We start from the raw sequence: 263532 nt of genomic DNA, 5'->3' as shown, positions 1-263532 counted from the left end.
TTTTTTTGGCATTTAGTTTTGTATGGCTCCTATAAAAAAAGATTATCTAAGGATGGGGAACAACATGCACATTTAACCCGTGTTTAAGGCTGTCTGCCTCTCCTTCCACAGCCTTTTAAAACAGAGTGGGGTGATCAAAAATAAATGTAGGAGTTCAAAGTCTTGAGTGACACAACCAGCCAATCGTTTGATTCATGTACAGACCTTCCACACTGAATTCTGTCTGCCGGAATAGATGTGGCTGTTCAATATGAAGATTTTATGATTTTTCTCCTTTGCTCATGTTAAGAAACATCCAGAGTGACGCCCCAAGTTCAAGAGCAAAACGTGGTTGAGATTGTAATTTGAAAATATTGTAATTTGCATACAAAAGTAGATCTGTGCAATCGGCTAAGCTCAATCTGAGGACAAAAATATTAACCTTAACCTGCAGACTTGGCAATCCTGGGTGGACCTAAAGTGTCTCAGATAAACTCATAAGAAATTTCAGATAATTTATAATAAAATGTTCCATTGAGGCAGATCATTGTCTGACAAACTCCACACAGTAATTCCTATACTCTCATTCAAGCCTAAACCTTGTTTCTGTAATGCGACAGTTCATAAACCATGAAAACAAACACACAAATCAGCACTGCATGTGAAATCATCTGTAGTCCTTACATTAAATATTTGCTTTTTAAAAAGTATTTGAATCATGTATCCACAGTGAATGATGGTTGAATACATGTCTATGCTTTTGAAAACTCAAAAGCTATTGATTTCATTGGCGCAGTGGTTGGCGCTCTCGCCTCACAGTGAGAATAATAGAGGTTCAAACACTGGATGGATAGATGTTGTATCTAAAACCAAAGTTTGGCAGGTCAAAAGCAACTATTGCCCTGGAATACGACAGTGTAACCAACGAGGTCATCCTCCTTATGGTCAGATAAAATGCAGTGTCTCCAACAAGGGCAGCTTGTCCTTTGAACCCTTATCTCGTGACTATGAATAATCTGGTTGATGACTTACATCACTGGGTCAAGGACAAACATTTTTCCCAGCTCGGAACAAAACGGGCCCGCGTGTGTGAGATCATAAAATAATCACCTAATGTTTTATTGATCTCAACAGAAACACCAGCCATTAGGTGTTCATGAGCTCAGTGCAGCTGCACTGTCAATATCTGACATCAGGATGTGGGCGCATTGATAATTCTTGACGGCCGCAATGTTTACAAACAAGGAAACAAAACAAAAACATCAGAAATTATGTGATTTTTGTGTTTGAGGGGGATTTCTGCTCCAGTTTGTGGATTTCAAAAGAGATGCGTGCGTTTTAATTCACGGAAACTACCGAGTGGGTGCGAAGTGGGTGACCGGAGCAGATTTCTGGGAATGTGTCGGGAGGAAGGGAGAACACCAAACTGTCAAGTGACAGAGAGACACCAGGAAGAGGAACCATTGCACCTTCAAAATGAAAGCGCTGCCTCTGTTTCTGTCTGGACAGAAACATAAGCCCGTATGAGAGCTCTCCGAATAGAAAGACAAATTAGGTTCAATCTTCAACGAGAGCCAGGCATTTTAATATCATTTGATAGCAATATTTTAATTTCAGAAATTATTAACGTTCTACAGGGATTTAAGTTTCATGTATTCATTTGAGTGACATGTTGTTTGATGAGGTAAAAAAAAATAATAATAAAGCTGACCCTGTCACATCTTGGTCCCGTGTCTCTTTTTTATTAATTTATTTTATTTTATTTTATTTTTTTAAGGAAGTGTTATATCCAGTCTTCTTTTATTGTTTTTGGCTCATTGCCATAATGTTAACTGAACTTTTAACAATGCAATATAATTACTAGTGTCTCCTTTTTGCTGCTTTGTCGGATGTTGACCTTAACAAAAAAATATTATCGGATTTTATCCACTTTTTCCCCCCTTTGCACTTCTGCGCTTATAAAGTAGACTTAATGTTGTAATCCACTTCATTGATTATATTGTGGACACGTCGATGGAATTTAAAGATTTGATATATTTAACTGACATATTTTCAAGGTATTATGATTTGTATTTTTTTTTATAGGTCTACTTTAGTCTTGCCATGTTGTTTGTTTGGAGTTTTGCACTCGTCCACGCCGCAGCTCTCTGCTCTGTATTTAAGGCGGATGTTGACTTGCGCTTTACGCGCAGTCTGTGTCCGTCGGAGCGGGACTCCGGATAAACGCAGCTGACAGCTGCCCGTTTTGCTGATCACTTTCGGTTTCAAGTTGATGTGCTCGCCGGCCTACAGTCGCTGTGTAAACTGAGGCTGGTGGCCGTTCACTTTTCGGAACCCCCCCCTCACCAGCGCTCCGCAACCGAACGCTCTGCGCCGGGATCATGGTGAAATTACGCAGCGCGACACTTTGCCTTTGTTTGTGGGTTGTGTTGGGAACAACTGTCCACTGGGGAACGTGTTCACCGGCTAACGCAGAAGGCTTGGGTGAGTAAAAACCGCACCGCACTTTGATTCTTTTTTTAAATGAATTTATTTCTGCGTCACTTTTCCGACTGCGTGCGTCGCTGCTTTCTTTCTGTTGGGTCCAAACTTTGCCTACGGAGGAGCGCGGCGGCGCCGTGAGGCAGCAAAAATGCTTACAAACCTGCTCGACCACAACAAGTGGAGGCAGATAATATTTTGTTTATTTCACCGAGTTTTAAAATCACTCCCATTCTCCAGTGCGTCCATTGCGCAGCGTGGGCAGGTCAGACAAGTTGCACACTCATGCTTCGGTCTGCGCGCAGCAAACATCTCGGCTCCTGCGGAAACGATATCTTGTTTTCTAAATCGAGAACGCATGTGGCGCCAACTATGATCTGAAATGTAGTTTATCCAGATTCTGACTTTTTTTGTCCCCCCTCAACCCTCTATCCATTTGGAAATATTTATTTATTTCACCTGCCTGAATATTTGATTAGTCCGTTGCTTGGCATTGGCAATGCGCTCCCTGTACTAGATTAGACTGGTCATTTATTCATGTTCTGTATGATTTGGTCGAGCTTCGGGTCCAATAGAGTATATAAAGTCAGACACACCATTTACAGTCACCAGCCGACTTCATACTATGTGCACAGGGAGAAGATGTAAACTATTGATGGAGAGGCTTCCGAGGCCCAACCAGAACTTCACCACACCACTACTTTGTATGACTGCTAAAATACTCCACAGGATTAAACATGAACCATCAAACACAAGTGTAAACGCATATTATAAATGCACTAAGTTGGAGATGGATATGTTTTGTTCTTCCTGAAGATGTGCACTGCGATACAGAGATCAGGGCAGGACGATGTAGCCAATAGGAAAACCTATGCAAAGAGGCCAGGCCGGTAATAACCTGACAGCCCGGCTGCGGTAGCACATCAAGGGATGTTTTGTTTCAAAATAGTGAAAAGGGAACTGCAATAATCCAGCCGTGATGAATCGGAGGCGTAAATATTGATTTCCAGTTCAGCATGTGACACAACTGATCTTGGTTTCCCAATGTTTCTGACGTAGAAAACAAGCCTGTGTGTGTGTGTGTGTATATAAAATTCATGGCAAGACTTCAACATCTCTCAAGTTTGTTTGATTGTGCATATTTGAATCATATTTGATTGTGCACCCAATCCAACGAGCCAGTTTAGCACCAGTTTTTTTCAAAGGCAATCCGGATTCAAACTGTTTATATTGTGGTGTTTTGTTCCATTTCGACTTGGTAAACCTCTGCAGGCATTTTTAAAGCGCTTGGAGAAATTTGCTTTGACTAATTTTTGGGAACAATTTTTTTTGTTTGTATTTTCTATGTCCCAAAAAATGTGGAAAAATTCAAAATAATGTCCTGAAAAGCAATTCTACTCCATTTATATTGCACCAGTCTGAAAATGGACCCTTCAAGGTGCTTTACAAGCCTTGAAGCACCTTTTTTTAAATGTTTTGTCTCGACCATAAGTACATAACCAACTGTTTGGGTCTGTGGCCTCTCAAAGTGAAGAAACCCACTTATTTTTAGAAATTTCAATCTGAGAACTTCACATTACAAATATATCTTATCGCGAAAGGAGTGTGAGCCAAAACGTCAACAGGTTGCTTTCATCCCACAGTTTATGAACCTGTACTGTTTATTCCAGCCTTTCTCCCAAAGTTGTTTTTCCATCGGTAAACTTCACCTTATGTTTGCTCGGCTTCAGTTTTTGACACCGTCCACTTTTATAATGTTGAATGAATCCGAAAGTCCAGTCGGATTTATTAAAGTTGGCTGAACTTCCGTCTCCCCTCAGACGAGGATGCGTTCGCCATTCAGCACTCGAACTCGGGAAAGTGCCTGGGCGCCGGGGCCTCGTCGGACGTGACCCTCGCCGCCTGTGACTCGGCCAGCAGGTCCCAGCTGTGGAAATGGGGCGCGAGGTCCCGCCTGTATAACGTGGACGCGTCGCTCTGCCTGACGATGAACGTCCACACCAAGACGGCGTCTCTGACGGACTGCCAGTCCAACCTCCTGCTGCTGTGGCTCTGCCAGGACCAGAGTGTTTACTCTGCTTATCAGATGTTCCTGGCGGCCAGTGACGGCCAAGTGGTGGTCAGACAGTTTGCTAATGACACTTGGGTAAGAGGAGGATCCCAGGAAAGCATCTGCCAGAGGCCATATCGTGGTAAGTGTGGCGTCACCCCCCCACCTACTTTCTGCCATTTTCAAATGTGTCTTTATTTAATCTTGTTTGTAAAAAGACATAATTATGGTTAGAAACTACTAACTTGATGACCTTTGAATGTGGATTTGTGTAAATTTCTAAATGCTGCAATTTCACAGCATTTCCCGGGTTGTAATTTTGTTGCTGTTCAATCAAAACTTAATGTAAATCAGTCAAACAGATGAGATCACAGGGCTATAAGCACGAGTGCAACATCATGAAATCGCAGTCGGCTTGTTGAATGTAACAATTGAATTTGGACTCGGGCTTCACTTTCTGAATAAAGCGACGGTACTTTCCTGCTTCTACTCGGTTAACCTTTGTCGCCACTGACTTGTCACATAAACAAATAGGTTCTGGCAAATGTTACACAAAAGTCTGGCCAGTTGATCATCTTCATTCCTCCCAGTTTGTAGGAGGAGTCATTTCCCCAACTAAAAACTCATGATGCAGGAATAATGAATTCCCCTAAAAGACCAGCCATATAGGTGAAAAGAACCATTAACCCTTACTTTCACTTTCTTTTCCTTGAAACTGCTCACCACGCGACATATTTGGCACGAACATAAAATACTCTTCAAATTGCATTTTGCATTTAAAAAAAAAAACCCAAACAAAATGTCTTACTTCATCATTTCAATTGTTTTGTTGTTTTCAACAACATATTTTACAAGGACGTGAAAAATAAGGTCCGTTTGTATGACTCATAACTTGATATAGTCCAAGAAGAAGTTTTGTGGCCTGAATTCATATTCACAGTTGTAAAACCGACACTAAATCTGTAAATGCAGTCACATGGTGCCTTCTGACGCTATCTGAATCGAAACTCTGACTAAAAGCAACATGACAAGCCACATTGTTTCATCTGCTGTTACTTGAAAACAACTTCTCATGCAACATTGTTCCTGTTTGTTTACAGAATCTGTTGTAAGTTTTGGAATATGACGATTCGGGTTGTTGTGACATGCTATTCACTTCACTTATTTCCCTTCTGTGCAGTTGTTTACACCATGAATGGGAACTCTGCTGGAATGCCCTGCGATTTCCCCTTCAAATACAACGGCAGCTGGCAGCACGCGTGCGTCCCCGACTCCGACTCCCCTGGACTGTCGTGGTGTGCCACCTCCTCCGACTTCGACCAAGACAGACGGAAGGGACACTGTCTAAAACCTGGCATGTTGCTCACTTTGTACCAGAAGTTTCACCTCGGTCGTCTTTTTCTTTTTTTTTTTCTTGGTTATTTCGTCTCGACAAGAAGGTTGAATTTTGACTTTGCTTTTGTTCCCTTTTTGGAGACGGCAGTCATAACATTATTGGGTGTCAAACGTCTCTATCATGACAACTGTACAAGATGCTTTGTCTTTTCTAATAGTTGTTGTGATGTCAGACTTAAAATGATCTCTCAGCGAATTGAAGCGTTTCTGAAACCGGGTGGAAATGTCTTTTTTGACTCTACAGAGGACGGTTGCCACACGCTGTTTTCCGGTCCGGAGGGGGACTTCTGCTACGAGTTTGTCCCAGACGCCGCCGTGTCCTGGCACCAGGCTTTGGAGTCGTGTCGGAATCAGGGAGGCGACCTGCTCAGTCTGTCTGAAGTCGACGATCTCAACTCCTTGACATGTGAGTCTGAGCACTGCTGGAAGTACATCGGCTCCGACTATGATGTCATCAGACGGAGCTTCTCATTGGGCTACGTTCAAGTATCAGGCTTGGCTGTAAAACATAGAATATAGATTATGGCTTAAAATATATTTGATTCTTATTTCATCAATTAAAAAAAAAAAGAAAAAAGATTCCATTAAGCACATCCTCGCACTTAAACAAATCCAAAAGTATTGTCCTCCACAACTCAAAACAAGCATTTCATTTTAAATTTGTGGGTTAAAAAGGAAAAAAAACAAAAACGGTTCAAGTCGGTGTTAAAATCTTAGTAGAAAAATCGGGACAAAATCCACAAACTCTCCTCCATGACACAATGATCAGTCCCCTGCAGTCCTGGAAAAAAAAAAAACACCTGTGAAATAGACGAAGCAGGAAGCTTTTCCAAAAGGTTAGTATAGATACCTTCTATACTTTCTACATTCATAAGATATCTTGACGGCTGGTACCTCATTGAAGCTGAGGTCTTCAGATCTCGTCGGAGCGACTGTATAAAACAGTAAGAAGCCTCCACTGGAATGCCTGCTTTAACTTTATATGGCGTTTGAATAAAAGTACGCCAAGGCAAACTACAAATAACCCTTTAAACGAGCATCTGACATGATATAAGACGAGCAAGTGATTTTTAATTTTTTTTGTATCAGCTCAACCATAAATCAGACGAAAGGTTGCAAGAATGGTCGGGGTGCACAATAGTGTCTAATGAAAGTGGAAATTATGAATTTGTTCTGGTGTATTGAGAAATATTAAAAACTGAGGGCGGTCATGATGATTCTCGCGCATTTTCAAAAATGCGGAAGCTGTTGCGGCCGTATACACCATCGTGTTGTTTTCGATTCTTATTAAATCTGGCACACACCTTCAAAAGTGTTTTTACTTTATGTGAATAGAGCCAGAAACATCTGCTGTTTTGATTCAGGAAGCGCACAAAACAAATAACTGTAAATGTATCGTCACCATTGATAAATGTCACATTGGGTTATTTTTAATCGTAAGAATGCAACGATCTTGTCTTTCGTCGCATGAATCCAGTTATGTGATAATGTTTAAACTACGTCCAGAGGCAACATTTAAAGGGTAAACAAAGACGCATTAGTTTACAGAAAGCGATCTCTTTGCATCAGAGCAGCAGTGACTTCCTCAAACATTTTGCAGTTCATGTTTCTGGCAGTCCCTTGTGGTTCTGTGGCCGCTGAGGTTTTGTTCAGCAGCAGTTCTCTGAGGCTCACACGTTGTACCTTTTTAAAAATGTGAACCGACTTTGAATGTCAGCGATGGCAGTCGCCTCCCTTAAATCGTTCCCTATTTGCGCCTGACGGACTGCATTGCTTGACAGCTTTATGGATCCCCCGGGGTTCCAAATCTTCTTTCTCCCACCTCGTGTCTCAAAGAAATTTATTGCAAATCCTTGTATCGTACGGTTTTGTGTTCAAACAAATCATCTCCACTCCGGAGTGAATCTTCCTAACCCTGTGGTGACGGTGCATTATGCAGGGCTGGGCGGCCTTCGGAGGATGCCGAGCAGGATGTGGATCGGCCTTCATCAACTCGACACTTCTCAAGGCTGGCAGTGGTCAGACGGCTCCCCTCTGTCCATGATGCGCTGGGAAAGAGGTGAAGATGACTCATTTGTTCTCTATTGGCAATCTCTCATGTTACAGGATCCAATTTAAACCCATGCGGTTTCGTGGATCGGACATATAGCCACGTTTCGGTCTTAAAGTGTCGAAGCGCCTCTTTTCAGCGTCTGTGTACACTGCAAAGTGCGTTACAGGCATCGCTTTGGCACAAGCAGAGTGATCTGGTATTGTACTCTTAAGCACCTGCTCCTCCGAGCACAAAAAGCCCTGCGCCCTGCTGTGATCTGCTGGCTCATGCTTGCCCCTCTGTCACACCAAGAGTTGGTGTCAGTCTGAGAAACAATGCGGCCGCTGTTGTAAAGACGCTCATTGTGCCCCCGTTATTGGACTTGCTGTGGCGTTGGGGTTTGTCAGTGCGCCTGAATGAGCCATTAACAATACTGAAAGGAAGGCTTTATGAAGCCTGCTTGCTATTGTATTATGTTTTCTTCTCCGAGGGAAGGTGTTGGTGTGAATGTCAAGGATACTGCAGCTGGCTGGCTTTCTACTGATATGAGCTCTTTGTGGTTGTTATGGTAGTGCTGCTACCGACACAATGACGCCGCGCTGCCATTGCGACGTGAAATATCTCTTCTCTTTCACTTCCCCTTCCTATCGAGCGAAAAAGGCAAATATTGAAAGAAGTGACGGTCTCTGATAGAATCGGTCGGTGTGTGATTTTTCTGTTGTATGTGGGAAATGTGTTTCACAGGAATGCCCCCCTCCTCCACCATTACGGAGTCAGACTGTGGAGCCCTCAACTCCAACATGAACTACGAGTCTTATCCGTGCTCCGAGAGGTTAACGTACATCTGCAAGAAGCGTGTCAACGCCTCCGACGCAGCTGCAACAGGTCGGTCTGCTGCTCCCATTGTGCTCTGTGTTTGCTTTCCGATTCAACTCTAGATCAGGAAGCCGCTCTGGCTGTTCTGGTTGCTCTGCCAGGCTGTGCCGATGCAGAGCAAGGCGCCGCTCAATGTATCTGATAACCGCGTCCCAAAGATCTCTCGTGATCTTCATTTTGCATGTACGATTTCTGTTTCACTTCTGCGCGACCTGGCCTCAACTCACCACCCGTGTCTGCTTGCTTTCTAGAGTCGTTGGTGTATAACGAAACGGCGTGCGCCGAAGGTTGGGTCCCATGGAATAGCTGGTGTTACAAGTTGGTGAAGGACAAGCCCCAGATTTATACAGACGCTCAGGAGCACTGCCTCATCTCGGAGGGCGGCGCAGTTTTAGCCAGTTTCCACTCGGTTGACAGCAAAGAGATGATCAGCACCAATTTCCATGGAGGTAATGCTTTTTCTTTTCAAACTCTGGTTTGAGTCGGTTAAATTGCTATTATTTGTCAGTATATTTGTGGAACCGTATCGGTGAAGTTCATTTTTTTGTGTGTGTCATCAGGTGGGAATTTGTTGGACGTGTGGATTGGGATGATAGGTGTTGGTGCCAATCCCACCATCTTTAAATGGACAGACCAATCGCCTGTCACTTTCACTTTCTGGGACCAAAACCAACCACTGCAGCCTGAGCAGTATAGCAGCTGCGTTTTCTACTCCGGGGAGGTTCGTGGGACACGTCAGGCTTTTTTGTGTTTTGAGTGTTAATTTGCTTTCCTCGCTCGAGGCCCCGTGAATTCAAACCTGCCTGTGCTCTGCAGTCTCATGCCTGGCGGTTGGGGAATTGCAGTCAGAGACTTCCCTTCATGTGTCAGAAGAAAGGAACAGTTCAGAAATCAACTGCAACACCCGGATGCAACTTTGAGGATGTGAGTGTTGTCTTGAAAACCCTATTGCCGGAGAGACGACTGCAGTATTTTGCATAATGCAAAAAAATTGGGTCACAACTACAATGCTTGCTTACTTGTACCTTTTGATTTAGAAGTTCTATCTGAACCTCTTTACATCTTCTTTATGATTCCTGATACTAGATATCAGCAGCCGTCTTGGAGTGAACGGCACTGATTGCTTCAGATTTGAGTCCTTGCTGAAACGTAACTGGGTCAAGCAGACATTTTGACAACAGTTGTTGAAATCAAGCACGTGTAAATACACCCACATAGTCGCAAGCTTCATTGTGATGTTGGAAATTAATACACTATGCAACAGTGACAGTCACTTTGCACAGTGTCGATATGGGTCGTGACAAGAATGAAAATGAATTATTTTAGCCACGTTTGCTTGTCAGTTGATGGTAAGTGTTTTCCATGGCCCAGGGTTGGAGGAGACACGGAAACTCCTGTTATAAAGTGAACACCACGCGCGTGTCCTTCAAGGACCGTTGTAACATCGCTATTCGCAACAGGTGAGCGCCTGGCTGGAAGAACTCGCCCACACGTAAAAAATGTTTAATCTCAAAACGTTTGCTGATATTCGGCTGCTCCGTGCAGGTTTGAACAGGCTTTCATCAACCGGCTACTGGCGGAGTACATCAACCGGGAGCAACGTCTTTTCTGGATCGGGCTTCAGGACGTCAATGACACGGGCGAATACCAGTGGGTGAGCCCGAACGGGCACCAGGCCGAGGTGACGTACACCAACTGGGGCTCGTTTGAACCAGGTGACGAAAAATACTTCTGGTCAACGTTGCGCTCAATGACGTGTAGTTGTTCATAATCACTCTAATCCTTTTTTAAAGACTTTTCTTTACGGAAAACAAATCCCTTCTATATGATTTTAATCCTGCCATCTATTTCATATGCACGACCGAGCTTTCATAGACACTTGCAGCGTTCTTCTAGTCCTATTCTGTCACAGCTGTCATGCCTACTTTTTATACCGTCACTCGGAGACCTGTAACAATATCCAGAACATTTTTTTAAAAACTAACAAAAAGCAAATGTTAGAGCTCTAAAAAGCAGTAGTGGCTTCTAGAACATCCATTTAGTCACAGACTAGATTCCCCAGAGCTTCACACATTTGTAACAGGAGCTTCTCAGCACCATCAAAAACACACTAATATTGAATAACTGCCGGATATTGAAAGTTATCTTTGGAAAAAGGGGATGAAACAATCGCTTATCATTTTTGATCATTCTAAAGCTATAAATACAAAATAAAAGGGTTAATGTATTTCTCCCAAATGTATTTATAGAATATCATATATTGTTTGTTAATGCAGATATAATAAAAAAAAAAAAAAGGAATCTAAGATTAAAGGAAATTGTATGTATTAAATTAAGTGTTTGAATGAAACAGTTTCCTCTTTTGGAAGCTTCAAAATCACAGGCATGGGCAGAAAATAAGAAAAATGCTCCAAAATTCAAAGTACTTTCTGGTTTCAAACCTTGGCTTTTGTCATCAGTTCCTAGATTTGCACATGCATGCATAATAAATGCACATAAATAACTCCTCCAAACCCTGAGTTTTTTGTTGTGTTTGATATCTTAAGTTTGCTTCGGTCGGTTCAAAGTCAGTCATAATCTTGCTGCTGCAGTAATTTATTTACATTCATTGTGTTTGTATATTATGATACTAAAAGTGCTTGATTTTATGTTGAAGTTGAAATAAAATGTATTTCATGTATTTTGATATTGTTGTCACCGTACAGATGGATGAATGGATGGTTTGGGTCTAGTAAAAATAAATAAATTATTGAATGAATATCGTAGGCATTGAAACAATTTTTTTATTTGAGCTCATTACCATTTGTAATCATCACGTTGCATTCCGTGCGTGTTTCAGATGTGGATGGAGGCTGTGCGGTGATTTCCACTGGAAAACCTGTGGGCCGGTGGGAAGTGAAGAACTGTATGGTGTTCAAGGCTGGAACCATCTGTAGGAACGACCTCGCTCCACTTCCGCTCCCAAATCCAGAGCCGGACGTAAACACCAGCTGTCCGGATGGATGGCTGTCCAGACCCAACGTCAAATATTGCTACAAGGTAGGTGCTTGTATTGTTTTCCAGGAGAACTGAAAAGCTTATCATATGATAAGCTGCAGGCTTCAACAGTAATTGATTCATGGCATGAAATATTGTAATTATTTTGAGTTGCTGGGTTTGATAACTTATGAAATAAGAAAAGTAAAACGGGTTTGAACTCTTTTAGTTTGTCAATTATTTGTAAGATATTGACATTTCACCGTTGGAATTAAATTATGGAAAAATGTAACATTTCTATGCAATTCTAGTCCTTTAATTTCAATGGGAGCCATTTAAACGTTAGCATGCGTGGCACGTATAAAGAAAAAATAAAATGTATATATATGGATTAATAATTAATTATCTTGTACTTGAGCCAGACTAAATTTGTCTCTTCTCCCAATTTCTTTGTCATGAACAGTCGGTTTCTTTTCTTTTATAGATTACTTGTCTTTTTATTGTTTGATAGTCGAGTATTGTGTTTTGTTGGGTTTTTTTTTTAAAGGCTGTTGTTCTGGTCACTTCTTCAGGTGTTTCATAAGGAAAGATTGACGAGGATGCGTACCTGGGAGGAATCGAGGCGATTCTGTCAGGCCCTGGGAGCCGACCTGAGCAGCTTCACCAACGTTCTGGAGATGAGGGCTCTGCACGGCATCGTGAGAGAAACCATCAGGTGTCCACACGTCACTATTGTTGTTTCTGTTTCAGCGCCACATTTTTGCAAAAGCCAAACATCGTTTGTTTCTCTCATCTGAAATCCTGTCAGATAAACATTTAGCACTTCAATCGAGCTTTAAAAATTATTTTAAAAAAAAAGGCTGTCTACTGACTAATATAATATATGAATTGTTGACCATTGGTTTATTCTTCTCACTGCAGTGACAATCGGTTCGTCTGGGTTGGGCTGAACAGGAGGAATCCAGCCCTGCGATCGTGGGAGTGGAGTGATTCTCGGCCTGTGAGTTCGACCACAAACACCCCCACCCCCACCCCGATTCATCACAATGTACTGTATGGCAGCGATACGCCTCACGTGTGGCTCTAATGTATGGCTCTGTGCCAGAAGCTGGCCGTTGCTGACATTTGTCCTTGAAAGACCTGCTGCACGGTTTCATGGCTTATGGTTTCTACAACAGGTATCTATGGACGTCTTGCATCATAGTTTCCTTGAAGATGACGAACACAGTCGGGACTGCACTGCATTCAAGGTGGGCTGGGGAGATTTGTAGGTGGTGCTTCTTTTTTTAGTAAAAAAACAAAAAAACACTATTTCTATCCAAAGTTATGTTTTTAACTTTTGTTTAGCCATATATCACTTTGGAAGTAAAAAATTAAATGACGATGATGAATTAATTCGTTTGTTTTTTTTCATCCAAACTTTTGCGGTCATTGAATGATTGACTTTTCTGTTCTCACTAGTCCATGAAGAGCACTTTGAAACACCTTTTTGTGTATCTGATCCACGATATACCGCCCATGCCTTTCTACGCCACGCCGTTCAGCTGTGACACCCAGCTCGAGTGGGTCTGCCAAATTCCCCGAGGTAAGCTCATGTCGGTCGCGCTTGGAGAGAAATGTAAGCTGGAAACTTCTCGACTGTATCCTGATTCTGTATTTGTTGATGAATCGACAGGAAAGACGCCAAAAACCCCCGAGTGGTACAGTCCAGGTAATCTCACTTTCTCACAATCTGCTGAAAGCAGCTTTGATTGGCCACTTTGTCTAATCGCAGTGTGTACTTCATCTCTGCATATTATAACTTTTAGTTGTGTGGTTTTTTTATTTCTAGGCGGACACCACGAGACGTCCATCTTCATAGATGGAGCGGAGTTTTGGTTTGTGGATGAGCCGAAGCTACCTTTTGAGGAAGCAAAGATGTTTTGCAAAGCCAATGACAGCAAACTGGCTTCTCCACTGAGTTACGCCGCTGCAGGACGCATCAACCAGTACCTGAAAAGTGTAAGTCATGCAAGACTGTGAAAGATCTGTGATTGGGGGGTGCAATAGCTGAAATTGGAATTTTTGTTTATGAATTTTGACCAGACAAAGATTAAAGTGTCAAAAAAGAGAATAAACTATTCACAAAAAGTAAGAAAATGCATTTTGGTAGATTATTACCTTGTAACTATTCTTGGCAATACCTTTTATATTAGTGAAAAGTCTGTATATTCCCCCTTTTTTTTAATTATAGCACATTCATTAGCAATGACCAGCAGTGCTCAAATTGCCAAGTTTTCCTGCTGTAACTAACATAATGGATCATGTGAAGGAATGTATCATGTATGCCAGAAACGGGAAAATCTCTGCATTTTTACAAATGTCGGAGGATGAAAAATCGGAGCTCCAGTAAAGAAGGCATTTTGACAATCCTATCATCCAGCTTTAACAATTCGGAATGGGTTTTAATTCTTGCCTGCATGTCTTGAACAGCTGCAAGGTTCACAAAGTCAGAAGTGGTGGGTGAATATCGAACGGCCCGGACGAGTCGTCCCCATGACGTAAGCAATCGGAACACACTTTTCTCTAATTGCGCTGAATGTGTGGTGAAACACGAAGCGGGTATTGACTGAAATAATGTCTTCCAGGGGCACCCAGATGTACTTTTATAATTCTCATTTCCTCGGTAGATGCACTTTCATAAGTGCAGAAAATCTTATTCCAGGTAAGTCACTGCCTTTTAAAATATAGATATTCATTTATCTCATTTTTTTTTTTTTTGCATTTTGAACCAAAAATTAAATGTTTCACAAGATATTTTATTGACAAAATGGAATCGAATTTAATCTGTTTTATTGTTCTCTTTGCTGCTTTAATGTACTTCGGAGTGTATTTCTATGCAGTAAATTACCATTTATCAGCATTCTGTTTCTGATGGGAACAGAAACTTAAACTTCTCAGACAGCAGGGAAACGGGTTTTCTTTCTTTCTTTCTTTTTTTAAGACGCTTACTATAGGTTTGTCACATGCATACGTTGTCATTTTCACTGGCAGAATATGAGCGTACCTGCCAGCGGCGGTTGCCCTTCGTGTGTGAAAAAGACAACATTACATCAGTGGAGATAAACCCGCTGGAGCCCGGGCCTGCCGGCCGTCCGTGTGGACCCAAAACCCTGTCCTTCAGAAACAAGGTCCGACACTTTTCAAATGTTCCAAATCTCAACACTTTGGCAGAGAGATAGAAAATGTAGCTAACTTGCATCAAATAGATCTGGTTTAACATAACGGATTTTAAAAGTTTTGTGTCAATAGAATTAAAGAATATCCTTTTGAAAATGTAAATTTACCTGGGATGGGCAGCTTGAATCATCAGTCAATCATATTTTTAATCAATTTACATTAATTTGGGTTATAATTCAGTAATGTAATCATTTCAATTTATGCCTGGGTCAAATGGGTTTGCAATCGTCTGACCAAAAACCCAACATTTATCAATATTTGGGACCACATGTGCACTGCAGGCTGTTGGTTTCCCCCGTCTGTTCTATGTCAACAGCACAATTTGCTTTTAACACAACCACAAACATTAATTGGCATTACATTCATATGAGGCACAAGGATTAATAACATCAGGCCAGAGAGCCGGATCCTCTTCATCTCGTATATAAACTCATTGTCTGTTATTATAATTCTGTCTTAACTTTTCAGTGCTACATTTCGCTGTCGGGCTTGGAACCTGTGACATACAAGTTTGCCTCTGAGGACTGCCTGTCACTGGGAGGAAGCCTCGTCTCAGTCTCAGATCAAGTGGAGCAAGGTTACAAGGCTTTTTTTTTGTTGTTTTTCTTATTATAGTCCTCACATCAGTGTCATATTTTTTTTTTGTTTGCAAAATAACACTAAGTATGTTTTGTGTGCCAGACTTCATTAACACCCTCTTGCCGGCCACGAGGAATATGGAAAAAGTTTGGATCGGTCTCAAGATGCAACGGAACGACCCTGAATGGGAAGACCACACTCCTGTCAGCTTTGTCAATTTCAACCCTCTGCTCCTCGGCATGCACAAAGCTATTAAAGTCGATGTAAGTATCCTATCCTCTGCACAAACTGTAAGTCTGTATTTATTTGGGTTTACAAATTAGAAAATGGAGAATGGAATTGTTGAGCTGGATAAACGTATGTGACCGGACTGTCCGGTCTTTAATCTGCAGCGGACTTAAACTGTTTGTGTATTCCACATTGAAATTTATGTGGAGTAAAAAGAATAATGAGATTTATTAAGTTAAATTTTCAGATTTTATAATTTACTGTAACTTTAACCAAACTCGTAGCTTAGGTTTAATTCAAAATTCTTATCAAAAATGTAGATAAATATGAAGGGTCATATTTAATCCTTTGGCCTGAGCCAATTTTATGTCCAGTTGACTTTTACTTCCACGCTTGGTTCTTTGCATGCAAGGCCTCACAAAAGCATCATCATACCAGTGATGCAATAAAGGGAAAGTCACAGCTATGGTGGCCATTGGGACTGAGAATATAGTCACTACTATGTGACAAATGAATTCATCTATTTGAACTAAAGTGAACTATAAAGTGTCTGAGACGATACACGATAAATGTAGATGAAAAACTCCCCATCAGCTATGAACAAAAAAAAAATACAGCTTTCCATGACAACGTAAGCCACTCTTAGACATTGTTTGCGCTCTAAACGACAAAACATCACAGCATTGACCTCAAACCAGATTTTACATGACTTTGTGTACAAATGCCAATACTCACTGATGGTTGTTGGTCTGTTAAAGCTATTGATTTCAAACTGTGCCTTTTGTGTTTGCAATGATTTTTTTTTCTCCCCCCATTAGAAATGGGATCCAGACAGTTTGGAGTTTTGTGTGTATATGGTCAACAATCCTGACTCTGGCATGCTGGGGACCTGGGACTACTCCTCCTGCACACAGGCTCAAAATTCTGCCTTTTGCCAGTACTATGCAGGTCAGCCCTCGAAACACACTCTACTGTCTGACCACACTTTTTTTTTTTTTTTTCCCCTGCAATATTCCGTTTACTCATTTAAACCTGTGACATAAGCCTTGGCGCCGTAATGCAACGTGGCATTTTGACTCCTTGCAGATAAAGTGGAGGAGCGCAGCGTCCGCACCGAGCCTTTCCTCGTCAACAACCACACCGTCCTTCTGCTCGCCCAGAACCTCACCTGGTTTGAGGCCCTGGAGCAGTGCAGGAACAACAGCATGGACCTGGTCAGTGTGGCCGACACCTTCCTGCAGTCCACCCTCACCGTGCACGTGAGCCGTGCACAGACCCCCATGTGGATTGGCCTCTTCAGCGAAGACGTGAGTGCGCCAACGGACGGCTTCAGTTTCATTCACTCTTTGTTTCAGTCATGCCAATAGCTTCCTTTTTGGTTTTTTTTGTTTTTTTGTCGTTGTTCAGGGTGGGATCCACTACCGCTGGACTGACCACAGTCACACTGTGTTCAGTCGCTGGTCTTCTACTGCTACCAAAGGTTCATGTGTTTACCTCGACACAGACGGGTTTTGGAAGGCAACCGAGTGTGAAGAGACTCTCGGAGGAGCCATTTGCCACAAACCAGACAGTAAGTAAGGTGTTTTTTTTTTTCCCCCCTTTAATTGGATGTGAGCAGGTTCCATCCAAGTGGCTCTGCTTTGTCGCTCTTGGATGACCGAACTCCCTCGCTACGTCTTGTAGAGAGAGAGCGCATTTCAGCCCCTCGTGTTTGTAAACTCGGGTGGTAAATTTCACATTGGCGTTTCCGTTGGTGTGTCTGGATGATTTGATCAAAAAGAATTTAGGAGTCGGAAGGGAAAGGCTTCCGGGCCCAAATATTTAGATCCCATGTTTGACATTCTGCACCAGGTTCATAATTCCAACTCCGTTAATTGGTGTCTCTTGGTCACAGGATGTGGAATTTGTCTTGGAGGAAATTTAGAAACCAAACATGGAGTCATGTTTACTCTCATTGGTGGATGTATGGGATGGATGGCAATAGACAACTTATGTAAACTGTTATGGATTTAGTGACTCATTTCTGACCTAATGTGTATCGTTTTCGTAAGATGCGAATAATTGTATTTTTCCAGGGGAAATCATCACCAAACCTGAGGATGTTGCAGTGAGGTGCCCCCATAAAATTAACGGCCCAAACTGGATCCCTTGGAAGAACAACTGCTACACCTTCCAGATGGTTGCCTCCAGATGGGACAAGTTTGACCAAGGACGGATTCCACAAATGTGCAAACACCTTCGTAAGACTTCCACCGCATGGGGCGACGTATCTTCACCCGTTAAAAAAAATGTCCTGATCGAACCAGCTTTGCTAATGGTGGTGGGTTTTTATTTTCATTCAGATGAAAACGCAGAAATCCTTTCTATCCGAAACGAGGAGGAAAACCAGTTCATCCAGAGTCAGCTCTTACCGTTTCAATCTTTGGTTCAGTTTGTATGGCTGGGAATTCTCAAGGATTACAATGGTTGGTATTTCCTATTGTGCGTTGTGCTGTCCTCAAGCGACAGATCTGAGCTTCTGTTTAATTTAATCTGTGCGTACATTTTATGTTCTGGGATTAATGGAGACGTTTGTCCCGTTTCAGATAACCAGACAAAGTGGTATGATGGCACAAATGTCCAGTTCTCCAACTGGGCCAAAGGCCGACCGGATATCAACGGGCCATTCTTGGCCGCTCTCACCACCGACAGCTCCTGGATTCTCATCTCAGACCAACGCTTATATTCCGATTTCAAACAAAAGGCGATTGTGGCCTGCAAACTAGATAATGGTCGGTAATCACAGGTCTTTACTTTTTCTTCTTCATCTCCAATATTGAACACATATTCATTAAAATGTTTTTAATCCTGTTTTTTCAAAGATTTTAAAGCGGAGTACAACCTCTCATCCAAGGATTTTCAAAACTACGGCAGCTTGAATTACGAGGTAGTGACTCGGAAGTTGAGTTGGTACCAAGCCTTAGCGGAGTGTGGTCGACGGGGAGGTCATCTGGCCAGCATCCACGACGTCCAGCACAACGCTCATCTGAACCTCATCGCGAAAACGGATGGCTTTTCGCTGTGGATTGGCCTCTCCAACCAGGATGTAAGCAATCGAAGTCCGAGCGACAACCTTGTAAAATGGATTCTAATTGAGTTGCGTTGAAAGATTTCTTGCCGTTCGGGGAATTGATTTGCCCACCGACTCGCCCGTGCAGGTCAACGGCTCCACCTACGAGTGGTCTGATGGAACAAAATTTGACTACAACGCCACCGTCGCTGACGGCGCCAGCTCAAACAAACTGCAGGCCAGCTGTGTTTTTATGAACCCGTCTGGAGCCTGGCTGAGGACTGGCTGCAATAATTTGCTAAATGGCGCCGTCTGCTACACCACCACCATCACCACCTCTTCCCAAAGTAAGACGCAGACCTCCTTTCTATACGGAAACGTGTCCCTTTTAATATTGTGAAGCAATTGCAGTAATAAATTGACAATTACTTTTTTTTTTTTTTTTTGTGAAGCAACATTTGCGCGAGTCTGCCTGTGATTTAATTCCTTTTTGAGTAACTCCGATCATCCTTAATCTTCTGTCTGTGTGATACATTTAGGAGCCAGACAGAAAGCTGCTCCAGAAGACAATCGGTGTCCCCAGAGCAATGGCGCGTCCAAGTGGGTTCAGCATCAGGATCACTGTTATGCTTTTGACATGGGCTTGTACAACTACAGCGTCTACGGCATGGAGCAGGCCAAGACCATCTGTCAACTCATGGGTGAGTTTTAAGATTAATCAATGTTTTTCAAACTAAGAAAGAAAAAAATTAGCCACCATTTTTTTTGTTACTTCTGCTGACAGATGCTGAAATACTGACCATCAAAACTAAAGAGGAGAATGACTTCTTGTCAAAGTATATATCAGATGATCCCCTCATCACCAGCAGAGTGTGGCTTGGAGTTGATCTAGATACTCAGGGTATGTACATGTATATTAACTCACGCCGAAGTTAAACGTCGGTATTTTGTGCTTATTGTGTTCGAGTAAGCTCTTCTCCCTTTTCCTCTTGTCCTCTCTCAGGGAAGCCGGTGTCTTGGCAGGATGGCTCGGATCTGACGTACTCCAACTGGAAGCCCGAGCCCATGGTCATTGGGAAAACGGCGGAGCCCCACTGTGCCGTCATGACGGCCGCAGACGAAGGACTGTGGAATCTGGTCGGCTGCCAGTCGAGCAACAGTCGTGTCGTTTGTAAAACCGGAGCAAGTGAGTATCTCAACCACATCAAAGTAAAATGACGTAAAACTGCTGACGGAGCTATGGATGGAGAGTTTCAGAACATTTTCCTCCGCCTTGACTTCTTGTGTTGTCGAGTCTGTTTCACCAGAGTTACCAGTATTTCTCTTGATTTTTTTGTTTAATAGCTATAAAGTTTCCAAATAAACATGAGCTCAATGTAAACAATTAGAAAATCCAAGCATTCTTTATGGAGCTACTGCTAGAGATTAAAAAAAAAAAAAAAAGAATATTGTAATAAATTATTCGCACCCGTTTCATCATGATCGAGTTTTTCAATCTCAAGCAAAAATATTGAGATGCGATGAACTGAAAACTGTTCAGATTATCTTTTTTTTATGATGTTTGAATTTCACATGAGTTTTATTTTCTTCTCAGATGTTCCCTGGTTGGATACACTTTTATTTACAGTCTCGGCACAGATCTGACCATTACAGTCATGCTCTGGTGCATGCGTCCTCCCATCATTGCTGCTAGCATTCGAGCATTTTAAAGCCTTAAAATAGCCCAATAACAACAATGTCCTTGGTATAATCACTATGTTGCCATTCAGACGGTCGAGTCGCTCTGTCAGGTGTCTGCTTATCGTGTTCCTCTTGTTTCTAAAGTCTCCGAGATGCTGCCGGCATATTACCCCATCTATGAGAAGCAACGATTGTTTTGTTCTTATTTTACTTGAAATAATGTATTTTATTTAATACAACTGTATAGAAGTGGTTGACTCACATTAATGTGTGAAGACGTTCTGAATTAAACAGATTGCGACACCACCTGTTGTGGAAAGCACTCCAATGGGCTACTTTAGTTTTTAAAATTACATTCATGTTATTAAAACATGTATAGAGGTTGTTTTTTTTTTACAAATGAACAGATCAAGACATTTTGCTGGGGGGGTTTTTTCTGTTTTTTTTACAATGACTTATTTGCATTTTAACATTAGTGCAAAATTAAGAGGTTTGACCATGTTTCTTTCTAAATACTGAAGACAACCTGACTTCTTTGCTCTTCAGACTCTAGAGGAACTCCAGTGGCGCTGGGTCTCTTCATCGTGGTCCTCCTCGGAATGCTATTGGCCGTCGCCTTTGTCATCTACAAGAAGAAAAAGCACCACTTCACATCAACCGTCCGCTACAAGAGGACCTACGACGAAGTGGACACCAGTATCATAACGGAAACGGAGTGAGCGGTCTCAGGGAATGTTCAGTCGGCTGTCTTAGGTTAATTTTAGATCTTTAAATTTGGAGAGAATGCAGTCTTATTCTGAGCTTCTTTTTAAATTATTTATTTATCTCACTCGGCCTTCAAAATGATTTGGGATCGTGTGTAAAATTGTAAATACTGTTTTGAGATTTGTGAATGTCTTCTGATTGAGTTTCTTAAATTTGGGGTCATTTTTTTATAAAGAGCATCATGTTGTAACAAATGTCATTGCTCGGGCTGATTCCAGTTGGTTAATGGGAATCTTTGGTTATGACTTGAAAAAAAAATATGCAACTTTACCAACTGTGCTCTATTTGGCCATAACGGGTTGAAGTGGCGCCTGCGTTTAAGCAGCGTCAAGCATTCACGAACAAAATGTGTTGCCTATTTTGAATTAATTATTTTATCTGGAGTTTGTTGTTTTTTTTTGTTTTTTTTTTTAAACTGGAAAGAACATCGGTTCATTATAGCGTTATGCCATGCAGGTCATTTGAAAAAGCTTCTTGTGGTTGACTGTTATATATTCAGGTAGTTTTATCTTCAGATTCTTGCTCACACTGCCGGTCGCTTCATAACCGTCCGCCACGAAAGCTTGACATGCATCGTATTAGTGAAAGCTACTGTTTGAGAGAAACCACTGTAGTTTAAATAAATGCATCAGTATTTTTGTCGGGATATGCATTTAACTGTACATCCTACTGACGTGCCTTCCGACATAATTCCATCTGACAAATTATTAAATTTTTTTTAGTGGGGTGGTTGGTATGTAAAATCTGATCTTCTCACTTATTCATCAACTTACAAAGTGTGTGACACTCTTAGTTTCAAAACTAATCAGGCATCTGATTTTTTTTTGGGGGGGGGGGGATCCGATAATGTAGCTATGCACTGAGCTATGGGGACGAACGCACTTTAATATGTTGTGAAAATACGGTTAGGCTTAAGCACAACGCCGATTGAAGAGCTTTCCAATTGCACTGGTGTTTTGCTATTAATGCTTTGTAAATATGTGACGTTTTGTTTTTCTTACCGAGAATGAACCAAAGACGCTCCCGAGTCGTTTGAATGTCAGAAGCCTCAGCATTCCCTTTCGCTTTGAGGAACTGCCTCAGGATTGTTTGTTGATATGGTGGTATTGACGTTACAAACCTCTTTTCTTTTAAAACATCACTCCTGCAGATTTTCTTGGGTTTTTTTTTGGCTCAAATCGGGTACAGTATAGGGACAATAAAATCTGTTTTCACTTTTTCTTGAGTCTTATTTCATTTAAGTTATTGACTCAATATTTGGCGTTGCACACTGGAAAACATTTAATGACAGTTTTGCACAGTTGGAGGGAACTGAAATATGCATAGGGGGAACATGCAGTCTTGAAATTAAAATTGTGGATATTTGTGTGAACCACTACACTTCTGTGGGGCCTTCAGCAATACTTAATCTCAATGTACACAGTCACTCAGCTTTTGTGTGTCTTTGTTTTCAGTTCTCCAGGAACACAAATTATTCAGAGTTGTAGATTACATGATTAAAAATAGTCAACCTGGCACACCATTATGCATTTCGTTGGGTTTGTGTAGGGTGAGTATACTTGGGCCTGAAAATATTGTCACTACAACAATTCATTCATCCGGCTAAGGTTTGCAGAGCTGCAATCAATTCCAGCTCAAAAACTGTGAACCACATGTTTCATAGCAAAAAGCAGCCAAATATCATTTTGAATAAATATGTAAATGGGACATATTACAGCAATCACTTCACTAGGATTACTACTTGGCTTTGTTTAAAAAAAAAAAAAAAGCAAAATGGGTTGCTCTAAAATAAGTTTACAAGACTCATTGAATGTATTTTTGAAAACTGACAAGTCACTTTTACGACTACTGATAAAGGGAAAACAAGACTTAAGATCCTTAGTGTTCTTGCACTACCGTCTTATTGTTTTGGACATGAAGACAAAAAAGGAAGTTCACAATTATTCTTTATTCCAAAAGTTAACAGCATGAAACCCCATTGTACATACATAAAGCATTTATGAAACACAAAATATGACAAGTTGTCTCGGTTTTATTTATACTTAAGGGAACGTTTACACTAAAACAGACAAAGGTTATAATTACCACTTTTTGTTTTCTGCCCCCAAAAACATTTCACCATTATAAATTAAACAAGTCACTGCCGACCTTCTATATACCATGTCTGCCTTTTCACGTACACTTTAAAGCACTTGTGGTATAACAGTTTGAAAAAGACTTGCATTTGATTTTAAATATAATTGAATAAAGTGCACTCTCAGAAACAGAAACAGTGGTACTACACGGAAATCTGTACGCTCTAGTTCATTCCAAGTTTGCATATCTGCAAAAGCCCCAAGGAAGCAGGGGCGAGACGCATGGCGTTTACTGCTGCGTTTCTGACGAACATGACATCAAAGCGTGTGCGAAAAGTGGGAAAGCTACAAATCGGGCTTTTCCACCAAAAGGAACCAGGTGCTAGTTCAGAGCAGGCGCCACGGTCAAGTTCCTCGCAATGATGTGGGGCCGGCTTAGCACCCATTTGGCCCTGATAGGCCGGGGCTTTGGTGGAGGAAATGCAAAGAACTGGTGCTAGATTCTGGCTCTGGACAAGCACCTGGTTCTTTCTGGTGGAAAAGCCCCCCTATATGGCATCGCATCGAGTAGCCCTGCAGCTTCCAATCATCTAACCAAACCCCCCCCCCCCCCCCATTATATTCTATTGTCACATCTTCAGTATCCGTCTTCAAGATCATCGTCCAAGTCAGAGAAGTCAATAGACGGCCTGTTGTCTTCGTCACTTTCTCCTCGGGGACCTGAAATGTCCAAAACAAGTCTGAATTTGTAGCTGCACAAAAATCTGATAACGCACCAGCAATCAAGAGTTCTCTGCAAGGGTCCAGAAAAGCTGGCAACCTTAAATACAACTATGAAAGAACTGAAAGTTCACTGGGAGCACAAGAAGAGAAGGATTGACCAACATACTTTCAAGATTGTCCATGTGTTCATGAAGAATTCTCACCAGGTTGAACAACTGGGTGAGAAAAGGATTTTAAGTCGCCACAATTCAGCACGGAAACATTTTCAAACTGCGCGACTCGGCATGGCGTGTCAGCAAACAAACAAAAACTCAGATTGTAATGCAACTTGACAACAATATAATACTGGAGCTTTTTCTGGATCAATACTGAGGGAATTTCATGAATGAGCACAGCGAATGTAAGTGTAAGTGTATGTGTGTGTGTGTGTGTGTTTTCTCACCCCGGCAGCGTCAACTGCTCCGAGAACATCTGAGAACCGCTGCTCACAGAAATGCAGCAGCACCACCAGGTAGAGGCCACTGCTGATGAACTCATCGTATTCTGACTGTAAAGGGAAAAATTTTTTTTGACTGATTTCAACTATTTTTTTTTTTCAAATGTTCCATCTGGTAAACTATCATCTAGTACTACAATGTCATTGTAAACTGATATTATTATGGGTGAAACAACTCACTTGTACATGTGTCCTGTATAATTCCTGAATGTCAAAGTTGTCGATGTTGAGACGCAGCTTCTGCTTGCAAAGTTCACATGTTGTGATGGCCTCCAGGTTTGTGCCTGATAAAAAAGAAAAAGAAAAAGGAAGAGCTATTGAAGATGTGGTAAGTAATAAGACTCGGGGCAGAATGAGAGCTCTTGTAATTACCGGAGCCAATTTTAGAGCAAAGCCAGCGCTTGATGCATTCCTGGTGGACGTATTGCAGACTGCCTGTACAGCGGCACGGCTGAATCAGGGGGTTGGTGGACGATTCCTCCCCCATCTGACAGATGCGGCACAAGTCCCCTTCTTCCTCGTCAGAATCCTCCAGGAGGAGCCTGTAAAGCAGGACCCGGGAGACTCAGCCGCACTTGCGGTAACAATTGCACAAGGTCTGGAATGTTTTCATGTCGAAACAACAGACGACAGAATGGCCACAAGCGTATGAAAACTTAAAGGTGCGAAACGCGACGACAAAAATCAAGGTGAACGTTTAACGAGTTACTAATTACCTCTCTTTGATTTTGCGCAGCTTTTCTTGATCTACACTCGAGATGATCTTCTCCTTCGGAGCCTCCGGCTGGCTCCCGGCGCCACCCAGAGGACTCCTGGAAACGGAGAGGTTCTCGTACAGTCGGACGCGGTGACGCGGTGAAAAATCGACCGAGGCGTCTTCCAGTTCGGGTAACGTCTCATCTTCGGGTCGGCGTGACCGACTTGTACCGAAAGCCTCCAAACCCACTGCTCCTTCCTCCTCCTCGTCGTCCTCCTCTTCTTCCTCGTCGTCGTCATCGTCGTCGTCATCTTCCTCCTCGTCATCCTCATCTTCATCATCCGGTAACCTCTTGTGCTCGAGGTCGTCCCACCTTTTCAGTAAACGCTGTGGACGGCTGTAGCTTTCTTCAGCAGCCGCATTGGAGGATGTACTCTCGTTACTGGCGTGTCTTCTGAGGCGAGAGAGCAGGGGGGTACAGCGACCGCGGAGAGAGGAAGAAAGCCAAGAGTAGCTGCTGCTGCTGCTGCTGCTGCTGCTGCCGCCGCCACCTCCGCCACCATTACTGCTGCTCACACCCGGCTCCCTCCACGATGCCATTCTGGGCCGAGCCGCACTGCTACGGTAGCCATCGCTGTTGGCCTCCTGGATCGGGGTGAGGTCCGCTCCGGGATTCCTGAGGTTCCCCCGGGCCGTCTCCAACCCCCCAATGTCTGGGTCAACGGTAGACACCCTCGCCCCGTCGTCACTGTCGGCGGACTCCCCACCGGGCGAAGGACTATCGTCGTCCAGGGAGCGGACGCTGGAAGACCCGCTGGAAGAGTCCTGGCTGGACCGCCGGGAGAAGAGCCGAGACAGCAGCCGGCGTGTGGACAGACGACCCTCCGGTTCTGCACCTTCAGGGGCCGGCCTTGGAGGGAGTGTGGTCTCTGGCCTGGCCGGTGGGGCGCTGTACCAGGGGGTGTGGGAGGAGTAGGAGGAGGAGGAGGAAATGTTTGTGGATGGCTCAGAGCTTCTTGATTGTTCCTGAGATGAGTGGAGGGTGGAGGAGCCGCTCCAGAAGCGGGCCGAGGCTCTGCTGCCGTAGTCGCGCACCAGAGGCGAAGTCCTGTGGGAGGTGGACGACGGGAGGTGGTGATTTAGAGAGCTTTCTCTGGCAGCAGAGGAGGGGGAGTAGGGGGATGAACTGTAGGCAGTTTCTTTGGGACGAGCTCCTTGTGCATACGTGGACATTACCCTGTCTGTCTGATCTGCAATGACAAGAATAGAGCAGCTCGTGAAATAATGGATCGTGCTTTATTGGCCGTTTAGAGAGTTTAGTGTGCCAAGATCGCAAAATATGCGTACACAATGAGGAAACCAGTCCGGGTGTCCGAACTCTTCTTTCTCCCAACCCAGAGAGACCGAGATCGTTCTTTGTCTCAAACTCCGTCCTGGACGACAGTGGCTTGGAAGAAGAAGCCGACGACTGAGAGCGTAAACGACAGGAGCTCCACGATGGCTCAAACAAGTCACTTTGTTTTCTATCTGTACCTGCCAAGAAAGAGAGAGGAGCAAGTCTTTTCAATTGTCTGGGTCCATTTTCCAAATAGAGAATATTTTATGATCAGATACAGATTTTTTTTCTTTTTTAAATCCTCCCAGTGTTTTTCTCTCAAAAAGAAAATAAGGTTACACAATAAGGAGAGAAATCTGAACTTCTTGACACTAAATAGTTTCAGGGGCTTTACTAGCAAAATGACAGATCTCATCAGAATTGCTGCAACCCGTAGTTTTTTTCTTTGAAGACAGGTTTTTGTCCATCATACACTTTATTATTTGAGGTACCTTTGCCACTGCTGAGCCCATTACTTGAATAGGTGGATCCCGCCGCTGCTGTGCCTGCTGTTCTGGAGTACAATCCTCTGTTGCTGTACGACAGTTTGGCTCTTTTAGAATCGCCATCATCACTGATGTTCAAAAGCCCCGAGCGCATGCCATACCTCCCCTCGGAATCAGTCTGGGAGAATAAAAGCAGACATGAAAAAGAAAAAGAAAAAAAAAATTTAAAAAAAGAACTGTGCTTTAGTAACATGATTGGGACATAAATTATGCCTGGCAGTACTTGGCCTGCTGTAAACAAATGGCAAAGAACAGCTTCAGTACCAGCTTGCTCCGGCTGCTGAGAGAAGATTCAGCCCACTGGCGGTCGTAAGATCTGCTGGAGGATGACAAAGAGGGCAGCTTCCAGCTGGTGGAGCGACTGTCGTAGCTGCTGTAGTCTCTCGGTGAGCTCAGAAGACGAGAACTCTTCAAGAGGAGAGAATGTCATGCTTGCCATTAAGTTTTGAACTCATGTCTGAGCATCAATTGGACGTGGGGATTCTCATCATTCGTGTTTGCATGCCGGGCTTAATGAGCAGAGACGCACGGGTGTAGTTGAAATAACATGGGAGACACCTCAGTGAAGGAAGGAAACTGCCGGCTAATCTCAAAATGGATGGAAAGGCTTTATAAAAAGGAGGACATAATTTCAGCTGGTATTTTGAAAGAAATTGATACATATATAATGGACTATAATCAATAGAATAAAAGCCTTCACACTTAATTTAAGAATTTAAATACTAATTAAAAAAACAAAAAATATATATTGATATTTCCCACACACATACACCCTCACACCCTTCCCCCGCACCAAAAAAAAAAAAGATTTAGAGCTCATCTCAGTTAATACATGTACTTTTATGAGTACGCGTATGTGATTCTGAGTCTTCTGGAAAGAGCAGGAACCACCAAACAGGCCTCTTGGCTATTAGTAACATTATCTTTTGAGTTGGGCCTCGACGAGAACCAGGACTGAAATACACGCATGTGCCAAGGAATCTAGGCTGAGTCTATAAAAAGACTTCCAAAGTGACTGCTGTTGCAACAGGGATGCATGTAGACAGCTACTGTAACAAGCGCCAAAGGCAAATATGTTAAAAAACAGATTGCTTGACTGTCCATTCTGTACAGTAAAAAAAGAGAAAAGATTAAATAATCAAGAAGGATAAAGACATTGATATTAAGGCATTTTTGATCGTATTATCCACCCCGTAATAGCATGTATCCAGCTTACACTCTCACCCTGCATAACCTTTGAATATGCAGCTTGAGGTAAATGAAATTCATCTACAACCACCACCTGAAACACGATTAGCGCATGTTTGTAAAGCATTACAGTCACTACATAGAGGAAGTTAATACCAATACAGTACAGCAAGTAAGAGTTGCTATCAATTTGAATCATATAAGGAGTTGATGACTTCAGAGCCGAGAGAGAGCGCTGTAAACAAAACAGCAATGACGTGTGATTACAAGCCGTTTTCTGAGCGTGCTCCATGGCCGCAAATGGATATTGGAAATGATCTTACCGGTTTGTCGAGGTCGGCTTTGTACGGCGACGATGCCCTCGGGAAGCGGTCATTGTTTAGCACACTTTCCCGACTGTACAACCGACTTGAGCCGAGTGATGAGGAGGAAACCGGTGGACTGGATGTGTAGGACGACCTTGAGCCGGACAGACAAAAAGGAAGTCTGCGTGACCTGGAGTCCATCCCGGATTGTCTTCAAACCTTATGAAAACGAGACCAGGAGGAAATAAAACTTTTACTGCACGAAACAGTTGCCACGATCCAAGACGGTAATTGTAAAGTTCAGGTGTGCCATCAGGAAGCCTTTTATGAATGCGTCTGGTACTCCCCCACCCAATGACAAGACCGAACATGAAGCGTGCGCCTCGTGGGCCAGACTTTTAAAAGGGCCTGCAGCCTCTCGGTGTGTTCAGATAACAGAGCTCAGTGGGGAGCAGCGCCAGCATGGATGATTTGTTGATGAAGCACACGTGACAGTGAGTCGGTAAACACTAAATTTTGCCACCACGCCGCTTCCTGGGCTCGGTACCAAAAGTCACGGTGCCCATCTTTGGGGCTATGAACTCGGTCACATGAACATGACACTACTAAAAGGAGCGAAGAGCAGCACTGCGAGATAACCGTCCAAGCAAACAAGATGCTCTTTTAACACCCCGAGATACGCCTGACATTTATTATTGAGCAGCATTACTAATCCAAACACAATAGAGCAGAGTCGAGTCAACATAATGATTCGTTTATTTTACACGAACCAATCGTCAGCCAGCTGAAAGTCACATGGTTGACTTGGTCTAAAAGAGTTAAGCTTTCATTGCATAGGAAAGTACAGTTAGAGTTACTCCCCGATAGTGATCCATGGACAGTGGCTACACTCTGGTCAAAGATAGCCACACAAGCATGCAACCTGTCACACTGCAATGAAGGGCAGTAAATATGGGACTTTCACCACGACATGTTCCTGCAACCTTAGAAACACATGTGCCACAAAGGAAAATGCTTCATTATGAAAGAACAAATAAAGCTGTTTACAAACATAGGCTTTCAGAACAGTCAAGCTTGTTTTGTGTCAACAAAACCATAAATACATAGCTGTTTTCTCCATTTGTTTAAAACAAGTGGCAGTTCGTATCTAAATGAGCTCAATCTTTAACAATGTTATGTCTTTGTTCCAGAAGCTTGTTCTGACGACTAGAATTTGTCGAGCTGTTCATTTGTACCACCTGATGCAAAATGTGCATTTTTCAATCCTGTTGCCATTATATGAACGAGAGCAATTCAACACCAACGGAAGCCCCAGTTATCAGAACGACCATAAAGATGAAGTGACACTTCTCCAAAACAATTAAAAAGAACATTAACACCTTTATGAAGGCAGTTTGCTGCAGTGCAGCAACAATGCCCGTAGCTTCATATGCAGACCTTGTTTTTTTTCAGATTTCAACAAGCACAGGGTTTAATATTATAATGGACACTGTGTGCATCGATTTTTTTTTTCCAACCAATGCTGTGTTTTGCACACCACATTGAGCATAAATAGACTTTCACCATTTACCCTGAACTGCTTCAAACTAACACAGACATCATGAGACTCTGCTCAGATTACATGGATTCCGTTGGGTGTGTTCATGAATTATTAATGCAACAGATCAACATGTGATCAAGACAGTTTAGCACACGATACGAAGTAAAGTGTGTAGATCTACGATGGGCTTGATGACGCCCTTTGTTTGCAAGGCGAACATGAATCCCTTTTCATCAGGTTTTCATAATTAAGCTGTTCCAAGTTCACCCCAAGCGACTGTTTAATTTGCGTAAACATAGCGCTTTGGGGTGCAAAACTACAAGATTATCAGTGACATTAACGCACCGTAACATGGGTTTAAGCTTCCTGCTCGAAAACTTCACGTCACGGTTGTTTTTGCTCGACACCGTCGCACCCCACACGACAACAATGGCATCCGGATGTGGTTGAAATGAGAGGTTTTGATGTCTCGCAATCACCGGTTGGCATCGTCGGCAGTGTTTAGTGGTGGTACCCGACTTTTTTTTTTTTTTTTGCAGCTCCGGGTCCGTTTCGCTGCGGCGGGTGACTGAAGCCGTTAGCCTCGTGCTAGCTCGCCTAGCTAGCCCCCCACCTACCGAGCAAAGCCGTCGACTGCTGCCGAAATAGGTCACTTTCACGGCTTTCGTCGACAAACGGCCCCACCTGAACTCGCAATGCGAGGTGCTGTCAGCGCATTGCACTCACCTTTTTTAGCTGTCAGTCTTCCCTGGCTTTCGTTGCACAAGCGGAGCGATGGCGACCGAGAGGCTGCAGCCGTCGACGCAGAAAGGTTAAGTGATTTACAATGAGCCGATGGGAGTGGTTTAGCGGCGGCTTTCAGCTTGTTTGTGCACGTGGTTCAGCCACGTTTTTTTTTCTCCCACCCCCCCCTCTCTCTCTCAACTGTGAACTTTGAACAGAGTAATGCCACCCAAACAGTGTTGCGTCTGTTGTTGCATTGTCCTCACGTCAACCTATCGGTTGATGTTCAGCCTGACTGTTGTGGCTCCCTGGAGGCTGGCATTGTGGTTCAATTCAACACACGCGAGAGAAGTTTTAATGTCAAAACAGCTAAAGGCCTCAATCCGACTGTCACCTGGCGACACCAACTTTCACCCTGGAGGTCATGACCTCTGCTATGTAGGTCAGCAGCCACATGCTCCCAGCCCAGGGCCTTTGAAGGATTGTGATGTTGATTTACTGACTCCACACCAGGGTGAGCTGTTCATTAGTGTTGTACTGGAGACTGGTCTCCAGACCACATTTTCGAGGACTTTGAGGTCTCAGCCCTTTCATGTCTTGGGGTGTTCTGGTATTGATCTTGATCAGGGGTGTCCAAATCCAATAATGATGTCATCACCGAGGTTGTGAAAAAGCCCAATAATGAGCCCTTTCATTGCAATCAGGTGTGCTGCAACTGGGAGAGAGCTAAACCCCGCAGGACGCCGGGCCTCCGGGACCGAGCTTTGACACCCCTGATCTTAATGGTCTCAGCACTGTAAAGTCTTGGTCTTGAGATGCTCTGGTTTTGGTCTTGACCTGTTTTGGCCTCTTAAAATGTGAATCTTTTCCTTCTCTCAAGATGCTCTGGTCTTAATTCTGTCTCGGACCTTCAAAATCTGGGTCTTCTTCTCTTGGGATGCTCTGGCCTTAAAGTCTTGTTCTTCTCTTGATCTTGGGACGCTCTGGTCTTGCTCTTGATTCGGGCTTGGGTTAAGTGGTCTTGACTACAACACTACTATTCATATGAAAGCGTAAACATTATAGACTTAATATCATTGTTTATCAAATTTGTTTTCACTTCCGATAGTGTTTTTTTTTTTTTTGCCCATATGTTTAATACATTGAGAGTAATATTCCATCCATCTTCTACACTGCGTCATCCAATTCAGGGTTGGTGTTGAAGCCAATGGTCAAAGGCAGGTTGTCAGTCCATCACAGGACAAAGACACGCTCACTCCCTTTCACTTCTAGATGCAATGACCAATTAACTTAAAACACACATTTTTAGACTGGGGCTGTAAACCAAAGTCCATCCATCGCCTACGAAATTTTATTTACTTCAGGGTCGCAGGTATGATAAGAGCCAATTCCAGCTAACAAAATGTCACGGCAGGTTACACCTTGGACAGGTTTCCTGTCCATCACAAGGAAAACAGAGACAATATTCCCTATTTAGAGGGTAATAACATAAACATTAGTTCATTTAAACTCTGTATCCGATGCAAAGTCTTCTGAAAATACCCCAAAAATGTTATAGTGGAATCCATTATAAAATCATTGTAATTTATGATTACTTTTTTTCCCCATGGAAGTAGCATTTTATTTTAAAAAATTAATAAAAATGGCATATGTTGTGTTTTAATAATTGAAAACAAAACAAAAAATAAAATCCATGCAGGCACATGACGCAAACACCAGATGAAACCATTACCAGAATCAAACCCAGGTCTTCTGCTGTGAGGCAGCTGTGCTAAATGGTTCAGCACCATGCCTTGCAACCACTTGAGAATCAAAGAGAAATATTGTACTTGTTGCACACACTATTGACACATTGTAGATTCAGATTTACACAGAGATTTAAAAAACGATTAGCATATTAAATAACAATCTAATGAAATACAGCACCCTGTTGCAGACTGAACTGCACAACATTTTGAAATTAATCATTTGCAAATATTGAAATTCTGTTTGATTGTCTAATAACATGACATTAAGATAACCTTTTTGAAACGGATTACTCTGCAGTTATGATTACCAACCACTTTTATTTTTAACATTTAACTATATGATGGTGACATTTACTTAAGTAATAATTGCTGCACTTTTCTTCGCAATAAATACTTTTTTAAACAGTGATACGATATTGAGGCTATCTGAGATGATTATCACCAGCCAGAGATGAAGAAAGGATAATTAAATTATGGAATCTTTTACCATTTATTGAATAATACTGGCCAACTTGGCATTGGTAAAAAGAAAAAGGGATTTTTGCCTGTTGCTGTTGACCAATTGACGTCAAATGCATATTTTCGTTTTGTTTATTTTCTGTGGCAGGAAACTAGAGTCCCCAGCGTAAACCCATGCACATTTATCGATAACATGCAAACTCCATACAGAAATGCCCTTGAGCCTGGACTTGGAATATTTCCACCTTGACACAAGAGCGCTAACCACTACGCCACTGTGCCGCCAGAATAGTGCATTCATTATGGTAATGCTGTTGCCTTTGAGCGTAAGTGTGTCTTGAATGTATATTTGATTGGATTTGCATGTTTCTTGTATGCATACGGCCTCCTATATACAGCACGGAGCGGATTTTGAAGAAACTGGGACACAAGATGCATTTTAAAAGCATCGGGGGCATCTTGACATTTTCTGAAGCAGGAAAAAAAGAAAAAAAGAAAAAAGAAGCTGCCCAAGGGGACATCCTATAAAATCAAGCTTAAATTAATAACTGAAAACATGAAGGTGAGTACTGCTATTCCATGCTTTCCAACGTTCCTGTTAAAATGCAAAAGTGGTAATGAGATTCTTTTCACCACAGCTCAGACAGATAAAAAAAAAATACAACATTTGATCTTTTAATTGCTCTTGCAAAACTCAGAGAATTAGGTATACCATAAATGCCATCATCTATAAGAAACAGTGCAGTTTTTTGCAGGGACTGTATTTTTCTGCATTATACATAGAGGCTTTCCCCTCTGGAAATGTTTAATGTTTCAGTGCTGTGACCTGCTCAAATTAAATTAAATGTATTACTGTCATATCTTCAGATCTGGGTGAAGGACAACCAAATAAAAACAGCGACGTCTGCTTTTCCAATGAAAAAAAGCAAATCATGGAGTTATTCTTGCGAGTGGACATATAACACCTGCAAGAAGCTGTATTGTAAGTGGTTAATTTAATATATTTTACATGATTGCGTCTTCAGCTTACAACTATAGAGTCACAATATGCGTGTGATTACTATTCTTGCAATAGTTAACCTAACAACACCCCCCTGTGGCTTTGCTTAGAAACCCATCATGTTTAATATATCGACACAATATTAAGCATTATATCAGTTATGCCAACAACAAGAAACAAATCTTAAGTCTGTCTAATACAACGGGAATGTATTGTCACAAAAAAAAAAGAATTGAGGAAATATGCTTGTTCCCCCAAAGATGTGAAAAGACAATACAAATAAAATGTCTTATTCTTATTCTTATCCTTGTTCTTATTCTCACCATCATCATTATTATTATTATTATTATTATTATATGCTTATTTTACACCACTTTACAAAATCAGAGCCGATCTCAACTAACTTCTTAAAGGCAAACATGACACATATTGAAAAGGTCATCATAGGGCAAAAACTGAAAAAAAAAAAAACCCGCACACACATTTCTACATACCTGACTGCTTAACCTCACACACATGTTTTCAACCTGTGGGAGGAATCCCGAGTGCTGTACTCAGAGAAAACCCACCCACACGTGATAACTCCACACAGAAAAGCAACGAGGCTTGAACTGTGGATATTGTTACTACAGGAGTGCTAACACTCTTTATAAAGATCTGTACTTGTAGTAATGAGCATTCTGGCCAATTGTTGATTCAACAATGAGCTGAAGTGCCTCAGCTGCACAAGTAAACAATTATTACAGACTTAGGGCAAAATGTGGTTGGAAAAAAAAATCACTGTGAATGCCGCAGAAGACTGATTTACAAAATCTGAAGAAAAAAAAAAAGACTTGTGAGAACAACTATAAGCCAGAATTAGGAACTGCATTGGATTTGCCAACATATTCCCCTCTGGAAAGTGTTGCTTGTCCAATGGATTTGTAGTCATTACCACTGCAAGTTTTTGTCAATGAGTTGAGGATTACTGAAAAAGTCTCTTGAAACAATCCAGTGGGGTATTGTATATCCAAGATTTACATAAATACATTTTTTTTGTGTGCAAATAATGCTGTGCGATGCAATGTGCAATTCTGTCCATGAAAAATCAGTCAAATGGCCACCTGTCTGATCGCTTTAGTTTTATAATAGTTCTGTGAGTGGAAATGGTAGACGACCATGTGAGATCTAGTTCTAAATTTCAATGTCTTTCCAAACAACCTGTGAAGAAAGAATACATAGCTGGTTGCAGTTCCCAAAAGATAATGCTCCTGGGATGTTACAAATCTCTGACGATTAGCGAATCACTTCAATGAAGTTAGAGACGAGGGGAACGGGCAGATTATTCTTTAGGAAGATTAAGAAATGCAATTTTTTTTTTTAAATGAATTAATCATCCGTTTCAACTGTGTTGAACCACCTCATCCATCCATACAATACACACTCCAGAGGCTGTCATCTAAACCTAATCATTACAACTAAGTGCTCTCATCTTCAATCCTAACATTGACCCTAAAATGGCCATGCTTGTCATATTAGCCTTAATTTCAAACTTTTATCCACTGTACAACTCCTTCCTCTTAAATGCAAATAGTAATGACGTTTAAGTATACATATAAGTATTTACTAAATGCTGTATGTAAACCTTTGAGGAGTCTTGCCACTTGGTGCCCGAACAACAGGTGAAACTCCACAGGTCAATTGTGCAGCCAAGCTTTCAGGCCTGATGTGGGTAGTAAAAACTAGATACACATGCAAATTAATGTTATCCCATTACCACACACACACACACACACACACGCACGCACTCACACGAACACACACGTGCATCCCAGTGTACAATCCGGGCCTGACGTCATCGTAAAGGCCTCAGTTCAGCTCATAACCACTCAGGGGCGCTGTAGTTCATATTTTCTCCCTCCCCGTCACCTCTTGGAACTACCCTGTTGTTTGGATGCCATAACTTGGTGTTTATTTAGTCAGGGAGGCAATTAAAGCCAATTCCAACAGGTTTAATTAGATTGATTTGAATAATTGCTTTGAAAGGCATGTAGATCCCATCATCACCGTAAATCCAGGATTAGAAACGTTCACAAGATTTACATACTTTAACGTCTCATTTTGTAAGACCTGAGGAACCCTGATCTGAAATTAATCTATACACATAGCTTTTATTCCTTTTTCAATTTTTATGTTGCTGGTTATTGTGTTGGCATGTGCTTTTTTTTTTTTTTAAATGGAGTAAGATTAATTTACGACTATGAACACCAAATTCATGTTAAGTGCGCGGGGGTCCAGGAAGGTCAGTTTGGAGCAGAGTGGGAGCACTGTTGCACAGCAGATGCATAATAATGTGAAGGTCAACAAGATACTCATCATGCTCGGTAAAATGCAGCACTTAAAGTGCCCGGGAATCCATTATTATTTGCATGTATACAACGATGAACAGTGATCAAACCAAGTGTAAATCTACCCAAGGCTAACAGAACACGAGGTGAAGGAGAAACGGAGAGCGAAAGGGATAAATATAGGAGGGTGGAGCTGCAGATTAATTGCTGACAAAAGGACGCATGACCTAGACAAATGAGGAAGTGCAAGGTCTGGTGAGCTGGGGAGGAGGGTGCTCGGCCCAATTGCGGGTCTGTAGGCCAATGGCACTCACCCCCCCTTCTCTTCCTTCAGACACATGATTCGGCACACTGCTAAGTGAAGGGAGACTACAAGCTCTCCTCCCCCCAGTGCTGCTGATAGGATGATAATGGAGCATTCCTCGGAGCTGTTTCTCATTCATGGTAGCTGTGACAAGGGAGAAACATGCCTTTTTTTCCACTGGGGGCAGCTAACTCTATCAGCGAAGAGCCCAGCCATGTATCCTGAGATTTGCGCACAATGCCCTCCTCTTGCTTGAATCCTCTTATGGATATTAGATGGATACTTACCTGTCTCTTTGAACTGTTGCTCTTTTTTTCCCCCCCCTCAACTGTACTGGACATCAAAGTTTCCTAGTGTACAAAGGAAATGCATAATTATTGCAAATTGGTGGTAGACTTCTCCCTTAGGTTTTCTTTCTTTTTTCTTTTTTTTTTGGGAAGCCTGTGTTTGTCATATCAGACCGCTCAGAAACGTCACTGCGAACAGCGTCCAACAACATCTGTCGGAAAATAGAGATGATGTTCACACTCTGCCAGCGAAATTGACTTTAACATGAGCTGTAAGACACGAAAGAAGTGCAAGAATGTCTGGATTCGTCCAGCACTGTGTAATCACAAAGGAATGTCCTGGGACATTTCTGCTTTTCCTCGACAAGACCCCTCTTTTCCCACGGCTCGTCCAGGTCTTGAGAATCTGTTTCCTCTCTTTCTCCCTTCCTCCCTCTCTCTGTTTGTGGAGACACATGAATGCCACAAAGGCTGGTTTATAGGAGAACTACAATACAAGCTCAGTGTCTTCAAGAGCACAAAGAGCAAGAGTCTGTGGCTTCTGAGAAGAAACATCCAGGCTAAGGTTGTGAGTTATTTCCAGAGTAAATCAAAAGGAGGATTGAGGGAAGCGAACATGCGAGTGAACTTGCAAGGCACACAAGTTGTTGTCCTGAGGGGATTCCTGGTTTGTGCCGCTTGCAGAAAGCTTTTCACCAATAAATTAAATTTGTACGTTTCGGAAATTGTGTGGAACAACAAACCACGAGCCAGAAGAGGCCAGATCGGTGTGCTGCAGAGTTCAACTCCATGCTCCAAGCATTTTTGTCTGCCGGTGATGTTTCCGAACAGGTTGCAGCAGATGTAATGGGGGGGAAAAAGGTCTTTGTCCACGTGGAGAGAATAACATGTAAAGTGTGCTCAAGCCTGGAACGGCAGAACACCTGATCAGATCAGTAACAAGAATGAAAAGGCAAGGCCACATGTGTTAACACTTTAGTTCACATGCTTGAGGGGCACCGTCTGAAATACTTGTGAGCTATTTGCGGACGCTACTCTCTCGCAAACAACAATTCCAAACCGAACTCTCGTGGCGACACTAATATCGTGCAAATCCAGAACAGGAACGTCCAATTTTCAACTGGTGACTTTTACCCCACACAGGCACTCAAACGGCTGCTCCGAGCAGTCAAAGAACATTTGTTGGTCTTAATGTTCCCCAGACACAAAGTGACATCTGCCTCCCCTCCCTGCATGCCTGCCGCTCTTTGTTCAGAGGAGCACGGAGGGGAGAGCACATGGAAGGCAAAGATGATGTCACCATTGTGATCATTACTGTGCTGTGTGGTGCCCTATTTTTGACCAGGCGTCACTGAGGGCAGGCCAGAGTGTCTGCCTGCACACTGCCAGGAGGAACAGTGGCCTGCCAGTGTTAATTATCACAGAGCCTGTTTTCATCAGTCCTCAAACCATCTTAAGAGCCCCCCCCCACCACCCCCCCCCCCCCCACCACCACCACCCCCCCCCCCCCCCCCCCCCACCCCCCACCTGAGTCCGAGTGCAGATGCTCTTCCACAAATACAATATATGAGCAATCCGGCAAAGACTGTTTGTAACCTCAGTTTATTTATTTATTTATTTTTTTAACTTTATTTAAAAAAATATTTAATCACAAATCCCGGTCTTTTTGGATCTTTATCCTCCAGATTTAGTCAGATCCATAAAATATTTGGACACATTATATTTAGGCTCTGTACACAAACATTACAGATTGGAAATAAAACAATTGAAATGTGTAATGTGAAATCTGTAGTGTCGATGTCACGCTCTTAATTTAAGGGCATTAACTTCCATATCAGGTGAAAGATGTAGGATTTACGTTTCTTATGTGCATCCTCCTCCTTGGTAATACATTCTATTTGTGTGCATCTTCTGATTATTCACCTCCACTTTCTCAAAATCTGAGATTTTTTTTTTTGAACTTGTATTAAGTAACTGACTACGACTCCCGCCTTCTCCAGTTCAGTGTGCAAATTACAGCCTCTTGAATCATTATTTTTCAATCAGAAAAATTTGAGTGTTGAATAGAAACGTCAAATTATGAAGAATTTCTTTCTCTTTTTTTTTTTAAATGAACAAAACAATTCCCTTGTGAATATGGTTGTATCTATTTCAACCTTTCTAAATTCTAAATGAACATATGAGGAATTTGTGAGCCGTGTTTGTAGTTGTCTTTGTGCCACTCTGTGGTTAACTGATCACTCATTATTCATAATGAAACTTTCAGACGTGCAGGTGTTTTAGATGAACAGATGTTGGATCTTTTGAATTCATATCTTTGCAAAGTTCTTGACACCAATCCCACAATATTTATCTAGTACACCGAAGTGATGATGAAATTATTATAAAGGAAAGAAAGAAATCTCATGAGGATCTGAAAGGTTATCAGTTAATAGGTAAAATAGCTTTCTTTGATCTGGCTATTGCCACCAATAACACCAGCCCTTAAAAATCTCCCAGCTCACCATTGCTGTTTTTACTTTTACGACATCAATTGTGAGCAGAGAGAAAGTTAGAAATTTGAGTGGGCTGTTGGGCTCTGAGAAGCAGTGTATTTTTAAACACAAAGTCTCAGATTTTTCGAATTAAGTCATCGAGAAACCCTGAGCAATTGGGCTTGGAGGCAAATGTCAGTACTTGACGCAGATTAACTAAGACTTTATTTCTCTCAGGCATTAAAAGATTCCTCACATTGCCACCCAAAAAAAAAATCCTCAACATCTTTGAAAACTTTTATAGAAATCCATTCAGAAGCATTCAGAGGTATGTTTTATTATCTAATACACTAAAAAAGATGAACTACAGTTAAGGTCATTATTCGAGAATGAAGTAAAATGTCTAAATTACAACGTTGGTCAAAAGGCCTTTGACGTGTTTTACGGTTAAACAATTGGCTTGATTAGGCTCGATAAACTGACGGCCTGTCTTTGGCCACCGTCAGCAGGCATCGGCTCCTGCCCCCCTGCAATTTGAGTCAAATAAAGCAGTGCAGAAGATAGAGGAATAGATTTCATGTTAGACAGTCCAAACACTAGATCGTAATTTATTTTTGTCAGTACAATACTGAGAACAATGTGGCCTCACTGGATACAACAAATCAGATACCGACAATCACAGAACCGACATTTTTATTTTTTTTGCCGTATGCATTTGTTGATTAAAAAAAAAGTACAGATGTTGACCAGGAATATGTATGGAGACATTATATCTGCAGGGGAGGTGGTGGGGAGGGGGGGGGGGCAGTCTTCATCCATTTTTTAATATCTCTTAGGGTTTATACGCAGTTCAAACACACCTCTAGAATGAATAAGAAAGCTTGTTCAGTAGATGGATTTTTGATGGCCTTGACACACTGTCTGAAAATAGCTTATATGGTATGCATGGACATTTTTTTTTTCCTCCTGCATTTAAATGAGACTTTAGGTCTATAATTAGACCTCAGGTAGTATCTAGATGTAATGTATTTGCATCAATTTCACATTGCGTTTGTGCTTTGTGCTTTGTGGGTTTCAAAAGAAAGGTGACGAATAGCTCTGTGAATCAACACCGAGGACAAACTAAAGCATAATTCAGCCGCACGCACACGCATATGCACGTGTGCGCGCACACACACACACGCACGCGCGCACACACACACACACACACACACACACACACACACACACACACACACACACACACACATATGCACACACACAGTCAAAGGTTCTTTATATGGGAGATACACAGAGGCATTTTGTTAAGTAAGACGTGCTTCACATGTGGTTATTTATGTGTGGGGGCTGGAAACACTCATGTTTCAGGCAGCTTGTAGAAAAGACGCATGGATGAAACATATTTCAAATTACCCAGCAAATGAGCTTGCGTGCCTGAATATTATCTTATAGACACATATCAATTCATATGACAAAAATGTGTATTCTTCGCAAAAAAGGGAAAAAAAAAAAGAAGCATAATCTTGGAAATCTGTAAAAAAAAAAAAAAGATATTTAAACTAATGGAAACAGATTCTTACATTTTGATGACAAAGCACATTCTGAATATTGTCTTCTCAGCTGCTCCTGTTCACAACTCAATTCAGTTGTATATATATATATAGTGCCAATTACAACATCGCCATTTCATAGGACAAAGTAAAAACCCAACAATGCCACAAGAGCAAGCAATGTCCAGAATGGAGAGGAAAAACTCCCGTGGAAGAAACCTCTGCAGGATTAGAGTCAGCGAGGTCACCACAGTCAGTCATTGTAACATACGCAGTAGATCTGACTATCTTTTGTTGTTGTTTGTTTCTTTAAACACTAGATGCACTTTCTGAAGATGTGAGAGGTTTTCTTTTCACTCAAAACCATGAATGGCACCGAAGCATTGAAATTTGCTATTGAAACTAAAATTAAAAAAAAAAAAAAAAAATCTTAGATTGCTGGCAGTTTCAGTTTGACGCAATCATGAACCTTCAGGGTCAAAGTCACTTAAGAATCAGTCAGTCAGTTGCGAGAAGCACATACATAAACTGTATAGACAATCAGTTTGTCAGGTTGGCGTTTACACAAAAACTCAGATCATATATCATAAGTAAAAGCTAATGTCACATAAGCAACGTGCTGCACTGAAAGTGCAGCACGTTGCTCTTAAATGTGGTGTTACTTTTTTTTTTGCTCTCACTCGTATTTTCAGGGAACTCCGCCAAATCAAACTTGTCAAAGTCACTGCTTGAAAGGGAAAAGAAACACGCACGTACGCACACACACACGCACACACACACACAAAGCATTCTTCCTGCAGAAACAGCTCTGTTAAATCTCTGATGACTGATTTTGGCAACAATGATGTCCGTCAATATGAGCTAGGAACCTTGTGTGGATTAGCATTGGAGTGGAATTTCATGAATGGTAGTCTTACCTTTGCTTTTACAAATCACAAGCAAGTGACTGAGAAAAGTAGGTCCAGGTTTCTGTGGAATTACAGGATTGCTTCTTTTTGTGGCCATACATTATTCAAGTTTTAAGGAAAAAAAAAATACAACAAGGTGTCTAACAAATACGCACAGATACTATCAGATATTTTGTTTTCTATGTAGGTCAAAAAGAATAATGGCGAGTTACGATAATAGCGCAACAGCTACACCAGTGACTTATCTATCACTGTATATGCCACTGTTGAAGATATATCTTCTGTGGACAGAAATCAAAGCTAGTTGTATGTAAGCTATGATAATGCACTGAGGCTTGAAATTCCTTCAACTGTGAAAGCCATTTCCCTTGAAAAATCCCCTCAGCTTCATCTGTCGCAAAATGCAAAAAGCAAGAGAAATTGTCTGGGTACACAAAGTAGTATCGGGGTTTTTCTGTGTGTGTGTGCACATATTTATCTTTCTTCATGTCATCATTAGTTCAACGAGTGAGTAAAAAAAGCCATGCTACTTTATTCCAAGTTGATTAAATTACAAAACTAAGTGCGCACAGTTAACTGTAGTTAACTGTATTTAAGAGCAAGCTTCCTCCAGGGTGATATTCATGAAGACTAGAAGGAAAATACTAGGTTGATTACCTTTGCTAAACCCCTGCACTTAGGCGCAGATTTAGCGAATGGAAAATCTGCTGACATTTGGTGCGGTGTGTGTGTGTGTGTGTGTGTGTGTGTGTGTGTGTGTGTGTGTGTGTGTGTGTGTGTGTACACTGACGTGAGTAAAAGATGTTTTTATTTGATTCAAGGTCATTTGGCTTCGCTCAGGTTGGGGTGACATTTGCTTGTGATCTCATTCTTCATGGAGAGATGCATCACTGTGGGGCCGAGAGTTGTTTCTCCACTTTCCTGGCACAAATGACTCCTCATTCCCAGAAAAGGAACATACTAATGCTCTTCTCTCTCTCTCTCTCTTGCTGTCTCTCTCTCTCTCTCTCTCTCTGTCTCTCTCTATCGGTCATACACTGACAGCATGTGCACACGGACTGCATCTCCTCATTGAATGACAGTGTGAATGTACCTCATCAACGAATGAGTCACTCTACTACTCTGCTATTATGATGATTTCTCCCTTCTGTGTATTACATCATGCAACAGAGGGTTCTGCTCAGTTACATTCGCCACAATAAACAGTCTCCGAGCACATTAATTTAGTCTGTGCAAGGGGTTTATTAGTCAACCTTTCGCAGAAAACGTTGTTTGGTTGATCTTTCGAAGTGCTTTTCAGTTTGTTGGTGCTGCGTGCAGCACAGAATCCTATTCTTATGAATACATAGACAATAAAGCAGGCCTTTGTATTGGCTGAACACAAGGGGGTTACAAAAGCACTTGTAATGTCCCCAAAAGTGGATCCCTCTGGGGTTAAAGGTCGTGGCTTAATGCATCTTTCACTGCCATGGAGTCGCATATGTCATTAGATGTATTTAGGTTTTCAGAGTATCCGTGGTGAACCTTTTTGCTGTAAGGGCTGGTAGAATACTGATCAATAATAGCATTCATGAAGCATAATTGCCGAATTTAATGCCGGCGAGAGAATATGAGTGTTACTTGAGGCACACCAATATTCTACATATAGCAGACACAAATTGGTCCCTTGTGCTTTAATCACACAGGCAGTTCAAATCATTGACTTTTCAAATCGTTACATCTCACAAGGCATTGTGTTCAAGACTACTGATGTATTGAAGGGACGCCACAAAGAGAAGATACTACATGGATGGGAAGAATAATTACAGTCCAGTTGTGGGTTCTTACATTAATCCAAAACAAAAGATTAAATTAAATTAAACTCAACTATTACTGCGGTGTAAGATGACAGAGGCAGCTGACGAACAATAGTGCTCGACTCATTCTATACAGCAGAACATTGTCTTGATTTAATTTATTGGGTGTTTATTTAATACTTATTATGTAGCGCACAACAATAAGTGAGGACTAATTCAATTGCATAAAAAAGACATCCTAAGGCCACTTTCCTTGCGTGTGAACACTATTTTAAGCCCCATTTATGGTGTTCAAATTAAACATCTCGGAGTTGCTGGAAGCTTCTTGTGTTAATGGAATCCCACATAGTGGATTGTGTGGGGAAGAGAGCAGATGAATCTGTATTCCCTGAATGTGTCTGGGCAAAAATCAATAAATGCAAGCGCAGCTCCTCGCTTCTGATGGCTGTCCCTGTCTTTGCATGGTGGACTAATAGAAAAATAATAATTAAATTTAAATCACCAGATTAATTTGTTTTCCATCAGTCTCAGGAGAGATCCTTTTTTTTTTTTTTTTTTTTTCTTCCTGTTTCTTTAGTGGCTCATTATACTTTCTAATCAAGACAAAAAAAAGTCCCTCTTTTAGACAGACATGCTGTCTCCCTTCCCCCTTCTCTTCCCCGTGGTGTGCTTTCTCGCATTGCAGTCATTGTGCTGGCACTTATTATGTTACAAATGACCGAGGTACGGCAGGCATTCTCAGTGTGCATGCAAAGAGGGCCCACCCTTCTATGCTACTAGCGCCTTCTCCTAATGACGATGCTCAGAGTGCCCCCCAACGCCGCCCCATGCAGCCCTCTTCCCCATTCCCGCCCCCATGTGCTCTCTTTAATGAAGATTCTCCAATGCAATTAAAAATCCTTGCTTCTTGCTGCTACTGTATGACAAACAGGGCCACTGTCATTCCTCATGGCCTGTCATTCCTGCTACAAAAGGCGGAGGAGAGGGAGAAATACACCAGGGTGCCAGTGGCTAGAGACGGATAGAGAGGATTGTGTTGTGTATATATGTGTGTGTAAGTGTGTGTGGGTCAGTGTGGCTGTGTGCGTGTTTGAAGAAGAGCAAAAACCCCCATCTCAACAGGTAATGGAAAGGGGCAGAGAGAAAAATCAATGGCCAAAGAACATGGAGAGCAAGCTTATAAAATGGCTTTAACTGCACGCCACAAGCTGAATAAGGGGTTTGTGTGTCCATCCTCCAAACTCTCGTGATCATGAATGTTTTAGCAGACCCCCCCCACTCATCCACCACCTTTTCCTTTCCTTTTTTTTATTACTCATAAAAATGACTGATATCTGAGTAACATATTTGCAATTGTTGCAATACCAGCGAAAATGTTACAGTGACACTTTTTGAACGTTGTGACATAACAGCGTGAAGTGAGAAGAAAGCGACAGAAAAGAGGGAGAGAAGGGGGGGTGGTGAGAGAAAATCAGGATACATTTATGGTCATTTATAATGTTTATGAAGCATTAATGTGAATGCGCCTGTAAACCAACGCTCCATCACTCCGCTAACAACGAGTTCATTGTTTGTGCGTGATTTATGAGGTGTCCATAAAGTAACAGTGAACAGTTTGTTAATCCAGTATAATACCTGTTAATGTGGATACAACCAGTGGTGATGTGACACTTGGACACACACACACAAGCGCGCGCACGCACACACACACACACACACACACACACACACACACACACACACACACACACACACACACACACAGTTGGCTCTGTGACCCATCCTCATCAGGGTGGGGCTTTTAAGAACAGTTGCCCACTCCATCTGCAAAAAAAAAAAACTCCCCACCATCAACATCCCTCCACCCCACCCCCTTGTTGTTTTCCAGTTGAATGAAATAATCTTCCCCCGTCTGGAAACCCAGTCTGGGTCAGAGGGCCTGCGTTCAGCCTGTTGCTTATTGTGTGTTCAGAAGAGGAGGTAAAGCATACAATTAGGCACAGATGGCTGTCTTTGCCAGGCAATGTATTGATCCTATCCCGAGGAAGAGCTGCCCCGTTTCTGTTTTTGTTTCACAAAATGTCTCCTCATTTAGAGGCCGTGTGGAGCTGATTTGTATTTGTTTGATCACGCATCCGAGGGATCATTGTTTGGTCAGTTAATAGTCGGAGACACGTGTAATTTTGATCAGAGTTGACAGACAGCTAGACAGACAGATAGATAGATAGATAGATAGATAGATAGATAGATAGATAGATAGATAGATGACAATGCATGTGTGGCATCACTCTATCCTTCAGCTTTTGTAAGTGATAAAAGAATTTTGAAATTATGTTGCATAAAAAAACACCAAAACGAACAGATCTAGTAGATTCCTACTAATGACTTTAACCCCCCCCCAAAAAAGAAAATGCTGTATATAAGTAAAAACAAAATTTTATTATAATGTATAAAAACACATTTTAAGTAAAAAAAAAAAAAAAACGTAAAATCGATGTAAATATAAAATCATTTACATAAATGAACAAGTTGATAAAAGTTGAAATTAAAAAAAAAAAATTATTATTTCGACGCTATTTGTTTACACGCGTGACGTGACGCCACCAAACAAAACACGACAAAATAAAAGTTACCGCTTGCGTCCCTTTTCGGTAGCTCGCGGCAAAAAAAATGTCGCATCTAAAGTAATAACGGTCAATTACAGTATCCGTCCTTTCCCCCGGACCGCCGCACAAATAATAAGTTTTCTTTGTGTGGCAGTAGTGAGCTGACGTCAGGTCGGTTCCTTGAAGTGGAGCTGAATAAACCTTGAGAAGAGTCTCCTTCAATCTGCTGTTAGTAACTAACACACACACACACACTCACACACCGAGACTCAATTACTGCCCAATTCCCTTCTTTATCATTCGTCCCCGACCTCTTTCATAACCAAAACCGACCAAGGAAAAAAAAGAGGCGACAAGAAGACCGAGCCGAAGTGTTAGTTGAACTAAAAACCCACGCTGGAAATAAGTAAAGTGTCGAAACTAAAAGAAGGTAAGTGTTTTATTTTCACGGACGGCTCTTTTTTTTCCCTTCCTCTTCTCGCTCGCTCTCTCTCTCTTCGCCCCATCACAGAACAAGCGACGAGCTGCGTAGAGCTCCGGCTCCGCTTCGACTTTCTTTAAGCTCTTTGGGAGTAAAAAAGAAAAAAGAAAACTACTGCTTTAAACAGTTTCTTGCTTCGATGTGTTTTCTTTTCTTTTTTTTCTCAACCGGTCATCGTTTCGGGTCGCGGTTCGCGGTTTGTCGGGTCAAAGTTTTTTGGCCATTTTAACCGAAAGAAAGAAAAAAAAAACACCAAGTGTTTTTCCCCTTCTCTTCTTCTGAGTGCTGACCTGATAGTGGGAATCGTCTTTGTGTCCCTCTTTTCCCTTCCTCGCACCGCTTCGCTCGGTCGTATTTGATAACTTGTTTGTTTGTTATTTTCTTTTAACGGAATTGAACTTTTTTTGTGCTTTCTTCTCGTGTAAATGTTTTGGCTTGTCAGCCGTTTTTTTTTTTTTTTTTTAATTGTTTGGGGATGTGTCGGTTTTGTTTTGTGTCGTTTGATGTTGTAACCGCCAGCCGTTGGAAAAAGGGGGGCGCGAGAGCCGCGAGGCAGTGGACGGACTCACTGCTGCTCCTCCGCTGTGTCCGTCCGCTCAGCTCCATCCAGCTCCACAGTCCCTCGACGCCCAAATATATATTAAAAAAAACAAAACGATTAGCGAGAAACGCATAAATATCGCCTCCCTTTCTGTATCTGGATGTGTTATATTCGTGTGTTTTATTTAGAGTTTTAAGCTGTTTTTCTTTTTTTTTTGGTCGTGTTGCTGCGGGCAGCTTTGCCGGGGGGGGGGGGGGGGAAGCTGCCTGCCTGCCATGCATGCGCTACGGTCGCTTCCTCAAACCGAGCGGTGCGCGTGCAGCGAGGCGAGCTCGGCCCGAGTTGTTGAAATTTATCCCTTTGTGTATATTACAATATCCTCCATTTTTTCCCCCTGCCCCTTCCAAAACAACAAGCCTCTCGCCATCTTGGTTATTTTAAATTCGCCCCTCAAGCACCCCTACCTATCTACCCCCCTCCCTCCCTCTCTCGCTCTCTCTCTCTCTCTTCTCTAGCTCTTCTCGCACACATACACACAAACAGACTGGCGACTTTAAAAGGAAATGGATCCACGTTTTTTTTTTCTTTCAAGTTTCTTTCTTCTTTTTTTTTTTTCAACCAAAGTTTTTAGACTTTAGACGCGAGATCACACCCTGCGTGTGCTTTCAACAGAGGGAATTGTAAAAATTGCGGAGTGGGCATTTGAAGCCAGTTAATCCCGAAAGAGGAGATAGTTTGTGTTTATAAGTGATATGTTTTGCCTTTTAAAAGCACATTTAAAGCGACATGCTGTATTTTTTTTCAAGGGGACTTTAAAAAAAAAAAAAAAAATCCCACAGGGGCAGGTGGAAACATGGAGATGTTTTATGACAGCCGCATTTAGGGAAACCTGTTTATGCGTTTTAACTAAATGTTAAATGCAGACCAGTGTTTTGCACAGAGCTGCACAAACATGGAATGAATGAATGAAGGAGGACAGGAAGGTGTATTCGACCTAATTTCTTTGAATCACCCTTACATCTGGATATTATAACTTATTTGGATCACAAACATTGGTGTAGTTATAAAAGGTTGTTGGATGTTTTTTTTGCAAAGTTGAATTGACGTCTGAATGATGGATTCGCACAAATTGCCAAGTTTTGAAACGTTACTGCACACAGTTTAGATCACCAACAACTAAGCTGTTACTTGTCTGCAACAGTTTAGATTAGGAGGATCTTGGCAGGCTGTAAAATGGTGACCCTATTTAATTTCTGTCATCCATCTTACAAAAGGTGTTGTTTTTAGCTCACGCTCTGTCCCTTACTGTTAAAAATGTGGCCCCACTTTCTTCCCCATATGCTGTAAGCAGTTTAAGAAAGAGGAGGAGAGGAGGGGGGGGCGTAAAAAGAAAACAAACTGAACAAATGCTTTGAAATGGAAAATCTGATCATTTCACCTCCCACCTCTTTTGTTTGCCCGTTTATTGCTGCAAAGCTGGAGTGCAGAGGAGCAGATGTTTAGCCAAACATGAAGGCGCGGTGCTTCTGTCCTTATGGGGATGGCTCTCCCTCCTCTCACTGCTGATGCATCGACATGACAGCTGCTTGATTTCATGGAGCTGCTAAGAAGCCATTAGTGGTATCAGTGAATTGAAACGGAACAGTGTCTCCCAGTTTTCTATCACTATTACAACTATCTATTGTTAAGTGTCATTTTGTGCAGATTTGTTTGAGTCTGTGTGTGCGTGCACGTGTGTGTGTGTGTGTGCGTGCGCGTGCGCAGGCACATCCTGCAGCTGAACATACAACCAAGAAGAAGTACTAATGTATTGGTGCACCGTGTTTTCCCATAATTTGAGGGAGTGAGCAAGAGCAAAAGTGAAAAAAGGGGAACAAATCTGTCAGAGTTTGTTTGGCATGTTGGTTTGAAATGAAAGCACACTGTGCTACCTCAAGCACACTCAAATCAGAGATGTCTCTCCTTGCCAGGCCAAGAAGAAGAAAAAAAAAAAAGTCAACTCTGCTGGAGTTTTATGCTCGCTCTCTCTCTCTCTCTGTCTCTCCAGCTCTCTCTCTCTCTCTCTCTCTCTCTCTCTCTCTCTCTCTCTCTCTCTCCCTCTGCTTCTCTTTTTCTTCCTCAAATTGGAACTGTTGTTTTTGAAGAGATAAAGGAGGACTTCTGCTTGACTTGAACATTCAGGAATTAAGGATAGACATAGTTAAGCCCTATTTGCATGTCTACCAAAGTCACGGCAAACGGTTGCTATTGACTAAGCTGATTAGGTGAAATTAGGTTCACGAGCTCTGTGTCTGGGGGTGCTGAATCTGACAGAACTTGGACAGCTTTTGAGAAGACAATCCCATGTGCACACAAGGCTGTATTCTCCATAATCCCTTACTATTGAATATGGGGCTATCTTCTTTCTTTATGAAGGAAACCTATAGTTTGTATTCTTAGCAAAATGAAGTGAGTTTTATAAAGTGTGCGCGATATAGCAATCAAGTTATAGGGATGAGGCCGTGCTTAGATGACTACATGTTACGCCATTACTTTGTTTCCCCATCAAAGTAGGTGCAGCGCATATCATGTAAAAGTCGTCGTCGGTTGAAATTACAAGTGCACAGGGGGTAAACTTGAATCCATTTCCCCTATGCTATTTCCTTTTAAATCTGGAAGCCACTAATCCATTTTAAATGAGCAAGGTAAATACACCTGTTCTTTTGTGCTTTAACCAACTTTCTCATTGTTTTTATATTTTTGTCGTTGCTTTTTGAGGTCGCTCCAAACTGTGGCCACAGTGTTAGCCGTCATCATTCAGGGATTCTCTTGCCTCAAGCAGAAGAAATGAAGATCCAGTCAGATAACGTGGCAAAGTGAAGTGCTCCGTTACCTTCGATTGGCCCGAGAAACCTTCAGACTGTCGTGGTGTCTGCCTTTAATCACGACATAACAGAACACAACAGTATTATACCTGTGTTTGAACCTGTACCGAGGATCATTCCGACAATGCAACAGGAATAAAATGTAAATATTAAACTCTGTATTTATCCATCTTGTAAAAGACCTCCTGAAACATGAGCAGCTCTTTCAGACGTAATACATTGAATCTCATTCCACTGTTGCTCAATAGCGTGTCACTTGTGACTCCGTGTTATGTTCTGCATATTTAATATGTCAAGGGAGTATTCTCCTATTGGGCCGCATTAGTAATAATGACAAAAGATACAATTCTGCATTGGCACACATAGGCCAATGTGCAAAGGTATGGCCAATATCATTTTTATGGTCTATTCAAAGTGCTTAATAGAGTGTGAGTAACTTCCAGTCTTAATATTTCATGGCATTGATGTCAGTGTGTTATATTTAGTCAGAGATTAATAAGACCCACAAACAATCTATTGATAATAATGGCCATCTGGGAGCGCTGTCAAATCTCCACATGTTAGTGCTGACACTGAGCTGTGAAATTTAGAGAGGAAGCAGAGGTCTGCTCCCTGTAAACCAAATGATTCAAGGCCTAATGTTAGACACAGTGCATCCTGGCCATAGTTTCCTATTCCTTCTCATCGCTAAGTCATTTACTTGAGAATCTATCATGGAACACACACTTGAAGGCAAGAATGACAAACGGAGTAAAAAAAACAAAAACCCAAAACAAAACTGAGGACTTTAACAGATGTTCTGGAAGTAGCCACTAATCTTATGAGGACTAATGTTCCATTGAGAAGAAGAGACACGAGTGAAAGCCCCGAAAGCTTCGACGCATCAGATTGATAATACACGGTATTGTTACAGATCAAATCGGCTCCGCTCTCTCGGTCCTCCGGTTTTTGTTCGATACAGAGCCACGCAGGTGGCTCCCTTATTGATACGTGTTTACATGGCCTCGCAGGTTAATGTCCTCTCAGCTGGAAAGTTGGTTAGCTCTCCGAAGATCCACCTAACCTTATGTAACCTCGCTATTTTGGTAGCGCTGCATGTCCGCCGAATGTCCTGATAATCATCAGGGTACACAAATAATTGTCTAAAGTGCACGCTCGGTGACAGCTGCTTTTAACCAGGAGCCTTGTGACTTTCTGTGACCAACGTTATCTGCAGCCATCTATGCAGTGAGACATGCGTTTTGAAACGAAGGCCAACAAGGAAGCACACGTCTGTCTGTTGTAGAAACGAGTACACAATCTCAGACCGTTAATTAAGGCTAAACAAATCAACACCCATTTCAGTTTTTTCCCCCTGCATTTCTGAGTGGATTACATATCGTGGATTAATTACCCAACAATAGGCGGTGTAAAGTGCAATTGGGTCACCCAGCGTTGACTTTCAGGAGACAGAAGACAGAGCGGCCAAATTTGGGAGGGAAAGGCGATAAGCTGCTTCTTTGCTGTTCGTCCCCTGGGCCTCTATTTATCATTCAATGTGAGAATTTCCTTGATGAAAGTCAAGGTTGTTTGTGCATGCTCTGTCTCGTTGGGATGTCTGTTTTTCCACCAGCAAGGTGAAAAGGTTGATTTCCCCCCCCCCCCCCCCCCCCCCTCCAAAGAGAACCCTTGTTTGGAAAGTCCATGGTACTTTCTTTTAATGAAGTCTCAAAAGGTCTTCATGATTTTTCCACTTCAGGGCTGTTTTTGTTTTGTGCATTAGTGTGGGGGTGAAAATACAGATGTACCTCGTGTTTTGTTCACCATAGGTCTGCGCTCAACCAAGTCCTCGTAATTCACTGTTTGTCTCGATCGCATATTCATGCGGTAAAGACATCGCGAAGAGGGTTATCACTTTATGTGCTGCTGAAAGCATCCATTTAATGTGGCCTTTACAAAACACAAGAGTGGCAAGAAACACACACACACTCAAAAAAAAAAACATGGCAGCATTATGAAAGCATTTCTTTTCTTGAAAAGAAATCACATCAGTTTTATTTGGCTTCATGAAATGGAGACATTCAGAGTCTCTTAACATTAGCTGAATGAGGCTGGATTGGAACAGCGTAAACATGATGTCGGGGATTTTGTTTTTCTGTGAAAAAGCCAAACAAAATGTTTTCTCTCATTTACCTCCTATTGCTGCCCATTTGTGTGGGTTCCCAGCATTTTGTTTCAGTAGGAACTTGACTGTGGAAATGCAATGAGGTCTGGAAAACCTGCTATTTGGTTTGATGTTTACCACACCTTGACACTCTCAATCTGTAGAGGGTGGGGGGGGGGGGGGGCTGTATTTACACATTTCTCGACAATTCTCCCATGCTGACTGCGCTCAGATGGGGGGGGGGGGGGGGGGGGGACTCTGGGAATGGAAAAGAAATGGGAAGAAGGTTTCGGATGTTGGAATGGGAATGATATTGGTTTCTCTATTGGCGTGCCTCCTGGGTCAGTTGGTTCTTGATGATACTATAGAATAGCTTGTAGCAGGCGAGGGAGCTGTGAGCCTTGGTAGGTGTTAGGATGCACGTACACATGGGTGACACAGCCTCCAAATACAAACAGCTTGACACACACACACACACACACACACACACACACACACACACACACACACACACACACACACACACACACACACACACACACACACACACACACACACACACACACACATTTGCTGTCCGAACGCAAGCGTTTATGCATAGGGAAAGGACACACTCGCACACGAACATATACACACACACACAAATGCATGAGATTGCGCCTCGACAGCCCCCTTTTTATTGATCTTCTCCAGCATTTAAAATCTGGTCACTGCTGTCACAAAGGCTTTTTATTTTAGCTGCGCTGGCAAAGCCTGCTCCAAGCGAAGCCAGAATTTAAAATATTTAACTCCTACGTGGCACCCTGAGAAATGACAACGATGGAGGACAAACAAATAGGAATGCGGTTTATAGCTGCACAATAGCTATATGTGCATTTGTTCAGAGCCGTGTTTTATGTAAGACACTGATACAATCGGCTCTTGAGTGCCGGCTGTGTGAAGTGCTATAGTTCGGAGCCCAAATCTGCATATGCTGCATTTTCTCCCCATAAAGTTTTTATGAATTGAGCACTATCCTCTGCTTCTATTCAAGAAAGAACCAGACTGAAATGAACTCATCTTAGAACTGACCTGTGTGGCCTGACCTTGTTAGCTGTGCAGGCAGAAATGCGAGCAGTCATCGGATTAGTCATTACTGGACCAGGGACAAGCTGCTGTTTTTAGCATTTTAAGGTTAAAATAGGATGCTCCTGTGTAGAGCGGCAACTCAACGATGTCTAATCCTCAGAAGCCCTATAGCACGCAGTGTTAGAGTCCCAGTTATCTCACTTACTCTTACTTACTCTTGTTCTCTCAGCACACTAAACAAGGTATTGAAACAATAATTTCCCCTTTTTTTTTTCTTCTGGGGGGAATTGTCAGGGTGTTCAGTTAGTCCCAGATGGTGCGGAGAAAATGATCTGAGTCGGTCTGTTCGTGCTACCTTTTTGAAATAATTTGTCATGAAAAGGTCAACGGCACATTTCAGTGGTTTCAAAACGCTTCTACATTGTAGTGAAAATGCATGTCGCATTAACGGCTTATTAAAAACACCACCGGGCTGCCAGATCACATCGGGTTTTCTCATCCAGTTGAACCTGCTGCTGCGCTGTTGTAGTTTTTTTTCTCTTGTCCAGCTCTGAAAGCCAAGCCCTACTCAGTCTGTGGCATTGTCCCGTTTTCCCCCTCTCTCCGTCTGTTTGTCTGTCTGTTTCTCTCTCTCCCTCTCCCTCTCCCTCTCCCTCTCTCTCTCTCTCCCACTTGTGCGCTCTCTTTCTGAACGATGACACTGAGAGACAGCTGTAACGTGAGACGCCTCTCGATCCTGGCAGGGGCTTCGAAAGCTGAGGCAGAAGGGAGGGAGACGGCCTTTATCTGAGGCTGGGGGCACTGACCTCCTTCATTCCCCTTCTCCTTTTCTCTCCTCTGTCTCTGCATCTGCGAACATACCCTATCCTCCCCCCACTAAACGAAGCCAAAAGGGACTCCACTTTTGAGAACGTACCTCCCCAGACCAATAAACCTAATGAACGGGATTCGGTGTTGTTCCCGGTTACACCATTTAAACATCTCTTTGCTTTAAATTCATTTTTGGAATTCAAATTGTCTCCGTATTTACTTTGCTTTGGATTGAACGAACGAGTTGTCGAGGGTACAGAGGAAAGGGGTGGTATTTGATTGACTTTCGATCTGTAAGAGCACATATCTGTGTGTGTGTGTGTGTTTTGCGTGTGTGCGTGTAAGTGCATGTGTACTTTTGCATGTGGATGTAGATGGAAACAACCACACATCCCCTGGACTCTAGGCTATGGCTGCTAAATCCTCTGTGAGAGCTCCCGTGTGTAATCCAAACATTTAGAGCTAATTTAAGCATGCAGGCAGGAGCAGCATCCTTTAGGAAACAACAGCTCTCTCTTCCTCTTGCTCTCTCTCTCTCTCTCTCTCTCTCTTGCACTCTCTCTCTTCATCCAGCACCGTGTGTGTGTGTGTGTGTGTGTGTTGCACATGTGTTTGTGTGTGCTTCTTGATGTCGCTGGAGGGAAATGAAAGCACTCAATCACTCACCTGTCAGAGTACTTCAAAATCTGTCCACAACACAGACACAGGCACACATATACACACACGGACACATATGTGCATACACACTTACCCCCGAGGCTTTGACAGGACTGGCCCTTTATTGACTCCCTTGATCAAGGAGACAGTAGATCCATTTAATAGAAGCTCCACACTCGCACACATAAGCAGTGGAATCAAAGTGGATTCACATCTGCTCCCTTGCACAGCTTCACTCTATCCATTTCCTCTTGTTCAGTGGTGCTGGTAGTCACTTAAAACATTTTGGTGTGTGGGATTGAATTTGGAAGAGCCAATACTTATAGATGGCGTTATGTGTTTCATTGGAAGGGAGGCCAACAGCTATCTTATCATCACTGCAATGGCATTACACCAAAAAAAACCTCAGTTCTGATTCGCCTTTTCAACTCATCTTGTGCTATTGTATGGAGCGTAATCATGTCGCGATACAAGTCCGGCCTGGGTGATAGGCAATGCTCCTTTGGCCCTGGCCCCTCGTGCTCCCCAGTTGGCCGTGTTTTGTGCTGAGTGTTTTGGAAGGCCAGTTAGCCAAGAGGGTGCTGGGAGGAGATGTGACAGCTGTGTTGGTCACGGCTACTCTGACCTTCACACGTCATCTTGATGGATCATCAGGGCTGTAACGATATGCTGAACCTGTTGTGTAGGCCTGATTATCCACTGGCGATGATCTGGTCGCATACTGTACAGATACTGATATTTTTTTTATTTTTTTTATTTTAAATGCGGCCGTGGACAGTCAACAGCGAGTGCAGGATGACTTGCGTATCTGACGGGAGATTTATCTCACAAAGAGGAGCAAGGAATAAAAGTGGCTTGCCTAATGCAGCGATGGGCTCTCTGCCATTTTATAGAAAAAAAAAAGTTATCGGGACCACATAAAAAACATGCGTGAATACGGAGATGAGACTACGGCAGAGCGCAAGTCTGGTATTTCATATCTATATTCTACCTCTCATAAATGGGAGGCACTAATGTTCTGAGCTTTTCACCATTCTCAAAGCGCTCTACTTCGCTGTGTGGTGGAACCCGTTCCCTTGAGATGGCACTTGCTCCATCAAGTCAAGGAAGAAACCATTTAGTGGAATGACAAACACACACACACGCACACACACAGCACCGGGAGGCTGGGTGGATTTAAATTGCACTTAGACAAATGTTTCTCACAAGTTCTTTATTCCTCCGTTCTCCCTCTTACTTGCCCTGAACATACACTTACTCACATACAAAAGTACTTGCATAGAGATTCCATTTTGTCAGCTTTCAGCCCCAGATCATGTAACGATAAAAGATGCTGCCCTGCAGTTAAACACTGCCAGTAAATCACAGGGCAAAAGAAAGCTGGGAGAAGCACTTATTTTTAAGCAGCATGAGAGACCACACTGGGGGTGTGGTGGTGGCGGGGGGTTGAGACAGATAGGGTAAGACACGCAGAGAGCGAGAGAGAGAGGGGGGGGGGGGGGTGGGGGGGGGGATTGTGTGTGATGAAGAGATGAATCACTGCTATTTAGGGATTGGTTTCCTGCAACTGATTGTGTGACGACTCGGTGGCGGACAGATTGTCAAGACTTGCCTGTTTTGTTCTGGGGGCTTCAGGAAAATGTCCGTGGCCAAGTCTCGCTAAACTCACTCCCACAGGGCCCGGTGTGCCAGAGATCAGGAGAGACAACAGAGACAAACACCTCACCGGTGTCGCTCTTCTAACAAGGCATCAAATATTAAAATGCAAGGGATTTTAGGCCAATCTCAATATGTATATTTTCAGAGTACACTTGTTTTCCACGCTCGAATGCCAACAGAGTTTTTTTTTTTTTTTTTTTTTGGTACTATTAAAAATAAACTGGTGGCTTACATGAAGCATGGAGGGATTGTTCTTTCTTTCTTTCTTTCTTTCTTTCCTTCTTTCTGTCCTCCTTTCTTTCCTTCTTTCCTTTTCTTGTGGTGTACAAAAGTACGACCCTTGTATTTAGCCCTGTGCAGATGCCTCGGAGCTGCAGTATGAATCCACCAGTAAAGTCAACATCTGTTTGGCTGAGGCAGCAGGGGTAGATTAGGGAAACCAAACAAGACCATTCCGAGAGACGTCATAACAGTTAAGCAGTGCACTGTCCATGTGTAAGCATGCCTGCAGAGTAAATGCAGGTAATTATAAGTTTGTGGATAGTTCCTGTTTTTTTCCCCCCCTTCTTTTCTGCCTTTTAAGTTAATTTGATGGAAATTACTAAGTATGATGGCTATTATTAAGTTGACATTCAGATTGTTCCTCGGAACGGAGTATCAGTAATACCTCATATAACTTAGGGCAGTAATTTGTTGAATCGCTTTGATATGGGCTATAAAATAGTTTTGTGTTGCGTTCAGAAACATAATTAGAAGGATTCCATTCATACAACCTGATGTTTTTTCCCCCTTGTAGGGTGATTTAATTATCTCACTATTTGCGCGTTGATAAACAGTTATTTGAATTTGTCATATAAGATAAACAACCACATGGCTATTTGATTACGTGACATAAACCTGGTAGAAACCATAGTTATGAATGATTTATTCATTTGGCGTGTTTTTAAAAGGATCCATTAACTTCTTCTGCTTTTACTTAATCTATAGTGAATATTCTTTGTGTTTCTGATTTACGTGATAGGATAAAGAAAATACGTTGGACGGTTTTCAGTGTAAATTGGACAAAACAAGCATTTGTGAAAAGTAATGTATTAGTACTTGTATTAGTCAAAAGATCTTCTTTGTATCGTGAAACAATCTTTTGCAATAAAGAAAGCTTGGCTTATGTAGCAGTGCATTGTTTGTTACAGCCTTGACATGATAAACTGACATTATTTATAAGGACACTGCAGCTGGAAAAGACTTCAGGCTCTATGGCTGAGGGAAGAAGTGTGTGTTTTGTGATATTTCATCCATCTGCTATTGATGTAAAACTGCTAAGATCTTACAGTAAAATGGGGTTAATAGACTAACAGCCTGATTCCCAGTCAGGCAAATGATGGCAGACAGCACTGGCTTTCTTATCCAGTGTAATTCACCTGCTCCGTGGCTGGCAAATCATTTTCTGTTCTGTGCTGAAGTCTTGTGAGCAGAGATCCTTTAATCATCCCCTAATAGGCCTTTATGAAAAAGCTGAAGATGAATTCAGCTTACCTGGCTCTCTGTTATCATTATCACTGCGATGAGTTATCAAAGTATTTGTGTGTGTGTGTGTGTGTGTGTGTGTGTGTGTGTGTGTGTGTGTGTGTGTGTGTGTGTGTGTGCGTGTGTGCGTGTGTGCGTGTGTGCGTGCGTGCGCGCGTGCGTGCGTGCGCGCGTGCGTGTGTGTCATGAAGAGAACCATTACACTTCGATCAGTTTGGTCATTATCAACACAGTCAGTCGAGGTGATTCCTGTTTAGGGATAAATTGAGCCGTAATCACAGATGTTAAGTTTCTTTATGAGCCACAGACTTTAACATGACAGGGGCATATTAGGAAATCACTCGCAATGTATGTCTTTTGTTACCTTTTCAACGAGTGACATTTAAAAAAATGACTACAAACCAAAGCTTGTCCAATAAGGCTGCGCACCATGTGACCACGTCCGTGCAGATGAAGCATCCACCAGACTTGATTCTGTTGCCGTTTACCAGATGGATTTATTTACTGACAACAAAACCTTGTTAGATAGCTACCCACACATGCTGTAACTCTGCTTGTGTGTTGGTGTGTCGGGAAATATATCTGCAAGACCCAGGCTTCCCGCGTCTTCTGTGTGTGCGCGTGTTTGCCGAGAACTGGAAGTTTGGAGGTGCAGTGTTTTGTTACTACCTAACCATGCGGACACAAGTTACACCTGACATTCAAGCTGAAATATCTTCTTTGGCATTATTTATATTGAAGAATATGTTACATCAGCCTGACTGAAACTCATGAAATGAAATCAGTGTGTGTGTGTGTGTGTTTGCTTGCTGTAGTGTGGTATACAAAGCTGGGTGGTGTCTGTTATGGTGAGCTGCTTAGATTAGGCACCGGCTGTAAGTGCTCAGGAGGGCCTTAGAGACTATGTATGAGAGATGGGCGTGAGAACGCTGGTGAGGCTTCGTTCTCTGCAAGAACTGTCTTGTGTTTAGGGAAAATATCCTCGTACTCAAAGCTCCAATGTCTAGATCCATTTCTAACAAACAGGTTTTGCAGGAAAAAAAAAAAAAAAAAAGCTCAGGGAGAAAGAGACTTTTTCTGGGTGTGAATATCCGTGTGTGTGTGTGTGTGTCACAACAGCTGTGTTTCAGACGTCACTATATATTTTTTGTTTTTTGTTTTGTTTGATATCTCTGAAAACCACAAATCGAAGCTGTGTAACTGTAACTTTGATATCTGACTAGTTTTCACCCACTCTCAAGTTGTCAACAAAAAAAACACTGGGATTATCACAATACTGCCATTAATCCTACAATCATATTGAAATGTTTTTTGTTTTTTTTAAATGGGCAGAGACGCATTACTCCTGTGACTCAGATGGCGCATTTACCCTGAACCGCAGTGATCTTTTGTTTCTGCTTTTTCCAGGTGTTACAGCAGTTATGTCAAAGAGCTGAAGACATTTCTAACAGTGAGTATACCAAAGTGCTTCCACTTCTCATCTCTTTCACTTCTGTCCCTGTGATGTATGTGTTGCAAAATAGTTGATGCGTGACTTTTAAAGATATATATTGTCCCACACTTCTGCTTTTGTTGTTGGGTTGTTGTTTTTTTGGGGGTTTTTTTGCGACACACAGGAGCAAACTTGCAGACTCCTCCAGTTTCAGGCCTAATTTGATTTTCATTCATTCAGTGAAAGAGGATGTTTTTTTTCTTTTCCCTTTTCTCTCTCTCTCTCTCCCCCAATTAAATTTAACAAGAGCCCCTTGAAAAGCAGTTGTTATGATTACATTACAAATCCGGGGTTCATTCAGTGAATCAAGCAATTAATTAGATTTCATTCTAATCAGAATATTTGTATGAAACGTGTGCGCCTAATAAACATCCTTTGAGTTTGCTATCTGTTCAGTGCCAACACCGAATGTAAACGGCTGTTAACTGTGTCTGACAGTGCTTCTAGGTGAGGATCTTGGATTACGTTCAGTTGCTTACGTGCACCGAGATGCGCAGCCTTAATCTCCTCAACTCTCCGACCGTTTCACTCTTCCCCTTTTCTCACTCCGTCTGTTTGTGAGCGCGAGCTGTACTCAGGGGCGCGGCTGCGTCCTCAAGGCTTCACTCCGCTCACACCAAGGTGGCAGTTTATTGTTCAATACACAGACAATGACTTGCACTTTCTCTCCTGCCTGACTTGATGGCCCTGTGCCTGTAAGTGTGTCAGCAGATGAAATGGGATATTTTCTAAGAAGTTTTTTTTTTTCTACTTCAATGCAGAGCTCAGAGAGAAAAATACTTGTTTCACCCGTGACTACAGTTTTTATCCTTCTGTGTTACCAGAGCTGAGTCTATCAAGCTGAACTGTTAAGCGCTTCATCTCTGGCTGTGAATGATACATTATATCCCCTGCAGGTCAGCGCAAGCTGCTTGTATCATTTGGAATAAGTATTGATGAATCTTCTCTTGAGGAGTCAGGTTTTTTTTTTTTGGTGGGTGGGTGGGTGGGGGGTGTTCTGTAGCTCAACCCCCCACAGCTGGCTGCTCCTAACTGGTGTCTTGGCTGCCTGACTCCTTCCTGCAGCCCCATAGAGAACAAGCACAGCAGAGCACAGGCAAAGATGGAGCTCATCCAAACAGCTATGGTGTAATTAGTTGACATTTGTTGCTTGGAAGACAAGAGTAAGGGGAGAAGGAAAGAGCTGCTCAACTCAAACACCCAGAGGAATATGCAAATGTTGAGAGTGAGAGAAAGCGAAAGAAAGACAGAGACAAAGTGTCTAATGGCACAGGGATATAATTATATTACATTTACGTATGTTTGCGTGCGCGTGTGGGCACATTAGTGTGTTTATGAACCCATTGAACTTTGTGTGTGTTTTGCCACAGGAAAGGCACAGACCACCGGTCACCAGAAAGGACTACGAAATGTAGTCAAATAAGAACAATCCTTTCTTGACGAGAGGACATTTTCCTGCTTCCTTGTATTGAACTGTCACTTGGGCATTACACAACCAAGACACACTGCACCTATGCGAAGCATCCCTCCACAGCTGGGCTGTGTTTGCTCCGCTTCTGGGAAGGCTGTGCATGCATGTGTTTGCACGTCTTGTTTGCGGGGCATGCATTTCAAGGGAGCGCACTGTAATGCATGCGGACTTATCTGTACTTAAGCCAAGGTGCTGTGTGGAGGAGCAGCAATGCTTACGCAGCCCCATCTGCTTGAAATGCAATGCTTTTTAATGACAAAACACTGAGTGCCTGGGAGGTGTCTGTCTGTGTGTGCGTGCGTGCGCGCGCACGGGCACACGCGCGCGCGCCCGTGTGTTATGAGTGTGAAATAGAGAGGAATAAAGGGAGAGGGAAAGGAGAGAGAAAAACATCTCGAAGGTCAGGAGCAGCGGGCGGCCGTAGGGGAGAGACACGTGAGACAGAGATAGTCTTGCGTCAGCCCCACAGCAGTCCGTTCTTTATGTGTGTGCGTGCGTGTGTCCTGTGGGGCCAGCATTTCCATCCGCATCCCACCGTGTGTTACATCGGAGCAGCGTGCCAGCGTTTCTATTCTGAGTTGCCTCAATCTGCATGCAAAGAAAGACAAACGCGGGGGGGGGGGGGGATAGATGGATAGATAGAAGATGGATAGATGTATGCACAAAATACTGCTTGGAAATACTTAGTAGCAGTCAGTCATTGAGCCATAGATAATTTTTTACATGGCTCCGGTGACAGTGGAGGGGGAAATTACACCTTCTAGCCTGAGGGGAAAGAATTTGTGCGTCTTGCTGCCTGTCACAAAACCCTGAATAGAGTTTCATCAATCCTACCAACTACTATCATTTTTCAGCTCTTATTCATGAGCCTGCTTTGTTTCTCACAGTGTCTTTTTCACCGTGCCCTTTAAACCGGTGCTCTGTTAGATTGGGAAAGTGTTTGAGATAACGCCTAAACATTTAGTACTTTGTACTTGCCTCGGAGCTAAGATTGTTAAAAAGCCACTGCGAGATTGTCCTCGGGATACGGAGCAGCGTGGATTCAGCAGACACACTCCAAGCATTAGTTCGAGGCTTACCCATTCACGTCTCTTTGGGTTGCTTTCACCCACACACACAAACACACACACACACTCTTTCCGCGCATGGAAGAAAACGCCGACCGTCCCTCTAATGCTTCCTCTTTGCCCCGCGTGGTCTCAACAGGGTTCAAGCCTGTTGCCAGACTTTTGATTCACCCCCACTGCCCAACCGCCTCTGCTCTCCTTGTCCCTCATGAAGAGCCGCATGCGTGGGGCGAGGCTGCTCTTTTACAGACCCTTCTGCCATGAATCACTGCTCGCACCCAGGGAGCCTCAGTCCACTCAGGGGCTGCCTGCCCGGCTCATAATGTGCGTGGTCATGAGGGGGCCATTTTGAATGGAGGCCAGACAAAACAGGAGCTAAAGAACCCAAGCTGTGAGCTTTCCCAGAGAGGGTAGCAACAGGAGTGGTGTGTGCGTGCTTTAATGTGTTTGTCGTAGGGAAGGAGGGGGGGGGGGGTGTTTGACACACAATGCTGAGTTCTTGGTGTCATAATGCAACATAATTGTATACTGGTTATTTATGAAACATTAGGAGTAGACATTTAAACCTCATGCATCACAAACCTTTTAGCCGCATACAAACGGGATTGCAATTTGAGCTCCTCGGACTCAGCACTAAAGCCTGTTTCAGTGTTGGGTTTGAAAACAAATGATGATCCAGCTTTTACTTGCACTTACTTACAAGTAACACAGTACTTGGAGAGAATATTTTTTTTTTCCGTTCGAGAGACTCGTCAAATTTAAGGTTGTTAATGTGCGCGAGGCCAAGTAAGAAAGGCAGCAGTCTATTTATTCACATTATGTTTATTAGTATTAATATACTGATGAATTTTGTTTTGTAACTATCAATGGATGGTAGTTTGTCATTGCTTTGGATGTGCATTTGGCTGATCATTAGCAGAATGATGCTTCTGTTTTGTGGTTCTATCTAATGTTTTATCTCATTGTGTCTATTTGGATTAAAGGTTTTAACATTCATGCAGCTCACATTTCTTGTTTTAAAAAAAAAAAATCCTTTCCCCTTACTCTTTCTATAGCTTTTAAAGATTTACCTCATGTTGTTCAAGTGTGTATTCGTAGCTGATGATCAATATTTACCAGCGAGCTGTTGTGTTTTGTTCTCAGTATATGAGTGTGTTACATGTGTCACTTACACATGTCTGAAGGGTTCCTCCTATATGGAGATAATTAAGCAGGCCACATACAGGCATATGCTCTCTCTCTCTCTCTCTGTCTCTCTCTCTCTCTCTCTCTCTCTCTCTCTCTCTCGCTCTCTCGCTCTCGCACACACACCACCATTGGGTACTTAATATCAACTATCAATGTGAAACATAGACTCGATTTGACCTTAACCACATCTTCTACTTGCTCAGCCTCAAAACACTCTTCACTTTAGAAATAAATGATTTACATCATTGGAACTCACTTGTTATTTGTTGTGAGGATGATAGACGGTACCATGTGAGGTGTAATCACATTTTATGTGGAACAGACACACACACACACACACACACACACACACACACACACACACACACACACACACACACACACACACACACACACACACACACACACACACACACACACACACACACACACACACACACACACACACACACACACACACACACTCATCCAATGCCAGCTGTTGCCCTCTTAAAGCCTCCAGCTTTATTGGGTCTATCTGCTGCATTTATGACCAAACCACCACATCTCTTCGACCGTCTTTATCCGCTGGCCTCTGTTTCGGCCATGGCCCCCTTGTCTCTTGACATCCTGTACTGCCTCCCGCTCCGTAACCCCATCTCCACAATCGTCTCCTCTGCTCCTCCGCTTCAAAACACCCACACGCCCAAAGACGGTTTGCCCACAACCCAGTGCCATGGATGTGGCTTCTGCCTCTAACCCGTGCCTTTTGGCGGTGAGTAGTTTGTCCCGACTGTGCCCGTGTGTCCCGGGGCCTGTCGGCCATGGCCAGGTTGTAACCTGGATACAGCTGCAGTCCAGAGGAGCCATTAGCAGTGCCAGGAGGCCCCCAGCTCCCAGTGAGAGCTCATTACTGTTTCTGTGCAGTCACACTTCTCCTATGAAACACAGCAGCGTGCCTGGTGAAACTAGCCAGGACATTGAGCCTCAGGGAAACCATTACAGCTTGATTTGGAGTTGTGAGAGAGGGAGGCAGGAAGAGACGGCGAGAGGCAAAGGTTTTATCTGAAGAAGCAAACGAATACCAGGAATAATATTAATCATTAAGCGCATTCACTTTTCCCCCCGCGCTTGACTTCAAGACTGTTAGTATCTGTGTTTATTGGTTCCTTTTGCTCTTTGTTCAGAGTGTGTGTGTGTGTGTGTGTGTGTGTGTGTGTGTGTGTGTGTGTGTGTGTGTGTGTGTGTGTGTGTGTGTGCGCGCGTGTGTGTGCGTGTGTGTGTCCGCACGCACTCTCGGAGGCCCAGTTCAGCTGTCTAGTCTGGTGTGCAGATGGTTGAGTTGGGGCCTGTTGAATAAGATACCCTTTTCCTCCCCTCTTGTCTTTTCATGTTTTCTTTCCCCCCATCTCTTCTTTCTTTTTATCCCTCTGTGTCCTCTTACTTTACCTTCCTTTCCTTCCCTTCCCTTCCCTTTGTCTTTGTCCGATCTTTCCCTTTCCTTGCTGCATTTTTCTGCTAGGTTTCATTTACCAGTTACATCCCTGGCTGCCTTCTCTCTTTCATCACTGCATCTGCTGAGGGCCATCTTGGGCAGAGAAGAGTTTTCCATCGCTCTATTTTCTCCTCTCCCTCCTTCTTTATGCGCCTCTCAGGGCTCAGTGCCGCAGCTATACGCGGTGGCTTTGGAATGAAATGTCTCTTAACCGAGCCATGTGCCCCGGAGCTACGGTAATTGCAGGTGAAATTCAGCTTCCTCTTTAAAATGCCATCTCTCATTTCCAGTTACCGGCCCCCTCCATATCTCTCTCTCTCTCTCCCTTTCTCTGCCTCCCTCCCCTCCCGCTTCTCTCCCTCTCTCCCTCTGGCTGTCTTTCAGAGGCGTGTGAATCCCTCAGCCCCTGTCGCGTCTCTGCCCCAACAGACACTCCCACAATGCACAGCGCTGATGGTTGCACGGTGATATCAGCCATGCAGAGGAAAGGGAGGGCCTCGACACATACACATTCAATATGTGCGTGTGTGTGTGTGTGCAAAAGTGTGCAAAGTGTGTGTGTGTGTGTGTGTGTGTGTGCGCGTGACAGAAACTGAAATATGTGTGTTTGTTTGTGAGTGGGAGACAATGAGCGTATACGTACATCTGTGTGCCGAGGAAAAAAGTGATGTGTGTTGCTGTGTGCCTGTGGTGGAGGTGTCTATGAGCGTGTGTGTACGTGTATGTGTGTGTGTGAGCTTGTGTGTGTACAGCGTCAGCAAGGCGTGAGCTGTGTAGAGGTGACATCAAGGTGAACGCGGCGTGCAGAATGCTCTGCCGACTCGGGAGGCAGCAAATGGCTCTGTGGCAGATGGAGTCTTTGTCAGGGAAGAAAAATGGCAACTCAAGAGCGTCAGAAAGGACCCCCACCCCCCAACACACACACCCACACACACACACACACACACACACACACACACACACACACACACACACACACACACACACACACACACACACACACACACACACACACACACACACACACACACACACACACACTAAAGACCACACTTTCTGTCTGCCTCTGTGTCCTCTTTTTTTTTTTTTTCTTTTACACAGTTGGTCACACAAAAGACACATTAATAGATACAACGTATGCATACTGATATGTACACACACACACACACACACAGACTAATGCAAGTACACAGGCTGACACACATACATCTTTCCACCTCCATCTCCTCCCCTCCTCCTCCTTAGTGAGCTGGGCTGGCGGGCGGTGACCTTCCCCTGCTCGGAGGGTTCCCTGGCTGTTTGATCAATTATCCCTCTCCCATTGTTTACCAGGAAGCAGGAGTAGAGAGGAGAGGAGAAGAAGGCTCAAAATGGCCACTGTCAGGTGGAGGGATCCATTTCCCTGCCAGCGTGGGGGTGGGGGTTAGGGAGAGAGGGAGCGACGGAGAGACCAGTGCTATGAAGCGTGCTTTGAGGGAAGGGAGGAGCATGATTCCCTGGCAGTTGGGATGATATGACACTCCGCCGAAGGTGCAGCCCTGACAGTAGTTAACATTTACAATGCTGACATCATCCGTTAAAAGGTAGTAGTCAGTTCCTGAAACTTTCCATCACCAAACATGAGTATAGTTTTTAGTGTAAATCCCAAAAGAGCATGTTTTTTTTGTGCTCGCTGTCCACAAATGGGTGCCACATGTATCTCTGAGATGTACTGTCATGGCTGTGGAATGTTGCAAACACATTTCGCATGTATGCATATTTGCCACAATACTGCAGGTACACTTCCTATTTTTAGCGTGGCGAAGTGAGGGGGGGTACATACTCTAAAGGTCAGGTGGCAGGGAGAAAAAAAAAATGAGTGGGAACAAATGATGCACTAAGCGAATGACACTCTGAGGTCCTGCTTTAATATGTATGTATCGCAGGTTGATGGCTGATTTCATTAGCGCCTCTCATTGTTATGCATAGATTGTCCTCCTGCAGCAAAATGAATATTGTATTCACACACACACATATACTCACACACACACTCACTCACTCTGTCTCTCTTTTTTAGACACACACACACACACACACACACACTCACACACACACACACACACACACACACACACACACACACACACACACACACACACACACACACACACACACACACACACACACACACACACACACACACACACACACACACACACACACACACACACACAAACTGCGATTTTCAGGGAATACTGTATGTTTGCATCTTGCAGACGACTTGAAGAAAAAGGTTGATGTTTCCACAGGCTGTTATCTGCGTCGGCTATAATTAAAACAATTTACAGAGCTGTCATTTTGAAACAGGTTTCGGCGCTGCCGTGGACAATTCCCTGTCAGGTAGTAAGCGTGATTATTTAGGGGTCCTTGTTCATATGCGAGAGAATTATTTTTAAAGCAGCAAAGGAGAGGCTTTTTTCAGTTTAAATGACTGAGGTATAATAAGTCACGTTGGCGTCTCAGGGTTCAGATTATGTCACTTCTCTTTACGGAAATTTCTGCACGTACAAACCTCCGTGTGAGAGTGGCTATAATACATTGAGTACGATCCATTAGTTTGTTTGTGAGGCGTTATTCCCTTCCTTGCACACAGAGAATACATACAGTGAGTGTGTGAAAATGCCTGACCGCCTCTTTGTAATCCTCCAAGATGACTGTGTTTCAGTAGGAATTCCAGTCCTTAGTGGGGCATGAGCAAATGTTGTGTGCAAGATATTAATAGCTATTGTGGGCGGAAAAGAAAAACCTTCTGCATTTTTCCATATGTTTTGTAAGGAAACAGTCCAGATGGATTATCTCTTGGTCTGGAGCTTTCTTTTGCTTCAACAAGCTCAAATCCAAAGTGGCGTTGTACTTGCCAGACACACACACACACACACACACACACACACACACACACAGGCGCGCGCGCACACACACACACACACGCCCATGTGCTCACACTCCTCCCGTCTGAAGTACAACAGGCTATTACTGATTAACATGTCTAAACTCAGCCAGTTCAAAAAGCCACTCTAATTCTTTTTCCATCTTGCTCTCATATGAATCATGGATGACGTGACAGTCTTTCTTTCTAACATACCTCACGTTCCTTGCAGTCATAGAGATATGTTTGTCGCCTTCCTATTTGTTGCCTGAGAAACCATGTTGGCTTGTCTTCTCACATTTCACACTTGGTTTCATCCCCTTAACCCCTAATGCTCAAACTGGACGGGCTGCCTGACCTCTTAAGTCATGGATGTTAGACTCATCGGCATCACAAGGGCTGCATTTGAGCTTTATTTTTCTCAGTGACTGTTCGGAGGGAGCGAGGCAAACTTTGTTTTGGGAAGAGACACTCACTACAAACACATTCTTGCTTATTTTTGTCAGATCTAAATTATATTTGTCACGGGCACTATTATTAAAACATCTCAGTCGCATGATTTATGATTTTTAAGTTTTGATGGTTAAGTGTTCACATATGGCCTTCTTCCTCGAATACAAAAAGAAGACAACTACGTTAACAAGTTGTTTCTCGAGTTGGAAGACACACACTTGCACGTATGTACACACATAGTCACATGAGGTGGCGTGACAGAATGCCACATATTTTGAGTTTCGCAGCGGGCTGGCATACCAGGACAGCAAGGAAGAGATAATGTCAGTGCACTGCTGGTTAATTCACTGTTTTATCCGGTTTCTGAGCTACGGTACAAAGCGTGAATGGTGTCTGTTGATGACACACACACTCACACACACACTAACTCAGACCACTGTGCCTCCTTTCCAGCCTGTTCGACAGCAACCGCTTGAGAAAAAAAAAAAAAGAAAGGCAAGTGACACAAGATCCCAACTGACACGGCTGCCAGTTTAGACAAAAGCTACGTTCATGTGTGAACTCATCTGAGTTTTTATGACACATGGTTTCTCAAACCAGGAAGTGTGCCACAATGACTGACGGATGTGGGATGATGTTGTGTTGGAGTTTAAATTCAGCTTTTTAGAGGTCAACATCTCCTGAAATAGATTTTTGAACATATTGTTGTAAAACACTGCCGCTCGACGAGTCGACTTCGAGAGCACATCGGCTCTTCGTAACGCCGGTGGTGCTATATTTAAATGAAGAAATCATGAAATTCACCTAGTCAGCAACGGGGGGGGGGGGAGAGCTTCCTCTCCACACCACCCACACTGCTTTCAGCCGTGTTGTGACTTGTTTGTCTGTCGTTAGAGGATTTCGGCTCCTTCCAGAACAATTGCACTTAAACACCCTCATGCTCCAGAGGATGGGACCTGGCTACGCAGCAGCAAAACAGTGTTCGGGCCACAAGCAAATATGAGTGCTGCTCATGGGAGGCAGAAGCTGGAAAATACTCGGGCACCCATCCCGATGAAGCCTTTCTCTGTACGCATGTCAGGTGCATGCGTGCTATTGTTACTTTCATCACTGGTGTGTGTTGTCATGTGCAGCTGTTTGCTCTCCTGTTTAGGCCGCTGTGGAGTGAGCTAGTGGAGTTATGCTCGTGTGGAGTTTCTCGCCACTGCGAGCTTCTCTCTGATTTATTCTTAACATCTGTCTCTGGCAGGTGTGTGGAACCACAAGGTCCTCACTCTGAGCCTGTGATGCAGCTCTCATTGTGGGCAGTGCTGTCTTTGTGTCTGCGTGTGCATTTGTGCAAAACAACACATGAGGGCCTTCCTCCGCCCCCCCCCCCCCCTCCTTGGCATGAGTCATATTTGAGCTCTGTGTAATCCAAGCCTGTGTTTCATGTGTGTGAACAGACAGACCCTGAGCAGTGGTCTTGGTCCCGACTCCCTCTGGGGCAGTGAGTGGGTGAGACACAGCTATCAACAACAGGCCCAGGCAGCTTCAGGTTTCAGCCTCACCACACCAGGAATCTCGTCGTCATGACACAGACACAGACACAAGGCACACACACATCAAACACTACCAGACATTCAGGTAGAGCCAAACCTATTATGCTTTGCTCGTCTTCGTTCCTCCTGCAATAATATCGGGTGACAAAAAAAAAAAATAGCAGGTAATGGCAAGCATTGTGATTGGCTGGACCATTAGGAAGTGTTACGATTCAGAGGATGGGCCTGTGGATAAAGTTTCACGTGAAAAGATAGTGTGACACGGCATTGACACTTTGTGTGTGTGTGTGTGTGTGCGTGTGTGTACAGGCACGCACACACACACACACACACACACACACACACACACACCTGTGGGAGTGCGATTGCAGTGCAATAAAAAAAAGCTGACTTTGACACAGTCAACAATAGAAACTCAAATATTTTGACATTTTTTCGTGAAATCGCAGCGAAAAAGTGTGGTGACACAGGAAATAGGGCCATGTCACAGTGGAAAGGGGCTCTTTTCTATGGATATTTGACACAGCATTTCAAAGCACCTCATTGGAGATGTGACAAAGTCTTTTAAAGGCACAGCTGGACTTTTAAAAGGGTCTTCTACATTTGCCCCCGGGGGGGAGAAAAAGTGTCCTGGATAGAGCAATAGAAAGGTGATACTGGAAAAATGGTTGAGTGAAGCTGTTTCCCATTATGATCTTCATTTATTATGCTTTTATTCTCTTTGCAAGCACTGAAGTGTCATATTTTAACACACTTTGAACTACAGTGAAAGCAGACTTTCACATCCTTGAAAAAAGAATAATGTGAAATCTAATATTTATTGAATGAAGAAAAAAAAAACAAAAAACAAGCAGATATATTCTGTTTGTGCAGCTAGATACTGTATATCCTGTCCCGATTTTGTCATTTACCAATGATGAAAAGCCAGGCCAGGACACTGGAACACAAACACAAGGACTGGACAATGATGTTTTCACTTTGGGAACATCATTCATTCAGGCTTTTCAGAACAACGTTTCTGAGAACCGCTTTGAATCAGATGTCGCACAAAAAGAACTGCAGGAAGATAGAAAGAACACATCGTGTCAAAGCAACATTATGCATGCCTCCAGGCAAACTGTGGTGGCCACAGTGTTGTACAGTTGTGGTGTTAATCTGAGTTCATTGAAGAGTGGATATTTTGGACTCAGTTAATTTTGAACTCAGTCAGACAAAGACAGTCGTCACACATGTGGATTGCAGTTTAAAATTAGTATCAATTTTGAAGTGCTTGTTTTCCTTTATTAAGGTTACTTGGCAAAAGAAAACGGAGTTGATGTTCACATCTTAGTTTGATTATCTTGTTGGGATTAGAAATTAATCATTTCCTCCCATCTTTGTCCTTTTTTTCCTGAAGCAAAAAACACAAAACATATCGAGTCCAGATGTGTTTATGCAACTTTTCCACCACTAAACCAAATCAACCTCAATATTACTGCATCATGTTGAACAGGAATGTTTCTTTGAATTATCACCCGAACATTGGGAAACAGGTGCACAGCAATTTGCGTGTTACACCCTTTGTCAGTTGTGACTGTTTCGTCAAGTTACAACACAGTTGCAGCAGATTTCCTACACTGTCATATAAACAGAAAGCAGCACACTTTAACTTTATCAAGCCAATTACAGCCACATGGGGAAATACACAACATCGGGGGATTCCCAACACCCTTATGGTCCCAACCACATACCAAGTACGCACGGTTAGCTGTTACTGCTCTCATTTTGGCTGGGGACCTTTCTTGCCTGGCTCTGCCTATTTTTTGTGGACTTGTAAATCCAGACAAAGTTGCGTTTATTCGGTGTTTATAGACCACTTTCATGATTTGGAGCAGGAAACATCGTTACAAGGCCTCCCGTCAATGGAGGCAGTCAGCATCTCAGTGCTTAGCACTTAAATGAACTGAGAAATCTCGTGGCTACCCAGCAACACCCTTCAGGTCTGGAGTTGCTTGTTATGAAATGGTAGTTGTGACACGGGCAGGCTGAAGTCTTTATAGCTGGAGTTAGGATGTACTAGCTAGTGGCCTATTTCTTTCATTTCTAGTTGTTTTATCACTTCAAAATGTTATAAATGGCCTGGGAGGTTTGATGAGGAGTAAAATGGTAAGCTGTATTGATGTTAGCGTCACCTCCTCGATGTAACTATCTCAAATGTGACACATGGCTGTCAAAGAAGTTTTATTTATATTTAACACTTCAATAAACTTCTATAGTATCCCTTTGTGAAGCACATGTCACCCCTAACACGTTTTGTGTAGGCTGATTGTTCATACTGTGCGTGGAAGTGTCATGTTTTGCTTTTAATTTCTCAACATCCCATTCATCCATACTGTATGTTTCACATTGATCGTCATGGCAATCCATTTGATTGATTGCCATATTTCTGACGCGTTTAGTAACACTATCAATAAGAAGGCAGGATGTCCAATATGAGAAATGCTCCATGTGATGCAGAGGCAAGTATTGACACATGTGGAAAAGACGATCTTAGACGAGTTATCGCCTCAACACGCTCATACAGCAACACAGTGTGGAAGATTCTTCAGTAAACACCATCAGGCTATTCTAACACTGAGTCACACGGCCAACCGCCACAACAATCACGCAAAAGCCCTCAGTTTGTCCCCGTTAGCTACTTTGGTGAATTTGGAAACGTCCCGACCAATATTGACTTAACAAATACCTAACCCAACAAATCAACACAGGGAAGCTCGCTCGTCGGCTTAATGTATGCATTGTTTTTTTGTGAACGGATGAACAAGTCGTGTTGTCTCATGTCGCCCAAGCTCAGAGTTTGAGAGCGGCACATATGTGTACAGGATATATTATGGATATACTGATGAGATTGTTGAGGATTTGTTCTTGATGCGGCCCCTCTTCCTCCAGTCCTATCTGGCGCATGGTGGAGTGGGAGTGAATGCCAGGGTTTATTTGTCTGGGATTATTTGCTCTGTTCATCAGTAAAGGTTGAAGTAACTGTCACAGTGAGTTTACAGAAACTAATCTGTGATATTTCATTCTAAAACCTACGCAATTTCACTGTTTTCACTCCTCTGTACTTTGGCTGCATTTTTGTGATTCTTGTGTAATATGGATGTAAATTACTGTCTGATATTGCAGCTTATGTGTTGGTGTTTGTTGGCGTTTCGGCACGTGTGTCTATGCCTGTGTGCGTGGGCAAGTGCATGCGTGTGTATGTGCATTTCTTTTTTCTTTTTTGTAACAGTACAAAGATGTCCCAAGGGTTCCCCCCCCCCCCCCCACTTTTCTCATTACGAATGCTAATGTCACATTAATGAAATCGGCTTAGTTTAAGGTTTATAGCGTAGCCTACACTGAGAGATTTGGCCTTGACACTTCCCACATATTTCAAGTTGAATCACATTTGTTTCCTGTGGGCATACTATTCTGAGTTACTCTGAAATGTGTTGGCCCTGAGTGAAACTTTAAAGGTAAAGTTTAGAGCACGGTTGCCAAGCTTTGTCATCACTGTAAATTGTCGGGGCCACGGGCTGCCGGCAACTCGGCGTCCGGAGACGAGTGTGAGCTTAGCGACGGCAGTAATGGGTCCAATAAGGGTCTGCCGAATGTAAACATTGTGTTAATGTGTTCGCAGCAGTTTGGAGAGTCAGTAGCGGTTAATCATTGCTCAACAGAAAGCCCGTCAAGCACAACAACCTGCCAGAGACTTAATCATAGTTATAGATCCGGGGTTTTATGCAGATTTAAAAGCTGGGCTTCTAATCATTCGGCCTTTCCATTGAGCACGTAGAGTGATATCAGCAGCCTTGCTTTCAAGAGTCAAGGATAAAAATGTGAGTAAACAGCCACTTTCAGATTTACTCTTCTGGATACATTGTTTCACCGTCTCAACTCAAATGACGGTGGCGTCTGAATACGATGTTTGGGTGTTATTATCACACTGCCATACTCTAAATTATTCTCCCAGACAATCCCCCCCCGGTTTAATCCTGAAGGTGATTGGTAATGTTTTCTAACGTTTCACTTTTGTTTTACCTCTTGCCTCACATTTTCTGAGTCGCAAAAGCTTAAACCGAGAGTAAGAAGACGAGATCGTTCTTTGTAATTAAAAGCCAATTTTGTAAAAAAATTGATTAGATTATGCTAATCAAGTGAGATAATATCTTAAAAGCAGTGTGAGGCAAGGAGATAGGGGGAGTGTGAGGAGTGGAAAGGAGTGACAGTCCAGCCGCCATTACAAGCTGCTGATTTCTGCAGAGTGCTTCATAAAATGTCAGAGCGCTTCTCCCTGAGCAAGACACTGAAAAATGGCAGCGCTGTGATGTGCTGGCACCTCACCTGCTGCACTGTGTGTGTGTGTGTGTCTGTGTGTGTGTGTGTGTGCGTGTGTGCGTGCATTAGAGAGAGAGAGGGAGGGAGAGAGTCAGCGAGAGAGTGTGACTGTGTTCATTTGTGCAAGTGTGTGCTTGCCCGTGTGTACATACTTGTATGTGTGTTTTTACATCTGTGTGTGTGTGTGCGTGTGTGTGTGTGCGTGTGTGCGTGTGTGTGTGTGTGTGTGTGTGTGTGTGTGTGTGTGTGCATGCGTGCTGGCCTCCCTCCCATGTTGCAGTGAAGCAGAACAGAGTGGCTGACTGCCTGCTGCTTTGCCTCCCTCTCTGTCAATACAACACCATTCTCTTCCAGCCAGTCATTTTCACATGTTTAACATTAAGCAAAGCAACCGTCTGAACAGACAAATACAAGTGATTGACATATTGAGTTTAATGCTTGAGGATTTTTCTCTCATCGGAGCTTATGTCGCCAGATTTTTTTTTGTTTTGAAACCGTTCAATAGCTTTTCAGACCTTCACCTGATTCGGAGTGAACATTGTAGACGACGCGTTTGCCACTCTCCATTCCTGTAAGCGTGTTGTTGTTTGGCCCCTCGTGTTAAGTGCGCGTTTATTTTTCATTTTTTCCATTTAGCATTTGAGCATTCGTGTCGAACAGATAACCAAAAAGTCAGGGTCTTGTAATGAAGCCATTATTGTACAGGTGTTATTGATCATTTTAACATAAAAGAGTGTAAAGAGCAGAGTGGACGGGAGAGGAGGGGGGCATTGGAGACGAGATAAGCCAGCCATGTTTACATTTGGGATGTAATTGTATAGTGAGTTCAGGAACTTGGAAAGTCAACTCCTCGTATACCAACAGCACTTCACAGGTTTGCTGTGGTTTTGTAAGAAAGGTTTTACAAGTTGAAATGTTTGAATATAAAACTCAATCAATACATTGCAAAGTGATATTGCTGATATGAGAGCTTTAAATATCTCACACATGTCATCACATGCTAAATATTTTTAGCAGCTCTGGAAACGTCCACCTGCTTCAATGGAGAAAATGACAGCAAGCGCTTCAAATTAATTAATTCATGTTTATTTAATGTTTTTTGATGAAAGTGGAAAATTAGGATTGAAAAAAAAACATGAAAATGTAAATATGACAGGTGTAATCCACAGAACAAAGTTATCATCTTGAGTTATAATTTCAGACATTTATTCTTTTGAATTAGAAAAAAACCCCAACTATGAACTCAGAATGAAAGATTTAGCTCAGAATTGACCTTTTTAAGCTCTTTACATTCAATGAAAAGCTTCATGTTTTAAGAAACAGTTACACACAGCGGGAAAAGGTACAGAAAAACACTTGTATGTTACTGCAGTCTATGTTTGACTGCTCACATTATAAGGTGCTATGATATGTTCAGTTTTATTCTTGTGTACAAGACAGTGCTGTGTGTGGTCGGTTCATCCCAAGTACGTTTTCAGTTTCAGTGTATTCTATAAATCACTCCGCATTAGAGAGGTTAAACTGCAGGTGTTAAATGAACACTTTAGCTCTGAGCAGTTTGGAAGTTGAACTAATATACTGACGCTTCATGTGGCAAAGGGGGGCAGTAAAATTAGGATTTGTGACTGTACATGTACTGCTTATCCTGTTCCATCAGAAAAGCACATCATGTGTTCCCAGGATAGAATTAAACCAGGCTTGCAACTTGTATTTGTCATTGATAAGCTGGTTCAGCCATCGCATGCTTTATACAAATTGTGTCACATTCGCACGGTGGTATCAGTTATCCGTAAGTACAGATTCAGTGGAACACAACTCTAAATGGTTTCTTCTCATGGAAATGGACAGAAGAGGCTCCAGCAATTGCTGGAGCAAGGCTTGCCGCTCTCTGGCTATTCCATTGTTCTGTCACTGTCAGTTTGTTTTGCTATTTGACATGCATGTCATTTGCATTATGCATATCTGGAGTACTGCACTCATTCTCACTCCCCCTCTAACCCGTCCGCTCCCTCTTCCCTTCCCCTCCACACCCCCCCCCCCCCCCCCCCCCCCTTCCCTTCGTTTCTCGATATATCCGGATAAGTAATGTTATTTCCTGTGGTTCATTTTCAAGTTTTTGTATTTTCTGCATTTATTTAAACATGCTCATTGGGTAGAATTAAAGGTATCGTCTTTGCACTTTCGCAGGAAATCCCACACATCAATGATGAATCTTAATTTCTATTTTCAGGATTATTATAGAATTCCATATGGCTAGATTAGATTCATACCTGAGATGAGCGCACAACCAAGTGCTGCACATATGAATAAAAGTGGATGTAAAATAACACATTCATTTTCATAACAAAGTCGGACATTTGTTTCCTGTTCAGTTGATTCAGTTCAGCGCATAATAATTTCGACTGTCACAAGACACACATCAGGCTTGTAATAATCAACTTTTAATTATATAAATGGCCTTCCACGGATCATTTTCAATAATAATTAAGAGAACCTTCACAGATGATGGTACATTTTGCTTCTCAATTGTAGATGTTTTTAACAGCAACCTAATCACACACTACACACCAGTGGGCTTTGTTAAATCCAGCTGTTGTGATTTGCAGTGACAGCATTGTGCTGCTGCTTACCCGAGCAGTGTCACACAAGTAAAGACGTATTTTAAATTTATATTTGGGACTATACAGTTAAATTATACATACATATGGAGAGGTCTTTTCAAACCGTAAAACATTTTCGCTTCTGCCGTAATACGTGGAATGCATTTTGTTGAGCTGTGCACCTGTTATCTAAGCACAGTGTTAAAGGCCTCAAGGTACATTTCTTTTTGCAAATCATCAGTTTGCCTCTTTGCGCGCAGTTACAATAAAGCTCTGTTGTGAAAATTGGATGAGAGCAAATGTACAATACTGTAATCTAAATGGTAATTAACTCTAACAGGTATTGGCTTACCGCTCACCTTGCATTCAGTGCATCTGTGTGTCTCCTTGTAATGTTGCTCTTGGACACTTCATGATTAAATTATTCTGCGCTTCCAAACTGCTCCAAAGTCATCATATATTCTTGGAGACGCAAGCAACCGATGGTGAGCAGATCTGGTTCAATGTGTAGTGTGTGTGGGGGGGGGGGGGGGCAAAAAAAAAAAAAAAAAATCATAATGAGCGGTAAGACTGGCAGATGAGTGTGAGTGGCTAGCAGAGGGAGAAGGGCAGATTCATCAGGGATGATTGCCTGATGCACACTTCTGGTTTTTTGATGTGAAGACCCTGCTAGGTTACCATGGGGAGAATAATTAGCTTTGGCTGGATGCAGATGCGAATGAGCGTAAGAGATGGGGAATTTTTCTTACTGAGCTCACTTTGTGATACTTATAATCGCGTGTGTGTGTGTGTCTGTAAAAATACACAGATTTTCCTGCTCAAAAACATGCACACAGACACACACTCACTACCAGCTCATTCTCTTCTATTTATGGCCAGGAAATGGGAGTAGTGCTATGTCTGGTTGAGCTGAGTAACACTATTCTGTCACACATAGGTTTGACATCAAACGCAAGTGACAAGCCTATCCTATTCCTCTCCACCGAGTCATCACCATGTCCCAAAATCACATTATTGTCACAGGGAACCCAGCAGAGACGGATGGTTAGTAGGGTTGTTGATTCCTGCCTTTGGCATCGACGGCATGCTTGAAAAGGCAAATAAAGCCATTTGGCAGGAGCTGATTTCTTGTCATTTTTAAAAAAAAATATACTGAATGCGTGCGGCATGCCATTTAGTTTTATAGTTTATCTAAAGCCTCTTACGGCTTCATGGATGTGCATGTGTGTATGGGTTTCACCGAGGCCTCGTGGATACTGGGAGCTGGGAAGTCTTCAGCGCTAACACATCTACCATTTGTTGCACACAGGACCATATCATTACCTTTTTTTTTTACCCTGGCAGGCACTAAGCAGCTCTCGCATGGTAAGCTCCAGTGTTACATGGAGACAGGCAGGCAAGCAGTGGTGTGGCTGTAATAAGACCTGTGGCCAGCGCTGCTGCCAAAGCCTCGCCGAGGCAGGGTGAGAGATGGTGCCCATCCCCTACATGCCCTGCTCTGCCATCTGTCACTGGGTAGGAGTGGTGACCAGGGAGGGGTGTGAGTCACTCGAGTTGTTGTCACCTAGACAGGCCACACTGGGGCATGCTGTCTCTTTGTACTCCGTTCAGACCCAGTCCACTGTGTGTTCATGACGCCATTATGCAGTTTTGCAAAAAAAAACAACCCTGTTTGACATCATTATTCAGTTATTCAGAATGTTGCAGATTTTCTTACTTTATGAATTAAATATAATTTTGAGGAGGAAAAAAAGAAACGTCTCTGCAGTATAACACCCCGACGCAATAATCAAATTGAATAAAGTCACGCAATCAGGTGTGTCTTGCGATATCACGCTGTCTCTTTAAATGTTCTCTTAGCTGATGTTTGACACTGGACAACGGTTGTCACTTTTTTTTTTTTGCCAAGATGCCTGGTTATGTCATTTCCTGGCTGTCGGTGTGTGTGTGTGTGTGTGTGTGTGTGTGTGTGTGTGTGTGTGTGTGTGTGTGTGTGTGTGTGTGTGTGTGTGTGTGTGTGTGTGTGTGTGTGTGTGTGTGTGTGTGTGTGTGTGTGTGTGTGTGTGTGTGCAGGGAGGAGGGAGGCGTGGGGGTTGAAGGGAAAGAGGAAAAGGGGTCAAGCAAGCTTGTGCGTGCGCTCTGCTATAAGCAAGATGAGCCTGCTCAGTCAGTGTTCATGGCCAACAAACATGCAAAGTACAAACATCCACATCCATATGCACATGCCGTGCCTCGAAAAACATACTCCCACACGAACATATACAAGCACAAAGAGAGACTGGAAGTTCAAACAGTGTTGCCTGAGCAGCAGCTACGCAAGGTCAGAAAATAAAAGATGTTCTTGCTGATTCAGTCACTGTTAATGATCTCACTTTCACAAACACAAGAGCAACAGAAAGTACCGCTGAGTGTGTGCGTGTGAGTGTGAGTGTGAGTGTGTGCCGGTGCTTTTGGTGAGGAGTGATTCATGAGAACTGACAGACAGTTTATCACCTGGTAACCAGAGCGGCGTCTGGAAATTAGAGAAGTATTATCAATTCACAGAACAAACTTCATTATTTATAGGAAACGGCAATGTTAAGAAGTCAGCGCTCGCTCTGACCTATGCACAAGAAAAAAAGTGATTGCTCAATCCGGCTCTTGTTTTGTTACCTACAACCTTCATCGTGACACACTTGCTATGTTGACATTTCTCTTGTTAGCTGCTCAGAGCAGGACACGGCTAAATAGAGGTCTGTGTCTGACACAGTTGCGGATCACAATAAAAGGCAGGGAGTAAGAGATCCAGAGGAGAGAGTGAACGCTGCCGAAGCGGCGATGATACAGTCTTTGCCGTCTGCCGCAAGGAGGGAAAAAAGAAAGAGGGCTGGGAGCCACCGTGTGTCTTTGAATGGGGTCAGGGCATCATGGGGAATAATGCATTTCCCTTCACTTGCGCCAGGCGCTCCTTCCATTACGGCTGGAGAAGAGACATTGTGTCCACACTCTGATTACCACTGATCCATGCTGATGACTCTGTTGGCGGATTATCTCAGTTAGTATCAGCCATCTGTTACTGTGTGTGTGTGTGTGTGTGTGTGTGTGTGTGTGTGTGTGTGTGTGTGTGTGTGTGTGTGTGTGTGTGTGTGTGTGTGTGTGTTGAAGTGGCGAGGAGAAGAAAAAAAAAGGGGGGGGGGGCAGGAATGAGACACACGGGAGAGTGAATAGTTTGAGGCTGTGACACACGAGCACATGCACAACAACAAGTCCAGAGGCACATGCATTGACAGTCTTTTGTGAAACCGCTGCACGCGGAACCGGGGCACTATTGCATACATGCAACACAGACATACAGCACGGCAAACAAAAAAATGCCTGATGTGAGGCCACATACCAGGCAGCACAGGCCATTATACCGCCACCAAATGCACGCACTCTATCTCTCCTTTATACCATTCTGCCCTCCTTTTAGATGATCCTGACATGTGAAGGCTCCTATAGGAAGGCCACATGCAATCATAAAACCGCAGAGCTGTTTATAGCTACACTATCTCCTGAAGGGCTGTTGCATCCAGCCACTATTAGCTGCTCGCGTTGACAGCTGGGTGCTGTGTTGTATTTGTGGACGTGACTGTGACTCCGGCGCTGGAACACGTCTTATAAATCATAGTTCGGCCATTAGCATAAATTCTTCCTCTTCTTTTGCATCTGCAGGACCTTCTGTTTCTGGTTGCAGCGTTCTGCCTTGATTGGTCGGCGTTGTTCGAGTCAAATTGATTTAGCCGTTCGCGGAGATTATGACGCCTGCCTTATACCGCCACTGTGGTGTGCCGTTAATTACCTATAAAATCAAGCTAATTCTGATGCTAAATCCATTTTAATTTCTCATAATTAAGTCAGGATTGGATCCTTAAATACCTTGGCGCTCCATTATTGTTGCAATCATTGTTGTGGCTGTGCATTTGGTGGTACATTGCTGAGCTCAATCTTATTATTGTTATTAGATTTAATTGCACTAAGTGATCAGTTTGTAGTTGTCGGAGGAAGATGGACTTGCCTCGCAGTCGTTTTTTTCCCCTGCTGTCCTTTCTCTCTCCGTCTCTCATCCCAGAAAGAGGCCCTTTGAGAGATTGTGAGAGATGAGAGGAGATGAGGGGGAGGGTAGCTCTGCTTTACACCTCTGCAAAGGAGGGATTGCTTTTTTGTTGTTTGTTAGGGGGGAAATCAATTCTGTTCACATCATCACGTTTTGACAAGGCGAGGCATTAAGTGCAGATATTGAGAAACGACAGGAATGGTTTACAGCCTGTCCTTCATCTTCTCCTCTCTTTTCCATTCTTCTGCTCCTTTTTTTCCACAACAAAATCAGAGTATATTGTCTTGCTTATCCCTTTTTCTTCTCAATCTCTCTATCTCCCCCCTCACTCTCTCCCTCTTCCTGCGTTTTTTTTTCTCTCTCCCCCCTTCCTCTCTGGAAAGGTAGGGAATGATCTGCTTCACTTACCAGCTGACACCACATAAGCTTGCTCGTCCTCTGAGACACAAGCCTTTTGTTTTCATGTGCATTATGATAATTATGAAGGGCCACAGCTCCTCTCCATTTTCATCACACTCCTAATGATACTTGCATTTTTGGTTTGGCGCAACCACGAAAAGCTCACTTTAAAAAAACAAATCTTGTGGAAGAATAATTTTTTTCTTTATTGCATGTTTTTTCTCTCTCTCTCTCTCTCTCTTTCTCTCTCTTTCTCAACCTAACCTGACATTTAAAAGGTGACAGTCAAAGTGAAGGAGCATTGAGTGTGACACCCGTTCATGCAACAAAAGTGTAGCTGAGAGGCAACAGTTTTTGGTTAGGATTACGATAAAACTCTTTATCCTCGCTCAAGCAGAAATCTATTCTTGTAACTAATATGTAACGTTCATTTCCTTGCCATTACGGTTGATAATTTGCCTCATCTGCCCCACGTCCTGTCACCCTTCGCCAGAGCCCGGTCCAAGGACCTTTGACCTTGCTCATAATTACACAACCACCATCTTTTCACTGCAGCAATGGCAGTCATGGCTGCCCAAGTCCGATGGCACACCAGCCTCCTCCCCGTGGACTGCAGCAGGTTTTCTTGTCATCCGCGCCTCTCGCTCTCCCTCTCTCCCTCTCTCTTGTCAGTGTTGCTCCTGGCGAAAGGCTGATACTTGATATTCAGAGGATAGCAGCTTTTGTCTCAGAGATTTAATCAGTGGCTCTGCTCCCACTGCAGAGGAGAGAGGGAGGGAGTGTGGCGGAGGGATGGCAGGAGAGGGAGAGAGAGAGAGTGAGAGAGAGAGAGAGAGAGAGAAGGAAAGAGAGATGGAGGCAGAGACTGTTTATATGTAATGACACAATAACAAAGCCTGCCTGTAAAACACAATCTGCAAACTGTGCTTTTGAAGGGGATTTTCAGTCCTGGATTAGTGTCAGGCTGAGGGATATGGAAAAGGAGAAGAGAGAAAAAGAGTCAGGTTGATGTGATAGACAGGGGAGGTGATTTTGTGCGTGTGCCTGTCTGCAGGAAGGGTTGAAATGTGTGAGCGAGTGTCCATGTGTGTGTTTGTGCGAACGTTTATGTGTTTATAAACACTTTTGTATTTATTTGGCTCCACAAGACAGTGGCGGTGTGGGCACAGCCACATTGTGTTCTCAGTTGTAAGCAAAAGGGGATTAAAGCTGAATAATGTAAGTGAAATATTTGGGCTGCAGAATGGACCAATGTTTCATGTTTGGGTTGACGTTGTTGGTTGGTTGATAATGGCCAGCACGGCGACTCCGTGAGGCCGATAATGGAAAGCTACCCAGTTGTTTAATGCACCTATCATCTAAAAGCCTGTCCATTCAGTCCTCGTTCTGACTGAAAGCAGTCAGGGAGCAACGCGGTCTTTAAAGGCCGAAAAGAGCTCTTAAATTTAAATGACATTCGTTTTCATCAAGGATGTGTAAAGAGATCCCGGTTGTGGAAAAGCGCCGGTGCAAGTTTGCTCATGCGTCGTCCTGTTTCCCTGAAGGACAGAGACTGACAAAGAAAAGTGTCGAATCTGTTATTTGTCCATTTTCTGTCTGAATCTTTTCACTAACCTCTGTCGCTCTAAATGTCCCACTTCAACCTCAGCCGAGTGACTTCGCTGGTAAAGTGGCTGTCCTGTTAAAGAACACACTCTCGGCACTGGTATTTTCCTGCATCAAAATGTAGAACCTGCTTTGTTGTCCGTTATCGGAGTCCTTAAACATGTCATCCTCCTTCCTACCCCATATTGAATCAATAGAGGCTGGGAGCCAGTGAGCATGGCTAAATAGAAATATTGTTCAGGGGAAGTGAGTTGTGAAAGGAAAAGTGTCAGGAGGGGTGTGTGTGTGTGTGTGTGTGTGTGTGTGTGTGTGTGTGTGTGCGTGCGTGCGTTTGTGTTTGTGTGTGAGTGTGTGTGTGTGTGCTTGAACATGTTGTGTAGGTGTGACAGTATGCGTTTGTGTGTTTGTGAGTGTATGGGTGGGTGTGCTTTGCTATTGTAACCCTGCTGATTGGATTGTGTTTGACAGATATGGAGTCTGGAGAGCGGCTGGCCTCCCCTGCGCCCACCCTGTCTGCTGCTCGCACCTCCTCCCCTGCGGCCTCTTCCTCCTCCTCCTCCTCTTCCTCCTCCTCTTCCTCATCTTCGTCATCGCCTGCTCCCCACTCTAAGAGCAGCCTGGCCCCGAGCCCCTCAGCACTGGGATCCACCCTCAGCACCTCTGGTAAGAAACACTTTTCTTTTTTTTTTTTTCGCGCCCATGTCAGTCAAGAAAAGAAAATACCCACACACAATGCAAACAGTTTTCATGTAACCACAAAAAGATGCCAAATGTGGTCACTTTCATGTCTTGATAGCATTCAGAATGCTCCTCATTTCTTTACCATGAAAAATGAGTTTCCCCCAGTATTAATTATACAGTTATTTTGCAGCCGGTGTGAATACACCTCTCTCCCAGCTACAAGGATTTTTTTTTTTTTTTTTTTCTTCCTGACAGCTTGGGTTGCAATTGAAAAGCTGCTGCATTAATGAATCCCAAACAATTAGGGGGCTCTTTTGTGTGAGAAACACACACATGCTTCGCCATGTCTCCTGACAACCTTCAGCTCTCTGGCTCCAGCTGCCTCAGAGTCAGGCTCAGCACGGCACTGTGTGTGTGCGTGTGCATGTGTGTGTGTGTGTGTGTTCTATAAAAGTGTGTGTGTTCTGAAAAAGCAATAGAGAAAGAGTGAGAGAGAGAGAGAGAGAGAGAGAGAGCCTCTCCCTGCATGATTTAACATTTGTTAGCCACTCAGTGTCTAGTCAGCCCTGTCCAGCATCCAGCTTCCTTTCTATGTATTGGTCAAAGCCATTAGGCAAAGAGGAGTGTGTATATTCAGTGTGAGCGCACGCGTGTGTGTGTGGTGGTTCAAATATTGTGTGAGCGACTGAATCATACTTTCTTCTCATCTTTTAATGCTTGGCTATTTTCTCGAAAGCCTTGCTTCCGAACACACACACACACACACACACACACACACACACACACACACACACACACACACACACACACACACACACACACACACACACACCCCTCCTATATGCACGTTGCACTGAGTAGGGAATAGGGTATCCAGCTCACTCCATGATTGTTGTGTTTTCTCTCTGTTACGAGAAGAGGACGGAGAGAGCAAAATAAAGCCCCTTGTTTTGTGCTCCATATCCTCAGCATTGCCCCAAAGAAGAAGCCATTAGGAGCATCTCCTTCTTATGCATTATACATCCCTGTTATCCTTCAGTGCCATTACGTGTGCTCAGATTTTCGAGATAAGCGATTTTAGGCTGAGCGTCAAATGATATGCTGAGAGGCAGACCGATAAAACTCTGAACTTCTGCTGTGCTTTGTGGGAATCAAGTAAGGCAGTAGTTTTTCATTTCACTCGGCGCTTTGTTCAGTATGTGAACTGAAACTGAAACATACAGGAGATAAGTATTTACATACAGAAAGTACAGTAAAGTCGCCTCCTTTGGTTTCGTAGCTCTGGGTATCATAATTAAAGGAAGAAAAAAAACATTGTTATGGAGAACAAAAAGGAAATGTCAAGTGTATTGTGCGAGCAGGTAACATCAGTAATTGTATATTGCAGGGATATATTATCATCACAAACATAAATGTGCAGGCATTTATTCAAGGTCCTTTTCCAATGTGCCAATAACAAGAATCTGAAGAATGTAAAAATGAGCACAGACTGTGTTCTGTGCATGTGTGTGTGTGTGTGTGTGTGTATGTGTGTTTGTGTACACGTGTGTAGGTCTGCGCGCGTTTGTGCATGTGTCATTGATGAGGATATCACTTGGAGAATAAAAGCTGATCGGCGCTTGTAGCACTCTCTCCTTCTGGGATCAACTCACGGATGCAATTAACTTAAATCTGTCTGTGGAAATTTGATTGACTGCAACAAACAACAAATTAATCCCCCTTCGGCAGCATCCAAACATGAAAAAAGCAGGCGGTGCAGTTTGTCAGAGTGGAGGAAGGATTGAAACAGAATGAGAAAGAGGGCGAGGGAGCGAGAGAGAGACACTGAGTGAGGGAGAGCGAGTAGGTAATCCTAGGTATGTCTTTCCCCCTGCTTCTTTCTTGCTTCAAATTTTTAGATTTAATTATTCGCCTTCTGGAAGCCTGCATTAATATTGAAGAGGCATTTGCAGATGTCACTTTGTGTTGCTTCGAAAGGAAGGAGGGTGTGTGTGGGGGAGAAGTGGGCACCTTAGGCATAAGTGAATGCCGTGGCTGGCCTTTCGGGGGGGGGGTTGCATTGCAGTCGTTTATCTTCCTATCCACTAGCTGACGCTGGCAAGGCAGGCTCTACATATTCAGCATATTCTAATGACATTCAAAAGGCAGATTTTGCTGTCTTGTGGAGAGAGGGGCCTTGACGCCGACACAAAAGGCTATACTCTCATATGTCACACTGCCAGCATGCTGGTGAGGCCACAAATAGTTTGATTCTCACTTTCAGAAGTCTCCGAGACGCATCAGTAAACTCGTGTTCCCTTTAACTCGCCGTCAGTGTTTTAGCACGGCGCATATTGTCACCAGTCCTGCTTTTAAATCTGGGACTGCATTAGCTCAGAAAACACGCCACTGTTCTGTCACTCCGCTTTACATTTCCATGGTGTATGCATGTGTATAGTAGTTTGACATTTTCATCTGCACTGTGCACAACACTTCCCTTTTCTTCACTTATCACTTTTTCTTTTTCTTTTTTCTTTCTTTTTTTTTTTTTTGCATGTGTATTACCTGGCTTATGCAGAGGCATCAAGCAGGCTTGCTCTCCTTTTCTGGAATAGAAATTGAATTTGCATGAAATATGCTCACACCAAATTGCATCTGACTCTGGGAGGAGGTAATACGTGGCAGTCACCCCTGCCAGAAATGATTGTGCTCAGGAAAACGCTAGACGATGATGATGTTGATGAAGTATTCTTCTGTGCTGAAATTGAATGGCAAAAGGATAGAAGGAGGTTAGGTTTTTACACCTTATACACACTCTTCTTTTTCTCATCACGAATATCCAGCCTTTGTTACTGCCCAACATGCTCTGACACTCATTTCAAACTAAAGAAATATCAATACATAAATAGTTCTGAGCTGGAATTGGATTATGACACAAAGCTCTGTAATTTAAAGGCGAATGTTTTATCGTATATACATAAGCAGTAAGCTGAAGAAATAGTTTTTCTGTCATGCTCAGAAACAGTACGGCTGCCATATAAAATTAGGTGCTGTCTGCGCTCGGTAGAAGCTAAATCTGAAGTTAATACTTACACAAATAGAAGGCAGTCACTCTGTATTTAATTCTTTTATAGCCAATCCGGATGAGAAGTGACACCTTCAAAAGCAGTTCACACTTAGTTTTCACACCATGTCGATTCTCACATCAACGTCTCAGAACAATGTTCTTAATCTGTGTGAATAAACATAATAAACAACTAAATGTTGGGCAATGGCAAGATGTATTTAACAACTGTCATACCAACTCTACACTAATATCGGAGCAGAACTTTGCGGGGAGGAAAAAAAATCTGTACGACGAGTGAAATTAAAATTCAAGTAAATTAAAATTCACTTCCCGTATGGAGTTCTTCTTTTAATCCTGCAATCTAGCAATGATTAGTCACTAAACCTGAATACTGCAGCAGCTTCAAACAAATAAAGGCATGTAATTCTATTGGATGGGATTGGAAAAAAAAAACAAAAAAAAACCTCAAGTCCTGAATGTATTCAATTGGAATCTTATTTTTTGTCAATATAGTGGGTGTTCACATTCGGGCCCCCCACAGTCATGTTGACTGTTTTCATTTAGTTATGTCCTGTTTCTTCTCTGTCTGCTTTCCAGTGTTTCAAAAGCTGATAAAATGAAAGAGGAGTCTTTTTGTTATGCAAGTGAAACAGTCAGTTGATGAAAATGACAATTGTACACCTGTTGCTTCGTGTCACTGTTTGTTTACGCGGCTGTTTGCTGTGGATTGCATTTGAAATCTTAATTGAATGTGACCATGATCTATCATTAGGCCGTCTGTTTGGAGCAGCGGGAGAGCAGCCCTTCATTGCCTCCACATTGTCAAGTGCCTTCCCTCTGGTCAACCACCCAGCCTTCGGAGCCCTCTACACTGCCGGAGCGGGCAGGCCTGAGTTTGGAGGCCTGGGCTCGCTGGGCATGTCAGCTGCATTGGCTGCCCACCCCCAACTGGGAGCCCTCTCCGGTAGGAACGATGACATTTGAATTTGGACGGCAATTAGCTGAAGGCGAATGTCCCTTTAACCGTCTCCCCCCCACCCCCTCTCCGAACAGAATGGTGGCGAGCCGCTGAAGCCCATGGACGAGGAGCTGCTGCCTTTCTCCCCTCTTTCATAGGCTTCCCTCCGTTCTTCACCCCGCACATTCAGCCCAATCACAGCGCCAGTCCCATTCAGATCAGGATGCCCAGCAAGAACAGCCATACCCCGCCTAAAGGTACAGTATTGTCCCGAAGACACTTGCTCTGCTCTATTTCCTTTCTCAGTCCCCATCTGTGGGTCTTCTTCTCCCTCAATCTAAATCCACTTTGTCCTATGATGGGATTTCTCTTTTCCTAGACAGATTTAATGACTTTCAGTCCTCACTTAGTGATTCTGTTAACCTCTCTCTCTCACGCTTCCCCACGATCCCTCTCCTAATCTCTGGTTCTTGCACTCTTTTAATTTCACAGTATCTTTTAATTTATCTTTTATTATGTAAACCACTCATGTTGGGCTTCAGTCTTGCACAGCCAGCACGTTTGATGAGATACATGTATAAATCAATATTTTTATTAGCCTTATTCCATTCTGCAGTTAGTTCCAGATATTTCATTATCGTCTCTCGCAAGAAAAGATGAAGCTGATTAGTAATACAGCAGATCTGTTTTTCGGTTCCTAGGGTTGAATGGATCAGTGAATGGCAGTGGGGTCTGTCCTCCCACCACACAACCAGGGAGCGTTTCTGCGAGTCCAACTCCTGTTCAGGCATCAACCAAGCCGACCAAAAATTCAGACCCCTCAAACAGCCACCGTAGCAGCCCTCCGAACAAACCACCCGATTTGTTAGAAAAGACCATTCAGAGGCCTAAAGAGAAGGTCAGTACTGAAATTACATTTCTCTCAGTGAAATGAACATGCAAAATGCACATGTCATGCATTATAACAGTGGAGCTGATTCTCACTGTGTTTTGCTTTTTGTTTGGTTTCGCTCAATGCAGAAGGCACGAAAGAAGCAGACAGATACTGCTTTGGCAAGCAACAGCGAATCAGGCACATCTTCAGACAGTTCAAGTGACGGCTCCCTCAGCAGCGATCTGGAGGACTTAGCAGAGGATGATGAGGACGACGACGACGACGACGACGAGGATGACGAAGAAGAGGACAAACAGAGCGAGTTTTCAGACTCTGAGAGGCGCACGAAAAAGAAAACAAAGGTAAAGAAGAAAAGTTGGCAATTAAAACTAAACTATTACCCAGAATGTGGAATGAATTAAGATTGATGATCATGCTATAGTAATTTTCTTTATCACAATTTTTTTTTTTTTAAATTTAATTTCCAACCCAGGTTTTGATAACTACTACTGGAACTGCAAAGACTGAAGCGCAAAACAAAAAAGACACCCAGAAAGTCTCCTCCACCCCCCCAACCCTGGTGCCCATACCCTGCTCTGTCTCCCCTCCCGCCTTGTCCCAAACATCCCCACTGGCCGTGCACGGCTCAAGATCCCGGACGGAGGGGCAACAGCAACACTTCAGTGTGATTCAGTCCACTGGCCTGGCTGCAAACTCAAAGCCCCTGGCGCTCCTCTCGCAGCCCCGCCGAGAGTCGTCGCCGTCTTCCTCCCCCATCGCTCTCACCACTTCTCCAAAGACGCTCTCCAGCGCTGCCTCTCCCAAACCTCCCAAACTGCTGCCCTCCTCCTCCCCGCAGCACCTGCCCCTCTCCCTCCGCTCCTCCCCTAAGCCTCTTTCAGTCCCCTCTCCTCCCCGCTCAACTCTCCCGCTGTCTACCTCCCCCAAACCCTTTGGTTTGACCTCATCTGTAACAAGCTCCCAGAAGTCCTCGCTGAAGCCACCAAAGCTCACCGTTCCTGGCTCCGCCAAATCCAACAAAAGGAAACTGCTGGAAGCTTCACTTGCGCAGATCAATGAGTTCAGGCTCAAACAGGTAAGCCAACCTGATAATAGCAACTGAATAATGCTTTTTTTTTTTTTTTATTGTGTCCAAAAGCAACATCACTGTCACATTCCTAGCTTATTGTTGGATGTTGGCTGTAAGTTACACTTTCAGCTTTAGTCACCAAAATGATTCGTACCCAAAAGAGAGGTGGCAAATGACAAGTATTTTTACTGTACTAACAAGTACTAACTCCTACTAAGTAGAAGATGTTTGTCCTTCTGGACTCATTTTATTTATTTTTCTGAAAATGTTTTATTTATTCCCTTTACTTTTGATACGGCGTAATTATCTGTACTCTCTACTACTACCTGTACACATCATATAATTTTAAAACTGGCTCATTGCATTTTATTTAAACTCTCTGGATAGTAATCCAGTTCCAGTGAAAGGATAGAAGCTGCTGGTGATGACAGTTATCTATTTTGGATTTTAAGGAGATGTTGAATGCCAGAGTTGTAAAGTTACGTCCATAATGGTTTAATGCCAATACTTTATTTTTCCATTCCAAAGAAGTAGTGTTTTAATTAAATACAGCTCGTTTAGAATCTTTTTTTTGCTTGACGTTGAACCATGATGTGTATTATTACCAATTACTCAGCTGGTGTACGTCTGCCCTACAAGCGTAGTTTGACAATAACAATAGTTAGTGAGGCTGCACAGCGGTGTGGTGGTTGACACTTTCCTCACATAGCAACAAAGGTCTTGGTTTTTGCGGTTAGGGGCCCAGCTGTGTGGTGTGTGCATGCATGTACTTGCATGGGGTATCTCCCAGTATTGCGGTCCCCCCCCCACACAGCCCAAAAACATACATTTAAGGTTAATTGGTGACTCTAAATTGCTCGTAGATGTGAAAGTGAGTGAGTGAGTGTTTCCGCTGTGATGGTCTGGTGACCCGTCCAGGGTGTTTCCTGTCTCTCCACAGTCAGCGAGGATGACCACGACCCAGATAATGATAGAGATGAATTTATGAATGGGTAGTAGTAGTTGTTGCTGTAAGATCTGGATATACTTTGACAGTAATTGACGTGAAACAATGTTTTCTTTTTTTCTTTTCTGGTGGTCATTTATCCTATCGATTTCTGACTTGGTGCAAGCAGCTATAGAAGTTACACCGGTGAGGCTGCAGACTCAATTAAAAATGAAATCATAACATTGACTGTTGCAGTACCTCTTCCATGCCAGGCTGGGATTTTACATCAGAGACAATCATGTTCCAAATGGCCTTTTTAAAATTAACATGGCCTTGAGCAAAATCTTCCAGCTGCAGACGAACATTAGAAAGTTGTTTTGTGCAACTGATCTCCGAGACTGCGCATTTGAGTGAACTTGTAGTGCATTGGGAATGGATACTGGAAGCCACGTAGATGTCGAAGACGTTTAGATATATTAATAGTTAATGCCTCCAAATGTTTCCATTTACACGTCGGGTGTGAAAGTCTGTAGTATCTCTGCTAAACTCAGACGAGGAACAAGAACAAGAATAAGTGATTGTTTTCTGCTTTAATTAATGAGTACATTTGTACAAATGGTTAATTACCAAGTTGTAATGGCCACTTGGAGTACTCAAAACATGCACCCTGGGACCATTTGTCACTGATATCCTTGAGCCTGGCAAGTGATGCTTGTAGTGATTCGCACAAAGTAATATAGTGTATTCACAATGTGCTGCTGAAATAGGTTAGATTCTTTTACTGATCACATCCTACGATGGTTTAATTGATTAACAGTGCAAGACTTTATTCACGATTTCGCCCGGTTACCTGGAATTTATGTGCCAATAGCAGTGTCTCAGCAGAAAGCCCAACTCTTACAGCTCATTAAACATTATGATCCATATGCATACATGATTTTCTCTGTGTTTTTAATTATTAACAACGGTTGCATTTGCTCAACTGCTGTTGCAAATAGCTTGTTGATGAAACAGTTAATGATTTTTGTCACTTTAATATTCTGAGGCAGATGTAGACCGTGCAGAAATCCCACTGTATTATTTATGATTTTGGTTAATTTAAATGAAATGTTGTAAAATTGACATTTTTATTTGCCTTTGACTTCACAAATTCTATTCCTCCAGATGAAATATGAATGATCAATAAGCTAAACCAATTGAGATCCGTCTGTTCTATGAAAATCATTTCCCATTTTGGTTTCACCACTCCTGAGAAGTTTACAACGAGCTAAATTCCCCCTGTGGTTTGAGCACTGTTACTGTATTTCATGGTCTGTGAAATTGATTTGTTTCACTTCATATCACATCCAGTTGAAAGTGCAACATTAAAGTCGAACCTACCTTTGCTTAAACACAGAGTGAACCAAACTTATCAGTGTATGGGAAAAAAATAAAATAAATAGAAGCCAAACGTTCCCAGCTGCACGATGATAATGATGGAGCTTTTCAAATGTGCAGACAAGTAATTACAATTTTAGAAAGATACACATTGTCTCTTTTGTGAACTTGGTTGAGAACAATGGCTTTCGGTTATTGCATTTTATGTTCTTTTTGTTTCCCCAAAAGAGGCTTAGACACAGTTAACTGTACCAGTGTTCAGCATTGTAGTTTTGTCACCTGCTCAAACAATCAACAGTGATGGAAACTGACAGCTAGAGCAACTCCACTTTGTCCTGTTTCTTTTCCATTTTTTTCCCTAACCTTTCTTTGTTCCTCCCATTCTGCATTTCCCACTCGGTCCCTCCCCCTGACTTTCTTTCTCTACTTGTGCTCTCCTCCTTCTGTATTCCCAGACTCTCATGTCCCAAGGGCAGACGTTCCCAGCTGAGCTAAAGAAGCAGCAGCAGGGGCCAAACAAATCTCCCAAGAGGACATCTCTGTCTTCATCACCATTGCCACCCGTTCCTCCTCCTCCACCCCAGAACAATCACTCCAACCTCTTCCTCTCGAGTGCCCTGCTGGGGCTCCCTGAACCTCATCACCCAAATGGAGTCATCCAAAGCACCACTCAGGACGCACCTTTGGCCCTCATCACCAAACCTCGCAAAGACTCTGCCCCTCAAGGCAATTCTCCTCAGCGCGACTCGGACCTTGGGTCGATGCCTGTCAATCTGAGCACAGGGGCAAGTAGGACCCCAGCAGCCGCCCATGCTGGGCCTCCGTCACAGCCCCCCACTACCTCACCCCATGCCACTGGTCATGGATCCAGAAAGAACAAGACTCCCAAGGTAAAGGGACAGACCCCGGGGCCAGGACAGGGACAGGGACAGGGGCAAGCGGACCCTTTAGCTGCCTGGAAGGGCTTTTCTCAAAACCATCTGGTACAGTCTCTTGTAGATTTGTTTCGGGGAGGAGAGTCTGGGATTGGGATTCCTGGAGTCAGTATCCCTGGAGTTGGAATCCCCGGGGTGGGAATCCCTGGGACATGCAACCCCACAGCTGGTCTCCCCGCTAACAAGGAATCCGACGACTCAGGAGATGATGACGACGATGAGGATGACGACCTCGAAGAGGAGGAGGAGGAGGAGGAGGAGGAGGAGGACGAAGAGGACTCTGATGACAGTCTCTCAGGTTTGTACCTTCTGTGTGCCTGAATGAATGCAACTTTCACGTTAAAAAAACAACAAAAAAACTGTAATGGTAATTAATTATAAAACATTACCTACAATGTAGTGGTGGACTGTTCTTCTTTAATGTCTTTTTAAGTTTCTAACTTCCTACCCACCTGGTGTCCTGCCCTCCTGTTTCAGAGTCTGACAGCAACTCAGACAGTGACATATCTGGAAAGAAAGCGAAGGAGTTAAAGCTGCTGCCGTCTGGATCTTCTAAGAAAGAGATGACTCCCCGTAGGCTAACCAAAGGCGCAGAACTACTGAACACCTCAACCAATCACACCGCCACCAGCTGCTCCCCTCTCAATCTGCAGGTCGTCAAGTCGCCCACCATTGCCACCAGCTCCAGTGCCTTGGCCTATCACAGCTCTCCAGGCTCTTCGTCCTACAGCCTAGCCTCTCCTTTGGGTAATGTCTTTAAATTCCTTGACGCTGAAAGTGTGAAAGTAAAACGTGAGGGGGGGGTTGTTTTCGTGTCATTGATTTATATGCTGTAACACAATAACGCTGTAACGTTCCAGATCGAAGAAGCAAAGAATGCTGTTTAGAGCAGTAGCTTTGCATCAGGTGATTCTGAAGAGGGATTGTGGCTTTAACTGAGGCAGGAAGAAGGCAGTTGGTTGTCATAGCTGAGTAAGAGCTTTGAGGTCCTGTAGGGGCATGCCTAAGTGCCCTGAAAACTTGTTTGGCACTGGAGCAAGGTTCATTTCCGCCTTTTTCAATGCGGCCATATTACCCAGATCACAAAAAAAAAAAGACACGTCTAGCTCGTCAGGAATGTTTTAAACAGATATCTCCAGTCTCTCTGTCACTGAACAATTTTCCTAACAATTCTAGTTTTGTTTTTCTCTAGTTGTAGTAGCATATGTTATGGTTCCACAATCTTTACCTATATGTGTGATCACTGGTGAGTTCAGCAGTTTTGTTGCAGCTCCTTTTTATGCATTTTTGTTATGAAATTTATATTTGAACTGTCTTTTCGCAGGCTTAGGAAAGAGGAAGAGGGTGATGGATGAGAAAGAGTTGATGATACCTCTGGAGTTGGGGTGGGTACAATTGACAAAAGAAAAAAAACCTCATAAAAAAATGATTCACTTCACATTATGTTGATGTTTCTGTTGTTTTCACGGTGCAGTTCACACACCCAACTGTCAATTGCACTATTGTTTTTGTGAACACCTGCCTGTGTGTGTGCGTGTGTGTCATTTCTTTGAAAAAAAAAAAATATATATATATTAGGTGGCGGAGAGAAACCAGAATCAAATCAGTGGCTGGACGTCCCCAGGGCGAAGTGGCCTATTATGCCCCCTGTGGCAAGAAACTGAGGCAATACCCAGATGTGATGAAGGTACCACAACCTCACAGCTCAACTTTGTAGTCAATGTCCCTGATACAGAATGTGTTTGAGTAAACAGATGAGCAGTTTAGTTTGTATCGTGGTTTACTGTTGGAGTCATCGTAGGCAAAAATGTTCATGATTTATTTTAAAAGTACGCCTTTAGTAATATTTGCTGAACTGCTCATCCACATTACTCAAAGCAATGCTTTTGTATCAGGGTTTTATATATATATATATTTATATATATATATATATATATATATATATATGCTTCTGCTACAGCTGCACTCCAACCCCACCTCCCTGCTTTCTCTGACCCTAATAGTGAGAGATGATATTCTTAGATTCACTTCTTGTGCCACTTTTTCCCCCCCATCTTTCCTCCTCCCCCCCCCACCCCCACCCCCCAAAACATGATTAATGCTTCATGTTGGGATGCACAACTTTGGCCCAATTTGTACAGCATATTATAGTGCATAATTTTCCTTGTTTGCCTCTTCAAAGTTCAATCACACGTATTGTCAAAACCGCCTTTGAGGGTGGGAGTGCAGACAAAACCTCTAACGCAGTAACGCACGATCACTGCTTGTCAGTCAGGCAGTAAAAGCCTACCAATGCCAGAGATAAATAAGAAAGGGCCTGAATTGTGCACCCCAAGGTCAGAACCGTTTTTTCTCTCCTGAGAGCTTTTGCTCTTTTTTTTGTCCCCTGGCTTTTATAATGATTAGTAGCACTGCACAGATGCACTATAACTGTAGACTCCCTTCAATCTAGTGCCTCCCAGTTGCTTTTCATTGTCGCTAATTTCGCAAAAAATTTTTCTGCCTAAACCAACGCCATTATTATTTTCTCTTCTGTAGTATCTATCCAGAAATGGAATAAGTGGCATCACGCGCGATAATTTTAGCTTCAGTGCAAAGATAAGGGTTGGTGACTTCTATGAAGCCAGAGAAGGACCCCAGGTGACTGCCTTTCATCTCTCTCTTTCTCCCTGATCCCTGTTCATCTTTTCATCTAGCGGCAGGCAAAGCTTCATGCAGCAGTCACTGTCAGGGCATGGATAGGAATCAACCAAAACCCTCAGTAGTCCTAGTTCATAGACCTCTCACTGTGCATGGAGAAATGTAATAATAAGCTGACATTACTTCCACAGGTGACCAGTGATAAATGCCATGTTATTCGTCTGTGATTCAAAGAGATTAACTAGGAAAAATTAGGTGTGTGCGTGTGTGTGCGTGTGCGTGTGCGTGTGCATGAGTTATTGGAGTCAGAATAGAGAAAATTCTCCAAAAAAGAAAATTACAGTGCTGAGGGAAAAAAGAAACAGATTGCATTCAGCTAAAAATAGATGGTCAGAAATAGGAAAAGAGTGTTCTTTTTTTTTTTTTTCACCTACCGTTCTGTGTTTTATTTTAGAGGTCAGAAAATGCAATCATGTGTGAATTAGATATAAATACGTGTTGTTGTTATCGTCTAATGATTAAATGATTCCCTGACTAAAATTAAATGACGTTCACCAGCAAGTCATCCATTATTACATCTCAGCCTGTCCCTCCCAATCTCTCCATATCTGCTTTTTTCCCTCTATCTCCAGGGTTTACATTGGAGCCTCTTAAAGGAAGAGGAGGTCATTCCTCGTATTTTGGCAATGGAAGGTCGTAGGGGTCGCCCCCCAAATTCAGAGCGTCAGTTAGCAGGCGAAAGTGCCAAAGGCAACCGACGGAGAAAGGGGCGGCCCCCGAATGTGGGCGATCCGCTGGTGCCCGAGGGCCCCAGTCCCAGCGAGGTCAAACTCCTGCGCAAGCTGGAAGCTCAAGGTTAGCAGAGGAAATGAGCCCTGAAATATGTTTATCCTAAGTGTGTGTGTCATTAATCAGGAAGCCATTATTCAGGTAGCATGAGCGAAAGAAGATAGGTCCTTCAGATTTTTAGTTTTCGCAGCAGCCAGTGTTGTTTTCTGTTGTGCTTTTTGTCAGTCAGCTCAGATTTATGTGCCATAAAATAGACACTTTTATTATGTAAATATATTGTTTGAGGTTTTTTTTTGTTTTGTTTTATCACCTTTTTTGTAAAAGCATTTGTGCTACTTAGTGTAAATTAGCATTTGCTTGAGGCTGGTGTCATTTGAATGGTCCACTTGAAGTTTTTCTTTCTTTCTTTCTTTCCCCTCTGTATAGAAATAGCTCGACAGGCTGCCCAGATGAAACTGATGAGAAAACTGGAAAAGCAAGCACTGGCCCGTGCAGCCAAAGAGGCTCGGAAACAGCAAGGTAAGAGTGTGCAGGCTTATTTACAGGCTGGTAGACGATAATGTAAAAGTCGGTTGATCACTTCAAACTACTTTTGATCTAAATCAATGCAGTAAGGACAAACACCAGCAGGGCCGCTGGGGTACCGGGACTCTGATGCTGCATATACAGCATCTGTTTGAATATAGATTCATATTTATTTTCATCTCTTTAAAGCACAAGCTTTAATCTTCTTTCTGCTCTAATCTTTATTGTACTGTACGTTTTTTTTTAATCCTTGTACATCGACATGAAAATAAAAAACTTTGATCAAAGTCCTAATGCACTTTAGCCTGTACTTATATTCAGACCAGCAACTTGACATGCTATATATATTCAAAATGCATACTATACATTTCAAGTGGATGAAACCATTGTTGTTTCGAGCATCAGAAATTAAAGAAGCACTTTGAAGTTTTGAAGCTGATAAAATATCTCCCGTATGGAATAAGTTACATGCACTCTAATTTCAGTGACACCGGTGACCTGAAAACTAACTAACTGCCTTTATCTAATCTGTTTTATCTGTATAAATCCCAGCACCACACTTTTGACCCAAACAACTATCGACCTACTGTGTGCCCAAGCTGTCCCGTCTCTCCAAAATCCTAGAATCATTAGTCAGCTCACAGCACCATGGCCGTGGATAATATTGTCCATCAGCCACAACAGTCTGGGTTTAGACCTGCTGCAGCTGTTGTTGTGGATGGCTTTGTGATCCCACTTTGTACAAAACAACATTGTGATGACCACAGCGTTTTGCTTTCCGTGTAGGTTCAAACCATGTATCTTTGACACGCTCTCTGCAGTTTTTGAAGTCCCTGGCCGATAGATGAATGTTCCCCCCAAGGATCAGTATAAAGCTCCCCTTAATTTATTTTGTACATAAATCTGAAATAGTAGCACTGTAATGACAACTTTATTGTAAATCCCCCCCCTGAAAACTGGAATCCTTGAAGCTACATGCTGCATTTTATAAATGCTTTGTCTTCACTGTTTATGGTAAAAGTTGTTCGAAACATTTCAAAAGACTGACTAACATTGATTGGCTCTTTTCATACTGATATCAATAAACAATCAAAATAACTATACTCAGAGATCTCCTGTAAATCACCGGAAAGCAATTAGTTTGCTATCAACCTCTGAAAAAGTTGGATTGTGTTTTCATCTATAAGGCTCTGACATTTAACATCCTCACTTCAGTTCATAAGCAATAAGTAGGACACCGGACCATGAAGGTGGCGAGCTTTGAAAGCTTTTCATGTGAAAGTCGTTATCGGAGGAAAGCACGACGAGCCTCACCAGTAAAACAAGCAGCAGTACAGTGTGGAGTTACATTCTCACGCATACGCCAACATGCTTTAAAGCATCACAAATTGAATTTTATAATGGTATTCGTGACTCTTACAATTAGTGGGCATGTGCTGGTTGTTTTGAGTTGATTGATTTATGAGGAATTACGATATGATCTATTTGTGTTGTTTATTGTCAGGTGTTCGTTAGGGCTCAAGTTTTTATGAGAGTTTTTTCACAAAAAAAAATTATACTTAACTTTCCTAAGTGTCCAGTTAATAAAATTCTCCAGATGTAAGAAAGATTGAAACCTGCTGCTGCTACAGATGTGGCTGACTTATTTAATGGAGAAAAAAAACAACACTGAGCTCTGCTTGGTTAATTTATTCTTTCAGTTATTTCACTATGCTTACATTTATGATGTTAGAATGGCAAACATCTGAAATGTAATTCAAATACTGTTATTTATAATATTCCATATTGGTTTATATAATCTATTATCACGATGGTATTTTAATGAGCTTGTCTACATGCGTCACGCATGTTTCCTGTTACTTTGTTTTAGCTGGTGTTAATTGAAGTTCTCAAGCCTGCCTTGTAAAGTGAGTCGTGATCGAATAAATAAAGTAAAAAAAAAAACAAAACCTCTCTTACAGACATGAATGCAGTTGATAGCTGAGCGTTATAGGGGATGTTTCCCTGACACTAATGTAATTCTGACTTGACTCTTGCAGCTATCATGGCAGCGGAGGAGCGAAGGAAGCAGAAAGAGCAGATCAAAATTCTCAAGCAGCAAGTGAGTATCCGTTTACCATTTGATATATTCATATGTGTAAAATGAACTCAAAAGGGAAAAAAAGCATTGGCATTCTCTCAACGGACTTTATGAAGTCGTCACCAGGAATGGTTCACCAGCAGTCTTAAAGGAGTTCCAGAGACGCTTGTGCTCTTGTTGGCCTTTTTGCCTTCTCATCTCAAACCATCTCGACTGTATTATATACAGTAATGCAGTCGAGAACGTTTCCTTGCAGGTATTTGACCATAAAGGCTTGATCGGTTCACTCTGAACAGTTGACATAAAGATGTGTCTGCTACTAGAACTCTTATGTGGAATTTATCTGGGCTTTAACCTGAGGTGCTGTTAACTTGTGGTTTCTGAGGCTGGAGGCGCTGATCCTCAGCAGCACAGGTGACTCTTGGTCCTCCTTTCTCGGGGGCGGTCCTCGTGTGGTCAGTTTCCAGTTTCCTTGTGGCGCTCAATGGTTTTTGCGACGGCGCTGGGGACACATTTAAAGTTTTTGCAATTTTGATGACTGACTGACCTTCGGTTCTTAAAGTAACGGTGGACTGTCATTTCTCTTTACTTAGCTGATTGGTTCTGGCCATAATATGAATTGTCAAAAGTTGTCAAATAGAGCTGTCAGCTGTGTACCAATCTGACTTCTGCACAACGTGACCGATGGTCCCAAACCTTCAAAGAAGGCAAGAACTTCCACAAATGAACTCTGACAGGTGAAGTGAAAACCATTTCCAGTGAAGAACTTATGAAGCTCATTGAGAGAAAGACGAGGGTTTGCAGCGCCCTGGTCCATAAAGCAACGGGAGGCTACTTTGAGGACTTGAATATAAAACATGTTTTGAGTTATTTTACACTTTTGGGTTTCCTACATAATCCCATTCATAGTTTTGATGTATTCATTGAGAATCTACAATGTAAGTAGTAAAGAAAATAGATAAAAAACATTGATTGAGAAGGTGTGTCCAAAAATCTGACTGGTAGACTTTTTATATATATATACTAAATATAATATTATAATATTTTTTATTCTTTTCTTTTGCCTGATCAAACTTTCATGATAAATGCATTCAGTATAATCGACACAGGAATATGTGGTTATTTTGTGATGCTGCCCAGCCTCACTCTTTATTAGGTGTCGTACTAAAAGTTGTTGTGTCGTTTTGCCTTCTCCTTAATGGACTCGAGTGGTTGGAAAGTGATTTTATCTCTGGATGTTTTGTATTGTCTAAAATATAAAGAGATTATGCCCCCCCCCACCACCATCCTTCCTTTTTTTCTTTACAGGAAAAGATCAAGCGCATTCAGCAAATTCGGATGGAGAAGGAACTCAGAGCGCAGCAGATTTTGGAGGTACAGAATCTGATCCAACAGCACCTCTGATTAAGCAGAACATTCCTGGATAGTTACAGCCCCTCAGTCTATAGTGTTTTAATCTTCCTAAAGCTCATTACTGAACAGCAGCATGCATTGGAGGGAGTTGCATCTTCTTAGGCATAATTCCACATGGAACTAATGCTAAATTGGTCTTGGTTGACGGCTGTTGAATATTAAAATGGCTGTTGCTGCCTCTTCAGACCGTATTTAAATTGGACAGAAAAGTCTTTTTTTCATCCGACAACAGTAACAGTTTAGCATAAGTGGGTCGAGGAAAAAAAAAAAAAAGGTGCTGTTTTTCACACACAAACACATGTGCAAAGATGCATACACATACACATGCACACACACACACACACACACACAATTATACTGTAGGAGCTTCAAAGTGTTTTAGCAGGACTAAATCAATTTTGAGTTGACACGGTTGGCAAGCCACTCTTAACAGGAGGCTTCAACATTTTCACAATTACGTGTTAAAGAGATACATTATTCATTCGCTGTGTTTTACAAATTTGACTGGCATTCAGGAGCATGAAATCTTTTCTCAAACCAGAAAACTGCAAACAATCAGTTAACATGCAGCAAAGCTCTCAGCCAAAACTGATTGATACATGTCTGTCTCTGTGATTCTTGACCTTAATCTTTATTCATAGGCTAAACGTAAGAAGAAAGAAGAAGCCGCAAATGCCAAAATATTGGAGGCTGAAAAACGGATAAAGGTAGGTTAAGCTATAATGCATTAAACTAGGATAAAATTAGTATTTTGATCATACACATGCGACATGAGATGCCGATAAATAAATCATAATAATCACATTTTATCATACATATGCTATGAGGGGTGGGGGGTTCTTTCGACTTAAGAGGTCGCCGGTAATGAAATCAAGGCAGGCCTTTGTAAAGTGCTGAAATTCCATCAGTCTGCAGTGATTTTCATGATATTGGCTCTATGGAAGCATATTGATTTCTCGCTCATCTTTCCTTTCTTGCCTTCAAGGAAAAAGAGTTGAGGAGGCAGCAGGCGGAGATTCTGAAGCACCAGGTAAGCATTCACTACAACTCTATTGCATTTGATACATATAGCTGAATAAAACCTCAAACGTCTCTAGTATAACGACTTAAACGTGTGCGCGTGTGCGCGTGTGTGTGTGTGTGTGTGTGTGTGTGTGTGTGTGTGTGTGTGTGTGTGTGTGTGTGTGTGTGTGTGTGTGTGTGTGTGTGTGTGTGTGTGTGTGTGTGTGTGTGTGTGTGTGTGTGTGTGTGTGAATATATTGAAACATGGTTAATTACCAAACATCTGTTTAATGAAAGTCTTCCATACTTCTCTTAATTAAACCCCATGCTTATTGGTATTGGATATTACTTCTGTTCCATAATATTTTGCCAACTCTCTCTGCCAGGAGTTGGAGAGGCATAGACTAGATATGGTATGGGTATGTTTATTTTTGTACATCTAACACCTGCATCGTGTAACTGGTTGTGTTATGGTTGTCATAGCAATGCATTAAGTGTAGCACTGGCTGCTGTCATACTACATTCTTCTGCATGGCTTTCCAGCAAAACCAACAAAAGAGAAAAAGAGTCAGTATGCTGCCTCCATCTGCTCGTCCTGAGGGACAACTGACCCTGTCACGGTGGCCAGGCAGCTTCTGTCCCCCTCCCCCATCCTCCCCTCTACTCAGAATGCATTGCAAAGACCGCTAGCCAATCCACACTCACTGTCTGAAAGTGCGCTCGAGGAGTTTCCATCCATCACATACATTGTCTAACTGTTGTATTGGAGTAGCCTGTGTTACCCATGAGTGCTTGACGATTTCGGCCCAGCCATTGAGCTTGTGTCTGTTCGTCCGTGCATCTATTCTGCAGTCCACAGAGTGCTGGACTTTAACCTGCCCCATCCCAGCCTCTCTGTCATTCACTGTTCCTGTACTCTGCACAAAGAATGAAAACAGCTACCGAGAGTCATTTTGTCTTTATGGTGGAGACGCACACACACAGATTCCTCTCACAGTTTGGTGAAGATTCAGCGCAGACTTTGCTCTACGACTAGACCTGTTAAGACTGTAGGACAAGAATACAACCACTTCCACCATAGGGACAAACATGGTTCTGTGTAGCATTTTATTTTGGCCTGGCTCTCCTGCTTGTTGCCCTTCTCACTCATACACAGTCGCAGCTGAATCGAAAGGTCTGCCTATCTGTTTCAAAGTGGGCCGAGATGCTTTGAAATAATCCCAATATTTAAGGATATCACATGCCGTTGTGTTTCTTTTAATTGGTTGTAGTTTATTATCATTACAAAAAAAAAAAAACTTCCACATATTTGTGGTTTTTGATGGATTGGAAAAAAAGCTGAACGCCACCGGCTCCATGTTATTTTTGAACTGGTCCTTTTTTCTTCCCCCTTTTCTTTTCTTTTTTTAAAGATTTTCTATTTGTAGATAAATCAAACCAATAAGCACAAAGAAATATTGTAGCAGAGTGCTTGGCATGTAGCTTGGTTTGTTTATCACAATGACAAAACAATCCTCACAAATAGCCCATTTTAGTCCCAATGTGGTGGAAATGTCCTTGGCAAGCCCTAATAGTGGCAATTGTGTCTTTCTGGTGGATCACAGAGGGAATGACAGCCTGATACGGTGGTGCGGGAAACCTAAAAAGATCAAATAAAATGATAGTCAGTCACCAGTGATTCCTGTGCCCTTTTGCAGTAGACTGTGTATCATGCACCAAAGAACAACATAGATGTCTCATCCTCAGCAGTCACATACTGTGCTAATGCTTAAGCTGCCAAAACCACTGAAGTGGAACTGCTCAGTTTGTAGCTACTCTTTACTATCCATTCCTTTTTTGTCACCCCCTCACCAAACATTATCCAGATGACGTGTCAAATAAATATTAGCATTGATTCTTGTAATGGAATTTATTATTTTTGTCTAAACGCCAATATGGCCTGTCAGATGACTTCTGGAGATTAGCATTTTTTTTTTTTTTTTTTTTTTTTTGTTGCTTTTGTTGTGTCAGCTTTAGTTTAGAGGCGCCGTCACTGATTTCAGCTGCTTCTCTTTTTTTGAGCCTGTCATCACATCTACTTTGTATCGCATCTATGTGTTGCTTTTTGGTTGTCATTGTACTACTGTACTCTTCACTTATGCTTCCACCATACATGTGAAAGTGTATACATGTGAAGCATTGTTTTGTGTTTGTTACAGTATGGTGCCTCTATTCAATAAAGTGCCTCACAACATTACATTAATACATAACATTCTTTGTCGACCTTGAGTACTGTGTGTGCAGTGTGTGCCTGTTAATGTGCCTCTTTGGTTTTTTTTGCCACTCTAGGAGAGGGAGAGGAGGAGACAACATGTAATGCTGATGAAGGCTGTTGAGGCTCGCAAGAAAGCAGAGGTAGTCCACACACACACACACACAGACAAAAACACACAAAAAAAACAGAAATGCACACATGCACACAATGCAGTTCACTCCATAAAAACAGCCTCAGTCATTATTCCCTCCATGGATTCCCGCTTCCCTTCTCCTATTTCCCTCCATTCATTTTTTTCTCTCCACACACTTACCAAGTCAAAAGATTTTGGCCCTCAAGCATTTTTTCTTTGAATGCACAGTAGCATGAGGCAGAATTCTAACACTGCTCAGCAAGAGTCAAGTAAACCCACTCGTCTGTTTTCACACACACACACACACACACACACACACACACACACACACACACACACACACACACACACACACACACACACACACACACACACACACACACACACACACACACACACACACACACACACACACACACTCGCATGCACATATGCACACTTTGCTTCACTAATGCTCCCTTGAATTCTGGACTTTCTAGGAGCGTGAACGCTTGCGGCAGGAGAAACGGGATGAGAAGCGCCTGAATAAAGAGCGTAAACTGGAGCAACGGAGACTCGAGCTCGAGATAGCGAGGGAACTGAAGAAGCCAAATGAAGATATGTGTCTGTCAGATCATAAGGTTATTTATTATTATTATTATTATTATCATCATTATTATTATTATTGTTATTAGTATTATTATTGTTATTAGTATTATTATTGTTATTATTATTGTATTTTCTTGAAGCTCATCACATTAAGTCCACATGAAAGCCAACATTTGTATATGTGGGAATGTCTGCCCTCAAGTGGCAAAAGAATAGTACTGCAATATTTATGATAAGCGGAGCTACTGTAATTTGAAAATCACCATTTTGACAACTCGGTCTCCTCCTTTCTTGGTAGTCGTTTGAATCAAAATTAAATGGAATGTCAACTATATTTTACCAGGTTTTTTTTGTCATGCTTTCATGCTTCCTAAATGTACACACTGTCCTCTCTTCAGGCTCTCCCAGAGTTTTCCCGCATTCCCGGACTAATCCTTCCGGGACGTGCTGTGTCGGACTGCCTCATGCTGATGCAGTTTTTGCGAGGCTTTGGAAAGGTTTTGAGTCTGGATTTGAATACGGATGTGCCCACCCTGGGAATGTTGCAGGAGGGCTTACTAAATGTGGGGGACAGCATGGGCCAAGTTCAAGACCTCCTGGTCAAACTGCTTTCTCTGGCAGTTTGTGATCCTGGGTTGCCACCTGGACACAAGGTGAGCTTGCTTATCTTATTTACAATTAGCATGGTATTTCTTTATGATTTTAAACCAGTTGCATCAGGTGAGAATTTACAGTTATACATAGTTCAAAAAAGAAAAATGTAAAAAAAAAGAAGTTTCTTCGTGTTGTTGTTGGAAATGCTAAAATGACAAATAGCCATCTTTGATGTTGATTTATTTGAGCTCATCGTTGATCATCTTCTCCTCTTTTAGACTAAAACCATGCTTGGGGACCATCTGACCAACGTTGGCATCAACAGGGATAATGTCTCCGAGGTGTTACAGATGTATATGGGAGCCCATTGTGCCAATACAGAGTTGGCTCCTCTGGCCCTCAGTTTGAAGACCAAGGCCTTCCAGGCTCACTCGCCTGCCCAGAAGGCCTCCATCCTGGGCTTCTTGGCTAATGAGCTGGCCTGCAGCAAGGCGGTTATCAGGTAGGAAAAGCAGCCAGCAGAAACAAAAAGTTTGGACCCAAACTGACCTCTGTAGAGCACCTGTTTATATTTGATTTAATTTAAATCCAGCTCGCCAGTTCACCAAGTACAGACAGACAGAAAGAAACATATTGGTATCTACTTTGCATTTGCTTCACACTCAAGTTATTCATTACCTAATAAAGGCACTTTTTATTGATGCACTAAAAAACAATTAATACAGCTGCAGTGGGGAGCACTAATTTGCAAGAGAGTCTTTTTGATTATAGGAAAATTATACAAGTATTAATTCGAGCGCCGGTATAACGGCGATTATATTGAGCTTTTATCTTTCACTGACAGTAATTTCTAGCCCCACTGAACTTTTTACTCACTTTAGCCGACTCTAGATTGAATACAAACACCGCTTCAGTTGTAACAAATGCTTATGTTTTCTCCTGCAGCGAGATTGATAAAAGCCTGGATCAAATGGCAAACATGAGAAAGGACAAGATCATCACGGAGGGAAAACTGAAGAAGTAAGTTTTACTTAAATCCTTTTTTTTTTCCGCCCCCATACTCTCTGTACGACGTCACTCTAATGCATGTAATGCATGCATGTGCAGGCTGAGGACCATTTATGCCAAACGGACTGGGAAGAGGGAGGCCAGTGCGGGTGTGGAGGAGAACCAGTCCATCGGCACTCCTTCTTCTGCGGTCAAACGCAAGAGGAAAATGGGTGGGGACAGCGACGACGACGACGACGACGACGATGACAGCGACGACCAGGCAGACGAGGACGAGGAGGAAGAGGAGGAAGAAATTAAAAAGGTTAAAAAAATCGAGTTCTATGATGAGGTAAACAGACAGATGTTGTTGCTGTGGCCATTGTAATAACTGACTTTACACAATGTCTCACAGATATTTACTGGATTTGTCTCGTACCAGGATGACATTGACCATGCCACTAGTATCGAGGAGCTGGAAAAGCAAATAGAAAAATTAACCAAGGTATGTTACCGCTGTAATTGTGAAATTAATCTATCGTCTTAAATATGAAAGGCATCAGAATATGTATGCATGCTTGGCGGATGCTGATAATATGTGATGAAATGTTGTAAACACAATGGAATAAAAAAAAAAATAAAAAAATCTCTCGGGAGCAGCTACAAAGAGATAAACCACATAAACACGGAAACAATTTTTTTTCTTAATCATTATGATTATACAGGGGTTCCCTGTTCGCTTTCATGACCGTTTGTAAATACAATACCGACAATCTTAATATCACGAATAAAAGACAATGCCTCAACCATTCCCATGTTAGTATATATATATATCTATCTATATATGTGTGTGTGTGTGTGTGCTGTGTGCATTTAAAACAACCCTGTGCTTTCTACATCATGCAAACCTTTATGTGGACATGGAGCTATTTTCTAATGAAGGCATTAATTACTTTAATTAATTACCTCATTATCATACCATGCAAAGCCTAATGCATCACAGTGGCTACGAAAGGACATGAGATAGCACGAATGTCTTGTGTTTTCTGAATTTCTAAGAGCCCTATAGAAATCTTAGAGAATGTCTCATGCCATTGCAGCAACATCATCAGACCAGGAAGAAGCTGTTTGAGATATCCCATTCTCTGCGCTCCATGATGTACGGTCAGGACCGATACCGTCGTCGATACTGGGTGCTGCCGCACTGTGGAGGAGTCTTCATTGAATCCATGGAGAGCGGAGAAGGTAGTTATGAGACGTCGCACGCAAAGGCCGAATGACAACATTTGACTTTCTAATATGTGCAGAGGTGGTGTATTTGTGATTTTTCTGATTCTTGTGGTGGTGTTTTTATCAGCGAAAACTCATGATAGCTAAAGATATGGTGAAATTTTTTTTTTAAAACATTCCCAGGAATTGCTCAGTTGAAGCAAATCCAAACACTGCAACTACAAAGTGGTTCAGACCGGGGGGAACGTTCTGTAGCTGGTCCATTCTGATATTTTCGGTCCACGCTGAGCACATATTAAATTCATTTTATACAATGTCTCTTTGAAAGTGGACAGGACTTCTTCTCTTACTGAGCCTTGTTCTGATTTGCTTGGTGCACTCATGGGTTTAGACAGCAAAGCTACTTACATAAATATTCATACATAATTACACATTTCTCTTTGTTATCAAATAATATTTATGGTGCTAATGTGAAGTTTGATGATCTCTCGTTACACTAAAGAGGTCACTTAAAGTATTTTGAACAACCTTAAAAACTGTGGAAAACAAAAAACCTTAGTGACTGAAGAACGAACTGCTGTAAATACATTATTAGTTGCATATTCTGTGGTTTATGGCAGTAAAAAAATATGTTGAGCGCTCGGGACCATTTTCCAACAATGGTCTAAAATTGTCAGTGCTCAGTTATAATATCACAGCAGTGTCATTTCTGAAGAGAGTAACGGTGTTGTATTTCCGCTCAGCTCCAGAGGAACTGGAGGAGGAACGACAGAGGAGGAGGCGAGCAGCAGAGGAGGTCAAGGTTAAAGAGGAACCTCAGGAGATCGAATTGCAGAAGGAGAAACCCACTAGCATGGAGGGGCAGATCATTCGAACACAAGGCTTTCCGCAGCAGCACGGCGAGGAAAAGGAGCTCGAGGAGAAGAAAAGCTCCCCGACTCACTTCTACCGGCAGCCAGGCTGCGTATCCAAACTGTGCACTCTTCGAGAAGTCGGCAAGGAGTCGGTGAAGGCGGAGGGCAAGGAGAGTCCTCGCGTGAGACAGAAAGGCAGTCCCGTGGGCGCTCCTATTGCCAAATCCACAGTAACATCATCCTCCCCCACTAGCAATACCCCTGAGCCAGCAGCAGCAGCAGCAGCAGCACCAGCAGCAGCAACTCCCTCCATGGTGACCACTAATGACACTACAAACATCCCTCCCCCGACTTTGACTTCTTTATCTGTCCCGTACCCGCCAGCTCCCCGTGAAAGCCCAGGGAACACTCCTCCGACCTCGTCCCCGGCTCCATCCCCCCTCTTCTCATTTCAAACCAACGACCAGCTGCTCAGAGTCCTCACAGAGCGGAGCGGACACTGGTTCAGCCTGCTCCCCCGCAACCCTTGTGACCTCGCATCCCTCACCACGACGCCTCCAGGCGCGCCCCGCCTGTCTCCTCAGGCGTCTTCCACCCCAGGAAGACCCCGATCCCCACCTCCATCCCCCGCCCTCCCTCTCACCCCCTCTGCGGCCTCGGCCTCCGCCAGCCCGCACCACCCAGCTGGCCTCCTCAACTATCCGCTCTCCGCGCTGCAGGTGAGGCCGGTGGAGGAACCGTCGCTGTTCCATTTGATCCCGAGCTCACGCGCAACACCCCGTTTTGCTTGTATCCACCCCACGCCTCCCTCACCCTGCTCTTTTTCCTCTTTCTTTCACCCAGGTGAAATCAGGCAGCTCATTGCTTGGAGTTTCTTTCGGGAGCTGGCCCAGCGGCGTGTTAAGTCCCAGCCTGCCTTTGTGCAGCAGCCCCAGCCCGTTGCCAGGTCATTCTCTGGAGGGCAACACAGCAGCAAGTGTCTCCAGTAAGAGTGAATCACCTTTACCTCGCATTGACAAAATGTGCGCCATCCCCTCACCTGCCTTGGAGATGCCCAAATCCCTTGACCACCCCATACCGCGGCCCATTCCAGAGGGTAAGTGATGGACACAAGCCACGATAAACTCCCAATAATTAAATCACTCAATATTGCACTCAGTGTTGACGTTAACTGACTGACCGATCTTAAAACAATGCAGACTTTATTCAGTCTCCTGAACCCCACATGTTGTCTTTGCTTATCGTCTCAGAGATGCTGACAGGCTGGTGGCGAGTGTCTGACATTGAGGAGCTGAGGGCTCTAGTCACCGCTCTGCACAGCCGAGGAATCCGAGAAAAAGGTCTCCAGAGGCAGATGCAGAAATATATGGAGATCATCCCCCAGGTCTGCACCAAACACAGAGACGGTGAGTTCCTCTGAGTACACAACGAGCTTGAAACCTGGAAACATAAAAACACTCCATCGCCTTAGTGTAAAATGTAGTCACAGTATCCAAATGTTCCTCGTTCGGGCATCGCTACAAGAGGTTTTGTCAGTAAGACTGAGACGAACCTTTTTGTTCACAGTAACAAAGTATTGTTGCTTACTCAAACTTGGAGGCATGGCCTTGCTAATCCATCAGTAGCCTGCTGCTACATTATTTGTGTTATAACCATGTACTCATGACTGCAGGGCTTTTCAATACATAGTCGGCTGATAGCTTTTGTGTCATTGTTGCAGTGGCCATGATCGAGCTCCACGAGCTAGAGGAGAGCCAGGTCAGTGTGGAGTCAGTGCGAGGCTGGTGTGTCGAGGAGCAGGCGATGGAAATGGACATCGCTGTGCTGCAACAGGTGGAAGAACTGGAGAGGAAGGTCACTGCAGCCAGCCTGCAGGTCAAGGTGAGACACACACACACATACACACGCCTCACAGCATCTTCCAAAGAAAATGGATGAAAATGTGATGACTGATGTAATCAGAGCCCCCCCCCCAAAAAAAACCAAAACCGCTGATTTCCTCATTCAGGGATGGACGTACCCAGACCCTCAGTCTGAGCGGGAGGACCTAGTGTATTACGAGCACAAGCCCCCCACCAAAACCACGTCGGCGTCATCGGGGGACAAGGACTCCAGGGAGCATGCGGAGGAGCGGGGGGACAAGGGCGGGGTGATGCGTCACCCGGACAACCCTCTGGACATTGCAGTGACACGTCTGGCCGATCTGGAGCGCAACATCGAGAGAAGGTACCTGAGGAGCCCCTTAGGTACCACCATTCAGATCAGGCTGGATAATGTGGGTACGGTCACTGTCCCTGCCCCCGCCCCATCCACTAGTGCTGACAGGGAAGGGTAGGTCATTTCTCCAACCAAAGCTCCCCACTCTCCCACTAAGACCCTTTCCTCTCTTTGTGTGTGCTTTTGTTTCCCATACTACTCAAAAAGTGGTGGGTCTTTTTTACTGCTTTCACGGCGGACTTTTTCGTGGTGGCTTGTTGCATTTGTGTTTGTTTTCCAGTCTTGTGCAGTTTTTATGTTGTTGTTTTTTGTTGGGTTTTTTTGAGTGGGAGGGGCTCCACTCAGTTTCATCTCCTGTATCCAGGCATTGTTTTACTGGCACTCTTTTGATAATTTCCTCAAGTCATCTGCATGGTGTTGTGCATCAGTAACCTTGGTTGTGGGCATACTTTTGGCTACCATGCTACAGTATAAACTTACACCTCTCTGCATGAGCGCCCACTTAACATGACAAAATCGATGTGTACTTCTTCCCGGCACCCAAAACCTCCCACCTCCACCCTCCCCCACCCCCCCCCCCCCCCCCCCCCCCCCCCCCACCCCTACCCCTTCAAACCCTCATGCCTGTCTCTGCACAGCTGGACTTCTTTATGGTCTGCTCTTGGCAACTGGATCATCTGATACAGATTAATACTTTCTGTGTCTGTGTCTAAACAAACCCACATATTTATCCATAATTGTGCCGTTTCAGCCCTCATCACCTTTGCTTATCCTCTCACAGCGGTGAGGAGGAGGTGGCTCATGGTATGAAGGTTTGGAGGAAGGCCTTGTGCGAAGTGCGCAGTGCCGCCCAGTTGGCCATGTGCATCCAGCAACTGCAGAAGTCCATCGCTTGGGAAAGGTCCATCATGAAAGTGGTGAGAAATGCAACCGCAATCAATTCCCACTCAACTAATTCCAACAAACTCTCACCAGGAAGTCTGTGCTTGTTTTTGTTGTTGTTGTTTTTTTATGGACGCTCTTGTTTTGTAGTACTGTCAGATGTGCAAGAAGGGGGATAATGAGGACCTCCTCCTGCTGTGTGACGGCTGTGACAAAGGCTGCCACACTTACTGTCACAAACCCAAGATCACCAGCATCCCCGAGGGAGACTGGTACTGCCCAGCCTGCATCTCCAAGGTACGGCAGCCTTTATTATGCACCGTCATTCTGCCCACGGCTGTTTGAAACGGGAAATAAATCAATCCCTGTATGTGTGCGTACGCTTCTAATTTGATTAACGGCATTGTCATTTAAAAAGGAGCTCAAAGGGTTGCTTGTCAAAAGTTTATCTGCTTGATTTATAAAGGATTCCTCTGTATGGCACTAAGATAAATATATACAATGAATCGCTTAACAAATTATGTGCTAGGGAAAAAAAATGTTTAAGTATGTTTTGGAAGGTTAAACTCGAGGAAGGAGGGGAAATAAATACACTATATACTGTGTGTTCTGCATCTTAACCACCTGGACACCTCTCACTCAAAAGAATCGCCAGCATCTGCAGGGATTTTACATTTCCACTAAAGTTTTATTAGGCTTCCTCTTCAGTTTTACAGTCTGCAGCACAGATTTGGCATTTGTCCCATTAAATGACAATAAAACTCATAACTTATATTCATACCGTGCGTCGCAGGGTAACAACAGATTTTATTGCCAGCTTTACACAATATTTTTATGTCGGTGTGGTCAGCAGAAGGACTAAATAACATTGGGGGTGGAGGATATGACAAATTGATCTGATATTTTTGAAAAAGGTCAATATTGGTATGATAAATCACTTTTAAGTGGCTGCTACCTGCTGCTGCAGTCCCGTTATCAATCGTACCTGGCTCTGGGAAAATGACACGCTTGTTCACTCCTCCAGGCCAGCGGTCCGTCCCCCAAAAGCAAGAAGCCTCCTGCGAAACCAGTAGCATCCAGCGCAGGCGGGGGCAAGAAAGGCGAGGTGAAGAAGAACGGGAAGCAGGCGGGCAATGGGGAAGTGTCTGAGGACGACTCGGCCAGCGCCAGCAGCACCCCCAAGAAGGGGGCGAAAGACGCCAACAGGAAGCGGAAGATGGAGGAGAGTTCACCTGCTCCGCCAGCAGCCAGCCAGGAGGGCCCAGTGTGCGTGAAGCGAGCCAAGACGGCTCGAGACAACAACCGGGACCTCGGGCTCTGCAGGTATGTGCTCGTCCCTCGGAAGGGTTTTTCTTTTGTGTGTCATCTTCATTTAAATAGTTGCACAGTGTCTGCCAGGTGCTGCAGGACTCTACCTACAAGTGTTATTTAGGATTTCTTTCTTCTTTTTTTTCTATTGCTAGTGAACCCAACAAAGTCAGCTCAGTCAACTGTAATTACTTCCCTTGAAATCACATTAAGCCTGCATTAAACTTTTTGGCCACTTGATGGCAGCAGACAGAAATGCATAAATTAGCGTCACCTTCCTAAAGCTGGCTTGTAATCACTCTTTTTGTCTGCAACCATGAGAAAATAACATATCTCATGCTTGTTTTGCTGAACTCGTGTCGGTAATTTGTCACAAGCGTCGTCTGACTCTTGTGTGGAATGAAGGAGGATGTTAGAAATGTACATAAACTCTCTGTAGGTAAAATCTTTACATTTGATCCACTGTTAATATAAACAAAAAATATTGCTCACTGCAGCCTACAATGCGACTAAAAGAGAAATCTGTCAACATTTTTTTTTTTTCTTCCCTAAATAAAATCCTTGGTCTGAATCTCTATGTGCTTATTTATGTTTCCACCAGGGTACTTTTGGCAGAGCTGGAGCGGCATCAGGATGCATGGCCTTTTCTCACACCTGTCAACCTGAAATCGGTCCCTGGCTACAAGAAGGTCATAAAGAAACCGATGGACTTCTCCACCATACGTGAGAAGCTTGTGAGCAGCCAGTGAGTTCCCGTCCTTTCTGTTGGTTCGCCTTTCACCGCAGGCCCTCCGGGCCTTTGAAAAGATTTTAAAGTCGGAGAGAGAGCAGTATTTTATCAGGCTATAAGTTTTAGTTACAGCACAAAGATCGATTTATCAGCTCCATATAAGTTACACTTTCTAACCCCAAAAAAACTCTCTCTCTCTTTTTTTTGTTGTTGTTTTGTTTCAGGTATCAAAACCTGGAGACTTTCATCATTGACGTCAACTTGGTTTTTGACAACTGCGAAAAATTCAATGAAGACAATTCAGACATTGGCCGAGCCGGTCATAACATGAGGAAGTTCTTTGAGAAGCGCTGGACTGAGCTTCTGAAACAAACGAACTAAAAGTCTGTCCAGACTCTCCCCACAAACCCCCCCCCCCCCTCACCCCCATTCAGCGTTTCATACCGGAGCACCAGGTTTTACTTTCGCTTTTTCTTTTGTCTGCGGGCTGGAAGAAGAAGTTGACTCCTCAATAAGGAACCTACGGTGTGCTTTAGAGAGAGAGAGACGCCACCCTGCGGAAATACAAACTAAACTTGTTACATGAGGTGCGCTGGATTTATTACAACAGGGATAAAAGCCCCAAAGAGTCCCAGAGAATTGGGGTGTCCTAGTGCAATACCATTCCCTGTCTCAAAACACTGCACTGAATGAATCCTCTAATGTCACTGATATGTCTGCGCTAGAATACTTTCCACTACTTGTAAATAAGTCTTTTGTTATTTAATCGTATTATAGTGAATGTATTTAATTTTGTAATAATTATTTATGAATCAAGGTCCACTTCATTTTCTATGAAAAGGAGGAATCAGCCGAAACTGCTTTGAATTAAAAAACAAACAAACAAACAAACAAAAAAAAGGAATGTGTCTTTGTGTTATAAATTTTTTTTTTCTCTCCCAAATATCAAACAAAGCCAAGAAAAGAAAGAAAAAAAAACAAACCTGTTTACACTGTTCAGTGCTTTGGGGCACCAGAGGACTGTATTCATTTGTTTCAACTGTAAAACTGCATTTATTTACAGGAACAGCGGAGGAACAGTGAGACGATGGTGATTCATGTGTATATACTGTTTATTAATGTCAATATTATGTCTTGTTTGGAACGATGTGTAAAAATTGTTTAAGAATATTAAGATATTGTTTATGCCTTAGAATGATTGTAGCATTCTATTTTAGTGAACGTGATGAAAACATTATCATAAATATTGTTTGTACAGTATATACATATCCTCTGCAAACACTGTGGTATCCTTAATCTTGGTAGTGCCTACCCTTCCAACAGGGGCATGTAGGGGATGTTATTGTTTTGTTTTGTTTTTTTTAGTTTTCATTCTTACGACAATTTTTTTTCTTTTTCTTTTATATGATTTCAATCCAACAAAGGCCTCCAAAGTTGGACAGTGACACAGAAATCATTCCTCATGATAGCAGAAGGAAAAAAAAAAAAAAAAAAAAAAGGAACAACAAAGCATTCAGCTATGCTTCCATAACGCATTTCCTCGCAATCTGCCACAATACAGAGGACCTAAGGCCATTTGTAACCACTGTGTTGAACCTTGCTGTGTGTTGTGGCCTGATGGAGGCAGCTAGATTTTTTTGTACCCAAGTCGAAAGTACTTGAAGTTACTTTATTTAAGATATTGTGGAATAAAAGTATCATTCTTTTGTAGGAGCTTTATTTTTCACTAGTGTGTGGCACGGACCTATTAAAAGGATGTTTTTTCAACGTATGTGACTTCCACTCGTTTTTTGTTTTGTTTTGTTTTTTTTGTTTCGATTCCATCGCACAGCTCATGGCAATAGTTGTTTCACAAAAGATACATTTGGGGAATATATCATTTTATGTACTATGTTGACGAGGGGTCTGTCCTACACACTGATTAAATCTACTTCAGCAGCAGACCAAATCCATAATAATTGAATAATTTAATGTGCAAGTAGAGCAGAGCCGTCACTTCTCTTTCTCAAGCGGACACTGGGTGCTCTATTTTCTGTATTTGTACAAATAAAATTGCTGCTCAATTTAGGTAATAAATGGTAATTTAATTGTGATCGATGCTTTACTTTAAAAGCTAGATTTATTTTATGCAAACAGCGTTTCTGTAACTTTTCGATTCACATTTCACTAGCCTTCCATTTATAACAATGTTCACTAAAAGATGAAGTTTTACAGGTTTGTTTTGAATGAAATCATAACTTCAATTCATTTGATTTCACTTATTTGACATAAAATGCTTACTTAATTTTCACCTATTTTCCTGTAACCTTGCAGGAGATTATAGTTCATTGCTCTGTATTTACTTCCCTCTCTTAGCCACTACTTCATATTCCTTGTTTAGAGACTTCAAACAGAATCTCTACACATATTCACTCTCCAGCACATGTATCCAAGAATCGTTCCTTTTTTTTTTTCCAACAAAAGTCTTTATCACAGTTCACAAAAAAACCCAAGACAGAGCACCCTGATACAATTATACCTACATAAACACGACACCCCAAATTGCACAAATATACAAGTCCATATAAGTTATCAGAGGATTCCACCTCTTTTTGAATAAATCTATAGTAAGGTTTAACTACTCTGTTGTTTTCTCCAATGCTTAGACCTTCACTATTTATGTTATGTTTATACCATGATACCATTATAATTTTTTTGGGCCACCAAAACCTTAAAAAGATTTTTTTTTTTTTCTTTATTTAGCAGATCATTTGGGAGTATTCCAAAGACAAATGCAAGTGGGTTCCACCCAACGTAAACATGAAGAATATCTGATATTTCCTCCCTGATTTCCTCCCAGAATGTTTTGAGTTTTGGATCCCCCCCCCCAAAAAAAAGAAATATGTGTGTGGTCTCTGATTTGTCCACATTGTCTCCAATACCAATTCGTTTTAGTCTTATCAAATAGTGAAATAATGAATGGCGTTTTAAAGTATCTAATGTTGTTTTTCCAAATAAATTCTTTCCATGTTGGGCTGCTTGTCAATTTGTGACCGTTTTCACACTCTTGCTCCCACTCTTGGTCCTCAGTCACAATATTCTTTTCTAATTCCCACCTATTCTTTATCTCAAGAGCCCCTCCCGAATTGTTAGACTGTAAAATTGTACAAGATGTGAAACAATTTGATGCATTTTTCTTACTTTAGTAAACTTCAAAAGAAGGATTTCCAAGTATGAAGGTTCAATTTTAAGAAGAAACCATCCTTTATGGGCCTTCAGATAACTTCTCAGCTGAAGAAATCTAATCTGAATCTAATTGCTCTGGTAGGAAGTCTATAACATCTGTAATTTCCATAGAAATCCTAGAATAGCATTGAGGGGCATTGTTCTTTTCCTCAATGGTCCTTAAAACATTTTTAATGTATTTTGTATAGGTAGGGACAAAAACAGATATAGCGGTAATATTTCCCATCTTTAAAAAATGTTTTCAGAATTTTATCAATTGATTTCCTAACATTAGCTTTTTATAGCTGAGAAATGTAATGATAATTCCTAAGTATCATTGATAATTCCTAAGTATTGAAAACCATTAGGAGACTAATTAAATAAAACAATTAATGACCATCTACCATGGAAGTGTTCAGAAATCTCTGGAATAGTGGGATGTGTCTTTACCTATAAAGGAGAATTTGCTATTAACCTCCACTAGGATTGTACTGATAGATAGGAGTAATAGTAGTGTATGTTAAGCTTGTGTCAATTGCATTTCAGTCATTTCTCCTTCAACCTAACAAACCTAGTTGCCTGCTCGGCCAGGTTGAGAGAGAGATGGAACAGCAAGGCCCCTTCTTTCTTTCTTTCTTTCTTTCGTTCTTTCTTTCTTCACATTACCCATTGCTGTTGTTCTACTTGAATGGGGATGTTGACAGTCTTGGAGCCAAAGAGTTCATCACTGGAAAAACTGCAGTAGAATTGATTAAACATAAAACTCACCAATCAGTTGACTGCCCCTCTCAATTTTCCTTTTCTATTACTATCAGCATTATTTAGCAACCCTGTGACGTTTATATCTGCTGGGATAGCAATGGCATTTATCTTTAATAAATGCCATTGCAATTAATGAATGAAATAAACACATCAATTTTATTATATATTAATCTTAATTTCAGTTAAATGACATTCGGTCGTGAAAACATGTTTTACCGTAATTCTCCAGGAAGTTATTGCGTACATGTTGACGGAGAGCGAATGACGTCACGGTCAGCTGATCAGGGCGGAAGTAAACAACGGCGAAGTGGACGACAGCACGGCGGAGAAATGTGAGTGGACTTTCACGCATAAATGATATAACAGCTCGATTTTATTTCTCGTTTAACATCTGCGAATGAAATGTGACAGAAATCCTCTAGTCGACAGCGACATTTTACGCGTCGATATTGACCACAGCCCGTGGTTGTCGATGTTATTGTCAGTGACGCTGCAGACTGCCTGAGCGTCACAGTCCAAAAGTATATAGTGTCCAATGACCCAATAAAAGCGATTTTTAATTATAGATTGATGTAAGAGAGGATGTGATGAAGGCAGACGTGGAGAAGGTTGATGTGACAGGAGAGGACGAGACGTTGATAAAACTGCATCAAAAAGACAAAAGACAAAGACGAAAGGATTCAGTTTCACTTCAATATTTCAGTATGGAGGCATAAAAAGCCAAAGGATTTCTGAAATGCAGCAAAATAATAATAAAAAAATTAATCTGTTTATCTTTTTAAGTCCACAATTATTTTACCGTGTTAACCGTGCTCACTGATAATAAATAATTGAACAGTTTATCTTGTTTTACTTCCATTTGTGAGAGACAATTCTCCATTAAGTGGGGTTTTGGAAAAGTTTCACTGAGAAATTATGGAAAGTAGGTTTAAAACATTTGTAGGATTGGTTCATGACTTTAACACCTCAGAACAGAAGATTTACAGTTTGATGTGACGAGATTGAATTAAAAGCCGGCGTGACTTCCAGCAAACGTGTCTGTATCAGCCGTGTGTCTGTTCACCTGCCACTGCGATTGAACCACTCTTTCCTTTCAGTTGTACTTTTCTCCTAGAACCGTTGGGAGCAGCTCTCCAAATGACGTCTCTCGTCTGCACGTTACAAGACCATCGGGACGACGTCAACTGGTGTGCCTTCTCGGCCAAGCTCCTCGCCACATGTTCCGGGGACAAAACCCTCCGGATATACGACGCCAATGACTTCTCGGAGCTGGGCTTTTCGCCGCTGTCGGGACACGGCTACGGCGTCCACTGCTGCTGCTTCAGCGCCTGCGGTCAGTTCCTGGCCTCCTGCTCCACAGATGCCAGCACGGTGGTTTGGTCCATGGTCACGGGGGAGATCGAAGGCATCCTGGAACATCCCGGCCGCAGCCCCGTCAGGATCTGCGCGCTCTCTCCGGACTCCGTCCACCTGGTGTCTGGAGCGGCCGATGGCACTCTGGCTCTCTGGGATTTCCCTTCCAGACAATTGCGGAGGTGATTTCACTTGTTAAGAGGAGACATGTCGCCCTCCTGTTCCCCCACCCACCATGTCTATAAACCTGCATTTGAGGTTAATTAGCTATTGTAAAATGGCTTTATGGGTTTCAATGAGGCTGTTTGCCCTGTGATGTGTTGGCGAACTGTGCCGGGTGTGTCCCGCCTTCACCTGTCGCCATCTGGGATCGGCTCCAGTGCAGAAGTTACATAAATGGGCATTACAGTGGTTTCTCTCTCTTATGCCAGAACGAGCTGAACTATTAATATTGCATCACTATTTACATTTCCAAGATGTAATCTTTGCATTGTGACCTGAATCACTGATATTGTAGCCTGAGTCGAGCTGACGGTGATCTTCCGTGTTGTGTCTGTGAAAGGACCGGCGGGGTGACGGAAACCACCGTGGTGGCGTGCTCTTTCAGCCCGTGCAGTCAGGTGTTCATGACCGGCTCCACCTACGGAGACCTCCGTCTCTGGGACCTGGACATGAATCAGCTCGTGGCGGAGAAGAACGCCCACGACCTGGGCGTCTCCTGCTGCGCCTTTGCTCCCGGCATCGTCAGTGGTGAGGCCGCATGTTTTACGAAACGTACACCTGTCAGACTTTTCCCCCCCAAAAAAGGGTTCCTGCGAGGCGGCTTCTATGTCAAAGTGCTTCTCGGTGTGCGACGCGGCCGTCGGGACTCACGCGGTTTCTGTATTTTTCCACGACCAGGTGGTCAAGTCGTGCAGTTCCAGCTGGCATCCTGTGGACAAGACAGCCTCCTGAAAATATGGGCCATTAACAAGTTGAGCTCCGGAGGTAGGCTGGCAGATTGTTTCTCTCCGTGTCTGCATACAGTTGTGATTTTTACAGCGTCTTACTGATATCACATGATGTTATAAACCTGCTGTTCCTGCTGCGTGGCAGACTTCATAAATACTTAATGACTCAAAGGGCCTCCCTGTGAGGCAAAATTCATCTGTTGTGTTGTTATATATTAATTCTTGCTGCCTGCTTTTAGCACAAATACAATTTAGCACAAATACAGCAAGACCAACCTGCACTATGCATGCACATGGCAAAAGTCATTGTACATGTTGTGTCTTGGTGCCTTGCTAAGTGTATTGTTTAGCTGGTAATGTCCACAGTTATAAAAGATAAACTGAACATTTTTGAGTTTATATTTCTGAGGCTTATGAGAAAAACACAAGATCTAAAGACTCACTTAATTAACACTGATGATTCTAAAACACACTTGAAGTTGAATTATTGGAAAAGTGAAAGTTTCCATTGTATAATAATTGATTTTTTTGAGCATCAGCTGTTGCTTTCTTGCAGCCTGTAAGATGCAGCCCTTGCACACTTTAACTGGCCAGTCGGCTCCAGTCCTCTCCTGCGCCTACTCCTCAGACGGGCAGCTGCTTGTTTCTGGGTAAGAACTCGGGTTGAAGAAAACAAACGAGTGATTTTGATTTTTTTTTTGATTTTTTTTTTTAGCCTTGGTATTGACATTTAAAATGCATCTCAGGCTTTCAGATTGATTTCTTGCTTTGCGGGGTTCCATTGTCTACCGTTCGATGGAGTGTTTTCAGACAATGAACAGTCAGATATTTTAAATGTGCCTGCCACACATCGTATATCCCATTCCTAAAGATCAGTTTGTTTGTTTGTTTTTTTCCTATCTTGCAGTACAAGGCACAGATTGTCTCACTACTTCATGTGAAGAAACACAATTTGAAACGTTTCCGGTACACTTTAAGCTCAGAACAGGTTCAACACAGATTCGATGGAATATGTTAAAAACATGCACGGTGGCTTTTTAGCTTTAAAGAAAAATCCGATTTGGACACATTTTTCTGCCTCTGCATCATTTTACAAAGGTCTTTTGGTCCTAAATGGATGAGCACCCCATGGTGTGATCTATTTAGGATGAAGAGATTGATGTAAAATATAGATCGTGTGCCTTGAAGTGCCCTGAAAGTAGGCCACCCTCTGTAGAAATATAATACTGCAGTAGCTCAGTGTGACCACTTGGGGGAGACATGGATCGTTTCATTCCTTGAGCGTCTTGTACATGCTGCACTGTACCAAAGGAATGAAACATCCAAACATTGCTTGGATAGTTACAGTTTTTACTTTCTGATTTTTTTATATTTATTTTCATTTTTAGGTCTGTGGACAAATCAGTCACAATCTACAATGCTGTAAGTTCCCTTGTTTTTGTTGTTTGTTATTTTTAAAATTACTTAGCAATATTAGGTCATTACTTTATATTGAAGTTAAAAAGCACACTGTTGTATTTATTTCCAAATGCTCATTATATTTGTACCCGTTTCTTTGTGTGCAGAAAAACGGAGCTTTGCTCTACACACTGAACCAGCATGAGAGGTAAACATTTACTCATTTTTTTACATAACGTCAGTATTACTTACTCTCTCTCAAGAAACACCTATTTTTAGTTGATTTTCTGTAATTATACATACCCAACTGCCAGAGCAACAGTCCGTGATGGACAATATGTTGCGATATCCTCATTTGGAGGATTATTATGAACGGAATGAGCACAAGAAGCCCTACATTGGAGTTGTATTGGACAACGTTGGTGTAGAAGATGGGTGGATGGACACATTTCTGTCGTGGAGTGAGCTCATCCAATCAACAGTGATCCTGAAAACAGCTGTTTTAAAATATATGTGTTTGCAAAACACAGGCATTGGTACTGGTCAGACCTGCTCTTCTTATTTCTCAGGGAAAGCCGCTGCAGCGAACACAAGCATTGGTGATCTTTTTTTTTTTTTTTGGTTAAACTTTACTTTAAAGGTATTTTGATGTAACAGTTTAGATTTTGCACTGACAAGTTTTTAAAGCTGCACTTCAGTTTGAATATCCTAAATTGATCAGTTGTGTAGAGGAAACAAAAAGTGTAGCTTCATGGTCACCAATCATGCATTTTTAGAAATAGGTAGGACCACTCCAGCTCTACCCCTCCCCCCCCCAAAAAAAAAAATATATATAAGCCACAGATGAATGATCGCACTTACTAGCTATTTATACGTCCATTCAGCCACCTGTGTGCGAAAGGCAGCTGGCTCTTTTCAGCGGAGCAAATCAAAGTCGTTTTGGAAAATCACTGACTGAAGTGGAAGCAGGCGAGGCAAGTTGAGCAAAGCGCTGAAAAAAAGAAAAAGAAAAAAGTCAATCACTTTTTCTTTTTCTCTTTCAAGACTCTAGAAATTGCCTCCAGGAAACTCATTTGACTTTAAACTGGTAATGTAACAGTGTGAGAGTGTCTGAGGTTGGGTTTAGTGCATGCCCCCCCCCCCCCCCGATTCTTTGTGGATCAACATTTCTCAGCAATCCAGCTTAGGGTTTGAAGAGATTGTCCTCATTAACATTGCCTTGACTTTCTTGAATTAACCGAAAATTTGATTTTAATCCCTATTTGGACTTTAGTGCAGCCTTTGACGCAGTAAGCCACCACTGAATTGGCCCTCTGATGAAGAGCGCTTCCGCCACTGCTTTGTAAATCGGCCCGGTGTCAAGCTGGAGTGCCCACTTTTCAACTCTTTTTGGGTTTTCTGAAGGTGACCAAGATATGAGGTGCTTCGGCTCCGCTTTGAAATCGTGGTCATTAAAAATCTGCGTAGTTCTTGCAGTTAATTACCGTCTGATGTTACACTTCTTCCCGTCGTTTATACGAAGCCGAGGTTTTCTGCCGTAGTGATGAACCCTATTTGGAAAAAAACTTTTCCCCTCTCTTTGCAGGTACGTGACGGCGTGTTCCTTCTCTCCAACGTCACGGCTGCTCGCCACTGGCTCCATGGACAAGACTGTCAACATCTGGAAGCTGGTGGACGGATGCAGCGAGCACAGTGAGGGGAAAGCACACGCATCACTACGAAACCTCAATTCCATCAAGTGTTTCTCATTCAGTTACTCACTAAGGAACCCCCCCCCCCCCAAAAAAAAAAAACAACCCATTCCACATGAGCCAGTGTAGCGACAGCAGAATGGAAGAAAACCTGGTGCGGATCCAGAGGTATCCGCTTTGTGCTCCAACCAGCTGGGGTGAGGCGAGGGAGAGAAAAGATATATACAAACAAACAAGTTGACAGACAGTGAGCTAATCCTGCGGATTTGACGGGTTGATGGAGGACACGCAGATCGCAAACATTCAGGTTCACAGTGAGAAATCCTGCAGGAAGGTACAAAGACGAGAGAGAGAGAGAGAGAGAGCACAGACTTCAGTTGATGACACGGTGACATGTGAATGTACGAGGATAGTAACTAGAACTTCTAACCTGTTCTTTCCTCTGCCTCTTTTTATGGACGCCGTCTCGGAAAGGCGGAAAGACACTCCCTGGTTTGTTTCTCTTAAATCCTATTTTTCCTCTTTCACACTTTTATGCTGCTTTTATAATAAACAGCAATAAATAAAACCGCGGAAGCACGGGCCAGGTTTTTATCACCTCTATCTCTATTCTGTTTGCCGGTTCAATAAAAAGGTACAATTTTGAAGGTTTGATTTATTTTGTTTTCGTATGAATGCTGTCAGACAATCTCGTGCCGCTTGTCTGAAGAGTTATTTTGTGTTGAAGGACACAGGTGCAGTGTGCAGGAGTGCTCTCTTTGCCTAAATCACTCTTCAGTCTCGAGTTTGCCCAGAGATTACGTCGCATCCTGCATGTTTTTTTCAAAAAAAAATTTCTTCTTCTTCTTCATGCGTTTCAGAAGAGCCAGCCCAGGCATCAAATGAAGGTGAGGAGAAAAAGGAAACGTGTCCCACAAGTAAAAACCATTTCATGATCAACACAAATTGCTGAATTAATTACCGCTTATGTGCCAAATCCGAGTTTGTGTTTGTGTGCTGCTGCATAAAAAAAAAAAATCACGTCTTTTTCGCTGGAAAGATGCCGATGAGACCAAGAGACGTTTATTTTGTGTCCACATACGAGCCGGGCCGCCGCGTCCTGATCAATAATCAGTGCGCGCAAATTCCCGGGAGCTTCTCTGCACGGAGAATGTTTGCTCATATTTCAAAAAAAGGGGCCCCCGCAGCTCATGACAGGCTGACCGTCTCACTCCCGGCTCGTCCCTGGTCAGGGAGAACCTCGGCAGGCCGATCGAAGATGCTGGTCGGCGATTGGTCGGAGGACGACGTGTCGCGGTGGCTGGCGGAGGAAGGCCTCGGGGGATTGGTGGAGCAATTCAAGGCCAACGACATCGACGGGACGGAGCTGCTCGGTCTCACCAGGGAGACGCTGGCGTCAGAGCTGCACATAGGTGAGGACGACACACGCGCACACACACATCGCACGCCGTTCGGCGGAGCGCTGTGTCATTTTCTCCCGCCGGCTGTGGTGCCTCCGTTTGTCCCAAGTGTAAGAGCATAAGCTGGGTCTTATGAGTATTACAGGCTCAGTCTCTTGTGAGAGAGAACAGAAAGTGTGTGGATTAGGATTTTTTTGCAACTATTTGCAAGGATAAAAGGCGGCACATTAAATTAAAGTAAGGGTGAAGGAATAAATGTTGATGGGGGTGGGGGGTGGTTTACTCAGCGAGATTACATAATATTAGCAATATAAAAAAAAAAAAAAGCACGGGGCTTTCGGGCTTCAGCAGTTCTGACTTTAATCTGGGGCACTTCCTGGGTTACATAACCCAATCCTCAAAACAGAATTTCCCATAAGGTTTAAAGTAGATTTACACCTAATATCATTAAGCCTTCTCAGTTATATCCAAGTCTGTCTGATTATATTTTCTTTCTTTTTCTTTTTCTTTTTTTTTTTTTAACCAGTCTTTTCAGTCATGTTCTGCGGGAGGTGAAGGCTCCCAGCCAAAGCAGGAGTGTCACGTTGTTGTCAGCGTACCAGCCAGGCCACTTTTCGTCACAAAGTTGTCAGCAAATGTTTGTTGTATTGCCATGCCGTCATTTCCATCCCACAGCCGCTGTCAATCAGTGCTCCGTTTACACAGCTTCAGTGCTGTGACAGCTTGTGTTCACATTGTTCTGTTTTTAGAAACACAGCATGAATCCCACTTTTTTTTTTTTTAGGGGGGGGGGGGGGTGTTTTTACAAGAACAAACTTAGAGAACAGTATCGAGTAGTGACACCCACTGCAGTTACAGCCTGTGAAACAGTCTTATCTTTCAAAGCAATGAGAGGAGTTGATAAGTACGCGATGTGTTGGTTTTCACCTGAGGTTAACTCGCCGGTCTGGGAAAAGTTCAGCCGGTTTTTTAACTTTTGATTCATTCCCACATTCGCGTCAGCGTTGAAGCTGATGAGCGCTGGTGCCTTTGAATTGGACAGACAGCAGACACGGTCTGCTCCCACCATGCTCACACTCACCCACGCTCACATTTGCCATCCAAGAGTGAAAAGTGCCAAACGCACCAATGACAAACACTCAAAACCTTGATATGCACATTATGATGCGCGCTAATGTGTGGGTCAGTTCAGCCCGATGCTTTACTTAATGAGAGCACATGAAGTCCTGTTCGGTTTCCTGGCATTGACTTTCTTGTGTGTGTGTGTGTGCGTGTGTGTGTGTTTTAGAGTCAGTCGGGCTGCGCAATAAACTTCTGAGGAAGGTGGAGGAGCTGAAGAGTGATTTGGTGTGCTCAGGCACTCCTGATGAGTTCCTATGTCCAATCACCAGAGAGCTAATGAGGGATCCAGTTATTGCCGCAGGTAACTGACTTTCCCTTTGTTCAAATTATATATCACAATAATAAATAAATAAATAAAAACACGAGTGTCAGCTGTTTGTTTATTCATCGCTTGTTTTCGTGGGTTGGTTTTTCCCGCCAGATGGTTACTCCTATGAGCGAGAGGCCATCCAGAGCTGGATCAACACCAAGAATCGCTCCAGCCCCATGACCAACCTCCCTTTACTGACGACCCTGCTCACCCCGAACCACACGCTGAAGATGGCGATCGGCCGCTGGAAGACCAGCCAATAGCACCTGGAAGACATCTGACCCGCTGGGCTCCACATTTCACCTCCAGAAAACAGAGTTCAACAGTCGGTGTGCTTAAAGGTGATTATTTTCTTTAGCTGCACTCATAGTTAAACTTAAAAGTCCCTGGTTGAAATTGCCTGCTTACAAACAAGACCCCACTTGGAGAGAGATTATAACCCTTCATTTGGCCGATCCTATACGTAGTTTACCTTAACTACATATATTAGGATCAGCGGGCTGCCGCAGTGCTGCACTCAGGGTTTCATGGCCTCTCTCGTAGAGGAACAGTGGCAGGGATGAGGGTGAGAACAAGCAGTGGATTTCTCCGTCACTCAAAAGGATTATGAAAGCATAACTTTGATCCTGAGTTATTCATAAACAGAAAATGTAAATAAACATTTGCACATTGTAGGTTCCTGATATCAATAACATCAGATGAGCCTTGATCCATATTAGTACATCTATCTGTTTTCCTTCTATACCTATTTTTTTTAATATGTAGAATATGGATGAATTAGGAACTTTGTAATAGAGTTCATAAGAAATGCATACTGTGGAGATCTTTCAGATTTGAAGGGGTTTATATGACATTCCTGAATAAACATATACTGAGGAGCAGCACTGCCTGTCCAATTTAGAATTATTCTAACCCCTGAGTGGTTCATTTCATTTGCACTGGCCCCTCCATTGATGCTGCTGCTTTAAATGGATCAAATTGTCATCAGAAGTAATTTCCTGGCAATTGTGGCGCTCGCACAAAGTGTGTCCACCATTGTGCAACGGCACCGACAGCAACGGGCTAAAGTGAAGCTTCTAAGCATTTCCATGTGTCACCAATGTTTTTATTTGTCTCACTCGCCAAAGGGTGACAGTTTAGATATGTTTAAAAACTGAGATATGCAGGGGAAAAGCATTAAGATGTACATTTGTGATGAAGGCAGCAGACTGGGCGGAGGATTTCCACTCACGATCCTTTTACATTATACGATCGGCTGCCACAATGTAGAGTTTTTGTTGCACATGAGCTGCCTTATGGAAATGAAAACATTATTATGTTCTCAAAAGAGGTATAGTAATTATTTTACCTTGGAGACATACATTTTTTTTAAAATCTTGTTTCAGTTTACTCCACTGTCTGAGCTGACATCCAGTGTTTGTCGCTGCTTCAGAGGCACTTCAGCAATATTCAGAAATTGCACCGTCCACAGATTTCTAGTCGTTTATTGTATTAGCACTGTTAAATGTCAGATGCGTTTTGTCACACTGTGAAGGACTTCCTATCCATTCACACACACACTCCGAAGCTTAAGCAACATTTTCTGTTTTACACTGTGAAAGAGGCAAGAAATGTAGAAATGTGCTTCATTAATATTTTATTATACCACAATAATGATGTGGTACGATTCTGTAATCCACAGTATGACTCTGGAAAGGATATATGACAACTATGGACATACAATGATGTAATAAGTCTCTTAAGGATTCTTTGTTTGTTTTAATCCTACATTCTTGTAAATGCTCTGTCCAAATAAACCAATAAACACTTCATATGAATATGTTCTCTGCTATGCAAAAATAAATAACATGTACTGTAAATATCGAAGCAATCAAGTCAATGTTGGATTATGACAAGAAGTGTCATGTACAGTGGCTATTTTATCAAATGTACCAAGAAAAACTATCTCAAGTACACAAAGTAATTTCTTTTGAAGCCCGTAATGCTGACAGACAACCACTTACAGGGAAATATATAATCTGCAAATATAGTGTACACCGTACAAATATAAATGTTTTTTAAAAGACACTCGATAATAGAAATGGTCATATTCTGCAACTAAATAGCGTGAGGTTTTTGTATATCCGTGCACAAAGCTTTCTCTGATTCTATATTTTATTTAATAAATTAAAACTTCAGACAATATACTACTTTGCTTTTTTTTTTTTTTTTTTTTGTAATCCCTACTTAAGGTATGTCTGGTTTTCTTGAATACACTAGTGTAGCTGTATACATGTAAGCAAAAGCATAGTAGCCTGAGTAGAACACTGGTTCCGGATTGTAAATGCAGTGCAGCAGCATAAATCTACAAAACAGGCTCAGGGAGGGGAGCTGCTCTCGCACCAGTCTCCCCTGCTACCTTATGTGGGACATAGCTTGGAAAACAGCCTGTGTGTGCTTTGATCCACTAAATTCAGACGTTGGACTCTATAAACGAGCGCTTGGGTTTGATGGGGGCCATGTGCAGAGCCGGGTTGTCTCTCGTGAGGCTGGCCTGTCTGTGTCTCCCTTCGGGAAAGCGCAGCTGGGAAGAGGAGGAGGTGGTTGTGGTCCCTCGGGCCTCTCGGTGGTGGAGTCGCTCCCCGAACTCCCGGCCCTGCTGCTGGCTGCTGCTCTGGCTCACGGAGAGCTGCTCCTGGAACGAGGCACGCTTAAACTCATTGTTCAGTCCTTGGAACTCCATGACCGACATACTGAAGCTCTCCGCCCCTCCTCCTCCTCCTCCTCCTCCTCCTCCACCCTGGCGGCTCAGGCCAGTGGTCTGCTGGCCCTGGACTCGAACGGATTTGTCCATCACCCCCATGAAGGGTCGAGGCTTGAGCTCTGGTTTGGTCTTGAAGCTGCCGCTGCTCTTGATCGGGCACGGGGCCTCTGGAGCCTGTGGCCTGCCTCCGTCTGAGAGGTTCCCACTCGAGGCCTGGCTGGAGCTGGAGCCCCGCGAGCCAGCTGTTCCTGCTCCTCCACCGCCGCCACCCTCCCTCCTGACCTCCATACCAGAGCCAAGCGCAAGAGCCAGGCTGTCCAGGGCCACGGAGTGGGTGGAGAGTCTGTCAGAGCCCCTGGAGAAGCTGGAGGAGCGGGGCTGGTACATGTGCAGAGGTCCAGGTGGGGAGGAGCTGTTGGGGGACATGGGGTGATAGTGCTCCGTGGGGCTGTGGGCGGAATGCTCGTTGGCCGAACCCGGGCCAATGTCAATACCCATGACCGGAGCGGGCCTCAAGGAGGTGGACATGTGCCTGCCTGGCAGGGGACTAGAGGGGCCGCACAGAGAGAGAGGCCTGCCCCCGACTCTGCCCCCCGTCTGGAGGGAGTGGCAGTGGTGATGAGTCCTGGTGCCCTGATTCTGGGTCTGCCTGCTGAGAGCGGGGGCAGGCTCATTCATGTCCATAAACAGCTGGTTCTGTACATATTCCTCCTGGGGGAAACTCGGCGACTGATCAGCCAACCCAAAGGCCACGCCTCCGGGGAGAGTCCTGTTCGGAGCGTACGGATTCAGAGGCCAGAAGTCCGGACTTTTCACACACTGCAGACTCACCTCCTCGTCCTCCTCCCTCTCGTCCTCGTCCTTCTCTCCGTCGGCCTGCTCCGCCGGGATTTGCCTCTCTAAGCTTCCCTGCGAAAAGACGTCGGTTTCGTCCTCCGCGGCTTGATGGTGGTGGGAGTGAGGGTCCCTGCTGTGGCCCTGCGCCATGTTGTTGCCGGACGTCTTCTGATGATGTTTGCATTCCTCCTCGACTCGTGCCAGCAGGCGCCGGATCTCCCGGTTGGACGGGCAGAGTCGCGCTGCCTCGTGGAGGTCTGCCAGCGCTGCAGCAAACTGCCTGGGGAGGACAGAGAACACGAACAAAGGAACTTTAAAAAAAAAAAAAAATGAAAGACAGAAAAAAAAAAAAGACTTCATTTTCAGTGCCACGGAGACGGAGCCTCCCAGTGAATTGCTCTTTCTCACCGAAATTACTTTTCCGCTGAGCAAAACGTTCCCGCTTTCAAACAGAACACCTCATTTAATATTGTCGTACCTGCTGCTCCTCTTGGCGCGTGCTCTGGCATAATAAGCCTCGTAAGACCGGGGCTTCAGCTCCAGGGCTTTTGTTGCAAACTCCTCTGCGATGCCAAAATCCTGTATTTCCAGACGGAAAGAAAAGTTTTCACATTACGATCCAACCCAGTCATAAACAACCCCCCCCCCCCCCCCCCCCTTCCCCATTATCAGATGTATTGAGAGCATTTGTTTTGCAACAAAAATAATTTGAGAGCATCCCAATAAAAATAATGTTCGTTTGGAACTTTGCTGTATGGATCTGGAGATCGAAGCCTGCGTAATGAAAGAGAAGTCACGCCGCGATCATTTATATTGAGTGTGAGCCAGGGAGAGGAGCGTGGAGAGCTGCCTGGTTTTCTTTAGGTTTTTTTTTTTTTTCGTGCTCTCATCATCACTCCGAGGTGAATATTTAATGACGCCAACACATTGTGAGTCTGTCCTTGAGAGTGAGGTCAAAATGGCAGCCTTGACTGTGAGATTGTGAACATTGCTGCTGCTGCTGAATGTTTAATGACGGTATCATGTAGTCTCTCCGCTGGCCCTTACTGCCTGCATTCTGTTATAATATGTGGCTTTAGCCGGCCCACTGGCGCGTCCACTGTAAATAACTCCCCACCCCCCATCCCCACCCGTGTAGGGACACTGAGAAAGAGTTTGCTCGGCCAGAGAGAGAGAGAGTGACCTTATCACATCACATTATCTGCTCCATTATTCATCGGCCACAGTGACCCTACGGATGGCATTTTTACACAGTCTGTTAGGACGTCTGTCATCATCAGGGTGGGCTCCGAATCTGGCTGCAGGCCACACACATCTATCTCCACACTAACGGCGCACAGTTATTCACCGTGTCACCACCTGCTTGCAGGTCTCACACGTACATCCTGTTTACCCGGAGCACATGAAATTAGATCTGAAACGCGGAGATATTCCGACAGTCTAGGAACACAAGTGCTGACATTATCTTTTTATGTTCATCCAGATAAATTATATATCTTAAAGAACCACCCGCCCCGCCGTGCATTCCCCGAGCGTCCAATAAGCTCGCCCGCGGTTGAACAGTGCATGAGCAGTGTGATCCAGCGGTGGACCTTACGTTGGTTTTCCTGCGGCAGCGGGAAAGGTTTAGATAGAGAGAGACTCGGAGGTCTTTGAGCCCCTTCAGCTCCTCTCCCTGCCCCTCGCGTGGCAGCTTCCTGAGGGCGTACTGGTAACGCTGGCCTGCCTCTTTCATCCGTCCCTTCTGAAATGTACAAAACAAAGGCAGGGGTTACTTTTGACAAATGAGCCATTGGTTCCGAGCAACACAATTTTTTTTTTTTTTTTTATCCATTGCATCGCACCTTGTAAAGCAGGTTCCCTTCTTCCATCAGCTTCTGCAGCAGGATGAGGAGAATATCTGGTTTGGAGGAAGCCATGGCCCACGTAGCATGACCTGATGGAGTGGTAGAAACACTTATCTTTATATTATCCGTCTTGCCCTGTCTGTTTTACTTTGTGTCCTCCATTAATCATGTACCTGATCGATCGTGTGGAGCCGTCCTGTAGCCTGTTGGTTGATGAAGGGGGAGAGCAGAAGATGGAAGAGGAGAAGGGGAGAAAATGGAGTTAGAAAAGTGGAAGTGAAACTGCCGGTGCAGCAGAATAGAGTAACAATAGGCTGAAGGGCTGTGAAATAGGGAAATACAAAATCTATCTATCTGAGCTAAGTCTTCATTGATTGAATTTTGTCACATATAAATACAAAAACAAAAAAACAACAACTTTGGAGCAGGAGCAGGGATTCACTGTCCTGCAGCGGTTTGTTTTGGCAGACGGAGCTCATACCCATCTTGGATCCTTTTTTGAGCAGCGACGCCACCAGCGCTGGGTTCTGGCAGCCGGTCACTCGGTCTGACCCTCTGCTGGTGTTGTTCTCTGCTCCTCTCTCGAGTACCGCGCCGTGTTCCACCAGGCAGTGCACCTGAATCACAGCATGTGTATGTTCAGGTACAATTTCAGTAATTGGATACCCACTGAATGAGTGCTTGCTTTACTACAATATGGGATGTCAAAGTTGTCTTCATACATCACTGGCTTTGGAAAAACTGTTGATTGTCATTATATTTCATTGCTCTCTTACTTTGTCAAAATTCAATTGAAGTTATGTTACTTTATAATAAGCTGCAACTGAAATTTTACTTCCTTTTTTCATTCCAGGCCAAATTATAATTACGATGTATTTATTATCGCTTAAGTCAGCTTAGAATAATGCTTATTAAATTGTAATGTGCATTTTAGCACCTAAGAAATAATGTTTATAAGTCAGTCTTTTGTCCCATCAGCTGCTTGATGACAGCTTTTTCTTGAAGCGTCTCACCTCTCTGCAGTGGGATTGATCTAATCAGTGTTATGCAAGTTACATCAAATCAGTACTTAATTAAAGTTACAAGGTGTTTCTTCAAAAAGTCGAAAGCCAATCCCAAAATGTAACGGATTCAATACTTTTACCTGTTCTTCCAAATTAGGTTGTCCAAATGATGTGCATATAATCGTAACACTGCAGTGCTGCTGAGCTGCTGAGCTGTCGGCACTATGTGGGTCAGTCTCATAACGGATTCACTCATTAAGTTCAGCTAAGTTCTCCCTCACACACTCTCACACACACATTATTTTGGTCTGTTTGAGTAAGAGAGAGAGAAAGAGAGACAGTTGCTATCAGTTTGTTATTGTCGTAATAGTAACGGTTTATCTATAATGTGTCATTCTGCACAACATGGTATAGAATGTACACTTGCTGTAAATTCTAAATTCTATATTCCACAGACTGATTATGGTTAGACATATTTTTATCACTTGTTTTCCCTTGTGGCTGTGATTTGCTGTAATTGTATTGTTATGGGGACATTGAAGATTTAGTTCAACAACGTGTGTTTAATGAAGTATTTGTATTTTAACTTGGGTATTTTAAATTAAGTTGTTATATGTTGATGAGGAGCATGTAACCCACTGTGTCTGCGTCTCCAATCAGTGCGGCGAGGTCGAGCGGGGTGCGTCCCTGACGGTCGGGAAGGTTCACGTCTGCTCCCGCCTCCACCAGGAGCTGCACCGCACCTTTCTGACCCTTCATGCAGCCCCAACTCAGTGCGGTCAACCCATCCTGGTCAGCAGTGGACAGACAGGCACCTGGAAACAAACAAAAAAAACAACATATATTGTGCTACAATTTTAAAACACACCTGGGTGTGATGGCTGAAGACGACTCACCTTTTGTCAGCAGGTGTTCCACAGTGCTCACGTGGCCCTCGGCGGTGGCCAACATCAGGGCAGTCCGACCCTGCTTGTCGCTGACACTGATGTCGGCTCCTTGTTTCAGCAGCAGCTCCACGACCTGCAAAAGGAAGGGAGGGGGGGATTACAGCAAAATGCAAAAAATAAATATGATAAAGAAACTGGTGAAGTTGAAAAGCATCCAAGGTGCCCACCTGAGCGTGTCCATGTTTGGTGGCGCCAAGGAGCGGGACCATCCCCCTGCGGTTCGCTATCTCCAGCCCCGCCCCCTTCTCCAGGAGAAACGCGCACGTCTCCATCCTCCCTCTCCCCGCCGCCGCGCTCAGCCCTGACAGAGGGTCGGCGTGGAGATGAGACGACGAGGCGGGGAAGAATATGTAATTGACACATTTAGGAGAGAAGTAGAAGCAGGAGGGAGAAACAGAAAGAAAAAAACAAGGTAGTTATTTACATAATCTGTGTGATTCCAACACAGGTGCTGCAGCTCTTCACATATCTTTGGTTTGTCTTGTGAACTGCAAAAATTGTCTTAAAACTCTTAACCCAAATATAGATATCGTACAAGTGTTACCGATTTTTTTTTTTTTAAGTGTTTCTCTTTCACAGCATCAGCATAATAACAGTCTTTTTTTTCTGCCATGAATAACACTTCACACTCTCCTTAACCAGCTTGTGTTATTTTGACAAACGATGAGCACAGGTCTCCTCAGTATGCAAGTCCCTCAGCTAATTGAGCAGCTGAGGATCGAAGTAAACTATTGATGTTAGTCTCTAACCTCCAAGTGCCCTTGATAAATGACATTATGTTTCTTCAGTTAAAAAAAAAAAAAAAAAAAAGTCTGCCTTATAGTTGTGCATCTAACGAGGAGTTAGAACGAAAAAAATAAAAGAAACAAAAGCACCATGTAGTTTTCTGTGTTGAAGGTGAATCGTTGCAGCTGCAGTGGAAGTTGGTTAAGCTGCTGCTTTAAATCTACGGTTTGCAGTAATTAGGCTTCAACATGTTTCCTTGTCTGATCATTTTATCGATACAAATGGACCGTAATGCAATGACGACAACACTTAACATAAAACACAGCCAGTGAGTGTACGTACAGAGGTGAATGTTTAGGAGGGCATTTCATGAGTACACTATTTCTGTCTCAGGGCTGCAGGGCACTTTCTAATAGAATTACAGTGTAATGGCGCTGTGGGCAGAGATACAGTCTGCATCCAGTATGCTTTCAGGAAATGGACTTAACAGAATTCTACAGGCTGCGATTTCACATCTGTGATAGAGGTAAAAGTACTATAATTGAATAAGGGCTGCTTTTAGATGCTTCAAATGTAGATATTCTTCATGATAATTGTGATGCATTTCTGTCTAAAAAAACGAGAAAACCGTTGAAAATCAAATCACCACAGTATCTTAAAATCAACACGCTGAGATCAGTTAATGGGCTTGTGCTGATCTACTGCAGCAGAGTGGAGCCCTCCCTGTGTGTGCATGAACAAGTAAGGTAGTAGTTTCATATGTATTCATCACACAGAGGCACAATATGCCTGAAATGCAACGCTGAAGCCCCGGAGCATGACTTCAGAACCACGCTGATGGACAGAAAGAGGTGAGAAAGCTAAATTTATCTGACTGATAGGAGAAATGCACCCGTTTCTCCCCAGAGCGAGTCGTGAGCGTCCATCTGCACTGCCAGCTGTTCATCTTTCAAGTCCAGCAAGCTTTTCACCACCTGCAGGAAAACACAATTTTACAGTCCTCTCTTGCTGGCTCACTGTGCACAAAACAGACCAAAGCATCCGCAGACCCCGACCACAGAAAATAACAAACAACATCTAATAAATCCCGAGAGACAGCCAAGGCACCAGGCTCTGCGTTAAGATACATTTCAGCAGGATAGCATTTGTTGTATTTTTTTGTTGTTGTTGTTAATTTTCCCATAATTAGGACCGAGATGTGAAGCATACCTGTGTGTGTCCCACACTCGCTGCAGCCGTGACCGCCTGCTGTGCAGCCTGTGCTTTCCCAGTTACAGTCTCATTGCTGTGATGCTGCTGTGGATCAGCGGGAGGCTCCGCGCCCCAGTCCTGGCCCAGCAAGATGCTGATGATTTCTGCGTGGCCCTTCAGCCCGGCATGCACCAGCGCACACTGGCCATTCTTATCAGCGTGGCCCACCTGGCACAAAAGGGGCACACGTAGGGACTTTACAAAGCTGGCCCTGGCCAGTGCCTGTCATACGCTGGCCCAGATCAGCCTTGTTTATGTCCTCCGTCTCCCAGAATAGATCCTGAAGCGGCGCTAATGTGAAAAACCAGGCCGGTTAAGGATGTCACTGGTGTGAAGGTAGTGAGACACTATATGGTCACAGATTAAAATGTGATTTGTTCATGGTCATTTTGACGCCCCCCCCCCCCCCCCCCGCCCGCTCCGCATCCCTGCGTGGAAATGACTCTGACCTTGGTTCCTTTTTTGCACAGCTGGCCGACGATATCACCGTGACCTGCGGCGGCGGCCAGACAGAGCGGCGTCATGCCGTTGTCGGTGGTCCCATCTACTGGAGCGCCCATTTCAAGCAGCAGAGATACCATCTCCACGTGTCCCAGGTGGGCGTGGACAGATAGGATGGGAGCGTGTCCTATCACCTCGGTGCACCAGGTCACGCTGGCTCCACCGAGCATCAAGAGGCGGCTGACCTATTGAATTGGAAAAAAAAAACGCAACTCTCAGTATAAAATACAGATACATGTATTTGAGTGGGTTTCTTTGTAGTGTGTGTGTGTGTGTGTCACCTTGATGTTCGGCGTGTAAAGGTTCCTCAGGGAGGCCAGCGCAGCGGATAGGCTGTCTGTGCTGCAGTTTACCCACATGGCCTGAAGAACGCTGGAGGACACACCTGTCTTCTTACTCAGACCCTGTGAGCGCGCACGGCACAACAGAGATATACAAAAAGACACAGAGAGAGGCTGATTAGGATTTCCTCAGAACTGTGGCACTGAATTTGAATGACGTCCCAGGAGTAAAGCAGCATGTACAAAGTGCGAGCCGTGCCCACAAACAGCACAACATTCGCAGTGGGCGTTTATGTGCACGTATACGAGTGCTGCTAATGTGTGTGGGTGATGGTAGGAACCAGGGTTCACGCTTACTTGTGTGTCTTGCTGTGTTTCTGTGCGGCGCAAACGTGGAGGATCTTGTTTATGCGAAGCATTTTTTAATTAGACAGAATTCAGTACAATCAGTTCTAATCATAAACCCTGTGGTGCAGTCGACCTGATACACGGATACACAGCACACACTCACTAAGAGATCTGCATAATCTCTGTCTGTCCTTGTACATTGTGTCTCATTGTGCAATGGCATGCAAAAAAAAATAAAAAATGATTTGGTGACACAATTATCCCTCTGGATACGTCCATCTCTTCACCTCCGATGCAGTTTTGTCGGTTGGTGCTGGAGCAATCCCAGCTGAGTGGGGGTCACACCCTGGACGGGTTGAAAGTTCATCGTCACACGACAAACACAGAGACCGACAGTCACACGCTAAAATGACCACCTAGAGAATATTTAGTTCCATCAATTAACCTTCATTAAATGCACCCACGCACGTACATTGAGAATATGCAAATTGCATTTATATAAAGTTTCACTTATATTCTCATGAAGCACCTGCTCTTTTGCCGACCAAACTAAGATCAAGTCAAATAAGACGTAGTCTCCGAGCATATTTATGAAAATAATGATATGAAGATTCACCAGACTATCTCTGGATTTCTCAAACTTGGCCTACACGCCTGGAAGCACAAAAGTAAGTAAAAGTTTGTCATTTTTTTGTAGTGAAGCCACTCTGGCTGCTGAGTTCCCCACGGTCTGTAAAGACAAAATCAATTCCGGGCGGCAACCTATTGAGTTTGTATTACAAAACAGCGCAAAGACTAATCATTATACAAATACAAGCTTTCAGTTAATAAGCTCTACAGTTAATGTAATCTGAGTTTTGACAGAATGATGGAGGAGGTGAACCTTAGTTTTTTCACATTTAACTCTGTTGGTGGTTTTTTTTTAAATAAATTATTTAACAAGTGACCACAGCCTGAAACAACAGCAGGAATCTACAAGTAGCTGTGCACCTCAGGCAAAAGTGTTGCTCCAGTGTGGCCAGCAGATTCATTAACCTTGGCTAACATTAGTCATAACTCAATAGATACAAGTTATTTCCAGCACTGAGATTGACCAGATGTTTTCTGGAAGGCTGCATCTTTGAGGCAGCGCTGGCTCAGCTGGGTGACTGGGTCATACTGTAATAACCATCTCATCCTGTCAATGCATCCCCAGGCAAGATAGTGAGCCCTTTTTGTGTTCGTGATGAAAAACGAGCAGCTTAGCAAGGCGGCGCCATCACAATTGGCAAATGTATGCATCGAGCCTGCGGGAGGAATAAATATAAATGAAGTCCATTTACTTTACCCAAACTATTCGAAAATATCAGAAATGGAAGCGTGGTTGGAAATATTACACTGATACGGTTCAACTGCATGCACCAAAGGTTAAAGACACTGTATGTGAGTGAGTGCTACCTTGAATATGTGAGCTTTGAGGATGTGATGTCCGAGCTCCATAGTTTGCTGGCGGTTCAACTTGCCCTCCTGCCTCGAGAACATGAAGGCCAGGAGGGCGTGGCCACTCCTGCAGACACACATTGAGGTTTTGTTTTTTTCACTCTCTCCTCCAATCAGTAAAAAAAAAAAAGCACTAACAAAAGTGTTTTGGGGAACTTTCTGCTGTAACTTTTCCTTTTTTCAGCCGCACCTGGGGTCACAAAGAAAGTCGGTGCTTTCTCCGTCAGCTCTCCACACCAGCCACTCTCGGAAGGACGGATGACACAGCATCCGTGTGCCGTCCCTGCGTCTCACCTACAAACAGCATTAAACAAAAGAAAAGTGGTTTAAAATCATCAAGTGAAAAGCGACGTCGTGATTCGTCTAGTTGTACACCTAAACACCAACGTGCAAGCAGACACTTCAACAAACGCCACACTTACACAAAACAAATGCTTTGGATCATTACAGACCCGTGCGGACAGTTTCATCAAGAGTCTTACCACGAATCCAGCCAGACTGTCTAATCTCTGCTGGAAGTCCTTCCACTCCAGCTCCCCCTTCACACTGCCTGCATTCAGCGCCCTGAACATTTGTTCGTCAGTCAGTGGGTGAAGAGACGCCAGCGCCACATTTAGCACCGGAAGTACCCGTTCGAAGACCTCTTTGTCCGGAAAGCTCGCGCGACACATCAGCAGGTACACCTAAAAGAGTTAGGAACCTTGTTACGGCTCATATTCTGTCAAACATATATGATCTACATTTGGAGTGAAAAACAACTTTACATTTAGTCAGCAACAAACGATTACAAACATCTTTATGTGAGATCATTGCCACAATCCTGTTCGCTCGTATTCGGTGCTGCGTTTGTTGGTGTCTTGGATCATGACCAATAATCACTTGTTCTGAAGCAAAACATGTCGAGTCGACAAAAGAGAAATAGTGAAGTCTTTCCAGGTGGTGAGCTTGTATATTTGCCCATGATTTTGTCTGACAAGTCACATCTCATCAGGTGTCCTGGATCTTAGATGCTTAGAATATTAATAAGTGTGTTGAAAGCTTGCGTGCGGGAAAGAACAATGCAGTGACTGCACAGGATCTGCTGTGGGAATGACAAGAGAAATTTCAATCGTGCTGCACGCTCTCGTAAATCTCACGACACACAACATCAACACTAACCTAATTTCATTCATTTTTTCCCGGTATTCATCAAGTCAAACATTTTTTAAAGTGTCCCATCACTGTTACTATTTTAACATCGCATTTCAAAACTTATATGGGTGATGATGTGTATTAGTAGTATATTATCAATAGTTTGTGCTTCATCTGCCATGTTGGTCTCGATTAGTATCCGACATGTTGTGTATTTAAAAGTTGCCTGCATGCAAGAACAATAACAAATATTATACAAGTATTATACTGACTGATATAAGTGTTACAGGCATTTACAGTCTCACTGGATGAACCTCAGTGAACTTACCAGTGCTAACTCTTACCACCCACTCCATCTATTGGCAAATCTAAAGGCATGCTTCTTTACAGTCAGCTTGTTGTCTATTCAAATTGATAACTCTTGGTGTGTCCATAGCACCTGCTTATCTGTTGTCCTAATTTACACTGATTATTATGTAACAATGGAACATGCCCGTCTTTCACTTTAGTCACTGAGGACTATTTTTGGCCCACTGTAAAATGTTTTTGATCCTGTCATTTTGATCTTTTGTTGAGCTGAGTGTCATGTGGGTACACTATTATCCTCAGTGTTTTTTTGTTGTTGTTTTTTAAAGAAGAAAAACAAGCTTAAGCAATATATTATTGACTGCGCACCTCGCATTTCTCGATTGTGTGTGGACACAGATTCATTTTCATGATCACAACAGTCGTCTCAACCAAGATGACTGACAAGTGTGAAATGCTCGACTGTGAATCTGAGCAGATGAGGATGACGAGGGCGGGTCCGAAATACACTGAAGGGATAAAAAAATAAATAAAAATCTGTCTTATAAAATCAAGAGGTATAAATACTGTTGTTCATACTGTGTATTGAGTGAATTCTGTTACTGAACATCTGCGCATTGCAACCTTCTCTGTCAAACACGACGGCGCACGCTGCACCACTTAGAGAGGCAGATGCAGAATTTTTCAATAATGTATTCAGTACATTTTTGGCACTCAAACAATCCGTGCATTACTTTTCGCAGCTGTGAATATTCATCTGTGTCTCTTGCACGAGGAAGATCAGACGATGGATTTGATGATGGGCCATTTCTTTGATCGGTTTTGACAGTCGAGTGAGTTCACCTGTTTAAAGCGGCCAGATTCAACCAGCAAACTAGTAATTTGAATAATCTGGTTCATCATTTAATGCATTATTCTTATCTTGCAATGTACACAGATCCGCCATAACTGCGTTACCACTGACAGGTGAATGTGAATAACCGCTGATTATCTCTTTTATCATGGTGACCATTAGTGGGTGGGATACATCAAGCAGCAAGTGAACATTTTGTCCCCCCAAGTTTATGAGTTAGAAGCAAGAAAATCAGACAAGCGTAAGGATGTGAGCTAGTCTGACGAGGGCCAAACTCTGAAGACCAGACAACTGGGTCAGAGCATCTCTAAAACTGCAGCTCTTGAGGGTGTTCCTGACGTAGTATCCAGTAGTATCCAGACAGAATAGAGGTGATCCGGTGACCGGGACATGGGCAACCTGGGCTCGGTGATGTTGCCTGTGTGGTCGATCAGATGAAATGCTGCAGCAACTTATTGCTGGTTGTGATTTAAATGCGTCCGGATATGATGTGCAGATCGATGTGTTTGGAGAGTAAAGGAGGAGCCTTGTCAATATTATGCAGGTGGTCGTAATGTTACGGCTGATCAGTGTTGATTCAGTTGTTTGAACCCTTTGTCGGCTACTCACTGATATATAATGATAGATAATACCTGACAAACAAAATATTACACATTTTACAATTAAAAAATGTAAAGATTCAGTTGACTCATACAAATAACAATGTAAGAGCTATTTTCAAGTAGCTTAACCTAAATATGACTTCATAAATGCAATAGGTCTTTGCTAGAAAATGCACAATTTTCCATTTGCATCGTCATTGTTGACATTATTAATCATCGATTACAGTATCATATATGTTTTTCCTGTTTCCATATGAGAAGCATGAATCGTGGGAAAGTAAGCAACACTTTCCTAAAGTAAAGGGCTAAAACACAGCAGATTTATATTACTATGAGAAATGTATCGTATAATTGTCATGACTCGTCATAATATTACAAATTCCATAAACAATGCACGCAGAAGACCTACCGAGATGTTACTCACAACTATTACGTCGTTTATTATGTGGCGGTCAACTGATTATTGTGAGATGTAAGAAGCCGTTACCAAAAATAAGGGTTTATTACAATAAAAATGCATTGCTTACGATAACTATTTCAATTGCTTATCTTCAGGAAATTTTCATCAACATCCATCTACACATCCACCCATCTTCTATGATGCTTAACACAAACCAGTTTTAAGTTGCAGGAGGCTGAAACAGCTATAAACTGCCTGATGAATCCTACACAGTATGTTCTGGCTAATTGTCCACACATGATTTCAAACAATCCATGTCAGCCATTTCTCCACGACTGTTCCCACGTCCTCTTTTTCCAAGCACTCGTTTGAAACATGTGACACTGATGTTGAATAAACACTGTTCAATGAAGCTCATATGGCTGTGCATCTGTGGTTGGCAACCTTTGCAGTAAGCCATAATTAAACGCTCTATATACCACTTAAAGTACCTATACATGGATATTTACATCAGTCACTCCAGGCATCTCTTTCATCAAGTGATGTGCATTTTTTCCCTTGAATTTCGCAATTTTTTTCACCAATTGATTACAAATAGTCCAAATCTGATTTAATACCTCACTTTAACCTGCATGCTGGCTTCCAAATGCCTCTGGTGTTTCAAATATGTATATCTGGGGTGATTAAAATCTCAAAAGAAGCTCTGTAAAACTGACCTCTGACAAGGACACGGGCACGACCAAGTAATTTCCTCCTTTGAGAGCCAGGTGGCCTTTGTGGAACAAATCCAGGGTCAGCTGAAGGTAGAGGATGGAGCCGTGGCTGCGTGTTGACAGATGGCTGCTGAACTTGCTGAGGAGCAGAGGGTCAGGGGCCGAGCCCGTCGGTGTGGTAACATTCGTAGCAACCTGGGTGCTGCCGCCGACCCGGTGATGAATGTAATCACTCAGGTCAGCGCCCAGGTCGCTGCTGTCTGGCAAGATGTCGAGAGAAATGCCCGAGAAGGGAAGGAGGGTGGTGATTTCCTGTAAAAGGAGAAGGGGATAAAACGATGGTGAGATCCAGTTTGACGTGATGCCACACGAAACACTTTAATATTTAACAAATTCTTGTTTGCGTGACTTTGCTGCATTAGCTAAGGACAAATTAACACACACCAAAAACAGGACCTATTCCTCAGATGCTGTTCCCTCTGACTCACACAGAGCCATGGGATACAGTACAGTAAATAGTGTGACAATGACTCAAGCTCCAACATTGCTCACAGGCATCTCTCAGATTCACATTTCATCCCCTCTCTTGCCATCCTCAACTGCTCAACACTGGCCAAAACCGGCTATGACTGATTGGGCAAAAAGTTCACGTTACTGCAGCTCAGTTCCTCGTTCACAGCGACTGACATTCTGGTTCGACGACCAGCATTTGACTTGTGGTCTTGGACGGTGCTGCACTTCACCCTTTGATTCGCTTCACGGTGAAATAACCAGGTTGTTATACAAGAGTGAGCTGTTCTTGTCACATTTCCAGAAAAGGGGTGGGGGGGGGGGGGGGGGGGGGGGGGTATGTGAGGATGTCATTGGGAAAGCATGGATACTGCACGAGTGAGACGGTCGCGGTACGTTTTATGCTAGATGTTGATATTTTATGTTCGCTGACATCAAATGCATCACGAAAAAAAAAGAAGAAATAAAATAAAATAAATGACCCCAAATGTGTTTTGTGTATTCCAAAACACTAATCCAATTATGTAACCAGCTGGCTGGCTGTCAAGCTCCAGACTCCCAGCAGACTCCCAGTAGTATTGCCATCCATTCAGGACATAATCCATGCAGCATTTGGAGGCTTGGCTTTGGCAGTGGACAGATGTGTCTGCTGTTTGGTGGGATTACCAACCGGATTGAGGAAATACATCAGACTAGAGAGAGAGAGAGAACAGCGGTGCCAAATGCCACAATGTCTATATCGTGGCAGTAAAAGCACAACATCAAACTGCACAGAGTGGCCAGGGATTTCGTACAAAAGAAGCAGGTTTAAGTAATACCTCTGTGTATTTGGGTACTTTGAGGTAAGGTGGAGCTTGGAGGATTGGTTCATTCAAAGTACACAGCCCTGTTTTCTCATTTATCTTATGTCTATAGCTTGCGCTCAATAAAGTTTTTATTTCTAAAGGATTTGAGACTTATTGAAGAGATTTCTGGTACCAAAGTGAAGTTAAACATATAGCAGTCCGCATCCTAATTAAACTGAGAACAAGGACATTTTTATTGTAGCGTTGAAATCATTGTCAAGGTCATCAACCCTACTTATGGTGATTATTTACAATGAGATCTATAAATAGTCTCGACAAATACTTTTTGCATAGTCACAGTCCCATCGACAGTGAGTGAGGGGATTGCCACATTCATTTATGTAATACATTTATGTAATGATGTATTAAGACCCAGAGTGACATGGACAGTTTTCCGTCTGGAGCTATATGCATTTTAAATCTATTTATGAATAATATTATCTTGTAAAAAAACAAAAACAAAATGTGCTTAGTATAATGCATGTGGATACACAGATGTGGGACAAGGTAAAACCAGGATGCATGATATAAGAGAAAAAAAAATGTTTTTATGCAGTATATTCCTTACCTGTTCATCATTATACACTCCACCCTGGACCTTGTGTCCCATATTTATGGATATTATGTACAAAAATGTGTTTTTTTCACCCACTTTTGTCAATGGAATAAATTGGGTTGTAAACGCATAATGAAAAAAAAGAAATACAATATATTAAAAATAAGATAATCCAAAATATATTAAAGAAAACCCATTAACACATGAAATAAACAGGAGGAGGGAAAGGAAGAGGCTGCATGGCTGGATGCCACAATACATAAATAAGCAATAAATAAACTGGGTGTGATGTGGGTGCTTAATCTCTTTGAGACAGACAGGTGAGCTACGTTTTAGAGAAATATCCCACTCACCACCAGGCCCGTCCTCACTGTAACCACCAACTTCAGCCAGGATGGAAATTTGGAGATTATTTTTGTGATGAAGGTAGCAATGGTGTCCCCGTAATCTGGTTTATGGAATTCGGCCTCATTAAGACTGTCGACCAAAATGATGTAGTCATCTTCCGGTAGCCTCCGCTCTAAATAGGAATGTAATAAAAAGAGCAAACAGCTACTGAAACAACACATTTATAACATTGGCCTTGCAATGAAAGAATAAAAAAAAAAAAAAAAAAAAACATTGTGCAATGGTTTTAATCTAAAAGACGTTTTTGGATAAATTAGACATATCTTTGTTTTATAAGTGAAATCCATTTACCATTTATTTACCATTTTTCTTGCAACAGAGAGCTTGAGAAAAAACAACAGTTGATATTGATTAAATTCTGCTGAAAGGGACCAAAGGCCATTGTTAGCTTGAAACAGGACATATCCATCATGTTTCGCAACGCTGTGCTGTCGATGCATCTCTGCAGAGCTCAGAGGACTCAAATACTCACACTCGCTAACACAAGGGCTCTCAATTTCTTTTTCCAACCTGCTTAATAGAGATGGAGTAGACGAAACACTTCTGTACTCAGACTGTGGAGGGCCCGGCCGTAATAGCACATCAATCTCGCTGACTGACTGCATCATGAGAAAGTAATATACCCAGAACATTCAGAGGCTTTCCCAAGTATCTCATGACCTTGAAATCTGGTGGGATGCTGTGATTCACCAGGGCAAAAGGAGCACTTATCATTTTTGTATGTAAATGACCAAACATCTGCTTCAGTGTAGCCGATGATTGACCTTAGCGAGGGAAAATAATCTATGAGCCCATCCTGGAGTCATTAATGGGCTATTTCACACAGGAGATGGCAACGGGCTCCTTAATTGGAGAACGAGGAAGAAAGACAGTTTTCCACCTTATACAGGGTCTATTTTAAACTTTAAAAGGTCTTTAAATTTGAATACCACATTTGTCATAAAGTGCATGTGTGTGCAGACTTCAGTACCTTTGCGCAGGCTGGCTATGGGCTCCAATATTCCTTTTCGGAAGGCAGCGATGGGGTCTTGAACGCAGGAGCGCAGGCTCAGTGTGTTTTGAAGGTGAGGCTCTTGTATCAGAAGCTCCCTGTATGGGGTGAGCTGCGGTGCTCTGGCCAGCAGGGCGGCGACGCTGTGTACAAACTCTGGGACGAGGCAGGTGTAGGTGTTGTCAGCCTGGCAGAAATGGTAGGCCACCACCTGACAGGGGTTAGACGCAGGTGATGAACTGAGAAAACACGGGTTACATGCAGAGTTTTGTATCTTGGACAATGTGTTTGGTCCTAAATGTAAGTAAAATAGTAGTTGAAGCTTCGAGAGCGAAAACGTGGACAAAAGATGATAAAATAGAAAAGATTAGATCTGTGAAGGACAGGTCACTGCAAGAGATCAAAATGTTTGATTTTCTCATTAGAAACACTGTCGGTGGGGGGGAGTTGAGCCATGAATTAATGTAAATTTGTTCCTGGTTGTAAGTATAAAAATAGAATAAACTAAAAGAGGATCAAGCTACAAAATGGGAGATTGTGATGGAGCTAACCCCATAAAAAATGTACGAGGGTGAACATTGTTGAATATCTGAATATTGAATTATTTAGCTATTATAGCCTTTGTGTTTCCATTCAAGCAAATGTGATTTCGGTTTATTTTTATGCCGATAGCAGCCACCTTGAATCTGAAGAGAAGTTGTTTAATTCTACCCAAGATATTTTACTTTTTTTTTTTCTTCATTTCTTTTATCCGGAAACACAATTTGTCTTGACAGTTATTTTGCGAGGTAAACCGTGCCATCACTGCATGTTGTTTGCTCATCTGATTGCAGCTGCATGCGCCTCCCATTTGCTCTATTATGAATCTGAGAGAGAGCGTTGCCGTGTTTGGTAAATTAGAGAAACTGGTTGGCCTGCAAATTGGGGGTAAGAATGTGATTGCATAAATTCAAGCTGCATAATTTGTGAGTTTTCGGCGAAGGAATGAAAGATCAAGACCATATTAAAAATAAAAAACCAGGATCACAACAAATTGATTTAGCAAACGAAACAAAAAAATATGAGACAGCAAAAACATAGGAGAATGATAAAGTTAAGTGCACTGTAATATTGCTCCTGCAGACTGACATCAGTGAATGTGTCACTCAGTAGATCTCTGCAAAAACACTGTGTATACCGACATGCAGTATATATACACAAACAAGGTTTATACAAGTCAGTTTGTTTGCCAGCAGGATCAAAGGTAAAGTAAATGAGAGGTTTTGAGAAATGAAACGCTAATAAATAGGATATGCTGAGAAAATACTGACACAATGCCAGCTGCTCCTCTTGGAGATGAACAGAAATTGACCTTGAGCAGAATTCACAGTATGTGGCTTCATAGGTCTCAGCCAAGGCCATGAGAGGGCCTGATGTAACATTATCAATTATTGTACTTTTTCAGAAAACATCCCCACCATCTCAAGTAGTCGGACTTGTTCCCATGGAAACTCTTATTGAGGCCAAGTTAGTAAATTTAGAACCTTCCATGTCATCTACATGATGCAGTCAGAGGCAGGCAGGCTCTACATGTGCTCACAAAACGCCGTGACAATAAAATATCGAGTCACAAATGTGCCACCCTTTGAGAGCATTGCTGATGTGTGTTTATCGCTTTGAAATGATCCCTGATCGGCCCTTTTATATCAAGCCTTGCAGCAGCCATCGCTCCCTGCAGTACTGTGTGTGATGCTGTATTAAATTACCATATTTACAAATCTGGTGAGAAAACTGCACGGGGATGAAAAAAAAAAAGGAGAGGGCCATCAAAACAACCATGGCAAAATGATAGATCTATGGACATCGCTGTAATGTAAATGTAATTTCTTCCTTTTGTCTGTTCTAACTGCAGGTGAGTCAGCAGTCTGCTTGGCAACAAGATAAATAACCGCAGAAAGCTGTCGTGTGGCGATGTGTGTGTGCTATTTCTGTGTCTTTGTGAGGACCAAGGTGAGTCTTTTCTCTAGTATTTTTGTTTTAAAGGTGTCCCATATTAGTTATGTAACTGGGAGTTTTTTTTTTTGACATTTTTGAAAAGTTTGTTGTTGTACTTATCTGAAATATTAAAAAGATCACTACCAGTTTGCCATATATCTATTATTTATGAAGTGGGAGCCAACATTTGGTTAGTATAGCTGAGCAGAAAGACTAGAGAGCCGGTAAAAGAGATATTGCTTGACACTCCCAAGGTGTTTAAAATCCATCAATGCATGATTTTTCATATAATCTGATTGGCCACCGCATGAGCCTCCGTTTGTTATTGGTTAAAAGTCGCCAAACATCATTGTTTGATTTAAATAAAGAGAAGTCAAAAGTTACACTGTGTGATAATTGACGATGCAAAAATGGGGTATTTTACATTTTGAGCTTCACAGACTGCTTAAGATTCTGTTGAATAGCTTATGAGCTCCCAGGAGCGCTGTAATGTGGCCTCACCGCCACATCTTAGAATTAGCATGGGTCAATTAAAAAAAAAAAAAAATTGGTGTGGTGTTGGGGGGATTTCCCCAAGGCGATTAATAAAGTATGATTAGTTCAGTTATTAGTTTGTGATCTACAGTCCTCAGTTGATCCAACCGAACAAGCGTAAAATCTGTGGACACAGAGGAACAACATTTACGCCACAGACAGAAAATCTCCAAAACCAAAATCCATCTGTGGCTCTTCCTGCCGTGTCAAGAGTGCTGACCGCTACGCCACAATGCAAATGAAGTTATTCACTGAGTTGTTTTATTTGCCTCTCTGCAACCACATGGAGTCAAGAAATAGCGCAGGACACATACACCCCGCCCAGCATTAATTATAGCCGCACTTTCAAATGAGCAAAAGGTCCATCATATAACATAACAGTTAGTGAACGATCGATGAGCTGCTAGGCAGATTTTGAGAGTGTTTCTTCTCTTTATGCTAAAATATAACTCTCCTGCCCCCACCTTCACATTTTACAGTCCATCTTCTCACACAGTACTCTCGTCCAAAGCCAATAAGCACACTTCCATGAAGCTGTCGCTTTAAGGTCATAGCTACAGGATACAAAGAAATTCCTCACTGAGTGTCTTCACAAGCATAGAAATACTCACCCGAGTGTACGTGTGTGCTGAGTTACCTTGGCAGCTAAGCATCTGACAGCCTCCTTCCTCTGTGCAGCGCTATCACCCGCTCCCGCAGAAGCACTCTGGCTGGGCTGGGAATCGACTGTCTGTTTGGAGGCTGCTTTTCCGTGCTTATCCCCACCTGAACAGAGCACAAAGCCACAACAAATGCAAGGTTGCCATTTACACTTGTTGGGAGGGAATCTCAGGCGGAGGCACGGCAATGTCAAGACGTGAAATCTACAAAGAAACACAATTAAACTGCCGCATTTAATGAGTCCATCTGTGATCAAGACTGGAAATGGTGACATGGGGCAACAGCACAGTGGATGGCTACTACAGTGCTTATGTCAATGTCTAATATCTGGAGTATTTTATTTTTAACCTGGGTTTGTTGACATTAAATTAAAAGGACAATATATGATGCATATATCAATAAATGATGCGCCGGTGCTGACAAATGAATGCCACTCTGTTCTTATGAACAGCTTGAACTTCAGCCTGTAATCTTACACAATATAATAAACCAGAAAAAGGTTGAAATCAGGTGAAAATGAACAAAAATCATGTTTTTGTGGCCACCATCTTGGTGTCTCCACTTGTATTGGCAAAAAATAATCCAACATGTCACAGTATGACACATACATTTATGTAAAAAAAAATCTGTTTGGATGAGAGCTTATTTGGTTGTTTTCTGTTTGGTTTTTCAGACAAATGAGTAGTCTCAGGGCCACTCATAGAAAGGGAAAAAAAGCCCCCCCCCCCCCTTACACAAGTGCAATCAGCACTGAAACCTTAGGGGGGGATCTTGAAAGAAGAGTGCATGACCCAGTTACCAAATCCCTTCCCGAAAAGTGATATTTCCTCCAATCTCTCACTGGAAACCATCTTGAGTGGACGATATATGAATTCAGCTTGTTTTATTTGTGTGTGTGTTGGTTTTTTTTTTAACTGTGTTCTCCCGGATGCTTGGGGAACGCACACAAATACAAATTGCATGCAACGAAAACTTACATTTGGGGGAGGAGCTGGGGCTGTGAGCGATGCTGGGACCTCCAAGCGGCGTGCGCATGCCATGACAGCTGAGCGTCACCAGCCGCCAGATAATAGCGGTCTTGCCAGATCCGGCGTTGCCCACGACGACAGCGCCGCGTCCCTCACAGCTGCTGGTTTTTCTCAGGACCTCCTCCAGGCGCGTGAAGAGCCAATCTCGACCCACAAACGGTGTTTCTGCTGTGATCCCAGGGACTTCGAACAGCAGTGGTTTTAGCATGATGTCCACTTGCTTGAATGGCACCAGTCTCCCTGGACACGGCGAGAGGGAAGAGTTAAAGCCGTATGAGACTGGACAGCTTAATGGTGGAAACATGTTTCACACAGGTCTGGAGACGCTTTTTAAGCCATATTTATACCGGGTTTTTTTTTTTTTTTAACCCTTTAGTGAAGCCACACAATACCTTTGGATTCATCACTTGTGCGTCCAGCTGTGTTGTGTTTGCGTACGGAGCTCCTGTGCCCAGCAGCCCTTTGGCCGTCCAGATAACTCAAATCCTCCAGCCGAGTGGAGCTTGTTGCTGCGAAGAGAGAATGGGTGGCGAATGAATTCAACGGTGTGAGAACGGTGCAGGAAATGTGCAAGAGATACACATGGATACTGCAGACGCTCCCGTCAACTATTGTAACCATGGAGACGTGACACATAAACAGCTTTTGCTCTTAATGATAAATGTTCAATGACCTTGCTGAGACGAGAGAAAGGAGAGGAGAACGCAACTCACTTCACATCTTGTATTCTCGAGTTGACACAAGTCTGAAATGACCGAATGTTTTGTGCTGTCTCACACGTCAGGACATCAGATTTGTGATAATCAGTGGAAACACATCGCGCGCCGTAATGCAAAAGAATGTATCAGCTGTCAATGACACGATTTGTCACATTCCTCTAATGACCAAATGAGCCAAAAAAAAAGAAAAAGAAAAAAAGCCAGCATTATAAATGCAAATAACGAACATGCTGTACCAACGGCAAAGAAATGAAAAGCTGGAGTTCTGTATACTCCCACATTCACCTAACCACCAGCCCACTCACACTACAGAGTTTACAGGTCATCCTGGCTTATTTTCTGCAGTTCTCAAGGCATTTAGCTGAGGCTTAATCCAAGTTAGTGAAAAATGAGATAATGATGTTTTATGTATTTCAAAAGTTGGTCTTCTTTAGAAATTCACACTTGATTTCTGATGTTACTGTATGTCATAATGCAGATGAACTATAGTGTTAAAATAATTAGAATTACAAATAATTTTATTGTTGATATTGTAACTCAGAAATACTGATTCAGTATTAAAGTACGAATAGTTATGAAGACAACCACATTGTAAAGAAAAGCATCTGACAGATATTTGTCTTCATATTTTATTCTAATTGAACATCACAATGACGAAAGACATTCATTGTACATGCACACAGTAAAAAAAGATTGCGCGCACACACAAAAACACACGCTGAAGGGTTTTGTGATTGCGTGCTGCAGTCATTCTTCCCACTTGTACTGAAAATACTTGAATTTCATGCAGTACGTGCCAAAAAGTGCTGTTTCAGACTCCTTTGATAAACAAATTAAATATAAAACCCAAAAAAACCAACGATATTCTATTCTTCTAAGGGAACAAACCAATAAAAGATAGTTCCATATTTCTGTACTACAGTAAATTTGGTTAACGTTGTGAAACAAAAGCAGGCTCACAGGAGCATGTGGTGTAAAGCGTTGCAGTTCCTTGGTTAGTTGCCGGACTCTCTCTGGAACAGATGGCAAGGCATGAACCTCTGCTGAACCTTTTCTCATTTAGTCTCTCGATGTTGATGTGGCAGATCCTGATCCAAGTGATTTATGCACTGAGGTGTGGCAGGAAACAAACAACTAGATTACATTGTACTATTATTATTATTATTATTATTATTATTATTATATTAGACCTCTTGTGTTAGAAATAATATTACTTTTGTGAATATTCACAACCTTTCTTGTCCGTCTTGTGTGTTGCGTCTGTAAAAATTAATGTTTAAATTTGTGAAATAGCATTAATATAGAGCGATATGATGCTTTAAAGGAAGAACCGGTTGCAACAAGACTTAACATGTTCATTTCTAAAGTTTTTCAATGAGCAGCAGATGGCGAAATGTCATTCATTCCCTCATTAGCATTAGTGTTTGTCATTGATATAATATACAAAACAAAAAAAAATTATGCTCTGTAAAATCAGAAAATCTGGCATTAGTGCTGCCTCTAATACCTTCAGAGTGGATTGGGGAAAAAAAAAAAAGATTCAAGTCACGTTGCACTATAAAACACTGCAGGTACACCAGTGAAGGCAGTGGACAATACAATGACCTCACGCGCTAAGAATAATTGTTGCTAATCTCAGGAAATCTCTGAATGTTGTTGCAGCACACAAGAGAGCTTTAAAGCAGCAATTATATAGCCTGCAGACACCAGCCAGCAACATTTTCTTCCCCCAGCATTCTTCATTGCAACAAATCTCTAAATCAAATGTGAACAGTATGAAATGTGTTTGCCCTTTCTTAATATTAAACATTACTACACGGTGTAATGTGGGACCATCACTCCCACCGCTATATTTAGAACAGTCAGAGAGACACACTAAAATTGCTTTTAGAAATTACTCTGGAACATACAGTTCACACGTTGGCTGATCACATCATATTCTTGTACATTGTCCATCATCCTGCAGCAGCAGCGGTGGGGGAGTGTGTGGTTAAAAGCTGCTGCTACGGCTTGTAAATATTATAATTTGCAGGGTTGTTAAGAGCGCATGTCGCCCGGTCTGTGGGGGGCCCAGTGGACAATAAGGGGGTCTGATGCAAGACAAATCAATTACAGTGGGAACATGGCAATTATGCTAAAAGAAAATAGATGGGTGCGGGCAAGTGCGACACGGTGAAAAGACTAAAACCATTGAGAACTCCTTTCCTTCAAGTAGGGGAGAGCTTTTAAGAAAAGGAAAGTGCATTGAATTATCTTAATTGTCAAGCGAGAGCAGGAGTGGAGAGCCGAGGACTGAAAGAACATCCACAGTGAGAGGATAGAGCACAGTCTGTAGCAAAACAGTGTGAAGGAGGTGTGGAGTGGGATGAGAAAGACAGCCAGGCCAAATGGCTGAGTGGACCGAGGATACAGAGAAAGAGTTAAAACATGTTTACAGCCAGTTTGACACAGAGACACGAGGACAGCTCATCCTTCCACTGTTGATGGTTCAACCTACCCCACACACACACACACACACACACACACACACACACACACACACACACACACACACACACACACACACACACACACACGCACGCACACACACACACACACGCACGCACACACACACACACACACACACACACATACACACACACACACACACACACAAACACACGCACTGCCCACCTTTGTGTACCCTGCTGATGACAGTGTAGCTGATCACTCTACGGCCCCTGTTGAGCCTTCATCACTTTAAAGGTCAATTCTGCAGCACGAGCCTACAGCATCTGGGATAGCATCACTTAAAACACTTAAATCACGAGCTACCAGAAATGTAAAAAAAAGGCAACCATTTAAAGCAGCTGCGATTGAGAAATTCTGAGGGTGAAAGGCGAGGATCAATGTCATTCTTGTATCCGCTCATCTCTCTTCGCAAGCGTTTTTGGTCTGACAGTCGTCTGTGTCAAATCAAGTCATTATAGAGTCATAAATTCTTGACACAATTGGCCGTGAGGTGTGACAGCCCAAACATTCATACTCAACCGATCATAATTAGTCGGTTGGTCAAGTGTTGTTTACTGGGAGGAAGCTGTCAGAGACAGATTTGGTGGGAGAAAAAACAAAAAAACGATGGCCCCAATGCCCTAAATCCTTCAGGTTGATCTATTAATACCTTGTGTCTGCAGCTACAATGAGGGTCTGTTTCAAACAAACAAACTATCTTTGAAAGTATAAATAGCTGGACTATGGTGAGGTGGTTAGTACATCTGCTTCAAGGCGTTCAATACTATTTTCCCTATATGGAGTTTGCATGTTCTTCCTACGTCCATAGAAGTTTTAGGCAGTTTTTTCCAGCTTTGTTGAAAATGAAATTGGCTGTTTTAGTCCTGTAACAGGCTCTCTGAGCCTCCGACCCACTCTGCTGGGGCCGAAGCCCCCGCAACCCTGGGAAAGAGGGATAGATGGACGTAAAAGACGTAAAAGAGTAAGGGTAAGCACCCTGGCTAATGGAGCTTTTTATTTTATTGGCTTTACACATACTGCGTAGTAACCGGGGGCCGATTTATAGTTTTAATCGTTAAAGGTAATAAATCCTGTTTTGTCTTGAGTCGCGAGGGAACAGGAAAACTGCTATCATAAATCCTCTATAAAAACAAAACCGATATTAAAACTCTGGGCCATTCAGTGCAATCTGTCACAGGGAGGTTAGCTCTCTTTTACTGAAACTAATCTCGTGGTCTGGTGTCTTGGTATCGATAACTTGTATATGGAGGCATCGATGTTGCTAAATCTCCTTCAGAAAGTGAAAAGAAGTATTCCGCCAAATGTATGACTATCCTACCTGTACATCTGAGAGCAGGTGAATAAAGATCTGTCCGTAAAGACAAAACTTCCAGAATCCCCTGTCCCCACTGAGATTCGAACAACTTGTGCACTTCAAAAGAAAGTCTAATATGGATTTATCGACGGTCATTTAAAGCTGCAGTAAACCTCCGACACCCATAATGAGAACCAGGATGCTTGAGTGCCTTTGTAGGCCAGTGGCAATGGAGCCTCACATGAAAAAGAACTTTAGGAAGGACTCATTCACTCTCACATAATTTAGATACAGGAAAAAAATATGCAGAAGGAATGGGCAACACAGCAATCGATGGAGCTTCTGCCCATTTTCAACTCCTGACTTCGCAGTAAAAAAGAAAAAGAAAAAAAGAAACCAAGTGCTTCAGACACTCGTTCTGCCCACAGCCAGTACAATGTGTACTGTGCTGCCCAACGCAGCCAAAGTGGCCTCAGTCTCAATCCACTGGGGAGGTGGTGATGCAAAGACCCAGTATTGACTCGATGTACTATCTCAGACTAACTTTCGTGTTTGTGTTATCACAACTACCAGCCTTTATCTTAGAAATCTTCTCATAAGCGATACATGGCCGCTCCCTACACCAGCCACATGATCATCACATTGAGAATTCTCATTATAAGTAGACTAATTGCAAAATTAAAAATGCATTACATCAGATGACATGTGTGAACTATGAGTATCATGTAATTTACATATCCTACATTAATCTATAAGCTCTTGTTCTGTTCAACGCAGTTGTTTTGCATATACTAACGCAGAGGCATCGCTTTCATTACACGCGACGTGTAAAACATTTTCCTTTTCATTTGTTGATGAACGTTTAAGAAAACCACATGACATTCTACTACGACGGCAGAAATAATGAAGGGGAGTCAAGGCCCAACTGGCTTGGAGACACAGATGACTCTAAAAATTGGGCAAACTATACAATTTTAATGTACTGTAGATACTACCCATAAAAACTGAAATCCCTTGTACATTGACTATAAAACTACATAGTTCAAGCCTCTGGCAACCTTCATCGGACTCCCACCAACATTGACAATTTGTTCCCTTGTTCTAATTCCTATTTGTCTATAATATTGCTGCTACACCCACTAAGATTCTCCTTTGAGGAATGAATCAGGGTTTAATTGGCACTGTGCTCATGATGAGTATGTTTAAGTAGATGTACACTTGATGGTATGGTATTTTTTAAACAATATGGAGTCAAACTCTCGCAGCTACATGTAGCTCACTTCATCTTCATTCTGAATCTTATCAAGAGGAACCAAATGAAAGCACCAGCTGACAGAAGGAACTGGCAGGCGTTACTGTGAATCGGCTCCTTGGGGAACCTCTTCCTTTGCTCCCACCACAAATGAACTGACATCTAAGAGAAGAAAAAGAGCCTTGTGCACCAGCAAAAGATCGTGACTGGAGAGAGAGGGAGAGGGGGAGGGGGGGGGGGGGGGGGGGGGGGGTTCTTATGACAACTGGAGGCCTCCCAGGACATTTAACTGGTTCTGTTCACCGTGTGCATCCAGCCTAATCTGCGAGTGGAGCGCCGGCACATGGAGCAGTGAGGTTTTAGCTCCGCATCACAGAGACTCTGCTAATGATGCTTTCACTGCATGTGATGAATAGTTTAAAAATGTCAAACCAACAATCAGTTTAATCAAATTGCCATTCAGTCACTATTAATCAGTCTATTAATTAATCACCCAGATCACATCTGTCACATTCATGCTCTCATTATCCGACTTCGTCAACTGTATAATGGAACCTTCAGCAATTCAATCATTATCTTAATAATTATATCTCACTTTTTTTTATTGTGTACAGAAAGGGAGGTGTTTTTTAGAAGGTGTGTGGGGGGGGGGGGGGGGGGGGGTTGGTTACATGTGGTACTACTTCTTGGAGCAGTGACTTCCTGGAGTCACTGTTGGTTGATGAGCAATCAGAAGGTATCAGCAAGACTCCAGTAAATTTACAATATTATCGAGGGAAGTATTTCCTTCTCCTGGTGAAACTGTCGCCCTCCTTTCTGAATTGTTATGCAACGATGCGACGCCCCTACTTCAGACGATTGCAGGTTAATAGCCAATTACTTTAACTAAATAACTAATTCTGAAACAAAAACTAGTTTTAGCGGGTTCAATGCTCATAGCAGGTGTCAAGAATTGAAGAGTTGTAAAGCTGCTCTCTCTCTCTCTCTCTCTCTCTCTCTGTCTCTCTCTCTCTCTCGCTCTCTCTCTCTCTCTCTCTCTGTGTCCAGCTTTAGCAGTGATTGACAATAAGATTAATATTTTAAAAAGCATCTGTAGTACCTTACAAGCATTGAATACGAGCTGCCTGCTTCTTTCCCAGATGTTTATCTTAGCTCTTTCTTTGCTGCTTATTCTTACTAATCACTCAAATTCAAATCATGGAGCATCTTCCCCACAAATCAGTGATCAAGCCGATATAAACAGTGATGACAAGCACAGCAATAACACAGCTATGTGCACAATAGTCTAACCAGTAAAGTCATTCCCAAACCTATTGAACAGGTCACTTGTAAATTGCTACTTTGCAGCAACACTGCACTTTATCTATTCAATAAACAAGTATCAATTATTCACAGGACAAAAGCAATAATGTACAGAGTCTTTTTAAAAAGCAGTTGAAAAAGGTGAACATACCTGCCACGGAGTTGGGCCGGGGCATCGCGTGGGAGGAAGTGCTGTGCAGGTGGTGTTGTGGGAGGGGTCTTTTTGGTGCTGGTGGAGTTCTGGACTCCATAATGTCAGTTTTAGGCAAGGCCTCATGTGGTTGGACAGTCAGAGTGTCCCTGGCCAACCCGGGATGACGGTCCTCGCTCGTGTGGCCCATTGCTCCAGCACCACCCGCTGGGCCTTCGTCCTTAGTCAGAAACTCACTGGAGGTGCTGCGCTCCTCATTCTCCGAGGAACTAGTGTTTGTCGCTTGTGCAGAGCAGATAAAATACAATTAGCACAGGCAAAGAAAAAAAAAACCCCAAAACATCAGAAAATATAGCATGCAATTGCTAACTTGCATGGCTCCTAAACAAAGTAATAACACGAGCCTCAAACAAATATCACATCAGACATGAACTCAGGACTCATCAGTCAATGAGTTTTATTGTTCTAAATTTGCCCTTTGCCCCTTTCGTATTTAACTATAAATATAAACTCTATTTAAGGAGAAAAAAGTGTCCTATTTTTGGAGAATCAGACCCATAAGCAACAAAGACAGCAGTGTCCCAGTTTTGACAGCAGGAAGCAGAAGCCTTCAGGCTGAAGCGGCGCAGAAGCCATGGAGAGGCTAGCTGTGGGACAGGGCAGCACATTTTACAAAGTCTTCAAACTCAGTGATGTTTCTTGTAAGTTTCTGTTAACACAGCTGTGGTGTTTTCGAGAAAAGTATGGTTTGTGTTTCTGACGAAGTCGACGCTTATATATCGAGTTAAATAGGCCAGAGATGTTTGTTCGGGCTTTTTATTTCCAGAGATGCACGGCTCGCACTGAACACACTTCACCGAGCGCATAAAACCCAACGTGTACTCATGTGACACATTTAGATGTTGTTTAAAGGACAAAAGCAGCCACACTCACCTATAATTCCACTGTCCTTGCTTTCCAGGGTTGAGGTGGGACTTTGAGAAGAAGGCCCAGGGCTGCTCGCTGTGTTCGGACCAGCAGCGGCAGCACAAGGGGCAGGACTGGGCGCAGGGCTGTGCGCCGGGCTGTGTGCGGGGCTGGACGGGGTTCCACTGGGGCTCGTGCTGGAGCCACAGTGGGAATAGGGTAAGGGTAAAGCCTGAGGCAGAGACTGGCCTCCAGCACTGGCGCTCAGGGTGGACGACGGGCTCCCTGAGCAAGGTGAGGCCGTGCTGCAGGTCAGAGTGGAGCTGGGGCTCCCCCCCTGGGCGGAGGTATCACACTGGGAAACAGAGGGTTTCAGAAAGTTACATAACATGCGAGAACTGAAGGAAGGTTGGGCCAACGCAAAAAAAAAAAAGGGGGTGGGGGGGGGATAAAAGAAATCTTTCACATCAGAATGAAAGATCCTGTCTTTCAAAAGCATAAAAAATTAACACTGTCACTTGCCAGCCTTTTAGCAGCACTTCACTCTGTGTGACAGTGTTTGCCTTCAAGCATGCTCTTCTGTGCGACTGTCACTATGTTTGAGGATGCATGCAGATGGGAATAACAGAGAGGATAATTCCAGTTATTTTCACCCTGGCTCTCATTTTCCCAAATTTTCATAATGACAGTTGGTGGTGCTTAAAACTAAATCACTTTCTGTAGACATTTACAATTTACTGTATAAGTCGCTGTTCAAACATTCTGCCTTTCCACAAAAGGATTTAACTCTGAGCAAGAAGTCCAATATCAATATACGCGTCTATGACTTACATAAAAGAGGCATTTTAAAAAAAGCCCTCACACTGCCTGGATGATGCACGTAATTTAAATTAAAGACACTTAATAAAAACAGATGTTTCAATTTCAGAAAATAAGAATCCATGCATTGGGTGAAGGTACATTTCTAATGTTACTGTGTTAAAAGAAAATACTTCAGTGGCTTTCAGATTGCAGACAGGAGAAATTGCATTTAAAAGTCTCCAGCAAGCATAAATACAGTTAAAATCCCAACAAACAAATAAGACGAAACCAAAGTGCCTAAATTTGTTGGTAAAAGTAAAACTTTTAATTCTAAATAACAAAGCAGCCATCTTATATGGTCTGAACCAACAATAGCATAAACATCACGACAGCATGGAAATTGTAAAATAAACATGTTTCAAGATGAGAAAAGTCACTGTTTAATGCCGAGGGAGAACATGCAAACTCTAAACTATTACTCCCCCCAAAAAACGTAAACGCAAGTTAAAAATGATAGCTTTATTATTCAACCCTAATCTTTATTCCCACACGATATATTTCTTCCCAACACTTTCTTTTTTAAAAGACTGATGGCATAGGGAGCTGTTTGAAATATGTTGGTTTTTGGTTGTTTTTTTTTAATTCTCCTCTGAAATTACAATCCCACCTTCAAGTCACAAATCAATTTTAAAATTTTGCCCAGAAATACTTTAGCTGACACTTTAATATAATAGTGCAGTTTCATACGCAACCAAGGTGCATAATTTTTAGGTCAGTATGACATTAAACACAGTGTGTAGCAACGCTTCTCATTCGCCTTAATATGCGGTAAGACAGATATGGTAATTTAGGTGATAATTAGAGAATGACAATGATTTATGAGCTGGTACGTAATGTGCTTGTGCTCCTGGTCATTGCCAGTTTTGATCTTAATGAATTGTTTTGGGGCTTCCAGCTGATTTTCTGGTTCAGTGTAACACTAAGAAATGTTGGGCCGTGTACCAACTCTATTTCTACATTGTACACCAGTACTTCTTCTTTCTACATTTACACACACTTTGTTGGATACCGAATCTCAACGTTGGGTTTATTTTGAATGAAATGGGAATATGTGTATGCCTAATGATTGTTTATGTTTATTTAATTTTTCAATAGCTATCTCTGAAAGTGATTAACTGTCTTGTATCACAGCATTAATGCCCACATTTTGGCACTTGCATGTCTTCCCTGTGCATGTGTGGGTTTTTCTTCATATTATCAGGTTTCCAATGTAACATGCACTTCAGGTAATTTATAAGTCTGAATTAATATGATTGCTATTGTGTGCGTTTGTGCGTGTTTGTCCCTGTAATTGACTCGTGAACTCTGATAACCATACCCTGACTTTACCCATCATAAACTGCGTTTGGCTCCTATAATTACCTCAGTGCAGAACACCCTGTGTTTCTCGATAAAAGGTTCAAAATGATTCACTTATCAGTCAATCCCAAACCAGAACACTTGACAACAACCTTGAATGTCATACATGTCACACTCATGGGTTTACATATCCTCATAACATTTATTGTGTTGCTTTCACTTTAAGAAATCTGAAGAACGTTTTATCACACAGAAAGCATGTTTGGTAATATTGGTCTGTTTTTTTCCAAACAGATCCTCCTTATTCTTAAGGCCAATTATTTCTTCAGTAAATAATTTTTGTCAAAATGATAAACAAGAAGGATTCTCTAAACACTTCCATGGATTTGAACTATATTATAATAAATACATTGTGTGAGTGTCTGTGCATGTGTATTACCCCTCCCACGGGATAAAAGATTGTTGTATATTATTGTATTGTGAGTTGTTGTTTTTTTTCACCTATAACAATTACAGTGTAATATAATATTTCTAATGCAGGTGGATTTTCCCCCCTATCTTAATAGATTTTGGGTCATACATTTTATGGATCCTAATCTTTTGGTTCTTTAACGCCTGCATTTCAGGTCTCCTCATTACCGTTGCAACATTTCTGCAACACAAAGGATGTGGGGAAACAGGCAGCGGAGTTTAAACAGCTCACTGTTATTCCCTTTATACCAAAGCCTCATCTATCTTAGCCAGGACAACCCACATTCCTCATATGAGGCTTGCTATCTCTGTGAAACTGACTGAATCTGGAGCTCAGGTGGTAGAATGAGGCTGAGAAAATGGGCCAAGGCTGAGCAATGCAAAGCAAAGACATGGAGAGATTCAAGAAGGTACAATAACTCCTCTCAGATAAGGGGTTAAACTAATGGGCAGTTGAATACAAATGGAACCCAGTGGACTCATGGAAAAAAAACAATGAATAATCCCTCACAATATTCTTAGATGTATATATTTTTTTTCCCCAGGGGCAGTGTGAGTGGTTAGATCACTGTTTCCAAAGATAAATATGTGTAAATTTTTAAAAGGCAATAATTCAGTCGTTGAAGAAGAAAATATTACCATGGGTTCAATCTTGGGAATGAAATGGGGGGTGGGGTGGGGTGGGGTGGGGGATCAATGCATCATCCATCGTCTTGTGGTGTGACATGACAAGAAGAGGCCAATAAATCAATACGCTGTCCTACCTTCTTTTCCCTCCTGTCCTCCATAGGAGAGCTAGCAGTGCCGGGCGTTGCTTCTCCCAATAAGAAGCATAGTCTGGTCATCAGTTCCTGGGTAGAAAGGGAGGAGCCAGACTGGGGCTCCACGTGGAAGTCTGGCAGACACACGTATACATGGGTTGTGGGGATTACCGAGCAAATGGAAACACGACAAAACCGAAACGAAGTCGTCATCGCGCCCGTGTTGCCCGTGCGGCTCAGGCTTGCTCCCACGGATTCCCACCCAGCAGCATCGGCGCTGAACTGCAAGCAATGTTGTGCATCCACAGGTCAGCGCAGCCACAGCTGCACCGATTATCAATGCACGGATAGTGGCTTTCCAGTCCCTGGTTGAGGCAGCAGCAAGAGGTTGTATGAGGTTGTGAGTTGGGCTGTGCACAACGCCTGCCAGGTGCTCTCGGTTTAGAGACGGGCTGTGAATTTCAATGAGCTTGGTGTCGACTCTGGAGCAGAAAGAAGGAGTGCCTTCGCTTTGGGCTTTTGCTGGGGCTCCTGGAGAGACTGACTGACACGGCCCATGTGCTGCATTCATTTCTCACTTTTTAGGGCGCCTCGGTGCTTTCACCCCCACCGACCCTGGCTACACTGCCCAAAGTGCCAGCTCACTTCAGCAGCTTCAGCGCTTCTCACGTCTCACTGTGCGCTACCCTGCATTCCTCCATCCTCGCACCTCATCTATGTCCCCATCAGCTGACTAACATGCATATTGAGTAGGCACATAAACACGATGACAGGACATCACGGATTCCAGGAACAGCTCACTCCTCCTCACAAACATCTCCTCGTTTCGAAACCACATTCATTTTGCACTCCCTCAACCGATTCCCTCTCAATCAATCCTGCTCTCTCTCTCTCTCTCTCTCTCTCTCTCTCTCTCTCTCTCTCTCTCTCTCTCTCTCTCTCTCTCTCTCTCTCTCTCTCTCTTTGAAGATGCAGCATCACATCCCTCTTTCACTCAACCCAATTGTATGGCAAATAAAAATGCAGCATTGAGAAGACTAAGGTCAATTTTTAGACACGATCCTAGTGATGTCTGTTTTTTTTGCAGGTCCCCAGTTACAGAATCGGTTGAGAGTCTAATCAGAGCTTGAAAATCTACTGAAGACTTGTTTAGGATGAGTATTTCAGCAAGGGGAGGTGGAGGGGGGAGAAAACTTTGCATTTTGTCAGCAGAGTACACAAATCCAATCGGGAGAATCATGAGGACACTCTGAATGTCCAGTGCTATTCATCAAACCACCTAGCAGTTGCCATTGGAAACGGGAAGCTGAGAGGTGCCTGGCAACCGGGGTGGAAGATGCCTCATAAAATCTGTTTAGCCTAAGGGTAGCCCTGTGGTCAAAAACACAAAGAAAGCTGGAAGAGATGAGGTTATTTACATCGTTAGTGTCCTAGTCTAATCTAAACCGAGCAGCACATGCTGAAAACTCATCGCGGACTCAGGACAAACTGTCATAAAACAAATTAACTTTCAATGTTCGCCAAACATCGCTGTCCTCATACGCGTCTGAGAAGGGAAACTTAACACAAATCCTTTTTTTGATGTAATTTAAAATGCACAAGCACCCTCTCTTGCACGTCACGTCATTCATTCTCTCACCTCTACCCCATTCTCATTCTCATTCAGTCTCAGTGATTAATACCCTGAAAAAAGAGAAACACACTCCTGCTCTCACCTCTGTGGTCTGCCTTGCCACGGCACGAGGCAAAGACAGAAGGTTCTCTCGCGGTGGAGGAGCCGTCCACATACTCCAGCTTCCTTGCCCGTCCTTTGGCCACAGCAAAGAGGCAGAAGGGAGAGGGAGGGAGAGCAGGGAGGGTGGGAGGGAGGCAGGGATTGAGGGTGGGGATAGGGAGGGATATGAAAGTAAGTGAGAAAGAGCGAGAGAGAGAGAGAGAGAGAGCGAGAGAAAAAGGGAGAGAGAGCGAGAGAGAGAGAGATTAAAGCTCCCCAGATGAGATCTGTGGTGCAGAATTTGAATTGTGTCCCAGGAGTATAAAGCTGTATGTACAAACTGTGAGCAATGCAAGCAAACAGTACCAAACTCACCGTACTGTGAGCATTTATCCATAATATATTAACACTGTGAGTGTGTATGTGTGTGTGTGTGAGTGTGCATGTGTGTGTGTGTGTGTGTGTGATTTGGTAGAGACAGCGGTGCACACAAATGTGTGTGGTGTGTGTGTGGGTGTGTCTCAATTTATGCATCAACATCTCAGAGTTCTTGGAAGCAATGAAGATCATTTAAGGATGAGAAATGAGCTGCATGCGATCATAACGGGTTTTTTTTTTTTTTTTTTCCTTCTCAAGGTTATTTGGTGTTCGAATTATGCATGTGGACGACACAGAAAACACAGTTGTGGAGCCTAATGCTGCAGTTTCACATCCGACTCTGAAAAAAACACACACAAAAAAGGCCAAGGCACTATATTACCTTTAATTACAGTAATTCTTCTTGTTATGTTTGTTCGGTGTACGAGGTGAAAAATAAGGCAGTGCTGCATGCAATGAAATGTAACGGTACCTACTTTCTGAATGGCTGGACTTCCTGCAGGACACTGCCACCTTGTGGTGCTGCCTGTGAGGTGTGACCCGTTACAAATGTCTTTTTCCATTCAAACTGCAATTGAAAGATTTTGCAGGAGTATCTGCACTTATTCTAATATATTACTATATCAAATGTGTGACTGTCTGTCTGTATATTTGCCCTGTGATGTGCTGGTGGCCTGTAACCTGCCCGTCTTCACCTAGAATCACCTGGGATCAGCACCTGTGTCCTGTGACAATGAACTGGATGAAAGTGCAACAGACAATACCCAAATTACAACTATAGATATAACATGGATTTCATTATAAATGATCAAGCTAGATTTGTTATATTTCCCACAGACTCGGGCAATGAAATACATCAAGAGAGGCCATGAAATGAAATCAGACTACAGCTCAACATAGTTTCGGTCCTCTCATGCTTTCACACTTCACATTACACAACTTTTCATATCCATACTCAGTGTCAAAATGTTTCCTTGAAAATGTTTTATATTTTGTGAGCAAATAGTTTATCCAGTTTGCAAGCTCCTCAATCTGAATAAAAAGATATTACATCGCTAATGTTCTTAAGTGGAGATTTCAAGTGTCAAATACTCAAAAATCAAGTACTTCAGTGTGGAGTTTTTTTTTCACACTTGTCACTTTAACTCAGCTTTTTTTTTTTTCACACAATTTGCAAATGTCTCTTCCTTTAAGTTGTTTCATTTAATTATCGTTTGAATTCAAGAAGAGTTCTTTTGCATATCCGAATGTCATTTAAACATTGATTGATTTTCTCAACAAAAAAAAAGACACAATCCCTTTGTTTACTCATCTGTGCATACAAACCAAAAGGAAAAAGATTTTTATTTTTTTTTTTAAAAGGCAATATTTGACTAGACGACAGAGTAGAGAGGAAGACTGCAGCACGGAGAAAATGTGATGTCTCACAGTGATGTACATGAGAGGGAGAAACACGTTGTTGGTCAAAAGAATAGAAACGGTATGAATCAGTGTGAAGAGGTTACATAGCCAAACTATGTTTGATTAATGTGATATCAAGGCATTCAAAATATAATATTTGTTTTGTAATGTATGATGCTTTGCTGATGTAATATCTCAAAACTGACCCCCCCCCCCCCATTTTTTTTTTCCCACCTCAAGATCTGTTGTTAAAATATTAACTCTTGCAATCTGTCACATGTTGCCGTGCCCTGTGGGTAACAGGCTGTATGCTTCTCTATTTTCTGTCACGTGTTGAGGAATCGCCAAATGTATAGAACCACTCGGCTCATCAAGGCAAACCCGTGGAAACTGTATTCAGCTCATTTCGCTTCTCCTCCCTGATTGCACCCCCCACTTCGCTCTCAGCTGCACACTTTTGACGCTGCAAGTTGTTTTGATTACTTCACTGTAGCCCTACCTGGGAACTTGACGCATGATTGAGAGGGGGCGACGTTCTCCTGGCGAGGGAGAAGAGGGGAGGACGGGAGCGAGATGGACCCGCCCTTGGTTAATCGCCTCAGTTTTAACGGGCTTTCGGTGTAGCCGCTGTCCCGGTAGCACACGGCACGCTGACCGCCGGCCCTCTGCAGGGTGCTGGGAGTGTACACCTCACCACCTGCACGATGGACACAGGAGAAGAAAGTGAAGACATAGATGAACGTGAAGGCTGCAGAGACACATGGCAGAGAGATCAGCCGGTCTATAAAATCTCACATGAGGCTGTTGCAGAGCAAACATATCTTGTCTTGGAGGCATAGTTGCTGAATGATGTAATGGAAAGTTGGCAATGCCAGAGAATCTATTTAAAGGAATGGGATCACACTCATTAAAAGCCGACTTCAATTCAGATTTTCCAATATTTTCAAGTCGCCTCTTATAGCAGACTTAATGCCTGCATTTCAAATAGACCTTAATGTTTTAAATAAACTCTTTATTGGCACTGTACAAACATATTCAATTTGCACTGTAGTTTGTCTAGCTTGTAATTAGTATCAATATTTTGGTTTTTCTACACATTTGTGTACTGGAACATTATGAAATACAAATTTGGTGCATTAATGTACTGCATTCAAACAAGCCTGTTTTGGGGGGAGAGAAAGTGACGTGCTGGCATCGTTGTAAATGATCAGAGCCAGATAACATACTGTAAATATCCGATATGATTATAATTAGACTGACACAGTTCTCTGTCTTTCTCTCTGTTCTTGCTTCCCAGTGCAAGACACTGTTAAATATTAATGAGCAACATGGTTGTTCTCATACTATGCTCTACTTATGTCCATGTATCTCTACTGCGCAGTATCACATAACCCCTGTACTGCAGGGAGTTGACAAGTTGAGCCCTGAAAAGAAAAAAGAAAAAAACAAACCATCACACCCATTTCATCTGTGAGACCGTCCAGAAATCGAAGCTGTCATAACAGTTACACTACTAAAGAAAACGCAGGTGTAACCAAATACAGAGATTTATTATATTTCGTAACAACCCTCTCACAGATTCGTGTATGTTTAGTAGGTCAGGATGTTTGCTTAACCCAGTCTAACTTCTCCTGACACACTTTGAACGCAAAGCAGCGGGACACTGTGAAGGACAGAGAGAGCTCCTGAATTAGGCTAATTGAATGTCTCAACTTAAACCACCCAAGAGGAGGGAACCTGAATAATACCATCAAATAACATATTTACAGTTTGGGGGGGTTTTGTGTGGGGTTTTTTCTTAACTGACTTCACTGATTGCAAACTGGTGATGAATACAAGTGAAAACACACTGGTGCCTGATTAATGTTAAATATGCATGCCACACTTTGAAAGTGGGTTTGCTCTTACCTGATTGTTTGTGGCTCTTTTTCTTCTCCCCACCTTTTCCGCCTCCATCTCTCCTGTTTCCAAACACAGCTCTGAACATCTCTGGGCTGCTGCTTCACTGCCTGCGAGAAAGAAAAACAGAAGCTCAATGTTAATCTAAATTTGAAACACATTATTTCAGGCAACATTAAACCCAATGTTAGTTCTTAATTCAACTGGGTCGGAGACAGATTTAAATGTTTGCTTTTTTTAAAGAGCACAAGACTCTCGACTCTTCAACACATTATTTAGACACTGTAATTATTAGTATCTGGAAGACGGGTAGTTAATATTAAAAAAAAGAAGAAGAAGAAATATACCTCCAGATACCAGTCTTTAAATCTTCTTTGACGCTTGCATGCCCGAGCATTAATCCACGGGAGGCTGCGGGGAGACCATTAAAACTGTCGGAGTTCAATTGCGTACTGATGATGCACCCACTAAACCGTGCAGGAGCGAGGCGGGGGCGCGCGTCGTGCTCGCGCCTGCTGTCACGCTTTGATTGAAAATGATTGATAGGTATTACTTAAGTAGTACAAACGTGAGAAAATAAAAACACACGCATACATTTTGTATATTACATATCTACCCGTTTTGTATATAATATGAATGAATAAATTATAGATTCTGAAAAATATATTAATTTAAAATAGATAATCTATATGTAAGTATCCCCATTTAATGGACTGGTGTCCCACTCTCACTTATTATGAGCTGGAATTGGCACCTTTTTTCTTTTTCACTGAGACCCGTAAAAACACCGTGACAATAATGCAGCCTGCCAAAAGTAAGTGCATGAACAGGATTTTCTGAATCTTGGCAGATTTGGTTGTTGTCTTACTGTGTTTGTTGAAGTAATTAGTAAGATAGTGATATTAACTTCTTCTTCTTAGTATTATTACTAACACACTATAACAAAATCAATCAGAAGAAGAAGAAAATATTAATCAAAAGTCATAAATGACCAGATTCAACTTAAAACAATAGATAACTTGACATTTTGACCATATCATAACAGAAATAAGCAAACAAAACAAACAAAAAACAAACACTTTCCACAGTCCAATATTTCTTTATTTTTTGAATATGATATTGACAAATGAATCCTTAAGAAGTCATTGAGATTATTATACTGATGAGAAAACTACAATTGTTATGCGCTGTACTTAGAAAGAAAGAAAGAAAGAAAGAAAGAAAGAAAGAAAGAAAGAAAGAAAGAAAGAAAGAAAGAAAGAAAGAAAGAAAGAAAGAAAGAAAGAAAGTGAGTGCACTGTCATATTATATGATGTCCACGAGGGGCGCTAATGAGCCGCTGCCGTTCTGATATAAAAGCAAAGCGCCAGCTCTTCTTCGGCCTTTTCCTTTTATTCACAGCTTGTGAGCTGTGGCCTGAGGACAGAAAGAAAAGTTTCCTCTGCCAAAAAGTGGGACTGAATCTCAGCGGTTCAGTCTTCATCATCGACATGGTGAAATGTAAGTAAAAAAAAAACTCGTGACTGGGGAGAAGAAGGCTTAATCGTTAATGGCGCTCGTGGAGTTTCAGTGCTAAACACGACACGTGTAAATTAGTCAGAACGATTTTCTAACCGCAGCCAGGAACTGTTTCACAACACAGATCCGCCGTTGGACTAAATGAATAATCACACGAGATGCTAGAAAGAAAAATTGCCCAACAGCTTAAGAATTGTGTGAATTGAAGGAAAAGGAACACAAGTCGACACGGAAACGGAATGTAGCTTAGTTTGGCATTGGCTTGTGCTAGCTCGTTGCTAGCTTCTGCTTAACATCCGGCTGAATTTTAAAGCCATTATTGCCGTAATGATTCGGTTTTATTCGTACATTAATGTGCAACTACTGTGCGTAAGTCAGCTTGCGAAACAATTTTTACTGAGCCGACAAACAGTTGTAGTCATCAGCGAGCGTGATGCTAATGGTGCTAACTTCCGCCAACTTCAAGCGCACTAAATAATTAATTGAATTATTAGATTAAATATAAGACGATATTTACCCTACAGCTGGCTGAATTCTTAGATTCACCTTTAGTAACTTAAGCCCAAATAAAATTATAATAGTTTGAATGTGTCATTTAAAACATGTCTGCTAAAAAGAGATGCAGAAAAACTAGTAATAAGAAATAGAAGTTAGGGCAATAAAATGTAGTGTGAACAAATAAAAAAGTCACAAGAAGTTGAATTTTGTAACCAGTATTGGTCGTGGTGGCAGTCACGAATAATAAATCTGTTGGGTGTCGAATCTTGTTTATATTGCAGAGGTAATTAATATTCACCCCCAGCCAACAGTGGCCCACATTAATCTGGCACTTGCTGGAGCCAGTCCCTCTTGTACATGACGAATCCCGTCTCTTCTGCCTTTCTTTCAGATCACATGCCATTTGGACATTGGTGTGAGCCAGATGGAGGATGACGGCTGCACGTGAACCTGAGCTCAGATGTCGCTCATCTTCTAACTCCACAGTCTGCTTTTCAGCAGTATAATTGCATTTGGAAATGGCACTTGAACTAGTGATTCCAACAGGAGGTCTCCTGTCAACTCGCATGTATGTATGTGTAGATATTCTTTGAAGATACTGGGTTGTTTTTAACTGGTTTACTAGCATCTTTGACAGCCTGGGCCCTCTGCTGTGAGATATCCCGGGTTTTTCCAAAAAGATGCAATAATAAATGTCCCTGCGCTTTCTGCCCGCCACTCTCATGGTGTTTCAGATTGAATTGGGGAGGATAAATAAAAGGAAATAAAGTAGCTGATGGGTCTTTTTCTTAAAAAAAAAAAAAAAAAACAGCCAATTTTGATGTTTTTGTCTCATTCTAAAGGTTCAAGTTTGAAGGTGAACACAACAGGAAGAGGGGATATTTGAGCCATTGATGGGACACCACAGCACCACTTCAATGAAAACGAAGATTGTACGTTTGTTTGATATTTATAAAGTTATTTGCATCCACTGATAGACCTGAAGTAAGCTTTGTTGGCTTCAGGTTTGCACAGAGATGCTAGAGCGAGCATTTCCTGAGCTTTCTGACTGCTTTATACTGAAGCAGCACAGATTCAGTCAAGGAGCACATGTTCAGTGTCTTTTACCCCCATTACACTTACTTAATACTGGCTTTGTATTTTAAAATACTTGCTACACACTACAAATTAATGAGCCTTCTGCACGTTCGTTGATTGTAGAACTCTCAGCGGGGCTGCAGAGATCTGCTTGTTCTGTGATTTTGATTCCTTTGCATCTGCCTAAATCGTTCCTTTTTTTCTGTAGGTAATGAAGAGGCTGCTGGTGCCTGATGGGAAATCGACAAATGAAGCACTCTATTTCTCTTCATTGGTGCCAGTGTAATCAACTGTTCTGAGTTGCTGGATTTAGTTTTTGGCATCCAAAATTTGATCAGCCAGCAACATTTTGCTCGCACTGATGTGACGCAGTCTACTGTTGCTTGTTATAGGTGTAACATTTCAAAAGTGTCTCCTGTCTCTTAAACATGAGCCTTAATGATTACGGATGATGATGTAAGCACCGGCTGTGTGAGGAAGCCAACAGGCGATCGGTTGAAGAAGCAGACTGCTTTCAGCTGTCGGGTTATGCTTGTAAAATGTGTGCTGCAGAGTGGGTGATGTGCAGAAACGTGGGTCTGGACAAAGGAATCCTCCAAGGTGCAGTTGTCAACATGGATTGCCTCTGGTCTCCGCCCCATCTGGACAGCCTGCGAGCAAGTCTCCGAGCTTGACATGATGAACGGTGCTGGAGTTGCCACATGTTTTTTAATAAACGAATGAAACTCTAATAGAAATGTTTGTGCACAATTCTTGTTTTTATCTATATAGGCAGTATTTGTACCATTACTGTAGTAATTTAAACTTGTACATTATATTCAAATACTTCCATTTACATTCTTCAGGCTGGCCTGTACTTTTAACGTTTGGATGGATTCAGTTGCAGTGAAAGAATCAGAGTAATTAAGTTAAAGGTTATCACTCATGTCGAGCCAAATTGAGTTTAACTCTGGAAGAAGAATTTCCTGAAAGCTGCTGGGTACACATTTGGAATTGTGCACATCACCATCAAGCTGCATTAAAAATATCTTCTGAAATTATGGCATCGTTTTCTCTTCAGATACTTTTTAAAGTAATGACGGGAAACCACAGTTCAGTGGCATTCTGAGGACATTTGTTTCAGGATTGGAGTTCAATCCAGGTCGACGTTAATTAACGGCTGATTATTGCATGAGACGAGATTTACAACTTGGGAAACATTTATTGGTTAAGACTTAACAAAAACAACGCTAGAATTGTAAAGAGTGACACCAGCATCAACGAATTGTTGGATTAAAATGCAGCCGTTTTTGGTACTGACTACTGAAAATTTAATATATTTCAAATGCTCAATCTATTAGTAGTACAATAAACCCTTTACTTAAAGATGCAATATAGAAAACATTTAAGTGTCCCCTGTGATACTCAGTTCATGTATTACTTGCTGCAGCCTGTGTGTCAAAGATTAAACAGTCAAAAGCAATGGGGCTGTATTGTCACAATAGAGAAAGTGTATTTTTTTATAAAACCTAAAAATGGGTTTCACCTATAAAGATGAACATTTAAAACCTTTAAATCATCCGTGTGACTTCACTATCCAGTGTGTCTTCACATTTAAAAGTCAGGAAAACAACAGGACACACTAAAGGTCAGCTCTAAAAGTGACTCCCGTGGTGTACAAAAAAAACAAACAACCCAGACTTATTCATCAGTCTTGTCGTCGCCTTGATAATGTCTGTACTCGGGTCTCAGCTCCCAAGTGTTCTTGTGTGTTCCCTTTACATTGTAGATGCCGATGTCTCGCAAGATTTCCTTCAAGTAAGTCTGCGGGAAAAAGAACACGAGAAAAAGAAAGCTTGTTTACTCTGCTCAGTGAGAGGTAGAATTCCTCTTCAATGGCACTGCTTGTAGGCGGGAGTATGAAAGCAAAGGTTGAAACCCAAAGGCTTCATGTTCTCCGGTCTTACCACGGGCTGTTTGGTGATGTCCACCAGGTCTTTGATGTTGTAGTACTGGTGCTTCTCGAAAGCAGAAAACAGCATGTCCAACACCTGCTGTTTGTCGGCCCTCGCTCTCTTGCCCTCCTCCTTTTTTTTCCTCTCGTACTCTCGCTGCAGCGAACAGGTCAGATATCAAACATTAGGCCGCATCTTAAGATGAGGTTTTAGTAGGTAGGTTTTTAGGTAGTAAGATTTTTTATTAGCATTTTCTACTCTCTAAAGCCTTTTTGATTTAGTGTGGATCACAAGCACAATTGAATTCCTGCTCATTATTTGCTCATTCACACTTCCAATCCTTAAGTCTTGATTTTGTCTGAAAATAAATATGACTAAAGAACGACATGGCAGAAAAAAATGAAGCCCAATTGAGTAGGTTGACAAAGCGCTGGAGAACTTCTTACATTGTAGTCATGGTTGGCCACAGGTTTGTAGTTGCTGGTGACGGCTTTTTCCAGCTGCAGCGACAACCTGGCTGGTTTGGACGACTCTTCGATCTGTAACCTGGAACATGATGGCAATTACTTCAGCAGGTACAACATCACTGAGAATACAAATGTGACACATGAGCAGGTTCTTTAACAAATATTCTGATAATTAAAAAGAATAAACTAAAATAAAAAAAAACTCACCTCTTTAGCCTCATATAGCTTTCACTTACGGCAGGTCTGCATTCGGCTCTTTGCACTACCACGCCCTCTAAGGCTAATTTATCTGCAAAAAGAGGAGGAGATTAGAAATTGGGAGGGGAAAAAAAAACACCAGTTAAACACAGTCATGTTATTTTATACAGTGTGGAAGGGGAAGTCCACAAGTGACGACGCAAAAGAAAGATGAGCAGATTGTTCCAACAGTTTTTCGTAGAGGTCTGAAGCCCAAAGATGGTCCAATTTTTTATTTTATTTTTAATATTTTTGCAATTTCTTCTTTCATGCTTCATTGAGAGTTCAACTCTAATCACTATAGAATTAGTTACCCAAACTCTAATTGTTTTGTATAAGTCAAAAGCTGTCATATTTAAATGCTCATCAACCCACACAGTGAAACTGTTGAATTATTAACTAGAAGCTCTCAAACATTTCCAGTTATTACCGATACGACTCTGACGCCACCTGAACATACAGCTGCGGCAGCTTAGCGGATTAGCTATGGAGAGAAATGTTCACTCCTAACTGGATTATTCATTTTCTAATTCAGCCCAGTCACAGCCGCTCTGTACACAGCAGCGTAACATGGACTCATTCTGACCTGGTGGAGCGCTTCTTTATCTCGTGAATCCATGAAGGATAACAGCTGTTTTTCATTAAATACTAAAGATAGTGCAGATTTTAAATAGAAAATTTCAGATAAAAAAAACCCAAAACAAAACCCAACAATTTCCATACAGTTGGAGAATTAATAAACTAACTTACAGTATCATTTGTGATATTCGTGTTCTTTCATCATAAAGGACTGTTTAGTTTAGGCACTTTCAGCTACTCAACCCAACTCGACAGAACAGCAGAAGGCAGTTTAAGTACTTGCAAGAACTGATGTTAAAAGTTTTGAGGCATTTGTGATGGTATAAAGAAGGTATAAAGTGACATTAGAAACAAGGTTTGTACCACCAACATTCCCCACTCCTGGATCAACATGGAAACGGGCATCACGAGCAGACGGCACTCAATTCAAGAGCAAACGTGAACACGGCTTCTCCCAACCGCTCCAGTTCAGACAATACACACAATGTACAAAAGCTCCACACAATCTGTAAGATTCTCCAAATTCAGAGGAACCCAAGACAAAAAACACGACGATGCATCTAAACACCGTGTCCACATGTGTATGCGTCTTTTAAAGCATGGATTTCTGTTACTAATTTGAACACACGAAGGTAAAAAGCAGACACTCGAGCGCATCCGAGTCCCGGAGATGCGACTTGTGTCACCCGCCGGCGAAACCGAGAACTCACCTGGACCTGACCCCGCCCCCGAACCTGAGCTGCTGCCATCAGATCTCTCTTCTGACTGGCCTACAGGGAGGGAGGGAGGGAGGGAGGGAAGGAGGGAGGGAGGGAGGAATGGATGGAAATGTGAAAATACAAGGGATGGAAGACGAAGGAAGGAGGGGGATCGAACAACAAGAACCACACCCAGGTTTAGTCGCACACACGACAAAACGTTCTCGACTAAAATCTCTGACGAGCACACGCGCACAAGCAAAGCAAGCACGGCCTTACAACAAGCGAGCACAGACCCCCCTGGCCCACCGCCGATACACACCCAGAACAGGGCTGCACAAAGTAACAAAAAACAAACAAACAAACAAAAAACACGAAATCTTTCCAGCTTAAATGAACTTGTTAAAATTTGGCCAATACACCAGTCACAGCATCTCTCCTTTTCTGTTTCATGCTTTGACTGTCTCCGTAGAGCTGTTGTGTTTTTGATCAAACCGAATACAGCTCAAATTATATTACATTTATAATAGCAGTCCTTAAAAAAAAAAATCCATAAGTGAGATTTTAAATGTGCAGCCCTAAAACACAAACGTGAGCACTGCAACACAAAATTACCAGCTACCAGAGCAAAAAGGAAAAAGAAATCACTACATTCAGAGGGCAAGAGGGCAAACAGGCGGGAAAAATCCAACTTATGGATGTGTGCAGATATTTTTAAAACAAAATATTGCTGATACCGATAAAATCTACCTGTGATTTTGATGCTTAATACTGACATTAATCACAACTAAATTATTACCAGAACATTCTGACAATAATTAAGACATGCTTTGTAATGAACCATTTCTGGCTGCAGGAATAATTAAATAATAAAATACCTAAATGATTACATTTGAACTAGTGGGCTGTGATTCACTGATTATCATTATTAACTTGACAGGAGCCCATGTGGTTATATAATGCTTAAATATATAAATGTAAACTCAAACCTAATTTAAGATTTGGAGTTTTCCTTTGTTGTGTAGACTATACATGAAAAAAAAAAGTCTATATTTTCACAGAATTAAACAAACTACAATCAAAAATGACAACAAGTCAATTTTAATGGAACCTTCTGGTGCAAAATACAGTGAAATGTGAAAAATCATATCTCAGCTTAGGTCTCAGCATTGTGTTTTTGTCCACACAAAAATTCTTTTTTAATTCGTACATTTTACATGGTGGTTTTACCAGGCCGGTTTTGGATTGCAGGCATTATGTTTGACAACCTTGATCGATAAGATTTCTCTTCCCGTCTATGATGGAGAACACGGCGCTGAAAAGCCACACTGAGCGCTACATGCTATCTACACGCTACATGGACCAGAACCAGGAAGCCAGCCTGGTTGGAGATCCAGTTTTAACTCCACCTCATGAACGATGTTGAGCATTCATTACAAACTGTGACTTTGGTTTCTGTTCGTAAAACGCCAAAAAAAAAAAAAAATCTCCACAGCAGACCTGTGATTTTCCCCTTTCTTACGCTGAGCCATGTTTTTTCACCTCGACGGCCTCAGTATGCTCAAAAATGATGCATGTCAAAAAGAAAAGAAACAAAAACAAATCTGCATACGACCATCGCCGATTCATGCCGATGTTTAATTTTTTGGGTGTTTATCGACAGATACCGATGTCGTGCCGGAATCGTCGTGCATCCCTACGAAACCAAAACATGCACACATTAGAGCACATTGTGTTGACACCCAGCTACTCTATGTTAAAGGATTCCTAAACAGGCCCATTATGCCGGCTCATAAAACCCATTAGTTGTAGTGATTAGGAATAGACTCAACAATAACCCACAACCAACGACGGACGGATGATCACACACCAGAACCGAAGACGCACAGATCAGACAGGATGAAAACACAGACACTCGTGTTTTCCATCGAGTGTTCACTTATCCACTGTGTACAGTACATTTCTTATATGTACTCGGTGTGGACTGTGGACACTCTAGGAAAAGTCAACAGACACACAGAGACAAGCAGGGCAGGCAAGGGAATGACGGCAAGCGGAACGAGTTGCCGGTCAGTCGCCACCACCGTCACCTCATCGCGCACAACTTACCTCTGGGCTCGAGTGAACACACAAACATCACATCACACAAGATTATTACACCGGGTAGAGGACTGGCATGTGTGCTTTATGTTGCTGCGAAGGGTTTCAAAGCACACACACACACTTGGTGGCCTCAGGGAGGGACCTACCCGACGAGGTCTCGGTGAAGACCGCCAACATCTGACCTCCCACCGACTGCATGGTGAAGGGGTGTTCTCGAGGAGCGGATACCGTCTTGTCTTCTATCCCCTCAATCACAGTCAGTTCTTCATTCAACGTGAACGAGACCTGGAAAGAGGCATCAGTGACAATTTCATATTTTGAGTTCCACTTTGAAATCAGGTGTGATTTAGGGCAGGGATTGAGTAAATACAATAGATGGTAAATAATAAATAAATATAAATGGTAAACACTTAATGTGCCCAGTTTAACTAATTGCTATGTTGCACACGTCATTTATTATAACTTATATATGCTTTATTAATCGGGAATGAATAGTTTCTTGACAGCAAAACTTCAATCATTAAAAAACAATAGCTTCTATTTTTACGAGTCTACCATATTATAACTTATTTATTAACATTCCGAGGGAAACATGTTCTTGACATTTTCCCCCCATATTATGTCAAAATGACAAACTGCAACAAAGCTATTTGCCAAGCTCATACTAATCAATTTTTTTTTGTTTTATCACATCTATCTTACATAGATCATTATGTAATAAAAGTTTATCACTGGAGTTTTAAAAAGAAATCCTCTTTCACATGTCACTTACCTCAGCTTTACCTTGGTTTCCTTTCCTTAGAAAAAGAATACAGATCAGATGATTACTACAGATGGCTGGAATAAACGTGTAATCAACAAAAACTTTGCAAGCATAAATCATAGTGATGTTCGTATAATACACTGTTGTAGAGTTTGATCCTTTGGCAACACATTTAAAACTATACAGACAAGTGGCATCTGCATTTTAATCAATACTCAGATGTCTTTTTTAAACATACTTGCTGATCCTGAGCCTCCCGACCTCGCCTCTGCCAGATGCTTTAGCCCATTGTTGTGAGAGGTACTTTGGCACCTGATAGAATAAAAATGGCATATTACATACAAGATTTCAGAACAATCTGTGTGAAATGAAGAAAAACAAAGCCATGAAAAAAACACAACTGTGAATTACTCATATCCAATATATTTGTGTGTGTGTTTTTTATTAAGCACATTGGGCATAGAATCCAAATCGCATTTTGCTTTAGACATAAATCACCCAAATAATAAGAAATGCAAAAATAAAGAATGATGAAAAAGAGTGCCAAAAGGGTCAAATAAGGAGGATTCTTTTTTTTTTTTTTTACACGTACAACATGCAACATAGAACGTTATAGCCTTAGAATAACTTAATTATCCATGGATATGAAATGTGCATAAAACTGAGGTCAGATGCGCAGCGGCACTGCTGCAGGAGCCACGGTCATTCATTCATTTTTCTTTTCACAGTGCAATTAATGCTGGCTCAGCAAGAAACCCTTGATTGTATGGTTGTGTCGCCATTAGGGAAAATATTCTTAATTCTGCAGAAAGTTGGATTTCTTAAGAGCCATGATTTATTTCCTGTGCAGTTTTAAAGCATCTTCTTCGGACTTCCCGTAACTGGACTAACAGAGACCACATATTTGCTTCGGTTAAACGTCCAAGTTAGAAACACGTGCTCACTAAATTTTAACCACAGTTAAACAATCTTAACGAGGAAGATTTGTTGAATTTATGATGATATAGCAGTAAGAGAAATCGCATTAGCGGACGTTAGCTACATGCTAAGCTACATTACTGTTCGCCTCTACAACTTTTGGAACTCATAAGTCACTGTATCGCTCGTATTTAACATTATGATAAACTCCATATACGTACTTTGACGAGCCACACTCCCGTATTCTGCTTTGCCCCCGTTAAATCCACTTCTCCTTTTTCTGACATGTTTAAAAATATTTTTTGCTAGTTGATCAATGCGCCGGACACCACACGCGTGCGCAGAATCACAGGCAACTACGGCAAGTCTGATGGTCCAAAACAATGTGCGCCGTATTCGCTATTTTGATCATTAAAAATAATCTCTGAATATTTTTCTATTATAAATATTTTGTTTAATGATATTCTTCTGTCATAAAGTGTTTCACTAAACTGCTCTGATACGATGTATTACCATAAACTATATCACCTATATAAGTCCTAATATATTTCACATTATTTTATCAAAGATTGTAAACGTTCATTCTTGAGTCACCTTTAAATTATTGTCACAACCTGTAAAATCAAATGAAAACTTATCTAATTCTTATATAGCATTTTGGAAAACAAACAATTTTGGAAATATGGAAAACCATATTTTGCATAGCAAAATAATGTGACGTTCTTTGGTTAAATGATGGCATTTACATGACTAAAAACGTGACTTAAATATAAAAGCAGTTACCCTTGTTTGTGACTGAAGTTGATAACATTTTCACAACATAATCGGTTGGAAAAATCACAGTTAGGCAAAACCACATGAAGTTGATACGGCATATGTTATAGCAATCTGTATTAAAAGGTAAAAACACAATTGAGTAAATCAATCACAAAAGTAGAGTATATTCCCGCAAAAGTTTTAAGTTTGAAGACACTGACCCGAGTAACCATGGACTTGTAGGCAGTCAGGTAATCCAAAGGTAAACAAAGGTCAAACTTTGACACTTAGATAATCAGGTATTATATCATTCAAATTTACATTTGCACAGACAAAAATTTGATGTGGGACAGAGAAAAAAACATACTAAAATGAAAGACTTTAGCTTTCATGCCTATGCATGTCATTCAAATCATTCAGTACAAGGAAATGTAACTTCTGATTAGAATAGAGCCTTAAGAGATGAAAAATCATCCATCCATCCATATTATTTACCACTTAATTCTGTGCAGGGTCGCTGGAGCCAATCCCAGGCAATTATGGACAAGGGTGGGGTAAAACCTGGACAGGTCCATCACAGAGATGAATATCAATTCAACTCAATGTAATGGATAGATTGACACATTGTTTGACATAATAATAATAAAAAACATGACATTAAATCAGTGAAATTTTAAAAAATCAACTGTTCTTTTTTTAATATCATCAGGTCTAATACAGCATTTCTGGAAAAAAAACAAACATACATGCAAGCTGTTTTATAACAACTTAACTCAGTTTAAAATATCGACTTCTACACTGTGACAAGGCAACACAAAATATGTCCTTAAATGGATCAGCCCCCATGCCTTTATTGCCTCATAGTCCAGTTCAGTTTACACTGTAGAATCACTGTACAAACACAGTTCATATTATACAAATGCTAGGTGGAAAAACAACTCAAGTTGCAGGGACAGGTTTGAACAATCCAAAGCATTTTTGACATTTTTACAGAGGGCTAGAGGAACATTTTGTCCTTGCTGTGGGAGAAACGTGTGTTCAGTTCCTGAGATTTCTTCAGAAGTCGCTGTTTCTGGGCTTCATCAAAGCGATTCACCTGCAGGTCCTCGTCCCGATCAAATGGCCTCCTCTCGACTGGTTTGTCAACTTTTAGCTTCGCCTTCTCCTTCATCTTCTTTGCATGCAAAGTCATTAAAGAATCTGCACGCTTTGAATCCTGATGATTGGGAGACAACACGGATATTCAACGTTATTTTGAAAAACTTGTGAAGTGTATATTCTACTAAATTATAGAGAAAAAAATAATAATAATTGACTCACATTATACTTTGACACTTTCTCTGCCATTTCCAAGTCTTTTGGGGAAAATTCAGGGATGTCATCTTTCTCAGCCTCACTTTTCTTCTTTTTCTCAAGGCGTTCCTGTTGGTTAACAATAAATAGTTGAGATGCAAATGCAGAGAACAAGGTGGGTTTTTTTTTTTTTAAGACTTTTTCATTAACTACCTGGGCCTTGCGCTCTCTGTCTGCTGGTGTGTCCGTCCACATTGATCGATCCCCCTTCTCTGGACCTGATTTTTTCTTGAAGGTTCGCGCCCCCAAGCCAATGTGCTGCAGTTCTGGTGGGAGCTCCGTCATCCACGATTCCCTGGCCACCACCTCAGGCTCATCCTTTCACACGCAAAATTCACAGAGAAACAATATCAAGACCATCTTGGATTTTTGTTTCATACTAATGAGGACTCACTTCTTTTGTCAGCCTCTCTTTCATCTTCTTCGCTCTGCGCTCAAAATCAAGAGCCACGGAGTGTTGTACAGGTCCTTTGGCTGGTAAGGGACCGATCACATCTTCATCCTCTCCCTCACTGCTGGATGGCTCTGCCTGGTAGCCCGGGGGTAGGGCAGGACCTGGGGCACCTTCTTCATCTTCACTGCCGTCATCATCGTCGTCATTTTCGTAGGCTGCCTTGCGAAACCCAGGAGGTAAAGCCGGTCCGAGCACAGGCGGCCTGTGGAAACACACATTTGCAGTCTCCACATTCGTCCGTTTCCCAGCAATGTTGCTCTTCGAGGAATCTGTGATACCTCTCTGGTGAACTCTGCTGCTTCTTAAACCCTGGTGGCAGAGCTGGTCCAAAGAAGCCATCATCATCTTCATCATCATCATCATCATCTGTGTTCTCCCTGTTCAGACGACATTTGATGTTATTTGGATTGGTCAGCCAGGTTATGTGTGTAGCAGCAGAGGGCCCACCGTGCAGCTGGCTGTCCTGTCCTGGCTCTTTTGGCGGCCACCTCCTGCTCGCTCTCCTCCGAGGAGCTGGACGGTTCATCACGTTTGTAACCGGGAGGCAGAGCAGGTCCAGCGACTGAAAATAAAATGATGAATAAAATAACACTATTAATTACTACCCAACATCGATTGAACCACAATGGAGGGAAGCCGAGTCTCCTAAGCACACCATGTAGTACTTACATCCCTCTTCGTCATCAGAGTCTTCATCGCTGCTTTTCCCGAGCATCGGCGGTAAAGCGGGACCAATTAATTCATCAGACATGTTTAATAAAACTTTAATTCCTCACTAGACGAGATTTTTTTTGTTTGTTTTCAAAAGCCACCAAAACCAAAAATCCTCTGACCCAGGAAGTAAATATCAAGTAGACGGAAATCCGAAGCAATACATGGGACTGACAAAATAAAAGCACAAGAAAGCTCGTGCAGTTTTTTCTTCAAGGAAGAATGTATTATTATCACCTCACACTCATTTTCACGTACGAACTTCAGTGTAATGAAGAACGAAAAATCGAAATTTTCTCCTGTAGTTCTGATTTGTTTTATTATTTACCATAAACGTGTTGTGAGCGAAAATACTTTGAAATTCCAAAAATATTTCATTTCCGTTTCATGGAGCAGTGTTGATTCCTGTGCGGCTCCGTGTCTGTAACTGCGAATGTGACGAAAACCAGCTCAGATCTGCTCATATCTGCTGAATTTCGCAAAATCTGGTTGTTTTCACGGCATGTTTTGTCACGTTTTGACACATTACCCATTTAGAAGGCTTTGAAATGGGTAAAAAGGATAAAGGAGATCGTGGTAAGGGACGTTTTAGTAGCTGACAGTGACAATACTAATTTCTGCTTTCTGCGTGTTTCTTCTCAAATGTTCTTTAGTAAACCCTGCTTTTAGATCACTTACAAGTATTTGTCCACGTCTTTAATAATTGGATTAGTTGATGACTTGTAAAAGTGATTTTTAATCGCAATGTGGTCTCCTGGCTAAATAAAGACTAAAGGAAATATAACAAAAATGCTCATGGATGTCAGATGTAATTTAAGTAGGGTCAGCATACCGTCTTTTACCTGTGAAGACTGAAACATAACTTTAACTTAAGAAATACGTCATAATTAAATCAAAACATAATATAATACTTGTGAGGTGCTCAAACAGAAAACGCACAATATTCCGAGTCACACACACAGAGCAATATGTTACTATGTATTCTAACCCACGTAGTAATAATTATAACACACAGAAGTGATTACTCTATATCATACTGTTGTCATGTTTGTGTCTACAAATCTTAGGAAAGGATTTACTTTTGAATCCCTTTCCATTTCATTCTTTAATTGAATGTTTTGTCCCCAACAGAACAATATAGATTCAATTAATTGTAATCTAATGTCATCTGAACATTTTTCCAACCACCTGTTTCTGTCTGGTTACAGAGAAGAAAAGTAAAAAGCGCTACTACGATGAGGATGAAGATGAAGAAGAGGTCGCGGGCGGAGAGTCGCAAGGGGCCGTACCTGCTGCTGCGGGAAAACAAGTGGATGAGGCCAGTATAAAGCTGGATGAGTATGGAGCCAAAGACTATCGTTCTCAGATGCTTCTGAAGAATGACCACTCTTCACGTCCACTCTGGGTGGTAAGATGTGCTTGTTTTGTTGTCTTTTTTAATTTTTGCTGAAAGTGTAACAACCTGGAAACCAGTGGCTTTGTTTTTGCACAGAGGATTCTCACATTCTTTTTTTCCCCTCCTCCTTCAGGCTCCAGATGGACACATTTTTCTTGAAGCTTTCTCACCGGTGTACAAGTATGCCCAGGATTTCCTGGTGGCTATCGCAGAACCAGTGTGCAGGCCTAACCATGTCCACGAGTACAAGCTGACCGCGTATTCCCTCTATGCGGCCGTCAGTGTGGGACTACAGACCTCTGACATCATCGAGTATCTTCAGAAACTCAGCAAGACATCTGTGCCGGATGGAATTGTACAATTTATAAAGGTGGAATCAATGGAAGAGTTGATTTTTGAAACATTTCTAAATGTCCTAAATGTGCCATTCATTCCCTCTTTTGTTTCTCTCAGCTTTGCACAGTGAGCTACGGCAAGGTCAAGCTGGTGCTCAAGCACAATAGGTGAAGCCTTTTCAAACAATCCTTTTTTTTCTGCATCAATATTTATCACATGAGGGGGGGTCTGGTAAACACTGTGTTAATATACTCTCAGGTATTTTGTGGAGAGTGCCTTCCCCGATGTGATCCAGCGGCTCCTGCAGGACAACGTGATCCGTGAATGTCGACTTCGTACAGCAGATGGGGCAGACACTGAGCTCATTACTGAAGTGATTCACAGCAAATCAGCGGTATGCTGACATACATTTGAGTTTTCTAAACAAGATATATATAAAGTTTGTTAAATTATTTAGTGGGGTGGGGGGTCACATCACACTCAAGCGTGATGTCTCACTGGACGACAGTGTACTCTAATGTGTATTGATCTGGAGAGAACAGATTGTGTAGTCACTGCTAGATAACCAACAGGTATTTGGTTTTTTGGTGTTTGTTTTTTTTTCAACAGATCTCTAAGTCTGTTCCTGAGAAAGAAGGGGCTTCCACCTCGCAGGAGGCCGTCGACGGACAACCTTCAACCCAGCAGGTCCCAGAAGACATCTTCAGCTACTATGAGCAGATGGATAAAGAAGAAGAGGAGGAGGAGGAGACTCAAACTGTGTCCTTTGAAATCCGTCAGGTCAACACACAATCTTAATTTCCTCCCTGCTAAAAGTTTACATTTGAAAATCTACACTTAAGAGAGGTTTTTACTGAATAAGCAATTGACAGTTTGCTCTGAACTTTTTTCAAACTTTTTTTTTTTTTTTTTAAACTTCTGTAGGAGATGATAGAAGAGCTTCAAAAGCGGTGTATCACATTGGAATACCCCCTCCTGGCAGAGTACGACTTTCGAAATGACACAGTCAACCCAGACATCAACATAGACCTGAAACCCACTGCTGTGTTGCGGCCTTATCAAGAAAAGAGTCTGCGCAAGATGTTTGGAAATGGACGGGCTCGATCTGGGGTCATCGTGTTGCCCTGCGGTAAGCCAGCTGGTTGTATAAAATATTTGAGAAGTGTGGCAATACATATTTAACAAGTACTTTTCTTAGCCTTTATCAAGAAATAAAGCCTCAGAAGACGAATGTCAACGTGTAATAAACCAAGTTTCCTTAGTGCTGCGTTTAAAATGCTGGTACATCTAAATTGACTGCGCAGGAGCTGGTAAATCTCTGGTGGGTGTGACAGCGGCATGCACCGTGCGTAAGCGCTGCCTGGTGTTGGGCAACTCCTCTGTGTCAGTGGAACAGTGGAAGTCCCAGTTCAAGATGTGGTCCACTATCGATGACTCCCAGATCTGCCGCTTCACCTCCGACGCCAAAGACAAGCCCATCGGCTGCTCAGTGGCCATCAGCACCTATTCTATGCTGGGCCACACCACCAAGCGCTCCTGGGAGGCTGAGCGGGTGATGGAGTGGATGAGGAGTCAGGAGTGGGGTCTGATCATCCTGGATGAGGTGCACACTATCCCTGGTGAGTTCTCACATTACAAGAGCCTAACGGACAACTGAATATCTTGTTTTGTCAAGCAAAAGTTTTATCCATTTTTTTTTTTTTCGACGAAGCATCATTTCCTTACATATTGTTTTTATATATCTTTGCAGCAAAGATGTTCCGTCGTGTTCTGACTATTGTGCAGGCCCATTGCAAACTGGGCCTCACTGCAACGCTGGTCAGGGAAGATGACAAGATTGTGGACCTCAACTTCCTGATTGGGCCGAAGTTATACGAGGCCAACTGGATGGAGTTGCAAAACAATGGCTATATTGCCAAAGTTCAGTGTGCTGAGGTGAGTCTTTTAGGGCAGCATCAAGATTAATGTGGACATACGATTCCATGAATCAAGAAGCTTTGTGTGCTTGTTTCTTTGTAGTCTTTCAGAGAATTTTGACATTTAAGCCTTCTGGACCTTCCTTTGGCATATTTGGATCTTCTTTTTTTTTTAATTCAAATGAACAAACTCAATAATAGAATGTATTAAAACATGCCCTCCAACCTAACATGCACCCTTAAATCATACTTTTGTTTCACCGATGAGTAAAAGAAAAAAATATTGATGTCATTATTCATATGAACGACAAAAAAAATCACAATAATAATTTTAATAAAACTGAATTCATATATTTTCCTACTTTAAATGTAATCTTTAATTCTCTGTTATTGATTAAAAAAATTTTTTAACTGTATGAGTGACCACGTTTTCTATGTTAAAATGATCTCAACACTATTCTCTTGTTTGTGCTTCAGGTATGGTGCCCGATGTCGCCAGAGTTTTACAGAGAGTACGTGGCCATAAAGACAAAGAAGCGTATCCTGATGTATACGATGAACCCTAACAAATTCCGAGCTTGCCAGTTTCTCATTCGTTTCCACGAGCGGCGCAATGACAAGATCATTGTCTTCGCCGACAATGTGTTTGCCCTGAAGGAGTACGCCATCCGCCTCAACAAGTACGCCACTTACGAACAAGCACGTCAACTGTTTCAGCACAATGTTTCATTAACAGTTTAGTTTACAGTTTTGATTTCTTTATATCTGAACTTCCTTTGTGATTTTCTCCTTGAGGCCTTTCATCTATGGTCCCACATCTCAGGGGGAACGAATGCAGATCCTGCAGAACTTCAAACATAACCCCAAAATCAACACAATTTTCATCTCCAAGGTAAATCAGTCAGTCAGTTATGGATGTCCTGCTTATAATGATGTACTCATTCAGCCACCATGCAACCAAAGCATGTATATAGACAGTAAATCTGAAATGGAGAGCATAAATATTGCAGTACTGGTCTGGTAGTGTTTAATTGTCAGCATGTTTTTCTTTGCAGTCACTCATAAGCAATTCAAAAATAATTGATATTGTACCCGTGTAGTCATTTATCCAAAAGTGCCTGTAGAACAAAAACAAGAGGAAATTTATTGCAGTGCAGTAATGGTGGGGAAAAAAATGTTGTGACTTTTGTAATTGCATATAGAATTTATATTGTGTGTCTGTGAATTTTCCCACTGAACAGGTTGGAGACACGTCTTTCGATTTGCCAGAAGCCAATGTCCTGATTCAGATCTCCTCCCATGGTGGGTCACGCAGGCAGGAGGCCCAGAGGCTTGGCAGAGTGTTAAGAGCAAAGAAAGGTTTGTCTGTCGGCAGAACACTGTATTTATTTAATGTTTATTTAATGGTGTTGTGTGCTGAACAAAGTATTTTGTCAACTGTGAACAAAAACTGCTATTTTCTCTGTGTTCTTTGGCTACTCAGGAATGGTGGCAGAGGAGTACAATGCTTACTTCTACTCACTGGTGTCCCAAGACACACAGGAGATGGCTTACTCCACCAAGAGACAGAGGTTCCTCGTGGACCAGGGATATAGTTTCAAGGTGTGCTTATCATCCCACGTAACATTATTGCAGCACCTGTTTATCTTGCATTTCCTTCTTTTTTTTTATTTTCATGACTATTTACATAGTAGATTCTCACTGAAGGCATCACAACTAAGGACATAGTCAATAAAAAGTGTGAAATTCTTCTGTCAGGCTATGATGTGTAGCTTTCAGCATTCCCGGACTTCACCAAGTCAGCCAAAAAATCCATAAAATTGCATACAATGTCTTTGAGAATTAGTGCGTTCAAAGACTATATTTATCTAAATATATTTTAAAAAGTCTTTTTTTCACTTTTTACAGAAATTACCATGGATGTTTCAGATCACTGTGGTTCTAAAGACTTTCTTTGTTGACTTTGTTAGTTGTTTTTTTGCTTCTTTTTTTCCTCTTTCTCTTTTTTTCTGTCAGTGATATGCTTGACCTAGACGGGCGAGGTCAAACCTGATGTTATGTAACCGAAAGGATTTGGTTTCATCAAATCCATCCTGGATGGTGGAGGTTGTGGTGTGGTGTGCAGCGTGCCAAGACACACCAAACAAAGAAATCTGTGAAAGATTATGGAAACAACCAATGGGAGTTTTCTTTAGTGTTAAATGGCAAATAACACAAGAGTTTTGAGAAACATCATCCGACATCCACAGAGAAGATTTAACGAGGTTTATGGTTGAGAAATAAACACCTAATTTGCTGGAGATGCATAGTTACATGATTGGTAAAGTTCGTTTATGAGCTTTATATGTAATTTGCAGAGCACTACAATTACTGTGTCGTGAAAGTAAACGGTGATTGTGAATTATATGGGAGCCCTCAATATCAACTTGCCAACTTGCTTTGTTCCTCCTCTTCCGAAGGTGATCACAAAGTTGGCAGGCATGGAGGAGGAGGACCTGATGTTCTCCACCAGAGACGATCAACAGCAGCTGCTGCAGAAGGTCCTGGCGGCCTCTGAACTGGATGCTGAGGAGGAAGTGGTGGCAGGAGAAGTTGGAGGGCGACCACAGGTGAGGAGTCACATTTAAAAAAAAAAAAAAAAAAAGTCACAAACAGTTGTTGGAGTGCGGTGCCAAAGTTCATATGTTGCGTGTAAATATGACTTCAGGCTCTTAGGGATGTCCCTACCTTTCACCCAGTGTTAGCTGACGCTGCCTCTATCCCTGTGTGATCTATCTGTCTGTAAAGTTCTTCTCATTTTTTTCTCGCACTCTCTCTCTCTCTCTCTCAATCAGGTCTCAAGGCGACCAGGCACCATGAGCTCCATGTCGGGTGCAGACGACACCATCTACATGGAATATCAGAGCCGAGGCAGCAAAGCCTCCGCGCTGGGAAAGAACATCCATCCACTGTTCAAGCGCTTCAGGAAGTAGAAGCATTGACTGAACTCTTACACAGAAAGACCCGCGGTAGTCAACAGGACAAAGTACGGAGCAACAGCGAGATCTGATGAAGGGATGGACAGTGACTGAGTTGTTGGAGAACTTTTAAGAGCCACATATGTCTGTATGACAGGTCGTGACTGTTGTAGAGATGAGATTAGTATGTTTAGCTAAATATAAGCTTCCAGTCTTTTCCTGGGAAAGAAGTAACTTGCCTAATCTACTGAGGAGTGTAAAACCAAACATGTTTTTTCAACATCAGTCAAGTTCCAGTTTCCAAAACCTCTATTGGTATATTTTTATACGTTTCATTTTGTGATTCTCGTCTCTGAAATGTTTTGTAAAAGAAATGGTTTTTGGCAGGATTTTTTATTTTTTTTTGCAAGTTGGAACAAATAAAGAGTAGGGAATAAAAATATAAAAACTAAAATCTGTGAGTAAAACACGTGTGAAGGCTAGTAAATAAACAACATGCATCACTATGCTTTGAGCTTTATTCATGGATTGGGAGAGAGAGAGAGAGAGAGCGCTACTCCTTTTGCTTCTTGATGACTTGAACGTGTTCCAAAAAGAACATCTGAAGCCCGGTGCCTTGTGCAAACTGCAAAAAGGGGCGAGTGTGGGAAACTCGCCACCTCTGCACAGCCACCCTCTGCTAGGCCACGGGGCACAGTTTTTCTCTGAATGGCCTTGTCGGCTTAATCGTTGGTTTGTGTCCTCCGCAGACCTGAGGCTTATTAGCTTGGGAGGGGGGGGGGGGGGGGGGGGGGGGGAAGTAATTAGGTACATTTCAAAAATTACGTAGATTTGAAAAAAAAAAAAAGAGGATGGGTGAAATTAGTTAGTTTTTAATCCGTCTTTCTGCTATACTTGCTTCATACCAATATGAATCTTGTACTTAAATCACACTGGAAAGTAAAAGGAATAAAGCATATTTACGCAATACACAGCGTAAAGTGAACTTAGTGACATCCCTGGCTTGTGAGTTGTGGTTTTCTGAAAAACAATGACTGGAAATGCTTTTCCCAGTCATTTCTCTTGAAATTAATGACAATAATGAGTCTTAACTAACACATTTAGGGCGTGAAAATGACTAAGATTACATAAATCCCTTCGAATGTGGTTAACCCAAATCTTATATCACTAACATGTAGGACATTTAATTGATCATGTATATGCTTATTTAACGCTAACCCGAATTTGGCTTAGGTCACGTCCGACAGGTTCATCTTATATATTCTTCATGAAAGCGAATGTGGAAGATTGCAATCTTCCACATTTGCGCACGCGCGCGTGTGTGAGTATGTGTATGTAGATTGTATTGTGTGATGTAACTGCAGGTCCTTCACGTTTTACTCAAACCACGTTCCCACTGAAAGACTGGATCCCATGGGGGTTTTTTTTGGTGAGGGAGAAACGCCCACAGCCAAATCAGCGTTATCCCTCCCTTTTCCTCGAAGCGGTCACCCAATCGTCTCTTACAGGAGCTCCTCTTGAGAGCATTTAAATACGTCTCATAACACATCCTCATACAGCGTTGCACTGCCACAAAAAAAGGGAAGGTAGGGTTTACACGTGCCACGGACGTGCAGCTGCAGAGGTGAATTGTGGATTCATACAATTCGCATAAAAGTCTACTGTACATCGGGTGTTTGTTATTTTTTTGTTTTTGTTTTTGTTTGTGTTTTTTTTTTTGTTTTTTTTTTTTGCTTACGGAAACATCGAGTATTGTCTTTGACAATGCAATCCTGAATCATTTCACATCAGCCTGTCTGAAGAATCTGAAAACCGAGCGTCTAAATCCGCAGCTGTTCTACGTTTTACGCGCCTTACACAAGTCGGCAACCAGCGAAGCTCTGGGGATCTCCGCCACTGAGGAGGAGGCCATGTCCAGCAGTCTGATCAGACCGGTGGATGTCGGCGAGAATACGAGAATAAGACCCTGAAGGAGATGCCGGGACCCAGCACGATGTCGAACCTCATCGAGTTCTTCTGGCGAGACGGGTTTGGCAGAATCCACGAAATCCAGGTGAGGATGGTCTCATTCTATTCTTTTGATTAATTTGCGGGGTTGTCACTGCTTTTACGTCGGCTTTATGTTTTGTTTGTTTGCCCACATTTTCGCATTCTCAGCTCAGCTTTTCACCGACGCGTAAAATGGCACAGACTGTTGCGTAAAAAGACGCACCAGGAGTTCTGGTCAGCTGTCCACTCCAAGACCCGATGTTTGACTAGCACATGGTTAAATGGCACACTAATTATTTTTATTATTCAATTTTTTTGTAGAAGACAACGAACAAAAGCAACAACAAAAAATTTTTTTTAATCCTCTGCTCTATATAAGCTAAATCAGTGTTTATATAAATTGAGTCTTTCGACACAAATGTACAAACGACTTTTCTTTCTCAAATCTTTCTTTATTCTATGCTTTCTCTAATAAACAAGCCATCTGGGTTTGATCAGCTTCATACAATCATAGGTGTTCTCAAGATTATTTGTAAATGTGCTTTCCCTCCGCTATATATTTATATGCATAACACCACGGCACAGATGTGCTTTTGAGCACTTTTTTATGGTGAATTTAAATTGTAACCATATTGCAGAAGGGTTCTACCAGAGACTATAGTGACACCATTGGCATTCATCACCAGTCTGCTGAATGCAACATCATTCTGCTCTTCATCAGTCTTATTGTGTTATGTGAAGAGTCAGCATGCGGTTGCAAAGATGGAAAAAGTTTGTCATACAGTGAACTCAGCGCTGAAATCTCTGTTTTGCATCAGATGACCCTGTGAATAACTAATTTTGTTTGTATTGCTTAACAGATGGAGCACGCCAAGAAGTATGGGAAGATTTTTAAATCTCATTTTGGGCCTCAGCTGGTGGTCTCCATTGCTGGCCGTGACCTGGTGGCTCAGGTGCTGAGGTCGGAGGGTATCGCCCCCCAACGAGGCAACATGGAGTCCTGGAAGGAGTACAGAGACCTCAGAGGTCGGTCCACGGGCCTCATCTCGGCGTGAGTCTCTCTTTTTTAATCTTTTAAGCTTTGACAGCAACCTCCGAATAACTTTCTCAAGTTAGATAGAGTTTGCGTAGCTTTGCAGAGCACATTATGTTGAGCATCTGGCAATTTTCCCAGACACGGATCATGACTTGGTTTCACATCTCAACACTTGAAACTTAATTAAGGACTAACAGTAGTTGATTTTCAATGGTGTTGCCTCTTGAATCCTCTATAACACTATTGCTGCCATGAAGAATACTCGAGATAATAATTTGTCATTGTTGCCAAAACCCTTTCTTTCAGCGAGGGAGAAGACTGGCTGAACATGCGAAGTGTGCTCCGGCAGCTCATCATGCGTCCCCGTGACGTGGCCGCCTTCTCTGATGATGTGAACATGGTTGTGGATGACTTGGTGAACAGAGTGTGTTTGCTGCGCAGTCAGCAGCCTGATGGCACAACAGTCTCAATGTGAACGACCTCTTCTTCAAATATTCCATGGAAGGTTAGTAGTAAAGCTCCTGAGAAGGTTGACTGTTATGGTGTTAAAATTTGGGTAAAATGATGGCGTTGTGGAGCTCTGCAGGTGTAGTTGAATTAAGTTGTCATAACAACCCACTGTTTAGCTCCAGTGTTAATCAGAAACATTTTCAGCCAGAACCTTTGCTGCAGCTTTCATGCTTCACTGGGAATATGACTTGACCCGCGCCCCTTTGTCTCTTTGTACAGCTGTGGCTGCCATACTGTACGAGTGTAGGCTAGGATGTTTGGAAAAGGAGGTTCCCCAGGAAACCCAGGACTACATCTCTGCACTGAACCTCATGTTCAGCTCCTTCAAGACAACAATGTACGCGGGGGCGATTCCCAAATGGCTCCGACCTGTCATGCCCGGACCATGGGAGGAGTTCTGCAACTCTTGGGATGGCCTGTTCAAATTTAGTAAGTTTTTTTTTTTTTTTTTTTTTTGCAGCTTGGAAACGGGAAATTCTTAAACATTTTTCACCGCAAGCGTGTTCCAGTGGATGTTTGAAAGATGAGATTTGACTATCTCTGAACACAGTATGGTGTCATTTTATACATTGTGAAACGTAGCAGCAAGAGATTGTGCAGAAATGCATTGATGTAAGGGACAAGTTCAAAGATTGAATGCTAGAAAGACCTTAAAGATATGTTGTCTTCCAGCAAATAGTCATTTTTAAGTTGCAAAGACTTGTCCAGAGGCATAGAGGGCATCATATACAGTACAGTCACTTTCCTTATGCACCAGAATGCTCATTGCAAGCTATGTGACCTTTTGTGTGTAAAACTTTTTTTAAGGTGTCTAGAAGTCCTGATTATTTCTTTGAGAAGGGCTTGTAATCACAATTGAGACAGACTTTTGAACATACTGTAAATGTATATTGATGTCGAGTGAATACTGTGGTGATTTTGACACTTAAACATCCTTTTTTTTTAATATATAACTAAATGTCTTGACTAAACGGAATGGAATGTTGATTTTCATATAAATCATGCAAAGCTTCTTCTATAGTGAATATGGATAGTGGGAGTATAAGTCTCCTCTCTTGCATAACCTGTTATTTCTGCACCCGTATCTATAACTCGCATCTTATATCCTCCCCTCCACTTTTTCTATCTAATCCCAGGTCTCATACATGTTAATAAGCGGCTCACAGACATCCAGGCCCAGCTGGAGCGGGGAGAGGAAGTGAAGGGTGGGCTCCTCACCCACTTGCTCACTACAAAAGAAATGAACATGGAGCAGATCTACGCTAATGTGACAGAGATGCTGCTGGCCGGGGTTGACACGGTGCGTGTCGGTTCAACTCCGTACACTTACAACCCTCTTCTACATTTCTGATTTAACGCAGGAAAAAAGTGGGCTCAGAAGCGGGGAGTCGCACGCGCTTGTCTGTATGCCTCTGTGGGTCTGAGTCCGTGTTGAGTTTCAAAGGTTGCATTTCTGGCGCCACATCCATGCTTGTGTGACTTTGCCAGCGTCGGGTCAGAGCAGTGAATCAGGGGTTACACAGTATCCCACTGACAAACTTGTTCTCACTCAGATTTAGTTTCTTGTCATTTGTCTCCGTCTGTTAAACCCACACAGGGGGGGCTTTTGTCTTTTTTTTTCTTCCTCTACCAGACATCTGTGCTGTGTGTTCATACGTTTTGTTAGGCTTAATTGGATAGAGTTGATTATAAAAAAAATTGTTCAGATTTTTGGTTGTCCCTTTATTCACATTCCTTTATCAAATGTCCAAAAAAAAAAGTTTTTGTTTTTATGGATCCAGTACTATAATTTATGCTTTCAGTTACCTACTGGATCCACACTGCAACATCACGCGATCCCAATGAAACAAAATTCAAAAAATTTTCAACATGCTGCAGATTGGTTGCTGTGCTTGATTTTCAGTCCGAGTTGCAGTTGTCCGTTTTGTGTGCGTGTGCGTTCGCAGCTGTGCACATTCTGGGTACATGTGTTCAATTACCCCCTAATTTGTTTGAGATACTGTCAGCTTAATGAACATTACAGGAGTGGAGTGTTTTGTGATGAGCCTGGAGCCGTGGGATAAAAGGGTGTGTTTTTGCTGAACTTGTTGAATCGGCCACGTCCTGGTAGGGGGTGATCTCGGCTGCTGCATTACCTGACCTCTTGGTGCATTTGCCTATAGTCAGTACACACAAGAGCTGTCAGGACACGTTAGCCACAGCCAGAGTAATGACCAAGTCTGGGCAGAGGTGAGATGAGGGGGTGAAAAAAGGGATGGGTGCAAGTAAGGAATGGACTATTACCATAATTGGGAGGGGTAAAAAAAAAAAATTAGTGCGTGTGAAAGCTGTAGAAAACGAAAGGAATAAGACTCTTAAAGCTGTGCTCCATGTTATGTTTGAGGTATTGCCAGCTTCTGTGCCAGCTGGGGTTGATAAAAAGAAAGTTGGTTGTATAGGGAAAGAGGGATGAGTGGAAGTAAAGGATGGCACATAGAAACTCCTTTGATAAGTTGGTCCACTGAGAGACGCTGCCCGTAGACTGACCTCTGGTATCTGAGTTGGTGGCTAATGAAAACAAAGATGCCCCCCCCCCCCCCCCCCCCCCTATAGGAGTCTGTCTTTGTCATGAATTGCATTCATGAAAGTAAGCATTGATATAATGTCAGAGGGGAATTTAAACGTAGGATGCGATAGTGTCCGTAAATCCTGGATCTTTTGGTCATTTCTCCAACTCGCTGAAATATAGATATAGATATAGATATATATATATATGAATGATTGGAATCTATACAGATGTGGGAAATTATGTAACTGATGTGTGGTTTTGATAAAGGAAGAGGAGATGAAGCTCGGTTCATTTCTGATGAGAAAATGAAAACATGAGAAGTCTGGAAAGTGTTAGCACAGCGCTGCGTAGGGGGCCTGTTATGGAAGAAGAGGGGCGTCGGGATCGAGCAATGACGCAGTAGAAGTTTTAAAAATAGAACAACTGGTTTGCAATGTCCTATCCAATTAATTAAGATTATTTTGTCGTCGAAACACATCTTACCAAGGCTGATTGCTTGAAAGCTAATTGAGACTCAAGTGTGCACATTTAATTAATGGCCTATTAGATGAGAGGGTGAAATGTGAGTGATGTAAGCCTAGATAAAGGGCTGGGAGTGCAGCTGGTGGAGGGAATGAGTTCTTAACCAGCATGTCCTTTTAGCCCCATATCATTCAAAGCCCCTTGCTGCTTTTTCTGCATAACAATCACAATAAGGTCTTTGTTCTGGCTGAATTTCTTGTAAACCTGTTGCAGTACAAAGTAAACATTTCAGAGGTACATAATGATGTATACAATAACTAGGCATTTATGTTTGTTTTCCTTCTGTAGACATCATTTACCTTGTCTTGGGCGAGCTACCTGTTAGCAAGACATCCCCACATACAGCAGCAGATCTATACTGAAGTCACCAAGACTCTGGGACCTGGAACGGTCGCTACGGCTGACGATGTTCCTCGCCTGCCTCTCATTAGAGGGCTTGTAAAAGAAACTCTCAGGTAAAGAACTTATTCTTAGTAATGAACATCTCACATTTTCATTGGGATTCTTCTTTTAGCGCATGAAACATAGTTTGATACACTTTACAAACCAGTACTCTTGTTTGTGTTTGAGTAAGTGCACATGAGTACAGTTTGCCATTATTTTCTGCAGGTTTTTCCTCTTCTTTTTTCTGTGAACCAAGAATCAGACTTTTGGAATGATTCATGTACAGTCTTGTTGAATAGCAGTCTTTGTGTGTGTCCCTCTCTGGGAGCAGGCTTTTTCCAGTTCTCCCGGGCAACGGACGGGTTACCCAAGATGACTTGTTGGTTGGCGGATACTTCATCCCCAAAGGGGTAAGACTGATACAACACTTTCTGTAGTCTGCATGTGCTGATGAATACGTGCGACTTTAGAAGTGAGCCAAAAGTATTACAGTGGATCCTGATGTAATGTGATGCTGCTTTACTCACACACCCTCTGTTCCACAGGCATGTGTGGAGTTGTGTACAAAGGCTCAGCTGGTTATGTTGCACAACTGACAATCATCTCTTTACCCATTCTCTTAGACCCAGTTGGCCCTGTGTCACTACTCCACATCTATGGATGAGGAGAACTTTATTGACGCCACAGATTTCCTACCCGATCGATGGGTACGAAAGGATTCCACAGGCCGTGTGGACAACTTTGGCTCGATTCCCTTTGGCTATGGCATCAGAAGCTGTGTTGGCAGGAGAATAGCAGAGTTGGAGATGCACCTGGCTCTCACAAGGGTGGGTGACTCATTCATTGTTAAACCACAGATTTTTACAAACTATATTTTTATTTTGTTTAGATCCCTGAATTTTGAAAGACGTTGTTGTCGTCAAGTTTTCCTTTTGTCTTGCAATCATCCTTTGTGCAGCCCTTTTCTCAAAACTCTAAAGGCCCATTTGCTTCAGACTAGTCAAGCATTCTTTGAAAAGCTCCGTTCCTGCCAACTTTCATCAGGGAGTGCCTGTTATTTGACACCAGCTTCATTGTCTTGTGAGCAGCGACTATGTCTGGGGTTGATACGATGAGATGACATGCCAGTGCCAAGTTTCCTCATCCACATGGGTGCCCCAAATGAACCACATCCTGAATACTTCCTCTTACAAATATCCTTTCAGACAATAATCCATAAAAATGGGTTTAGTTTGCACAGTTTTTCGCCTGTAGCAGGAGCCGCACAAAATAAAGTACCATCAAAATTGTAGAAGAATGAAATGGAAAAACAACCTTTTGTTTCTTAATTGCCTGAAGTCTAAAAATAGGGATGCATACGCTCCCTTCGGTGCTGTATATTCCAGCTTCTGGTGCACTATGTAATATAAAAAGCACTATGTAATATAAAAAGCATTTCTAATTGAGAAAGTTGGAATCTTAAAATGACAATCAGAAATTAATATTATCACTTTCTGTACTGCAGGAGGAGTAACAAAAGTGTTTGGGCCATGACTCTGTACACCAATGATGCTTGATAATTAAAATTCATATTAGCATATATGTAATTGCTTTAAGCTTAAGTTGGAAAAACTGCTAAAAGGCTATTATTTTGATGTATGTATGCTACATGCTGACTGACTATGACATTTCATTCTGCTTTTTTCCCCCCTGCTTTGTGTGCAGCTCATTCAAAAGTTTCACATTGGTGTGTCTCCCATCACTGCTGATGTCAAGGCTAAAACCCATGGCCTTCTCTGCCCTGGCACTCCCATCCACCTGCACTTCATCGACAGGGAGAACTAGATGCAGGCGCCGCTCGAGGAGGTTACAGTCTACCTGGAGTTTTTCTAAATGCCCATTCATACAGTGCTTTTAGTACACCTACTTTTATATTTTAAAATCCAAGCTGGGACTGAGGTTTTACTCAGGCGAGTAAGTGTCTCACCAGTGTCCTTACAAGGACACTCAAATACTGTGCAAATATTGTGAGCTGTAAAAACCGTTTTGTATGTATAAAACTTTTAACTTGGTGAGAACCACTGCAGTTAGAATTTTCTGTTACCCCGTCTACACATCCTATTTAAAAATGGTGTGTGGAGAAATAATGTAATTGTCTTCTACTAATGTGCACGCATTTAAATAATGCTTTCACATCATTAAATGTAATCACGCGGTTTCGTCTGAGCTTCTAAAAGCAATTAACTGAGAATGTTTAATGGCAGCTATGAATGTACTGAAACAAGCTGTGTTTTGTGTATATAACAAGCTTTTTTCAGTGATTGTTCTGCCTTTTTTGCAAACCAAAATAATTTTACTGATCGCTTCTTTTGCTGGCACCTTTATTAAAAAAAAAACCCAAAACAAAACAAAAAAAACTAAATACAAATAAAAAATTCAAACAGCATTAATTTACTGAGAGGCATTACTTCATGTACTGTATTACCGTTTAAACATTAACATCAGGTTATAAAACTAGGCATATATATTTGTAGGGAATTGTATTGTACCATTTTGAAGTTGTTCGATGGACGCTAGATACAATAATAAATGATTTAACTAGAGGTAAAATAGTTCAGGTAATGAGCTATATCCATTTTGTACCGTATATTTGGATCAAAGAATGTGCTTTTTGATTGGATGCTGCCTTTGTTTGATATTTTACCATCATAGCAGTGGGACTATGTTGTTTTTTTGTTTTTTTTACAGAAGGAACATGCATGTAACTGAACAGTTTGTTTGAAAGGATTTTGAAAAGTTGTTTTTACTGGCTTTTAATGATCACACTGGTTGGAAAAGAAGGAAATGAACATGTTTTTTTATTGAAATATTTATCTGCTGTTTTGTAGCTTTAGTATCAGAAAATAATAAAAGCCTTTTAATTATGACTTCAGTGTGTCTGTGTTTATTTATATGCACCCACATCAGGATGGCAAGTGAACAAGATTTATATAATTAGACTCTGAGGCAACCAAATCCTACCCGTCGTCTGTTCTGCTTTATTCAATCCAGCTGACAATGGGCAAAGGGAGGGTACACTCTGGACAGGTTGCCTGTCTGTCACAAAGCAAACACTTGCACATTCACGCCTTCATGCAAAGGTTTTGGGCTGTGGGAGAAAGCTGAAGTTGCCAGAGCAAACTTGGGCATCAACTGAGTAAATGTAAACTCCACAGATCCGAAAGCCAAACTTTGAATCATATTGGGGCTCCACAAGAGGTGTATCCACAAAATCACTGTGTGCAGCCACCAAATGCCATCAGTCAAGTTATCCTTCAATTGAATATACATTGTTATTAGACTCATGGCATATTTCTAGCCTTTTTGTGGTGTAACTCATATTTCTGTCATACCTTTTAAGATAAATTCATTACTGCACGAGTAGTATTTTAAAGGATAATTAAAAAAAAAATGTAATCCATCCATCACTTATATGTGCTTTCTTCTGGTCCAAAGGTTTCCAAAGTGCAGGTCAGGAGACAACGGGAGCAGATAAACCCATCTCATAAAGTGATGATATAGAGAGACAATCGCTTCAGTGAGAGTTCAGAGTTAGCCACTGCACCCCATTACCACCGACAGAAAAGTCAGCCGTATGTGAACACATACTGTATGTAACGAATACCTATTTGGGAATTTTTTTTTTGTATGACTTACTGCATCAGTGTGGCTCTGAGGTTATACAGAAGGCTGGTTGCTTTGATTGCAGATTTTTGTTTTTTTTGTAAAGATTCATCATCCCTTTTGACCCTTTGATCTCTATTGACAAGATATCATTAGTAAGACATACCTGGTAGCTACTGTAGGAAAGTGCCATTTTATGCAGTTCAAGTGAATCAGCCTTTACATGTAGTTTTTTTTTGGCAAATAGAAACATGAACTCTTTCAGTAGCTTCGCCCTAGGATTTCATTAAGGAAAACTTCAGTGGTGAACTAACATGGAAACCACAATCTTCAGAGTACTTCACACTGGATTTCAGTTTGGATTGTTGTGCTTTCTCCTTTCTCTCTATAAAGTGCTACATTTACTTTAACACCAAACACAGCATTGAGTCTGTTCTTCTCTTTAGTCCAGGTCACACTCTTTGTGATGTTGCCTGTGGTGCAGTGATGAATTAGCACAAGGAATGTAACCCCCGAAACCAACTTCTACAGTACGTGTGTGTGTGCTGGTTCTTGAATGAATCTTGATTCTACTTAATTTGAAGCTCTCCCACCTTCTTCAATGGACTTTGCTTGACAAACCTGTGAAATTTGCAGCCCTGGCTGTTGCTCATGACAATGCTTTGATCAAGTACTCTGTAAACAGCCAATATGGCCAAACACTGCAAGAGACCACCACTTTCACAAATATACAAATGCATGACATTCAAAATACAACAAATGGGCAGTTCACAGGCTTCTGTTAGATTCCAGTAAATGTTTTACTGCAGTTTTATTTCACATATGTGAATCTAATATTGTGACTCTTGACCTCGCCTGTGTCCCTTGAGACCTTTCCAAGGGATCCCTAGGTCCATATTGGAAACCTTAGTTTTATACTAGTGGGAGGTTTGTAGTTTTCTTTATTATGGCACATGTGTACTGAACCCGATGAGTCATATGTTCAGTTGTTTACTTACATTTTACATTACATATTCTGTTATTTTTCTGTTTCGAAATCTAAGTCCTTCTACAATTTTTTTGTTTTTTTAAGATGAATTTAGGTTGTATGTGGCCCCTAAACAGGAGGTCCAACCATCTGATTCAGTGGCTGCTGTAGTGATGACACACCATTCAAACTAGTGTAAAGCACAACTCAAAGCACATTTAGTGTAATTACTGTGTTAAAAGTACATCTTTATGAACACATTTCATGTAACTATGGTTCTACTCTGATGACTGACATTTTCTTGCTTGTGGGCTTACTGAAGCGCTATCTTGATTTATAATGAAGGCGAAATCTCGCGGTATTTCCCAACGAGAATTAAAGCGGAAGTAAATAGTCGCCATGGCATAGTGGGAAACGAGTCTGGACGAAGTAGCGAGTGAAGCTCAGACCTTACTTGGTTTTTAACGAATTAAAGTCAATTGCATGCTTCTGTGTTTGTGGGTTAAACGCTGAGAGACATTTGGCGCCCTTCCGTTGAATTTTGACGGTAGAAATCAGCGGAGTGTCGACGAGTCGTGCAGCACGTTTGGGGCCTGAGGAGACGGATGCTAACTGAGCTAGCCTTAGCGCGGAGCTTCACTCAGTATCAGCAGCCAAAGACTCCCCACGTTTGACACCGGCTAATGTGAACACGGTCCTTTTTAAACTGATAATTAGGCTCGAGCCCGCCTGCTTCAACTCTCGCCGCGGTGGAGGGAAGGCTCGGCTGGATTTAAGATGATCATTGAAAACCTCGATGCCTTGAAAACATGGCTGTCTGAGACGTTGGAGCCCATGTAAGTACAGTTAGCTGTTAGCCGATCACGCAGCTTCACTCATCACAGCAGCTAATGTTGAATACATCAGAACTCACACTAGCATTTTTTCTCCTAGAACTAGTAAAAACCACTTAATTCACAACTTGTAAGATGACAATGTAATCATTGAGGCTTGTTTTTCCCCTCTTTCAGTTGCGATGCAGACCCCTCTGCCCTGGCCAAGTATGTTGTAGCGTTGGTGAAGAAAGACAAAACTGAGAGGGAACTCAAAGCTCTTTGTATCGACCAGTTGGATGTGTTTCTTCAAAAAGGTAGGTGCTATTTAGTTGTCATTGCATTCATTATGTAACTCGTCAGTTTTTACTCCAGTCCAATATTTCCTTGCAAAACTAACACAGCAATCTCTTTCAGTGTCAATAAGTGGAGTTTCTACACATCTGCAGATTGTTTACTACTGTTCCTAAACTCCAGCAAAAATACGTCTTTGGCTTTTTAAAAATATAAAATTGTAACGAAATAACAGAGTGGTGGTCCTTGAGGACTTGTGTTTGGATTTAAAAAAATTAAGTTTCTAATTTCAATGAAAAACACAATAAGACACTTCCCAGAATCTGGAGAAGACATGCAACTGCATATTGTATACAGATGAGCATCCATGTCTATATTTTCACTGTGATGTTTTGGAAAGCAGGTATTTGAACAGTTTGGGAAGCACCAGCTTTAATGTATCCTTCTGGACGTCGGATGCATGAATGCAGTATAAACATATTTTGTATTTAAGTTAACTATGAAAAAGACAGTGATTGACTGCTCTGTCAATACCTGATTCAATATACAAAACTTTTCATAGGGAATCTTTAGTATAGAGCCCTTTAGTGGCCATAGACAAATACAAATAATGAGTGGGAATGAGATAATAAATTGTTCCCTGAAGTTAACATAGTGGGAACATTATTTAGCCAGTGGCTGCAAGAGGGTAACATGTTCTCTCATGTTATTAACTTGAGGTAATGACTTATCTTGGTCCCACGCATTATATTTTTTTCACCAATGTCACCACCATCCTCGTTTGATTTGCTGTTATGTACACGCTGAGATCAAATGATGAAGACCTCATTATATGTTGGTGTTGTCGAACTAATCCATGTGAATTACAGACATGTCAAACTCGCCTTAGCCCCAAAAGAGAGGCTGTAAGTCTCAGCAGCTTCAAAATCTGCCCTGCTGAATTACACAAGTTAGTTTAGTTTTTTTACTCTGGCCACTCGTGCTCTGTACTTTAGAGCAAAAACTGCCTCCATATTTTTTCAAATGTATGATATGGTGTGTGTTCTCTCATTGGTTAAAAGAAATGTTGAGAAACATTTTTTATTGAGTGTGAAATAGAATTTCAGTCACAAGACTTCTTGCAACCTCTGCTTATGTTGAATAATTTATTTGCTGTTTCTTCCCTATTTTGTCTCAGAGACGCAGCCTTTTGTGGACAAGCTGTTCGAAGCGATTAATAACAAAAGCTTCCTCCCGCAATCGGAGCAACTGCCCTCCCTGGTCAAACTTGAGAAAGACGATCAGAAGAAAGATGAGGTCATCTTAACATAATGTCAAAGATGGAAAATCATCTTAACTTACAAAAGTATACCTCCATGTGAGTTGTCATCTTACTGTAGAACATCTTTTTAAGGGACCTTTTTCTTTTTTCAGCAGCCAAATCGGGAAGAAGAGCGAGATAAAAAGTTTTCTCGGCGAGTGAATCACAGCCCACTGCAATCAAGCTCTCGCTACAGCAGAGACAGCAGGTCTGGGCGTCATTTCACTGTTTTCGTTATATTAAACACTTCGTCTTTCAGATTAGTTCATCAGATCATTCATAGCCATGTTCTTTTTTTTCTTTTCTTCGTCTATTTTCAGGAGAGGAGATGATCGCAAGAGAGATGATCGTTCCAGAAAGAGAGATTACGATCGCAACCCCCTTCGGCGGGATTCGTACCGAGATCGTTACAATCGCAGGAGAGGTCGGAGCCGCAGTTACAGCCGGAGTCGCAGTCGGAGTTGGAGCAAGGACCGGATGCGAGACCGTGACAGAGAGCGGGACAGGGAAAGAGACAGAGATCGGGACAGAGAAAGAGACCGTGACCGGAGTAGGACCCCCTCGCTCAGTCGAACCCGGTCTAGAAGCAGGAGTAGAGGTAAGGACCTAGTTACCCAGCTATTAAACTGACCCCCCCCCCCCCCCATGTTGCACTTCACTTGAAACCTGCTCCTAGTGTGCTCGGAGAGATTGATGCTGTTCCACGAATTTTAAACTCCGGCTCGCAGTTGAATTTATCTGTCTTACTTTAATCATGTTTACCATGCAGCATCTCTGGTGTGTGATCCCCAGAACTAGAACATGTGGTACGGCTCAGTGTTGCATGCTGAGCAGTTAAACTAATTAGCGACATCCAGTTAACACTGCAGGTCCAAGCGTCACAGCTGACTACATTGCTCATGTTGCGCAAAGAATTTTTCCCCTTCTCTTGATATTTTGGCAACACATATTATACACGGTCTTACTTTTGTCATTCCCGTCAGTATGAAGAATCTCCAAATCACCGACATCGTTCGTGTTCTCTTGTACCTGCGGGCGCCGTTACTGACGTGATGTCATGTAGTACTTGTCAACTTGTTTCAGGGATCTTTCAAGAGTAACCGTACACTATATACTGGTATCGGTGCATCTCCAGTTTTTATGGTTGTGTGTTGGTTATCCAGTCAACATGAATTGAACGCCTCTTATTTATGAATTACACAAAGCTTTATCAAATGTTGTGAGTACAATTCTACCGTATGGACAAAAGCTGGATTTTTAGCAGTGCATCATTTGATGTAAAATAAAATGCACAACATGTTTAAGATAAGATGATTTGCAATCATTTGAGGCTTTTGTTTGTCTATATACAGAACGGGACCCTGGGAAGATGAAGTATGACCATGAGAGGCCCGAGGGCAGTGATGGCTACACCCCGGCAGGCCTCGCTTCCACTGCAGCCACTTCACACTTCCCCGTGCCGACGCTGAGCAGCACGATCACAGTCATCGCCCCGACCCATCATCACAGCAACAACACCACTGAGAGCTGGTCAGACTTTCGCCCCGAGCACCCTGTGGACCGAGGCCCCTTCAACAGGGGACCACCCCCTCAACCAAGGAAGCGGTGCCGCGACTACGATGGTAAGAAAAGCTGAGGAAAACGTTTTTCCATGACCGATGCCGAGGCGGGCTGCTTAACTAATCTAACGATCTCCACTGTGGTTTTCAGAAAAGGGATTCTGCATGCGAGGCGACATGTGTCCTTTTGATCACGGGAGTGATCCGGTCGTGGTGGAAGATGTCAATCTGCCCAACATGTTGTCTTTCCAACCTCCACCAATCCCCGGGGTGGACGCGCCACCTCCCCCAGGTCTTCCGCCGCCGCCGCCTTTGATGAGCCCACCACCGGTCAACCTCCGGCCGCCTGTGCCCCCACCTGGCGCCCTCCCACCAAGCCTCCCCCCTGTTGCAGGTAGCAAATCAGACATTGCTCCTTAAATGTATGTTTTGTTTTGTTTTTGACATCAAAGTTCAAAAAACAGGTTGCTAACACTCCACACTAAAGATTGACAACATCGTGAGAGAGCAAACATTAAAATAACTTCATGATAGCATTTATTTGTTTAAAAAGAGTGATCTGATGACATTCTATATGGAAACGTTTCTGAAATTTGAGGCCAAATATGAGAACGATACATTTCTTTATTTCTTGTTTCTGATCGGTCCAGAATTCATTCATATTTTAGTGTGCTTTTCTTTATATTGAGAAACCAATGAATGTAAGGCAGTTTTTGCCATACGGATTTGCTCATTAATACTATATTGTCCCTTGACATGCAGCTGCGAAGATGTTCATCATGCTAATACATTTTCCAGACAGAAAACTTTTTGTCGCTGCTCAAAAAATGTACAAACTGTGTGACAGTGTTCTGCTTGAATGATATAGTTGTGTTTTAAACCTTTTTTTCTGAGGAATTTTTTTTCTGGAAGTATTTGAGTATTTTAGAAGGTAAATGAAAGTTCATTAAGAAACGGAAACAGTTCAGCCAAGGTTCGATTTCCAGAAATGGGTGTTCAAAACGTATCTTATTTTCGTTGAAGTTTAGGTTCTTAGACTTGGTGCTTACTGTTGATCTCTTAATCCCAACGCAGGTCCTCCTCCCCCGCTCCCTCCACTGCAACCAGCAGGGATGGACGCTCCTCCCAATTCCATCACCAGCTCTGTTCCCACCATCGTCACCTCTGGCATGCGCTCGTCACTTCCCCCGCCCTCGGCACCACTCTTCAACTCAGGTGATCACTTTGATTCGCGTTTTGCACTGAAACCGACATATTGACATTTATCAAATTTCATATTGAATCGCAAATTTAAAGAGATGGCGGGGAGTTTGTTTGTTGATGATATCAGCACAGCGGCAAAAAAACAAGATGACCTGAACAAAAGTCAGGAACTCATTTCAGCACTTTTCTGCTGAATTTTCATCAGAATCTACTTCACTTCTCTATCGTGACGGTGTTTCTATGGCCCTGATGTTTTCACAAGGTGGTTGGCCTCGTGGAAACATCAATTTTTACTACATCTATTGTGTACACAGCAACTCGCACATCAGAGTTTGGCCCTGTGCCAACCTCGCGAGTTAGAGTTGTGGTCAGATCCTGCTCCTTGCCCCAATCCAATCACACTGACTCAGTGGGTTGCCAGGTCCTTGTGAACGTGACATGAGTCTTCAAAAGGTTAATTTCATTTGTATAAATCACAGCTTACTGTTTCTAACCTAACCGTTTCTGTGCTTTTCAGACCGCTACGAGACGGACGTGTACAATCCCGAGGCTCCCAGCATCACAAGTACTCCCAGGCCAATCTACCGTCACCGGATCAACGCCCCGAGACCAAACCTGATCGGCTTAACAATGGGAGATGTCGACCAGCCCCAGAGAGGTACTGTTAACAGACACTCAACCATTGGAACTTTTGCTGTCTCTTCACACGTTGTCCTAAATAGGGTTTTTTGAGTTGTCACTTCAGAATTGACCTGTCAGTGTGTCTTCCCTCATCAGAAAAAATTCCTAACAACCATATGAGAATCGTCATGGAGTCTGATTCAAGAAAGAGACCGCCCATCTCCCATGAGGGAATTCTGCCCATTAAAAACCCTTGGTTTGACAAGTAAGACCTCTCATTTTCTGTCTTGAAACACAACATATACATTTGAACATGGGATCTTTTGAAATGTTGCTCTGACTGACGACCATCTCTCCACTCTGCTCAGACCTAACTTCAACAAACCCAACCACCAGGGCTACCACAAAAGAGCTCAGTTCCCCCCCAATGCCAAGCTGCTTGTTCGGCAAATTCCCCCCGACCTCAACAACATCAGCAAACTCAACGAGCATTTCAGCAAGTTTGGCACAATTGTGAACCTGCAGGTCAGTTTTTATATTGTCTGCTTCAGTAGATCAGAAGGTTTATCGCTTTCTTCAAGGGGGATTAGCGAAATGTGTCGTTACTGTAGATCCTGGATCTGGAGAGTGAGGAGGCATTTTTTATTTTATTTTTTTTATCTCTTCACGTTTTCAAATATCCTAGGATTAACCATGGGTCAGTATTTACAGTTCCAGAGACTGAAGGGATGTTTTGCTCATGCAATTAGTCGCGTTCAATTTTGAGTTGAATTGAGTTTCACCTAAATTCTCATCCACTTTTGTGTCGCTTTAGGTGGCCTACCAGAATGACCCCGAGGGGGCACTGATCCAGTTCGCCTCTCCAGATGAGGCCAAGCGAGCTATGCAAAGCACAGAGGCGGTTCTCAACAACCGGTTCATCCGAGTGCACTGGTTTCGTGACGGCGGCGGTGACGGACAGGGACAGTCCCGCTCACAGCAGCAGCAGCAGCAGCAGCTTCAGACACAACCAGTCACGGTAAACGTTTAATAAAAAACATTTTTTATAGAAACTGTCATTCAGGACAAAGTATGCAAAATTAATTGTCTTAAGAAGACAGTGTTTTTACAGGATTTAATTGGATCAGACTTTTTGTACATTGGTGAAAACCTGTGAATATACAGACACATGTGATTCTCTATTTGGTGATTTAATTTGAGATGTTTCATAAAAGCACATATTTTTTAACAAAATCTTTTTGCGTAACCTACTTATGCCAGTAGTCCAGTGGGAAAACACAACGCTCCCAGTTTTGTCACGTTCATATTATGTTTTCAAGGCGAGCTAAAAATACAATAAATATAAATGGCTGAACTATGGAAGTGGAAAAGGTCGAAATAGTTTGTAAGTAGGACTGTGGACTTGCATGTTCAGGATTGTTCTCCGGTGAGGAAGTCCCAGAGATGCCAGCCCGTCTGCCAACATTAGCCTAAACAAAAGCTCATCCAGAGCTCCCACACCTGCTTTGTTTGGTAATCTTTTTTGTAACACCCACTGAGAGGCCCCTCCACTTTTTTATTTTTTTTTAAACATTTGTAAAACTTGGCATTGGGGGCTTTTTTTTTTTTTCTTTCTTGGCTCTCACAGAGAAAGGCTTTTGCTCCCGTGCCAGTACTTCCACCGCAAAAACCTTTGTGTGTGACTTTGACTCATTTAAAAGCACGTAGTCTGTTTGTATATGGAATAGAGAAGCCATTCCCAAACTTGCGAATGCCATGGCCCACTTAAAAACGTTATTAAATTTTGTGTGGCCCACCAAACTCTTAAAATCTCAATCCTCGTTGGAATTTTGTACTGGTATGAATTTCCCTGAAAAACTTATTCCAGAAACTAAGTAATTTCAATGAAACTGCGCTAATGGAGATTAATTCTGTGTTAAATTGGCTTGCATGAATACAATAAGTAAAACTCTGTATAACTATGTTTTCTCATTCATGGTTATGCAGCACCTGCAGGACATTATTTGCAAATAGTTCAGCACTGATAAGTTATCACGGGTTTGCCACTTTAACAGTAAACGCCACAGATATCAAGAAAGAAAAATACAATAACTAGATACAATTAATAAACGTGACTAGAGTCTCACATTTAGCTTTACAACCTGTTCCGTAATATAATATAATGTTAATATCGGTCAAACAAAAGAATTACACTGACTGTAATAACTCTAGTCTGGATTATTATAGAGGACTAAACATTATTTGTCATTAATTATTTAAAATCGGAATTAAATACATAAAGAAAAATTAATTGGTTATTTCAAGTTTAGAGGTTGACAGATGAAACGTATTTATGAAGTAGTGACACACTAGATATAAAATTAATTGGTGTTTTAAAGAATCGATGACACATTTATGCATTTAATTTAACTTTCAATTAATTACATTTAACTAATTATTTAACGGTGTAGTTATTCAATTTTGGCACGTTTAGTCCTCCATATATATATATAGTCAGATTTGATCATTTTTTTCTAGAAATGTGTTTATATTTTTGTAGTAATACATGGCTCAGTTACTAAATGAGACACTGGCAATTTATGTGCTTAATGTGAAATGACCTTGCATGTCCCACTTACAATACCCCGGTTAACCAGCAGGGGGCGACAGCTCACACTTTAGGAATCACCCAACAAGAGAACACATGTGTTCCTAAAATATAAACACAGCTTGGAACTTAATATTAAATCACAGAAATTGTTGGAATGCTTTGAATGAAGCCAATTCAATGTGTTGAACCTCTTCCATGTTCTCCAGCCCTCCGTTACGTCCCTGAAGCAGTCTGTCAAAGACCGCCTCGGGCCGCTGCTCCCTGCAAACTCTGAGCCCTCCCAGGATTCCAGTGTTGCCCCTCAGGTGTGTGTGGACAGTCCTGTCAGGGATGTGCTTTGTTGCATATGAATGTTAAAATCTAGACAAGGTGTGGATAAACATTGGCCTTTTTTCTTTTTTCCCCCCTCCCTCATAGAATTCCTCAAAATTGTCTGTGAAGGACCGGTTAGGTTTCTCTGCCAAACCGGCAGCTCCTGTTGAAAAAGTAAGAGCCAACACTGTCTATAGATGCTTTTCACTTTCATTTGGATTTTGTTTGTTAAAAAAAAAAAAGTGTGTTGATATGATACGCGTTACCATCTTTTCCTATTTTCAGGTCTTTTCAACATCCATTGGCCTCACTAAAACGGTTTATAATCCTGCTGCTCTGAAAGCGAGTCAGAGGGCCTCGGAAGACGCGTCGAAGAAGAAACAGGCAAGAATGGAGTGGGAAGCAGAGGGGATACGAGTTGAAACTAAGGCTAAAGTCTTTCTAATCCTTTTATTGTCAATTCTTTCACAGGAAGCCCTGAAACTTCAGCAAGATGTGGTAATAAAGAAGCGGGAGATATTGGAGAAGCACATCGAGACGCAGAAGGTACCCAATGTTTACATAGATTACACAGAGTCACGCAATGACAAACGTTTTAACTCCCGATTCCGTCTCTTTGTCTGCGGCAGCTCTTGATTTCCAAGCTTGAGAAGAACAAATCGATGAAAGCGGAGGACAAAGCCAAGATCATGGACACGTTGGACACGCTCACCAAGAGCATCAACAAGCTGAAGGAGGAGATAACGGGAATCTCCAGCAGCGGCACTCAACTTCGGACGGCCAAGACCAAAGCTCAGGTAACGGTTGCATTGTAGCGGCTGCTGTTGTGACGAACCGGTCGGATCTTTGCCGGCTTTCGACGGAAAGGGTGGCCGCACCTTGTGTGAACGGTATGGATGGAGAATTCAGCGCTCGGTTTGAAGCCGTTGGCTCGATCACCCTTTCTCTCACAGGCGCAGAAAGAACTGCTGGATGCGGAGCTGGACCTCTACAAGAAGACTCAGGCGGGAGAGGACACTGCACTGTTGAAGATGAAGTACACTCAGCTGCAAATTGAGGTTCGTGTGGAGTAAACACACGCATATTCACATTTTATAGGCAATTTAGAGTCTAAATTGATATAACCCCCAAAATTGTGGACGCTGCGGGGGGGGGGGGGGTGCTCACACACACACTCCACTTGCAAATCAAATGTGGGGAGAGCTTCAAGCAATGACTTAGAGATATTTTATATATATTTATTAATTTACACAGAAATTAGACCTCAATCACATAAAAAAGACCATTTATCTGTATGGCCTCCAGATTGAGTTCATGCTGCTCACACAGCTGCCACTTGGGGGCGCTCCTGTGTTAGTTTTTCTTTTTAGCAAGATGTGTTCTGTTGGTTGTTTCGTCTCCACAGCAGGCGCGCTTCACAAACTCTTGTGTGTCTTCCGCTCTTTCAGGCGGCTAAAAGAGGCCTCCTGTACTCCGGAAGAGGCCGAGGCGTCCACACTCGAGGTCGCGGTGCCAGCAGGGCTCGGGGTCGGGGGTCCAGGGGCCGGGGAAGAGGAGTGCCGCTGCACGCGGTGGTCGACCACCGGCCACGTGCGCTACAAATATCTGGCTTCTGCGAGGCGGACCGCGTGGAGCTGCTGCCACATTTTGCTGTGAGTCAGTTTAAAACCGCCCGTCTGAGAAAAGTGATTTTTTTTTATATCCACGGACAAAAAAGAAGTTGTGTCGGGGACGTCAAGTGAAGAAACTTATATAATGGTTGAATGTCCAGCAGTAAGAACCTGCTGCTGGCCTCAACATCTTACATGAAACACACTTATAGAATGTTGATTTAATTGATGATAAAGTGCCGGACAAGTTCCAATGATGTCCTCTGGTGGTTACAACTGTGTGCTGCAGCTGAACTTCATGCATGCAACACATTTACAGTGAGACGAATCGCCATGAACATACATTGAGTATTTGGCAATTCCTCTAAAAGTAGTTTTCTTGTGCTTCGTCGCTCTTGTGAACCTAGAAAAGAGCTACTAACACGTGAAGATACAGATAGTGGGTTTCCTACAGGAATGAGTTGCTCAGATTAACAGCAGACGAACATGAGTCACTTTTCTTGACGGTCATTTCTACTAATTGTTCCAACATGTCGCCATAAAGAAAGCAGAAAGCGTAAATAGGAAGTTAGTCCTCCTTCAGAATTAATGGCTCTTTGATTTCATGTGTCACGTCTTTAAAGGTTTTGAATTAATTGTACAGAAGTCTGTTTAGTGATCACAATGTTGTTGTTTTTGTTTTGTTTTTATATCTTCAAGCAATTTGGGGAGATTGAAGATTGCCAGATTGATGAAAACAACCTGTCTGCAGTCATCACCTACAAGACGAGAGTGGAGGCAGAGCAGGTGACTGATCGCTTCAATTCTCCTTCTTTCTTTTTTTTAATTTTGGTCCCCCATTATCTTTATTGTCTTTCACTGACATCCGAGAAGTGAAATCTATTTTCCTCGTTCTGCACCATGGATCTGTATTGGATTTTTTTCACAGCCAGAGCACAAAGAAAGAGTTTCCGTGGAGCCTGTTGTTGACAGACATTTTCTTTTCTTTTTCTTCTTCTTCTCCTCCATCTGGTGTTTTTTTTTTTCTTTCTTGTCCACCTGCAGGCGGCTCTTCACGGAGTGAGATTTAACAACCAGACTTTACGCCTGGCCTGGCACAAGCCCGTCACGGCGCTGAGTACCGCAGACGCTGATGAGGCAGAAGCAGAGGAGGATGAGGTTTGTGGACTTTTCTCTCACTGTGCAGGTCGTTGAGTCGGACCGGTGATGAGACATGGAGGTTTGAACTCATTTCTAACGGCGCTGCCACTCATGCTGGCGTCGAAACTCACCTGTAAACATTCACTTCAGTGCGTTGCTCATACAGCACAACAACGGAACGCTTATTAAATACCTATTTCTTGTTGTGTTGCATCGGGAAAACACAAGGGGGAGCCAGTACACATAACAAGCACTGTCTGGTGGCTTTATTTGGCTTTTGTGTGGCCACTAGTACCTTCATTAAGCAGTTGTTGTCTGCCCGATGAGACTCTGGTCGAATATTCAGACCCTCCGGAGACCTTTTAAATACACAGTGCAATAAAAGGCCTTTTCACTTTAAATTGCCTTTTGTTCACTTTTTTAATCACCAATACTAATCTCAGTGTTTTGCTCTCTCACTCTCTCTCTCTGTGTCTCTCTCTCTCTCTCTCTCTCTCTCTCTCTCTCTCTCTCTCTCTCTCTCTCTCTCTCTCTCTCAGTATCCCGAGGAGTCGCTGAGTGACGACGCATTGCTGCAGGACGACGACGAAGAAGAAGACGACAACGAGCCCCGTTCGTGGCGCAGATGAAATCCTGCAAGTTCTTCCAGGTGGCACCGGCGTGGAGGACGAGCAGCTATCCAGACTTCAATGCCCGATATTAAACCAACGAGGCACATTTTACTTTGACTTGACCTTTTTTTTGTTTTGTTCTCTCTCTCTAACACAAACGTAAATGGCTGAAGAATTGTGCGAGTTTGGTTATTTTTAATGTGTATCCCAGATGCAATGATGCAGATTTTTTTAAAAGGCTCTTAATTGTAGAAAGTTAGATTTCGTTGTTGATTCCATTCACAAAATGCGAATTGTTTGAGCTTTCACTTTTCACACACCTTAGTTTCAGTTTAAAAAAAGTTAAGACAACCTGTGTTTTAATTTAAATGACAGACGGTAGCTTTTGCAGACTTAGAATTATGTAGATCGGTTGAAATGCTTGTATGTACATATTTTATGTCTGGATTTAAATGATTTGTATCAAAGCTTGGCTTCTCAATTCTTGGCTTAATTTTGGATTGTACAAAAAATAAAGAATTGAAATGGTCTTGAAAATATCCTGCCACAAACCAAAAAAAAAAAAAAAGGGAAAAAAAATAGAAAAGAGTACAAAAAAACAACAAAAAAGAAAACACTATGGCAGTGAGAAAAAAAGCTTGAAAAAGACCATTTCAAAAAACAAAACTTCATCTTCCCCTAAAGAGCAACTTTCCTGAAAAAAAAACAAAAAAAACCGTCCTATCAACTTTCTTTGTTTGTTTTTGTTTGGATCGGTAAGGTAATTTAAATAACTATTTCATGCCAAGGTAAGATCATGACCTGCTCTGTCTATTTTGTTTTGAGCAAATCCCAGTCTCGTCTTTATTTCGAATGCTGCACTGACGCATACATGAGCTAAATGCTTACGCAGCCGTAACTAATATTTGTGCTGTTGTTCTGTTGCAGGAGCCGTCGGCCGCCTCCAGCGACATCGATTCAACCTCCGAGAGGCTTTGAAGTGCTGCTTTGCCTGCTTGTTTTTACTGAATCACTCTTTATTTGATAACAATCTCAAGTGCTGTTGTAATAAATTCCAAAACCTTTAAAAAAATAAATAAATGTGGATTGTGAATTCTGTGTGCTGCAGGGCGTCTTGTCTGTGCTGGTAAATAAAGTGCAGCAGAAAATTGAAGAGTAGGATTGTTGTTTCTTACATTGATTTAGGTTACATGGGTCACTTTGACATTAAATACAATAAATGGGCAACTTTATTTTTGGTGAAGGCCACTGTAGAATATGATAATAAATTGTCTCCAATGGATTTCAATAGCTAGAACATCTAGGATAAAAAAAAAAAAAGCTCCTGTGCCAGTCTGTCAACATCCTGTGGCTTCTCCCTGAACTTATTCCCCCACCAGGAATAAGTCGGTACTAATTCTGCATTCAGGGGTAACTGGTAATTAGGAAACATGCAGCTTTATCTGAAGAGGGCATTATTGAGAATTTATTTCAAGTTAATATGACACACTGATAAATTGAATAAATCACACAGCAGCACCACAAAAGCACTGTGCAACAACTGTTCTTTAAAGGGCCATATTAATGAAGTTATTATCAACAAGTTGAAGTGAACAGAGTATAACCTGATGTCATTACTCGGTTGAAAGTGTCTTTAACATCTTGGTGCAACAAGAGCTTGGGATTGGTGTGTTTTTTAATGTGAATGTGACAAAAATGGGTTGTTGTGTAAGAATTACTTCTTAGTATTGAGTCAGCTCAGACTCTTTCTTCTCTCAACAAGCCCTATTCAGGAGAGGGAAAATCCCACCTTGTACTTTTCTCGTTCCCGGCTGCACGTCTGCACCATAACTCCACATGTCTTCACTTCCTTGAAACCACAGGTGGCAACCCAGAGAGCGTCACTGTCCTGCATGTTTGTTAATGTCTCCTTGCCCCGGTGCCATCATCAAACTGCACAAAGCCTCATAATGAGCAACTCTCAACGGAGAGACATTTGGAACCTTGGCCTTCCAAAACCGAAATTGGACACATCTGCTCCAAACTTATCAGTGGCCATGACCTTGGGGTGTTTAGCTAAAGGGATTTGGCTTCATGCAAGGGTTTACTTTTGTGCACCTGCAGAGAGGAACTCCACAATCCTTCAGCCTCAAATAAGAGAGGACAAATAACCCAATCAGTGTCCTCCAGTTCATTGTTCCTGGGGCCTCCCTCGGAGCCTGTCAGGCTTGCAGGGATAATTGTGAGAAATCAGATTTGCTCTCGTGGAATATCTGCTGTTTATCATTTAAACCTTTTCCACCACCACCAAAAAGATCCCCCCCCCCCCCCCCCCCCCCCCCGTCCCTCCGTCTCTCAGTGTGGGCGAGTTAAATGCCCCCTCCTGCCATTCTCATTTACCCACTGCAGTGCCACTGAACTCACACCAGCATCATTTTCCATCCAACAGGCGAGCCGGGATCTCACCTGCAACGGGCGCCTGCTTTAATTTGCCGTGTTGATTGACACAGATGCCCACATGCCCTGACAATTATTTAGTGGCGTTTTGTCGAAAATCCTCAGGAATAGGTAAAATATCTGGACTGTGTCCTTTGTTGTGTGCAGCCGTTGCAGTGGTAGGAGCAGCATGCAGGGACGCCAGAGCTCTGCCTCCCTTTGTGTCTCAGCGGGCAGGGGCTGTTTATACACTCTGTGTGAGCTCTGGAAATATGGGATAACAAGTTTACAGCCACTGTGTCATCCATTATACAAATCTTTACTTTCTGATTTGTGTCAAGGAGACAAATGGCATACATTTTTGGAATGGGCTGCTGGAATGTTGATTTCTTTCTTTTGTGCATAAACTAAAAGTGTGGTTCTCTGAAATAAAAATAAAAAATTTTAAAAAGAAGAAGAAGAAAAAAACCCAGATATGGTTCAAAGGTCCCAATTTTGTTTGCTTAGAGATTAGCTGTCTGTCAGAGAAAAAAAAATGATTGAAGTTTATTTTGAAGCCCTCTGAGTCTCAAAAAGTCGGTCATATACAGTAGACCCACATCAACTTGGAAAATGCATAATATTAAAATCCAGTAATGTATTCATGTTTATTTGAACACTGCTGCATGCCAATTATCACCAATTACCGCCTAAACATTTTTGGAAATGTTCTAAAAAAAGAAAGAAAAAAAACCAGTAACAGTAATAGACAGTTAATATGCCTGTCCAATATATTGAGCACTTACAGTGAATTTCTTATGAAAAAAAGCTGCAGTTCTAGTGAAGTTGCGGCTAATTTCAAATCAAGTGACCCATCCTAACACACTGCACTGTGCTTTCACACGCCGTGCCCCCATCACTACAATGCCAGCTCTCCGTAAAGCCGTTAATATTTTATGCGATCATGGGCCTCCATAAGCAAATTTCAGTCCCTAGCAAGTTGAGCCAAAGCATGATTAATTTAGTATTTATACCCCGACAACCCTTTAAACAACACAGGGCCCCCAAGCCACAAAGCAAAGCAAGGCACAGTTTGAAACAAAACTCGCAGCCTCTAAATCATAATCAGCATAGTCATTCAGGATTATTTGAGTTTGGGGACACATTTTTCTGCAACACCAGCTGCAGTTTTGGTGTGGAATCGGTGCTTGTGCGAGGCTGACGGCCCGGGTTGTAAAACAAGACCTGTAAAATTTAATGTTGCATCAAAGAAATCCTCGTTATTAATCAGCTCCGAGACAAAACACTCTTCACCGTAAAAGTGCCTTTTCCGTCATTCTCAGCCAGTTCAGGCATGTTGCTGTGCTCCACTTGGATCCCGTTAACCTCATCTGATGACCACAGGTTACAGGTAACTGTGCTGGCAGTTGAACGCCATCAATAAGTAAATACATCCAGTGCATGGCTGCACACAATAAATCTCCCTCATTTCTTCATTGTGCTGCGGAGCTGCAGTTAATCCGTTCACAAGTTAAAGTATGGGAACCCTGGAAGAAAATTAAAAGTATGGCTCCTTGCTTTTTGATTACGGTCCCTCGAGAATATTGTTTTACTGCAGAGTGGTCACTGCGAGCGTTGATGAATTTCCCTGAGCTCCCTGAGAATAAATGGAGCATCTTTCAATCCAGAATAAATAAAAGTGGCACCACCTTCTATTTTATTAGTTGCAAATACAAACTATTCATCAAAACCTTATGTCCTGGGATGCACGAGGTCACGTTGTTTATTTATTTGAACATGAATAAAGGAAGACATAAATACAGTAATAATGATCATATGTGTTTCCAAGTGTCCAAAACAGAGGAGGTGGAAGTGTAGACTTAGCTAGTCTAAGCCCTTAACTCTGAATACTTACTAATATCAATAAGTTAAAACAGATATAGAGGGGTAACAGGGCAAACCAATACTTAAGTGTATTGCTATTCAATGTGTCTGATTTCATTCCTGGTGTGAACTGAAGAAATAAAACAACCTTAACAGTGATATCTCATATTGTGTTGCAATCACAACTCATGACTTTATTTGTGCTATCTTTATTATTCTGGGTATTCTTAAGACTCTTCTTGTGGCTGTTAGTCCTTTGTTGGCTTTTCTTTACTCGTCGCTGTATTCACTGATGTCTTGCAGCGTTTATTCCAGTTTAACACAAATACACTTTCTAACACTAGGAGTACTATTGATTACTGGAACTTGCTGGATTTAAAACCCTGTTGACACCAAGTCATGTCCAAAGGCCTCCTATGGAAACCTCATGTCAATCCCAGTAAAATCAGCTGCTATTTCTATGTATAGTGTATTAATATGAAAGAATGCTTGATTGATATCCTAAGTGGAAGCTATCTACAAGCTTAAACAGTACAAGTGGGCCTCTGATGCCTCATTTAATGTCTCCTTCTCCCTGTAAGGGTAACTGTGTGTTTCATTATGTCATTCAGAATCTAATTAGACTATACACTAACATGATCACTGTACAGTTCAACTTCATTAAAGATAATCTCTGCACAGACACCGCTGGACGCAGCAGGGCCCCCTCCTCCTCATGCCCCCTCTCCAGCCATCGATTTGTGCAGTGATTTGTAGCGGGCAATCCGATGGTCTGTGACAGGTTGTAACTGAGGTTAAAGATGGCAATTTAATTATGTGTCAGAGGTCACATTAAAGGATGACCCTTGACCCATTACCACAGGACTTAGTTAGTGATAGTTAGTGATTAGTGATAACCTTGTGTTGTTGTTTCAACTGAGCAGCAAAGCAATCCTGTACAAACACAGATCAACTAATAACTGATACAAGCTCCCGTCTTCTTTGTGAGATTTCAAATGTCTAACCATACTGATATCATACAATTACTACAGTGTCTTTGTCTCTAGTTCAAAACGTGTGTTTATCCCGACACCCAACTCCTGTTTAAGTATGTTTGCAATGTGGATGAATGATTGTGTCAACGAGCTTTGGCTCACTTCCCTTGAGTTGTGCTGCTTCAAACGTCTGTAGCATTAAAGGACTAGTCCAACATTTTACTGTATCTCCTGGCTGAACAGTTTAAAAGAAAATGATTCAGGTCTGCAGTCCGTGGCTGGTTGAGCTCAGCAGATTGATGCTGACCAAGAGGAAACCAAAAATTCAATTGTCATCTTATAGTCCTATCATTGCAAGAGACTGGCACATAACCTACTGTGAAACTGCAGTGCCGTGATTTTCCACTTATTTTTTTTATTTTTATGGAACTTATTATATTTGATCATCTGGGAGAGATTTAAAGGTGAATCATCGCCTCCTTTCACAAGAGAGTTGAGGTAGCGACGTCCCCTGATCGCCTCCTGCTGGAGATGTACTAGTCATGTCCAACTGTGAAGGGGGGCCCGGGGGTCAACCCAGGACCTGCAGCAGAGATCCCACCTCTTGGTGGGTCTGGAGGTGGCTCAGAGACAATGTGTGGGTACAGATGTCTTTGGTCTCCACATTGTCACCACGACTCCATGTGAATAAATGGTGAAAGAAGAATGAATGGATAGATGGATTTGACAAATTCTACATAATGTGGTGATCAGAGAGCATTATCATAGTTTTAAGTTGACCATGGTTCCACTGGTATTGCAGAGGCATTGATTTCAGTCTTAATGAAAAGCCAAGTGTCTGCCGGCTCCTGTGCAATATCAAACAGAATTAAAAGTAAGAAAAATCTTCAAGTAAATATATTTCACAGAATGTCAAATAGTTCCTTTGAGCACATCTCAGATATGATCTTTGTGGATAAATGACTTTCAGTGAATTCAAAAGACGTGCCATCGTTTCAGTACGTTATATAAAAATTAAAAGCCATTTTATAGTTCAGTTTGAAGAGTTTTCAGGGTGATGATGAACAGTGACGTGCAGATTTAACCACCCCAGAGGTCAGGCCGGTAATTACTTTTGATTTGTAGATAATAAAAAAAAAAAGAAGGAATTTTTGAATGACCCTCCTCAAAGAGATTGTACAGTCGAGCTTTGAATATCTGAGATTCCTTTGCATTTCCAGCATTGGCATACCTCACCAGATTGTTTTTTAGCACAACCTGCAGTCAACGGCGCCTTGTACAAATCACCTTTATGGTCTTAGGTGAAATAAATGTTGCCCCGACTTCTTTACGACGCTGTGAACGAGTGTGAAGTTGTTCTCGTGTCATTCGGTCCCTGGATATGAGCGCCGTCTAACATCTCTATAGCAAGCCACATATGCAAATGATGGGGGCAATTGTAGATATACAAATATGTACCCATGGTCCATGCGGCCTAATGGCCTCCCTCCCCCTGGCTGGCTCAATGGCTCATTTAGATATCTGCTTGGTTTATTATGTGAATAAGTCACGCCTGGCTTGTTACGACCCTCTAGGTTCCTGTTTCTGCTGTGTCGCTGAGATGTGTGGTGCTCAATTAGGCTGCCTGGCTGGCAGAGTTAACCCTTTATGCCAGATAAGCTGTTTCTTTTCTTTTTTTTATTTTGTTTTCCTCAGCCAGATGGGGTTGGTACAGTATGTGGGGGTTCCAGGCAGGGATCAAAAGATCAATCCTAATACAGTGCTACCAAGCTGACCTCTCAGATGTAATAAAGGCGCCATCTTTCACCCTTGGGGCCTATTCAGAGCCTCCCACTCCATGAACAAACCTGGTATCTTTAAATTAGCTGACTTGCTTGCCCTGCAGGTAATTGCATTAGTTTATCAATGTTCAACACAATTTATTACTTACTCCAGCACCATCCTGGTGTTAATGTCCTCTGTGAGCAGACAGGGAAGCAGGGACTTTGTGCCGGAGAGAGAGTGTGTACGTGAGTTTGCAAAAAGAAAAAAAAGGACACACAATGACACCTAGAAGTGAGGATGTATTGTCTTTTTTTATTGACACATAAAGAATCTTACCGATGGTCAAATAATTAAATGTGCATATAAAAAGAAGCTATACAAGAATCTTACATTTCACTTTACATGAGTGTATATTCATATTTTAATATTCTTTATTGGAGACCTTGCAGTTGACTTTCAGGCATCAGCTTTTTCCTCTTCCTCGATGTCCTTCACACCTCTTTCCCACTCGATCAGCGACCATCACGACTCGAGCACTTGCTTTAAAACTTTATATCATATCAGACAAATTTGACTCAATAGGTGCTTAAATCAGAATGTCTTTCATTACACTAAAAACAACATTACTGCCTGTGCTTTTCAATAGAGTTCTCTGGCCAGAGGCTGCTGCGTGCCGCCCTCACATCTGTATGCATTATGGATCTGTCTGAGGTAATAAACAGACCCTGCTCTTATTCCTGCTTCCTGCTATCATTATTCCTTGCCCCTCAGATGGATTATAGCCCACTGTGCAACATGTAGATGAGTGGCGCTCCTCTGATTGCCTTATGGCCATCAGGCTTTGCATATTTACTGCCCATGAATCACGGGGTGCAGAAAACCCACAGCAACACATTCTGATCCGTCTCCCTCCTCGTTTTATTCCAACTCTTTCTCTATCAGCCAGTCTCTTGTTCTCAGTTCATTTCCTTCAGCTGTCTTTTTCCTCACTGCTTCCCCGTCTCTTTACCACTCCTCTTTCATTGTCTGTCTTTTCCCGCGCCTTGATCCTGCTCCATGCATTCCCAGCTGCTTAATTAAAGCATGTATTATTAATACAGCTATATCTTTGTCCATCTCTCTTCCCTGTTCATATGAGTGCTACATTAAGTGTAAATTGTTTCGCTGTAATTCCCTTTTAATGTCCCTGTTATAATCAGTGTTTCTGGTGTGTGGAGGCAAGGGAGGAACAAAAAAAAAAAAAATGTGTTCGGGATCATAGGCTTTTACTGTAACTTACTGTTTGATGTGTGGCTTGCATACCAGTGGTCCCGTAATTAGGTCTGTTTTGCAAGTCAAATGTATATGGCACCAAACTGCAAAATATGAGATTAATAAAAGAAAGTTGTCAGATGTGGCTGGGAATTGTGCGTTGGGTGTCTCTGTTGAGCCCCAGGGAGAGAGCGGCTCACTTCAGTGCTTATAGCCTGTGTTTTTTTTTATAACAGCTACCCATTGTCCTGTGAAAACTGAGCATAACCCTGACTTAAAGAGCTACATGATTTGTAACAATCTGAGATCCTGTCTGACATTTTGTTGCTGAACATTGTTAATATCGCCCTTTGGATGTGCCGTACTTAATCATATCTGTCAGACAGTGCCTTGTTTTTCCCCTTTAAAAAAAAAAAAACAAAAACAAATCAGTTCATCAAACAACACACCAAACAGCAAAACAAAACTGTGACCTTGAACAGCAATTTGAATTTGGCAAGTTTTGAGACGCCTTAATTAATTAAAAAACTATATATATTTTTTTTAGATCTCAGCACTTATATTTGTTGCATTGCAATATTTATGTCACTCTCAAAATGCAAACATAAGGAGTTTCCAAAATGGCTCAAAATATTCTCAGTGGTGGCGGCGATGGACCACGTTGGCCTGGTCCTCATCCAGCAGCTCCTGCGCTGTTGGACCACATCAGCAGGCCTGTTGTCAGGTGTTTGTAAGCACCAAAAATGTGTAATTCCATCACGTGAACCACGTTTGAATAACATGTAAATATCATGCGAATGTTGAAGATTATTCAGTACAGATTATTTGTAGTTGCCAGACGATTCTCCTTTAAACGTCTCCAGGCACCATGACGCTGACTTTGTTGTCTGAAGCAAAATGAGTTGATTGGATTGTTACTCATGTTTATATGTAAAACCAAGCAATTCTGATTACAACTTTAAAAGATTTAATGTAGTCTTCCTCAGCTCAGGGGTCGAAGTTACCCAGTGTTTGGGTTCATTATTGAAATTTTGTTTTACCAGCTCTGCGTTAACCTGTTTTGGGGCTAATTAGTATGTATTTTGCAAGCAAAATTAAGATATGTCCTCATCACGTTAGGGTTATACAGCTTAAGAGCCTCCAGTTTGACTGCAGTGGCGTAAAATGAAATGTTTAATGCTCTTTTCTGTCTTTTCTTTAGTTTTGGAGTTGAGGCAGAGATCTCAGAGACACACTATATTTCAAAATCTCAGCAAGCCAAGGACTCCAGTTACAGGAAGCAGTTACAGGAAGTGCTTTTCAGTGAAGTGAAGGATTTAAACAGTATTGAACCTTGTAAAGTTTTGTGCTTGAAGGACGCGGCGATATGTATTGTTAGTTGTTGTGATTTCTGTCCCTGTGAAGGGCATTTCGCTCTGCCATCCTTGAGCCATCATGCGTAATGAAACGGTGTTGATGTTTTACCATTTATCAGCCACTGCGTGCCTGGTCCACACCATTATTGATTTGGGAGGACCGATTGGCTGGAAGGGCGCTGTAAACTGGGCAATTTAAAAGCCACATCCTTCATTGTCACATGATGGCCGCAGAATGAGATGGTAAGAGGCCGAATGAGCCGGGGCGGCAATATATAAATAGACGAGACAGCGACTGTCAATAAGGCTCGTATATCTGATGTTGATTATTACGCAGGGATGATTAGCTGTGATGTAAAGTACGGCAAGAGTTCGCAGCGGAGACACTTCCTCCTTGTATCGTTGCTCCGTCTTGAGCGAGACAGATGTTGCCAGTGAGTAATGACACAACTATCATGTCACGTCGAGGCCGGGCCTGCTCCATCCACTGAGTAGGTAGCGAGGACAGAGTGAATGTCTGGTAATATCGTAAAACAGTGTTTAAATATTTTAATTTCATTTGTCAGAGGGGCCCCCTCCCTTGCACTCCATTACCCCTGACAACCATCCTTCATCAGCTGAATGAGTGCATTATTCATTAGCACTAATTATTTCCACATAATGTCTGCCCCGATATATTTAACCTCCACATTACACCCAGGATAATGGCCTTGTAAAATTGAATTGCTAGAAAGAAGTGGAGTTGGAAAGCTCATTTAAAGAACATAAGAGAGAAGAAAAAAAGAGTGAGGGAGGTGCAAGGGTTTTTTTTTTTTTTTTTTTTTGAAACCACCAGAGTGGGGGGTTGACAGGAAGAGTGTTAAGCACTTTGGGACATGGAGCCCCAGAAGTGATGGGACATTTGTTCCTGTCTCATTTGCATGCTAAGAGAAGAGCCCGGTGGTTCTCGGTTGGGATGACGAGAAACCTCAATGCCCCGTGGGCTGAAGGTGCCCTCCAGCCAGGGAGTTAAGATTAGCTCTTCCTGACCTGACACATGACCTCCACCATTAATATAAAAACACATGACCCGGGATGGCAGGAACAGAGAGCAGACAGTTGACTCTTGTATCTTTCACCTCACTTCCCCACCACATGACTCTGCTTCCTCCCCTACTACCTCGCCTCGCCCCGTCTTCCATTCTCCCTGCTCACTTTTCTCCTTCCTGTACTTCTCTTTTTCTGTATTTTTAATCTTAGTTTCTGTCTGGAAACTTACCCGTGGATATGATCTAAATGGCACTGAATCGCTCACTCAGTCCTCTGTTGACATTCCTCACTGAGAAGTTCGTACGATTTCCACACGGACAAACCTCAAAACAAACTGAGATGCACCAAGGGAGGCTTTGCTTATTCATGAGATTGACATTTACCGGCTTGCAAAATTTAAACCCAAACAGGGCTTGCTGCTCCACTTTGCTTTATCCCTACTGTCTTCTGGATGAGAGCAGCGACCCCATGCAGATCCAAATGCTCAATCACAACACACGCAACATATTAATTTAAAAAACAAAACTATTTTAAGTTATTTTGAGAAACATCTTGGTTATTCAGAAAGCTCTGATGGATCATAGCCACTCATTTCTTTTATATGCAATATTACATTGCAACACTGAAGCAGATTTAAGTGGTTATTCATGCATGTTTCACAATTGAAACCCCATAGTGTGGACACTTGTGATGAAAGTAGTGTTGTTAGAAAATGAATGACAAAATGGTGAAACCAACAATAGCACAATTTAGGAACATTAGGATTTGAGAAGTTATAACTACAGTGTACCACTGATGGTCGTGTTGAGCACTGATGCCTCTCAGCAAGGTGTCTGTCAGTTTGACCTGCTGTCAAATAAGTTATTCTGACTTCCTGATACGATAACATGCCAACCAAGCTAAGTGGTAACTTTAAGGAAATAATGTTTGTGCTTCTCTATAATAGATTGCAACTTATCCCAAACGAGTCCTCATTTTCACTGTGTGTTAAACTCTCTGCATCCCTGGTCTGCATAAGACTGTTACAGAAGATGGTTGGAATTATAATCACTGACATACTAAAGAAAGAACAGTCTCACCCATATGCTTTAAACATTTTTTTTTTTTTCCTGCAAAAGCAAATGAATAATTGCACTTGCTTAAAGTTCACTGCACTGAGTTAACTCTCATTAATTTTTTAACCCTCGCATATAATTTTTGTGCGATGCCGAATATCTCTCTGGCAAATTATCCAAAACTTACAAGTGTTTTCTAAAATGTAGTACAGAAAGTAGAATGATATTTTAATCAATTTCCTGCCAATTACATCTATTATTTGTGATTTTCTTCCTGCCTTATTTTCTTATCTTTCATATCATTTCTGCAAAAATACTGGAAGTCATAACATAGCATATTATCCATTTTGTCATTACACTGAAAAAAAAAAAATATTCTGCTTGTTGTAGTTTCCTCTCTGATTTCCTGACTAATGTTACAAACAGTGACCACGAGCCTCTCCAGGCTGTGAATGGTGGTCTGCTGCTTTATATGCTTGATGACGGGTAACAGTGGTTCCTTTCAACTGGGAAAAAATATTATTCTCACGCCTTTCTGTGTTTCGCCCAGAAGGCAGTGCACTCTACGTGTAAAAGTATCTGTCTCCCTGACATTTAGATTTGCCTTTTAAAGATGAAATTTCTCAAAACTGGCATTTCTTCATATGTTTTCTCGAGGCGACAAAATTATCCTTTTACATCTCAGTCAGAGAGTTCATGTAAGTGTGTAATTTGTTCAGTTTCAAACTGTTGTTTTTTTTATTTTTTTTATTCCTGGTTGATGTTGATGCGACTTCGTAATGTGTACAGAAACTGATCGTTGGTCGACTTCAGTATAAGAAGCTCATAGTTCAGTTTGTCTCCACTCACCTCACACTGACTATTTTTATTCAAAAGAACTTTGTGTTTCAAACCAAATCGTATGCAAAATCATTTCTGAGTTACCAATTCCTTGGATGGAGGTGGTCTGGCCTTCGACGGTACAATAGTTCACCTGCAGGGGAAAAAATAAAAAACTAAAAAACACAGGAAGTGTGCATTTGTCACATTTTGCATAAGCATGACAAGATAAGGGGACAGTTTGATAGGTTTGGACGACAGCTGACAGTTTTTCGGGACGTGACTGAGGATTAATGGGCCGCTGAGTGCACAGTTATCAAGCAAACATGCTCATCTTTGACTGATTTCTCTGAATCACAGGAGCTTTCCAATTACTGCACTCTGGTGACTCGCATGGAACCTTTATCCATTCTGCAAATGAGAATGCTATCCTAAATAATTTCCTCCACAAAGATGGTGCTCGGCTTTATGAAATATTCACAACTCAATTTTCCTGCTCGATCAGTCTTTGGAAAGATCCATAATTACATGATAATCCACAATGTAATTCATTTCGGGGTACTTTGGGAAACTGAGTTCTCTTCGTAGTGAAATGTTTGATATGCTGCTGAAATGGGAGGATTGTTTTTTTTTTTCTTTTTTCTCGGTTTAAAGGGATTATGAATTACATTCCAGTTTTAGCATTACTTTTTTCACAATGTTTATAAGTTCAGGGTCAGTAAGAAAGTCTGGACTAATGAGGTCCCACAGCCAAACAGATGTTATGGAATTATAACCACACACAAGCAACATAGATATAAGATTGAACACAGTTATTAGGAGAAGTGTAGAACTACTCAGACACATAAACCTTCCCCACAAGTGGTTGTAATACTCCAAGAATGGCAGGTTTGTGGCAAAAAATTTTTTTTTTACATCATTCGCATTTTATTGCATCCATTGCAGATACAACAGCGCAGTAAAAGAAATTAGAAAACAAAATGTATGTAGTGGTGGTGGATTATGGCATGTTGGCCAGCAATGTGAGGTTAAGGTTCAGCTAATGTCCAGTATAAGTCCATGCCCAAAAGAGGCATGTGTCAGATATATTGGCATTTTAAAGGTGAACAGAACAGGCCTGTTGTGTACGAGACAGAAGGACATTTGGCCAACTTGGTCGTTGCCCATCTGTGTGAGCACACAGTGGACCATGAATGAGGGACAAGTACATTATCTGCATGGGAATTTACATTGAATTGTGTGCCATAAAGTGTGAATGCATGCTTCCAATGCCCGTGCAGCTCCTGCCATAGAGTACTTGTAGAAGTTTATATTGTAGGATACAATTTAGACAGCTCTATCGCACCGTAGGATACTTAAGAAAGTGGGCCATAAAAAAAAGAATAAAAAAAAACACCAAAACTCCCTTCGCCACTGGCTTTAAAACCAATAAACTTAAATGGAGCTGCTGACATTTTTAGTATTGCGTTATTGCAAGTCAGCTCTGCTCCTGTGAATGTGTGCGCAGTCGGTGGAGCACAGTGTGTCAAAACAGCTGTCAGTCAGGGCGACAGAAAGCTCGGCGATATGATGTTAATGACACACGTCCTAAAATGTGAAGCCCGAGTGATAACAGTGACATGCTTAAAGGCCAAACCTGTCACAGTGGAGGAGAACTGTAAGGAGAGCGGAGCGGGTTTAGAGAGACTGCGTGAGTCCAAAGCACCTGTACAACCGCTGCGCCGCTGAGCCATCCACACGCCATTCCCCGCCCCAGTTAAGAGTATTTCATACCTCGAGAATCCAAGTGGGACATGTGGCTTTTGTCAATGACAAACAATATTAACCTGTGAAGATAAAACACATTTTTTTCCCAGGGAAAACATTGCTGATTTATTTTTTTTTTTTTAATGTGTAAACAGGCAAACATCACTCATCATTGGTCAAGTTCAATAGGTACATCATTAGACTTGGATCAGACAAGATTTACCTGTGAGTAGTTGACAGCATTGACATGACTGCACTCCACCTGTAAGTGGAAAACAACATTAAGTGTGAGCAAACAGATTTTGATGCGTAGTTCAGGATTAAGAGTATGAACAATTTTGACACAGATGTAAGTTTGTCTGGTGTGAGATATCCACGACTGTGATGAAAGAAAAGTTGGGAAGTTACACAAACGCATCCTTTGAGTGTTTTGGTTGAAAGGGGTCATAATTTGCAAAATTTACTTTCTAATGATTTTCCAACAGTAATATGCCACAGTGAAGAAAATCTGTCATCTCTCTCCCTGGCTTGTTTCAGTTTTTAAAAAGTGTGTTGCTCCAATGAGTGAATAAGAAATCAAACCCTATGTGGTGTCGTCGAGGGTTTAGCCAATCCCAATCAAGGTAGACCCTCCCACTGTTAGGCAGCTCTGCTCTGACACATGGCACCACGAAAGGAAAATGTCCCCCTCTTTGCTTAGAAATTAGATATTTAAAGTTAAAATAGAAACCCGAGAGTTCAACTTATCATACCAGAGTATACACGTTAAAAGAACTTGGGCCCTTTCCTAAAATAGGGATTATTATTAGAAGATCTATTTTTTGTTGGCATTAGAATTTTAGCTGTAACTGCAAAAAAAACAAAACAAAACGTTGTTACTCCTTATTTTCGCACAAATTGCAGTGTCGTGATAACGTGATTAACATATCCACAGAGTCTGGGTTGAAATGGCTGCCAAATGAGAAACTTCTAAATATCAATTTGAAGGGTGTAATTCTTTAAATTTTTACATTGGTAATTAAATGTGAGCCATTAAATGTGTTCATATTAAACATCAAAAGCACTTTTTTTCTGTAAATCAGTGTTAGAAAAGCTGTATTTAATCCTCTTTTGGGTCGTCTTGCTCAGATCAGGTTTAGTAGGTTTTGAAGATACGATACATCTAAATCTGTTGTTGACAACATTAGTCATTTTCCTTTGGGAAGAAAAGACACTTTTGTCATTGTAATCAAACCCTGATGTTCCTCATTTTCTCCACACCATTTTCTGATGAATTCCCATCTGCAACGTATTTCCGAATACTTTGCCCAAGGAGGTGTAATTTAAATAATATCAGTCACTGCGCTGCTGCCAGAATAAGAATTATGTCCACACTAATATCTCATCTGACGCATAGCAGAGGCAAGTCCTGAATAACAAAAGTTCAATAATTCACCCAACATTATTATCAACCTAATTACAATGGGAAATCTGGTCGTTGCTCTTCTCCTGCTTGATTTCAGGACAAATTAACAAAATGATCCGTTATTATAGTCTCGTTCAAAATGGCTGACAATCACTCAACTAAAGCTCGGGACAGAAATGATGTGAGGCATTTCACTGAATGCGAAAAGGTGTAATTTATGACTAAAAACTAAAACACAACAACTCAATATTTTCTTTTGTCTCTGATCTGATGTAAAGGTCACACGAACTACATAAATATTAAACATTCATATCAAATTTACCAGCTTGTGCAAACTCACCACACACCAAGAGTCTTCACATTTTCTCGGCATAATATCATAATTATATGACTATAACAAATTTAATGAGAGCAATCAGCGCTGAACATTTTTGCCTCCAAGGAAGCAGAGGTCCCAGTCAGTCACAAAGACATTTCTTGGTCATTCGCTATTAATTTGCAAAGTGTGTACTGTGGGTGTCGAGGCCCTGGCAGGATCATTCCCCGATGACTCCCACCTCCAAGTCCACTGCTGCACAAGGGGGGCCCTAATTAAACTCTCATGTGTATTTAATAGACTTGCTGCCTTTGGTCCTATGAGGGAGAGCCTGATGCTCCAACCTCTGCATGAAGGACCCTCCACTCAGGGGAAACACTTTGGAGAATAGGACTTGACAGTTGTGTGTGAGTGTGTGTGTGTGTGTGTGTGTGTGTGTGTGTGTGTGTGTGTGTGTGTGTGTGTGTGTGTGTGTGTGTGTGTGTGTGTGTGTGTGTGAGAGAGAGAGAGAGAGAGAGAGAGAGAGAGAGACAGAGACAGAGGCCACACCTGAAGCAAGGCTTTCAGCATGACTTCGCTGCCTTTTTCAGTTTTTGAAACATAAATAATTAGAAATATTTGACTTTAATTGTCAAAATTCACTTTCTTGTCCATGCAATATATCTTGGCTGCGTATACAGTTACCATTGCCTTGGAACGAGCTGAAAAAACACCCCTGATCCCTCTAAAATATTGTTCCTTTAAGCAAAAACCATAAACAATGTTTTGACATAAAAACAAAGTTTGTTGAAATGGCACAAAGCCCACAATGGAAAATCGAAACATTTAGGCCCCGTTTACACGAGAACGTTGTGACAAAAACCTAATCCTTAAAAAAAAAGGAGCGTGTTTACACTGCAGCAGCGCACAGACAACGATGTAGTTAACATGCCAGGCCACGGGAGGGCGCTGTTGCTTGATTTTGTAATGAAACCACACAGATGTGTGTGCAGAGAACAATACAACGTGAAGGAAATGGAGAGCACCTGACGTCCATATGGACTGATGACGCATCGGATGCTATCAGGGGTGAGTCTCAACTATAAAACTTTTGATATAGACGATAAAACTAGAATATAAAGTTAGACCACGACGGGGCCGCCATGTTTGTTTACTATTTGATGAGCAGGAGGAAAGGGGAGAGATGCGCATGCGCAGTTACAGGCAACATAGCCGCCCAGTCTCTGCATGAGGGAATAGCGGCATTGAAAAAATCTTTTCACCTTGGGAGCCGGATAAAAACTTTGCGGATACAGTTGTATTTGTTCTCGTGTAAATGGGGCCTGAGTGGATGAAGATCCAGTAATTCATTTTTTTTTTTTTAGCAATGTTTAAACAAAATATGATCATATATGGAAAGAAATGATAAAAAATGCAAACATAAGAGACCACATCCTATTCTATATTCTGACTTTTATATTAGCTTGTATTAACTTGGACTAAGTAAGGACACACAAAACATTTAAACTACAATTACAACCTCTTTCAAGATTAGAAATAAATCTATTTTCCATAATTATTGGTAAAATAATACATGTGTCCTTCATTCATGCAATTCTGCAGTTTTTTTTTGTCTTCAGTTCCATTTTCTAGTATTCTATTCCTTATTTACTAGTTATATGTCTAGAAAAAACTATTGAACCTACACAGATTCAGACCACAATTAAAATATAATCTCTCTAGTAGCAATGTATTAAATATGTATTTCTGACATTTGTGATGCATGCGCAAGAGAATGTCAATGGTAATTTGTTTGTAACGCTTCAAAATGTTATATTGCATGTTTAAGCAGTCTTTTCTTTACATCATGCAATTCACAAAAGAAGCTGTCAAGCAATTTCCACGGGGCTGACTTCTTTAAGACAAAGTATTTCTAAAATAAACAAATCGCAGTGAGGTCTTTGGATATTGTGCAGCTGGATTTAAAAAACATTTTTTTACATTGATTTTCAGAGCTAGGAGCAGCACAAATGATTTTCCATTCCCTCAGATGAGTATATTTCAAAACGTATACAATAACAATCATAACAATGTAAATTTGCCACTATTATTGGCTTTTGTTTGGGCACAAATTCTCAGAAATGTGTGGAAATCTTTCCTCCACATACTCACCACTGTAGTACTGAGCAACATTTTCACCTCTGTGCATGGAGGAGTGGCGGCTTAACGCTCCCACATTTGAATGTTGTCACTTTCCGAGCGGCCCGTTCTAATGAGGACTGACATCTGGACCAATCACACAATGCAGGGCGGTGATGAATGTGACCCCTGTGGTCAGCCCTTGCCCCCAAACCCACCAGGACACATAAAGCAGTAGCGCAGCCCCTGTTAAAAGGGCTGCGCCGGAACATAAATCGGTCCTGGCGCTTCTTAACTGTCCAATTTGCATGGCCCCTACACAAAGAGGCTAACGATGGTTTACAAGACAAACACGCATAAACACGACCACAGTGACACAAACTTGCACGCAGGTAGATGAAAAAGGTTGAGCCTATTAAACGTCTTGCGTGAATGTGTTCTGTGTACGTTGCACGGTTTCCTTTCAGTGTGGACATGAGTACAAGTCACACCAATTTGATGAAACTGTTTTGATTGGATCAAACCCTGAAACTACAAAGAAAACCTTTGGAGGAGCACACTGCTCATCAGGGGGAAAAAAAAATTTAATCATTGAGAAAAGAGAAAATGATTTAAAAGGCAGCAAAAAAAAAGGAAGAAGTAAAGAAAGCACAAAGACAGAAAATAGAAAAGGAAGCCTGCAATGGGAAAAGACAAGATGAAGAGGGTGGTGAGATGGGAGTCTGGGTAGTTTTTATCTGGTGGGCAGGGAGACCGTGGCGGCAGGATCTGTCTCTGTTAGAGCGAACACGGCCCTGTTATTAAAGCCATTTATCACTGGCTGAATATTCTCCCTTTAATGGGCTCTGTCGTTAATTACCCAACTTTGTCAAGATAGTGAGTCAAGGGCTCTCTGTTTTCCTGCTCCACACACAGACAGGCTCAAAGGCACTTGCAGGCATCATCCAGTGATGGGGGACATTTTCATAAATGCAAGGGCAGGACAGAGCTTCAAAACAGACACAGGTTCACAAAGAAACACCTTCCCACACCTTTCTTGTAGCAACAGCAGCACAGTATTGTACTAAAATGAAATGATCCTACTTTTAAAATCTGTCCACTTTTATTGGATCATACAAAACTGCACAAAATCGTCTTGTGTTTTTTCAGTTAATGTCAAACAGTGAGATTCAAAAGGAACAACTGTGCATTTATTTTTTATTTTTTTTTAACTCTGCTTGAATTTATTTGTTAGCTTCTTAGAGTGAGGTATCTTCAGTTTAGAGGTTCATTTGGACCTCAGACTCTCACGCACACGCTTTATGTCAAACCAATATTTTGTCAAATCCTGGATTCCCCAATGTTGCAAATGTCTTTTGGGATCTAGGGACAATAAAAAACACAACTCTAAAGCTGTTTAGATGTTTTTAATTTAAAAACAACCAATCTGGTAATGATGAAGTCTACTAGTCTACTAGATCTACTAGTCAATAGTTGTCGTAACTGGATGGGAATCAAGTTTGTCACTATTAGACCTTCAAGATATTCAAGTTCTGAAATGAGCTTCAATAAATCAATGAATGGGCTCTCCTTTCACTTATTTCTTTTTTTTTTTTTTATTACAATTTCCTCTCAAAAATTAAGCCAATAAATCATGTTGGGACAAGGTAATTTGAAGATTCTGCTATTGTGTATCTGTGCTGAAGCTCTCCATTCCACTTTAGAAACAGCTGTTTCACATCTGTCAACAATCCTATCGTCAATATATTTTAAAAACAGAATGAAACATTGAAACATTGTTTTATCTCAACTAAGACAGGAAGAAATATAAAATCAACAATACATTTACTGTCATGTATATAATATAATGTACTCTACATTTATCTTTTTTATCAATAGGCGATTGGACAAGTCGTTAAAGGGACATAATGTTTGTGTGATTTACTGAATCTAAAATCTGATTTGACTTGAGATGGAACCGTATCAAAGCCAGTTTTGGCCACATCGCCCTTAACAAAGCATGTCTACTTACTGTAGTCGTTCTATTTTGGACATACTCATAAGGAGCCTCTCATTTATGTTGACTTAACAGTTACAGCGTCCCTGTATGGAGGAATTCAGCATGACGTCCTCTACCTTCTCCTCCTCTTCTCCATGACCGCACTCCTTTGTGAACCTTCGATAATTATCCACTTAACTAGAAAACAGAATGGGACTGTGGCTGTAAAGCATTTACAGGGGTGCCCGACAGGACACGCCAGCACCTTTTGTTTAGCAATTAGTTTGTCTGTGAGAGGGACAAGACAAATAGGCAGGGAGAGCATCTGGTGGCCTTGTAGCGCTTCGTGCCTGAGCGAGCGAGAGAAAGCGAGATAAGGAGCAAGAAAGAGAATCAGAGCCTATCAGCAACAGTAAAGATTGTACCACAAGGATTTGCTACAAGGGCTGTAAAGTTTACAGTCTGAGGAAAGTGATCTGGAAATGAATAAAGCAGCTCTGACAAATATGATGATAAGAGACTCAGAGAGGGCTGTGTAATAGGGACCTATTTCTCGCACACTACTGATTAAGAACTGGCTAAGTGTCTGTAGAGATTCCCATGTGCACAATGCAGCACAAGCAGAGTTTAGTATGCGTCCCAGTAGGGTTTCCTTTAGTACCCAGTCATTTACATTGTAGTTATCCAAAGATAGAAGGAATGAAAGGCACCATGACAAGTGCTCCATTGATCCCTTTGGCCTGATTAGCTCACCAGTGTACCATCAAGGCAAACTAATCAGATACATTGATCATGGAATACTTTTTAACGCTTCCCCAGGCAATAATAAGATTTTTCTCAAGTCAAATTACTAGTCGGTTATCTGTTGAGATGTGACGGCAGACATTAGGGATCCCAATATTTCCTGCGAGATAGCAGTGAGAGTCAGCAGATTAATTTCAGACTGGAGAAGCAATACGGTAATGACAATGAAATGCCTGTTAATTTCCTGAGGCGTTGTCATAATTTCCACAAGTCTTGTTTTGTGAGACTCTCAGCAACATTATGGGGCTGCTGTTGCTGATTCCACCGTCGCTCCCTCCGCTGCTGCTTTCACTTTTGTCCAGAAGAGGTTGCTGTGTTCCCTGTGTATAACAGGAGCCTATCGACCATAACGCTGCTGTCTATAAGCTGGTGACGGAACGACAATGAAAAGCCGCGTACAAATGCATTCAAACTGAAGACCCTCCACTTATTGTCCTCATTGCATTGATAAAATGACAAGCGTTAATGCTGAAAATGACCAAACCCAAAATGAGCAATGGTAATACAAAAATAGCCTCGTGTGTTTTTATCCCCTGCATGTATACTAATTGCTGTCTATTTTTTGCCTGAACAGAAAACATTACCCCCAAATGAGAGAAATGTTTTTGCTAATACTTTTTAGCCTGCAGCTCCTCAACACTGACGATCCACTAATTGATTATAGATGTCATTTTCATCATTGGCAGTAGGGGGCAGGATCCATACATTGATTAGACTCCCTATGTGCACAGGCCAGGTAATTGTACTGAGATGCCTATTAGCATACAGTCGCACAGCTTTGGAGAACAACGTTTTGCCCGTTGACTCACATTTATTTGCCCAAACTGCCTATTTAGCTTCAAGGAGCTGATTGCACAATACAGACTTGAAAGGAAATGAAAAGGAAATGAGTTTAACTCATGTCTTTACAGGGACGTGTCCTGTAGCCCATTTACTCCAATATCTAAACAGGCCTCACGACTCAGACTGTGAACAGCTGTGAGAAGCGCTGAGCCTCTCTCTGATACCTGTGTTCCCGGGATGCTGATGATCAAACGCTCTGATAGCATAACATCCACTCCTGTCTGTCACACCCTCAGGCTAAACATCAGCACAGCGCCTTGCAGCTTGCAAATGTTCTCATGACAAAGTTAAAATGTCTCGATTAATATCTGACTACTCTGCTTTTTTTTTTTTTGCCTTTTTTTTTTTTTTTGTCACTTATCCCTGTCTCTGCTTTCTCCGCTTATCTGTCTTGTGATTTTTCTGCTGGATACATCTGCCTTGATAGTGTTACTGTATCAGCAGGGAAAAGACTCAAACAGTGGAAAGACAGAAGAACTGATGAATCCCCTCTCTAGGTGTTTGATGAGTGTACTGTGATGCTTTGCTCAATACAGTATGATCACTTTGGTGACTTTTTCTTTACACATTCAAAGGCATTTTTGCCTGTTATATTGTCTTGCAAAATACATGTAAGCAACATCTGATAGATGCATGTGAAAACAATGACTGTAAGGCTTGAAAGTGATTTTTATTTGACCAGAAAAAAAAAAAATCCTTAAATGGTCGCTAAGAATTTTTTTCCAAGTGAATCTGTTTATTATTCATGATCTGAACATATGTAGACAATTTCAAACATAGATTAAAAACCTTTCAGAAAAATAAAAGTATGCTCTTGATTCTTTCTTGAAGGAGATTTCAGTACTCCTGAAATCTTTATTTTCTGTTCTTTTTTTTTTTTTTTTACGGTGTCATGACCTGCACATTAAGAACCACAGCCTGAGCCGATGTCCACTCCAGCTGGGAACTGAAGGCACCATCAGTGGTGTTTCTCCAGTAAGTGTCTCATCCATCCATCAACTTTTAACCAGGCCTCACGCATGAGAGCGTGTGACTTAAAAGCCCCTCTAGTCAGACCTAATTAGCCGCCGCCTAATCAGACAAATCCCCGCACGAGGACACAAAGTAGATTGCAGGGAGCAGTAAAGGCCCTCTCTGTGGTTGACGCAGCAGAGGAACACAATGACAAGCAGATGTGGACCCCATCTGTGCCTGCCATGACAGGTCAGATCATTTACCTTCAAATATGACTTACAATTACAATACACATGAAGCACCATATTTCTATATTCCACACGATCTGCTCCAGACAAATGTCTGTGTTTTTCTCATGTTTCTTGTTCATCCAGCTGTTTGTGTCCCCTATAATTCATCTCTGTAGGTTTGGTGTTTTTTTCTGGACTGCTGAGACTGAAATCCTTTTTGAAATTCAATTAACACTAATATTACAAGGATATATTCTTCGAAGCAGCTAAAAATGGCTGTGCTCAGAATCAAAGCAATAATAATGAAAAATGGAAAAAGAGGGAAAGGTCTTAATTTTTGTTGGCTTCATCGTGCAAACAAACTGGCGTGACATGGAGAAGGAGTTTTTGGATGCTGTGTTTCTCGGCCCTGTTGTAACCTCAGGGAAGAGGAGAGCACTTCAGAGGACGGGAGAGGACAGGACACTAGATAGGAGAGGACGAGACAGGAGGAGGCAGAACGGCAGCACAGGAATGCCTCCTCACTCTGTCAGTCTCTGTGCACTAAAATATTGAAAAGCTTTTGTTTTGCCTAGTTAAACATGCAGTGATGTGACACAAACTGTGAACAAAGCCATTTGACACGCATGGGAGTCCTCTTTTTTTATATTATTTATGATAGAGTGACGATTGGACCCCAGATATGTTTTAATACCAGCTCACTGCTGAGACACACCAACTTAGTCAACAGAAAAGTGTGAAAATAAATGTTTCTTGAAGGGAACTACGCAAAAATGACCTTTTATCTCTTTCCCTTGGGGAGGCAAACATGTGTTTTGTTGTCCTGTCTGGTTTTCTGTAACATAAAAAGAGCGAAGAGAAAACCCATCAGCTATTAGCCCAATAGTGGCATATTTCCTTCCTGAAAAGTGACGACACAGTCGTAATATGAAACTCTGTTAAATGCAAGTTCAGATGTTTTTCAGCATTTAAATCAGTCTCCAGTTCTCATTGGTCTCAAAAGCAGCTAAGAGGGGAAAAATGTGAGTGGCCATCTGAGAAAATTAGGGAAAGGAGGTTCAAAAGGTGCAGCCAATGGGATCTGTGTCCAAAACAACTCCACTTACTTAAGATTCCTTAAGTCACGCTTAATTAAAGAAGTGTTTCATTACATGTCAAGGCTGTGAACTTACTTCGTTGATGCCACAATACCATGAATTCTAAATCATTAGCTGACAACTTATTCTTTGAAGATATGCAATGAAATAAGCTGCAGAGATTCATAACTGTCCAAAATTATTCATAAAATCACCCTGTGAGTATTGGTACAATATTTATTTATACTTAATATTTTATGGTTTGTCAACATGGTTTGACCAACCTCTTCAAGGTCTCACTAATATGTCTTTATTATTAAACCCCACAATCAAAATCAACACACAAAACATCTCATTTGCTTCTTTCTTTCTTTCTTCTTTACATTTTTTTTTTCTTTCTTGATTCAATAGATAATTTCTTAAAAGACACTAGGCTTATTGGCAGAGATGAAGAGATTAGCTGACAGCTTTGCTTGAGCATATCAGAGTTAAGTTATATCAGAGTAAGAAGGAGATGAAGATTTCAGAAAAGGTACATGGATGAAGTGAAGGAGGTTGGTGCAACAGGAGAAGAAGCGGAGAACAGGGCAAGATGGAGGCAGCGAGACAAGCAACCCCTTAAGTGAGGAGCTGAAAAAGTAAGTCACCATATTCTTCGAAATATCCGTTTTAAAGATGTATAAGCAGGAGTAAGAACAGTGGCTGATGTATTTTGTTCTTTTGTTACATGTCCTGTGTTAATAGCCATTTCTCCTCAATTCTAAAGACCACTTTCTGTAGCTTAAGGTGCAATAATCAATTTACAAAAATGTGCAGTTAAAAATATAATTTCCAACATGAGTCATTGTATGTGTAGCACTGATAAAAACCAGCCAATACATATCTCGCAAATGTTCACTGTGAAATTCTCCAAGTCAGTCATGATGAATAAATTATTTCATCTTCACCACGGGGAACCTAATTTCTACTGACATTCAGCGAACGTGTTTTCAGAAGATGTGGAAGCATGGGTCAGCAAATTAAACTGTAGCAGCACGTGTTCAGTGTGTGTTCACGTGCACTTGTCACCGTATGTGAGAGCAACGAACCGCACGTACAGCAGCCCAGGGACGCTCCGACTATTATTGTGCAGGTGGCATTTTAGAAATACTCACACAACAGGGGTCAATTTCTCTTCAGGTCACTGAGAATGACATCATCAAACTACTATTAACTCTGCAAACAATCCTCGCCCTGCTATATCTGTATTGACAATGGATTCCTTCACAACAAACACAAGGCTCTGGGCTTTGCCCTCAATCTAAAAGCATAACCTCAGAGTGAATAACAGAGGAATGTCCATCTGGGCACGATGGACTGATAGGAAGAGGTAAGAAAAATGACACGGCAAACAAATCTGTGCAACCACAGTCCTCCCCTCTTCCTTCTGTAAGGCATTCCCTTTTATCCCGTACTTGTTTGCCAGAATCTTTCTCCTATTTAAACACAAACACCCACAAGCAAGCATCACTGAGAGCGAAGGGTTCCCCTCTTCTGGCGGAATAACACAAGCAGACAGATGATGAAGTGCTTGATGTATCGTCTTTTATTCAGAACGTCTGCGTCTCCTATGATTAACCAGTTAACCGGATGTGTCATGACAGGGAACGACGGCGACCTATTCAGTGTGGCCTTGTTTCAACAGCGTGAGGTCTGCTGTGGTCTGGCGTGCCCACAAGGGAAAGGTATGTATTTGACACACAAACGTCAGGAAAACGTCCAGATGCAGTCCACTGTTTTTCTGTAATAATAGCTAGCAGCCCTACTGTTAAATAATGTATGTGGTCTGTCCAATACAAAGTGGATGGCATGCATACTGCACTCCAATGCTCTCCATCTCGTTCTCTATTTCCCCTGATGGACACAATGCGCATGACTGTGCTTATTTTTGTTTGTTTTCAGCAGAAGCACTTGGCCTTGTGCGACATGTTGACAGGAGAAAAAAGATTTCCTAAGTGTACTCAAATGCAGACGTTGAAGGCAGGCACGACAGTGGCAACATACTTTATATAGCTCACTAATATATCGTACATACTTTTCACTGGTTTGTTGAAGTGAAAGTAAACTATGTATACGTATACTGATAGGGTCACTTATGACAGAGTGATTTATTTTGGGACATAACCTTTACTGAGGCTAAAGTGCTAATGAAAAAAGTAAAAGAAAATTGATCTTAAAGAGTGAACAAAATCTTAACGATTCATTGCCTCGGCGTGCCCCCTCATTGAGCACATGTTGTTTTTCTCTGCTGTTTTTTTTTCTTTCTTTTTTTACAAGAAACATTCTTATTTGGCATTGCAGTGCAATAAAAGCACAGAAGCATATTGGAGGTTATGGCAGGATCAGTCACATGATCAATACCCTCGCGACCCTCCTCTCCTTGCTCCTTCAACGACTTTTCTTCCGACTTCTCCCCTCACCACCTTTCCACCCAATCAATTAACTTCCCCAAGTAAACAGATCTGTCCCAATGCTCGCTGCATCCCGCTGTAACCGGATATTCCTCCTCCCCTGCATCTCAGCCAAGCCAGAGAGAGAAACCAGACACTTGACAGAACATTATTGCGAGCACTCCCTCAGTGTGTGTGTGTGTGTGTGTGTGTGTGTGTGTGTGTGTGTGTGTGTGTGTGTGTGTGTGTGTGTGTGTGTGTGTGTGTGTTGAGGTAAGGATGCTAATTTAAGACCAATGACATCATACGCCTACATAATCTTCATCATCCCGGTCACTGCTGAAATGGTTCAAACACACTGTGATCAGTGCAAAATATATAAAATGTATTAATCCATTGACATGAGCTTGAGTTTTCAAAATGTGGTCTGATAGATTGATGATGCATTTTTTTAAATTTTAGCTTCTGTTCTAAGATTTATTTTAACATTTGGCTTTTATGACATTTAACTTACAGATTTTTCAATCAAACTGAAATGTGTGTTTTTGGATTGTGGGAGGAAACCGAGTTTTCCTGGAAAATAAACTGTCACATGGTGAAAATGCAAGAGTGCTACATCCCATTCTCAGACACATTCCCACACCCAAAAAAAGCACAAGTTTGAGGTCAGTTGGTGAGTCAATTGGCGGTGTAGAAGACTGACTCTCTTCAGTATTGCCTACTTGTACTCAGACAAGTTTTAAACAAGTTCTAAAGGAAGTTTTTCACTCAGGTCCTGCCATTTATTCTTAATTAATTGAAGTGTATAATCCTGCTCCATGTCTTCACTGCAGCAGGTGTTTATGAGAGGACAGACATATTCATCATCCCTGCACAGATTCACAGACCCGACCTCTCCTCTTTAATTTAGACCTCCAGCTGGAGGACCAGTCTGCCCAGACAATGCTGCAAATGTGTGTGCTGTTTGTTCATTAATGAAACATTACGTCTTACTCGGCTCTTTAGCATTACAAGTGCAGGGATCCGAGCAGATGCCAAACATATCTGCATTAGATTTAAACCTTATGTAAAACCGAGACTGTGGGGAGACAAAAAAATGTCCTCACCAAAACATGCTGCACTGTGTTCCGCACAAATGTAAAATACTTTGGATGAGCTCACCCCCTCTCCCCGTTATCCCGCAGGTTCAATATACAAGGTGTCTACAGAAATTCCCACAGGTGCTTGAACATAAAAATGTTCAGTCTTGCGACACCCAACACACCGAGAGTTGAGAGACAGGCAGGGCCAATCTATACTGTATCTCTCATGACCCTCAGCAACATGCCGTTATACTTGCTAATCACGTTTAGTAACAACAAGTGAAAGAATGGCCTCTCCGGGCCGTTTGCTTTCACAAATGGATCTGCTTAATATGGGAGATTAATAGACTGCTATCTAATCTTCCCTGTGATTGAAGCCATGATCTGGTTATAGAAAAACATGATGGATGTTGGCGGCGGCAGCGGCACACAGGGGTTAACCCTTTGAAGGCAGAGGGCGAGGTAGCTGGAAGTTATTGTCTGTTAAAAGACAAAGCAGAGCAGCAATCACAATAATGAAGATGTCTGCAGGGCGGCTGGATTATTATCAGCGGTGTGTGAAATGGCTCCTTGCAGCTCCCAGCTGTCTCAAATTACAGTATGAACTAATTGTCTCAGGTTGTAAGAAAATAATTATGCCTGTCTTGGGTGTCTTTAATGTGTATGATGTTTGTTCCACTATGGTATTCAATAAGTATCTTTTTTTATCTTCTTTGCTGAGGTAAATCAATAGGAGATCTAGTTTCATTAGAAAGATCTTCTGTTGCTTTTTTCTATATGACCTTTGAAATCTCTAGTATGAGCGAGATCAAAACAAAGAGATTGAAAAAAAATATCTTATTAACTATCTGGGTTGTACTTTTGTGTAATTTTTCTTTAAAAAATACAATTTGATTGCATCAGAATGCCTTTTACTTCCACCCCCCCCCCCATACACATGGGTTTATAAGAATATTTAAGTGATATAGTAAAGAGAAATAAATATAGATATAGAAATAAAGGGATTGATACGTTTTAAAGAATTAATGAATGAATGCTCCTAATAACTATCTATTTTACTATTGTGCACTGATGCTTAACCAAAAAAATGTAAACAAGTGCCTGATACTTGAAAAAAGAACCTTATGTACAACATAAAATGTGCTTCCAGTAGGTTGGTTAGTTCAGCTGGTCTGAGTGTGGTGGTAATAATGACAAGGTCATGGGTTCAATCCCCATGCTGGCCAAAGAACTGACTGCTGACTTGTTTATCTGTTAAATACACTGATCACCGCTTTTTGGCACTGTGGGTCCTTGAGCAAGACCCTCAGCCCCCACCAGCTCCCCCTGAGCGCTGCGTTGTATGGCTGCTTATGATCCAGTCCCACTAAACATTGTTTAATAACTATGTTTGTCCACATTTTACTAAATTGCACAAGAACGTTTTGGAAATATAACATGGGACTCTGCCTACCGATGGGTCAATTTGGTAATGAAACTGTGTTTCCACTCTGGGGGACCAACAATGGACTAATAAAATAGATAAATAAATAAATAAATAAATACATTTTTATATATATATATGATTATGAGTGACATTTAGATTCATTAGATCTTAAGATCTTCCACATATAAATGGTAAATGGATTTCACTGCATAAGCAGTCCCTAAAGTGCTTTACATTGTTAATCACATTCACATACCAATGGAGGCGGCTGCCATGCAAGGCGTCCATGGATGGAGCAGTTTGGGGTTTAGTGTCTCGCTCAAGGACACTTATATGACATGTGTACAAATAGGAAATCGAACCAGCAGCCTTCCAGTTGAAGCCGGCTATATTATACAGAGATTTTCTCCTGTTACAATTTTATTATTTCATCAGCATCACTTCTGCTTACTGATGCTGAAAAGGCTGAGAAAGTTTAGAACTAAATAAAACAATGTGACATGCCAATACATCAATACAGACTCAATGTCACACAGTAGGAAAACTTCAAGGCAGAAAAGTGTACCAACTATGACTAGCATATCCTTGAGAGGAAAATAACATTGAAGAATGACTAACCTGATCAACACAAAGACATCCCAAAACCAAACTTTATGATCTGTCAGAGGAAATACAACCACCGCAGTTGATCAGAAATCATACATCCATGTAAGATTTTGTTTATGTGAGTCTCAGACCCTCATTCTTGGGCATAAACTGTTGTTTCCAGTTTTAAAACCCTCAAGCACAATGAAAAGGGTCTTTTTTTTTTAAACCAAAAAAAAAAAGAGCCTCCAGTTATTCACAGTAGGAGGTGGTGCTATTTCTGTGGTGTGTACCAGCTTTACTGAAAAGAGCTAGTCTGGGAGGGTGGAGCATCATCATTGTAAGACCTTGTGTAAATCACAGGGAAAAGCTGTCGTCCATGATAGGGCCTTGTTAGTTGCAACAGAACCACAATGACCGATGCCTCACAGGCAAACCAATTATCAGGTACTTAACAGTCCGGACCTGCATACATCTGCCATAGGCTGAGGAGGGATGGAAAACCCATTACCACCTCCTTCATCTACTCTTCCTCAATCCCATTTGCAATACCCCCCCCCCCTTTTTTTTCTTTTCTCTTTCCCTGTATCACTCCATGTTCTCTGCCCCCCCCCCCCCCCCCCCCCCCCCCCCTCTGTTCTCTCAGGGAGCCAGCTGGGAAACTGGCCTTGGGATACAAGCAAGAAGCATACAACCATATGTTAGATATTTTCATGGAAAGGTGTGCAGTGTGTGTGTGTGTGTGTGTGTGTGTGTGGGGGGGGGGGGGGGGGATTTCTTGTTGAAATGTACTACAGTGTGATAGTTAAGTAGGACATTTATCAGGCAGTGGTTTGTCTTCCCCTGTTGTGCTTGGGTGTGAGTTCCTGAGTTTTCTTACTATCCCACAGCTAAATGCCTTACACACAGAAACACACACACACACACACACACACACACACACACACACACACACACACACACACACACACACACACACACACACACACACACACACACACACACACACACACACACACACACACACACACACACACTGCAGACCGTACAGGCAGACTGCTGAGCGGGAGCTGCAAGAGACACTGACACAGCTTGCTCATTAGACAGTTTCTTCTTGGATTGAGGCCAAATATCTGCAGGTCATAAACTCACTGATGTAACAGGCAATGCAACGCGCTGATCTAGGGAAGTGTTGAAAAGAAGCGCATCTCTTTATAGGGCTGCCTCTAATCATTACTTACCAGCATTTTGTGCATGAATATGAAGAACTGCAACATGCAGTTGGAGATCATCATTAAACCTAATTCTTTTTTTGCTCTTTCCACACAGCAAGCTCATAATTACGAGCTGTCAGTCCTACTATTTGTTAAAACAGAATTTAACAAATTGATGCTGTTCATTATTCACTTATTTGAAATAACTGCTGCCATGTTAAAAAACAACCTTTTTTGATCCCTCGTGGGCGACAACTATTTTTCAGCTGTCAGTGACAGAGGTCTGAGTGTTATGCAAAGCCCACCTTTCAACACTGTTGGTGCCACAACCAATAATCAACCCATAAGAATATTGCATTAGTATGTGTTGTTGTCCAATTATTCCAAACATCAAACAAAAAATGAAGACAAGGGCTGTACTGAATTCAACCATGAAGAATTAAAAAGTGATTGGAATCTGGGATCATATAATTGAGACAACATTGATGGGTTAAAGCTTTTGGTGAAGATTTATACATTTTGTGAGGTAGAACACATTTATTGAAACAGAATAAAGTCCTTCTTCATGGGTTTAGAAATGAACCACTGCAAAGGCATTTAAACAAACACAAAATTTGCCAAACAGCACATTGAATGTCTAAATTGCTACTGGGAAAATGTATTTATTGCTGGGGAAACCACGGTCAAATTGTTTGTGCATGATTAACGCATGAGTCATGATTTGAGTATGTTTTTTTTTCTTCTTTACTTTGAAGCATCAAGAGTTTGCCACCAATGAGGGGATACATTTGTCTCAAGGGTATCTCCCAGGAAACTCACCACATAGTAGATTAGTGATGCACCTTACGATAATATTAACCCCCCCCCCCCCCAAAAAAAAAGTGAATTTAGTCAAAGGAAATCCACAATTTACGGTGTCCCAATCAGAGGACAGGCTATAGCAATACTGTGAAATAACCTCATCCAGCAAATGTGTACAAATATGACCATCTATAATACGGATTAGCTAAAGTCAGGGAGTCATAGGAACAGTCAGTGTTATCCAGCTACGCTCATGTTTTTATTTCCAGTGTGAGCTCGAACAGTTCAATACAAGAAGTTTACTTTTTACAACAGCATTGTGAATGTTTATGGAGTACGTCCAATGATGTTATTGTGTTACAGGGCTGAGAACTTGCCTCGATAAATAATACATTACTACTACAAAAGACAAGCTAAACTGAGCATGTATAAAAACCCTTTTCACGGCTATTGCCTTTTATACCAATGATAACCACTGAGAAAACTGTTGTAACGCCTTCAACATTTAAGGGTGTATCATGGGCTGCGCTTGCACTCCACCCTTTCACATGCATGTGTGTTCACCCCCCGAGGCGAAGAGTGAAGGGCCAGCCTCCATCTCTCATTAACCTACTGGTTGGATAAATCAAAGTGCAGGGCAGAGAGGAGAACCTCAGCCTTGGCCATTCAGATAAGAAGAACACCCTACACCCGCTCATAGCCTACAGCACAGTGATATATGGATCTGCAGAGGCTAATAGCAAAGTATTGACAGGGAAATGGTGTGCTTATCCTGCTCCTGCATGCTGGGGAGAGGTCCCCAAAGCAGATGGGATACACTTTAGGGAGAGGGGAAACAGAGGAGGAGGGTGAAAGGATGAGATAGAAGTGTACTGGGAAAAATTAGAGTCTTTATTGCTTTATTTGAGCTAATTTGTCTCTGAGTTTGAGTCTACAAAATAGTTTATTATCTCCTGTCCATGTAAAACTGTAGGGAGCAGCTGGATGTTCCAGGTGAATGCTTGGTACTTATACGTGGTGACTTTTCCGACAACAAAAGTGAATATCTTCTTAGCCTGAATGAGAAGTACTGGGATTAGGATTAAAATTGATGCTACTGGAAATGTTGGTATTTATATCTCACATAAATGTTTGGACTGCAGAGCTTTCAAATATTCTATTGATAACTACAAATCAGAAATAGCTTCATATAGGACAACACAGTGAGAATGTGTGCACATATCTCTTAAAATGTCCAAGAAGTGCGTTTAAGCCACTCGCTTACTTTTTTCACGATAGCATATAGAAGTCTACAGACTTGAGCCTATAATATGTTTCTTTAACAAGAACAAATAGATCAAGATATAGGCCGTCTGAGTCTTTAATGCTGGAGTCAGTAGGTTATCGCTGTGGGCGCTGCACCTTGTTCTAAGTGCCAGCTTTATCAAGTCCAACCAATTCCTACTCGGATGTGCCCGTGGATGTAGGAGACAGGCCCTAATGGCAACACTTCATCAACCTCAGAGAGGATGTAGAGAGGAACTGCAGCCCCTGATGTCAGATAAAGTTGATGACACAGTTTGGCAACTGGACCGCCAGTCTTGAAGACGGCAGCGAACCACACAAGTAGCCATTAAGAGCTTGTAACTGTCAGCTGATATTTTTGGATACTGAGTTGACGTGGCATAACCCGCGATATTTATATACAAACAAGATGATCTGTGTTAGCAGGAAGAGACACTGTAATAACCAATTTAACAGATAACTACAAATGAGAAATAAATCCAAGTGAGGTACTAATTCCACAAATAAAAACACATTACAGGCTGTAGGTATCTCAAGAATACAAACACAGAAAAACCGCTTATCTGTTTATTATTGATAAAAAAAAAAAAAAAAAAACTCACTTGTGCTACTTTTCCAATTGCTCTCATGTGTTGTGGTAGATAAAATACCTATGGTTGCTGACAAAGCTGGGGAATCATTGGTCTGAATCAGCATTTTAGAGGCGGTTACATTCATGAGCGGATCTAAAGCAAGGCTTCCAAAAACTTATGTTATTCTCAAGTCTGAAATATAACAAGCATGCAGCTGCATCAATGAGCAATGAGGGCAGAAACAATGCAACATTCTTCGCTGCCAAATGCCTCTGTTCCTCTAAAGAAGACCATGCATAAACAAGTTTGCATCTGGATGCCAAGCACTGTGTTGGGACCGGTCTCTGACCATGATTACCCACTTGACATCTTTATAGCTCCATGGCAGACATCCTCTTCAGCAGATCTATGGAGAGAAATACACAATGCCAAAGTGGCCCCACAGTGCTGGTGTGGGACATCGGAGTTTTGTGTTGAAATAATTAGCCTGCTTAGCCGCCATCTGGGCTCTCTGGTTGCTGGTGTGTGGCACGGGCCAGGTGCTTCATGGGTAATACCACAGAGACACATACAACAGATGCTCATTGGGTAGAGCTGCCCATCTTGGCAGAGATGTGGATGGAGTTTCGACACAAATCTAAAAACCACAAGAGAGAATCCAGACAGGACTGGCTTGAGGAGAGCTTCTTGAAGGAGGCCCATTTAAAGGGTATTAAGCAGTTACAATAATTAGCCAAGCTGAGATCAATGGAATCTGGGAGATGCTTACATTAAACTTTCTATTAACAGGAACTTCACAGTCGAAGCCGGCAAAAATGCATGCACATGCATTCGGCTCAAAACTGGATTTGCGATAACCTCACTTCGTCTGACATAAAACACAAGGCCAAATAATCAAGAGCCTTATCTATGAAAAGCAGGTCCCATTCAATTACGGCCCTGGCCCTACACAGCTCAAAACTGGAGGAGATTTTAACATTTTTTGAGCAGTTCAGTAGGCCAGTAACTTGATAAGGCTCCTGGATTTACTCGATGAGGTAGAAAGTTCCTGAGCAAGCAGCAGGCATGTGGTTGTTGTTCCCAGAGGGCTGAGAAACCGTATCTGCCCTGAAGGAGCATCCTCTTTGGTAAGCACTTCTTATCCAGGCCATCACTGCAGGCCGATAGCGGGAGGGTAATATCCAGTAACTGCAGCTTTATGTGCGATCCAATACTTGGATCAATCCCTAGGACAGGAGGATAGCCATTAACCCCTGAGATCTCTCTCCTTCACTCTCTTGTTTTCACTTTTATCATATTAATATCTTCTTTTTTGTATTTAGTTTGAAATTATGGTTTGCAAAAATGGAAACTTTAACAATGTCACACGAAAAAGTCACGCTATATTAATTTTTTCCTTTAAATAACACACAAAAGCATCTTATTTAATAGGAAAGCTCAATACAAAACATGTCGAGCCCCGTGTTTCACTGTAAATTGTTTAGGAATTTGAACGTTTACTTTGGAGCGTCTAAAAAGGACCTCGAACTATTGGTCAGGTAAAACAATTGTCTATGTAGTATTGTGGATACAGTATAGTACATCTATGTTTGCATTGGAAGGTGAAACAATGCGTAGGATTATATTTCTGTACCTACAGTGTGTGTGTGTGTGTGTGTGTGTGTGTGTGTGTGTGTGTGTGTGTGTGTGTGTGTGTGTGTGTGTGTGTGTGTGTGTGTGTGTGTGTGTGTGTGTGTGTGTGTGTGTGTGTGTGTGTGAGCAGAGAAAGCAAGAAAGACAGCTATAAAGAGAGATGGTGTGAAGAGGAAAGAGACAGTGGGTTTGAGACTTTGTTTGAAACTCCCAATACTATGGGGAGTTTTGCCCCATATATCGTCCCATGTGACTGAGCAAAGGAAAGCTAGACTGAAGCAAAGATAGTACTCTTGCAGAGCATTTCTATTGCTGTCACTGAATATAAATAGATAAATAGTTACTGGAATTAGTATAACGTGCACGACAGCGATTAGGTGCTATCATATAAAAGAATCATTTATCAAACAAAAGCCACAAACCTTTCACGTGAACATATATCATGTCAGATCATGTCACATTTTATGGGAAATTACTGTTTGAAAATTTGGGTAAACTATTGAAACATGTTGTTTTTTTTTGTTTTCCTCATTAAATCTTGTTATTTCTAACATCAATCCAAATTAAAATCAGGCTTGTGCACATGTGATAGAGATAGATTAATTCATAATAGAATTTAAGAGATATATAGATTTATAGAACACAAATCAGTTTAGGATAATATAGAATGAAATCACAATTTGGCTACATCAAAGGATGCTAAATTAAATACATGCAAAATACATTTCAATCACAGTATAGTCTTAAATTTATAATGACCATTTTTTGTCATTAAGAGGCAATTCAATTTCAACAAAACAGTTTTGTTAAAGTAATTAGATGTATTGTTTTTTCTATGACTTGAAATGAACCAATAACAGTTACAAACAAATGCATCATCCGTGAGTGGTAAAATCCCACTTAATCTTACTCTTTTACACAAATCTTAAAGCAAAGAAAACCAAAAACTGTAGAGCATAGCAGCATGATGAAGTTGCTCCTAAAGGTCAAACAATTTCAGATTAATTAGAAGTGTGACAAGTTCGACTTACCGTGTCTTACTTTTTTTGTAGGAGGGTCAAGACCCCAGAGCTTGATCGAAGGTGTAGGACATAACGGTTCAACACATCCTCTCCTTTCCACACAATGGTCAGAGGCCACGAGGCGGCCAGCTGCCCTCGGCTTCACCGCGGTAACAAGCGTGGGTCTCGAGGCAGCCGACCCAGGCAGTCTCGCGGCCGGTCTATCGGAGGGCTGGTCAAGTGGCCCCGGCAGCAGAGACGAGGGGACAGGCTCACGGGGAGAAGAGCTGAGCCGGAGTGGGCTCTGCTGGAAGGCTTTTTCGCCTCTCCTTCCCTGAATGAAAGCAATCCCTAAGAGTGAATGGGTAATGAGAGACTGGCTCCTGAGATTTTAGCTTTCTTAATCATGTTCATAATTAATTCAGGAACATTGATAATTTCATTACATTCTTTTTGTCTTATCAATAAATGATGTGCCTGCACTTTTGGTCTTGTGTATACGGGAGAGAGGGAGGAAGAGAGGGAGAGAGAGGGACAAGAGAAGTAATACTGCACTAAAAGCACAGGAGATGGAAAATGATACAAACAGGGAAGTGGTAATTATAATCTTTGACCAAGCCACTGGAAGCACAATATGAAGTCAAGTGGCTACAAATAATTAATAAGGCCTCATGGTGCGTGTGTGTGTGTGTGTGTGTGTGTGTGTGTGTGTGTGTGTGTGTGTGTGTGTGTGTGTGTGTGTGTGTGTGTGTGTGTGTGTGTGTGTGTGTGTGTGTGTGTGTGTGTGTGTGTGTGTGTGTGTGTGTGTGTGTGTGTGTGTGTGTGAGCTTGAGGAACTGGGGGGAGGCTGAGTGCTGTCAAATGTCTTTGTTAAACAATATTTCGCCAAACCCTGTCAGTGGTTGTTTTTGCAAAAAGAAAACTAAATAAGAAAACACAACTTAATTATGTGCTACTAGTTAAATAGTCAGCAATATACTTTAATTCCCACCTTTAATCGGGGGCTAGAGGGTGGAGGTTGCTTGTCTTATAATGCCCTTCATAGCCAATAAGAGTTCAGGTTTCAGCCACATTAGTGCACTGAAGCAGCCTATAAAAGACAACGTCCCTTCCCTCCTCTTCACGTGGCCTCGGTCAGGTCAAGAAAAGGAAAAGAAAATTTGTGCGAAGCCATTTTCTGTCTTGTGGCATGTGTAGTTTCCAGTTATTTGGCAGCAAGAATGAGGAGATAATATGCATTTTTAATAGTCCCTGCTCAGAATAATATAATTCAATAACCCTTCACCTCTGAGCCACTGTTATAGATTCTGTGCTTTATCAGTTGAACTCTTGGTTCAAAATCGAGCTGAAAATAGAAAGAAGAGGAGGGAGCAGAGTGAGGAAAAAAAGAAATGGATGTGATGGATATCTCTGTTTCCTAAAAAATGCTGTGAGGATGATGGAGTATGAGAGAGGCACTGACTCATAGCCAGCTCTTCTGCACCAAAACAAGACAAGTCAGACGGATGGCTTTGAGCAGCACAGTCCGACAGTGAGTGACTGACGGCCCTGACCGCTCTAATCTTCCACCAGAATAGAGGAGTAAGCTGTCTATTCTGGCCAGACCTCCTTGATATATAATCATTAATCTATTGTAGAAAAGGTGTTTAGCATTGAGGTATGTGTTAAGGGACCTTCTCAGTAAAATATTCAGCATTATGTCAATTTCCATAAAGACTTAAATATTGTTTGTATGTGAAAAAAACGGAAGCAACAGTCATTTGACCACATGTGCTATAACAGGCATTTTGAATTTGTCATTTTCTAATGGATTTCCAGCTTATTACTCACTACAGTATGGATTGGTAAAGCTATACGAGGCATTAGAGATTCAAGTACTTTATGTCCTATTTATTCCTTATGTGCCACGGGCCTTGTGTCTTGAGATATGACCAGCTCAATGCAAGAAACCTTTAATAAAATAAAAAAGTAAAAAGGGGAAAATAGAGATTTACAGCTGGCCATTTTGACAGTAGACTTGATATAAGGTGTTCATAACAAGTTTTGCATTTTATTCCTGGTCCCCTCACACACATTTTAATCATATTTTATGTGATCTATGTATGCAGCACTCATCCTCTTTCTGTCACCCAACCTCTCCAATGTGTCCCTCTTAAACAGATTGCTACAATACTTGTAATGATGGTCCTTCCCAGCTGTGCTGCAGGAGAGAGGAAGAGAGCAGCAGGCTATAGTATTACCATAATACCCGCTCCCTCCCTCCACTGTCCCAAGGGCCCATGTGGGGCTGCATGGGGATGTGGGGTAACTCTGCTGTGGAGGGGACTCAACTGGCTGCCGGTCCTGCAGGATGTGTGTGTGTGTGTGTGTGTGTGTGTGTGTGTGTGTGTGTGTGTGTGTGTGTGTGTGTGTGTGTGTGTGTGTGTGTGTGTGTGTGTGTGTGTGTGTGTGTGTGTGTGTGTGTGTGTGTGTGTGTGTGTGTGTGTGTGTGTGTGTGACAGGGCTGAACCTGCCTGTGGGCGATGTAATAAAAGCGCCACACACTGCCGGTAGTGACGGTGGCACCGCTGCTGTAGCTGCAGTAGGAGGGGATAAATATAAACCAGAACCGCATCAAGGAGACGGCCCTCTAGTCACAGCCTGACTTACATCCTAATAATTAGGCCCCTTTTCCAATAAAACAGGGATTTGTGGCCATGCATCTCTTTTACTTCTGTTTGCTACTGCAGAGGGAGGGATGCATGATCTGCTGCAGTTCCTGGGTGAACCTAACGATTGAGAGGATTTAATTTCAGTGGTGTTGGAAAATGATCAGCGACATTTGCACAGTTTACATCTTGACAGTCAATTTAAGACGAATCAGCATCAACAAGCTGTGTGGTTTGCTGTATTTTCATTTTTTTTTGGTGAATTACATGTTTGAAGAACACGTTCTCAGCTGTCTGCTTGTGTGATTGTGCACACACACGCATTTCATTGTCTTTGATAGTAACTAATCAATAAATGAGGTATGCATGTTATCTTAAACCTCCTAATGTGACCAGTGTAATCTTTCACCCTCTCCTGAATATTCTCCTTTACTTTGGGTTTTGTCCTAATGTTATTCAGTTTTATTATTATTCTTTTTTTAAATGTCACCTTATGTAGCTATACTATGTATTGATATTGCACCTTGCACAACAAAAGTGATTTAACATTCTGTCGTCTCTTTGATATGTTTCAAAATTATGCTTACCATGTCATTTTCCAGCCAAGTCCCACTACTTCCTATGGCTGCGAAGCCCTTCAGCCTTTTTTTCCCCTTCTAAATTACACTAATGAGAAATATATGGACATTTTATAAAAGTTTGATTATGAAGACTGAGAAGCTGGGGAGCAGGAGCAAGAGAGAACTGGGCGGGTGGGAGGCAGGCAGACTAAGCAGGGGGTATCAACCTAATTAAAGCAAGCATTTGTCAGAGATTAAGCCTTAAACAGAAAAGGTCATCTGAGCACGAGAGCACACTGTTTCACCGCTGTGCTCTTAGGGCAGTCTAAACCTTTCCAAGCTAAATGGTAAAGATGCTATTTTCCAGAGACGGGGGAGGGGCTGCAGATTTCAACCAGCGACAAGACTGACACTCGGGTCATTGGTTCTTCACTGTCCATTACACATGCTGGTCAAAGCTGGCAATCGGTGTCATTTAGGAATGAAAAATAAGTGCTGGGACAAGATCAATAGATGCAGCCGTCTGTACAGGCTGTGATTAATTGACTGTCACCAATTAATGAGTAGCCTGTTGCAAAGCAATGGGTTTTCGACGGGGACAGTGTGTTTTTCTTTCATTTCAGTCTGATATTGGTTATTTTGGGGCAAATTCTCTTGGAATAAATTCATTATACACATCAGTCACAATTTGCAGGTTTTCTGTGGCACCCTGGAAAGTATCTTGTGTATCAGTTGCTCTTTGAAGTCATTCGCGACGCCGGGAGGAATGTGAGCTTGAGTATAAACAGACAGAGGTTTCTTTAGCCCAATCAGAAACAGTTTCTAAAAATATTTCACTATTTCCTTGTTTGTTTTTACTCGCTATTTCAAAATCTGTATACATTAATAAATTGCCATTATGCACTGATAATAAAAGCAACATGAGTTTTAAATCTACCTCTGAGAGCCTCTTTCTTTTGTGAACTTAAACTAAGACATATAAATCATGTTCATTTACTTGAAATATATCATAAAACCACAGCTGGTATGAAAACATTAGCAGGAACTCAAATTAATCTCAGGCCATCACTTGGTGGCTTGTGATTAATTTTACGTGCCATTGAAAACTGTCAAACATGTACCGGTGATGTTTTAAACCTGGAATCAGTGTACGAGGTTATGTTGTCAGCCAGTCAATTCTAATGACTTTAGCTCCTCAGAAGATGTCCTGGTCTGAGACATGATGACGCACAGGACATGCTGGTTTAGATATGAGTAATGGCTCAGCGGGATAAACTGTGGTGGAGATGTGATTTGAAATATTTGTAGTAGAAACTATGCTAATATTAGATCGGTCTTTGTTGTTATTTATGAATTAGATCATTTATCCAGGACAAAGGCTTGCAAAATATCACACAACATTTATTTATTTTTTTAATGGGGAGGGTATCAACTCAAACATACCATGTTGATGAGATCGAGGTAGGATATTATTTATTTATTTTGGTCTGGAGGCAAATAAGGTTTTAATCCGAAGATGTGAAATCAAAGCAAAGTATCTCATAGATTTATTTTTCTGGTAGTTTGGATAAACGCTGACCTTTTGCAAACAAGTTTCAAGACTTAAACTTTGGGAGAAGTTACATTTTTGAATAATACAAGAGTTTATTCAAAGCACAGCCTTATTTGTTTATAATATACCCCAAATAGCATACCTGAAAATATATATATATTTTTATTTTTTTTATTTTATTTATCTATTTCGTTACCATATTAAAGCTTTGGAGACTCTTTAAGCAGAAGCTTCTCTCCAGGTTCATTTCTGACATTTATTTTCCAGTATAATATGTGACATGCAAATCAGACTCTAATTCTGGCAACAACCTGGATAACTGGCAGCTTTATAGATTTTTAAGGGAAGTAGTTTCGAGTGTCAAAATTCAAGAGTTGACACGAATGCGAGGAAATGCCGCAGTTTGTTTTATGTTTGTCATATTTATAGAAAGAAAATGCAGTGATGAATAGTCTTTAGTGCACCACATCTCACTACAATGTCCTCAAGCACACTGAAAGGGGCTTTATGAGAAACGTTTTCAAAGATTGTCGATTAATATTTACCCAGTTCAAGTGATCTTTCATCATTAACAATTATCAATATAATGTTAGTCATTCAGTCTAATGAAAGGCAAATATTATGGCTGCATGACATCAATTGAACATATAATATGTAAAAATCTTGTTGAGTTACTTGCATCTTGTGAATCTGAGTTTTTTCTTTATGGCTGCATAATGTTTTGTTTTGCAATTGTTTTATTTATAGCAGGGGTGTCAAAAAATATTTTAGTTCAGGATCAAATTACAGCCCTGTTTAATTTTAAGTGGGCTGGGCTTGTAAAATTGCGCCATAGTTACCTTTCGAAACGTTTTTCTTTACTGTGGCGCAGATTATATGTGGTGAAACTAACTATATTTACATTTGTTTTTTTTTGTTTTTTACAATGAATGACTACAATCTCAACACAAAGCCTATATTAATGATGCCTTCAATTGAGAAATCCAGTAAAATGTCAATTAAAACCTCTTGTATGAATGTTTTTACAGACCTACCCTGACAGCATGGCTTTGAGGCTAAGACTAGTTTGCTCACAATCACAGGGTCTCGGTGTTGTGTTGTGTCCACTCCTCTAAAGGAATTAGTTTTTATTTGAGATTTATTTGGGAGTAAAAACATCTCAGGCTTACTTGTAGAATATGAAGCATCGAGACTCCTGGGGTCCTCAGAAAGAAGTTTACTAAGTGTTCCCAGAGTCAAAAGCAAACAAGGAGAAGCAGGTTTTAGTTCCTGTGCTCCTCAGCTGTGGAACAAGCACCTGAGGACACACTCACTTCTTTTAAACCAGGCCTTAAAACACTATTGTTTTTATTTGATTATTTTCATCTTAATAAAGCATTTACTGTTACTGACAGGAAGAGACTCACCTCATCGAATTTCTGTTTTATTTGCTTGTAAAGCACAGTGAAAACGCCGTGTGTCTGAATGGTGCTATACAAATACATTTACCTTGGTTGCCTAAAAAAATAAAGAAATAATATTTTCTTTGATATTTTTGCAATTTGTTCATTGGTTTGACTGGCCATATTGGAGCTTCTTGCAGGCATGTTTTGGCCGACAAATGAGATTGGTTCTTCTGTATCTCACGTATTTAAAGTTTGGTCTGAGCGGCACTGCTTTGAATTCATATATTTTTGTTGTATCCGAAGAGAAGCGTTTCTGCATTGGCTGCGAGTCGACCGAAAACACTTTCAACTCGCTGGATTTGTCAAACGCAGGTGTGGATAATCAGCTTCGCGCTCCTCGAGTACTTTGCAGCAGGGGCCTCGGCGGTGCGAACCTTTTTGTCCTCTCTGGCTGCCCGTAGCCGTCAAGACTCCGCGCGCGCCACCGCGGGTCTGTTTTGTGGTGGGAGATTTGTTCCTCCTCCTCTCAGGAAGTGTGCTCGTGACAGCAAAACATGGCTCAGAACTTTCAGTCGTCCATCCTCTCCCTGACTTTGCCGATCTCCTGTCAGATATGTCTCGGAAAGGTAAGGTTCTGAATCTCTGTCGTCTGTTTATCCGTTAAAACCGATCGGGTGTTTGCTGATAACGCTCTGCTCGCGACGACGATGTTGCAGCGGGTACTATCCGAGCTAACTTCGTGTCGGGATCACTTTTGAGCATTGGATAACCGCCTTTATCTGCCCATGTTTTTGTCCGCCTGCAAGGTCAGGCAGCCGGTCATTTGCACCAACCACCACGTGTTCTGCTCGTCCTGCATGGAGATGTGGTTGAAGAAAGCCGGCCAGTGTCCCACCTGCAGAGTCCCCATCACAGCAGAGAGCCCCTACCGGGAGATCATCGGTGAGTAGCTGCACAGAAACCAAGAAGAGAGAGAAAGGGAGCGAGACTTCGGCTGCCTGCAGCATCCTACGGTCCTTCATTTTGTAAAGTAAAGCGTGTTTGAATAAGGCAGCTGGAGCATTAGCTTCTCTGTGTAGAGGGACGTATTGAGTCAGATCAAGATGGTCAAACTATCACTGGTCTTCCTTGGTTAGCTATTTAGTCCCAGCTCGTGCATTTAACGGTGGTTTGACAAAGAATTGATGCGTCGAAGAGACCCCCGTGATGGCTACAAGTCTATTGTTGGCTTGATTTTGCGGTGGGCTGCACAGTGGAGCAGTGGTTGGCACTCAGGCCTCACACCAAGAAGATCCTTTATGTGTGGAGTTTGCTTGTTCTCCATGTGTATGCCTGTTTTCTCACACAGTTCCAAAACATGCATGTGAGGTTAATTAGTGACCCTAATTTACCCATAGATGTGGATGTGAGTATCTGTGGTCTTCTGTGTTTGTCCTGTGATGGACTGGCAATCTGTAACTTGCCCTCGCACATATTTTGCTGGGATTGTCTCCGGTGGCCGTGTACACCCTCGGCAAATAGATGAATACCTTACAGATAAAGTTACTGCACTCGCTTATGTCAAATACAACTGTGTCACTCATTTGAATATGGGATAGCCTCCAAAGAAAAGAAAAGTGGCAGCCGGACAAGAGAAGGTAGTCGAGCAGAAATGTCAAAGAATCAACAAGGTTTCTCGTAGCAATACTAAAACTTACCTTTGACAATTACATTCAGTTCATTTTTCTCAGGCACCCACTAAATACTTTTGTGCTGTGGTTCCTATAGTTTATTTTATTGATCATACAGCATTGCTACTTTAAATGACCACAGACACCAGTGACAAATGTTTCTGCATGCATCCAAATTCTGTACGGTACTCTGTGTAAATAAACGATTTTGCAGCATCTCATTTCTCATTTCATCTCATTTGCAGTTTGTTGCTCAAATTCAAGACTCCAGGGTAAAAACAAGCCAATTGACCAATATCCTAATCAAGACTGTGCAATATATTTTTAAGGGCAGCGTTGTTACTTTCCTACATGATGTAGATAGCCTTGTGATGAAACCCCCATTCACACATTTAATGCTTAATCTATTAAGATAAAACATTGAGCTTTAAAAACATTTGTGCCGTTAATTTGTGGCATGTTGTGCAAAAAAAGTTCCCCTGAAAGACCCGGTGTTGGCATGCTTGCAAAGGCAGTTTGGTTTGACTAAAGTCTCAAAGTATGAATGCAACATGACAAACTTCACAAAAGTTGATTAAAAAAAAAAAACCCAAAACATTTCCCTTATTTATACATTTTATAGACCATCAGTTGCTACTGGTACCACTACAGTAATCCAACATGCATCGTCTGCTAGCACATTTAGCACAGCGTTTAACATTGTTTACGTATGCAAAATATACATCACACCAGGCGTCCCAGTGGTTTTATTCACATGTTTTAATGCCAAAGTGAGCATAAAGTCAGTCAAGACTGGGTAAAGCCTCCACAGGCGTGAACATGGACTCTGACATTACATAACCATATGAACATGAAGTGACTTTAGTTTTTTAACAGTATTGCTTCATGTATTTGTCTGAAGTAACCTCATGTTGTATTTCTTCCAGGCGGATCAAATGAGAGTGACCACAGTGATAATCCCTCTATAAGGAAATGCCTTAGAAAAACCAGAGGAGAACTACTGTTAAGGGAGTATGAGGTATTAAATCATTAATGCTCAAAAGTATAGTCAATAAACCTACAGCCTGTTCATGGCACGCAGCATCGTGTTGCGAGTTGTGTTCATTTCCAAGCATCTTTTCAGGTTTGCATCATTTCTTCCCCAACAGGAGGAGATTGAAAAATTGATGTCAGAAAATGAAGAGCTGAAGACAAAAAATCAGAGTCTGGAGGCACAAATGAAGACTGCTTTGGGTTCATGCAGTGACAACGCAGCTCAGAGGACAGACGACAAAGCCGTTCTCCCCTTTATCCTGAAAGATTTGGAAAGCAATGTGCAGGCTGCAGAAGATACCTGTGCCAAGCTGAAGCAGGACATGGAAAAGCTGAAAGAGGTAAACTGCACCTTGTCCAAGACTTTACACCGATGAAATGTGTTTTTCTTGCTGGATGCAGATTAATTTTTTTTTCTTTTTCTTTTGAAGAGTCATTGAAAAATTTAATGTGCTACTCTCTATTGTTTTCAGACAAACAAAGCATTGCGATCTCAAAATAATGACCTTGTACAAGAAAATATGCGACTTAAAGTAGAGGTGGATAACCGGTCTCCTCACAAGTAAGTGTTGGCTTTTTGTTTCATGACATCTAAAATGTAAACCATTTGTCAGGAGGCCTTGGCAATTTTACTCATTGAAGAAATGTAACTTCTGTTAATAAGTTCCTGTTAGTTTCCAGGAATCTACAACATTCTAAGCAACTAAGGATTTGCTGGGATCTTACCTGCTTCATGTATGATTTTTGTATGTGAAAAGACAAAGAGAGCCTGGTTTTGAATTTTTATGTTTTTAAGTGTCCATCGATGGTAACTAACAGGGTAATTGATTTATCAGTTCATTGGAATGCTGACGATGATATTTGAGTTCAGGGCCTATTTAAAGGTATAGTAGAGGATTTTCTTCTTCCGGGTGGATCATCAAAATAACTGGTCCTCCCAATTGTCAATCATTCTGGTGATATATGACGTAAGCCCGTCGTACGTGCCCGTCCCTGCGCGCAGCTCACTCCACACGGTCCTCATCATGCTGGTGGCCGACCCGACGCATTATTCTCGGACATTTTTACACAGTTTCACCCCCTCTGGTGCAAATCTTCTTGTAAAGTGAGCTTATGTGAGCGATGCCGACTTGTGACTTGTAAACAGAGCGTGCACGAGGAGAACTGGGCTCGTGCATGTCTCTCGCACGCGTTTTAGTAGGCGTTCCGTCTCGGGAGCAGGTACAGCGTTGCGCATGCACATTTTTTTCAAACGGTGGAGAGGGCGGTTCTTTCCTAAAATTCCTGAAAATCCTCCTGTGTACCTTTAATATGTCTGCACTTAAATAGTGAGTCTTTTGCAAATAATAAAATGTCACTCAGTGAAGTGTTTTTTTTTTTTTTAATTTCTGTCTCCAGGTTTGGTCGGTTCACAGTGGCAGCAATGGAAGCTAAAATTCAGCACTATGAGCGTGACATAGACCACTTGAAGAGGGCACTGGATCGCAGCGACCAGTACATCGACGATCTGGAGTCTCGGCTGAGAAAGTCGGAGAAGAGATGTCTTGAAATGCAGGACGCGTCGAGGAAGAGCCACGCCGGGACGGACTCGCTCTCACAGCAACAGAAAATCAACATGATGATGCGTAGTTTGAGTGACAACGAGAGGGAGTTGATCTGCAGCAATCCGGAGGCCGAATGTTCAGCGTTTTCAAGAAATCCCAACGTGACGTCGAGGCCAGCCGCGGATCGTAAGGCGTTCAACGTGGCTGAAGGGAGGAACGTTACTGAAGACCAGAACAATGAAGACTCGGAAAGCCCCTCTGACTTTTTGCCCGCGACCCCATCCGCCGCTTTCCGCACCCTGACCCTGAGAAGCCCCGGACTCCGTGAAAAGAAAGTGGCATTTAAGCCTCAGTCTCACCAGCGGAGGCTGGATTTTAACGTGACTCCTGAAAAGCACAGAGAAAACCCATACAAGTACTTCCACAGATTCCCCAGAGGCTTCCCGTCAGATTTTGTGGAACTATCAAAGTCGAGCTTCTGGGGTTGTTTGCAGAAGCCCAACTTCGACCAGCCATACTCGGGTCCAAGTCAACGAAGCTTACTTCAGAGATCCACGTCCTCCGATTTTGACGACGACGATTCCGATAACCAGATGTCCAGTGAAGCCTCCATGAACGCAGCTTACCTCGACAAAATCTCCGAGTTGGACTCCATGATGCTGGAAGGCGAGGGTTGTGTAAGCGCCGGGTCACAGCTCTCCCCACCATCCTCCCCTCCAGCAGGCGTGGACAAAACCCTCACCCCGGACTCTCGAACCTCTCCTGCCGACGCGTCGCCAAACATGGCTGGAAACCTCGCGAGTGGATGCAAACCGAAAAAACATCAAGCGCGTGACGACGTGGACGACGTGGATGACGCCTCAAATGACGAAGCGGCTCCAAAATGTGCAGAAGAAGGTCCGTCCGCACTGGAGCCCGGGAGGAGGCACCGCACCCAGGTCCCAGACAGTACACAACACACGGGGAACTCTTCAACCGACGAGCTGTCCTTTGATCTGCTGTTTGATGCGATGGACGAGGTGAAGGCCGGTCCCTCTGGCTCTCTTCATTCAGCAGGCCGAGACCACGATCATGTAAATCCTTGTGGCTGCGCTGGGGGCGAGTCTGCGAACACAAGAGCACAAGCACTAAACAGCAGCCAGCCAGTGAAGAGAAAGTCGAGTCCCTTCAGCACCAACAGTCCCACCAAACTTTCAAAGCTCATGTGAGCAGAATCTGTGTCTCTTCACTGCAACGTGCACTGTGCGAAGTTTATATCAGGATTCGTGACTGTGTGGCTAGAAACAATTCACCATTACTTACAATGACGTTGAATATAATGCTTGGCGCTAACTTATTGTCTGTTGTGATATGAATTGAGGCATAATTAATAGGGCAGGATTGTCAGTTTTTGTGCTTTTTTTTTTTTTCCTTCTTCCCTTAGGTCTCAGTGATGGTTAGATAGCTAGTAATGCCAGCTTTCATTGCAATCATATAAACACCTGAGATCATTTTTCTTGTCATACCGCACTGCATACCGGTGTGGTGCTCAGATATTTTTCTAATATGCTTGTGGTCTAGTTGTGTTAAGCCATGTAGAAAACACAAGAGGATATAATCTTTGACATGCACTGTTGGAAATGGCTGTTAAAAAAAAAAAATGTAACGTGTTAAAGAAATAAAATTGATGCAAACTGATTTCTTTCCATACTGTCTGTAATTGTTTTCCCCCACTTCTTGGAATTTTGAAGTATTACATCTACAAACTACTATGTTGGTCTTCCATATTGTTTGTATTTAGAATTAATATTAGAGTGCTGATAGTATTTTTCCACATATTTTTTTGTTTTTACTTTGCTACTTTCCCTGATGGTTTGGAATTGGCTCCATTTGAATACTTACAAATACTAATTTGCTGCCATTAAAGGTGCAAACAGCCCCGGCCTGTTCGTGTCGATAAAAGGCATGGAGCCAGTAACGACACACATTAGAGACCTCACGCACTGCAATTCCGTTGGTGCGCAAAACGCCTTATTTATTATGCAAATTTAACGATATCGTGTATATTTCACATACCTCTAATCGTCGCATGAAATTTTAATTGGGCAACCGTTGCGGTTTGAATAAATGAAGTGTTAATTCATTTGGATTAATTAATTTAGGTTTAAATAAAAAAAAGAAAAAACGTACAAGGTGACGCTGGTGTATTAAATCAATTTGTTTAGCGCTCATCTGGCCATGATGGGCTTTAATGAGAAGGCGGCACTCTCATTATTTCCAAAGGGTGAATGTGAGGGACGAGATGGGCTCCAAAGAGATACTGATCACATTTGTATACAAAACAAAATACTTATTCTAAATCCATGCTTTTTAAAGATTCCTACTTTAATTCCCATTTCATGTTGAAATAAAAATGTTTAGGCATCTTTCCTAAATTCAGTTCGATAAAGCCCAGCCTAAAATAGATAGTTGCTCAAATAAACAACGTCAAGTCGATGGTTTCCGGTCCTTAAGTAAAGAATAAGGCCTAAAGGCACCGGGACCGGCGCAGTTCTGTGGCTGGATGTAGAGGAGTAAGCCCTTAAAAACGCCAGGCGTCTAGTCTCCAGATGTTATTGCCTTGCCCTGTGAGCAGCTTTTTTTTTTTTTTTTATATCTGTCAGCCTGTTCACTGTTCTGGCAGTTTATGTCTCGCGAGAGCAGCCGAGCACGGGCTTGACGAGATCTGAGGCGCTCAGGTGTAAGAGGCTCTCTCATCCCCAGCAGTGGGGAAACAGTAGACAGATAAGTGCGTCTGAGAGACTGCAGGCATCTCTGTGATCTCCGGGCTCAAGGCTGCACTCGGCGCACTACACAGCGAACTACACTGCATCATTACTGGATAGGCAAAGGATCACTGTGTGTCTATGACTCTTTTCCAGCTCTTGTAAGCCGTTTTCCCCCCTTCTTTCCCGTGCACTTTAATTGGAGACGCTCGCCAAGATGATGTCCATGAACAGCAAACAGCCGCACTTCGCCATGCATCCCTCTTTACCCGAACACAAGTACACTACCCTGCATTCCAGCTCGGAAGCTATAAGGAGAGCCTGTCTACAAACTCCACAGGTAAATTATGCTCTAAACTTTCACTTTGTGCTTTTTTTTTTTTTTTTTTTTTTTTTACACACGACTGCTTGTAGCGCTGAACGCAGTCTGTGCGTAATAACAAGGAGCGCTCCAAGGCACATTCAGCCAAGACGCGCGCTTAATGTTTTTTTCATGTATTCCACAGCAATCACTGGAAGGATCTGTGATCTTTTTGAAAGCATGCTCACGCAAAGCCTGGCTTTACTGGGAGTTTTTTTTTTTTTTTGTATAATTTTTATGACTTGCCGCTTCTGAAGGAATACTCCGACTCTGTTGTGTGTCGCCAAAAAAAAGTCCCGACTGACAGATACATTTATTAATGTTTTTCTTTTGTGTTCTGCCGTCTTCTGCTGCGAATTTCTTATTTCTCATTCCATGCCCTTTTGTTTTCACCCTTGTAGCTTCAGAGTAACATATTCGCGAGTTTGGATGAGACCCTGCTGGCCCGGGCTGAGGCTTTGGCGGCCGTGGACATCGCCGTGTCCCAGGGCAAGACGCACCCGTTCAAGCCCGACGCCACCTACCACACGATGAGCACGGTGCCATGCTCGTCGACGTCCACCGTCCCGCTGGCGCACCACCACCACCACCATCACCACCACCACCACCAGAACATGGAGCCTCCGGACATCATGGACCACCTCACCTCGCCGTCCCTCGCGCTGATGTCCAGTGCGCACGACGGGACGGGCGGAGGAGGCGGCGGCGGCGGAGGTGGCGGCGGAGGGCTCATCTCCAGCGCCTCTGCCCACCCGCACTCTCACATGCACGGCTTGGGTCACCTGTCCCACCAGGCTATGAGCATGAACTCGCCTCTCACCCACCACGGGCTCCTACCGGGCCATCACGGAGGTGGCCAGGGCGGCCCAGGGCTCACAAACAGCGGACTCCCGTCCATCAATGACTCGGATACAGACCCCAGGGAGCTGGAAGCTTTCGCGGAGCGCTTCAAGCAGCGGAGGATCAAGCTGGGGGTCACCCAGGCGGACGTGGGCGGCGCTCTGGCTAATCTCAAAATCCCCGGCGTGGGATCACTGAGCCAAAGTACAATTTGTCGATTCGAGTCCTTAACGCTCTCCCACAACAACATGATTGCGCTCAAGCCTATCCTCCAGGCCTGGCTGGAGGAGGCCGAGGGGGCCCAGAGGGAGAAAATGAGCAAACCTGACATTTTCAACGGGGGAGAAAAGAAACGCAAGAGGACGTCCATAGCGGCCCCGGAAAAGAGGTCTTTGGAGGCTTACTTCGCCGTGCAGCCTCGACCGTCGTCCGAGAAAATAGCAGCTATCGCTGAAAAGTTGGACCTGAAAAAAAATGTGGTGCGAGTGTGGTTTTGTAACCAAAGACAGAAGCAGAAGAGGTTGAAATTTTCCGCTGCTCACTGATGGCAAGAGCGAACAAACAAACAAAAACAACAACAACAAAGTTGTGTGACTGAATTTGGGGACCAAGGGGACACTAAGACACCATTTTCAGTCTTTTGTCTCCAGCGATTTTACACGTTGGTGCACAACGGGCTTTAGACACCCATTTTATGAGGCTTCATATATCTTGTTTATTTTCACGTTATCGGTGAATGTGAAGTATGCAAATAACAGATTACACAGATTTCGCTCAGTTGTTACGAGGGGAAACTTTTAGCGACGTCGACATTGCCTTTTACAACATGTGGACAGAGGTAATTTGCTTGATACTCTAGCGAGTTATTTTCTCCTAATAGGCCTATTATTTGAAGTATAGCCATTTACGAATTACCTCATTGATTGTTGACCTGTGTTTTTGCTTTGATATCATTTATCTATTTATTTATTTATTTGGTCCTTCTTTTTATAGGATAACTCGTGAATCTGTTCATTTATTCATCTTGTTTATTCATTCTTTATTTCGAGGCTGCTATGAATTCAAATTCAGTTGCAAACTTTGATGGCTAACGAAATAATAATGATGAAGAAAAAAAGAGATTAGGCCTGCATGAAATCCTAATTCACGGGAAGTATTTTCAGCCTCAATAGGCTGTCACATTTACAGATATATTTATTTTGAATTTGCACAAAAGACCCTTTAGGTTTATAGATCGGTAATGTCGAAATGGTTTTGTATATACAGACATCACTTTATCACTTCAGGGGTGAGCTCCAGTTTGAAATAAATTATAGGGGGTATATCATTGGCATCGCCAGGAAATTTATCAAACAGATCAAAGCACGGAGTCCCTTTTCTGCTTAATGCAGGAAATATAACAACGGGGGGAAAAAAAGAAAGGAAAATCTCTCCTCCATGTGTTTCAGTTTGCAGTGCAAACACCCTATGCATTGGAGAAAGAATCACAGCGTGCGGTACTGACTACTGAGAGACCTTATTTTGTGGATGGTGTAAGTCATTGTTAAATGCCTGTTTTCACATTAAGATCACCACGTTGTTTGTCGTGTTAATTGTTACGGAAACGTTGTGTAAGTGATTTTTTTATTTTATTTTTTTAATTATTTTGTGCACAAGTATGTTTACAAAACTGCGGCGGACATGTGCATCATGGAAAATGTCCCACTGTGTCCTTCCCTCTCTCACAACTTTCTCCGCTCTCCTCTGTTCCCCTCTTACTTTTCATTGGTACTATTCATCCTGTAAGCCAAATCCAACAGGGAGGTGTGTTCCAGCAATCTTCTAATAAATCAAAGAAAGAAAACCATGCTTTTCTGGTTGTGATTGGGCCTACACTCAACTCGAGAGAAAGAGTGTATCACTCTTTGGAGGGCTACAAATCTATTTAAATTGAGACTTCTTTTTTTTTTTTAATAACATTCCTCTGACGCACTTGATGAATAAAATTATAATAAAAAAACTAAACGAAAAATGTGTACGTTTGTCCAATAAAGAATCCTTAAAATATTAATTTAAAGGTTATTAATAGTAGTAGTAGTAGTAGTAGTAGTAGTAGTAATAATAATAATAATAATAATAAAACAACACTTAATTAATTTGCTCTCTATAGTCCACGAATAAAAGAGTAGATTATATATATTAAGTATTGTAATGCTTCTTTTAGACAGAATCATCAGAAAGTAGATACATCACTCATCTGCATGCCTAAACTCCTTCACAAAGATAAAGTTACTCCCTTTCCTCACTGGTTTAAAAGAAAAGAGCTAACAATCAACATTTAATGAAGTTTCACATCAGAGTCAGAATAACTCAGCAGCAACATTAAAGAGAGAGAGAGAGCGAGAGAGAGGGAGGGAGAGAAAGAGAGAGAGAGAGAGAGAGTGCGAGCAAAAAAATTAAACAGGAAAGTTTATTTGTTTATAAAAAGGACTGTTATAATCTTCACCGTCCTCTAAACATTTCTAGTCCCCATGCAGTAACTTGCAGCAGTCATAATTTTGTGGTAGCCTTCACTTTCGGCTGAATTTATAAGAAGGAATTTTTAAATGCATGTAATGCAATATTAATAGCGATTTGCTGATATAAAATGCAATATTTTCAGACAGCTTTCGGGGGTTTCAGGGGAAGCAGGCGAATGAAGCAAGTCGCTGTTAAACAGCCGAGAAAGCTGCTTGTTATTGCTTTTCTTTTGGCTTTTGGCTACATGGACACAAGAATGGGAGATTCTTTAACGTGAGTAAAATATTTCTGTTATTATTATTATTATTATTATTATTATTATTATTATTGACTATTTTACTATTTGACTATTATTTTAAAGTCTTTTTTTAAACGACTGAAAACAATTTTCAAATAACCTTGTAGGATTACTGAGACTGTCTTGAGTTGCGCCACTTAATCAACGTTGTCATTACATACCCTGCTAACAAAAACGTAACGATTGTTAAAAAAAAAATAGCAGTAATTTTTTCGCTTATTTTTTAAATTCTAGCATGCCTCAAGATATATATAAAAAAACCTCTTTGTAACTGCAGGTTTCTTGAACGATCTTTTGAGAAGCACACACGAATAGACAGAATTAAGTTCATCCAAAGGAAATAACGTTCTATTTAATGTAGTAACTTTCTTTATTATAGTCCATCGTCAGTCGTGTTGTCTGTCTATCTTTCTATCTTTCTATCTATCTATCTATCTATCTATCTATCTATCTATCTATCTATCTATCTATCTATCTATCTATCTATCTATCTATCTATCTATCTATCTATCTATCTATCTATCTATCTATCTATCTATCTATCTATCTATCTATCTATCTATCTATCTATCTATCTATCTATCTATCT

At 42.2% G+C, this 263532-nt stretch overlaps 12 protein-coding genes and 1 long non-coding RNA gene across 22 annotated transcripts; 9 read left to right on the top strand and 4 right to left on the bottom strand.

Annotated features, from left to right (window-relative positions):
• The first annotated feature begins 2200 nt into the window (after window positions 1-2200).
• Window positions 2201-22497, top strand: ly75 (lymphocyte antigen 75). Its single transcript, XM_080498235.1, has 35 exons — window positions 2201-2463; window positions 4281-4652; window positions 5691-5864; window positions 6150-6311; window positions 7845-7964; window positions 8682-8822; window positions 9065-9262; window positions 9374-9534; window positions 9630-9737; window positions 10185-10273; window positions 10359-10528; window positions 11653-11852; window positions 12362-12504; window positions 12711-12789; window positions 12968-13039; window positions 13251-13374; window positions 13465-13500; window positions 13621-13790; window positions 14262-14329; window positions 14417-14493; window positions 14823-14959; window positions 15477-15585; window positions 15690-15850; window positions 16634-16763; window positions 16902-17122; window positions 17223-17385; window positions 17891-18055; window positions 18158-18280; window positions 18401-18586; window positions 18677-18900; window positions 19013-19211; window positions 19404-19565; window positions 19649-19765; window positions 19868-20050; window positions 21091-22497. The coding sequence occupies exons 1-35, from the start codon at window positions 2361-2363 to the stop codon at window positions 21261-21263; spliced, it is 5220 nt and encodes a 1739-aa protein (XP_080354361.1). The 5' UTR covers window positions 2201-2360; the 3' UTR covers window positions 21264-22497.
• Window positions 22498-24005: 1508 nt separating this feature from the next.
• marchf7 (membrane-associated ring finger (C3HC4) 7) lies at window positions 24006-31025 on the bottom strand. 2 transcript variants are annotated; one of them, XM_080495373.1, is made up of 11 exons: window positions 30941-31025; window positions 28693-28893; window positions 27446-27589; window positions 27128-27299; window positions 26648-26833; window positions 25320-26550; window positions 24976-25145; window positions 24784-24887; window positions 24550-24654; window positions 24274-24322; window positions 24006-24104 (listed from the first exon to the last, which is right to left on the bottom strand). In XM_080495373.1, exons 2-11 carry the CDS (start codon window positions 28873-28875, stop codon window positions 24022-24024), a joined length of 2427 nt encoding a protein of 808 aa, XP_080351499.1. In that variant the 5' UTR covers window positions 28876-28893; window positions 30941-31025; the 3' UTR covers window positions 24006-24021. The 2 variants fall into 2 exon arrangements, with proteins under 2 accessions (XP_080351499.1, XP_080351498.1); XM_080495372.1 differs by lacking the exon at window positions 30941-31025 and having other exon boundaries at window positions 28693-29021.
• A 15625-nt stretch (window positions 31026-46650) lies between these two features.
• baz2ba (bromodomain adjacent to zinc finger domain, 2Ba) lies at window positions 46651-114655 on the top strand. 7 transcript variants are annotated; one of them, XM_080495288.1, is made up of 37 exons: window positions 46651-46826; window positions 59551-59593; window positions 83238-83432; window positions 87269-87460; window positions 87550-87711; window positions 88156-88352; window positions 88475-88690; window positions 88822-89424; window positions 92179-92956; window positions 93136-93405; window positions 93983-94043; window positions 94237-94345; window positions 95931-96153; window positions 96514-96606; window positions 98652-98713; window positions 100007-100066; window positions 100747-100812; window positions 101091-101135; window positions 101494-101520; window positions 103436-103501; window positions 103974-104114; window positions 104481-104735; window positions 104955-105178; window positions 105622-105696; window positions 105784-106015; window positions 106106-106168; window positions 106764-106908; window positions 107637-108466; window positions 108591-108843; window positions 108998-109153; window positions 109468-109628; window positions 109756-110078; window positions 110746-110881; window positions 110997-111143; window positions 111871-112169; window positions 112756-112899; window positions 113109-114655. In XM_080495288.1, exons 3-37 carry the CDS (start codon window positions 83240-83242, stop codon window positions 113263-113265), a joined length of 7164 nt encoding a protein of 2387 aa, XP_080351414.1. In that variant the 5' UTR covers window positions 46651-46826; window positions 59551-59593; window positions 83238-83239; the 3' UTR covers window positions 113266-114655. The 7 variants fall into 7 exon arrangements, with proteins under 7 accessions (XP_080351414.1, XP_080351413.1, XP_080351416.1 ...); XM_080495287.1 differs by having other exon boundaries at window positions 100001-100066; window positions 105784-105988; window positions 106079-106168; XM_080495290.1 differs by having other exon boundaries at window positions 100001-100066; window positions 109756-109973.
• Window positions 114656-117132: 2477 nt separating this feature from the next.
• wdsub1 (WD repeat, sterile alpha motif and U-box domain containing 1) lies at window positions 117133-127333 on the top strand. The gene is made up of 13 exons (XM_080495414.1): window positions 117133-117182; window positions 117948-118385; window positions 118766-118953; window positions 119104-119190; window positions 119710-119803; window positions 120542-120575; window positions 120719-120759; window positions 122137-122243; window positions 122717-122734; window positions 123103-123159; window positions 123475-123654; window positions 124931-125065; window positions 125186-127333. The coding sequence occupies exons 2-13, from the start codon at window positions 117988-117990 to the stop codon at window positions 125335-125337; spliced, it is 1491 nt and encodes a 496-aa protein (XP_080351540.1). The 5' UTR covers window positions 117133-117182; window positions 117948-117987; the 3' UTR covers window positions 125338-127333.
• A 106-nt stretch (window positions 127334-127439) lies between these two features.
• LOC308129402 (protein TANC1-like) lies at window positions 127440-165556 on the bottom strand (the record flags this gene model as incomplete). Its single annotated transcript, XM_080495342.1, has 28 exons — window positions 127440-128934; window positions 129133-129233; window positions 130252-130398; window positions 130499-130590; window positions 130675-130704; window positions 130983-131118; window positions 132145-132320; window positions 132402-132525; window positions 132620-132753; window positions 134071-134152; window positions 134388-134597; window positions 134879-135115; window positions 135212-135334; window positions 136997-137105; window positions 137229-137332; window positions 137521-137721; window positions 141047-141355; window positions 143308-143474; window positions 144333-144564; window positions 147499-147626; window positions 148499-148789; window positions 148942-149058; window positions 155779-156060; window positions 156712-157039; window positions 160080-160210; window positions 161792-161884; window positions 164069-164266; window positions 165478-165556. The coding sequence occupies 28 exons, from the start codon at window positions 165554-165556 to the stop codon at window positions 127527-127529; spliced, it is 5769 nt and encodes a 1922-aa protein (XP_080351468.1). The 3' UTR covers window positions 127440-127526.
• A 1308-nt stretch (window positions 165557-166864) lies between these two features.
• LOC308129529 lies at window positions 166865-169291 on the top strand. The gene is made up of 4 exons (XR_013936604.1): window positions 166865-166968; window positions 167876-168052; window positions 168327-168416; window positions 168770-169291. It is a non-coding gene; the product is annotated as an uncharacterized lncRNA (long non-coding RNA).
• A 461-nt stretch (window positions 169292-169752) lies between these two features.
• Window positions 169753-176607, bottom strand: gtf2f2a (general transcription factor IIF, polypeptide 2a). Of its 2 annotated transcripts, XM_080495457.1 has the most exons (9): window positions 176482-176607; window positions 175581-175654; window positions 175352-175376; window positions 174726-174864; window positions 172489-172548; window positions 171170-171251; window positions 170942-171041; window positions 170508-170651; window positions 169753-170364 (listed from the first exon to the last, which is right to left on the bottom strand). In XM_080495457.1, exons 1-9 carry the CDS (start codon window positions 176545-176547, stop codon window positions 170242-170244), a joined length of 813 nt encoding a protein of 270 aa, XP_080351583.1. In that variant the 5' UTR covers window positions 176548-176607; the 3' UTR covers window positions 169753-170241. The 2 variants fall into 2 exon arrangements, with proteins under 2 accessions (XP_080351583.1, XP_080351584.1); XM_080495458.1 differs by lacking the exon at window positions 172489-172548.
• Window positions 176608-177244: 637 nt separating this feature from the next.
• Window positions 177245-179630, bottom strand: gpalpp1 (GPALPP motifs containing 1). Its single transcript, XM_080495447.1, has 7 exons — window positions 179493-179630; window positions 179271-179385; window positions 179102-179200; window positions 178764-179025; window positions 178523-178687; window positions 178337-178438; window positions 177245-178232 (listed from the first exon to the last, which is right to left on the bottom strand). Exons 1-7 carry the CDS (start codon window positions 179572-179574, stop codon window positions 178014-178016), a joined length of 1044 nt encoding a protein of 347 aa, XP_080351573.1. The 5' UTR covers window positions 179575-179630; the 3' UTR covers window positions 177245-178013.
• Window positions 179631-179952: 322 nt separating this feature from the next.
• ercc3 (excision repair cross-complementation group 3) lies at window positions 179953-186633 on the top strand. The gene is made up of 15 exons (XM_080495391.1): window positions 179953-180110; window positions 180743-180942; window positions 181064-181300; window positions 181384-181433; window positions 181525-181660; window positions 181876-182046; window positions 182191-182395; window positions 182571-182885; window positions 183017-183201; window positions 183660-183862; window positions 183978-184074; window positions 184424-184541; window positions 184666-184784; window positions 185642-185791; window positions 186017-186633. Exons 1-15 carry the CDS (start codon window positions 180083-180085, stop codon window positions 186152-186154), a joined length of 2352 nt encoding a protein of 783 aa, XP_080351517.1. The 5' UTR covers window positions 179953-180082; the 3' UTR covers window positions 186155-186633.
• Window positions 186634-187982: 1349 nt separating this feature from the next.
• Window positions 187983-196034, top strand: cyp27c1 (cytochrome P450, family 27, subfamily C, polypeptide 1). The gene is given in 10 exon segments (XM_080495425.1): window positions 187983-188192; window positions 188989-189179; window positions 189471-189628; window positions 189631-189669; window positions 189894-190103; window positions 190811-190974; window positions 193033-193199; window positions 193460-193538; window positions 193752-193955; window positions 194833-196034. Coding segments are annotated over 10 exon segments (1410 nt in total). The 5' UTR covers window positions 187983-188114; the 3' UTR covers window positions 194953-196034.
• A 2102-nt stretch (window positions 196035-198136) lies between these two features.
• rbm26 (RNA binding motif protein 26) lies at window positions 198137-210883 on the top strand. 2 transcript variants are annotated; one of them, XM_080495354.1, is made up of 21 exons: window positions 198137-198573; window positions 198748-198866; window positions 200021-200139; window positions 200260-200351; window positions 200464-200741; window positions 201496-201765; window positions 201854-202096; window positions 202777-202917; window positions 203423-203563; window positions 203683-203791; window positions 203895-204051; window positions 204341-204544; window positions 206323-206421; window positions 206534-206602; window positions 206714-206974; window positions 207058-207225; window positions 207382-207486; window positions 207877-208080; window positions 208738-208824; window positions 209083-209196; window positions 209718-210883. In XM_080495354.1, exons 1-21 carry the CDS (start codon window positions 198515-198517, stop codon window positions 209805-209807), a joined length of 3129 nt encoding a protein of 1042 aa, XP_080351480.1. In that variant the 5' UTR covers window positions 198137-198514; the 3' UTR covers window positions 209808-210883. The 2 variants fall into 2 exon arrangements, with proteins under 2 accessions (XP_080351480.1, XP_080351479.1); XM_080495353.1 differs by having other exon boundaries at window positions 200257-200351.
• A 41619-nt stretch (window positions 210884-252502) lies between these two features.
• obi1 (ORC ubiquitin ligase 1) lies at window positions 252503-257781 on the top strand. The gene is made up of 6 exons (XM_080495403.1): window positions 252503-252581; window positions 252762-252897; window positions 254552-254643; window positions 254774-254998; window positions 255131-255219; window positions 256056-257781. Exons 1-6 carry the CDS (start codon window positions 252510-252512, stop codon window positions 257407-257409), a joined length of 1968 nt encoding a protein of 655 aa, XP_080351529.1. The 5' UTR covers window positions 252503-252509; the 3' UTR covers window positions 257410-257781.
• A 1381-nt stretch (window positions 257782-259162) lies between these two features.
• pou4f1 (POU class 4 homeobox 1) lies at window positions 259163-260691 on the top strand (the record flags this gene model as incomplete). The annotated part of the gene is made up of 2 exons (XM_080495436.1): window positions 259163-259285; window positions 259708-260691. 2 exons carry the CDS (start codon window positions 259163-259165, stop codon window positions 260689-260691), a joined length of 1107 nt encoding a protein of 368 aa, XP_080351562.1.
• Window positions 260692-263532: the final 2841 nt, after the last annotated feature.

Source organism: Blennius ocellaris (assembly GCF_963422515.1).
Source record: "Blennius ocellaris genome assembly, chromosome: 1".
Taxonomy (NCBI): Eukaryota; Metazoa; Chordata; class Actinopteri; order Blenniiformes; family Blenniidae; genus Blennius; species Blennius ocellaris.
This window is presented reverse-complemented; position numbering and strand designations above follow the sequence as displayed.

What these genes read in the sequence shown, in the direction of transcription:
- wdsub1 (XM_080495414.1), top strand. Translation starts at nt 117,988, where the DNA reads ATGACGTCTCTCGTCTGCACGTTACAAGACCATCGGGACGACGTCAAC. An exon ending in CCTTCCAGACAATTGCGGAG is followed by an intron (nt 118,386 to 118,765) that starts GTGATTTCACTT and finishes TGTCTGTGAAAG; the next exon opens with GACCGGCGGGGTGACGGAAA. An exon ending in CAGTCACAATCTACAATGCT is followed by an intron (nt 120,576 to 120,718) that starts GTAAGTTCCCTT and finishes CTTTGTGTGCAG; the next exon opens with AAAAACGGAGCTTTGCTCTA.
- rbm26 (XM_080495353.1), top strand. Translation starts at nt 198,515, where the DNA reads ATGATCATTGAAAACCTCGATGCCTTGAAAACATGGCTGTCTGAGACG. An exon ending in CGGCAGCTCCTGTTGAAAAA is followed by an intron (nt 206,603 to 206,713) that starts GTAAGAGCCAAC and finishes TCCTATTTTCAG; the next exon opens with GTCTTTTCAACATCCATTGG. An exon ending in CAGAAGCAGAGGAGGATGAG is followed by an intron (nt 209,197 to 209,717) that starts GTTTGTGGACTT and finishes TCTCTCTCTCAG; the next exon opens with TATCCCGAGGAGTCGCTGAG.
- ly75 (XM_080498235.1), top strand. Translation starts at nt 2,361, where the DNA reads ATGGTGAAATTACGCAGCGCGACACTTTGCCTTTGTTTGTGGGTTGTG. An exon ending in GGGACACTGTCTAAAACCTG is followed by an intron (nt 5,865 to 6,149) that starts GCATGTTGCTCA and finishes TTGACTCTACAG; the next exon opens with AGGACGGTTGCCACACGCTG. An exon ending in AATTCTCAAGGATTACAATG is followed by an intron (nt 18,281 to 18,400) that starts GTTGGTATTTCC and finishes GTCCCGTTTCAG; the next exon opens with ATAACCAGACAAAGTGGTAT.
- obi1 (XM_080495403.1), top strand. Translation starts at nt 252,510, where the DNA reads ATGGCTCAGAACTTTCAGTCGTCCATCCTCTCCCTGACTTTGCCGATC. An exon ending in CCCCTACCGGGAGATCATCG is followed by an intron (nt 252,898 to 254,551) that starts GTGAGTAGCTGC and finishes TATTTCTTCCAG; the next exon opens with GCGGATCAAATGAGAGTGAC. An exon ending in ACATGGAAAAGCTGAAAGAG is followed by an intron (nt 254,999 to 255,130) that starts GTAAACTGCACC and finishes TATTGTTTTCAG; the next exon opens with ACAAACAAAGCATTGCGATC.
- marchf7 (XM_080495373.1), bottom strand. Translation starts at nt 28,875, where the DNA reads ATGGACTCCAGGTCACGCAGACTTCCTTTTTGTCTGTCCGGCTCAAGG. An exon ending in TTGCTCTAAAATTGGCTCCG is followed by an intron (nt 24,888 to 24,975) that starts GTAATTACAAGA and finishes CTTTTTTATCAG; the next exon opens with GCACAAACCTGGAGGCCATC. An exon ending in TATACAGGACACATGTACAA is followed by an intron (nt 24,655 to 24,783) that starts GTGAGTTGTTTC and finishes TTCCCTTTACAG; the next exon opens with TCAGAATACGATGAGTTCAT.
- gpalpp1 (XM_080495447.1), bottom strand. Translation starts at nt 179,574, where the DNA reads ATGTCTGATGAATTAATTGGTCCCGCTTTACCGCCGATGCTCGGGAAA. An exon ending in CTCTGATGACGAAGAGGGAT is followed by an intron (nt 179,386 to 179,492) that starts GTAAGTACTACA and finishes TTTTATTTTCAG; the next exon opens with TCGCTGGACCTGCTCTGCCT. An exon ending in ACAGGACAGCCAGCTGCACG is followed by an intron (nt 179,201 to 179,270) that starts GTGGGCCCTCTG and finishes TCGTCTGAACAG; the next exon opens with GGAGAACACAGATGATGATG.
- ercc3 (XM_080495391.1), top strand. Translation starts at nt 180,083, where the DNA reads ATGGGTAAAAAGGATAAAGGAGATCGTG. An exon ending in CTGGTGCTCAAGCACAATAG is followed by an intron (nt 181,434 to 181,524) that starts GTGAAGCCTTTT and finishes ATATACTCTCAG; the next exon opens with GTATTTTGTGGAGAGTGCCT. An exon ending in TACGCCATCCGCCTCAACAA is followed by an intron (nt 183,863 to 183,977) that starts GTACGCCACTTA and finishes TTTCTCCTTGAG; the next exon opens with GCCTTTCATCTATGGTCCCA.
- baz2ba (XM_080495286.1), top strand. Translation starts at nt 83,240, where the DNA reads ATGGAGTCTGGAGAGCGGCTGGCCTCCCCTGCGCCCACCCTGTCTGCT. An exon ending in CAGCCATACCCCGCCTAAAG is followed by an intron (nt 87,712 to 88,155) that starts GTACAGTATTGT and finishes TTCGGTTCCTAG; the next exon opens with GGTTGAATGGATCAGTGAAT. An exon ending in CAGCCTAGCCTCTCCTTTGG is followed by an intron (nt 93,406 to 93,982) that starts GTAATGTCTTTA and finishes GTCTTTTCGCAG; the next exon opens with GCTTAGGAAAGAGGAAGAGG.
- gtf2f2a (XM_080495457.1), bottom strand. Translation starts at nt 176,547, where the DNA reads ATGTCAGAAAAAGGAGAAGTGGATTTAACGGGGGCAAAGCAGAATACG. An exon ending in GGGAGGCTCAGGATCAGCAA is followed by an intron (nt 175,377 to 175,580) that starts GTATGTTTAAAA and finishes TCTTTTTCTAAG; the next exon opens with GAAAGGAAACCAAGGTAAAG. An exon ending in GGGGGCGGGGTCAGGTCCAG is followed by an intron (nt 171,252 to 172,488) that starts GTGAGTTCTCGG and finishes CTCTTTTTGCAG; the next exon opens with ATAAATTAGCCTTAGAGGGC.